Consider the following 288,358-nt stretch of genomic DNA (forward strand, 5'->3'; position numbering starts at 1 on the left):
AAAAGAATAAGCTTATGTCATATTTAAATTTTAAGTTTATCATTTTTGTAAATATTTTCTTTGCTAAAGATGGTCAAAACGCCAATTCAATTCCACCCCTACAAATGTTCTGATACTTACAGAGTAATATGTATGGACAACTCTTAAGCAACAAAATTATTTGTAGTTTAATAAAAAGTGAGATAAAAATTAAAACTGATAATAACTGTCTGAATTAAAAGTTTTGATTTAATAAAAGAAATAGAAAACTGGCATGTGTTATTCCTCTACTGTAATGCTGGTGTTACTACACTGATTTGTTGTTACTGCCCTAGAAAAGGTTTTTGAGGTTAGTGGGGTATAGCCCCATGGAAGTAATTTGGAAATGTCTCTTTAAAGTTTCAAGCATCATAACTCGGAGGAAGAGAGAAACACTGCATGGACCATATAGTTCTGCTCAAGTTCATCACTTAAAGTCACAACATGAGAATAGTGACCCATTATAACTACATGGACCATACAGTTCTAATTAAGTTTGTCACTTATGGTCACATGAGAATACTATCTGAAGTTATAAGAGGTTCTAGGATACATGGAACTTTGAAGAGAACCTGTACTGAATTCTAGATATTTTAAGAATGTGAAATTTTTAACATCTGTTTAATATAGCAATATTATGAATTTAAGTTTTGTCCATGATTGTAGATTTTAAGGGTAATTTGTAAACAAATTATTACATAGCTAACTTTTGTCCATAATTGTGGGTTGGACCTGAAGACAATATTTGTAAACATGTTTATATGGCCTTTTGACCTTAGAAGGTTCAAGAAAGAGAACTTGTTTACAAATTTAATGGGAAAAAGACCCACTTACTGGTCATCTTGTTGTGTTTTAACAAGGTTAGTAATCAACAAAATTATTTATTCCTAATTTAACGTTAGTCCATTGGAATCACTATCAGTTGTGTTCAGATATAATTTGAGAAGAATTAATTATTTCAAAATTATTCATTGGAATTACAAAGTGGTCATTGACATTTTAACTAAATCGCTATTTTGGGACTATTTTGAATTCATTCAAGGCCATTCTGGATTATATCATTGAACTGCATAATGACTACTGCATCAGCACATTCAATGCTGGAATTCATTTGGAACACTATACTTTTGAATTTGAGGATTATTTGGGATTTAATTCACAGTACTGTTAAGTTCCTTTTAAATTTTCTTTCTGTATTCTAGGGAAATAAATTACTTGTTGAAATTCACTAAACTTATTGATTTTGATTTTTCTGTTACTTAGTTTATTTACACACAGTTGTAACACATCCAAAACAATGGTAGCTTTGATGTATTTCAGGCAGCTTTTGAAGGACTTTTCTCAAAGATTACCTAGATATGTTTCAGTGTAACTTTGAGCATGAGATTTCTCATCTCTATCAATAAAAAGGATATTAAAATGAACAACACCAACACATAGAATATGTGACTGGTTTCACTTTGTTGCTTGTTCAGACTGAATTCAAACTAAAAATTGAATGTTATTGTTTACACCATCAAATACATTCTGTTTCTAAACAATCAATGAAATAAGCAGCATGACCTAAACAAGATGACATCATAGCTTAAAATTGTTATCATACGTAATTGTTTATAATCTTAAATGAATAACTGACATGGAAAAATGAATATACAGTATGGATAAATGACATTTAATACATAATAATACATAAAACTGGATCATAAAAATACAAATATCTATATTGATAACTACATGGGAACTTTATGAATAAACAGATAAACAGTTTTATTAATATTTTTTATTATGTATATTGTATTATTTATAATATATTTTAACTTGGTACAATATATTTCAAATTTCAGTTTCTTTAAAAACATTTTAAAATTGTGTTTTGTTCTTTAAACTTTTAATTTAAGGAGTGAATTTGAATTACATCCTCATATACCATTATTTAAAAATAATTCAGTATTATTCTAATTCATAAAATTAACCCAAAATAATGAAAAATTGATATTACTAACATCATAATATTTTTGCTAATAAATTTACAAACAAAGGATGTGATAAAAAAATGTACTGTACATTATGAGTATTTATTTTATAAAATAATTTTTTATTTACATTACTGTCAGTACTATGCAGATAATAATTGTACATATATAATTTGGGTGATTAGAAAAAAAAAGAAAAAACCCCAAAGATTTTAAACAAATTTTTTAAAAAATATTAATGAATGTTATATAGAATTGTTGAATTTAGACCATTTGGATATATTGTATTAAGATGGTGAAATTGGTGGCTTAGTGGTTAGAGCTTGTGCCTCAGATGTTGGGGGTCGCTGTTTCAAATCCCAGCCAGTCATACCAAAGACATAAAAATTGTACTAACAGCTGCCTCACTAGGCACTCAGCATTAATAGGTTAGTGTTAGGACTGGTCGGCCTGGTGTCAGGATGATGCGACTGGGTTCAACATCATATTATATGTCTGCAGCATGATGCCCCAGTGCTAGACATCACTATAAACTGCCACAATTTAGGCATCGTAATGACATGACTGAAAATTTTTTAAAGCTACATTAACATCCAAATCACAAACACACGTTAAGACGATGAATCCAATAGGTTTCTTTTAATAGATGTTCCATTTCAGAATCAACTATGTCAATAGTTTGAAATGAACAATCAATAGTTTGAAATGAACAATCTTGCAAAGTATTGGAGCTGTCATTAAAGTGTTCAGTGACATGAGATAAAACAGATTGATCGATATAATTTTTTATGTCTGATCTATGTTGGTTCATGTGTTTAGATATTTCTTGACTGGTTTGTCCAATGTATTGTATGCCAGAATTTTTACGTGCAATCAGATCAATAACATTTGATGTTGCACAGATAGTATCATAATGCATCCTACCAGTAAATGTTTCTTTCATAGTGTTACTACTGAAAGAAGTATTTTCATTAATGAAAAAACAGTGTGAACATCTAGTTCCATTACATTTAGTTGATGAACCCTTTTTAAATGATATTTTTCCTAGTTTATAATTAATTCAGCATAAAATCCTGTGTGTTAGTTATTGCATTAAAGTTTGAAAACCTCCAGACCTGAAGGAATTTGTTTCTTGGATACCGAGATACAAAATATTTTTGTGCTTAACATGAGAGTTTACACAATACCAAGGGTATTAGAGTAGAGTGCCTTGCCCGTGGACACACCATGGCAGCTCAGGCCAAGTCTGGTTTGGGCAGGACTCAAACTGTACCCTTCTGGTCATAATTCTATTTGGCACATGTCTTGAATCTCAGTTGAATCACAGTGACTCAGTAGCATTACTGAGTCACTGTGATTCAACTGAGATTCAAGGCATGCTACCAAGTCACTGTGACTCAAATGAGGTACTGCTAAGTCAATGTGACTCACGTGAGATTCAAGGTATGCTGCTGAGTAACTGATTCAACTGAGATTCAAGGCATGTCACAGAGTCACTGTGATTCAGTTGAGATTCAATGCATGCTGAGTCACTGATTCAACTGAGATTCAAGGCATGCTACAGAGTCACTGATTGAATTGAGAATCAAGGCATGGTGATAAGTCATTGTGACTCAAGTGAGATTCAAGGCATGGTGCTAAGTCAATGTGACTCAACTGAGACTCAAGGCATGCTACAGAGTCACTGTGATTCAACTAAGATTCAAGGTATGTTCCTAAGTCATTGTGACTCAAGTGAGATTCTAGGTACTTGCTGCTGAGCCAAACAATATGGCAGCTGTCAAATTCTTTTATTTGTTTTATATGCAGATGTAAAGAGCATAAACTTTACTTGACTCTAAATCTTACCCAACAACATACTGACTGATCAAAAAGCTGCATTTGTCAATCTTGAGCATGGTTTATAAGTCAGGAATATCTTTTCAAGTTTCATGAAGAGTAGGATTTGTAAAATGTACCCATTAGCTATTTTCTGGATGTTGGCCATTATATTAACAAGTCTGTTAGTTTGAGTCTTATCCCAGAATATTATATGTTGTTGTTGTTGTTATGTATTTTGATGTAATCTATATTTGATTTAATTTAATTGTTTGTTTATTAGTTTTAATTTTTTTTTAACCTATTGTAATGAAACTTTATTTACTGGATTTGACATTGTCCAGAAATTAAGTTCAGTTCTGTTTGACCTAACTACTTTTTGTAAACAACTAATAAAAGAAACTTTGTATCTAATACTGACCTGGTTCCTGACCTTGATTCAGGACCAGTAAGAGCTGAAGTAAACAACTTTTGAAATTTAAAAAAAAAATTCTTTCTCAGAGTAAGATTCATAAAGTGAAATCGAAACTATACTTGGAGTACATGGCAAATAACTTGTATCAATTAGGTTTTCCAGAGGATTGACCCATATCTGGGCATCTGTTTTGTGTTGTAGCTAGATTTATTATTGATGTTTTGAGAAAGAATAGTCATTACTTGCCTTAACATTGGAGACATCCAGGTGTTTTATGTTGTGACCAGTTTTGGAGATAATTATTCTGTTTAATTTAGTTTATTTGGATCACAAGTTTTTTCTTCTTCTGGAAATACTCATGCTTTTAATTAATTTTTGGACAAGGACATTTACACAGAATTCAAACACTGGAATATTATTTTCTGTGATTCAACAAAGAACTGTTGACACATCAGTATGATGCTGATCACAGCATACGTCATCACCATCCATTTTGGATTTCATTGGGATTTGAACTCAGTTTTATATGGACTCTTTATTACTAGGACTTCTATTTTTTAATTCATGGATTATTCTTGGATTAGTTTTGGATTTGATTCATAGAACCGCAAGTTCCTTTTCTCATTTTTACCTGTTTCCTAGGGAAATAAATTATTTGTTAAATTTTGCAAAGCTTGTTGTTGTCACTCTTTTCTTGTTAATTTTTTAAGAGCCTAAAAAATGTAACATTGTGGGTTTAACACCATTTTTCATATGATAGACTATACATGGAAGTCAGTATATCTGGTGGAGGAAGAGCCTTACTGAAAAACCCTGGGAACACTGACCAATGGAAGCTACTGGCAAGCTTTTCACATATTCACATTGCATGAACCCAAGACTCGAACCCACACTGGCAGAAGTTAAATGTCAGTGATAGGTCAAAGAGAATGCCATAGATCACTCTGCCACCTGGGGAACCTAGAACATTTTATACCAATATCAAGACCTTTAGGTATCAACAAAGCCAAAATGATGCAAGACCTTTAGGTATGGACAAAGCCAAAATGATGCAAAACAATTTAAATCCAAAGGAGAATTCCAAACCATGAGCAGATCTTTTCTCTATTAAGTACCATCTATGTCTGCATATGACTCAGGTCCAACTACAAAGAATACAGGCCCAGATCTGCAAAAGTATAATACACCAGCATAGTATGTCTATCTTGTTTGTCATAAAAACACTGCATAGACCCAAATCTGCTGGCACATTATGTGATGGCTGATCTGAGTCAGTGCATTTTGCACTTGGATCTGACATTTAAGTTAGTTACATACAGTACTTCTTAACAATGGAGTTACAGACAGTGCAAGGCACTAATGATCAAGACTAGCAAACAAAAGCCAATCCATATTTAATGAGGGTCATTAAGATCTTACAAAACCACAAATACAGCTCTGAAACCTGCAATAAGTGGATGGGCCAAAACAAAAATTGGGCCAACCTGGTAAATAACTTGCAATAAGTGGACCTTACACAACCAAAATGAAACCAACCAGACAAATAAAACATCTGAAACTATCCATAAGTGGCTCTTACTCATCCAAACTGACCAAAAAATAAAATAAAAATGTCTGAAGCTCAAAATACAGTGTAATTTAATGTTAGATTTGCATGATGAAAAACTGGCTGAGAAAAATCAAGCTATATTTGCCTGATTAACATAAAACCAACTACACAAACAACACAGATTCAATTCTTCCATTCTACTTTTAGGATTTTCCCATAATAAGACCAGGATGCCAACCTAATGGCACTTGTACTTAAATCTGCCTTGTGCTAAAAATAGACCATAACATCATTGTGCCACCATACTGTTTTTGGACAAAGCACCGAGACACTTAGTACCACATAGTAATTCACAACATATATGCAAAAATAAAGTTGTTTTTATTTGCACTTCACTCACTATGTAATGTTTTCATATATTCAGCTATAATATATGAGCATGTACAGTAATAATTTTGTACATTTTATTTCTTTGTCATCTGTTTGTATTGTTTTCCAATGTTCATTTAGTTAAACTCTCCTTTGTGCATATTGAAGGAATATATATATATATATATGTGTGTGTGTGTGTGTGTGTGTGTGTGTGTGTGTATGTATGTATGTAAGTATGTGTGTGTGTATGTGTGTGTGATTTGGATTTTTTAACATAGCTTTAACAATTTTTCAGTCATATGGTTATGATGTCTGCAGTGTGGCAGTTTACTGGGATGTCTAACACTGGGGCATCATGCTGCAGACAAGTAGCATGATGTCCCACCCAGTCACATTATCCTGACACCATGCTGACCAGTCCTAACACTAACTTCTTAATGCTGAGCGTCAAGTGAGGCAGCTGTTAGTATGTAAGTCTTTGGTATGACTCGGCCAGGGATTGAACCCATGACCTCCCGCATCCAAGGCAGACATGGTATGTATTTGTGTGTGTGTGTATGGGAGGGTGTATGTGTGGGTGGGTGGGTGGGTGTGTTTTGGTACACTTGCGAGAACCTGAGTTTGAATGCACACCAACATCTTGAGGACTGGACTACATTGTGATTACACACCAGTCCTCCAAATGTTTTGTTGGCAAACGGTTGAGAATGATCATACGAGATGAATTACACATTATTGTGAAAGTCCTCACAAAGTCGGTAATGTCTGACAGACACTTACACTCAGTGTGTATATTGTTCACACAATTTGAGACCCTCCTTGGGCTGTAGACTGGTGTGCAAATGCTTAACCAATCAGAAGGCATGTGACTTCTGATTGTTTGTCATCCAATGAGAACATCACTACTGTGCAGTGTCACTGTAAATTTTGTATACCTATAAATATGACTCATAAAATAATTACTAGTATTTTTAGTGATTTTTAAAAAGAAATAATTTTGCAAAATGGTAAACTGGTGATGCCAGCAGAAAGTGCATTATTTTAAGCCCGGTGCGGCTGATATAGTATGGTATTTGTGGCACATGATTTGGTGTGTACATGGATTTTACTGCTTTGAGACTTAATGCCCCTACCTCTTGGAAGATGGCAAGATGTACTGGATCAAACTGGTAAGAAACAAATAGATTCTTTATAAAATTGTTTATTATATTCATCCAAAACAGCTGTTTGTTCTTTCATTAGTTATCATCTGTGACAACTTGCTTGTATCCAGTTCCACCCACAGGGGCTCATATCATTGTTTAAAATTGACCTGTCATACATGTACTATATACATGTACTATATAATAACTAAGTTCTTGATTATTATATTCCCATGTCAGAACAGTTCACATTGATGTCATAAGAGCTGGTAAATGAAGAACCAGTTCTCTCTCTCTCTCTCTCTCTCTCTCCCTCTCTCTCTCCATTTCCTTTTCAACTTGATTGTTGAGAGAGAATATGAACTTTACAGTACAAGAAGAATATTGTGCTTCTTCTTGTTTTTATTTTATTCCAGAAATGACCGAAAAAGAAAAAGAAATTTAAAACAAAAAGTGTGATAGGCAAGGAAAGGAAAATGGAATACCCCTGAGTCAATACCTGATACCCATGAAAAGTAAATGGTTGGTCCATTTCAAACTAGTACAGTTCTCACTCTTGATGAAATAATATATCCCCCAACAGAAAATAAGGCTCTGTACATGACAGACTCATTGATAAACAAACTTGGTTACTATAGTCTAAATCCTGACTTGGTATCTCACAAGCAGGAGTGTTCCAAAATCATGTTCTAATGAACTAGTCAGCTACAAGTAAGACCAAGTGATTCTCAGGACTATGCCGGTTGGAGGTCCTTATCTCACCGCTGCTTTTGTAGCCAGATTGGTCTGAATATTAAGGGACAAAAACATACACTGACACTCTTTTACTTATTTCTGCCCTTCCTATCATTACTCTTCTGACTGCCCTGTCACTTCCATCTTTACTTTTTCTTTGACCATACACCATCCGTTGCCTAATAGCCAAGCCCAAGTGTGACTGTGTCAGCATATTTATAGATAGATAGAGCTCCCCGTTTATTTATACCCTGTCAATAGCAAATCTTTGATGTGATAAAAGTGCACAGAACTTAGTCATTTCATTCATCAAATTTCTAAACTGACTGTGACCAGAGTGGCAATAACACTAGCATCCTCGGCACCTTTCAAGCTTAACGGTCTTTCCATACTATCATGGCAACATATTGCATGCACTATGGGTGAGTCTCTTTCCTCAGACAGCATAACAATGTAGTTCATCCTATGCAGTAACTGCCGGATAATTCCATAAATTAGCATAATGTTGAGAGTTTAGTTTTATATCTCTTTCCACTCATGAATATGAAAACTACACCGCTTGTTAAAACCACGGGAAAGGCAAATTTGTATTTGTCATTTTTTTGTGTGTGCTTGATTTGACATTGTAAATATCAGAAGCAGACAACATAGCATTTTCCTTCTATGTACATACTTGTGTAGTCCTGCATATACCACTTCACTGAAAATGGAATTGTCCAGGAACCAGAAATGACTGACAAGCATGGTCATCTTTTAAACTGAAAACTTCGTTCAAAGTGAAATGCTCAGATGATAACAGTTGTTAGGGCCACCCCAGGCATAATCAGGTTTGAAATTATAAATCAATAAATGAACTGATTAAGTTCTGAGCATCACTGATCTCATTTGTGCCTTTTGCTTTTTAAATTGGAGGGGGGTTATATATAAACAAATGGGGAAGTATATTCAGTCTATAGTTTAACCTTGATTTATGGAACTTCCTGTTGTTATTGAATGGGATGGCCATGTCAGCATGTGATATGTCAGAGCACTTTCACATCAACATGTATATTCCTGCAGAAAATTAATTCTCAAATTTGGAAAATTCTGCATATTGCTATTTATACTTCTACACTTCCACACTAAGCCCTAACAAACGTTATTCGACTTACGACTATCCCATACATATATACAATAGTCAGCAGCATCACCATTGCTTACATCAATGTACAGTGTTGACAACAGCTTTCTTGGGCAAACAAGTCTCTTGAAATATTTGTTTCACTGATGTTCTGTTACAGTGATACAGAGTTATGGACTATTGCATGTTCTATCTCCCTGCTATTATTAGCACATGATTAATAGTTGGCCTAGATTGGAAAACAGAAGACGTCAGTATCCTGTGCCATAAACATATACACGTATTATCCATACACAGAGTTAGATGATATTTGACCATAAATATATAGTTCCCACATACAAATCTTGGTGATGTCATCCATAAATATATGGCTCCCAAACTACCCGAGTTAAGATTTGTCAAACTTCGCACCTTCACACAAGTCTACTACTCCCCGTGCCACAATTGTAATATATGGTCCAGTAGAAAACAATGTTTTAAAGTAACAACAGTAGTACATAAAAAACTCAAATTTACCAGAAAATTGAGACAAAAAACTCACTTTAACATCCCTAAAGGTTTTGTTATATTTATTATAATTTTGATTGTGGACAGATTTTGTCTCGAAAGCAAATATAATAAAATTTAGGGAAAATCATGATGGTATTATAATAAAATTGCTTACTTGTTAGTTAAAAAAAATAGCCTTTCAGATTTAGCTTGTGACCCATTTAAAAAAAGTAAATGAGCAATGTGCATATGCATTCTTCATAACTCATTTATCGAGAAGTGCAGATAATTATAGACAAAAGACAAGGTTACAGGAGAAGATTTTGATTCAATTTTTATCATTCTTACTAGTATCATGATTATCTTCAAAGGAACTATAGTATATATGACAGATTGAGTTAAATATCAAGATTCTGTTAAAGGATTGCTGGAAATTGACTTTTAAAGTAAAATTGCTTTTATCATCAGATTTAAGATCATAGTACTTTCATACATAACAAATATTGTTTTTAAAGGATAAATGCTATTTTTCAGCACAAGATAGGCTATACATGGTGGCCAGTATAACTGGTGGACGAAGTACCCTGGAAAACCTTAGGAAGAACCATCGACCCACAAGAAGCTGCTGGCAGGCTATCTCAAGTACCCACGTTAGCCAAGCCTGAGACTCAAACCCACGCAGACAGAGGTGAGATGGCAGTGATCAGGAATGGTGAGTGCTTTTAGACACAGGCCACTCGGGGCCCCTAAAACAAATATAAAGGACACTGATACAACTATGAAATGTATTATAAAGGTATTTATAGTAACAAAGAACCACCTAAGAAAATCGGTTACAACAGCTCCTCATGGAACTTGAGATTTCATTACAGTATTCTGAACAGTGTTACTGATAGGTGTCCACTGTCTGTCACATTGCCAACATGTGATGTGTTTAGTAGCTGACTGTTTTAGGCAGAGGCTGGTTTGCCTCATCGAAATAGTTGCTAAGGACTTTGATGAGAACTTTACTAATTCAAAACAGGATAGTTAGTGTAATATGACTTTGACTCAAAACAGTGCATCATCAAAATGGGGTAGGATGAAATTGTTATTGTATCTGCTGTTTTTAGACCATGATTCCTTGTGTATAAAGCACATTAATTTAGCTGCAGTATCAAACTTATACAGCATAGTGTTAGGAATGCTTTAAATTACAACCTTTGAGAAGACATAATAAAATGCCCTTGAGATCTTGGAATTAATTGTCAAAAGGCTCTTTAGTTTGGAAATCTGTTTAGAACCCTGCCTTTGTGTGTAAGGAAGGCATACCTTGTCAAAACAGTAGCATGATTGTTTCTATCTTGAGATTCCTTATCAATGCTTTCTACAGAATCAAATGAATACATCTAGTGCATAGTTTTTATTACATATGCAGTATTTAATGTGTTTTTTTTTATTAGCTTTATTTGAATCTTAAAAGGTGTTTATGAATTAAGTAGTTGTCCCATTGAAGGTCCCTTTAAGTGGTCAGTAAAGAATTGAATTTTAAAAGCACTGGCTGCATTACTGTTTCCAAAATTAGAAATTAATGCTTGAATGATGGACTACTATAGCACTGAGGTTGCTAACTGAGCAACATAACACTGTTACCCTAGTTTTACTGTGTAAGCTTTCGCCCCTGATAAGTATAGTGGGATTAGGGCTGGTAATTGTCTTAGTTCCTGAACAAACCATGCCAGTGGCCTAGTAGTTGCAGTGCCTCAGATGAGGGAGACTGTGGGTTTGAACCCCAGGCGGGTCATACGAAAGACTTATAAAAATGGTATTAGCAGCTGCCTTGCTTAGCACTCAGCATTAAGAGGTTAGTGCTAGAACTGGTTGGCCAGGTGTCAGGATAATGTGACTGCAGGGTCGGTCTTAGTCTGATGGGACCGATTTTAAGTTCAACATCATATAAAACTTGTTTTAAAGATTATTTTTAAATACCTTGTTCACAAGGGGTCGCATAAATCCAGGGGGCCCCACCAAAATGATCCGAATTGGGCCCCACATTTGCTAAGGCCAGTGCTGTGTGACTGAGTGGGACAAGATGCTACATGTCTGTAGCATAATGCCTGTTGCTAGACATCACTGTAAACTTTGTCACTGCTGACATCATTGTGATATGACTGAAAATATGTTAAAGCTACATTAAAAGTTCAAATCACACACACATTTCCTAAATAATATCTGCTGCATACATGTTCCGTTGTCTAATTGCTTTGTCATACTGAAATTACCATTATGCCATTTTACTTCTGGAAGTATATCCAGATAGAATCAAGTAGTTTAGTTTTTTTTTTTTTTTTGGACCACCAAGAGTTATTAACCACTTTGTTAAAAGAAACTATACACTTAGTTCACACATATTAGGCATATCTCTGCTTCCATAGCTCTTCAATCTACTGAAATGATGGTCAGCACATTTTGAAGAAAAAAATACCTGATTTTATCTGTATATACTTCTGTAAGGAGAAAGGCAGAAAGGCATCAGAGTAAATTTTGTATGATTAGCACAGTTAGAATCAAATCTGAGCAGTTTTATCAATATGGACTGTATGAGAGAGATTCTTGAAAACTTGTCCTGACTGCTGATAGGTTATGCTATAGATCAGTGATTGTTCAGGCAGTACATGGACCCTCCACCAGTATGTATCAGGGGTGATGCCCTGCATGGTATGACTGACTGGTAGCAGCTTCTTATAATGCTTCTAACGTCTGTTGCATAGTAAAAACATGAATGGGTTGTTGATGCAGCCAAATACTGATTATCCTGACTCCTTGGAAGATATCAACATTGGGCTTGATAAATGGTCTTATAAATAATGAAATGATGTAAAGCACAAAGTTTAGGTATAAATGACATTCAGCTTGAATACATTTTCAATCCAGTTAATTGGTTTAAATATAATCAATTTGATTTTAATGACCTCATTTTACATATTGATAATTGTTTCTTCCCATTGCAAACCAATATTTCTCATTATTATTAAAAATAGCTGGAAGGATGATGTTGTCACTGTGCTATCCAAAGTCTGTCTGATTATTCTGCAGTCTTGTTTTATCCATTCATATGTCCTTTTGCTGACATTTAACCCAGATATGTATCATAAAGAGACAGAGTGTCATGCACAGCGAAACATTTTCTGTCTGATGTGTTTTACATATCTGATATGTAGTTTTTTTAGCTTCTTGAAATATGATGATGAAACTACATGCAAATATTCATTGTACATGAGGGTGTTGCTGAGTCTGTAGTAGCTTGTAGATTGTTCACATCCCAACAGTCTTTTGTTGAATCACAGTAGTATAATTCCAGGTTTGAATTCACTATGCAATCCAGTGACTGTCTCTATCCAAGAATTTTATCAGGGCACTTTTGTATTTCCAGAGAAAATAATCACTTGAATTCAATAATTTGAAGAAAAAGATTCCAGCCTGGAATAAAATACTGAACACAACTAATAACTCAACTTGAAAGTGCTAGAGCTTAAAGCATGATTGAAAAATCCTCTCAATTACAAAATTACATAGTACTCTACTTGACCTCAGGACACTATTAGCATTTTCTAAAACAAAACCTAATTGACAATAACCTTCTAGAATGATTTGGATGCTTACAAAATAAAAATGATAGTTATTATTAGAAAGCAGAACTTGGACTATGTGAATTAAACATAAGGAATTTCAAAAGCTAGACACAGACCCAAACAAACATACCTACTTCTTCTGTTAACAATGATCTTGATATTAAGCCTATACACACAGAGAATATTTAGCTATGTATTATTTGTTTACAAAATAAAATTTAAAAAATATCAGTTCAGGTCAAGCAGAAGATGAACTCAGTTTTGGACAAGGTCAAGTCCAACATACAGTGTTACATTACAATAGCATGTAATGAAATACAAAATTTTAAAAAAATCCTAACAAGCACTGCAAATTAAATTTACATAACAGCAGAATTTTGTGAAGATTATATATTAAACTTCTTGCCCCTGGAGTTTAGCACTTGAAATAAATTGATGTGCAATGCTTTAGTAAAACCCAGATGTGATCAGAAAAACCACTAAAGCTGTGAATTCCTTTCTTGATGGTTACCACAAACAACTAACTGATAATCTGTATTGGAAGACGAGCTCATGTATTAAGGATATCCACTTAGTAATATCTATAAGTTGAAATTACATGATTATAACATGTCATTTAAATGTATCATACTAGATTGCTTGGATCTTCTGTTGTATCAAAATAAGTATATTTCAGAACATTATAGCACCATCAGAAATATATTTTTTTACAAACTACAAGCCTTTCACATGAAAATAAAGAAATCACTGTTAATCCTAACATCTGTACTTTCAAGATTGTTTAACAAAAATTGGTGATAACTATATCCCACAATATTAAACTGAGTTCATCTTATGTCAAAACTAATTGTTCAAATATATATAAATCATATTTAGTTAATGGCACATTATTCCATTTTTGATTTGATAAGTTGCTAGAGATGTTCACAATTAAACTTGTTTACTTTCTTTTACTGGCAAGAACTCAAAAACATTATGGCTGTGATTCTGAGGTTAAAACATTTACATTTACTATGCTTGAAGATCATCTGGTAGCTGTTGCTGTTAAAACAAATTAATAGTATGTTACAATAATATATTTGTCAGTGTGAACTCAAGACCCTAATGTTAATGTTTCCTATTGTCAGTATTGGTTTCTTTACATTGTTTAGAGTTGTTCCATTTAAACATACATGGTACCTGGGTAAAGCAGTGTTATAAAACTATATGCCATGGTACTTTGATTTCACAGAGTTCATATTAAAATGATAAGAAAATTCTAAATTGTATCTTTGGGCATGTAACCACTGAGATTTTTTTGTCAGATACAGACAATGTACCTGATAATAAAAGACTCTGAGAAGCTCCTGTGTCCCTTAATATTTTAATCGGGATAGGTTTGGTAGAATTGCCCACAGGTGATATAGAACCTTTCAACATAAATTGCTTATAATTCTCAATAATAAAATCAGACTGATTTGTTTGATCCAACAAATTTATTACTTTCAGTACAGGACTGTGACCATGGCCTCTTAAAATAGTAGGAACTCAAAAAGAAAACAATCAACTTATAAAATTGCAATGGTGATTTTAAATAGCAACAAAAGGCACATACTGCATTTTGTAGAGGATACACTTGGTAGGGATGCAAGTAGTTCATTCATTTGGTCAATACACAGTTGCCTAAAGTCAATCTTAAACTCCATTCAAAGTGCAAACACATGTATTTGCATGTGATATAAATAAAATATATATACACTATGTATGCTGTATCAATTATAAACCACTTGTATACATTTTTCTTTAAAAGCATGTTCGACAAGCCTGTTTTTCTTTTAATGAAAAATGTATACATCTCATGGTACGTGGACTTCAAGCCCTAACACAACCATGGAAAGATTGAGGCTGCATCATATGCCGAGATTCCCAACCCCAAACAATTGGCTTCTCAAAGATTATTTTGATGCATGTCACCTATTTTATAGTAATTAGGTAATACTTGTACATGTTAATAATGTAACTCGTGTGAGATTTTTTTTATAGACATGCTTAATAAAGCACATATCCATAATTATTATAGTCATTTCTATTTCTTTAAATGCCTAATCAATCAACCTAAACACTAGCAACCCAATCGGTATTTATCATCTCTTGTATGATTGTTTACGTGAAAGTTACAGAAGGCTGATATCTCTTTTTTGCTTGTAAAAAAAGTAAATGAATTAAAATAAGTGTACATAACTCCTTCTCAAAAGTGAGCTCATCAGAGAGAGTTTAAATGCATGTCACTGACTTCATGGTGACTAGATGATTATTGTTAAGCAAATGGATAAGTCAGTGTTCTCAAATCATTTTGTTTTAAGAACAAAATATTATTCCATGAAGTCTAGTTTCATTACTGTACATGTTGATCTGGTAGCATATCTAGGCATAATAAGGTGAATTTAATAATGGTACCAAAAGCAAATCAGATGAACCCTTTAGAAAAAAAGTATTTAATGTTTCAGTTCAATGTAGTTTCCCTACCCCCCTTTCTATTTATACTCTCTTAATTCTAAATTATTCAAAACCATTATATATTTGTCTATGTATATACACATGCATATATATATATATATATATATATATATATATATATATATATATATATATATATATATATATACATGCATTCTAACCCTTCCTTTCCTTCTCGCGTACATATTTATCTTCATTTATTATTTACACACATCTTTTTGATAACTTTAAGTATGGGCATATGATTTTAAGGCATAAACAAAATAAAAATTAACTGTAAAACAAATGGAATGCAATTTCCTTAACTTCTCATTTTATTCTGCCTAATATTTAAACTTTAGTTGTGATATATTGTCATATAATGAGTCAAATGCAGATTTCCCAAAGGCAACTTCAGTTCAGTGCTTTGGTGTCAACCTACATTTTTTGAAATCACATTTCTTTTTTAATAGATGAATTGGCAATTTAGATATGTTATATATTCTTACGTTTTTATTTTGCACTATCTAGACTTGATGCATATTTTTGCTGTAATGCTATTTCACATTTACCAACTGGATGGTAATTTTTGATTGTGTCAATAAAAGAGGTTACAAAGTTGCAAAACAGTGCCTGAGGTTTTGTTTTGGGCAAAATAACAAACTTATATTTTAATAAGATTTGAACATTTAAGCTCGTGTATCGATCTGTCTAGAGTTTTAATTGCAGATAAATTAGTTCCTAACTTTTAAATAAATATCTTCTCATGTTTTTGCAGGACAGGCACAATAAAAAAAATATTCAGGTTCTCAGGTTGATGTCAGTCTTTGATAGTGTATAATTAGTCCTCACAATGATGGTAAAGACACAGGCATTGGCACATGATCGAGACAAGTGGAGGGAACTGGTCAGATGTTCAGCAGCACAGTGCCTCAACGACCACACTAGGTCATGAGACTGATGATGAGAAAGATTTATCAAAATTGATTAGATGTTTTATACAGTCTGCAGGCTTAAGCACCACTGTAACTAAATATTGGAATGCACATCCATATTCAGATTAACAAATTGAATGCCTGGTACATGATTTTCAGTAAGAACAATAATAAGAACCATAACACAGATGAGAACACTTAATGTCATTACACCGGTTCGCCTTGTCCAAATGGCTATTTTTAGAAACTGATATCATTGCATGTGATGTTTCACAGAAGTAAAAAGTACAAGCGCCATTTGACAAAAAGTAGGAAATGGGCTTATTTGCAGACCTAGATATCTTTTGTAAATGCCTGCTAACATTTTGTAAACTGGATATCAGTCAGATCCCATTGCATAATGTGCTGGCAGATCTGGATATATGCAGTTTGTTAGGAGTAATCAGTAGAACCCTGCAGAGACCCTGATGTTACTGGTGCAGTATACAAAGGCTTGTCAAACTCAACTTTTAAGCAAGTACATGTGGCAAATTGGAGGTCAGTTTATCATCATTAAATGGGGCCCTGAGTGGCCAAGTGGTCTAAAGCGCTAACCATTACTGATCACTGCCATCTCACCTCTGTCTGCATGGGTTGGATTCTTGGGCTCAACCAATGTGGGTATGTGAGAATGTTTGCTGGACCATAGCTTGGTGGTTCTTTCCAGAGCTTTCCCAGGTTCCTCCTCCACCATTAATACTGGCTGCCATGTATAGCCTATCTTGTGCTGAAAAATGGCATTAAACCCTATAACAACAACAACAACAACATCACCATTAAACAAGGCACAATTCACAAGTTCAAACAAACATCTGTTTATTGTTGTTGTGAAGACAGATGTGGATCTGTGCATTTAGTAATTGTGTGTATGTTTTACATGAAGTGGGTGATCTGTGCATTTAGTAATTGTGTGTATGTTTTACATGAAATGGGTGATCTGTGCAATTAGTAATTGTATGTTTTACAAGAAATGGGTGATCTGTGCATTTAGTAATTGTGTGTATGGTTTACATGAAATGGGCAATCTGTGCATTTAGTAATTGTGTGTATGTTTTACATGAAATGGGTGATCTGTGCATAGAGTAACTGTGTGTATGTTTTACATGAAATGGGTGATCTGTGCATAGAGTAACTGTGTGTATGTTTTACATGAAATGGGTGATCTGTGCATAGAGTAACTGTGTGTATGTTTTACATGAAATGGGTGAATAATATTCTATCACTGGTATAAATGAGTATCCAATGAAGATATTGAGTGAAGAAAAATTACTTATCGTACAACTCCGGCGATCAAACAAACAATTTTTTAAAAATGTTCCTTTCTTAACAGACTTCCTGCATAAGTGAATTTAACTTTATTCTGCAGAATTTTACTTTAGCAGATTTTATTTACACAAAATCAGACTTTTTCTTGAAAATCAATACCATGTTTAATAATAATAATAATAATAATAATAGACAACTTAATTAAACAGCCCTACAGTTGTTTTCAAGGACATACAAATGTTTTCATGAAGTACCTGTACTTTTTTTAATAGAAATTGAAATTTTCTCCTTGTTTTATTTTCTTTTAACTACATAAATAGGCATAAAAGTAATACTGCTGTAGTAAAGGGATGCTACTCCATCTGGTAAGCATATGTGTTGTTTCATTTGATCCACCCATTTTTATAACATTTATTTTGTTTATTATTTAAGGAAAATATGTGAATAACAAAAATCTTTAATTAAAATTTATATATTTTATTATATTTAATGTTATATATTGCCTTAGATAAATTCAACATGTTTTGATAAAAAAAATCAAGGAGATTATCAAGAAAAATTCATGGACCTTTAAAGGATAAAACAACTTTTTTCTTTCTTCTAAATTTTTGATTTCCATTGCAGCCCACAAATTCAAGGCTTTTCAGAGTTGTAAGAACTGTTTTCTTAATACTGATAATTATAATCTCTATTCAGCTATATTCTATTGAAAGTTTGGCACCATAAAGAGTTTAATATGATAGAAATACCAGCTACTACCATTGATATTTAAGTAGATTGTACAGTAATAAAGAGAAATATTTTGCACCAGCCCTTCCTCATATAAATCTTGAGAATATTATAAACAATTTTGAAGACACAAATATCACCATAAAATAAACAATTTTGAAGACACAAATATCACCATAAAATTTAATAATATAGAAAGACAAACACACTTGCTTAGACAAAATTTATTCATCAGAAGTTCTTCGATTCTTTGATTTTCTGCTAAGTTTTAAATATGAATATTTTTTTAGAATGTACAACGGGTAACCTTTAATCATTAGAATGAAATTTTTGTGCTGAATGTCGAAACTGTTCTCAGTATCCAGAAAAAATATTTATTAATTGGATTTTTTGTGTGAATGGGTGGCACTAGCCTTGCTGAATTCAATGGCTACCCACAATACAACCAAATTTAGGTCCTGCAGTTTATTTTCAAAGCAGTAGATGATATCAGCTTTCCTCTATGCAGACTTACAATGTCAGGTTACTGTGACGTACTAAACTCCAGAGGGACAGATTAAATAGTGATCAGCAAGGTAATCATTCCTCATGGTTTGCACTAAAATATAAAAAGGTTTCTTGCTGGGCATCAAGCCCACTTTCAATAATTTGATAGATATACGAGACTTCATTTGTCACAAAATGTTCACGTTTATTGTCATCATAACACTACAGCATGAAAATATGATGTTGAACTATGATATATATGTACTAGGTAACAATGTCACATACAACAATATCAATATCATTGAGAATTATAATGAGACACAACATATGAATCATAATTATCCTTAGAAATGACTTCTATGAAACTAATGACTGACATAAAATTCTATACAAGGTTGTATAATAATAATATAACATGACACAAAATTGTTACATATTTTTAAATCTTTCATAAATTTCATATTTAGTGATGACCACTTGTAATATTTTGTAGCAAAATTTACATTTTTACATAGCTAAGAGTCCAAGAATTCAAAATCACTAGAAATATGTCTAGTCTGGAGTGCATTTATTTGTGCTACTCCTAGTTGAATACCTGTCCTCAAGTCAAGGCCATTACACAAAAATGTTGGGGAAGTAATTTTCACTAATGGACCAGAAAATATTAAAAGCTGAATGAGTATTTAAAAATTTATCAAATTTACACATTATGATCAAAGTCTTCTCTTATTAAGCACACAGACAAAAGAAATTGGTATGTTATTAGTATGATACATTTACTGAGATCATCTCTGTTTTCCACAATATAAAGCTTGCATTGTCAGTTTATGGCAGGTTGTACATTACCGAAGATTTCCAAAGGTCTTGTATACTTTTTGTTGATTTTAATATTTTATCTTTCTCAGGACTGTTACTTAAAATTGTATAAGACTTTTCTTTTCATTAGTGAATAATGTCCCTCCAATTTATGTTTAATTTCTCTCTAAGTCCTCACCGCTCCAGTGGCCTAGAGGTTAGAGTGTCCACCTTGGATATGGGAGGTTGTGGGTTTGAACCCTGGCCAAGTCATATCAAAGAATTATAAAAATAGTACTAACAGCTATCTCACTTGGCACTCAGTATTAAGAAGTTAGTGTTAGGACTGGTTGGCCTGGTGTTAGGGTAATGTGACTGGGTTGGGACATGATGCTACATGGTCTATGATGGAGAATGACCATACTGTTGTTAAAAAGAAACAATGTCTTTTTTCTGTCATAGTCACCTTGAATTTTGATCTTTTGACCCCAAAATCATAGATTTTTTTCTTCTTTATTACAAATGATAGCCATCCACAAACGTTTGTCTGTGTGTGTATTCACATAATAATTTATTACACATTTACAAAAACTATTATACTTCTGTCAGTCAGTGATCTTGACCGTTGAACCCCAACATCCCCAGTCCAAGCATGTAATGTGCAACTGTTGCTATTGTGTGGAAAACATTTTTCTTCTTTCATTAATAGTGACCCAACTATTGACCCCAAACATTTACAGTACATGTTTTTTCTATGTTCAGAGTGAAATCCATCCACAAACATGGGTAAGTGCTGATAGTAGAGAACTTGAGTTATTGTGCTGAAATGAAAGTGGTAACTAATGGATAGATCTCATAGCATAATATAGCACATTATGGTTAGGTTCTTCCTTCCAGAAAATTTAATACAATATAAATGAACTTGTCAAAGTATTACACTACCAGATTTATTCAATATGTCTTGCAGAAAATTACCCACAGTGACTTTCAAAACAGGACAATCTGTACAGGAATGTTTGCATCTGCCATTGTCTACAAAAATATTCTTCTATCTGATATTGACTTACTATGTGCCAAAATTAAATGAGTTTTCATCTTGTAAGGTTTGTAGTTATTATTTTTAACACTGAGGTATGTTTTCAGAAAATGGAAGGGTATACATAATTAGACCATGATGAAATGAACTTTCATTCTTATCACTTACATGGAGTCTTTCAATAGTGAATGTATGGAACCATATGTTGTAACAAGCCAAATTATTGTACAATACTGAATCAGGATACCATATATGCTCACTTATATGTCAAACTGCAAACAATAAAGATTCTGATCTGCCATAACATGATGCACCTGCAGACCAGGGTATATGTTGTTTGTTTTACTGTACTCCTAGAAACTACACAGACCCAGATCTGCCAGCCCATTATGTGATGGCAGATCTTGGTTTGTGTAGTTTGCAGTTTGACTTGGCTTATAAGTGAATATATATGGTATGGTATATTAGTGCTGTGTTAAAGATGCATTCCCTGATAATACAAAAGAGGTAAATTGAAATAAAGACATAATCTGATGTTCTGGTAAAAAAGATCTGCTGTATTTGATCAAATCAATGTACAATTTGGGCTGTTCCAGAATTAGACCAATGAATTAGACCAACATATATTAGACCAAAGTGTATTCAAGGATTACATTAAATCAATGTACATTTTGGGCTGTTCCAGAAATAGACCAAAGTGTATTCAAGGATAACATCAAATCAATGTACATTTTGGGCTGTTCCAGAAATAGACCAAAGTGTATTCAAGGATAACATCAAATCAATGTACATTTTGGGCTGTTCCAGAAATAGACCAAAGTGTATTCAAGGATAACATCAAATCAATGTATATTTTGGGCTGTTCCAGAATTAGACCAAAGTGTATTCAAGGATAACATCAAATCAATGTACAATTTGGGCTGTTCCAGAATTAGACCAACGTGTATTAGACCAGAGTGTATTCAAGGATTACATCAAATCAATGTACATTTTGGGTTGTTCCAGAATTAGACCAAAGTGTATTCAAGGATAACATTTATCAACGTACATTTTGGGCTGTTCCAGAATTAAACTAAAGTATATTCAAGAATTACATCAAATCAATGTACATTTTGGGCTGTTCCAGAATTAGACCAAAGTGTATTCAAGGATTACATCAAATCAATGTACATTTTGGGTTGTTCCAGAATTAGACCGAAGTGTATTCAAGGATTGCATCATATCAATGTACATTTTGGGTTGTTCCAGAATTAGACCAAAGTGTATTCAAGGATTACATCAAATCAATGTACATTTTGGGCTGATCCAGAATTAGACCAAAGTGTATTCAAGGATTACATCAAATCAATGTACATTTTAGGGTTAATCCAGAATTAGACCAAAGTGTATTCAAGGATTACATCAAATCAATGTACATTTTAGGGTTAATCCAGAATTAGACCAGAGTATATTCAAGGATTATTACTTTTACTTGTCTCCAGCAGCCACTGAAAACATTATCATATATATACATAAAAAATTCAGACCAAAGTGATCCAAGCCATTTTCCTAAATAAAGATGTTTTTTTGCAATCTTCTGTCATTTCATCAGAATTTTTAACAAACATAATTTTAAACACCAGAAAAAAATTCAGACCAAAGTGATTTTAGCCATTTTCCTAAAAAAGATGTTTTTTGCAATATTCTGTCATTTCATCAGAATTTTAAACAAACCTTAATTTAAACACCAGAATTTGAACTTTGACTTGAAAATATTTAACTATGCTGACATATTGTGAAACCATGTACCTATCTACCACACCACCTACCTACTTATACCTATCTACCACACCACCTACCTACTTATACCTATCTACCACACCACCTACCTACTTATACCTATCTACCACACCACCTACCTACTTATACCTATCTACCACACCACCTACCTACTTATACCTATCTACCACACCAACTACCTACTTATACCTATCTACCACACCACCTACCTACTAAAATTGATAGGGTATTGAAGGCCAAAAAAATAAACAAGAACACTTTTGTTTATTATAGTAAAGTAGATGTACTATAAGTCAATAAAATATAGATTCATGTTTATGTATTATTTGTTTTTTAAATTCTTTGCTCTTAAAATGTGCTATACAAGCTATTATCATTGTTCACTCCATGAAGTCATGCATGAAATTCACAGGTTTTGAGTAACCTAGAGTAGCAAACAGCAGTACATAGTTTATGCATCAATAATTACCATAATTAGCCACTACATGAGGTCTTACATAAATAAAATCTTGCAGACATTCTTCTATCCAATAAATAGTTAACTACTTTGGGTAATATAGCAAACTATACAATATATACATGTAGTCATTAACATGGAAAGTTTATCACTGAATAAGATATTTATTCCTACTTCCAACTACACTGGTCAGGAAGGGCCTTGTTTGTAGGCTAAGATGTACAGTGGATCTAATCTCATAATGAACTCACAGATCAGGGTCTATTTGTTTGCTTTAAATCAAAGGCAAAACAAACAGCATGAATCTGAATGAAGTGACATATTATGCAACCAAAGATCTGCCTTTGCACTTTTTATGTCAGCACATTTTATACATAGTTATATATGGTATTATAATATAGAAGCCTGGGTAAATTACCACATTTACGAAAACAAATTCTTATCTACTCAGAGGTATTCACTTTTCATTAACTTTTGCAGGTGTTGAAAAATAAACCTAGACAGTAACAAAGAATGTTAGTATATAGTATGCATATTTGAAGGGGTTTGACAATATTGGCAGAAAATACAAAGTGCCAAAATTAAAGCTTTCATTGGGTAGGTGTCATAATAAAATCCAAGCCAATATGTCCATCTGATAAATTGCCAAACTTCTGGTACAAGTGCTATTGTATTTCTATTCTTACAACCCACATTTGTCTGCCTAATTTGTTGTATGTACAATGTCAGACAGTTAAAATATTCAGGATGATATACATTGAGAATTTTGGCACTCTTCTATAAGGAGGTTTGATCAATCTTGTCATTTACCAAAGTTAATGGAATGGCTGCTGTATCAATATCAATAGATACTCGTGTGTGATTGGTCATTGTCTCTTTGTTATGAAACGTCGGAGATTCCTCTTTTCTCCTGATGTGTAATGCATCAAAACAGGCTTTTCTAATCTGTCTGTCCATCACTCCATACACGATGGGATTTCCACAATTTGCAACGGCAAAGAAAACTGTGATTGCAACATAAAAGTCTGCATCAAGCAGAAGCTTCTTGTCAATTGCTCTCACTATTCCATATGGAATATATCCAATCATAATTAGCAAGAATACCATTCCAAACATTTTTGTGATTTGGATTTCTCGCTGAAGCCATTCCTTTTGACGAGCTGCACGAATAGCTTGGGATGAATTATGCACTTTAAAGAAAATGGCAATATAACAAATGATTAATATCACTGATGGAAGCACCATCAAAAAGATGCTAACTAGCAATGTAAATGGTCCGTAATCCTTTTTTACGATGCAACGTAAAAGTTTAGGTTCATAATAAGCCATGTAACCCAATGATGGTTGAATCAGGAACAGCAGTGGAACCACACGTGCGAAGACAAGCACAAAAATAGTATAGGCTTTTTTTGATATCTTTTTGTAAAAGTTGTTGAATACAACTACAATAAGACGATGAATTGCAATTAAACCAGTATGCCACAAAGACGAACCCATTAAAATGACAGTAAAATGTGTTCCAAGCTCACATCCAAGCAGCCCTGTTGGCCATTTTCCCATCATATAGGAAGTAAGAACCAGGCTATTATTCAGACCAAGGTTCAGAGTGTCATTTATGCAAAGACTTATCATAAAAATGTGAATGATGTTTGTTAAATTTCTTTTGCTCAGAATTACAATCATGACTAGCACATTTCCAAAAATTCCCCAAACCAATGCAATCCACATGATTGTTGAGCCAAGGTACAAGGCTGTTGTGGAAGGATGTTCTTTTTTCAGATTTTCATCTGTATCATTCAGATCAACAGCCATTGTGATGTTGTCAAAGTATTTTTCATTTGATATGTTATCCATACTTGTTGGGACAATGCTATATCATGACATTAGACAAAAAATGTTTGTGTGAGTAACTAGCTGTCTGAAGATTACACCTAAAGTTGATGTATAATACATTTAGTCTGATACCAGCTCTAAATAAAAGTACAGTGTCAGCAAGTGTGTGATTCATATAGCAATAGAGACACAATTAAGGCACTGCAAATATGATTTAAGTATGCACGATGGAGTATTCAGTTTGAATCCTTGTCGCAAATTCAGATCCATTCAATCACAATTCAAAGAAAATATTATAAAACTGTTCTGTAGCATAAATATGACTCTTGCTCTTGTCTGAAATCTGGTGTTACCATTTTGACACAACAGTTTATTTGTCTATATTTTTGACATCAATCAACTTCTTACATGAATGAATAATCAAATAATTAAAGGGCTGAAACAGACTTATTTGGAAACTAAAATTGGTCATGTGACACAATACACTTTTTGGGGTTTTAGATGTTTTGTCCAGAGACAACAGCTAATATTTCTCTTGGTTCAGTTGAATCCACTCATCAAGAAATGCACTGAAATGTACACTCACAAGAAATGCACTGAAATGTACACTCATCAAAAAATGCACTGAAATGTACACTTAAAAGAATTGCGCTGAAATGTACACTTCAAAGAAATGCATTAAAATGTAACCATAGTGGATTATGACACTAAAACTACACAGTATCACACACTAAAATACTTTGGTTTCTTCTTCTAGGAATATTATCTAACATTCCTTTGCATGTACTTAGAAGTTGCTGGAAAAGTGATGGACTACAATCTTTGACCAATTGATTTAATTCCTGGAAATATGCCAAGATGGGCTGTACTCAAGCACACAGCACATTAAGTATTTTCTTGTTTTTTAAAATTCCATTTTGAATTGTCAAATCCATGAAAGTAGTGGGGATTGAACTGCTGAATTTTTTCTTGCATGCAGAAGTCTCTATGTGAAAAACTTGAAAACTGATGCCAAATGAAAATGATCAATAAGTGTAATTAATGATTGTTCAAAATTACAATACAGAACAATTATACTCAAATATTTTTTTCCTCTCCAAGTCTTCTTTGTTGATGGACAAAACTCTGCAAAAGTTCCTTGGTTTTAATGTTCTGCCACAACCACAAAGAACATTTTAATAAAATAAATTTACTTGCCTCTAATAATTCTCACCCTACAGCATTTTCAAATGACATACAGTATGTAGTACAATAACCTTTGATTAAAAAAATGGTTCATGTAGAGAGAAGTCAATAATTCCTGTGTGCTTACTCAAGCATTAGGTACTGTTCTTCTGAGAGCATGTGATCATGACCAGTTTTAAAAGTCCAATTACTATATTAACTAGTCTAAACACAATGGCTAATCAAACTCCAATTTCAAATGCCTATTACAATATTCACTGAATGCACTGAGAAGTTTCCTTTCATGTTAAGCACTGTTCAATCATCTAAAATTAGGATTAAATTAAACCAGCGTCTGATTGGGTTTGACAGATTAAAACTAGTTCACTGGGAAGAGTAGTATATATACTTGGTCAGTTGTCAATTGCATATCAAGATAAACAACAAATAATTAAAATGTATGTCACTGGTATGTCTGAATCCAAGAACAATTTAAACCCAACACTGAAAAGTGAATGACAACTGTTTTATTTAATCTAGATGTAAATTAAAATAGATTAATTTGAATGAATAAACACTTGTTACACAGGAGGGAGGGAAAGCTGGTGGCCACAACACCTGCTTCTGTCAATGTTATATTTGTATTATTTTCAAATATTATTAGCTCTGTTCTCCCTCTTTTTGAATGTAGTGAATCTCTTTGTCATTTTGGTCAGTCAGACACATTCAAGAATAATCCAAATTTGTCATTGAAGTATATAAATTCCTGACATTAAATATCCCTTTAATCTAATTTTATATCAGCACTTTCCAAGTTAGCTCCAGAATACAATTCCACACTATCCAAGGAAAATCTGTTTATTACTCTAGCTCACAAATTGTAATCCTCGGTGTTAAGTGGAAAATCCTTGTAGTCAATAATGGCTTTCTGCTTGGTCAATCGATCCATCTTTGTAGCTTGTTTAACTGGGATCTGTAAAGAATAATGACAATGGTGATAACATGTCCAAAAATGTCAGAACTAAGATGTTGAACAATATTCTGGTCAGCAAGTAAAATTGTGAGCAATTTTATAAATATGGAATCAGACCTGGACTTGCATCATTTTTGCAAAATTTATCACATCAAAAAATGATCACTATGAAGTGACTTGCTTCTAATAATGCTAACTCAAATAAAATGAAATGGCTGAAAATTTACAGATGCTAAAAAGTCAGACTTAAAAACTTAATTAATATTTGTTGGTATAGGCAATTTCTAATAAACATTCTGACAATATTACAGTATAAACATTGCATTTCTTTGCATTAGATTCAACTCCAGTCTTGAAATGATTGTATTTAGTCATATAATGTACAGTCATCTGCAAGCAGCCATAACCCATCTCTTCTAACACATCATGTGTTGTTAGATTAAAATCTCGGTCATGCTTTCTGTTTACCCAACTACTGTATTTTTCTGATGATAAGAACAGATTACCAGCCTAAAAAATGCTTTTATTAAAAGAGGGTGTGGGCTTAATTATATTTGCCAAAACTTTAAAAAAATGGAGAGTGGGCTTATCATCAAGTATGGAGTTTATCATCAAGTCTGGGGCTTATCATCATGTAGTGCACTTGTCATCAAGCATGAGTTTATCACAAAGCATGGGTTTATCATGAAGTATGGGTTTATCATCAATCATGAAATTATCATCAAGCATGGGTTTATCACCAAGAAGTAAACTTATCATCAAGCCTGGGCTTATCATGAAGCATGTGTTTATCATCAAGCTTGGGCTTATCATGAAGTTTGGGTTTATCATCAATCATGAAATTATCATGAAGCCTGGGCTTATCATGAAGCATGAGATTATCATCAAACCTGGGCTTATCATGAAGCATGAGATTATCATCAAACCTGGGCTTATCATGAAGCATGAGATTATCATCAAGCATGTGCTTATCATGAAGAATGGATTTATCATCAAACAGTGGATTTATCATTATATATGGACTTGTACCAAATGTACTGTTATGCATATTTAATTTGTATTGTGTAAATGACCTTTGTCCATAATTGAGGGTAGGCATTGGGCCTGTCTGAGTAATGTCTTGTTATTTTGCAAACAACTTTTTACGTAGCTAATTCTTGTATATGATTTTAGATTATATATTAACATCATCATTATTTGGAGGTAAACATGTTTACTTGGATCTGAATTCAGGACATTGGTATTTCCCTGGGAAAAACATGGTCTACCTGCCCTTTTCTGGGCAGCATGCTAAAATTTAAATAAAAAGTAAAGAAGACCTGATCTTGTTTATAAATTTGATGGAAAATTCCATTAAGATCACAAGGTATTTTCAGAAAATGATTATTGTGACTTAGGTTGATATATATAGAAAGTTGTTTACCTCAGAATTAGTCATTCCATATCTTAACATCAGTCTTAGTGGAATCAGTTTAAGTTGTGCTTCATTTAATATTGGAGATGATTTATTTATCTAACTTAGTCACTAGAATTACAAAGGGTTCAATAATATTTTCATACTAAATCAATATTCTGGGATTATTGTTAATTCATTCAAAGACATTTTGGATTATATCACTGATAAATCAAGATTTTTTGCACATCAGCACTATTCCAGGCACATTCAAAATTGAAATTCAGTTGGATCACTGCTGGCATTCATTTGGATCACTGCTTGAATTTATTTGGATCACTGCTGGAATTCATTTGGAATATGCTATACTTTTGGACTTGTAATAGAACTTTTAAGACTATTTGGGATTTAATTCACAATACTGTAAGTTCTTTTTAAATTATCACTTTTGTATTCTAGGGAAATAAATTCTTTCTTTAATTTTACAAAACTTGTTGGTTTTTCATCTTTTGTGTTACTTATTTTAAGACCAAATAGTTGTAACAGGACTCACTTGTAAGTTATATTCAATTGTAAACTGCACAAACCAAGATCTGCCATTGCATAATGCACCGTTAGATCTTGGTCTATGCCATTTCTTAGGAGCAATTAGTAGGCAAAGTGCAACATAGATCCTCATCTACTGCCACATTATATGACAGAAGATCAGGGTATATATTGTATACAGTAGGATCTGACTTTTACATACACTGAAATTTAATTAACTCTGTCAGTGTACAGATGTTTTTGGAAACTTTACTGCTTATATTTAGATCACTAAATTTCTTTTCTCCATCAGATTTAACAAGGATTGTAAATCCTGCAAAAGTTCTTATATTTAGATCACTAAATTTCTTTTCTCCATCAGATTTAACAAGGATTGTAAATCCTGCAAAAGTTCATTTTTACAGAAATTTGACCCAGATATATATATATATATATATATATATATATATATATATATATATATATATATATATATACACACACCATATTTGCTGGCCTATAAGACGATACTTCTGACCAGAAAAACTTAGCTTCATCTTATATTACAAATAGACTAATATATGCAATGTCATCGAAATCGCTTTATCATATTTTTCATAGGGAAAATTAATTCTCCAAGAGTAACAAAAATAATGTGTAAAAAATATTTAATTTTGGGGAAGAGATCATGTATGAACAAATATAGGATCCCATAGTGAGTATTTTAAACAATTACATGATCATCAGTATTAAAAATTAACATACTGGTAGATCAGATGTAATTGCTCTAAAGCAGCATGCACCAGTAATGTACATGATTGAGATGACAACTCTGCAGATCATTAATGTGCAGTAATCGATGCAGTGCTGTCAATTTTAAACAATAGGGTTACGATATTATAAAATTAAATGCGCACCTATGAATCTCATTTTCATTATTCTTTGGGTCTTTTTTTTCCCTCTTCCATATCAAATTCAACAATTGTTCATAGGTCGTTACATTTAATTCTTTTCATCCTCAAAGAAGATGGCAGTTATTTTATTTGTTGTTTAAAGCTCTAAGGTGCCATTCATTTGACATGTGTCATAGTCCTTTCAAAATGGATGGTAAAACTAAAATTTAGAGCTCATTAAAGGATGATCTTGAATAACACTTACTGATGTTACTTGGACTTGATAAGTGATTTTGGAATGTTGAACTAAAAATGAAATGCTTTTGCCAAAGAGGTAAATACTTGCTTTTTTTCCTGGTATCAAAGTACATGTTGCTGTAATCCATTTCAGTGGATGATACCTGAATCACACCAGAAGCAGAGGAGGATGCTGAATTTTATTCTGAGGACTTTTTGTAGAAGAGGTGGTTCAGAGTAATCCAAACAACAAATATTCTTGTTTTCACCTAATAGTTTATCATTTTGACAGATGAGAGAGGGAACCTAACCATTTGACACCATCCTCCCACAAATGGATTTCTACATGGACGTAAATTAGTAGAACATTTCCAAAGCCATGCAGAAGAGAAGTATAAAGAGTTTCCTCAAACAGATCCCATTCATATGCTCTTATTTTTATCTGATTAAATATTATTAAATGATTTGATGACTTCATTCTTTTCTTTTCATTGTGACAGTAAGATCTCATGCTAATTAATGTTCACCATATATTAACATTTTCATTTTAATATTTGATATTACATACTTTTTGCACATCAAGAACTAGAAAAATGGAGGTATGTGACCATTTCTAGAATAATTTAATCGATGCAATATCAGTTCTGATGCCGCAAGATAGGTCAGCTATGTTTACAAGCTTGTAATTAGTAAACTTGTGCAAGCTTGTAATTGGTAAGCTTATGCGGTTTCAAATCTGAGCTTGCCACAAGTTTACATAACAAGCTCACACAAGTTTGCCAATTGCAGCCTTACCAATAATTACAAGCTTGCAATTGGTAAGTTTGTGGGTTTCAGATCTTTTAATTTAAAAACAAAAATGTTAAGTATGAATATTTGCACCTTTATCTGCTAAGGAAAAACTCTCTATAAAATTAAGGTTTCAATAATTTCTATAAAGTGATTCTGTAAAAAAATGGGAATGAAACCTTACAGACAATGCAAGAGATTTGATGTCTGCTATTTGTGTTATTATATGTAACTTGAATACATGAACCATCAATTATGTGCCTCCAGTGTCTGTCCACAGTTAGATAGTGAAATTCATAACTTTTAAACAGAAATTCTTGTCATCATTAGTTCTAAAAAGATTGCAATCCTTTGGGAGAAGAAGCAATTAGGATGGTTATTTGTGAATTATCTTTGTGTGAAACTCTTTAAATGCTCAAGGACATTAGGGAATATAGACCCTGTACTTTGAAAGACAGTATCACCATATCTGATTTTACAAAAGCTGCAAATTGCACTGAATATAACTGAAGATTCAAAGATTGCAAATTGCACTGAATATAACTGAGGATTCAAATATTGCAAATTGCACTGGATGTAATTGAGGATTCAAAGATTGCAAATTGCACTGAATATAACTGAGGATTCAAAGATTGCAAATTGCATTGAATATAACTGAGGATTCAAAGATTGCTGGTCCAAGAATCTGAGTTATAGCAAGAAATAGTCTTTGTGATGTAAGTTGAAATAATTAACTTGGCAATAGATAGTTTTAAAACAATGTTAAAAGGTTCCTTTGAAATCATTTCTGACATAGTAACTTATCTTAAATAACTATTTGGCATCATTAGTTTCCTCAAAATCATTGTAAGCTTATTACTGCTCTTGAAATCACTGTTGCCATAATTCCCTTGAAATCACCATTGCCTTAATTACTTCCCATGAAATTACTGTTGACCATCTTTTTAATTATACTCCATGACAGATGTAAAGGAGAAACTGATTGCATGAAAATATATAGTTAATTTCAGACAGCCATTCTCTTGGAAAAGTAGTGTAATTTTTTGTACAAATTTATAGTACATAATATATGCATTAATTATCAGATTTTTGTGGTCCTACTTTATCATATAAAACACATCTTCTCCTGTCAAATTAAGGTAGGATAATGAAGGTTGATTGAAAAGTTAATTGATTCACCGAATGCTGTTTAATTGCACATCAGCACACAAAAGTGTATATCATATTACAGCAACCTGAGTAAATTGCCTTTGCCCCTAGATACACCATAGCTGCCAATAAGGCCTGGTGTTGGTAGGATTTGGCACTGTCTGATTTGGAGTCTGGCATCCTGACCACATAGCCAATGCATCTCCCTGACTGAAACCTGTCTATGGCTATTATACCTAACAATAACAAACTTTCTGTGAAGATTTTTTTTTTTTTATTTTATTTTTAATCTGAGAAAGAGAAACTGCACCCAAAAATATCCTTCCATGTACAGTTTATTTGTTCAAACAGGATGGAAACATCTGCAATCAAAATACTGTACTTTTACCATAAAATCACAACACAATACCTCCTCACTATAAAGCCCTTCATTATAACACAGTTCCTGTTATAAGGCATGTCTGGTGATGGATATCATTTCATTAAGCAGTATAATAATTATATATAGCATGTATTACAGTATAAGGTGGTCTCACTATAAGGTGTTCTCACTATGAGGTGGTGCACTATGTAGCTCCTATTGATGGTATTAAAATAAGGAGTACATTATTTACTAGTGTTACAATAATGGCACATCAGCACAGGAAAGTAATTTGTTTCACAACAAAATGTCAGCGACAACTGCAACAGTTACAAGGCATATCAGATATGTATAATAGTAAGTTCCAAGAAAATCATTATCTTCCAGGCTGGTTTGAACAGTCACTTTCTGACACAAGGTATGCCAAATTATCTCACTCAATCAGCATGAAAGGAAATATTTTGTCAACCTTCAGAGAAATTTTGACTCTGGCTTGCAATAATTTGTTAAGCAGCTTTATGATTATTCATGAGAAGCAATGAAATCGTATTATAGGCAGGCATTTGAATATTAAAATAATTTAAAATAAATCATTACAAACTAATGATCTATATTACATTTCATGTTCACCTCTTTGCCATCTCTACTTTTATTGCATTTGATGAAACAATCATGTAGTTTGCACACATTTTATGTACACTTTGAATGCATTCTTTCAACAACAAAAAACAACACATTCTAAGTACATATTAAATGCATTCTTTCAACAAAAAAACAATACATTCTAAGTACATGTTAAATGCATTTTTTCAACAACAAAAAAACAACACATTTTAAGTACACACTGAATGCATTCTTTCAACAACAAAAAAACAACACATTTTAAGTACATATTAAATGCATTCTTTCAACAACAAAAAAACAACACATTTTAAGTACATATTAAATGCATTCTTTCAACAACAAAAAAAACAACACATTCTAAGTACACACTGAATGCATTCTTTCAACAACAAAAAAAACAACACATTCTAAGTACACACTGAATGCATTCTTTCAACAACAAAAAAACAACACATTTTAAGTACATATTAAATGCATTCTTTCAACAACAAAAAACAACACATTTTAAGTACATATTAAATGCATTCTTTCAACAACAAAAAAACAACACATTCTAAGTACACACTGAATGAATTCTTTCAACAACAAAAAAACAACACATTCTAAGTACACACTGAATGCATTCTTTCAACAACAAAAAAACAACACATTTTAAGTACATATTGAATACATTCTTTCAGCAAAACATTTTTTGAAAATTGATCCTCTGTAATTTTAAAAAGAATTTTGAACCACTTGGGAGAAGAATACAATTTGGAATTTTTTTAAAAATGTATTTAAATTTATACTCTTTTAAATTTTAACAACATCTGGGAATAAAGACTTTTTATACTTCAAAAGAGAATAGTATCATAATGGATAATTTGTGAGACTGCAAAGCACTGAAGGTCCAAAAAGTGATAATTATTAGAAAGGAATGTGACAGCTGAATTTGAATTCCAACAAGAACCAATATTTTTTAGTCATTAATTAATATATTACCAAATTAGCAATTGCTATGTCACCTGACAATTAGCAAGTTTTGTGGAAGACCCCTAAAGTGGTCCTCTTTATAAATCACCTCTGTATGTTGCACAGTCTCTGATATCCCGATTAACAATTGTACCACAAATGGTACATAATACTGTTGCAGTCATTGAAAGCCTCTTTTAAGAATTGTACCACAAATGGTGCATGGATGGCATTGTACAGTCCTTGATATCCCCTTTAACAACTGTGCCATAAATGGTATATGAATGGTGTTGCAGTCCCTGATATCCTCTTTTAGCAATTATACCACAAATGGTGCATCAATGGTGTTGCAGTCCATGATATCCCTTTAACAATTGTACCAGAAATGGCACATGCATCCTGTTGCAGTCTCCGATATCCCCATTAATACTTGTATCACAAATGGTACACAAATGGTGATGTACAGTAACTGATATCCCCTTTATCAGTTGTGCCACAAACGGTCAATGAATCATATTGCACAGTCTTTGATATCCCCTTAAACAGTTGTACCACAAATGGTACATGCTACCTTGAAAACATCAGGAGAAGCTACATGTACAGGTATTGTCCAGAAATACGATGGAAGGGCAAATTCTATAGTTAGTAACAGTGACCTTGACATTTAAACTCTACGATCAACAGGGTTCTTTTTTGAGAAAAGAGAAACATATACACCAAGTTTCCTTGAAAGTCATTATAGAGAAGTTCAGTTACAGTCCAGAAATTAAATATAAGGGCAATATATAATTTTAGTAACATGTTCTTCAAGCTATCAATTCCCCAAATCTATAGGACTCTTTCTTAGGTACTAGGATTTCAGAATATTTACCAAGTTTCACTCAAATTTGGTTGAAAATTAAGTTCTGATCTGGAATAAAATGCAAATGCAACAGTTCAAAATCTATTTTTAGTAACAGCAGCTTTGATATTTAAAGTACACATCCCCTCTTCCCTAAGTCAATAAAAGTCTTTCTTGTGATGAGGGAAACAATTATATACAGTTTTGTACAAATACGTTGTATATAATTGAAAAAGAAATGAAATGCATGGGGCCAAATCAATTTGTAATGACAGCACCCTTGGAGCTAAGGACCACAAATTGATAGGAGTTTGAAAATAAAAGAATTAAATTTCATTTTATTCTCTTATCTAGCAATGCAATGATGCTGCCAGGAAATAGGATACCCCCCCCCCTTTAACTTCTGTAAAGGTGATGGGGGTCAGGAAAATTATTCTGTGGCATTATATCTGAACATGCACCACTCCATTTTGCTCTTTCATGTATCTGTTGACATTTTCAGAAGTTCATTTTTTAATTGCATTGAGGTGAATGTTGTATTGAGCAGAGAAACTCTTCCCACAATCTGCTGGAGATACATGTACACAGACATAAGATTTGAAAGAAAATGGCATTTTTGTCCAATTAAAATTGAAATTTGGAGTCATATTGTTAATGAATGCACATTGCAACACGTTTTCCATTTGATATGGAATAAATAGATTTTGGTATTTGTCTTGATTCTATGAAATTTCGTGATTATGGAAGTGATTCATCTGTGCAAATTGTACATGAAATACATAGGATTGAAGCAGCACAAGTGTTTTTTTTGGTTCATATCTGCATGTGTTTTTTTTCTGTCACTGACTATTTGAAATCATAATGTGGGGAAAATATGAAGACTTTCAATTGCAATTATCCAGTCCTTTCTGGGGTCTACTCCCGGCTGTACTTTTTCCATCGTATACTCTGGAAAAGGATGGAAAAACATGGAAAACCCTGGACATTGTGCATGGAAAATGCTGGACATGCCTGGAAAATGCTGGACATTTTGGACTTTGAAATTTTTCAGCATGGAAAACCCTGAAAAACAATGGACATTTTGGACTCCGAATTTTTTTCAGCATGGAAAACCCTGGAAAAGCTTGGACAGTTTAGACTTGGAATTTTTTTGGATAAATTTCAGCATGGAAAACCCTGGAAAACAAAGGACATTTTGGACTCTGAATTTTTTTCAGCATGGAAAACCCTGGAAAAGCATGGACAGTTTAGACTTAGAATATTTTAGATAAATTTCAGCATGGAAAACCCTGGAAAAGAACTTAGTCAATTTTCAAGATTGGTACTAAGAATTATTTTTAATTACCTAAAAGAAAGAGCAGTCATGACTAAACTGTGCTGTAACAGAGATTTTTGAACTTGAAACTAAACTATTATTTCAAACCTATGATAAATATATACTGAGAAATAGAGGACACAAGTCAAATAAACAAACTAAACCACACACACACACACACACACTCACTATACCCCTGCTTTAAAAAGACAAACCACAAGTGTTGAAGTAGTACATCATTTATTGTATATACCACATATGTAATTAAATGTTCATTATCACAAAGAACATCACTATACAAAAATGTTGGTGTAACACAAACTATACATGTATGAAAAGATATCCTGAAAAATTAGTTAAATCCTGACCAGAAAATATCTGGTGCATATAAAATCATAAATATGTCCAAATCTGTTCATCATATGAGCTTGACACTACAGTGTATAAGTATGAAATTCTGCTGTGCAATGGTGAGAGCCATTTTAGTCCTTTTCATGATGATTGGGGAGAACAGCACCATAAATGGCATTTCCAATTTCAACAACAATAATAGGTTCTCGAAGACACTCGATCCTATTTTTTATGACGAAAGGAAGTCTTCTTTCTTGTCAGAGCCAACTTCATTCCAAAGAGATGTTTGCTCATAATTATTAGTTGCACCTGTACAGCCCCCAGTTTCACACATTTCTTCTTTATCTAAGTACAATTTTTTGCAGATCTCACAATAAAAATTGTATTTGAGATACTCCTTACTGAATTCACATTTTTTCTTCAAATCTTTGACAATTGTCAATCCTGTATTTGCTGAAGGAAGATGCAACTGAATTAAGTCCAAAAAGTCACATATTTAGCATTTGACAAATTATGTCTGTTGGCAAAGCCCCAAGGGCAATAACATGTTCAGACTTTGTGATTTCACTACAATATATATCTTGTTATGGGGCTATGACATAAAGTGGGGGATCTGTGACATGGGATGGGTAAGACTGAGTTCCTTCATTCACCTGATGATACTGTTCATCATCTGAACTTGATTAAAACTATACTTTCTTCTGAGTCAGATGAAAAACTCATGTCACTGTCACCATATCTAGTTGATTCATCTGTTGATATTCTCATTATATTTAAAGAGTTAGTATTACTTGCACTCGTACAGTCACCAATTTCATAATCTCCAAGACCAATAGAACTGGATTCACCTAGATCAACAACACTGTAATGAAAAATACAAATTTTAGTGAACATGTATAATTAATATTAAAATCTTAACATTCAAACATTATTGTTTTGTTGTGGGAATTGAATATGTACAGTTAACATTACACTGTTAGAGTAGTTTAGTTTGACAAATCCAATGTTAATGCATGCATCATTTAAATATGGGTAATGCAAATATGATACACAATGAATGCATGTAAATGACAAGTAATTGATACACAATAATATACTCAATCATACAAAGTACATGTGATACAACATACACTTCATAAATTTATGTGATGTTTTCAGAAAAACAACTCAAATTTCATAACGTTTTAGGGCGTTATAAGAAAAATGAAAGTAAAAATTATATTTAACATTTTAAATAATTAAAAACTGAAGTATGATTAAATGACAATGCATAACAATAAATTATTATATCTTGTTCTGCAAGAATCAATACTGATCAGATATTTCCTGGAATTTCTGTAATTGGCTGATTTGGTTGTATATGGTGTACATTGTGCATATATTGTGTATGGTGTGTTGGATAACCCTTACAGAGTGAATGTTCTGTTAAAACATGCACATTGAATATTCTGTCTGTAAATACTGAATGATTTCACCATATACTCAGATTTTGTTGAACTCTGAAAATTCCATTTAGTGTTGTATAGTGAAATTTGTTTATTCCTTAAATTATTGATATGGTAATGTAATGAAACTGTGTTTAAGATATGAGCCATGTTAAGCTGTGAATGTACTAGGTAAGAACAAATGTATAAAGAATAATGCTTATCTTCACACAAATAAACAATGTTGTGGGAGACAGCTGCAGACATTATTTAAAATGTAAAAAAACTCTCTATTACACCTGGAATTATCATTGTTTTCTCTTCCTCCAGTACATGGTGCTTTTAGGAATGGACTTTGTGGAATTAACTTCATACTGCTTATATATTTTGTCCTGAACACCAGTACCTGTAATACACAAACAGCATTAAAACATTTACAGACTGTATAGTCAGGCTGATTAAAACATTAACATATCATTCAAAAATCATCTTCATGGTAAAACTTTGGTAAATTTTAATCTTGCTAATATTAATGTGAAATTTTTTAAAATTTCTTTTTCCAGGACTTAAGTTATGATTTTACTTATATATGTAGCAGTCTGAATATTTAGCAGTAACCTAAAGACCTCTTTGGACTAGATCTACAAATACTCAAGAAATTCACAACTTTATCATAATACCAGAGCAGTCCCTGTTTGGGCTTACATGTATCACTGGAGTTAACATTTCCAAGACTGACAATTACAAGGTTATGGCTGTTAAAATAAAATTGCACAAACTAGGTTGCTTTGAAAGTTATATATATATTGAAAAACAAAAATGCCTACTCTAATTTTAAAACTGGTGCAAGAGGAAACTTGTTTTTGACCTTGTATATCTTTTCACATTTATTGAAATTAAATCAGTCAATTCTTTTAACAACTATTTTGTATTACAATTATATAATGAATTTCAACTGCGCAGTTTTGAACACATCTGTCAATTTATACCAATACCAGGACTAAATAATTAGTACCAAAAGCCGGTGCTAACCAATGACTATGCTTCTATCACGTGGGCTTCTATACTTGCTTACAATTTAATTACCAGTCATACATATATAGTGTTGGGCGGTTAATCATATAGTCAGTTTATACTTGGGCAAACGAGATAAAGTCGAGACTCCGTTTATTTCATACTCACCTATAATATTTGGGTGTCCAATTTGTGTAGTCTTTCCATTTGTGTTCCACACCTCGACACGATATTGCCTCTTGGTCGTAAACTTTGTCTTTTAAAACCACTTTACTGTAAACCGATCATTTCCCAACATATCCAAATCACGGCGTTGGTATCCGATGTATACATATTAACTCTTTAGATAAATTATAAATCAAAAGAGAACAAAATGTCTGATTTTTCTATCAAGTATTCGCCTTCATGTATCGGAGTCACGTTTTTGTCACGCAGAAATAGCCGAGGTCGTTCCGTATGATGATGGCTGATGAAGCTGACTATGATGGGATATAAAATTATGAACTTATTTTTTTTAACCAATTACTACATTGAAAAAGCCAGCATATTTCGATTTCATGCGTTAGAACAAAATTTTCTGCACAAAAAAAAAAAAAACAACAAAAAAACCGTTTCAGTAAATTTTGGTTCCAAATTTGGCACCGTAAAAGACTTTGGATAACCAGTCTAGAATTTGGGTGCAATTTTCGATTAGAGTGTCTTTGAAATTGTACAATATAAAATATCCCAGGATTTTAAGATGACCACTGAACCAGAAATATCCCTGGTTAAATTGGTGAATGATTCAGGGAGGCATAATCTGTATGGCTGATGTTCACTTGCCACGAAAAGAAATGAAGGAATATCGCACGGCAGAGAAAGTGATGGCGGTTTGTCGTGGATTCAAGGGATACCACGAGTGTGTTATTGTGAAAATTGCAGGTTAGTCATTACTTAGTCCAAATGTAGCAAAATTATTTGCACGGCCGCCAAGTACCTTAGCTGCGAGAGACTTCGCGTGACGTAAATTTACGGAAAGCTATTACAAAATCTATCCTATGGAACAATTTCTTTTTTTTATGCTGTTTGAAGACTGATACATTAAACGTCAAACCTGTAAGGATATTGAAAGGTATGTGTTATATTTTAAGCTTTGTTTACATAATTGGCAATATTTTTTACTTACCCCTAATGCGCAATGACCAGTCATCTCATGGCTGTCTTTCTAAAAGTTGTTACATGTCGGCCTTGCGAATATACATTTCCAAATTGTAAATTTTCACTTTAAATTTTATTCACCCATGATATTATTAATGATCTGACTGGTATTTGTATTTTTTTACCTTTTCGTTATTATTTTCCAGACATTGTACTATTTGTAGCAATAAGTTATATTTGTTTTAATTAATTTCACACTGTGACTCGGAAATATACCGGTAGATCTCTTTTTCAATTAATCTTCGATTCAGATTATGGCTTGTTTCTGTCTATCCAATTTATATTCAGCCATTTCGTTAATATTTAATAGTTACTTACTGTATAATTAATAAGACTGTACAGTTGTAAACTGTTGCAAATGATTATCAATTTTTCTCACCAAAAATACTAGTTTAGTTTGTGTCCTTTAATTTCAGAAAGAAAGTTGCAAGGCACAGTTATGTAAACAACTTGATGGCGACAGCTTCATTGAAATTCTTCGATCTTTTAATGTGAATCAAGCAAGCGAGCGGTAATACCACATTTGTTTCAAATTCAAATGTCTAGAACATTAGCTGTAACCTGGAGTTGTGTATATAGATAAGTAAATATATCAGAAACTTAGTGCATATGAATCATCATGGTGAAAATTTGGATTAAAATTTTTTTTCACACCCAGCATGAGGCAGAAATATGTGAAATTTTGGATTTTAACAAAGCTGCCAAATAAATATTCAGAATGCTGTACAGCTCTGGCGAATATATTGGCAAGACGCTAACTGGGGCAAGTGCCAATAATAAGTACACACACGGCCACCTCTCCAAGACCAGTCCAGAATTCAAATAATTTATGGTATATTTTAAATTATTAACCATGCGTTTTAAACTTTGTTAACCTATGACAAAATATATGCCAAATTGTAAACAAAATTTTGTATGAACTAAGGCTGGAACATTATTGTGAAATTTAAACATCATACACAACTACTACTTGAAACATTATAGTGTAGACAGGCAATATTCAAATGGACAATGTAAATCTACTTTCAGTTTAAATGGTATAATCACAACTGCATGTATATGGTAGCCAGTTTGTGTGAGCATGATTCAGATGTTTAGTGACATAACTTTAACAAATATTTAGTCACATCACTACGATGTCTGCAGTGTGGCAATTTATAGTGATGTCTAGCACTGGGATATCATGCCACAGACATGTAGCATAATGTCTCCCACCCAGTCACATTATCTTGACACCAGGTTGACCAGTCCTAACACTAACCTCTTAACCGTTTACCTTATAGAGCATAGTTACAAAGTGCAGCGTGCTATAAATAGAGCACCTGTTACCTATTTGATTCCATACGCATAGGCCTGCCTGTTAACTGTTAAGCAATGTAGTATATATTACGTTTAACAGCAATTGTAACCATTTTACATTTTTGGTACACATCTATTGTGTGTGGAAAAATTTAAGATTAAAGTCTGATTGTTATAGCTGTGTAATTATTTTTCACTGAAGAATTTTTCATGTGCTTTAAAATCTTGAGAGGACTCATTCACCATCATGTCAGTGAGGCCGCGTGACCAATCGTAGCTGCCATTTCTCATACTCGAAAGTTACAATTTTTCATCTGCATCTACATCACTAAGTCATCTGAATTTGATAATTTATAAAACTAATTGCTGCCTACATCAATATCAGAGCCTTTACCTAAGTTATTGAATCTTTCGTAGTTGTGATTCTAATCATGAAAACTTTGTAAGTACTCAATGAAATCCATGACCTCCATTTTGGAGAGTGGAGATTATGACCCAGTTACTTTAAATAGCAGATATCGACCAGGGCATAAACAGTGACCACGTGATCTGATGTAACTGTCATTCACAGAAATGAATGTAGTATCTAATAGGGGGTTTTCCCTGAAGGTGGCGCTATGAAAACCGGCTTAAATGGCTGATGTTTACAGCAGATGTCAAAAGGCGCTTCCACGTGAATGGAGTAGAGGCGTCAAAAGACACTTGCATGAAGTAAAGGGTTAATGCTGAGCACCAAGCGAGGCAGCTAATAGTACCATTTTTTTTTATAAGTCTTTGGTATGACTCGGTTAAGGGTTTAAACCTGTGACATCTCACACCCACAGCAGGCACTCTAACTACTTAGACTTAGGCCACAGGAGCAGTTAGGTAGCCAGTTTAATTTGTGATGGAAACCACAGGTTTTTAAGCCTATTAAGTTAGTCATCAAGCCAAGTGCCTCATTACAATTACCAACCTCAGGGATTGTAAAAGTACTGTTATTGCATGAAATGTTTCAGGCATAACTCTCATTCTCTCATTCCCCCCCCCTCTCTCTCTCTCTCTCTCTCTCTATATATATATATATATATATATATATATATATATATATATATATATATATATATATATATATATGGATTGAAATAAATTTGAAATCTTGCTTGATTCTATTTGTTAATATACAATGATTTGTATTTCAGAAATCATCAAGGAGAAGTATAACATTGGGGAGGTGATGGCAAGGCAGAAGCTTTGCGATTTGGTTAAACCATCAAGAGTACCATCACTTCCACAGACTCCAGTGGCAACAACAGAAATATAAGAAATGTGGTGAATGAACTATGAAACAACACTTGTAAAAAAATATTTTAAATTTTTTTATTAAAATTGAGATATAAATTAATGTGAATTTCCGTTAGTTTGTTGTTAAGATTGCTTCAGAATAAATTCAAACTATAATTAGAGTAAGAGAACATATTTTTAGAAACTCGGATGATGTAAGGAGCCAGTAATCTGGATTTTATGACACACCAGTAGAAGTGTAGCGATATTTATGACAACTTAAGCTATGTTATCTACTGAATACTAGTGCACAACCTATTAAGCTACCAGTGACAAGTATAGTTTTTAATTTTTATTTCCTTGTTCAAAAGTTACTAAGCACCTCAATCCATACAAGGAGTTGGTTAGGGTAATTTGGATGATGTTCTTCTTGAAATTATCATCAAATAAAAGTTGCATCACTGTTAAAAATCTCATTTTTATAAAATATTTCAACAGTTTTCAGCTAATTTTAGTGTTGTCCAGGGTTTTCCAGCCTACCCTGGATAAAGACTGGAATATTAGTCCAAATGCTCCAGCATTTTCCATGCTAGAATTGTCAAGGGTTTTCCATGCTAGAATTGTCCAGGGTTTTCAAGCCTACCCTGGACATAGCCTGGAATATAGTCCAAATACTCCAGCATTTTCCATGCTAGAATTTTCCAGCATTTTCCATGCTAGAATTGTCCAAGGTTTTCCAGCCTACCCTGGAATAATAGTCCAAATACTCCAGCATTTTCCATGCTGTAATTGTCCAGCGTTTTCCATGCAAGAATTGTCCAGGGTTTTCCAGCCTACCCTGAACATAGCCTGGAATAATAGTCCAAATACTCCAGCGTTTTCCATGCTAGAATTGTCCAGGGTTTTCCATGCAAGAATTGTTCAGGGTTTTCCAGCCTACCCTGGACAGAGGCTGGAATATTAGACCAAATACTACAGCATTTTCCATTCTAGAATTTTCCAGTGTTTTCCATCGTTTTTCATGGAATATGATGGAAAATCTACAGCAGGGCTGTATAGCTAGCCTAAATCTGAAACATTGTATCAAAAAAGTTAACATGGAATGTAGCAAAGCAGCTGCTTTAGTTCATTCAGGAACAAATTTAATCAACCAAAATGTAAAGTGTCTGCTACACGAGTGTACATGATTTGTTTACAAAGTAGTTCCTAATATGCAATTGGGCACGTGTCCTGCGCATGAGCGCAATATGAAGGTGTACAATATCATAAAATACTGAATGATTCTGACATTGTAAAGTTAATGGAGAACAAAATGAGCATATAATAAATATGCATATATACTGTTGCATTAAAACTGTTTATTAGAACTGAAGTTTTCATCTCGAAATGAAATGCATAGGCAACATTTATATTTAGCAACAGCAACTTTGATCTTGCAGCTACAGACCCCAAAATCAATAGGATTCTTTTTCACTAGAAGTTACATTATTGTCAAGATATAAAATGCAAAGCTAGAATCTATTTATAGCAACTGCGACCTTTACCTTTCAGGTATCAACTCCCTAAATCAATAGGTTTCTCTTTGGGCAAAGGGTAGCACATGTACCAAGTTGTAATGGAATCTATTCCCAACAATTTGAGTTATCATCAGAAACCAAATTGGAGCACACTTTCGACTGCCTGGATGAATAATGGTAAACTATAATACTTCACAACTTTTAATGGTGGCATATAAAAGATAGACAATTCTGTCTCTGAAACTGCTTTGTAATTTAGTTTGCCTAATTTCGTGGCTTATTATAACAGACCAGAATGTAAGTTCACATAAAAGTTACCCCATCAAATATGGTGCTTTGTATTAAAGAAGAATTACATGTATATGTATTTTGTAAGTGTAGCCAACTGATATTTATATTTTATAAAATTAATACTCATGATTGATAGTCTGATGCCTGCACATTTTTAGGCCAAGTGTGTGCTTTCAAATAGGTCCTTTTTTGTTAGCAACAATTTGTATTTGCCCCTTAATTGTTTACATTATGGTGGAACAACACAAAGACTGAGGTCAACAAGAATGACCTGATGGTTTGACATTCCAGGGCCTTGTCCACTTCTGAAATACTGTCTATACTAACTTATAAACCTGGTCCAACTACAAACTGCAGACCTGCCAACCCTAACAAACACAGGCCAAGATCGGCCATCACATTATGAGCTGGCAGATCTGGGTTTATGCAGTTTGTCTTTCAATAATCAGAAGACCAAACAATATAGACCCTGAAAAATCAGTGGATTATGTGGCAGCAGATCAAGATCTATTTTCATTGCAGTTGGACACAACTTATAAGCAAGCATATATTTTGCAGTTATTGCTGTGCAAGCATCATCTGTGCATCATCATCATGGTCATTCCGCGTCATTATCATTGCATCATACGTCCTTCACTGCAGCTCTCCATTTGTCATGGTCTTGTGCTATTTGTTTTCCTTCCCTCCAAGACATGCAGATGGTCTTAAGTTTGGTGTCCAGGGTTCTCCACTAATTAATGGCTGGCTGTCCTCTCCAGCATTTGCCTCAAGGTTCCAATCCAAGGATTGGCAAGTGATGTTGGACTGGTCTTTTCAGAGTGTATATCCAAACCATCTACACTTGCATTCATTAATGGTTTTGGATATGGGATTCTGATGTGTCCTCAGCAATAACAACTGGTTGGGGATTTGGTCTGATCATCTGATGCACACAATCTGTTGGAGACAAGTATTTATGAAGACCTGTAACTTATGTGCCAAATTGTTATGTCTCCATATTTCTGCCCCATAGAGCAGCACTGATTTGACATTGGAGTTGAAAAGTCTAAACTTTGTTTTCAGGTGGATGTTGTAATTGTTACAGACTGGTCTGAGAGTGGTAAAGGTATGGCATGACTTGGTAATCTTGGCCATGATGTACCTGTCTGTTACTAATGACTTGTTCACAATTGTGCCAAGATATGTAAAGTTACTGAAATTATCAATGGCTGGTACCTCTAAGAGAGTATGTGTATCTTGGTTTATACTGTTCCATCAGCATTGATCTCAAGGTTGGTAGTTCAGGCTGTGATATGTGGGCTCTTGGTCTTTATTGCATATGCTGGAATGTGACAGCAGTCCAATACCGCTGGTTGGTCCCCTGACATCTTCATCAACCAGTCTATTATAGTGAGAAGTGAGAAGATCATTGATGTCAAATGTTTTCCTGTCTAAAAATTTACATACAAGGGTGACCACCATTATAGGGACTGTTCATGATAATATATAGTGTTGCTATCTGGTTTGTACATGACCTCCCAACCCAAAATCCTGCTTGTTCTCTCAACCTGGAATCTACTGCAGACCTGAATCAGACTTTTGAGAATCTTTTGAGAATCTGGCTCAGTTGGGATGGGAGTTGAATATCTCTTTAGCTCTGGCAGTTACTAAGGACTCCTTTCTTGGGAATTTTGACAACATAACCCTTCCTTTACTCTTGCAGCATCTCATCTTTTTCACATATTTCCTGTAGAAAGTCAATTGAGGTTTTTCCTTTAACTATAACATCTAATTGTACTAGTGGCATGTTGTCTGGGCCAGGGGCTTTACCACTCTTGATTTTCCAAAGAGCATGAATGACCTCTTCTTTGGTAATAAGCTCTATGCTGATGTCTGCCTGTGCATAGTATGGCAGAATCATCTTGCTCACTGTAACAGAATAGATTTTCAAATATGTCAACACTTCACTGAGTGAATCTTGTCATGGTCAGCATGACACATAACAATTAACATTGATATATGGGCTAGGCCCACAATAGATCAATAGGCTGCTATGGATTTGATGTTCCTGCTGGGGCATAATTTTATTTTTGAGCTAATGGTTAGAGACAAAGATGAGGCCAGGTTAATGTGGGTTAAGGAATGAAAAAATGTCAAAGTTGAAATAATCATGAGACAAATATCTATCATTGGAAATAAGTGTCATAACTGAGATTTTCCAGAAATAGTCATTAAGAAAAGCAAGGCAATATGAGGGGTTTCTGAAATCTGGATAGGTTTGGTTTAATAATCTGCAGTTAGATAAATCTAATGTTGACTAAGTTAAATAAGGGTGTGTGTGTTTCCCAGATGAAATTCAATGGTGTAAGTATTCTCCCTCAAAAGTTTAGTCATACTAAGTTTCAGTGGGAAGGCAAGAAAGTGACTCTGGGAAAAAATAGCAAATGTCTTTTCTCGTTATAATTGTCCAAAGGAGGATGGGTGTCTGGAAGTTTGAGATACACAGCACTTACAGGAACAAAGAAATTCAACTGAATGGAAGAAAATAAAATCTTGGAAAGCACAAGGTTTTATCAATTTCATATAACTGTCATGACATGAGTTCATAAATTATTTGTTGAATTTATTAGTTTTAAATTTATACATTAAGTTTCCTTTGACGAGTTTAGTAGTTAACTGTTTGAACTTATTTATCTTGAATGTTATATAACTCATTTATTCTAACAAGGTCATTATTCCTTTATAAGGATGTTCATAAATTACTCATTTAAATATACAATAGGAATCATGTATTCTAGGAATTTCATGTATTATAGAAATAGTGAGAAATGGGTGAATTTATCTCATTTAAATTAAATGAAATATGTATGCTATCAATTAAATAATTCCTAGATTATAGTATGCCCTGTCATTGCTTGACAGTTAGCAAATATTGTAGTGAAGACATAAAGTGAATTTCATTAATTCATTTGTATAATTAAGATGTGAATCCTGTTAACCAAGAGTCAGTGGTATTTGTCATTAAAGATACTTGCTAGTTGATATTTTGTCCAGTTAGCCAGCAGTAGGGGCTTAGTACTAACTATTAAGAGGTCTAGTTTATGTCTTAGTTCAATTAGGGATACCGAGTAGTCACTTGGGAGAGACATTAATCTACTTCTAATAGGGTTGTGCATCAGCTATCAGGCTGCAAACTAACCCATGTTACCCTTAGTTCTGGTGAATTATAATAAGACAAAATCTGACGTATTAAGAGAGTGGATTATTGTTTGATCCCAGAAGTAAAAGAGCCTGACAAATAATTAGGTTGTGTATTCATTTATTTATCTTAAAGGAGAAAATAACTCCATATATGCATATGAGAGAGAGAGAGAGAGAGAAGAGGAAAAGAAATAGTGACTCTGGCCTGACACCAATGTTGAATTTGGAAGGACCAGAAGCAACCAGGTTACGCAGGTATGCTGAGCAAATGAGTTCTATTGTTCACTTGATTTCATGATGAAATTTGTTTTATCAGCATAAATAGAATAGCTAATTGCATTTAAAAATAAATTTGTTAATTGTTTCTAAGAAAGTGTATTAGTTGTATGTCATGTTGCAATTCATTTTGTTTATATCATTGATTAAATTGTTATATTTTACCTATGGGGAGTTGTGTTGTTCAATTTTATCTCTCTGCTCCAATCTTTGTTATTCCATCCATTAATTTCAAATTTTATTTTATTATTTACTCCATCCAAGCAATAATAATGGTTGATCATCCACTAGACAATGATAACCATACCAAACCACTGCCACATAACAAGATGTGTGACACATGAACAATTCACAGTACACATACACACATGTACATATTGATAAATTAGACCAGGCTCTAATAACTTTCAGTAAAAAGTCAAAATGAATATGTCACATAAATCAATCTATTTAAAAATTGATAACTAATTTATCTGATACACATGCTCTAGGTGAATAAAATTGCCAATAGACATCCTAATTATTGACTAAATGTGCATTTTGACAGTTTATTGTCATACTAATCTTCATTGCTAATGATGCTATGTAAGCTATTCAAATGTGTGTAAAGAAAGAGTGTTTGGTTGTATAAGCAACTAAACACTAGCAGGTCAAGCAAGTAAGGTGCCACTTTGATGTTATGCTTTGCCTCATTCTTCTATTTCAGAGCAAACAGCAAAAAATATTGATCACTAAAATGTATTGTTCTTGCTGTAATGATTGATGTTGTTGTTGTAGGGTTTAAAGCCATTTTTCAGCACAAGATAGGCTATACATGGTAGCCAGTGTAAATGATGGAGGAAGAACCCAGGAAAACCCCGGAAAGAACCACTAACCCATAAGAAGCTACTGGCAAGCTTTCTCACATACCCACATTGGCCCAATCCAAGACTCGAACCCATGCAGACAGAGGTGAGATGGCAGTGATCCATAACTGTGAGTGCTTTAGACCACGCGGCCTCTCAGGACCCCTTTAATGATTGATCATCTTGTTCCTGTTCCATCCTTTTCCAGTCCAACTGTGCATATTATCAGGCATACCCATTGCTCACTAGTCATGTGGACAGAAAACATAAATTCTATGTGGACAAGAAAAAGTCTCTCAGAGGGGTGCAGAAAATTAAAATCTTTCACAACCCATAGAAATTTTTTCAAAATTTCACCTGCTTTCTTCATAAACATAAACCTTTTTCTTTCTAAAAGCATAATTTTTTATCAGTAACTGAAAATTTTCTTTCTGTTGTAATTTATTTAAATAAAATTTGCTGCTTTACCTCTCTTTAAGCATACCTGATATACCACACTGCTGCTTATAATGCATCCCAGTATGACATGGTCTTGTCTATATCACAGTGCCAGTGTCAACACATTAAGATAGAAGAATGGCATCAAAATAATATCTTTCCACTATTATGGTAGCTTTTTCTTATTCAAAGGGTCAAAAACTGAAGACTCCAACATTGAAAAAAATCAAAGATTCTTGATCAAACCAAGAATTAAATTAAGTTAGATTTATTTGACCACCTCATAATGGATTATGTTATATATAAAACTGTAATACTAGGTTATGAAATGCAATATATGACCATAATGTCCTTACCAAAGTGAACTGTATTTTAATGAAGGGTCTTCCAGTGAGTGAGTGATGTAAACAAAGTTCAATCGATTTAAATGAAAGCTGTGTGACTATTGATGTTACATTGCTTTCTTCAGTAGAAGTCAATAATTTCAGCCAGCTTTTCTCCTTGTGCATCCCTAACATAAACTGTGTATAAAAAATATTGCATAAAACTTTCCTATTTTATGTAACATTTTTAACATATTGACAGGCAGTGTTACATAAATTTACAATAATGGTTCTCAGTGATAAACAATGCTGACATTATCAGATGCTGATCTGAATTGGATTTATTGTCTACATTCATGTCATAACTGCACTCACTGCAGCTAAAACAATGACAATGTTGTCGGAACTTCTTTCTTAAATTACATGCTTAATACACTCTCTTGGGAAATTCGTGAAAGTTCATCCTCAAAATTGTTGAAAATATTCCATCTTCTGGGATAATAATCAGTTTGAACATTAATTTTCAATATGACATTTAACAGAAAGTAATTTGAATGCTCTAGGACCTTTGGGACAGGAGACCTTAACACCTTTAAAGACAATAACATCAAGGTAGATTGCTTAAAGACACTCTAATGACTTTCAGTCCTATCAAATAATGAGTTTTAATTTGTCTGACATGAAGCAATATATTATCGTTGTCATGTGAGGTGACTAATGGAGGCAGAGGCTGCACTGGCTCAAAGGTTAACATGCTGGTGCTGGTTTGAATCCTACCACTGGATGAATCTGGTTTGGCTACCACTGCACAGCCTTGGGCGAGGTACTTTACTCCAATTGCCTTTGCACTAAATAACCTACTGGGGTTCATGTGTTGTAAAACAGCGTTGCTGACCCTAGCACTTTTTTCTCCCAGGGTATAAAAATAAATTTAAAAAATGTTTAAAAATTAAAAGGTTTTTTAAGAAACTTCAAAAATTAATCTGGACATCTAATTGAGCCAGTTTTTCCTGGTACTTTAAATAGTGAGTACATTATATACACTAATCATTACAATATATATATATATGGTTTAAAACTAAAAAATACTTACCAGCCCTAATTTTAGAACCACTGCAATAGGAAACACACTTATTTTAATTTTTTTGACCTTACCAAATTTATTTGCTTGTACATAGACCCATACATCTCATCACATAACATCCAGCAGATCAGAGTCTATCTAGCTTGCTCTACAGACCACTTGGGTAGCCTAAGTGGTTAGAGCATCCACTTCAGATGTGGGGATCAAAGGTTTGAATCCAGGCCAAATCATATTAAAGACTTATAAAAATGGTAATAGCAACTGCCTCACTACATGTTCAGCATTAAGAAGGTAGTGTTAGGACTGGTCAGCTTAGTGACAGGATAATGTGACTGGATCAGACATGATGCTACTTGTCTGCACCATGATGTCCTAGTGCTAGACATCACTACAAACTGCCACACTGCAGACATGGTAGTGATTTTACTACAATTGTTAAAGCTATGTTAAAAAGCCAAAAATACAAACATGATTGCTCTACTGATTAGTCCTAAAACATTGCATAGACCCAGATCGGTTGGCAAATTATGCAACAATAGATCTGAGGTGGTGCAGTTTGCAATTCAGTCTGACATAAAATTGAGTATATATGATAGTCTGATGAATTTAGGACACCTTATTATCAACAGATGTAACACTGTTTACAGAGTTAGGGCAATTAAATAGTTTAATTTTGCTTTCAGAATTAGGAAAATTAAGTTTTTTCAATTAGCATTTGGACTGAGTCAAACAATCAATGTCTAACAAACATTATCCCAATTAAAATTTGAATGTTTTCAGAAGGTTACAAAATTCTAATCTATGCTGTTAAAATACTGCAATTTAGACACAAGGTCATGATTTATTTGAGCTCTAAGTATTGGAAGGATAAAGTTATTTGATAAGAAACATCAGAATTAAAGTGCATTTGATTTCTTTGATTAATCAATGTTCTAAATAAATCCAGACAAATTCAATATCATAGAAAGTGTTTAAAAATGTAGTCATGTGTAGAAAAATATGTTTACTCTTAGCAATACTTCAGTTTCATATATGCTTTCATGTGTTTGTTGATTGTCTTATAGTTTTCATGGGTTTTGATTATCTTCTAGCTTTCTTGAGTTTGGATTGTCTTATAGCTTTCATGGGTTTTAATTGTCTTGTAGCTTTCTTGGGTTTTGACTGTCTTATAGCTTTCATGGGTTTTAATTGTCTTATAGCTTTCTTGGGTTTTGACTGTCTTATAGCTTTCATGGGTTTTAATTGTCTTATAGCTTTCATGGGTTTTGACTGTCTTATAGGTTTCATAGGTTTTAATTGACTTATAGCTTTCATGGGTTTTGACTGTCTTATTGCTTTCATGGGTTTTGATTGTCTTATAGCTTTCATGGGTTTTGATTATCTTGTAGCTTTCATGGGTTTTGACTGTCTTATAGCTGTCATGGGTTTTGACTGTCTTATAGCTGTCATGGGTTTTGACTGTCTTGTAGCTTTCTTGGGTTTTGATTGTCTTACAGCTTTCATGGGTTTTGATTGTCTTATAGCTTTCATTGGTTTTGATTGTCTTATAGCTTTCTTGGGTTTTGATTGTCTTATAGCTTTCATGGGTTTTTATTGTCTTGTAGCTTTCATGGGTTTTGATTATCTTATAGCTGTCATGGGTTTTTATTGTCTTGTAGCTTTCTTGGGTTTTGATTGTCTTATAGCTTTCACTGGTTTTGACTGTCTTATAGGTTTCATAGGTTTTAATTGACTTATAGCTTTCATGGGTTTTGACTATCTTATTGCTTTCATGGGTTTTGATTGTCTTATAGCTTTCATGGGTTTTGACTGTCTTGTAGCTTTCTTGGGTTTTGATTGTCTTATAGCTTTCACTGGTTTTGACTGTCTTATAGGTTTCATAGGTTTTAATTGACTTATAGCTTTCATGGGTTTTGACTGTCTTATTGCTTTCATGGGTTTTGATTGTCTTATAGCTTTCATGGGTTTTGATTATCTTGTAGCTTTCATGGGTTTTGACTGTCTTATAGCTGTCATGGGTTTTGACTGTCTTATAGCTTTCTTGGGTTTTGATTGTCTTATAGCTTTCACTGGTTTTGACTGTCTTATAGCTTTCTTGGGTTTTGATTGTCTTATAGCTTTCACTGGTTTTGACTGTCTTATAGGTTTCATAGGTTTTAATTGACTTATAGCTTTCATGGGTTTTGACTGTCTTATAGCTGTCATGGGTTTTGATTGTCTTGTAGCTTTCTTGGGTTTTGATTGTCTTATAGCTGTCATGGGTTTTGACTGTCTTGTAGCTTTCATGGGTTTTGATTGTCTTATAGCTGTCATGGGTTTTGACTGTCTTGTAGCTTTCTTGGGTTTTGATTGTCTTATAGCTTTCACTGGTTTTGACTGTCTTATAGGTTTCATAGGTTTTAATTGACTTATAGCTTTCATGGGTTTTGACTGTCTTATTGCTTTCATGGGTTTTGATTGTCTTATAGCTTTCATGGGTTTTGATTATCTTGTAGCTTTCATGGGTTTTGACTGTCTTATAGCTGTCATGGGTTTTGACTGTCTTATAGCTGTCATGGGTTTTGACTGTCTTGTAGCTTTCTTGGGTTTTGATTGTCTTATAGCTTTCATGGGTTTTGACTGTCTTATAGGTTTCATAGGTTTTAATTGACTTATAGCTTTCATGGGTTTTGACTGTCTTATTGCTTTCATGGGTTTTGATTGTCTTATAGCTTTCATGGGTTTTGATTATCTTGTAGCTTTCATGGGTTTTGACTGTCTTATAGCTGTCATGGGTTTTGACTGTCTTATAGCTGTCATGGGTTTTGACTGTCTTGTAGCTTTCTTGGGTTTTGATTGTCTTATAGCTTTCATGGGTTTTGATTGTCTTATAGCTTTAATGGGTTTTGACTGTCTTATTGCTTTCATGGGTTTTGATTGTCTTATAGCTTTCATGGGTTTTGATTATCTTGTAGCTTTCATGGGTTTTGACTGTCTTATAGCTGTCATGGGTTTTGACTGTCTTATAGCTGTCATGGGTTTTGACTGTCTTGTAGCTTTCTTGGGTTTTGATTGTCTTATAGCTTTCACTGGTTTTGATTGTCTTATAGCTTTCACTGGTTTTGATTGTCTTATAGCTTTCATGGGTTTTATTTTGTCTTAGAGCTTTCATGGGTTTTGACTGTCTTATAGCTGTCATGGGTTTTGACTGTCTTATAGCTGTCATGGGTTTTGACTGTCTTATAGCTGTCATGGGTTTTGACTGTCTTATAGCTGTCATGGGTTTTGACTGTCTTGTAGCTTTCTTGGGTTTTGATTGTCTTATAGCTTTCATGGGTTTTGATTGTCTTATAGCTTTCATTGGTTTTGACTGTCTTATTGCTTTCATGGGTTTTGATTGTCTTATAGCTTTCATGGGTTTTGATTATCTTGTAGCTTTCATGGGTTTTGACTGTCTTATAGCTGTCATGGGTTTTGACTGTCTTATAGCTGTCATGGGTTTTGACTGTCTTGTAGCTTTCTTGGGTTCTGATTGTCTTATAGCTTTCTTGGGTTTTGATTGTCTTATAGCTTTCATTGGTTTTGATTGTCTTATAGCTTTCATGGGTTTTATTTTGTCTTAGAGCTTTCATGGGTTTTGACTGTCTTATTGCTTTCTTGGGTTTTGACTGTCTTATAGCTTTCTTGGGTTTTAATTGTCTTATAGCTTTCATGGGTTTTGACTGTCTTATAGGTTTCATAGGTTTTAATTGACTTATAGCTTTCATGGGTATAGATTGTCTTATAGCTTTCATGGGTTTTGATTGTCTTATAGCTTTCATTGGTTTTGATTGTCTTATAGCTTTCATTGGTTTTGATTGTCTTATAGCTTTCATGGGTTTTATTTTGTCTTAGAGCTTTCATGGGTTTTGACTGTCTTATTGCTTTCTTGGGTTTTGACTGTCTTATAGCTTTCATGGGTTTTATTTTGTCTTGGAGCTTTCATGGGTTTTGACTGTCTTGTAGTTTTCATGGGTTTGGATTGTCTTATAGCTTTCATGGGTTTTGACTGTCTTATAGCTTTCATGGGTTTTGATTGTCTTATAGGTTTCATGGGTTTTGACTGTCTTATAGCTTTCATGGGTTTGGATTGTCTTATAGCTTTCATGGGTTTGGATTGTCTTATAGTTTTCATGGGTTTGGATTGTCTTATAGCTTTCATTGGTTCTGATTGTCTTATAGCTTTCATGGGTTTTGATTGTCTTATAGCTTTCATTGGTTTTGATTGTCTTATAGCTTTCATGGGTTTTATTTTGTCTTGGAGCTTTCATGGGTTTTGACTGTCTTATTGCTTTCTTGGGTTTTGACTGTCTTATAGCTTTCATGGGTTTTATTTTGTCTTGGAGCTTTCATGGGTTTTGACTGTCTTGTAGCTTTCTTGGGTTTTGATTGTCTTATAGCTTTCATGGGTATAGATTGTCTTATAGCTTTCATTGGTTTTGATTGTCTTATAGCTTTCATGGGTTTTGATTGTCTTATAGCTTTAATGGGTTTTGATTGTCTTATAGCTTTCATTGGTTTTGATTGTCTTATAGCTTTCATGGGTTTTATTTTGTCTTGGAGCTTTCATGGGTTTTGACTGTCTTATAGCTTTCATGGGTTTGGATTGTCTTATAGCTTTCATGGGTTTGGATTGTCTTATAGTTTTCATGGGTTTGGATTGTCTTATAGCTTTCATTGGTTCTGATTGTCTTATAGCTTTCATGGGTTTGGATTGTTTTATAGCTTTCATGGGTTTTTATTGTCTTGTAGCTTTCTTGAGTTTGGATTGTCTTATAGCTTATATTGGTTTGGATTGTCTTATAGCTTTCATTGGTTTTGATTGTCTTATAGCTTTTATGGGTTTGGATTGTCTTATAGCTTTCATTGGTTTGGATTGTCTTATAGGTTTCATGGGTTTGGATTGTCTTATAGTTTTCATGGGTTTTGATTGTCTTATAACTTACACGGATTTCAACTGTCTTATAGCTTTCATGGATTTTTATTATCTTCTAGCTTTCATTGGTTTTGATTGTCTTATAGCTTTCATGGGTTTTGATTGTCTTGTAGCTTTCATTGGTTTTGATTGTCTTATAGCTTTCATTGATTTTGATTGTCTTATAGCTTTAATGGGTTTTGACTGTCTTATAGCTTTCATGGGTTTGGGCTGTCTTATTGCTTTCTTGGGTTTGGATTGTCTTATAGCTTTCTTGGGTTTGGATTGTCTTATAGCTTTTATTGGTTTTGATTGTCTTATAGCTTACATAGGTTTTGATTGTCTTATAGCTTTCATTGGTTTGGATTGTCTTATAGCTTTCATGGGTTTTGACTGTCTTATAGCTTTCATGGGTTTGGGCTGTCTTATTGCTTTCTTGGGGTTTGATTGTCTTATAGCTGTCATGGGTTTTGATTGTCTTATAGCTGGCATGGGTTTTGACTGTCTTATAGCTTTCATGGGTTTGGGCTGTCTTATTGCTTTCTTGGGTTTTGATTGTCTTATAGCTTTCATGGGTTTTGATTGTCTTGTAGCTTTCATTGGTTTTGATTGTCTTATAGCTTTCATTGATTTTGATTGTCTTATAGCTTTAATGGGTTTTGACTGTCTTATAGCTTTCATGGGTTTGGGCTGTCTTATTGCTTTCTTGGGTTTGGATTGTCTTATAGCTTTTATTGGTTTTGATTGTCTTATAGCTTACATGGGTTTTGATTGTCTTATAGCTTTCATTGGTTTGGATTGTCTTATAGCTTTCATGGGTTTTGACTGTCTTATAGCTTTCATGGGTTTGGGCTGTCTTATTGCTTTCTTGGGGTTTGATTGTCTTATAGCTGTCATGGGTTTTGATTGTCTTATAGCTGGCATGGGTTTTGACTGTCTTATAGCTTTCATGGGTTTTGACTGTCTTATTGCTTTCTTGGGTTTTGATAGTCTTATAGCTTTCATTGGTTTTGACTGTCTTATTGCTGTCATGGGTTTTGACTGTCTTATAGCTTTCATGGGTTTGGATTGTCTTATAGCTTTCATGGGTTTTATTTTGTCTTAGAGCTTTCATGGGTTTGGACTGTTTTATTGCTTTCTTGGGGTTTGATTGTCTTATAGCTGTCATGGGTTTGGACTGTCTTATAGCTTTCATGGGTTTTAATTGTCTTGTAGCTTTCTTTTTCCATTCATTTCACACTTACTCTGAATCTTAAATGCCCTTAAAATTGATCAACAGATCCAACTTTGAAGATTCCTAAATTTTCAGAAATTGAGGATTGTCATAACTGTAAGTTATTAAAGATCTAAATAGCATCCATTTCTTGCACATGCTACAGCGTACCAATGGTATAATGTGTTTCATGGGAGTTACAGAAATAGCCTGTATAAAATCGAGGGCACTTTATACTGAGGTATACCCCACTAGGCTATGTCATAATTGTGCAAGCTGTGTGCAATAGGAAACTATTTCAAATTTTTCTCACAGTAAAGGCACATAGCTTCCATTTTTTCAGCAAGATGTAGTCAGTATGGCAGGGTCTGTTCTACAACCAAACATTTAGGATGGAAATTACCCCCACCATCTGAAGAAAAGGGTGCTAATCTTTTAATATAGGAGGGAATGAATTAAGAACTTAAATAAGGGTATGAAAATACAATGTATGATTTGCATGCATTCTGTTGATTTTTAAACATGATATTTTAGAAATTAGTCTCCACTTCCACAGTCATGCATCTTAAAGTAGAACCTGTATTGTGTTGAAAGTTCTGTTAAAATCCAACCAAACTATGCTCTGTAAATAATGCCATTTGTTTCTGATAGATAGACTCAAGGACAAATGTACTCAGTCACTTTTTACTGACTGAAAAAAATGTGTTTCATTTGAATCTGATATCTCAAATTTAAAGCATCATTATCATTAATCACAAGCACAGAACATTTGTGCAAACAGTGAGAAACAAATTTAGAAGTTACTCCATCATTCAGTACATTTATTCCATACTGCTGTAATTCTTCCATGACAGAATTGATTCACTGAATGGTCTTTTAATGGCATATGAAGACAATTGCTGGCAAGTGCCAAGTCAAGGAGAGTAAAGTGGATTGCCCATGTAGACCTTTCCAAAAAGGTATGTTATCTCCCCCTTACTGAGAGTTCTTCAAAGTCAAAGGTGCATGTATAGGACAGTAGACCAGACTTCAAGGGAGGACTGAATGTAGTGCACTAAACTGATTATAACATTCTAATTTATGGATGTTTATCCCCATGCTGTTTATAATGCCATCAAATCAGCAATACAGTTTTTGAACAAAAGATTACATATACATTTCTACCAGAATTGAACAATAAATAAATTCTGATAAACTGTCTCAACATAAAAATATCAAAACTGACTTTGGCCTTGAATGTTGTTTTAAATTCTTATGTACCGGTAATCACAAACATAGATCAGCTTTAACAAAAGTGGCAAAAATGGAAACAATGGAATTGATGGAAGTAAAAGATATTGTATAAAAGATACTGTATGCTATGTGTCAACCGTGATACTGAAGACAAATCCATTTTAGTGTCTTTAGTATAAACTGACTTCTATGTAAACTTAATTACAAATTATTTTTGGGAAAAAACATCAATGGATAAATAGATTCTAGTGATAAGAAAACCAATACATACATTGGCATAATTTGTTTATGAAATATTTAACAAAAGAGATATTTCCAAGAAAGAATGGTTATGAAAGAGTGTCTAAAATCTCCACAAGTTTACATATTTTGTTACAAATTACGGCAGCCTTTCCTTTCCACATATTTCCCAGTCTTGAACAGTCTAACATGTCCTAATCATGTCAAAATAATCTAAAAATAGATAGACTCTAATTTCATATTGTAAAGAGAGTCCTTTCAGACAGAAAATTTACATTGGAATAGAAAAGGCTTTTATCTAGGATGTGACAGATGTGTTTGAAATATTGATGCAAAGTTTCAATAAATTTGATATTTAAGGGCTTCTTTCAGACTTCATAAATTTAGAAAAAATAAGGGAGATCAAAATGGCTGACTGTCCATAATTAGCCAAGAAGAAAAAAATATATGTTTCCTATTGCACTAGTTTTAAAATGAGGGCAGGTAATTTTTCTTTTAACACCATGGAGGAAAAAAGTGCTTGGATTGACAATGAGAAACAGGAACAGTTTGCTGACTGGAAACATATTTTGGTTTGGAATTAAAGAAAATGTAAAGATTAATTGTAAATTCATTTTTTAAAGGTTAAGTTTGCTGAAATTTTTGGAAATAATGATTGCTATAAAATACCATCTATTGCATCTTTTTACACACATCTAGTTAGTCATCCGTTTTACTCAATTTAATTTGGCCAATCATTCTGTTATGACCATTATGACTGGTTATTGTTTTTATTTTTTCTTAAAACACACTCATTCAGTTAACATGAGCCATGTTTGTGAAGCAAACCAATAGTTCTTTTAAGCAATTTTCTGGCAAACAGGAGTAGTAGTAATAGTAGTAGTTGTAACCAATAGCTTGTCTGAATTCCATCAAAGTAGTTTATTTATGTCAGTTTAACACCATCAATAAATTAACTGCATTGAGATCATATCCACAATCATGATGTCTGTAATATTACAGTGTCTATAAAAAAGACAGAGGATACAATAACACCAGATGTGACAGAATAAAAAGACCAGATGTTGAAGATTGATAAAATAAAGACTTGCTTGACTGTCTGGATCCTCTAATTAGGAGAGATTAGTGGTTTGAAAGTTATCTTCAGTTTATTGTGTACAGCTGGGTGAGAAGCAAATAAAATTGCTTAATGAAAATTCTAAATCCTAAATCCATATTCAAAAGTAACATGCATCATTCTTATTATTAACAACTAACATATGCATTTTATTTCCTCTTTATTTTCATTTGTTTGTGTATATATCTTTTGTAGTTCACCTATTTATCTCTTTTCTTGTACATTAAATCATAAATTGCAATAAAGTTCAAATAGTTCTGAATAAAATACATAAAACCTTAATGAGTATATACTAATAATTAAATTTATACTATCTACTTTTACTTTCTCTTTACACATTAAACACAGTTTTTTCCCTGTCCAACCATGTCTTATTTGCCACTGAGACAAAACTGCTACTTGTGTGTGTGTTACCAATGTTTATTATGAATGAAGCAAAAAGGTCACATTAAAAATTTAATGGATAAAAAGTAACAGTTATCCATAAGTAATCTCATAAATTTATCTATATCTACAAGTAAAAGTAACAGCTAAAGAAATCTAAGGATTGAATACACCAAACAATAAAAAGTGTTATACCTGTATTTTGCAAGAGAAATCCTTGATAGTTCTTGATTCTGGTTAGTATTATCAAGCATTCTCTTGCTGACTCAAGTGAAAGCACTTTCCATTTTGTTTGGTGCAGCAACATCTCTACTATCCCAATAAGCTTACAGTACTTAACTCATGATCTGATAGGAAGTGACTGCTTTCTTTCTACCACACACTACCAGTCTAGCAATGGGTGAACATAAAATTGAGTATGGATTTGGCTTGTCTGGACTGGTTGATAATGACAGATTTTATTAAAAAAAAGAGTTTTGTTAGATTATTGTAATTGTAACTGAAGAAAACAAAACAGAGTCATTATTTTATTTATGGAATTTCAGTCATTTTGCAAACTTGAGTTTGGAAAACTTGTTACTGAAATTAGAACCTGAAATTTTGGCATAGAATTGAAAGCACACATTTATTTCAAACACATTAGAACTAGAAAATGTCACAACACTTATGGTTTTCTCTACACAGAAGTTGTCAACAAGGATGTGTCTATACTGATAAAAATAGGTTTGATAATATACATCATTCTTGTACCATTAGACTGTTTAGATTGTGTCTGTGAAATTTTTAAACTGAATTAATTCTAAAAATTACCATATTTAAAAAAAAGAAACCTAGTTAATGTATTTTGTTTTCATTAAATGTTTGAATCTTTTCTGTAACTACAGCTTTGACAATGAATCCATTAATCTGATAAAAACATTAAATCTCTAAAATAACTGATTTTACATTGTTGTGTTTAGGTAACCTAACTGTAACAAACTATAGCTAATTTATAATAAAAATCTTTGAAATATATATATATACATAGTGCTAAGTTTACTTTTGTTTAATCTTTCATGACTAATCATAACACATTCGGAATATTATATTATTATGATGTATTATTATTATTATTATTATTTTATATGTAACTTGTTTTGACTTTAGCTTCATTTTTAGGTGAATTACATAATTATAAAGCCGATATATTTTTCTTCTTGTATGTACTTTGTTAAAGAAACCTTACTTTTAGATATTACTGTGTGTAGCACATATTCATACAACAAATAAATCAGTGTATGTGGTCCACCATCTTCCTAATTAAATGCTTCACCAGTGGATCAATTATCAACCATACAGATTTTTGACTGATTGTAAAATTGTTAATCAATCTATGCCCTATCTTGAAAACACAGTAGCAATAATGTCCTGTAGTTACTAACAGGTCAGAAACATTACCAACTGCTGACTCCTACTGTTTCCCTAAATCTAATCATTATAACCATTTACATTACACAATCCAGGTTTGGCAGGCTACTGGTACATGCTGTGAGATGTAACAAGATCCAGTGAAGCATTCTTGGAAGGTGATACCTTCAATAAAGTTAACAACTAATCCCCCATTAACTTTCCATCACTTAAAGATATGGCTAATTTACTCTCATATAAAAGTCATGAATCTTCCTTTGTATGACTTGTCCATATTGAATTACAGTCTCATCGATTATCACACCTGGATATGTAATATACTCTGCTGGCCAGTTGTGGCCAAATGGAGGCAAGTTACCATTTGTACTTGCTTATTAATCAGGTCCAACTGAAAAATAATATAGACCCTGATCTGCACTGCATAATACACTGATGTATCGGGATCTGAGTTTTTTGTTCTAATGATTACTTCTAACCAATTGCGTATGCCCATAACTGCCAGCACATAAAGTGATTAAAGATCTGGGTCTAAGCAGTTTGTAGTTGGACTCTACATACAAGCAAGCACATAATCCAAATGTTAAATGAGAAAAGTTATTCATACTGTAAATATAATAAAATTGCATGCTAAGTGTAAAGTAAATTTTGATAATGATATACTTTTTAAAAAAATAGTGTGCTGCAGTTTTTCATGTTATACCAACAAGACACCAATCAGTAAGAAGATATGTGCTTCACTGCCAGATTCTGTATCTTGACCAAAATAAACCCACATGCTACGTGTAAATACCAACCTGTCACTTTAAGATTTAAGCCATAATATTTTATTTAAAGTGATGGACAGACTGTGGTCTTTTTCACTAACTTAGAACCATTCTGTGAAAAAAGCAAGTGTTTTATGTATTCTTTTCACACAAACAGTTACATATTGGGCAGCCTAGGGCCAGTCCAGTTGTGGCCATGGACCCATTTTTGCATAACACTTTCCAGTTAGGCCAGTCGTGGGATGGTCCAGGGTCCTCTGCTGGTCCAGCATTGCCCATTGAATTAAAAGCCCATCATCACTGTAAGCCATGGTTGAAAATCTACTATTGCTCTTTTTTCACCCGTCACAGGTAAGATTCCCCCATTTTCATGAACATGCTAAACTAAAAAAATGTTATCAATGAAATAAGTTCTTATACATCAAAGAAAAAGTCATCTCTTATTGATCAACAAGTGACTGTATTTGGCAGAGAAAATTTTACTGGTTCCCTCAATCAAGCTGTCATGCTATCAACTATCTGATGTTTATGCATATTTATGAGGAATGCGGAGATCTTATAGCAACAGCAGTAGGTGAAAAAACAAGGATTTTTTTTCAGCTGTGACTTGTGGTGATGGACATCCATGGACAAATTAGGGGAAGATGATTTCTGTATGTCCATACTGTGGCTAAGAGTTTGTGCTATATTGTAAACATTATCGGGTATCTTGGTTTTTAGATCTATCATAGCAGCAATAAACTTGATCCAATGTCAAATAATTAAGGCTGCCTTAAGGGTGGCCTTGAGACAGGTGTAGGGAAACTGGATCACAATGCATGGCCTTGGGATATGTGAAAAGAAACTGGATCACAGCTCATGGTCTCCAGATATGTGAAAAGAGATTGGATTACTGTGAGTGCATGGCCTCCAGATATGTGAAAAGAGATTGGATTACTGTGAGTGCATGGCCTCAAGATATGTGAAAAGAGATTGGATTAATGTGAGTGCATGGCCTCAAGATATGTGAAAAGAGATTGGATTACTGTGAGTGCATGGCCTCAAGATATGTGAAAAGAGATTGGATTAATGTGAGTGCATGGCCTCAAGATATGTGAAAAGAGATTGGATCACAGTGGATAGATTCCAAGATATGTAAAAGGAGACTGGATGACAGTGCAGACCTTAGACATGTCCTAAATTTAGGGTGTCCCCAAGTTAGGTCAGCTATGGACCATGTGCAAGTACAAAAACTGTAATACACAGGTTCCTCACTTCACAAGGCATACTAATCAACATGCCATGATTTCCTTATAGCTATCAAAGCATGATTATGCAAAGCTTACAATTTTTTGATGATTTAGGTGTTCTGTATTGCTGTAACATGTGACCCAACCCATCCCATTATCCATGGATCCAATAGATGAGTGTTTTCTGGAAGATCTTTAATAATCACAACTATTTGAATGGAAATAATTAACACAAAGTGGGAATAGCTTCTGAAAGTTAAAACTGTCCACTGGCAAAATCCAGTTATAGAAACGAACAATGGTCTTACTAAAAAAATGTTGATTTAATACCATCCCACTGTGATTAATCAAATCTCCCTTTATTTTACTACATCACTCTAATACCAAAAGTAAGGAAGTATTACTTAATACAGACTGTGGAATATTATCATTCTAAACATTAACGTAACACATTTTATTACTTTAATCACTTTAAATATCCAACATTAAAACTGATATCCACTGGATTTCCTTTTAACTCTTAAAAGTCTTGCAAAACCTTAAATCTGACACCCATTAATATCTCATATTACAGAAACATTATTTGCTTGTAAAATCTGGGCCAAATTATTCAATACTGTTTGCTGCCTTGTCACACTGGTATAAGGGTCATTACAGGACTGACAAAGAAGCCAAAGCTGTCTAGTCATACTGGTATAAGGGTCACTAAAGGATTGACAAAGCAGCCAACAAGCCCTTCAAGTTTTGCCCCCCCCCCCCAATCAAGTTTTGCACCCCCCAATCAAGTTTTGCCCACCCCCCCAAAAAAAGTTGAAATGATGTTCCTGAGTATAAGGGTAATTAAAGGACTGATAAAGCAGCCAAACATGCCAAGCAGTCACCATTTTCCATATAATAATAATAATAATAATGATAATAATAATAATAATAATAATATAATAATAATAAATACTTTATTTAATGATGGTAACTTATTTAGCCATAATATACTGTTCTCCCATGAGGCCATTGTTCATCACAAACTATCAAAAATGCAAGGGAAAAAATGATAAATAATAAAGCATGTTAAAATACATTAAATATAAAAACAATAAGTACATGAAATGGTCAACAGACAAATTAAAGTGCATGTATTTCAATATTAATAATGAAAACTGCCTTCAAGATAGTATTCATGATGTTATTTTGAACACATTTAGATTTTTTCTGATCTAAATATTTCAGGGAGTTCATTCCACAATATAGCATAAAAGCTAGCAAATGATGTTTCAAAAGTATTTTGTTTTAGAATTAATGTTTTGCAATGATTATTTTAATTGATCCCAATTTAGGTCCTTGGTGCTGTTTTTCTGACATAAAATTAAACATACCATTCATATCATGTGGACAAAGTTCATTCTTTACTTTGAACATTAATATGGACTTTTAGTTGGCTAATCTGCATTCAAATTTCTGCCATTTCAATTTCGAGAAAAGAATTATAGATAAGCTTGACAACACAATTTGAAATGACTCATCGTCATCATACAGCTGTGATATGGAATTTCAACAGCAACCTTTAATAGAATTTGAATCCGTCTCTATGGATTTGGTACATACAATTGTTATGAAAAGTGCCCCAAAGCCATGTAAATTTGATCCGATTCTGACATGACTGCTTTTTAAGTACTTAGATTCAATATTGCCTTCACTAACCGATGTCATCAATACTTCTCTCATTTTGGGAATTCCCATCATTTTCAAACTGCCATTTTAAAGACTCTGTTGCAAACAACAATGATTGCCCATAATGATTTAAAGAACTACTGCCCTGTTTCAAACCTCTCATTCATGTAAAATATCTGAAGAGCTGATCAATCTCAATTTGTATCTCATCTGAATTCCAATAGTCAATTCCAATAGTCTGCATATTGCCCTTGCCATAGTAGTGAGACTGCCCTTCTGAGAGTAGTTAATGACCTTCTCTCTGCTTTGGCTAGTGTAAAGATTACAGTCCTCACCCTCCTTGAACATGTCTTCAGAATTTTACAGAATATACCATGATGTAATTTACTTCACTCCAGCATGTATTTGCACTGCATTCAAGATAGCAGCCTTAGTATGGTTCAAGTCCTACTTAGTCAACAGGACAACATTTTTGTCTGTAAATTTGGTGTTCTTCTTGGCCCCATTCTCTTCATTCTATATGCACTCAGCCACTCACCAATTGTATGCTGATGACACTTACCAGTAAATATACAAATGTAGCAGCCAGCTTAAGTTGGTGCTACTGTTCAAGACATAGAGGGGTGAATTTCTCATGTACAGTGACAACATGTAACAAGCTGCTGAGGAATGATGATAAAACTGAAGCCATCCTGATTAATACCATATAAAAACTTTCTAATTCATATCCTTCACATGAAACAAGAAGCATCAGCAATACAACATTAAATTCACACAGTCGGCAGTAAGCCTATGTGTCACTGTTAACATTATTCTTTCAATACACCAACATGACATGAAAATCTGCAAGGCTGAGATGCATCAGCTCCATTTGCAACTTTCTTTCAGTTGATGCCACTAAAACACTTGTGTGTTCCTTAGTACTTTGAAGACTGGACTATTGTAATTCACTTCCATCCAGTTCATCTAAGTATCTGGTACAGAAACTTCAAAACATGATTACTTGGATCATCCTTGGAGTATGAAGAACAGAGGTGCATCTGCTCTGTAATTTTCACTGCCTACCTGTTCGATCCAGAATCGAACACAAAATCTGTTCATTATGCTACATTTTGGCTGACTTGGCATCAGTCAAACATAACTATTGGACCTCACCCATGTGTACACCCCATAAAGGAACTAACGCTCTTCTTCCAAAACATGTATTCTCATAACTCCCATTACTAAAATGAACTACTCATATTGACAAAGTTCTTTTGTGTACCAGAGCCCAGCTATGTGGAATGAATTGGCCATGGATTTTAGATGCAATGCTCTTATAATTCATCTATTTTGACTACATGAACAGAGTTAAAGACTTAATAATGCTTACTTCCTCGATACCTTCAGCTTGTTTTTGTCTTGTAATTTCATGATTTGTTTTTGTAGTCTTTTCATTACATAATGGTTTAATGTGTTATCTAAAAATGTAAATCACTTAGAGGTTCTAAAGATTAGGTCTGCACTAAGTCATTATTATTATTATTTTTACTGTATTATTGTTATTATTTTTATTATTATCATTATTATTATTATTAATTCTGAATGGTGTATCATGTGGTAAATTTAAGATAATTTTAGGTGTCCTTTTATGATGTTTGTAGATATAGATGTACTGACTATACCAGTAAATATATAAATTAGTATGTTCCTTATTCCTGTCAAAATATGTGGAATGCAAACTCCACAAATGAACCACAGAACATCAAAACACTCTTTTAGAGAATGGCATCCCTTGTATACAGCAATTTGCAGGGATGAAATGGGTATTGTGTCAGGATACAGCAACGTGTTAGTATACAGCAACTTGCAGGGGTGAGGTGTGTATTGTGTTAGTATACAGCAACTTGCAGGGGTGAGGTGTGTATTGTGTTAGTATAAAGCAACTTGCAGGGGTGAGGTGGGTATTGTGTCAGTATACAGCAATTTGCAGGGGTGAGGTGGGTATTGTGTTAGTATAAAGCAACTTGCAGGGGTGAGGTGGGTATTGTGTCAGTATACAGCAACTTGCAGGGGTGAGGTGTGTATTGTGTCAGTATACAGCAACTTGCAGGGGTGAGGTGGGTATTGTGTTAGTATAAAGCAACTTGCAGGGGTGAGGTGTGTATTGTGTTAGTATACAGCAACTTGCAGGGGTGAGGTGTGTATTGTGTTAGTATAAAGCAACTTGCAGGGGTGAGGTGTGTATTGTGTCAGTATACAGCAACTTGCAGGGGTGAGGTGTGTATTGTGTCAGTATACAGCAACTTGCAGGGGTGAGGTGGGTATTGTGTTAGTATACAGCAACTTGCAGGGGTGAGGTGTGTATTGTGTTAGTATAAAGCAACTTGCAGGGGTGAGGTGTGTATTGTGTCAGTATACAGCAACTTGCAGGGGTGAGGTGTGTATTGTGTCAGTATACAGCAACTTGCAGGGGTGAGGTGGGTATTGTGTTAGTATAAAGCAACTTGCAGGGGTGAGGTGTGTATTGTGTTAGTATAAAGCAACTTGCAGGGGTGAGGTGGGTATTGTGTTAGTATAAAGCAACTTGCAGGGGTGAGGTGTGTATTGTGTTAGTATACAGCAACTTGCAGGGGTGAGGTGTGTATTGTGTTAGTATAAAGCAACTTGCAGGGGTGAGGTGGGTATTGTGTCAGTATACAGCAACTTGCAGGGGTGAGGTGTGTATTGTGTCAGTATACAGCAACTTGCAGGGGTGAGGTGGGTATTGTGTTAGTATAAAGCAACTTGCAGGGGTGAGGTGTGTATTGTGTTAGTATAAAGCAACTTGCAGGGGTGAGGTGTGTATTGTGTTAGTATACAGCAACTTGCAGGGGTGAGGTGTGTATTGTGTTAGTATACAGCAACTTGCAGGGGTGAGGTGTGTATTGTGTTAGTATAAAGCAACTTGCAGGGGTGAGGTGTGTATTGTGTCAGTATACAGCAACTTGCAGGGGTGAGGTGTGTATTGTGTCAGTATACAGCAACTTGCAGGGGTGAGGTGGGTATTGTGTTAGTATAAAGCAACTTGCAGTGGTGAGGTGGGTATTGTGTTAGTATAAAGCAACTTGCAGGGGTGAGGTGGGTATTGTGTTAGTATAAAGCAACTTGCAGGGGTGAGGTGTGTATTGTGTTAGTATACAGCAACTTGCAGGGGTGAGGTGTGTATTGTGTTAGTATAAAGCAACTTGCAGGGGTGAGGTGGGTATTGTGTCAGTATACAGCAACTTGCAGGGGTGAGGTGTGTATTGTGTCAGTATACAGCAACTTGCAGGGGTGAGGTGGGTATTGTGTTAGTATAAAGCAACTTGCAGGGGTGAGGTGTGTATTGTGTTAGTATACAGCAACTTGCAGGGGTGAGGTGGGTATTGTGTTAGTATAAAGCAACTTGCAGGGATGAAATGGGTATTGTGTCAGTATACAGCAACTTGCAGGGGTGAGGTGTGTATTGTGTTAGTATACAGCAACTTGCAGGGGTGAGGTGTGTATTGTGTTAGTATAAAGCAACTTGCAGGGGTGAGGTGGGTATTGTGTCAGTATACAGCAATTTGCAGGGGTGAGGTGGGTATTGTGTCAGTATACAGCAACTTGCAGGGGTGAGGTGTGTATTGTGTCAGTATACAGCAACTTGCAGGGGTGAGGTGGGTATTGTGTTAGTATAAAGCAACTTGCAGGGGTGAGGTGTGTATTGTGTTAGTATACAGCAACTTGCAGGGGTGAGGTGGGTATTGTGTTAGTATAAAGCAACTTGCAGGGGTGAGGTGGGTATTGTGTCAGTATACAGCAACTTGCAGGGGTGAGGTGGGTATTGTGTCAGTATACAGCAACTTGCAGGGGTGAGGTGGGTATTGTGTTAGTATAAAGCAACTTGCAGGGATGAAATGTCAGTATAAAGCAACTTGCAGCAATGAGGTGTGTATTGTGTCAGTATACAGCAATTTGGAGGGATGAAGTGGGTATTGTGTTAGTATAAAGCAACTTGCAGGGATGAAATGTCAGTATAAAGCAACTTGCAGCAATGAGGTGTGTATTGTGTCAGTATACAGCAATTTGGAGGGATGAAGTGGGTATTGTGTTAGTATAAAGCAACTTGCAGGGATGAAATGTCAGTATAAAGCAACTTGCAGCAATGAGGTGTGTATTGTGTCAGTATACAGCAATTTGCAGGGATGAAGTGGGTATTGTGTTAGTATAAAGCAACTTGCAGGGATGAAGTGTCAGTATAAAGCAACTTGCAGCAATGAGGTGTGTATTGTGTCAGTATACAGCAATTTGCAGGGATGAAGTGGGTATTGTGTTAGTATAAAGCAACTTGCAGGGATGAAGTGTCAGTATAAAGCAACTTGCAGCAATGAGGTGTGTATTGTGTCAGTATACAGCAACTTGCAGGGATGAAGTGGGTATTGTATTAGTATAAAGCAACTTGCAGGGATGAAGTGTCAGTATAAAGCAACTTGCAGGAATGAAGTGGGTATTGTGTCAGTATACAGCAACTTGCAGGGATGAAGTGGGTATTGTGTCAGTATACAGTAACTTGCAAAGATGGAGTGGGTATTGTGTCATTAGAGAAACCATCCAGAACCAGTCTAGATATGTTCCACCAGTACAATGACCAGTGTGAATCATTGATGTGTGAATGCCATGAGTGGTCACCAGACCATGATCTTGTGAAGGAAACTAAAATTACTATTGGATATTATCTTTGCCATGAACTATAAGAAAAAAAACTCTTCCATTGGTAATAAATGACTATATGTTGACTCATATTAATTATTATTTAAAACTTTGCTATTAATGTCAAAATCAATCAATGCATTTAATAATTCAGGAAAGAAATGCATAATTTTACTATAAGCATTATTTTTCATGTACTTATTTCACACTCTATGCTAACAAATAAACAGCATTAGTAATCTATTCATTAATTTGTGTGTATATATTTTCCAAAAATGATAAAATACTGCTTCAAGACAATATTAAGCTAAGAAAAGCATACTGGTATCAAAGATTCCTGTTCACAAGTATAAAAAGAAAATACAAAGTTCAATCAAGTTGTTCCCCCCATAATTGTCGCGGAGGTGGAATTGCTGTCATCACAAAGAACACCATGATAAAACATCTTAACCACACCACAACATTCAGTTTCGACCACACATCGTTTGAACTGGTCCAAACCACACTCACACTGGAGCAAAGGTCAGTCCATTTTTTCTGCCTATACCACCCTCCACCTAGTAGAAAAAACAAGCTGGCTGACTCTCTCTTTTAGGAGCAGTTTCCAAATCTCCTGGACTATGGAAATTCGATAGGTGGCAACCTGGTTATTCTTGGAGATTTCAACTTTCACTTTGTCTCGGAAACCCAAATACATCAAAACTCCTAGATTCCATTAATGTTTTCAACCTCAAACAGTCAGTTAACCAACCCACCCATAAACATGGTCACATTTTAGACTGGATTCTTCATAGACCTGATGATGACATTCTATGGTCCTCCCTGGTATCCCATGACCTTGCATCAGATCACCTCTGCATTATATGCCATCTTGAGGTATCAGTCCCTAACCCTCCACCTTTATCTGCTACTAAGAGAAACCTCCATATGATAAATAGAACCAAACTAATGCACGACATCCAAGCTAACTTAACAACTTGCTTACCTCCTATCGCAGAACAACTCGATAACTGCCTGCATTCATTGCTTGACAAACATGCCCCAGTTACCAAGTGCAGAGTATCAATTCAAAAGTGTTCTCCATGGTATAGCAGTGTTAGGGACCGGCTTCGCACTGCTAAAAGAGACCGCCGTAAAGCTGAGAGGCTTTGGCTTTCCACCAGACTCACTATTCATAAGCAAATCTATGAAGCTGCTAAGAAGAATGTCACAAATATAGTCCATGCAGGAAATCAGCTCACTTAACACTACTAAGATCATGGAAAGTTTCAGTTGCAAAGAGCTCTTCAAGATTACTAACAAGCTAATGTCAAGGAGCAAATCTACACCACTTCCAACTACCTTCTCTCCAGTCGACCTTCCGGACATGTTTGCAAATTTCTTCCATGACAAAGTACAAACCATTGGAGATAAGCTTGACACCACAATTTCAATTGACTCGTCATCACCATACAGTTGGGATATAGAATTTGAGCGGCAACCATTAGCAGCATTTGAACCTGTCTCTATGGATTTCGTACGTACAATGCTGATGAAGACTGCACCAAAGTCATGTGAACTTGATCCAATTCCAACATCACTGCTGTTTGAGTGCTTAGATCCAGTATTACCTTCACTAACTGATGTTATTAATACCTCTCTCTCATCCGGGGAATTCCCATCATTTTCCAAAACTGCCATTGTAAAGCCTCTGCTGAAGAAACCAACACTAGACCATAATGATTTAAAGAACTACCACCCAGTTTCTAATCTCCCATTCATATAAAAAATCTTAGAAAAGGTTGTTCTATCCCAGCTTGTATCTCATCTAAATTCAAACAGTCTTTTTAGCAATGTACAATCTGCATATCGCCCTTGCCACAGTACTGAAACTACTGTTCTAAAAGTAGTTAATGACATTCTCTCTGCGTTGGATAGCAGAAAGATTACAGTCATCACCCTCCTTGATTTGTCTGCAGCATTTGACACAATAGACCATGATATATTACTTCACCATCTCCAGCATGTATTTGGCATTCATGATACAGCCTTACTGTGGTTCAAGTCCTACTTGGTCAACAGGACACAAACTGTATCTGCAAATGGAATACACTCCAGCCCAGTTGATCTATGTTGTGGTGTTCCACGTGGGTCTGTTCTTGGACCTGTTTTCTTCATTCTCTACACTCAGTCGCTCTCAAGTGTCATGCATCACCTAGTGTCTCACCAATTGTACGCTGATGACACCCAAATATACAAATCTAGCCACCCAACTGAAGTTGATGCTACCATCCAAGGTGCAGAAAGGTGCATTTCTGATGTGAAATCATGGATGGCATGTAACACGCTGCAGATGAATGATGATAAAACTGGGGCCATTCTGATCACAACACAAAAACTTTCTCATTCACATCCTTTACCTCAAACAGTAAATATCAGCAGCACCAACAGTAAATTCACACAATCAGTACGAAACGTAGGTGTTACTCTGGACAGTACTCTCACATTGTACCAACATGTCATGAACATATGCAAGGCTGCATATCTTGAGCTGAGACGCATCAGCTCAATTCGCAAATATCTTTCAGTTGATGCCACTAAAACACTTGTGTGTTCATTAGTACTTTCAACACTGGACTATTGTAACTAAATTCTGTCTGGTTCATCTCAATATCTGCTCCATAAACTTCAAAAAGTTCAAAATACAGCTGCTCGGATCATACTTAGAGTACCACAATCAGAGCACAACTCCCCGCTGCTCTGTACCCTACACTTGCTATCCATTCGATCCAGAATCAAACACAAAATTTGTTCTCTGTGCTACGTTTCACTGTCGGACTCTAGTCCAACATACCTATCCGACCTCACCCATGTGTACACACCAGCAAGATACTTATGCTCCTCTTCTGACAATCGTATACTCATTATTCCCACTATGAAAACAAAGTCATATGGACAGCGTTCTTTTGCATACCAGGGCCCAGCAGTGTGGAATGAATTGCCCACTGAACTTAGATACAAAGACACAGTGATCCCATTCAAGAGGGCTCTCAAAACTCATTTATTTCAACTGCAAGAACAAACTTAAAGACCTAATAATATTTCCTACCTTAAATAATCTCAGCATGTTTTTTAATGTTTTCTCATTTCATTGTGTTTGTTTTTATAATCATATCATTATGTTTTTTATCTTATAGGTGTTGTTTAATGTTGTAAAGCGCTTAGAGCTTCTAAAGATTAGGCACTATACAAAGTCCTCATTATTATTATTATTATTATTATTATTATTATAATTCTTCACTGGATCAGTTAACAAGGTTCCCCAAGAAACAAGGTCTACTCTAGAAAAAAAGGATTATCCTGGGAAATAATTACCCTGAAATACAAGGATTACCCAGGAAAGCATAAAATACCCAAGAAAACATGAATTACCCTGGAAATCTAGGAATACCCAGGAAAACTATAATTACCCTAGAAAACAAAAATTACCCTTTAAAAAATAAGGAAATAAAAGCATTAAGCATGGATTACCCTAGACAACTGGAAAAAAATGTAGTGTAATTTGCTCATGTAAATATACCCCCACTTTATTACATTCCACACTCACATAATGGTGGAAAGGAGTCGATAGTTTAAAAGATGTGGACAACTCATCTGAAAAAGGTGTGAGCAAAACTGACCGGTCAACATTCATATCTGATGATGATGAGTGTAATATATACTAGATTTCACAGCAATCCAATAAAAACTACAGCTGCATTCACAAAATTTTCTGATACAGTGAATCTAGCTGTTAGTAAAAAAAAGGGTAATAACTCTTAAACAAATCAAGGAAGAATACAGATTTGTCAACATGCACATGATAACCATATGTACAAAACTTCAGTGATCCATAAAAAATCTGCAACACACTGCATTGACAAGATTCTGTCATAAGCTGCATTCAACTACTGGACATAAAGGGCAATAACTCTAAAAGAACTGTGACAGCAAAGTTGTCACTATGTACATTTTCAAAAAAATGACTGTAACATGTACAAATTGCAATCAATTTAAAACTGTGTTCACAAGAGTCTGTTAAACACTACATCAGGCTCCAAGCAAAAAAGGGCACTAATAAAAATCACAATAGCAAAAATAATCACAGAAGCAAATTAATCATAAGAGCAAAGTAATTTGTCAGTTTGCAGATCTTCAGATGATGATCAAACATTTCCCAAGTTTCATAGCAAACCATTTAAATCTCTAAGACTAATGGTGTTAAGAGGATTTTGTCACACACAACATTCAGCTGCAAGTAAAAATTGGCAATACCTCTTATAAAACTGGGAATACAGTGATTTGACAATATGCAGATCTTCAGGTGATGACCATAATATTTTCAAGATTCATAGCAGTTAAAAAATGACTGAATTGTTTAAGCTACCAAGATTATGTCATACCACACACAGCATTAAGCTACAATACATAAAGGGCAATAACTCGTAACAAAATTTTGAGATCAAAGTGGTTTGTTGCTTTGCACAGCTTCAGGTGACAACCATAATACCAAGTTTCATGGCATTTCATCAGTAAAGAGTCCATCAAAGGGACTGATACTCTACTGGCTGAAAAGAATTCCTAGGATTCAAGATAAGACCACTTTTTTCTTTAAACAGCTAAGTATTGACTCAATCCCTGATAAACTTCACTGATAAAAATATTTTCAAATCTGCTGCTGTGGTGGTTATATTCAATGTCAGCTTGGCAAGACATCAGAAAAATCTTTTGGTGGAAACCCATGTTGATGAATCTTCCTATTTTGAAGGAGCAACAATAACAAGATTTTCAAGATGTCTCTCATAGTGGCCACTTTTCATATCAGACTGGTACTATTTATATTTAGTATCAACTAGATATCATAAGAAGTCTATTGGTGAAAACAAAATATCAATATGACCAGCCATCTAGGAGCATTAGTGATGAAACAAATTTCAAGATGGCCATTGTGGCAGCCATATTATAAGTCAGAATGGCAACTTTTCATTTATGAAAAACTAGCCATCATAAAGAAATAGTGATAAGATTTGGAAGATGGCTATTGTGGCAAGCATACTGAATGTCTAAATAGCACCATTTCATTTAGGACCAACATCATAAGGAAGTTGTTTAATAAAACTCCATGTTGATATAAAAACTAATACAGGAGTAGGAGTGATAATAATATTTTCAAGACAGCCACTGTGTTCACCATACTGGACATTAGATCAGCACCCTTTTTATTTAGGAGCAATTATGCATCATATGAAGTCTTCTGGTATAAACCTCATAGGAATATTATTTTCCAGGGAAGTAGTGATACCAATATTTTTCCAAATGGCCACTGTGTCAGCCATATTGGACATCAGATTGGCAAGATTTTGATTCAGGACCATCATAAAAAGTCTTTTGGTGAAATTCCCATGTTGATATTGTCATCCATTCAGGAGTAGTCATAATAAAAATGTTGTGAAGTTTGTCCATGTGTTGGCAGTATTGGCCATCAGATGTTGATATGGGCATCCATTCAGGAGTAGTCATAATAAAAATGTTGTGAAAATTGCCCATGTGCTGGCAGCATTGGCCATCAGATGTTGATATGGGCATCCATTCAGGAGTAGTCATAATAAAAATGTTGTGAAGATTGCCCATGTGTTGGCAGCATTGGCCATCAGATGTTGATATTGGCATCCATTCAGGAGTAGTCATAATAAAAATGTTGTGAAAATTGCCCATGTGTTGGCAGCATTGGCCATCAGATGTTGATATGGGCATCCATTCAGGAGTAGTCATAATAAAAATGTTGTGAAGATAGCCCATGGGTTGACAGCATTGTCCATCAGATGTTGATAAGGGCATCCATTCAGAAATAGTCATAATAAAAATGTTGTGAAGATTGCCCATGTGTTGGCAGCATTGGCCATCCGATGTTGATATGGGCATCCATTCAGGAGTAGTCATAATAAAAATGTTGTGAAGATTGCCCATGTGTTGGCAGCATTGGCCATCAGATGTTGATATGGGCATCCATTCAGGAGTAGTCATAATAAAAATGTTGTGAAGATTGCCGATGTGTTGGCAGCATTGGCCATCCGATGTTGATATGGGCATCCATTCAGGAGTAGTCATAATAAAAATGTTGTGAAGATTGCCCATGTGTTGGCAGCATTGGCCATCCGATGTTGATATGGGCATCCATTCAGGAGTAGTCATAATAAAAATGTTGTGAAGATTGCCCATGTGTTGGTAGCATTGTCCATCAGATGTTGATATTGGCATCCATTCAGGAGTAGTCATAATAAAAATGTTGTGAAAATTGCCCATGTGTTGGCAGTATTTGCCATCAGCTGTTGATATAGGCATCCATTCAGGAATAGACATAATAAAAATGTTGTGAAGATTGCCCATGTGTTGGCAGTATTTGCCATCAGATGTTGATATGGGCATCCATTCAGGAGTAGTCATAATAAAAATGTTGTGAAGATTGCCCATGTGTTGGCAGCATTGGCCATCAGATGTTGATATGGGCATCCATTCAGGAGTAGTCATAATAAAAATGTTGTGAAGATTGCCCATGTGTTGGCAGCATTGGCCATCCGATGTTGATATGGGCATCCATTCAGGAGTAGTCATAATAAAAATGTTGTGAAAATTGCCCATGTGTTGGCAGTATTTGCCATCAGCTGTTGATATAGGCATCCATTCAGGAATAGACATAATAAAAATGTTGTGAAGATTGCCCATGTGTTGGCAGTATTTGCCATCAGATGTTGATATGGGCATCCATTCAGGAGTAGTCATAATAAAAATGTTGTGAAAATTGCCCATGTGTTGGCAGTATTTGCCATCAGATGTTGATATTGGCATCCATTCAGGAGAAGTCATAATAAAAATGTTGTGAAGATAGCCTATGTGTTAGCAGTATTGGCCATCAGATCAGCACCATTTTCATTCAGGACCAACAAGATGCCTGTCACTATGACTTTCCATTTAGTGATAACAAGATTTTCAAGAGGGTGGCTGTGGTAGCCATAATGGACATGAGATCAGCTTCATAATATCTCAGGGGCATTGAGTGGCGAGTGGTCTAAAGCGCTCACTGTTATGGATCACTGCCATCTCACCTCTGTCTGCGTGGGTTCAAGTCTCAGGTTCGGCCTATGTGGGTATGTGAGAAAGCTTGCCAGTAGCTTCTTGTGGGTCGGTGGTTCTTTCCTGGGTTTTCCTGGGTTCTTCCTCCACCATTAATACTGGCCACCATGTATAGCCTATCTTGTGCTGAAAAATGGCATTAAACCCTACAACAACAACAACATCATAATATCTCCAAGTTCCACCATTTTTATTTAGAATCAACAAGACCATGGGATGAAGGTATGTGTAAAGTTCCATGGCAATACTCCATGTAGTTTAGGAAGAGTAACGATAACAAACTTGTGGTAACAGATAGGTGGATCATGGACAATGGAAAAAGACCATCCCATAAGCTCTTCTGGTCTGTGACCATTGAAACTGATAAAAACTGCAGGACAAGTTGAAATAATGATCACTGTGTCATATTATGCAACAAAACAAAATTGGCAATGACTCAAGCACAACTGTGATGGCAATATGCACATCTTTGAATGAGGACCATGTATTTTCCAAGTTTAATGGAAAAGCTATAAAAATTTCAGGACTAGTTGTGCTAATGAGATGGAAGGACAGATTGGATTACTAGAGGAGGAGTTAAAATATTGAAAATAAAGATTACCCTGAAATTTTATATGTGCATTAAAATTAATTTTTTAAGAACTGGTGATGCAAATAGAGAATAACAGGCAAATTCTACTTTTAGTTCTGAACATAAGTGACAACCAATCCCATTGCTAGATTAAGCTAAGATCAGTTCCCTAATGCATGTGTAAACAGCAGACCCATCCTAAACATCAGTTCCCTAATGCATGCGTAAACAGCCGACTCATCCTAAACATCAGTTCACCTTGTTCAAGAATGATACGGCTAACTGTTAACAGAAAGTGATTCCAGCATTTCTACAGATTCTACCTAATGATGGGCATTATACAGTATATTGCAATTAAAGACAGTCTTTGATCATGCATCCATCCATCGGTAAAAAGCAGATTCTTCATTGCATAATACACTGGAAAATCACATAATGAATTGGTCTGCTTCTGATTGCAAGGGAATAGTGTTTGATCATGACTTGTTGGAAAATTCTGCAATGCAAGACATCTGGGTCAACACTGTTTGTGGTAGATATGCATTATATATGTTTAGGTATTTACAATATCTAGGCATCTGTTGTTAGGAATGTGTCGAGGCCATTAACTCTTTGAGGACTCAAGCCATTCACTCAACATGGTAATTATATTTTAAATATGATTAACGATGCTAGTGAGAGGTCATAGTGCACAGTATTCTCTATCTTGAAAGGACATTCTCAAGAAAGACCATTCCTTTTATATGGCCATATTGTCTGACACAAATAGTAAATTTTAAGCATTTTATCACAGCATGAGTGGTCACCCTTTTTAAACGGCCGCTATTTTACTGCGTCATTTTTAATTATTTGCACACTTTATTACTAGTCACATTATTGGGTGTACAAGTAATTATTGAGAAAAATAAGAACCATGTTTTTTTATCAGATTTATAGTACAAATGCAATGTACAAAAAAAATTATATGAAAAATTACCAACAATTATGTTTTTGAAAAAGAAGCTGTTAATTCAATTATATTTTTAAGAAGAGTCAACAAAATTTTGCTGCACAGTGAAAGTCACAGACTTCTGATTACAGTGATCCCTCACTATAAAGCCCCTTGATAAAATGCCTCCCTTTATAAAACAGTTAAAGACATGGTTCCCATTAAATTGTGGTCAAGAATGCCACTGTCACTAGGCAAATAAAAAAACATATCTATCCACCAACCCAACCCTTTCAAACACTTTCCATCAATAAGAAATGTAGAGTATGCTCATAAGTTTAGTATATCAACACAAACAAACTGCACTTCATTTAGAAAAATCATAGTATAATGATTCAGACTGTTTCCAGAACTCTGTATTTCATCAGTATTCTATTCAGAACATTACATCATCTTTGCTAGCCAGCATGACCAAGGTTGTTAGTCACTTTAATGTAGGTACAAAATTGGTTGCCAGTATTCATTTTTAGAAAAGAGAAACAATATGCTACAGGAATGAAATGTCAAATATTTCAGCTAAACATTGGTGAGTAGTTGTTTTACTTGGGGTAAAAATGAATTTTAGTTATGCAATACTTACCTTTGCTATTGTGTAGCATTCTGCTTTATTGTGCTGAAAAGCCACTGTCCATTTGAATACATCCTCCCTGAGAGTGGAAATTGTCAGGATGATGCAATCGAACAGTGCACTTGGCTTAGGTAGTGCATAGGACCATCATCTTTTTGATAGGCAACGATACTGCTAGGACATCAGAGAAGGTTGGCAGGAGGGTATTCAACAATAGCAATGGGTAAGTATTGCATAGTTAAAGTTAGTTCCCCCCTCACACACAAAAAATACATTTTAATAGCAGGAATGTATTACCCATCTTATTGTGTAACTGAAATTTTAAGTTAGGTGGGAAGGCTGATGCTCTCTTGTTATAAGTGCTCATTTACAGAGAAAATGAATGTACTCATTATTGAGAGACAGGTCCATGTTTTTCATTACAGAACATTGTGCTATGCTGTTCAGCTAATGAGCAGAGATAAGAGGAGAAAGAAAGGTGGGTTAGAAAACTTCCTATGGCGGGGTATGCTGTGTCTTCCCAATCACCATGAACCTGACTGATGAGGCAGCCTAATTTGAGGATGCATGTTGGGTTAGGGTGGCATGCATGAAGAACTAGGCAGATAACCGTTCACATGTCTAGATGTGTTGGTCACCACTTCCAGCATGCATTTTAAGATGGCTGAATTCAGTGATGGTTCTCTCAGCATACTAAATGATGTAGCTGAGATGTCAGCATGTGATGCAATAGTAATGAGTAACCTGGTTTTCTGCTCTATGGCTTCAATTATTTTGATTGGAAGGCATGCCCAAACTCCTGTTGCAGTTCCTACTTAGGATGAACCAGCATCCAGTTGGGGAGGCTTAGCAGGTTACTTTGGGGAATGTGCCTGGTAACTGGTATGGAATATTAGGGGTCTCAACATTCAAGAAGGGACTGGTTGAGGTTGTACCACCAAGATGTTGTCCACAGTGGAGAATAATTTCTTGGACTGTATGCTCAGTGTTTAGTCCAGAGGTAACAAGCAGTAGACTTCATTTAATGCCTTATCAAAGGACCAGACTTCATCCTCATCATCCAATTAGGAGGAAGGATTGAGCCTGATAGGAGGTGTCAGTGTGCTAATTCTACCTCAAACTCATTTGAGGCAAACAAGATAGATATTACATCCTCAGTGACAAGCATATTCTAAACTGTGAGTTGGTTAGGCATCAGAGTGGGCATTAGTGCCATGTCCTGTAACTCGGTGTGGTTAGATGGAGGGGGAGACAAGATTGTCTGCCTGGCCTAGACAATGTGACATCCCCAACCTTACAATTTGATGTGACCTGGTGAGAAGATGATGGAGGTGATGACCAGTGACCCTGAAGTGGAGGGACTCACATCTCATAAGGTTAGTTGGAATAAAAAGGAAAAAGAAGGGGGTGAGATACTGATCTGTTCCCATTCCCTAATCTGACCCTGGTAATGTCAGAATCCCAATTCTGTACAGGATGGGCACACAACATGTACCACATCTCCATACCAAAAGTCCAGAGTGATAACTGGAAAGTACGTCATCCACAGCTGGTGTATCACTCACAAGTGTGCAGTGTTGATCTCTCCCATCTGAGAAGCAAGACATGCTACCCTTAAAATGTTGGCAGCAGTACACTACCTCCCATGTGGGAGGACGTAACATGCTTTCCTTGACATGATATGTGTGGTGCCAAACCTCCCTAATAGGAGAGAGAGCAACATGCTTGTGTAGTGTTCCACCTCCCTAATGGAAGAGGTCAACACACTTATATGGTATTCTACTTCCCTAATGAGTAGCACTTGTAGCATGAAGTGAGTGGTGTACCACTTCCCCTCTTGGAAGGGATCAACATGCTATCCTAAACATGGACAGTATTCAATATCTCCCTTCTGTGTGGAGGTGATGGACCCCTTGAACACTGTCCCTATTTCAGGTGGGCCCTCAAACGTCACAGAAGTAGATCATCCCATAAACTCTTGGGACCCTGAAATGCTCTTCTGAGCTGAAGAGCTAAGGTTCTCACAGACCTCCTGTGGGGGGCACCTATGAGTAAAAAATTCAAAAATTCTGATGATGAGAGGGAGGGAACATTTTGTCTCCTCCCAGTTACAACTAGAATCAGCTTGATTCCAGGTTTCAGAGGTCCATAACCTACAATGTGTGCAAAGATAATTTCATGCACACTTTAAGAATTGGATACAATCTGGTGAGTGTCCCAAGAGCCATTCTTGTGTCCACACTAACCCACAACCTGTTTTGACATCATTCTGTTAAATTTAAAGAAAAAAGAAATATTATATATATAATTTTATCACATACTGTATTTGTAAATAGTGAGTGCTTACTATGTACATCTTTGTGTATATGCTATGTAAATAATTGATAATCTGTTTTACTTTATTTTCCATTTTTTTGTCGAAAAAATGGATATTGTTGTAATCTTTCTGAGGAAAACAAATGTAATAATAATAATAATAATAATAATAACAATAATAATAATGACTTCATTTAAAGAAGAAGCTCATTTGGTCAACTGTGAAATCTTTCAATATAATGCACAATTTTTACAAGATCAGGTGTCTTTACACAACAAATGCTGTTAAAAACAATTCATAATGTTAGAATAAAATATGTACAAGCTTCAAGGATGAGTACATAAAGGATTCATATAAATAGTAGTAGGGAACATGTGAAAAACATCATAGGTGAGTACATGATAACAATGTTGTAAAAAGTTGTAGTGCTGAATCAAGCAAAATCATACCAATGGTTGTTTCTACAGATGTTGACTAAGAAGCTTTTCGAAGGCTTGGCATGAGACAGCTGATGTTATATAATGTGGTATGGAATTCCATTGTTTGGGTTAATTCACATGGAATTGCAGAGAAAGAGAGAGCACTCACATCATGGATATTATAAATATACAATGACAATAGCAATCCAAAATATTTTGTGCTGCCAATCTTATTTCCAACAGGAATAAAAAAAGTCTCTTGTTCTTGCAGTTATTATTACACAAGTAAATACTCCCCATATATCTCATTTCTATATTTTAGAAAAATTTTTTTACTCAAACCCTGCACTGGGTAGGAAATCAAAGGTGCTTTATGTCCCTTAAAGAATTAAAATTCTAAAGATATAAAATAATTAACTGACATGAATATTTAATTATGGAACAGATAGTACAACACCAAGATATTCTAAGAATGCCATATGCGATACACATGGTTCTACAGGCATATTTTCTGATGTGACTCAACCATTACTGGCCAAACAGCATGACATCCTTGACAAAGATGATGGTTCTAGACACTAACTAAGCCAGGTGCATTGATGGATTGTGTCACACAGATGATTTCCAATCTGTGGGAGGATATATTCACATCAAATGTTTTTTCAAGATGAAAAAGTGTAATGCTACACAATACCAATGGGTATTGTATCGCTGTGATTAAAACAGCTCTATTTATTCTCACACATGCATGTCTTGTGAAATCATTTAATTAAAAATATGGTGTGTGGTGTGAAAATCATATTATGGAAATCACTAATTCCAATAGATTGGCTTTCTAAAATAGCATTGCATACATAACTCATTTATACAAACTATACATGAAGGAATTAGACCCCCAAGGCAAAATTAAATTAAAAAGAAAATCATGACATATATTCCAAATTGTCAGTTGGAGTTGTCTCCTCATTTTGATAGTATTTGAATCTCTCATTTGAACTCGAGTTTAAGATGTACCTAATTCATACTCAAGGTACTCACTGCACCATGAGTAACTGCACTATTTTTCTGAAAGAAATTCAAACAATTTGAAATTTTGGAGTTAATGTTGTGAGAGTGAACTGGTTTAGATGATTGTGAGATTTTCTTTTGGCAATGCAAAATGGATGCTTTTGATACTTTCATATCTCCATTAAGGATAATGTATTTTTATCAGGAAATAAACAGGATTAGCATCTATGGTCTGTTTAGTGCCCTATTACTGGCCAAAAAAGTGAAATAACTTGAAAGTTAGAATACAAATCTAAATTTTCTTACTAATCTGAGTTTAGTAAAATGTACAAACCCTAATATATGCATCTTGCAATTTTAAAAAATGTGCTCATTGTTATCCTTCATTTTACATACATATATCATAGTAGGATGTCCAAACATGAGAAACAGCTGATTTTAAGGTTTCTCTGTCTAATAACACTAACAAAATTATCCAGATTCCATCCAAGGATAATTTAATATTAGCGCTGGCTCGATCACAATCAAGTGGAAAATGTAATTTCAAAAAAAAAAGGGATTTGTATGGCCAGTCACTGGATACCATGTTGGCTATATGCAAGGAATGAATGAATACTTGAGTGCACCTTATTAAACAGAAAACATTTATCTGTGCATTTATCCCACATTCCCAGACAAATGCACAGAAAGACACTGAAGCCATATTTCTGCATGCCTTTGGTGCATGAGAATCCAGTCAGGTTGCATTACCTGGGTCAAGTTTCATCAAAATAAATCCTTTAATATATTACAAGTTCAGCCAAGATGAGGAAACAAGTGAATGAGTTCCAGTTTTCCTTACTTTGACCTTAACTAAGGTACAGTACTCATCATTTTGCTATGCTTTTAATAGTACAGAAGTTACTAGAACAAAAAAGTCATGCATTGGCTTCATTTTCACATCATAACCTTGACCTTTGGAGCCATGACTTCAGCATGCATAGAACATGCCACCTCTTCATGTTTTATGTCCAAGTAAAGTTCTATGAAACATCGTCTGTGGGTCAAAAGCTGCAGCTGTTGCAATGAAACTAGTCACAAAGTTACCTTTTCCTTTGCTGTGACCTTAATCTTTAAGCCAGGGATCTACTATAGAATTGAGTACACCTTCAAAATGTTATGATATATACCTGAGTAAAGTTGCCTTAATAACCATTTAATTTTCATGGAGGCTGTGGAAAGGGCCACTTTTGGGGGGGAACCAGGATAATTTTGCTTTCTTTTGCCTTAAGATTATTTATTATTTATTGATTGTTTATTTATTCAACTAATATAATGGATATAACTAGTTCTTTTTTCTACAAGTTTGAGGAAGAATATTTTTTTCAAGCTATTTTGGGGTCGAAATTTTTTTCCCAAAAATTCCAGGTCCTCTGTCTCCACTGAGAACTAAATGGTAAGTCCCATATATGCTCCAGCTGTCAACAGGCATATAAAAATAAAGAAAAAGTAAAACTTGAGTCTTTTTCCTGTGTGTGTTAGAATAAAGACATTGAACCCTCAGTTGTACAAATTTGTGTAAATAAGAACTCAGCAAAGTCCATCCTTGACACTAAAGGTTTATCTCTTTGAATTTACCCTTTAGCTGGATTCTCCCTCCCAAACAAACACACAGACACACACAGGCACACACACAGACACACACACATTTCTAATAATGGAAAGAAAAAGAGATATAATCAAAATTAACTGGAGACATCAGACCCTTTTGACTGAGACCACCTTTTATTCAACTGGAAAGCAAACACACTTTAACTTTGATCATAATCTAGGGTGTGGATGAATGTATATACATACATGTACATATTGACGAACAGATGCACACATGGATGCCAAAGTGATCACTGTCAACCTTCCACCAAGGCAGATTTGACAAAAATTCTGTGAACACACTCAAGAGAAATATAAAAAATGCAAAGACTACTCCTGATTTAGTTTGGTAATATGTCTCTTGACCAAAATAATTCCAATTCATTTAATAAAACTGGGTCCAAGGGACTCCTAGCTACAAAGATATGTCATGAAGCATATTGATTTTGTAATCCAGTCTACAATGGAGTAATTTGCCACATTCTCAATAGAAACATTAGTGAGCCAGCCTGCACATTGTCCTCTCTGATACCAGTCATTTTTGTTGGCATGCTGTTTCATAGTCTGGATCATAAGATGCACAAGGTAGATTCACATACAGCAAGTACTGAGATACAATGTACCACCACAAACATGTGAAGGAACCAGGATCTCAGACCATTAGAAAATTTACAAATTTACAAATTTTGATCAGTAGACTGGCTTCTAAACTAATAGATTCTTTTAATGCATAACATTTTACATTGAAAACAAAATAAGTGCATTTGTTGCCATAATATGAATTCTCTTTAAAGTATAACAAAACAACATTTTTTGAACATAAATTGGATTTAGATTATGATTTTACAATAATAATTAATTAATATGAGCCAGTATATTGTCAATTAATGAAAAAGGGAGAGTTGTTTATCTTACAGTTCATTGCAAATATGTTTAATAGCATGTTTAATTTCCTTTACAAGATTGCTGTCTGATATCCACTGATGACAACCACTGACATTCTTAAACTTCAAACTCAACAGGCTCTCAGTAGTTCTTTGGTTGAAAGATAATGTCCAGCTATCAGTTAGAAATTGGTGGTATCTGAAATGATTTTTGAGTAACTTTAAATGGCATCTTTTGTATCAGTGGGACATATGTTCATGCAAGGACAACCCATCAAATTTTGTCTAATATTCCATGGCAGTTTGTGAGAGAATAAATCATTAAGTTACAGTTTTTATTTTAAAAAAATATCAGTAACTAGTTGATAGGAGACTACTAACATCAGTATGTTTTCCACCAAGCTGCCATGGAAGCAACACTTTTGCTAGTAAGCCACTCCAGACACAAATTGGGTAGGGCATATTCAAAGAAACATTCATACCAAGTTTTATACAAAGTCACTAGGCCATTCTGAAGAAGCTAAAATAGGTTTTCTTTATAATTCCTATGGAAGCCATGCTATTGTTATGGGGCCCATGTTGAACACAATTCTGATATAGCATGTGCTAAGAAACACTCTCACCAAGTTCGATCAAAATTGGCTCAGCCATTCTAAAGAAGCTGAAAATAGGTTTTCTACCTGGATGCTAAGGAAGCCACACTGTTGAAGGGAGCCAGTCTATATATGATTTTGCTACATTATACCCTGAGGAACAATCCTACAAAAGTTAATTGAAATTACTCTAGCAGGTTTTGAGAAGAAGCCAAAGATAGCCAGAGGTCAATAACATAAATTCACTTGGTCTTATGTCCAGGCATGCTAAAAAACATAAGGAATTATGACAGATGTAGTTCTGTACCATACGTTCACCTGGCCTTGTGGCCAGGCAAGATAAAACATATGGAATTATGACAGATGCAGTTCTGTGCCATAAATTCACTTGGTCTTGTGGCCAGGCAAGTTAAAACATATGGAATTATGACAGATGTAGTTCTATACCATAAATTTCCTTGGTCTTATGGCCAGGCAAGATAAAACATGGAATTATGACAGATGTAGTTCTATACCACAAATTCACTTGGCCTTATAGCCAGGCAAGATAAAACATGGAATTATGACAGATGTAGTTCTATATTATAAATTTACTTGGTCATATGGCAAGGCAAGCTAAAAACATAACAAATTATGACAGATGTAGTTCTGTACAATAAATTCATGCAGTCTTATGGCCAGGTAAACTAAAACCATATGGAATTATGACATATGCAGTTCTTTATCATAAACTCACTTGGCCTTATGGCCAGGCATTAACTTTCTAACCAAATTCTTTAGGGGAGCCTCTGAAAATGTTAAGCACACCATGATGGCTTCTTCATTCTTATTACCACCAATGATACTGTATCCAATTTGTATAACAGGTGTCTTTCTAGTCTCAAATAAAAGCTATCCAGAAGGTTTGGTCATTATTTGTGGCACATGACTTCAGATATTTGGTGGAAACCATTGTCTTTGTTTGAGGCCCTCTGACTGCAACCTTGGATATTTTTTAAATTCCCAAATCATTTGGTGTCTTCATTCTTTCAAATGAAAGCCATCTAAAAGGTTTATTCAGAGTATGTGGTACAGAACGTGAGTATTTTGTGGAAATTATTTTTAATTTCTTTCAGTCTTTGTAAACCTGATCATTGACCTTATGACACCCAAATGAATAGGCATCTTTCTTGTCTTAAATGCAAGCCAGTCACAAAGGTTTGGTAAAAGTAAATGACAACTCAAAATGTTATGTGGAAATAAGTTTTCTTCTTTGAGTTAAGGTGACCTTCACAACTTGACACCAAATAGGTATATTTCTTATCACAGATTATAGAAGCCATTTATAAAGTTAAGTCAATACATTTTGTATATAAATGAATTTGTTGTTTGGAAACAGTTTTCCGTCATTCAGTCCTTGTGACCTTGACCATTGACCTTTGGAGCTCAAATGCAATAAGTGCCAAGTGTGGTTGAAACTGATTTGATGGCTTTTGAGAAGATGCTGAAAATAGCAATTGCTGATGGATGCCAGATCATGCACAATGGACAAAGAGCCAAACTAAACCTCACTTGGTCTTAAAGGGCCATACCAAAAATTCACTTGGTCTTAATAACTGACAAACCTCATTTTGTCTTAATAATGGATAAAAGACCATACCAAAACCTCACTTTGTCTTAACAATGGCTACATGGCCAGAACAAAATCTCACTTGGTCTTTACAAAGGACAAATGGCTATACCTCAACCTCACTTTGTCTTAATGATGGACAAAGGGCCATACCAAAAACCTCGCTTTGTCTTATGGTAAGGTGCATTAAAAATGTGTTGCATTATGCATTATGATTAATTATCTTTGCCATTATATAACCTTTTAGAAAATACTTATAAAAGTGAAGGAGAAAACTTATGAAGCTTAGATGGCAGACAGGCATTATGTATAAAACTACAATAAATGATTGTAATTTATTATAATTCAAAACAACATCTAGACAATCAAGTTTAATCATACATTTTAAAAAGTGTCAGAAACACAATGAACATTAAGAGAAAGATGGAATTTTCCATTAACAACATCATACATATGTTCCATCAGTCTCCACAAGTCGTCAATATTTAATTTTGTTTATCTCATCATGAACCTGCTGTACCAGCATAGCAACACTGAATTATCACATCTAATCATTTTTTAATTATCATCAAAAGTGCTAAAGTTCCCAAGTAAAATGTGAGTATGCATACATGGGATTGTCTGCTATGTAACTATTTTTTCCATATATCATCCTTAACAGAACCATCACTGAATGAAGGATCAATGGTCCATATTTATATTCTCCTCAGAGCATCTATTAAGTGTACTGAACGCTTGGGATAAAGGCTTCAAGATCATGCGTGTTATCAAATACTGCATCAGAGCAGTGTATATTCTGATTGCAAATTTTGTGTGTATTGCAGTCTAGGATTGGTGTCTACAACCTATTCAAATTCTACAACAAGGACAACCCTGATTTCTCCGTTCTTGCATTGTGTGCAGAGATTCATCAATCAATTTTACATTTTATTTTGAAATAGTAAGAGCAATCATGTACTGCATAATTTGCCCTAATGTGTTTCCTGAGTATGTACTTTGAACTCTGCAAGAAACCATAATAAATATGCATACTTTTAAGTACCTATATGAAAAACACCTATTAACTTACATTCTCTTTTGCGCCCCTACCCACTGTTGTGTATGGATTAAGGATCTGATCATACTGAAGTAATAGAGAAGTACATCACATGGTAATATGCTGTGGTTGTTCAGATGTGCAATTGGTGGAATAAACAAAACACAACAGTAATGACTATGGAGACAAGAAATGTTATTATGTATGAAAAATTGAATAATGTTCCTTTTAAAAATTCCGTAATGCAGATTGCAAATTGTCATTGGAAAATTTCTGAGCTTTCTTTAACAGAGATGTTAGAAGCAGCATGGACACAGTGATGCTATTTTTCTGCAAGTGCCATTATTCCAGTACTCATCCTGATGAAAAACAGCATGGCAATTTGACAGTCTTCTTTCTATTAGCATTACCAGATTAGATTTCCAGCTATAAGCTTAAATGCACACACCCTTTCCCCACTCCAACCCAAACCCTAGGACCGTGTCCAGGATCAGCAACTTTTATTTTCAGGAAGACAGCTTTTATGAACATTTGCAAAACAGGACAATATGTGTCCATGCTGCTTGTATTTTGGGTTTTAGAAAATCAAAAATTTTGATTGAATAAAATTTCAAATAGCATAAGCACAGACTGCTTGATATGTAACAAGCTAATTGGTTAAATGACTCAAGGTAATAATTCAATTCCCATTTTAAATGTATAGAAACACCATCATCTTAAAAATTCAGTAATTTTATATATCTAAAGACTTATAATCAAATATGTATCTCTTAGGATAGACCCATCCCTGATGCAATGAGAAAGCCATATGTGCTGTGTCATTTTTTTTATTTGGATGTTTCTGAAATGTGTTTCCTATTCTGCACCTAAAGAATCAGTACAACTTTCAGTACTAAGTAGTCCTAAGTCTGTTTGTTAAAAGACTGAAATTGCACCAATAGAACATTGCCTCTATTTCTGTCTGTTGCAAATGGAATAAGCTCCCAACAAAGTTTGTTAATAAAATTTAACTATTCGTTATCATTTCAACCATAGCACTTCAAACCAGAATATGCTTATTTTTTCTCTCACCCATTTCTAGACTGGTTCTCAGTGTTCAAGATAATTACAACCATGAATACTAGTATGGAACACATCACTGTTACCTTGAACTTGTAGTTATGAAGGAACTAAGGGTTGATTATCCCTCATTGCCAAGTGCAATGGTGGCAATGTCCCCTGTTTAACATCATCCTAAAGAGGTCATGAGCAATGCTCCTTGGCATGATAAACAATCTTTGTTTATTCTGAAAAAGCTTAATGGCTTACAGCTGCACAAGATGGGTGCTAATGTATTTTCACCTATGAATAAAATGGTAGCTATTGATTATGTTGTTCACCTATTCATCAGCTGGGCAAAAAGCAGCTCTTGACAGGATGGCAGCAGCACTAAATATATAAATATACGATTTAAATAAGACCCTCTAGTCAAGTCAAACTTTATCTATCTAACCATATATATATGTGTGTGTGTGTGTGTATGAAAAATGAATCAGTCTATGTATCAGATAATACACAGAAAAACAAGTTACAGAAGATCAGAAAAATATCCATGCTTTATTCTTTGATCAGTGCTTTCACATCATCATTATGGATGCTGTTCAGGTGAATACACCAGTCGCATCATTTTTGGGTGATGTGCGCTGAGCCGTGATGGAATTTGGACTGGTGTTTGTAGGCAAGGCGATGGGTACCAGTGTACCTGTGGACCTGGGTTAAAATCTCTGTAGAGTACAAATTAAAAATTCTCTAGCCTGTATGGTAGTGTTATTTGTATTAAAAGATTAATTCTGCCTATTATTATCAAGCATTCTCCTATAGAATGCAGGGGCCCCGAGTGGCTGAGTGGTCTAAAGCGCTCTCCATTACGGATCACTGCCATCTCACCTCTGTCTGCATGGGTTCGAGTCTCAGATTCGGCTAATGTGGGTATGTGAGAAAGCTTGTCAGTAGCTTCTCTTGGGTTGGTGGTTCTTTCCGAGGTTTTCCCAGGTTCTTCCTCCCCCATTAATACTGGCTGCCATGTATAGCCTATCGTGTGCTGAAAAATGGCATTAAATCCTACAACAACAACAGCAACCCATAGAATGCATGGTTAGCTCTCTTTCCATTCTGTCTAGTGTGTAATTATAATTCTCTCTCTCTTTCTCTCAGAGCATTGTAAATCATATATATATATATATATATATATATATATATATATATATATATATATATATATATATATATATATATAGATACATACATACATACATAAAAAATATATACATACATATATATATATACATATGTATGATTTACAATTGCTCTGATGTATCAGTGCACTTGTGTAAGACTCAGTGCCATTTAGTTTTCATATTTAACCAATAAACAAGCAAGGTAATTTTGTGTACCAGTCTCACTTTCAGTGTGCCAGTCTTGTAGTCAGTGTACCAGTCTCACATCCAGTGTACCAGTTTCACTTTCAGTGTGCCAGGTGTGCCAGTCTTTCATTCAGTGTACCAGTCTCACATTCAGTGGATTTATTGCTGGTTCAAATCTTGCTATGACCGGTCCACACTGTCTATTATGGTGTGTGTTTTCTGGCATGAAACAATACTTCAACTGCTTCACCATGGAATATTATTATTATGTTCTGATGTGCCATTAGTACTACTCAATTAATTATTAGTAAACCAGACAAATGTAAATGTGTACACAATAAAGAAGTTCCATTTTCATTGCTTGATGTAGTCTTTTATCTACCAGATGATTACAGATCATTGAACCTGCTTATGTATCTACCAGTAATCAAGCTGGTTTGAATAGCAAAACCAAGATCAGCCATTGTATCTTTAATGAATTGAAACTGTTCATAATACATGTAATTTCAAGAAAAAAAGAACAGACCTGATCTACAAGCACATTAATATCAATTCAGTTACTGTCCCCTGCTTTTTTTAAGAATGCTGTGAATGTAGTATCCATGAGTATCCATGCTTCCATCTATAATATGTTCACTTCTGATCTATAACTTTAAAGTAAGCTGTAATTAAGGAATGGCATGTTTATACATCCTCACTAGATTGTGTAACATACACCACACTGAGGGACTCATCTTTGAGACCCTTTCCATTCTGTAACTTTAAAGTCACTTGAGACCCTTTCCATTCTGTAACTTTAAAGTCACTTGAGACCCTTTCCATTCTGTAACTTTAAAGTCACTTGAGACCCTTTCCATTCTGTAACTTTAAAGTCACTTGAGACCCTTTCCATTCTGTAACTTTAAAGTCACTTGAGACCCTTTCCATTCTGTAACTTTAAAGTCACTTGAGATTATGGAATAAAACTTAGTACATGTATATGATGGTGTGATGTATACCACACTGAGGTCCTTGAGACCATTTCCATTCTGTAACTTTAAAGTCATTTGAAATTTTGGAATGAAACTTGGTATGTTTATACATGATCTCACTAGATGGTATTACATATACCACACTGAGGACTATGAAGCCCTTTCCATTCTGTAACTTTAACATCATTTGAGATTATGGAATGACACTTGGATGTTTATACATCCTCACTAGATGGTGTGACATATACCACACTGAGGTCTTTGAGGCCCTTTCCATTCTGTAAGTCATCTGAGATTATGGAATGACACTTGGATGTTTATACATCCTCACTAGATGGTGTGACATATACCACACTGAGGTCTTTGAGGCCCTTTCCATTCTGTAAGTCATCTGAGATTATGGAATGACACTTGGATGTTTATACATCCTCACTAGATGGTGTGACATATACCACACTGAGGTCTTTGAGGCCCTTTCCATTCTGTAAGTCATCTGAGATTATGGAATGAAACTTTTCATACATGCGCATCTTCTCTAAAATGTACCACATTGGGGATCCTACTTTCATCATCAAGGTTATGGCTAAATATTTTTTGCTTTCCATCTCTTGAATATTATTCCACTCCATAACTTCAGAACTGTTTCAGATTAACTAATGCAACTTGATATCATCATTCTGTACTGTATTGGAGTTCTTATATTCACATTCCAAGTCAAGGTGTTGTAAGTTGAATTTTTCTATTACACTGTCCTTTTCACTAAGTAATTTTTGAGCCATTTGAGATTAAGGGATGAAACTTGGCCTACCGATATATCATCACTAAAACATTAGTTGTATACCATTTTTAGGGGGTATCTTCAAGGTGAAGTTCATAGGTCAATAGTTGCCCTTTTGCTTTGTAACTTGACAGCTGTTAAAGATAAATGGGTGAAGCTCGACTTCTCTACTGTCACTAGAAGACATGTTGCATTTCATATTTTGGGGCTTATGCTTAGGGCCAAGGTCACAACTTATTGTTTCTTTTATTCCTGCTTTGTGTCATAAAGGTTCTTTGAGATACATGGATGAATCAGGATATTTGTGCTTTTCTTTCAAAATGTATTTAGTGTTGCTTGTAGTCAATTTGTTGAACCAATGGCTTGTTATGTTCTATTTATGTAACCCAATACTGGTTTGATCTTTTTGTCTAAACCATGGCTGGTTGTGTTTTATTTGTGTAACCCATGGTTGGTTTGGTCTATTTGTCTAACCCAGGGCCAGTTTGGTCTTTTTGTCTAACCCATGGCTGGTTTGGTGTATCTGTCTAACCCATGGCTGGTTTGGTCTATGTGTCTAACCCATGGCTGGTTTGGTGTATCTGTCTAACCCATGGTTGGTTTGGTCTATTTGTCTAACCCTTGGCTGGCTGAGTATGAATTCATCTGTATCTGTATAAAACAGTCAGACCTCAAAATCAAGTACTGCATCCATATGTAGGGTGGAGGGAATTTATTAATCATACAGTCTGGTTTTGAATGCATCTAATGTACTGTTATGGAAACAGCTTTCTGACAAACTGTTCAGTAGTTGAAGATTCTTGGGAAAAAATAATTGTCTATCAATATCAGTGTTGCAGTGGAGAGCATTTAGTTTCTGAGTGTTTTTTATGGGAACATAATGTGATTACACAAGATGTATTTATGGACTTCACCAAGTGCTGTGTATGATTTTTCTGCTGTAATGCTCATTACACAGAGTTGATTTTACTGCCTGAGAAAATCTGCACATGTCACAGGTAAATCACATGTGGGAAGTATTTCAGAAATTGCTCATAAGGTCTATTGTTTGTAATCAATCTGATGAGAGTCATAAATTAGCATGAATAGTAGAGCTGATAGGGCTGAATCAATTAACAAGTACATATTGATTTTGCTTGTGCACAATCATGGGAGATATTCTGAAATACATGTCCCCCCCCCCCACAAAGCTGAATAGCTTGCAAATGACAATATATCTAAATTGGATCTCATTAATGAGTTTTGAAGACAGAAAACACATTAATGTGACAAAAATAGTAGAAAATGAGGAATAACTTAGTTCACATTAGCTATTAAGTGAGAAACAAATGTGTGGTGGCACAAATTTAAAAGCAGTATATATGTACACAAAATATATGAAAAACAATCCAATAAGAATTCAAGGATTCTGTTACTGATTTTCATATCTAATGTATTTTCTCTGCTTTCCAGCTACAATGTTAAAAATTACTGATATTAATCCATTTTCCTGATGTAATTAATAGTACTGCAATAAATTTGAAGCATGAGCATTTGGTTATAGTGACCCATGTTAAGGAATTCTTAGATTTTTGTAATTACTTGCCTGATTATTGGAATTTGGTTCAATAGAGATATTCCTTTGCCCAAAATAATTAGCCAGTTACTAGAAGCAAACATCACAGAGTAAAGTGTTAGTGAGTTTCCATGATGCCATGGTTCACTAGTAGTGGATTCAGGTCCGAACTGAATGAGTGTCCATGGAATAATAAAGTCCCTACTAAAATCTAGTGGTGTACATTAATTGGTAGTGTGACTGCAATGGCAGTATTTACAGTAGGAAACCAGTAAATTACACTATGGAACCAATAAGAAGGGACTCGGCAGATACTGTTTATGTTGCCATGGTGGCAAATGTAGTGCAGTTATACTGGTGAAATGTACGTGGAAACCATGGGTTGACTGGCCTAGGCTAGTGTAGTTAAAATAGTTCCATGTTAAAGGACAGTTGCATAGTTTCTACAGTGTGAACTGGTGGCGGTACGGAAAAATAATGAAGACAGGCCGTGTGGATGTGCGGTTGGTGGATATTTGGCAGGTTGTGAGATCTGTGGTCTTGCCTTTATTAGAGTAAAAGTTATGATTAGAGTATCTTGATTTTAATTGATTCCTGCCCTTTAAAACTGACATTTGACTTCCCACACATCCTAATGGCTAAGTTGCATTTTTATGTTAAACAATTAGTGAAAATTAAGGACAATTTAAATCATATATTAGTTCATTATCTGGACCACATTATGAAAGCCAAATTTGGAGGGATGATTCATCTGCAGAAGCAACAATCTATGAGTATAAATGTGACTCTTTTTTAATTAAAACAATCTTTAAGTGAAGAAATGTCCAATTTTTATCTGGATGACATTTTACTTGTGCAAACAAGACATACACATTCTAATAATCATCCCTAAAAGTAACATACAGTTGATAACCCATAATTTTATCAAAAACCAAAATGACCAAGTTAGCACGAGATTGTTCCAAAAAGTAAAGTGGAAGAACACTTTGCAAAGAAATCTGGATTAGCAGTGAGCTTCCTGTTGAAATTTCTTTAAATTCTGTTGAAAAAACTGTCACAAGTTTCTTTCCCATCATTAAGCATATATGATGTAAGAACAGTATAATTTCTAAAAGTTTAAAGTCTTCCAAAACCAGTATACTTCCTGTAAAATCTGTAATATCTCAGTAAAATTTGGTTAATTTCTAAGAGGAGGTCATTTAAAAGATTTTAAATTTTTTTGCATAACAGCTATATTGAAAAGAAAATCTACCTCATTTGTACAAACAAACATATTCATATAAATATGACTTCCATTAAATTTGGTCAAATCTAAGATGTAAATTAAATCTTTTCTATTTTATTTTTTAACAGTAGCCATATTCAGTGGTGGATTGGAATTTGAAAGGATTTTTATGCCAGTATGATTCTGTCGTATTTCATCAAATTGTACTCAGGAACCACTCTGGTGGCCTATTTGTCAGAGTGTCTGCCTTGGATGGGGGAGGTCATGGGTTCGAACCCTGGCTGAGTCATACCAAAGACTTATCAAAATGATAATAACAGCTGCCTCACTAGGCACTCAGAGTTAGGACTGGTTGGCCTGGTGTCAGGATAATGTGACTTGGGTGGACATCATGCTACATGTCTGGCATGATGCCCCACTGCTCAACAACACTATCAAATGACACACTGCAGACATCATAGCGATATGATTGAAAAATTGTTAAAGCTACATTTAAAATCAAAATCACACACATACACACACTCAAATTGAATTCAGCAATTTTTGAGAAAAAAAGACATAGAATTTTTTCTAAAATTAATTTATTCAGCTACCATCCCTTGTGAAAACCTATCCAAGCTTTTATCTTCAAACTTGGAAATCCTGGAAATTCAGGACGAAACAAATACTGAGGTCACATTGACTTTTTTGCAACAGAAAGCATGCATGGCCAAATAAGTCTTATATTTTGCTAACTTCATCATTTTCTTTCACAGAACAGTTATTACAATTATTAAAATTATATAGGAATTTTTTTTTTTCATTACTTAATGAGAGACATAACCTTCAATGACATTTTATGTTCAATTTCTCATAGACATTGTAGTGCAATGACATGAGCTAAAAAGTGATGTCATACTGAATATAATCAGGTCATTTTGAGCTGTGCAGTCAGCAAGTGTAAATTTTACAAAAGCTGACAATGTTAAAGAATGGATGAGGATCTTGATAACTGTTAAATTACATATTGTATATTCGACAAAAGAGCTTGCATAAAAATTATTTACTATCTGCAATTGTTCACAAGATAATATGGAAAAATTAATGACACCACAACAGTTCAGACCATTAAATATTTTAGTGCACAGAAACTGTAGATTAAGTTGACTGACCCAGAAATGTATATCTCATCTGAGATAATTTAAAAAAAACTTACAATATTTGGCCTAATCCCAACTAGAATTTGGCCCAATCCCATCTAGTTTAAGTCAGTTTTTGTAACAGGGGTATTAAAGAGACAATATTGCATTTTGATGCAAATTCAAAGTATTAGTTTTCAATAAGCTCTAAATGGCTAAATGCTATTACCAAGATGGATAGCTTGAACTATGGATAGACATAATGAATATGGAAATTTTGATAATCATATTTACATAATCAAAATATTTTTTTTAACTGTGTCACAATGTTTCAAATAATTGGTAGTGTTATAGTAAATCTGGATTACACACAGATGATAGGAGGTGTAACTTAACACATATCATAATTGCTTATTAATGACAGAATGTCTGGTAAAAATGAGTTATAATTGCTGGTAAAAATGAGTTGGAACTGCAGGTAAAAATGAATTAGAACTGGTTAAACAAGTTTTAGGCCAAGCAGGAAAATCTGAGAGAGACTATTAGACTAGTTTTATAGTATTTGCCTAAGCCTCCCAAACATGATTTTTAAGACAAAAAACATCACAGATATAAAAAAAATGACAAAACTTAGTCATTTTATTCATCAATTTATAATTTCTACCCTGATTGTTACCTGGGGTCTCTATAACAATCATGATGTTTACATTCAAACCAAATGGGTGTTTTTGACCACCATGGTCAGATAACAGGAGTTATGTAGTTCATCATCTTTGATAAGTTCAAAATAACTTAGTAAATTTTTTTAACTTTGGGAGTTAGATTACTTTTAACCCATATACGTAAAAGTTAACCACCTACCCTTTTAATTTTGTTAAAATATTGTTAAGAAATAAAACTATTGTAGACACAATTTTTACATTCTATCTATATTGTTATGTATATCTAATTTATAATGTGTGCTTGATCTTTCTCTCATGATTGAGGGTTGTGACTACTTGATTTTTGGCATGATTCTAAGAAGTACAAGTAAATAAGGCATTTACTAGAATTTAAGTTAAAGACCTGTATTTCTCCATAGAAAATAATATGTCTCTGGTCAAGTGAAATATGTATACAAAGAGATTTTGGAGACAATTATTTCTTCCTATCTAAAGATCATTCTGTGGAATCATTTTTAGTTGTGTTCAGATATAATTTGAGAGGAATTATTTTTTTAAATTATTCATTGGAATTACAAAGTGCTCATTCATTTTTTTGGACTAAAACACTACGCTGGGATTATTCAGGACTCACTCAAAGACATTAAGTATACCACTGTGATACATCAGGACATTCAAGATTATTGAAATTCATTTGAAACATTCTGTTGGATTTGTGATAGAGACATTTAGGATTACATGGGAATTAATTCACAATACTGTGTCTTTTGAAGCTTCACTCTGTATTCTAGGCCAATAATTTATTTTTATTTGTTAGTTTTACTAAACTTGTTAGTTTTTCTTCTTTTCTGTTACATAGTTTAAGACCATAGAGTCATAACAATATATTATCCAATTAATGTCACCCCTTTAACGAAAATAAACTTCTCTAAGTCCCAGAAACTGAAAAAGAACAGTTAGTAGACTGGTTGTTTGCACAAAAATGTCTATTTGGTTTGAAATGTGAAAAAGGACAGTGTTAGGGACCCCTGATGATAATGAGGTTAAAATGACAAATTAATGAATGAAATGGCTAAGACCTATGTTTATTTTAATATCCTTGTTGCTTTTCCTTTTTAAAATTTCAAGAGGGGAACAAACTGTTGGAGGAGAGGTGGATAGGCAAATATGATAGGTCAAGCTGGGACATGTTTGAAAACATCCTGCATTGGCAACCAAGAAAGCCTAAGCTTTTCCATTTAAAACTATAATGCATTTTAAAGCTTTTCATGGGTATGTGATTTCCAGATCAGAGCCAAGCTTTCACCACCTTTTTTGTCCAAGGATATTCCAGGAAATCTGTGGAATTCCTGATCATTATCTGCATGGATATTTGTTAAGAATTGGGCATCTGTTGCACAAATTTGAAAGTCTATCTTGCCAAGATGTTTCCTTCAAGTTTGATGAAACATCTTTTGTCTACTTTTTGAGAACTTGTTTGAAGTTTTTCTGTTGTTCACAGAGGTGGACATTTTGTATGGCAGATCAGCATCATTTGTACAAATCTGAAAGGTGATCAAGCCAAGATGATTTCTGTCCAATTTGGTTCAATTGATCTGAATCTTTTTGAGAACCTGTAATGGTAGCTACATCTGATGGCAGATGAGGCAAATTTGGAAGGCCATTATGCTAATTAGCATTCTATACAATTTGAGTAAATTTTGTTTGATAGTTCAAGAGGAAAAATCATTTCAAGCTTTTGATGCATTTAGAAATGGCAAGCAATTTATGTAATGGTGGACTGGAATCATTGCTGTAAAATTAAAAAGCCTTTATGTGTCAAAGCTTTTTATTATATTTGGTAAAATTCTTCTAAATGTTTTTTTTAAATAAGTCTTTGCAAAATTTATATTATTAATAATGGTGGCAATATCGAATGACCAATCAGAATTATTTGCAAAAAAGTTACAGGACATCATGACAAGAATCTATGCTGCTAATTTGCCAGATACTGGTCCATTACTTTTTTAGGAGCTCAGAATAGCAAAACTGGACAATGGATGACACATGATGGACACAGGTTCATACCGTAAGTTCACAAATGTCCTCAGGACAAGGTGAACTACACCATATGCAGCGTCTTTAAGGTCTGAACAAATTTCACTTGTATTGGTTACAAATGTTATTCGATTCTGTGACTTAATTTTCATAGCTGAAAACACATCTGTGATATCTATGAGATAAAAAATTTCAACAAATTATGAGCAGTCTAACAGTCTTGTGATGTAAGGTGAAAAATCTGAATGACAAATGTTATCATAATTTTATATAATGACTGACTTGCAGCATTGAAATTCTACAAACCATGCCATGCAAGTGCTTCCTTGCAATGTTGCTGTATCCGATTTATGTTTTAGTAAGCTGCAGAGAAAAATAAGAACTGACTGGTCATTATCATGTGTAAGAATGGATCATACACACTGGGCATTTTATTCCTCTCTTGTAAAAAGAACTAAGATTACAATTTCAATGCATTTCTGATCAGTCCACAAAGAATACATAAAATGTCATATCAAATCTCAAACAATATTATGTAAGACCTCATAGACTGCAGCTTGAAAAATATGTATTATGTAATATGTCTGCCTTTAATGTTGTGAGAATGGATTATATCACTGAATTACATAGTAAACTGTGTCCCAAATTAGAGTTGGAGATAGATCCATTGCAAATATTTCTAATTAGTATTTGTGTATATATATGATTAGTAATTGTTTCTACATTGGGTTTCCAGTAAAACACTTTTCCAGAGGGTCAGTGTCTCACTGACTGCCCCTGTATATTTCTCAGATAGGGTGAAAAATAGAGAGGCCTAAGAGGGGAAAAAACAAGTTAGACATGGCTAGATACAAACTAACTGGATAAAAATTACAGCGTTTACATCAAAAAGACAATTCTGTAATGTTTTCCCTTATATATTTATTTATTTGATGTACAAGAAGATGCATTTTCTACTTTGAATCTTGCTTTTTTTAAAGTTTGGCTTTCTACCTATCATATCTGCTATTGTCTATCTTGAACGTTTCAACCATAGATAAATCTGTTCTCACCATTTTAAAGTTCATGAAGGATTACTTTCTATACCACTTAGAAGTCAAATGCAAAATCGACAGACCCAGATCAACCATTACATACATCATACACTGACAGCTCAAGGCCTACATTGTTTGTTCTATGTACACATGAACCTCACACAGAAGGGTTTTTCTCATGAGTTTATAGGCGTCTCCCATCCCTCACTCAAATCTGCTACTTCAGTGTTTGAAGTTCATGGTGTTCCAACGTCAAAACTTCAAAAATCCAAGCAACTGAAATATCACAAGAAGTTAGATGAAGGATGGAAATTTGAATTTCAGTGGTAGGAATCAAATTCAAAGGGCCATGAACATGCATCCCGCCTTCCTGTAAAGCTGATTTTAAAATCTGTTACAATGGCAAGAATGACATCAAGTGTCATACAGAAACCCAGTTCATAAAAGTATATTAACCATAACAACAAATATGCCATTGTTGAAATCCATGTTCATGGAATCTGCATCAAATAAAGATAAGGTCACCTGTGCCAGGACACTATTTCCCAACTTTATAGGCAAACATGATCTCCCATTTCTGGTAGCTATTTATTTTTACAGAGTAGTGAAAATAATGTTCCCCTTTTCATCAGTTTCACTAAAGTTCTCATATAAATGGACAAAAATCACACACACTAGTGACTATTTTTTTGTTCATAAGAAATCATACTCTTAATTAAATAATAATAATAATAATAATATATAAAATTCACTTTCATATGTGACCATCTCAAAAACTCGACCAGCAACCATGAGTTTTAGTCAAAACATGTTCAACACTATTATGAATAAGTGTATCATAAAAACTGACATAAACATCACCAGAATCCTTTACAAACATGAATGTAAACCAGACTAAAACACATGTCACTAAATACAACTGTAATCCATAATGCCTGGGATAATGATGCTAGTAAGTGATAATCGTTTTTGGATTTGATTGTCATTATTAATGATTGTTGATAGTGATGGCACAACAAAGGTATCTGCAAATAATGCTTAAAGTCACATGATAGTAAAATGTACTTCATGTAAAGAATCTTACTGACATTTAAACAACATCAATGGCATGATAGTAAAATGTACTTCATGTAAAGAATCTTACTGACATCAAACCCAGACATTACCAATCTTTTGCAGGCAGTCAGCAATCTGAATCTACCCACAGTAAGAAACAAAAAACTTCTTGGTGGACTTTGTACTGACATTGCCACATTCCAACAGAGACACTGAATATACATTTATCATTGTGAGGAAAACTGAGGCTCACCTCAGAGGAAGAATGGATCCAGTGATAGTAAATCATCTCCTAAGTGTTCGGGTCAACAAGGATGACAACTGCAACCAACATAATCCAGTAATGTTCAAAGAAATTAATAAATTAATAAAATGCTTGTGGCACATATAAGAAGAGTATCAACAGCAACAAGTTACTGTGAAATATATTTTTGGGTGGGTGGGTGGGTGTAGAACTAGTTTTAATGACATAATACTTAACTGTTGCTACAGTATAACTAATACTTTTCCACGAGGAAATAACGGAGTCTTCCAGAACACTACATCAGCCTTGTGAGAAGGCATCATATATGAGGCATGTGTGAAGGATGCTCATATATTTGAGGGAAAAGCCTAAAGTGGGACATCAGTGCAGGGAGGGAGGAGGGAATCTGGAAATAAGAACAGGTAAGTATTACATCATAAAAATTAACTTTATCCCCCCACCCAATACATTTTAATATCAGTAATATCTTACATGTTGCAACTGAATATTTGAATTTGTCAGCTTTGTGGGATGTCTAATGATCCCCAAGCTGGCACATAAAAACAAACAAACACAACAGGGAGTATTCTCACCCTCATAACAGAGAAGAAGACTGCTGTGGGAGTGGGATGGAATCCATATGAGCCACATACTGAACAACAATGATTGGACCGAGTGTGAAAATGCCTTTGTTTGGATTGGCTAATGAGCAATGGTACAATGAGGAGAGAAAAATGACCTGACAACATGGTCTTTATTCTCAGTGCCTCCAACAGGGACATGATCTTGTCTGCTCTGTCCAGAGGAACCTTGATTAACCCTTTGTCTGTAAGAAAATACATCTCCATGAAGACAAAATCATATGGATTTAGCCCTGATTTCTCTAAGTTTGGTAGAAGCTTGGTGTGGTCACTAAAGACTAACAGCAAGACAGGTCTAGTCTGAAAGACTCTAGACTGCCTCTGTGGATCAACCAGCCATTGAAATATTGGAAGATTGGGATGCCCAATGACCTTACATGGGCTGCAACTACTCCCAAGACCCTGAAAAAAAGCTCTGGGTGTGGAGGCTAGGACAAACAGCAGAGCTTGGAATTGGATGACCTCCCTATCCAAACAAAATCTGAGGTAATTTCTGTTTGGAGGAAAGATAGGGATGTGACAGCACGTGTCCTGAAGATCAATGGAACCACTCAATTTCCAGGTATTATGGCATTCCTGACTGAGGCTGTGGTCTCAGTCTACAAAGGCTTCCCCAGCAGAAATCTGGTTGGGTGGAAAAGCTGATAATTAGATGAGACTTTTCCCCTTTCATGAGACCTAGGAATGTCTGGGAATAGAAGGTTGGAGATCTGTCATTTAACACCCTCTCTACTGCACCCTTCCAAAGAATGGAATAGACCCCTTCCTTTAAGTGGGCCAGGTTTAACTAATAGAAGAAAGTGGGGGATCTCACTAAAGGAAGGGGTCCTCTGTAACTTCCTCTTATGATAGAAAGGATGGAACCATCAACAGTTATGCCTGATCAAATGTGCAAAAAGAGGTTTAGTTTGGCACAAACAGGAACCATAGGAAGAGGTATGGTTTGCAGGAGTGGAAGTGAGCTCCTAGGGCTGTCCTTCCTTGTCCTTAGGAAATGGTAAAAAGTCCTGTGAACTTGTTCCCTGGGTCTTTGTGATGAGCCTGTCTGATGAGGTGGATCTCTAAAAGGTGGCTGATGCTTTGCCTGGGGATGTATGGCTTTAAAAAAAATTAGCCAGTAGGCCCGGTGAGTGCTCAGGATGATTCCATTTTTTTGTCTGGATTCAAAGAGCCAGAAGTGGAAGCAAAGGACCAGTGTTGTTGGTCTCTGAAATCCTGAGTAGCCACAGACAGGATAAGCCCTCTGAAGAGAGTCTGTCTCTAGGGAGGTAGCACTCAGAAGGTTCTTTATGTGCTCATAGGTAGACGTTGGAAGCGTTCAGAGCAACATCCCTGTGGAGACAGAGAAACTCTGCTGACAAGGCCATATACAAAGACAACATAAACCTAGATGTTTTTTGCCACTGTGACTGTTTCCAACAAACAGTGAAAAGCCATTGGTGACAAATCAGGCTGCTGAAAAGCATCAGCATGTGAGGCAATTATTACTAATAATCTAGCTTTTTGTTCTAAGGATTCCAGAGTTTTAACTGGAAGGTGAGCCCAGGTCTGTAAAGGAATGCCCACTTGAGCTGCCTCAGCATCAAAAGTGGTCAGTTTTGTGGGCAAGAGTGGGGTATGAACTTCACAGCTAGAAGCATCTAATATGGGCTGCAACATGAGAGTAGGGACAGACCAGTTCCCATGTTGTCTAGCAAAGTCTTGGCCTTTGCTAAACCTTTGAGAAAGTGCCTACGGTAATTTTAACCAAGTGAGAAAGTGAGAGAAAGCAACAAGAGATCTGGTCAAAAGTTTGTCCCTGAATGGTTTTTTCAAACTGGGAAGAATTACAGTCACAAAAAGCTGAAGGTTTTGAAAACAGGTCACTGGGCAAGAGGCAGTAAACCTTGTTCACTACTTTGTCAAAAGACCAGCTCTGTTCCTAATGATAGGTTAGAAGAGGCAGAAAACCCAAATGAACGGGTTACCACATTGACCTGTTCTCTATCAAACTTGTGCCCATTGACAAGGAAAGAAATGACATCTTCATCCTGCTCTCTCTCCTGGGAGGCAGGTGAAGATGACCCGATGGCTCACTGTTCTGTGGGAGGCTTGAAGAGGAAAAGTAACTTCAACTGGTAACTCTTCCCATGGAGATAATGGACTGTCCATAGCATTGGACCCAGCAGGTGGGTGAGAGCAACTCTCCACTGACCTACAGCATTTGGTATGAAGATCCATCCCCCTCCCTCATTTTTGATCCAACTTTGATTAGGTCTACAGCCTGCAGCAATGACCTCATTACAATGTGGCCAGGTCCTGAAATCCAATGTGCAAGTGACCAACCATCTTGCTATGCAGGAAGATCCCAGATCCTGTTGGAATTAAGTGGGAGAATGGAGAAGGGTGGTATGTCGATGCAATCCCCTTCCTTATTCTGGCATCTGTAAGCTGATTCCCAATCCCCTGCCAGAAGACCCTTCCCCAGATCTAACAATAGCCAACAATAGACCCTGAGGACTGAAAGGGTGCTGCTAATCCCTAATGAGGGATATGTGACTCACTTTAAGCATGCAATGAGCTATGGGCAGGTAGAGGGTACTGCTTATCCAAGGGGAGGGTGAGACTCATTTTTTTTCCTAGTGGAAGTGAGAGGGTGCTGCTCTTCCCTCTTGGGAGGGTGTGACTCACTCTCCACCCATTGTTAACTTCCCTTGGGAGGGACCCACTAACCTTAAGAATCTCCAAAGAGACTTTGGTAATTCTTCTCTGGGATCAGAGGGACTCAAAAACTAATAGTGAAAGAAAACCTGTTTGATAAGTGAGCATGTGAAATGAAAGCAAAAAGTGGCATGTGACATGTTTTACCAAGTACAAAAATAGCACAATTAACAATACAGGTAAGGTGAATTACAGTGATTTGTAATGAACAAAAATAAGAATCAAGGCAAATCCATAGACAGCAGTTTATGGTAATTTCATCACCATTAGGTTAATTTGCATTGGTAAAGTCACTAAGTGGAACAACCCAATTCCTCCGAGTTAATTACAATCATAGAGAAGCATATTAAAAACTAAACTTAGTATAAATCATTGTTTTCAATGAGAATGTTTAAGCCATCATTAATAAAGAGTGCTGGCTTGTTTTCTGATTAGGGGCAAAGAAAATGTCAAGTTTTTAGTTTATATATAAAATGCAACACATAATTATTTTGGTTGTTGGAATAGTGTCCAAGTGTGGTTCATATTTTAAGACAAAATGTTTTGTCCATTATTTAGGAGAAGATGTGCCATCTGCAAAACAAGCAAAGTCCAGCAAATTCAAATTTCATAACTCATATCATAATTGTGAAGCAAGGGAGAACATTTTAGTTTTTGTACACATTGTAAGCATCATATTAACATTGATCATTCTAGAGTGTATGACATCCACTGACACAGCAACATCACAGAAATGCAGATGCTAAACCACTGTACTTACATATATATAATATGATATTACTTTGAACGACCCCACCCCTGACTATCGAGAACAGCAAAGACTGCAACTAATTAAGAAAATGTTCCATCGTCCAATGGATTTTAAAGACAGGAACTTTTTTAAAAAAATTTAATGATTGTGGCTGTCTTTATGTGAGTTTGGGTACATGTGTGGCTGTATTTATGTGAGTTTGGGTACATGTGTGGTGATACTGAACATGGGTAAGTATACCAGCTAGTTTTGGTTTAAAGTACTGTATATTAAATGCTTCAAAGAAAACAGATGCTATCTTAATTCATTCAAATGTTTATTTCCAGTATTTTATATAGACTTATATAAAAAATAACCCATTCACAGTTGCATTTTTAGGTCAATGGCATGTCCTCTCCCTTCCCACTTCAAAAACAAACTTTTTAAGTGCCAAAAACCTACCAACACTGTTTGGGAATATGGCAGGAATGACCTTTGAAATTTAGAATAATTATCAGCTGAAACACAGCTATAATTCAACTGCATTAGTCTCTTTCCCTTTTCTAATGTAGTTTAATTTGAAATTATCTTCTGATGACATGCATTATGAATCCACATTAACAGCTTTCATACAGACAGCATTCACAAGTAGTTATACATATTATCAGGACATATTTCTTCTCTTATTACAAGCTTCAATTTGAATGGAAAATTAGTTCAGCAAGGCTGATACTGAAGTGATTCAATTAATTTTTACAAGATTTTACAACTTAAAAGAAAAAGATTCCCCAAAACATTATGTGCAGCCCATGAAGTCCACAATTTTTGACTCCAGTATGGACAGGTGATAAAAGCAGTGTCTATTAGATGCAGAAGACACCTGTACCAAACTTGTGACTCAGCAGTTCAGCCAATGAAAACTGATCTTTCAAAGCATGTTGGAGGTCAGTATGTTTATTCAATATCCACATATGGTCTACTTTCAACGAGTCTAGAACCTGCAAATTAATTAGGAGCTCAATTGTTGGCAGATGTGACACTTCAGACATGACCAAACATGCAGTTTATGAAAAGTGGACAAGAACAATCTAGAGTTTGATCAGACTGATCATCAATTTCAATTACAAGGGCATATTATTGGCCAGAAAAGTGGAATTTACAATATTTACACTGCAATAGCCTCCTTATGTTACCATTTAGTGTTAAACAGTCTGCATTTTTATGCCAGTGCGGTCAAGTCCCCTACTAAAATACTGTTTACGGGAGCCATAACAGTATAACACCTTAAAGGCAAGGTTGTCGTTTGCTGCAGTAGACTATTAACAATGCTATGTAACAATATCTGAATTCTATGGAAAAGCATATTATGATTGTTTTTTTGTTTTAACATCGTATTTTGATTATTTTTATTGATGAGTGACAAAGAAATTTTTATTAAAAAATACAATTGATGGTTGGTGGCATGATAATGGGGCCCATGATCATACATGTACACATTAATGTCAAAATGTTTTAAGACTATAACTGCCATCAATTCAGAGATGGAAAAAGAAAACTAGCTAAACAAAAATTCAATTAAGAGTCAAAACTCTCCTGAAGCAAATCTGCTCAAGATGTATCCAAGTTTTACTTCTTAGAAAAATTAATTCTGGGAATGGCACTTTATATGCACACCCGTCTGATATTCCTCAATGTAGTTAACAGAAATTTTGTGTGGACTGAGAAACTGGTAATCTTCTTTCAATCACACTGACATTGATCTTTGCCCCCAACCTGATTAGGCTTCTTCCACACCCAAGTATAAGTCAGCCACAAAGTTTGATACAGGTTCATAATGCGGAAACTCTATCTGTCTGTCACAGTGACCTTGTCCTTTAATCTTTTGACCTCAGAATCAACAGGCTTCTTCCTTACCCCAAGTGCAAGGCATTCACCAAGTTTGATAAATGTAGCCATATAAGTATTTGCAAAATATAGTTAATTATAATTTCATTGGTGTTCTACATTAAAACATTTGCAGAGGTTTCTTGTCACATAAGTTCTGAGCATGAAAAAAATGAAAGTACAAGAAAATAATTATCATTCCCTGTTCCTACTGATCAGCGTCATACATAACATTAGAGAGTACAAATATGGTAATACAGTGCCACCATCAAGTTTCATCCAATGGATTTGCTTTAAATCACACAGACTCCATCATACATTTATAAAGGGCACATGTCAGAGACTGTTCACCAAAGGGACATTTATTTTATCATCTGGTTGTGTTTGAGGGCTTTCAATATCTGCAGAGAAGATTAATCTGTCTGAACATTGTGTTTAAAACCACCTTTCTGTCCACAAAAGAGAATCACAAAAGAGAAGTTGACCTTATATAAAAAGGTCAGAGATTCTGATGAATCTACTGTGGTCTTGAACATGAATAAATTCATCACTTGCTACCCTCAGTAGGCTTGGGGATGTATAACAGGCCAGTTTGCTTCATTGTTACAGCATTTGAACACCATACAACTTGCTGTAAGAACAACATAGCTACTGCATATAATTTGATGTAAGAACAACATAGCTACTGCATATCATATGGGGCCCTGAGTGGCCGAGTGGTCTAAAGCGCTCTTCATTACGGATCACTACCATCTCACCTCTGTCTGCGGGGGTTCGAGTCTAAGATTCAGCCAATGTGGGTATGTGAGAAAGCTTGCCAGCAGCTTCTCGTGGGTCGGTGGTTCTTTCCGGGGTTTTCTCTGGTTCTTCCTCCACCATTAATACTGGCCGCCATGTATAGCCTATCATGTGCTGCAAAATGGCGTTAAACCCCACAACAACAACACAACAACAACAGCATATAATATGATGTAAGAACAACATAGCTACTGCATACAACTTGCTGTAAGAACATCATAGCTACTGCATACAACTTGCTGTAAGAACAACATAGCTACTGCATACAATTTGATGTAAGAACAACATAGCAACTGCATACAACTTGATGTAAGAACAACATAGCTAGTGCATACAGCTTGATGTAAGAACAACATAGCTACTGCATACAACTAGCTGAAAGAACAACATAGCTACTGCATACAATTTGATGTAAGAACAACATAGCAACTGCATACAGCTTGATGTAAGAACAACATAGCTAGTGCATACAACTTCATGTAAGAACATCATAGCTACTGCATACAACTAGCTGTAAGAACAACATAGCTACTGCATACAATTTGATGTAAGAACAACATAGCTACTGCATATAATTTGATGTAAGAACAACATAGCTACTGCATATAATTTGATGTAAGAACAACATAGCTACTGCATATAATTTGATGTAAGAACAATATAGCTACTGCATACAGCTTGCTGCAAGAACAACATAGCTACTGCATACAACTTGCTGAAAGAACATCACAGCTACTGCATACAACTTGCTGTAAGAACAACATAGCTACTGCATACAATTTGATGTAAGAACAACATAGCAACTGCATACAACTTGATGTAAGAACAACATAGCTAGTGCATACAACTTGATGTAAGAACAACATAGCTACTGCATACAACTAGCTGTAAGAACAACATAGCTACTGCATACAATTTGATGTAAGAACAACATAGCAACTGCATACAGCTTGATGTAAGAACAACATAGCTAGTGCATACAACTTCATGTAAGAACATCATAGCTACTGCATACAACTAGCTGTAAGAACAACATAGCTACTGTATACAATTTGATGTAAGAACAACATAGCTACTGCATACAATTTGCTGCAAGAACAACATAGCTACTGCATACAACTTGCTGTAAGAACAACATAGCTACTGCATACAACTTGCTGTAAGAATAACATAGCTACTGCATACAATTTGATGTAAGAACAACATAGCAACTGCACACAACTTGATGTAAGAACAAAATAGCTACTGCATACAATTTGATGTAAGAACCACATAGCTACTGCATACAATTTGATGTAAGAACAACATAGCTACTGCATACAGCTCGCTGCAAGAACAACACGGCTACTGCATATAATTTGATGCAAGAACAACACAGCTACTGCATACAATTTGATGCAAGAACAACATAGCTACTGCATACAATTTGATGTAAGAACAACATAGCTACTGCATACAATTTGATGTAAGAACAACATAGCTACTGCATACAACTTGCTGCATGAACAACATAGCTACTGCATACAATTTGATGTAAGAACCACATAGCTACTGCATACAATGTGATGTAAGAACAACAGAGCTACTGCATATAATTTGATGCAAGAACAACACAGCTACTGCATACAATTTGATGCAAGAACAACACAGCTACTGCATACAATTTGATGTAAGAACAACATAGCTACTGCATACAATTTGATGTAAGAACAACATAGCTACTGCATACAACTTGCTGCAAGAACAGCATAACTACTGCATATAATTTGATGTAAGAACAACATCGCTACTGCATACAGTCTGATGTAAGAACAACATAGCTACTGCATACAATTTGATGTAAGAACAACATAGCTACTGCATACAATTTGATGTAAGAACAACATAGCTACTGCATACAATGTGATGTAAGAACAACACAGCTACTGCATACAATTTATGTAAGAACAACATAGCTACTGCATATAATTTGATGCAAGAACACAGCTACTGCATACAACTTGATGCAAGAATAACATAGCTACTGCATACAACTAGCTGTAAGAACAACATAGCTACTGCATACAGTTTGATGTAAGAACAACATAGCTACTGCATACAACTTGCTGCAGAAACAACATAGCTACTGCATACAATTTGATGTAAGAACAACATAGCTACTGCATACAGTCTGATATAAGAACAACATAGCTACTGCATACAGTTTGATGTAAGAACAACATAGCTACTGCATATAATTTGATGTAAGAACAACATATCTACTGCATATAATTATTGATGTAAGAACAACATAGCTACTGCATATGATTTTATGTAAGAACAATATAGCTACTGCATATAATTTGATGTAAGAACAACACAGCTACTGCATACAACTTGCTGTAAGAACAACATAGCCACTGCATATAATTTTTCTGTAAGAACAACATAGCTACTGCAATAACTTGCTTCATGAACAATGTATGTTACTTACTGCATGAACAGCAAATGCCACCACGCAATTGAGAGGAATACATGAGCTTAGGTCTGGTTAAATTATTTTTGAAAACCATTATACACATACTGTAATCCCTCATTATAATGCCATGTATGGGAGCCATAGACTACACTGCCTTATAGTGAGATCACCTTATAATGAAGTACATCATACAATTTGACTACTACCAATTGAAATGTGATCCATGACTCTAACAAATGGTGTTATTATGATGGATCTTATAGTACAGATTTCGGTATATGTCTTATTGGTTGTTGTACAAAACTTTTTAAAAGACTAAATTTACCCAAAAAAACAACAACAAAGTACCATAGAAATCACTGAGTAATCTTTCAATGAAACATAGGAAGTACTTATCACTAATGAATATAGTTTAAGTTTTGTAAGACAATATTTTGATGCTCTTAGAATTAGTCCAGAGATTGGTTTTAAAGAAAAAAGAGGAAAAGTTATCCTTTGTGATCACACTTCAGCAAGACAATCCCTGCCTGCACATTGAATTCTGTAAAATGGGGATTCTATTGGTTAATTAGCAGTGTGGATCTCCACTCCATAGAGAAAGAATACTGGCCAGTTAATATTACAAATTCTCATGCATCAAGACTGAAATCTCGGACCTTATTCATCATGCTACCAGCTAACACAAATCAAACAATAATGGATAGTACTTTTTTTACAGAAGTTGTCTCTCATTTATCAATGTTACTTTTTAATACTGGGAAACTTAAAACTGTTGGTAAATAATCATTTTTTTTTAAAAGAAATATATTCTTTTACTTGTCATCAATTTTGCTTTGGAATTATTAATATTTTAAAAGGTGAGGAAAGAAATTTTGATAAATGTGCCTTCAGGATCACTTTATATAGAGTGCATGCAAAAACACAAACAGCGAAGCACATAACCTGGAGATATACAGCTCTTGAGACTGAGTTTGAGCCTGAGATCTTATTTTGCCCAATTACAAATTATGCTACTATTTTAAGGATGTTTCTGACTGGCTGATAATAGAAGTCAATCTCTATGTATCAAAATCTCCAGGCTATGGTTTCACAAAAATGCTAAACATTTTGCCACACAATGAGAACATTCATTATTTTTACTTTTAAAAACTCAGGTTTCATGTTTTTTTTATCTCCAGGCCATGGTTTCACAAATATTTTCAACATTTATCCTGAAATTGATATTTTTTATTATTTTGCTTATGATACTTCAGTATCACAACATGTATTTTAATCTGAGACAGAGATAGTATACAACTTGTAAAAGCCTTGCATTCTCAAAGAGTAATTCCTCAAATTTACGATGAGGCAATGTACCCTTGAAGGAAAATGAGAAATTTTATGAATGCATTTTAATTCATCACGTCTGCTGAATGTTCTGTAAAGAACAAAATAATCACTGTTGTCAAGCAAGCAATAAGAATGATATTGAACAATCTAGATTTAAAGAAGAACTTTTGACATGAAAATAATAAAACTCACAAACTTAAGTTTAAGCTTCAGATTTTGTTTCAACCAATTATCAACTTTGTTAATTCTAAAAGGTCATTACAGACTGGTTGACAGTTACACCTGGCTGTACTTGACTGCTGGTCAGACCCAGTATGTGTGTTGTATATCTATCAATTGGATTGCATTCATGTAAATATGTGGTCACTTGTGGCATAATACAGAGGATTTCAGATGGGTAATAATTGAATAGTGAATTTATTCAACGAGTTTCAGATATTCAATATTATCAAATTCTCCATTGCAAATTATGTTATAACATAGTTTTTGTTTAAACTGGATAGAACCTACAGAAAGAAGAACAAATAACTTTCAGCATTTCATTTAATTCTGACTTAGATGTACCTTTTAATGCACGCATTTGAGAAATAACCTTGGTCACAAGCTAAAGCATTATCACACAATTCAATAAATAACAGTAATTAAAAGCAGATGTTTGCTTACAAATTGCAATTTAAGGTACTTTCAATAAAGAGAAAATTTGACAGAAACATAATTTTTCAACAGTATCTCTGATGGAAATTTCTGTGTGATGTCATGAAGTTCACTTGGTCAGGTCAGCTGGAGTAATTGTGATACCATATATACAGATTTCAATGAGACTGTTTACATTGTTTCCACTGCAAAATGTGTCAATTCCACCATTGACATTCACCACATATGCAGTATTGGTCATGGCAAAAGAAACAGCATTCCAATTGTTAGATATATATCTGAAGGGATAATCAATGGATGCAGAAACTTTTACTATATATAGAGGTTATTAATTTCCCATACTCTGGGCATAAATATCTTAAGAATTTTAATTTTTGGGCAATATCAGACTGCCTTCATCAGTGACAGTTGATCACATAACTTATAATGGTCATGTGATATGAGGATACTTGAGTAGATGGGTAGTAATTCAAGCATGTTTACTTCTACTAAATGTAGGATATTAGACTTTCACTTGGAAATTCCAAAACATGCTAATGTTGATAACTTTGAATGTTTAAGGAAGGAATGTGACCTACATCCTGACTCTGTTATTGTGTCTTAGCTTTTTATATACTGCTGTTTACTTGAAAACTTACTAATTCTTGCCTTAACATCCAAAGTAGAATCATTCTTAATGTTGTGTTCAGTTTTAATTGGGCTGATTTATTTATTCAAATTATTATTCACTGGAATTACAAATTACTCAATAATATTCTTGGACTAAAACATTTGGATTTATAGTGAATTCAGACAAAGACATTTTAGGTTATATTTGTATTTTGAGATACCATAACACTTACTACATTACCACATTCCATGCCACTGGCACATTCAGGCACATAAACACATTCAATATTAGTGTTTATTTGGAACACCACTGGAATTCATCTGGAACTTCATACATTTGTACTTGTGATAGAACATTTAGGACTATTTGGGATTCAATGCATAATAATGTAAGTTCATTTTAAATGTTCACTTTCTATTTTAGGGAAATAAATTATTTGTTGAATTTTACAAAACATTTTGGTTTTTGCTCTTTTTTGTTACTGAGTTTAAGAGCTAAGAGTTGTATCAATACTAACTATGTCATGATTACCCATCACACACCAAGCTGTAAACAGACAGTGAAAAGCCTAGCAATAGAAAACAAAATTACATTGGCCAATGTAAAAGAGCTTCCTGTAATCTAGAAAAGTTTACAACTGTGCATAATCAAGATGTTAGAATGCATGGATGGAAAATATGGACAGATGCACACATGGACACCTAAATTCAACTACGTGTACAACAAGAGTACCATGAAAGAATTCAATCTACTGTCCAAGAAAAATTTATATGAATTGAAGATAAGCCCATTTCTTCTTTTTAACTGCTGGGTTTTGAAACTATCTCTAATATTCTTAAGCCATTCAATTTTCAAAATTAGCCACTGTGACAGCTATATTGCATGTAACATCAGCACCATTTTCATTTAAGAGAACTGAAAACTACTATAAGACTTTTGGCAACATTTAACGTTGATAAGACCTTTCATTTAGGAGAAATTGTGACATGATGTTCATTCAATATGTGGCAGCCATATTTGAGGTCAGATTGGCATAGTTTCATTCAGAACCAACCAGAAATATCATCATTAGTCTTCTGGTGAAATGGCCATGCCAATATGACTTTCAATTTAGGAGGAATAACAATAACAAGACTTTCAAAATGGGTACAATTGTGGCCATATTGGATTTTCATATTAGCAACATTATATCATAAGAAGTCTGTGGTAAAAACCCATTGTTGATCTGACTTTCCAATTTGGAGGATTAGTGATATGATAGTCAGGATGGCCATATTAGATTTTCATATAACACCAACCAGAAACCATAAGAACTTTACCAGTGAAAACCCCAATCTAATATGAATTTCTGTTCTGGAGGAGTAACAATAACAATAACAAATTTCAAGATGGCTGCTGTGGTTGCCATATTGAATGTCAGATGGCACTGTTTTGAAAAGCAACTAGACATAATAAGTCTTGTAGTGAAAAATCCCATATGACCATCAAGAGGATAAGAGATATGGCAGTTTGTCATCATTTAAACAAAACTGAAAGGTCTTCATAACAGGATGCATTGTCAAATTTGGTGAAATTTTGTAAAATTGTTTTTGAAAAAAGCCGTTTAATTTTTTTTTTCTGTTTTTAAAAGTGGCTACCATATTCAATGGCAGATTGGCATCATGTCTACAAAATTTAAAGATTGTCATACTAAGATGCTGTAAGTGTTGGCTGAAATCTGCTGAGCAATTGTTTAGAACAGGTGATATCTTGTTTTTCTATTTTTTGTAACAGTGACCATATTTAATATGGAGCATCATACTTGGTACAAAATTAAAAGGTCTTCTTACAAATGTACTTCCTATTTTAGACATATTTTAAACTGCCTTTTAATGTGTCTTACTGATGTTAATGTAATATCAATAAATGTTTTCTGCCCTGTGAAGTACTCCAGATTCTGCTGTTATATATTTATTTCAATTTAATTGTTTGTCAGTTTAAAAATTTTTTTTATTTTTAATTACATAGTATTGTAATGTAAATGTATTCACTGGAGAGGATACCTTTTCCAGAAAATAGTTTGACCTTAACTGTTCATTTTGTAAACACCAGGTGTTGACCTAGCTCCTGACCTTGATTACAAATTAGTAGCAACCACGTAATTAAGTTCTATTTTTATTTTAAAATGATTGGTTGTTGTTGAGGTCATGATAGGAAAACATGTTTAAGATGTTATTTCTTAGAGTAAAATGATTGGTTTTCATCAGGGCCACACTGGGTGTAAGTGATCTTTAACAAGTACATAATTCAGATGAGGTTCTGGAATATGATCACATGACCCCCTTTCTGCATTTTAGAATATGATATAACCTTTGTTTTGGAGAGATATTATTAGTTGGGTTCTTACACTGGAAGTTGTATGTTGTGCTGTTTGGAGTTATTTCAAATTACTTGGATTCAAAAGGATTAATTCTTTTTTCCTAGAAAATATGTGTGCTCATGTGAAATTGTTGAACAAGGTCAGTTTTTATAAAAATTTATTCAGATTTCCAAAACCGGAGTGATTTTTCTTGTTTCTACAAGAAACTGTAGACTTCAACACAACAAATTACAGCATACGTCATCATCTTCCATCTTGGATTCTTCGTCATGACATGAACTTGAAATCATTAGAACGTTTTGTTATTAGGACTTCTAAAATTTTATTCATGGATTATTCTTGGATTATTTTTGGATTTGATTCTTAAAACCCATAAGTTCATATTTTTTAATTTTTACATAATTTTTCCAGGGAAATAAATTACTATATACTTCAAAGCTTGTTGTTTTCACTCTTTCTTGTATTACTGTTTATTCAAGCCTAAATATGTAACACTGCAAAAAATGATATGGCGTCATCACTGGTATTCTTTACTATGCACACGTTCTTTTCCTTAACTAGCAGGCAACATAATGGATTATCCCTTTACCTCATAGAGCATAGTGACAAAGTGCAGCACGCTATAAATAGAACACCTGTTACCTAGCAGACCGCATCCGCATAGGCATGCCTGTGAATTGTTAAGCAATGTAGTGGTGTTACGTTTAACAGCAGTTTTAACCATTTTACGTTTAAGGTAGACATCTATTATATATGGAAAAATTGAAGAGTAAAGTCCGGTTGTTATAGCTGTGTAATTATTTTTCACAGAAGAATATTTAATGTGCTTTAAAATCGAGAGAGAACTCATTCACCGTCATGTCAGTGAGGCCGCGTGACCGACCGTGGCTGCCATTTCCCATACTCGAAATTTACACGTTTTTCGTCTGCGTCTACATCACTAAGTCATCTGAATTTGATAATCAATAAAAACTAATTGCTGCTTACATAAATATCATAGCCTTTACCAAAGTTATTGAATCTTTCGTGGTTGAGATTCTACTCGTGAAAACTTCGTAAGTACTGAATGAAATCCTGCCTGTGAACTGTTAAGCAATTTAGTGTATGTTACGTTTAACAACAATTTTAACCATTTTACATTTTTGGTACACATATATTATATGTGGAAAAAATTATGAGTAATGTCCGATTGTTATAGCTGTGTAATTATTTTCCACAGAAGAATTTTTGTGCTTCGAAATCTTGAGAGAACTCGTTCAAGGTCATGTCAGTGAGGCCGCGTGACCAACCGTAGCTGCCATTTCCGATACTCGAAATTTACAAGGTTTTCGTGTGCGTCTATATCACTAAGTCATCTGAATTTGATAATTTATAAAAACTAATTGCTGCCTACATTAATATCAGAGTCTTTACCTAATTTATTGAATCTTTCGTGGTTGTTATTCTAATCGTGAAAACTTCGTACGTACTGAACGAAATCCGCGGCTGCCATTTTGGAGAGTGGAGATTACGACCCAGTTACTTTAAATAGCAGATATCGACCAGTGCATGAATAGCGACCACGTGATCTGACGTAATTGTCATTCGCAGAAATGAATGTAGTATGTAATAGGGGGGTTTTCCCCGAAGGTGGCGCTACGAAAACTATCTCAAAATGGCTGATGTTTACAGCAGGCGTCAAAAGGCACTTCTATGCGAATCTTGCAGAGGCGTCAAAAGGCGCTTCCATGCGAATGGAGTAGAGGCGTCCAAAGACGCTTGTATCAGGTAAAGGTGAATGTATCTGCTACATCAATAAATAAATAACTTAATTAACTATTTAACACAGCTTAGTGCTTCTGTCCAATAATCTAGATATATTTCCTACATAAGTAAGATTCTTAATGATCAATCCTTGTAACAGGAATTTATCTTTTCTCCTCAAATATCCCAGCAACCTGAATTCATTGTTTTATGCCTCAAATCTTGTACATTGGAAGGTATTGTCTCTTTTAGGAATTCATCTTCTTTTTTCTACTTTTGATCAATAATCTGTGTCCAAGTGAAGAAAAAGAAATAATTTTCTAAACTTTTAATTATATGTAAGTTTCAATCATTCAGCTAAACCAGAGCATTGGGGAATACAGACACAGCAGTCCCATTCAATAAAGACATTATGGACTTGTTGGGACACAAGTCCTCCATGCTGAAATCAATAGAAGATAATCTGCTTGAGTTATCTGGTATACTATTAACAGCTGCAATAGATTTGAACTGTGAATATCTAGACATCAAGTCTGAGAATTATTAAAATGTGTTTGCAATAGCAATGTCAATCGATACATTTCAAGGTCTCCTATGAGGGAGGTAATATTGAGTGTATTGGGGTAACAGAGGACATATATATCTAGACCAGGTGTATCCAAAAGGTCAATATTGTGTGTATTGTGGTAATAAAAACCAGGTACCAGATATACTTGCTTATGAGTCCAACTGCAAACTGCACAGACCTAGATCTGCTGTCACTTTATGTTTGTTTGGGGTAATCAGTAAAATAAAAAACAGACCAAGATCAGCAGGCACATTATTCTACAGCAGATCAGGATCTTTGTTGTTTGCAGTTTGACTCGACTTATAGGCGGATATAGATGGTACATCTAGACCATATATTCAACAGTAATCAAAGTAATACCATGTGGGGTCTTCTGCCATTGTAGGCATTATGGAAAAAGGATCCATATTAATACTGAACGACTCAAACAAAATGAATGAAAAGAAATTCATATTAAAATCCAACAATGTCCATATTGTAGGCAGTACTGAAACCCATATTAAAAGAAAGCACACTTGAAATAGAAGGATTATTAGAAGTCATCATGTAATGGTGGGAATAGTGATGTACACAGTGGTAGCAGGTGATGAATAATGGTGTTTGTTAGAGATGGGGTTAATTAAAAAAAATGTAGAGAGGACCAGGAGAGTGACAATACTGAGGCCATTTGGCTAGAATCAATGAAAACAGTAATACCAAAATAATGATTTGATCAGTTTTCTTTACAGAAGTCATTTCTCAAATAAAACTGGAAAGATAAATTTGAAAGTTGCTTTTTGGAAAAGAAATTTTTATATGAGGTGATTTGAGTGAATATTTACTTAGGGCACAAGTTCAAAGTTCAAAGCAACAGTCTTGATTTTATGGAATCCTTTTGGATAATAGTAAATTATCATATATCCCACTAGAATTCAAGCCATGTCAAAACTCTTATCGATCCAATTTTTTGCACTGATCTTGATTGTCTGAGTACCTGATATTGGCCTAAGTCATTATTTTCGAAGTGTTTCAACGTGAAAAAGGAAACTTGCTCACTATAACATTGAATATACTACTGTATATACTTGCTTATAAGTCAAGTCCAATTGTAAAGGGCATAGACCCTGATCTGCCTTCACAAAATGAACTGGCAGATTAGGGTCTTAGTTTTTCATCTGCTGATTAGTCCTAACAAGCTACAGTGACAGATTTGCCAGTACAGCTGGATCTAACTTATAAATGAATGCTATCAAATAATACACATTATTCCAAAACTTTGTTCGGAGTATATTTTTAACATGATTTAGAATTATTACAAGTGATACAATAAAGATGTTTTAATGACTGATGATGCTCTTGAAATCTGGATAAAAATATTTACAAATATACCATAAATGATCATTTATAAGTCAGGAACAATGCAAACAATATAAACCATGATCTGTTGCTTGATAAAGTACTGGTAGATCATGGTCTGCTGGTTATACTGATTAGTCCTAATAAACTGCAGAGACCCAGATATGCTGGCACATTATGCAATGGTTTATGTAGTTGGATTCAACATGTGAGTGGATATATGGTAGTTGATCAAGATATACCATTGAAGACACAATGGGTGAAGTATGGACGTCAATCAGAATGGAGTTAAGGCACTGCAAAATCAATAAAATTTAAGATGGGGTGAAAGTGAAGTAACAAAACATTAGTAAGGCAAAGAAATATGACTGCAGAAGAATAAAAGAGTGACAAGGTTCATCCAAGTAGAAATTATTTTAAAAGTTAAGAGTAACATAAAAGTGACAAAACAATTATCATTAAAACTGTTACTGACGGATGGGCATCAACGATCCAAAACAATTATATTTTTAATGACATTTTATTGGGCAAACACACTTGTCAAATTAAAGGAGTGTTCTACTTACACTATGTTATACAAAAGGCTACTGTGAAAATAAATTACCCCAAATATAGTTTCTGAAATTCCTGAAATACAGGTGTTTATTAAGTTTCCAAGTACCTCTCTGAACTTCATGTATCTAAGGCAATGTGGCTGAGTCAAAAAGGACATACATTATTAATTTCTAGTGGCAGCCGGTCCATTAATTACAGAAAGCATAACATATTTAATAAATCTTAGCATTCAAACTGGGCAGTTAAAAAAATACATGGAAATAAGTTATGGTAACTCCAATTCACAAAAATGGGCCACTCATTGATCATGGTTATACTCTGTAGTAGATGCTAGAGAATCCTTTTTATTTGATTTATTATTATCAGTATTTTTGGGCTGCTTTTACTTCTTGAAGTAAAAGCGACTAGTCTTTTATTGGATGGTCTTTCCTATCTTCATGCATGAAAGGTTGACTGAATAATAGTGTACTCAGCACACATGATGTAATAGAATGGTGTGCTCTACAATACCAGGGTAATAGTGATAACAAGTAACAAAATCTTCAAGATGGTCACTGTGATGGCTATATTGGATGTCACATAAGCACCTTCTTCATTTAGGACCAACTAGACATAATAAGAAGTTAATGTTGATATGATCATCCAGTGAGAAAAATACTTTTAAGATTGTAACTAATGGATGTCTGAGGGCACTATTTTCATTTCAGACCAACTAGATATGACACAACTTTTAGTGAAAACTCCATTTCAGTACAACAACCCATTCAGCAGGAGTAGTGTTCATAAGCTCAGTGAAGCACAAAAATGCAAGCAGTGATGTTTGACTAGACTCCAAGATCAACTGGGTCAGGTTTTCAAAACTCATAAAAACAGCAGGTATGTTGTTATTCAGATCTGCAGCATTTCCATTTAGAACCAATTCAATATTACAAGTGTTCTAGTGAAAAGCACAGGTTAATACCATCTTTCATGCCAAAGGAATAGTGATAACAAGATTTTCAAGATGACCACTATGGTGCCATTTTGGAGGTTTGATACACAATATCTTCATTCACAGCTAGCTACATATTGCTATAATACTGTTTTAGTGAAAAATCCATGTTGATAATACCATCTGTTCAGGAGAAGTACTCGTATCAAATTTTTTAGGACGGCCATCAATGCAGCCATTTTTGAGCTTAGTCAGCATCGTTTAAATATAGAAATGTGTTGTATATTGCAAGAAAGAAGTTATTTAAATACTGGTATGAACATTCACTGAGAAGTAGCTGTTACAAGATTTTAAAAAATTTGGGAGGTCTCATTATCATAGTTTTCACTTAGGCTCAGCTAAGAATTATGAGAAGTGTTTTGGTAAAAGTTGCAAGTGATATGAACATCCCTTGGAGAGAATAGTTATAACAATGTTTAAACATAGACATCAGCCCCATCGTTATCTATGACTTGATATGAAATCTTTTTATTGAAAAGCCCATGTCAACAGCTGGCATATCAATCCATTCAGAAGCAATATAGATTTTCAAGATGGCCACTGTGGTGTCCATAGTGGATGTCCAAGGACCACTGTTCTCATTTAAAAATAACTAGATCTTGGTATGAATATGTGAATATGTAAAATTTCATGGCATTCCTCTCAGTAGTTTAGCAATGACAACAAACTTGTGCAAATGGATGGATGGACAAAAAGCCAATCTTTATGCTCTTTTGGTGTATGACCATTAGAAAGATTCCTATCCACAGCTGGTGGTGATGGGTAATGATCTTGGTATAAATTTAAATTCAGAATGACTGCTCCATGAGTGGCCTAGTGGTTAGAGCATCTGCCTCAAATGTGGGAGGTGAATCCCGGCTTAGTCATACCAAAGACTTATAAAAATGGTACTAACAGTTGCCCCACTAGTAGCTCTCATTAAGAAGTTAGTGTTAGGACTGGTCAGCCTGGTGTCAGGATATTGTGACTGGGTGGGACATCATGCTACATGTCTGGGCATGACGCCCCAGTGCTAGACATCACTATGAACTGCCACACTGCAGACATCATAGCGATATGACTGAAAAATTGTTAAAGCTACATTAAAAATCCAAATCACACACACACACACAGAGTTCAGATCTGTTAAAGTAGGCTTTAAACAATATATCCTGGGGATGTAATAATCAAATACAAAAATTGAACAAAACCTAAATCATTATGTGGTAGCTACTGGTAACCAATGGCAAATTATTGTGATATGTTGCCAGTGTTGTTGGCCATCATACAATATGATAGACCTTGTCATACAAAATAATACCAAATTCAAAAACACTAATATTTGTTTGATCTAATAGTATGTTCAATGCAAAAATTAGACTTATTTTATGGGACAATATATGGAATTCCATTATAACCTAGCAACGTGGAATGAATTGCCCACTGAACTTAGACACAAAGACACAGTGATCCCATTCAAGAGGGCTCTCAAAACTCACTTATTTTGACTGCAAGAACAAACTTAAGGACCTAATAATGTTTCCTACCTGAAATATTCTCAGCATGTTTTTTATTTTTTAATGTTTTTCTAATTTCATGGTGTTTGTTTTTGTAATAATATTATCATATGTTTTTTGTCTTATAGGTGTTGTCTAATGTTGTAAAGCGCTTAGAGCTTCTAAAGATTAGGCACTATACAAAGTCCTCATTATTATTATTATTATTATTGTCATTATTATCATTATTATTATTATTATTATTATTATTATTATAACCTGTACTGGCAGAATCTCTTGTTTCTCCTCATGGGCAGTACATTAAAACTGCTTTGGTTTGAGTTTGAATCACTTTTGTCAGGTGACAGAATGAAAGAAAAATAATCAAAATGTGTATTGGTTTTCACCATTAAATATATTACTATTCAAAAACACACCAGCTAATCTGATCAGTATTGCGTCAAATGAGAGGTGATCTGATCAGTACTGCATCAAAAGAGAGTTGACAGGCAAACACAAAATTAATCTTGAATGGGTTGGGGGAACTGATCAATTAATAATCTGAAAAATAAAACATTCAATTATGAATTATGCTTGCTTAGTCCCATGACAAATAAAAGTCAAGAATCAAACCAAACTTGTAAACTGCTTTTTTAATAAGAAATTAAGTACAGCAGTCCCTCTTTATACAATCCCTCTATATGCCACTGCCCTGTTTATTATAACAGGATGGTCTTCAATCAGTTTAAATTGGTTATATTTTGTTGCAGTATTGCTACTTAATTAATTTTTCACTCAATGTCCGATTTTTCTTTTCAAGCCAATTATAGCATGGCTGTACATCATTAAACACTGTACATGCTTGCAGGACAAGTCCAACTGCAAACTGCACAGACTCAGGACAAGTCCAACTGCAAACTGAACAGACTCAGATCTGCTGTCAAATAATGCAACAGCAGATCTGGGTCAATGTTGTTTGCTGGGAGTAATAAGTAGACCCTGATCTGCTGGTACATTTTGCAATGGCAGCTCAGTGTCTATGCTGTTTGCAGTTGGATTAGACTTATAAGTGAGTATATATGGTATACATTTTTTGGGGTTCATTATTATGGCAGTCTTGCTGGAACATTCCACAGAATAATCATCTTATTCTGTGGAATGTTCCAGCAAGACTTCTCTGATAATTTGGGTTGCAAGTTATGGCTACCATGAACAATGTTGTACCAATACAACAAGGTAACTTAACAGGCTCTCAAATGTTAGGATGAAAAATGGGTTTTAACTTTTACATGCAGTGGGTAACATAATTATTTTCATAAAATTTAACTCCCAATTTTTATAGCACACTCCCTCATTATAACACCATCCACAGGAGCCTTAGATTATACTACCTTGAAGTGAGAATACCTTATAATGAAATACATGGTACAGTCCTCTCTCATTATAGCATTATCCAAAGGAGCCTTGGATTATATTACCTTATAGTGAGACAACATTATAAAAAAGTATATCATACAGTACTCCCTCATAAAATTATCCACAGCAGCCATAGAGTATACCTTATGGTGAGGCTGCCTAATACATATAATTACCAAATTATGAAATGGAATCCATGACCATACCATCCTTAAAACAAAGCATATTATAATGAGGGGACATATAGTGAGAGAATGTTGATTAAGTTGATTCTGATACACAAAGAACTGTTACTAAGTATGAAACCACTGTATGCATCTAACAAACGATGAATTCCTTGTGGATTTATCAATGTGGGTTGTTTAATGTTTTCATTTGTTTTATAAGTCAATAAAGCAACTTTGAATATGAAAAAGTCGAACTCTCCACTCCCTGCCAAACAACTAAAGAAACTGATAATAAACTATCTCAATTCAAATTGCCAATTACTTTATAGGTTTAATTCAGCCATTGTAAAAATGCTCATTTTATGTTTTTTTAATATCCGCTGAAAAAAATAACTTCAGTTTGTGTGGAAGGTGCCATAGTTGGTGGTCCAATAAACTGATGAGTAATTCCATTGGTGTCTCAGGAATCAAACCAGCTTCCTCTGGCAAGGAAGCAACTCATCAAGAAAACAGAAATCAAGACAAGGGAAGAAGTATAACAAAACTAAATTTTAAACAGCCTTATCCACAAGCTGATTTCAAGTTTTTATTTTTAAGGGTTCAAAACTTCAGAGCAATGTCCAAAAGACCTAATCTGTAAAGCTTATCTGGTTAAAATAACAAAAGTGGACTCCTTATAGATTTGACCTGGAATACATGAACTATTGCAAATATTAACAGCACCTAAATTATGCACTGAAAGTTCTATAAAAAAAGGCATTCAGAAGACCAAATAAATGTATCCATTATGGGCAGGTGCATCTTTATACATGGATACAAATGATATGATGTTAAAGAAAAGGGAACCATAAACACTGTCCTTTATGGCAAGGTCTGTGGTATAGCAGGTTCCACTATACATAAATTCAGAATGCTTACATAAGAGCATAATAGCCAAGAATTCAAATGTGATGGCCAACTGTTCCTGTAGGCTTCCTAAAAATACTTGTACAAACTCTAAAGATGGGTGCCAATATTGTTCCATAACAATTCTAACATGATGATGGCTTCTTCAGGTTTTTGTCACTCCTACAGAGGCATCAAAATTATGTCTTTGTTGTGCTTGTAAAGCATAGGTGTAACCCAGAGATCACTTTTCCAACTGTGTCATCATTGTTACTGGTTTAGGCATCTAAGTGTTTGCACTGAACTCAAATTTTTTTATGAACAGTCATGATACCTGCCAGGTAACTCATTAAGGGTGCTGCTCATCACAGGCAAAAAGCAGGTCACAGCAATCAGTGTTTGACACTCCAGTGATTATGCACTTTTTGCATTTAGCTCAATTTATCTTATGCTTTTTCACATGAATTTAATATGATTCTGATAGATAAATGACCTAAAATAATATTTCTCACCATTGGCAATAGAAGGTCATAGTGACCTTTTTACTGGCCCTGGTGATTTTGCAAGATTTGTGGATTATGCTGTGGCAGAGCAGGTGAGATACAGCATTCCACAGAATTTTAGTTGTTTTTGGGAGCTTCTTGGAGGACATGGGATAATTTTCTAAAATGAGTTTTGCTGCTATAGCTAACCCATAGCCTCAGACCCAATGCCCTTGCCTCAAAAGTAGCTTTCTAATGAAGTAACACCTTACATCTGAAACTGAATGTGTACAGTGCAGGTCCAGTTATGGCATAAATATGAGTGTGTACAGTGCAGGGCCAGTTATGGCATAAATCTGAATGTGTACAGTGCAGGGCTAGTTATGGCATAAATCTGAGTGTGTACAGTGCAGGGCCAGTTATGGCATAAATTTGCACTGGAAGAGAGAGCCAGCTAGAAAGTTAGTGGTATTGTTTAAGAGCTGCCTTGAAGCTCTCCACTGATTGCATGTACACAGCACTGTCACTCAGATGATTCCAGTCCACAATTGTTTTTACAAAGAAAGAATTTCTAAACTGTTCTGTTCTACACTGCTCAACTACAAAATGTTTTAGAGCTTTATAAGGATTTTCAGGATGGCTATCAAGGCAGCCATTTTGGAGCTTAGGTAGGCATACTTTTAATCTAGGAATAACTACACTTTGCAAAAAAGAAGTCTTTTGTTGTTGATTTCTTATTATTTTTTAAAAAGTTAGTATTGTTATCCTATTAGGAGACTATTGCAAGATTTTTAAAATTTTGGGAGGTCACATACCAGCATAATTTTCCTTTAGTACCAAATACATACATTGAGAGGAATTTTAATGACAGCTTCATAATTATACCACATCGGATCCATTCAATAGAAATAGTGATACAATGTTTTCAAGATGGGTACCATTAATCAGCACCATTTTTATTTAGAACCAAGTAGACGTCATAAGAGGTCTTTCAGTGAAAACCCTATATCAATATGATCATTGATACCATTTTCATTGAGACCAATTAGACATAATAAATCTTTCACTGAAAACTGTATGTCGATATGATCATTGATAACATATTTTCATTAGGATCAACTAGACATTGTAAGTCTTTCAGTAAAAACCATATATTGATATGGTCATTAGTACTGTTTTCATTAGGACCAACTAGACATCATAAGTCTTCCAGTGAAAACCACATGTCAATATGATTATTGTTACCATTTTCATTAGGATCAAATAGACATCTCAAGATGACTTTTATTGAAAACCCCATATTCAAGAGGAGAAATGATAATATATTCAAGATGGCCACTTTTGTGGCCATATTGGCAGTCTGTGTTGAACAATTTTCATTTAGAACCAACTAGACCATGGAATAAATGTGTGTGTAAAGTTTCATGGCAATCCATCAAATAGTTTAGGAGGATTGGCAATAAATAATTTGTGCTAATGGATGGACATACATTACATGGCATCCCCTTAAGCTCTTCTGGTCTCCCACAAGTAGAGCTCAAAACCTGAATGAATAACATAAAATTGTATGGCATTTTAAACATTCTTGACTGCCACCATAAAACCAGCATTCTACATCAGAAATTATCTTTAGTTGTGAAAATCTATTTTTATCTATTGTAAAAAAACATTTTAAAAATAAATTATAATATAATTTTCTCATCTGTAAATTATAAGACATGGTCAGTATAGCCATTTTATATTGGGGAGAGAGGAAGGTAGAGGGAGAAAGCATTATTTGTAAAATTACATAAAACATCCTCCAATTATTTACGCACACATTATATAAACTTTTGACACAGCTGTTAAGCTACTAAACTGCTTAAATTAGAATTCCAAGAGACAATAAAACAAGTTCTTATTTTACTTACTATACTACATCTGGTGTTTATGTCATCTCTGTACAAACTGAAACATGTATGTGAAACAGAACACAATTCAAGTGACCAGGTCTTTGAAAATTCTCAGTTGATATAATAAATAGCTGCCTTGGTTTATAAGACACTATAAATAAAAACTTTATTACATGTCATAGATTGAGAATCCATGTTTGTATACTTTATGCAGGAACTAAAAGGATACATACTATCTGAAAAGAAAATGGTATTTTGATACATAATTAGAGTAAAATTTTACTAAGTGGCACATAAATGCACAAGAACAGTGGAGTGGAACAATTTTCTTTCCAATTTTAAGCAATTATGCCCAATTTTAGGAGCCACTGACCAATGCATGAATTAGACCATGTACATTACTATAGGCTCAGCCTGATAAATGTATCATCAAGTAAAGAGTGGGCTTACTGTCGGACTAATGCAGTCTTACCAGCTAATTGTCAATTATTTTTAATTTAATTAAGTTTTAGCTTAAACATTATTTTTTATATGGACAAAAAAATTGAAGCTTACGCTGTAACAAAAAGCTGATGGGGTCACTGCATAGATGTGATCAGTTAAAAAATGATTGGTTGGAGTCATAATGGCCTTGTATATAATATATATATATATGACCTGAGTCTGCAGAGAAAGCAAGGCTGTAGTTTCACAAAACTGTTCAAAACATTCACAATCAAACTGACATTGCTCATCAACACTTGCGATAAGCAGTGTACTTAAGAAGAAAAAAATTCCAGTCATGCAAAACAATTTTAATTTAAATATTTAGTCTAAAGCTGTTAGTGTATTATTCATGCAAGAAGAAAAGTCCATATTCTATGATGGAATGTTTGATCAATATAACCTATTTCAGCTCAATTTTCAGGTGTTACATTCACAACTGAAATGATAGTACATTGTACTTGATCCAAGTCTGAGAACACTCAAATTGAGTCAAATAATCAAATACATCCTGAACTAGACTTAGTCACTATTCACTATGCTGTCAATCAAAACATTCTTGGTCTTTTCCATCAAGTTGATAATGAAATTTCAGATGTAATTTGTTGCCATTGAGAACTGAACTACATTTGCTGACATGGAAAAATATGGCAGTGAAATGAGTCAAAGTCACATTTGAATCAATCACAGCCTTTGCTGCTATAACATGTGCTGCACTCCTCTAAAAGTTAATCACAAAATACACAAATTGATGTGCATTCCTACAACTACTTCTGAGGTTATTTCACCACCTGACAGAAAAATCCAAGTGATGAGGCATTCAAAAGGCATGGTTAACATCTTGATGATTGGCATTCAGCTTGGTAGTATAAGATAGTGTTGTGCAGTTTCACAAAATACTCCATCAAATTAAACAAAAACACAGCCGTTTCCAAATCGGAAACCAAATACCCAATTTATTACATTCTTATACAGAGCTTTGGTACACTATATTGATGATACTTCTTATGTATATTTAATTTGTATGTGTGTGATGTCTTTTCTCCATGATATACATTATCCATATCTATATTATGTGACTGACTTTTATCAGTAATCAGATTAAGGGCCTTCCTGACTAGTGGCATTTATTTTGTAAACAACATAATACATAACTAATACTTTTGTAGATTATAGATTAAACATTCAGATCATTTTTAGTGGAGGCAAACATGTTTACTTGTATCTGAGCTTAAGACATTAGTTTTTCACTTGGAAATTCCTGATCTTGTTGACAACTTAGAATATTATAGAAATCAAGATTACCATCATCATTGTTCTGTTATTGTTTTGTAGATTTTTATATTCATTTTATTTACTTCAAATTACTCATTCTTACCTAAACAACCGAAGTCAAACCAGCCTTATTGTTGCATTCAGTTTTCAATTTTGGAGGATTTATTTATTTAAATTATTCACTTGAAATACAAAGTGTTCATTAATACTTCTTGGATTAAATCAACCCACCCATAAACATGGTCACATTTTAGACTGGATTCTTCATAGACCTGATGATAACATTCTACGGTCCTCCCTGGTATCCCATGAACTTGCATCCAACCACCTCTGCATTATATGCCATCTTGACGTATCAGTCCCTAACCCTCCACCTTTATCTGCTACTAAGAGAAACCTCCATATGATAAATAGAACCAAACTAATGCATGACATCCAAGCAAAGCCTAACAACTTGCTTACCTCCTACCGCAGAACAACTCGATAACTGCCTGCGTTCATTGCTCGACAAACATGCCCCAGCTACCAAGTGCAGGGTATCAATTCAAAAGTGTTCTTCATGGTATAGCAGTGTTAGGGACCAGCTTCGCACTGCTAAAAGAGACTGCCGTAAAGCTGAGGGGCTTTGACTTTCCACCAGACTCACTATTCATAAGCAAATCTATGAAGCCGCTAAGAAGAATGTCACAAATAAAGTCCATGCAGTGAAATCAACCCACTACAGTACTAAGATCATGGAAAGTTCCAGCTGCAAAGAGCTCTCTGAGATTACTAATAAGCTAATGTCAAGGAACAAATCTACACCACTTCCAACTACCTTCTCTCCAGTCGACCTTCCAGACATGTTTGTAAATTTCTTTAATGACAAAGTACAAACCATTAGAGATAAGCTTGACACCACAATTTCAATTGACTCATCGTCACCATACAGTTGGGATACAGAATCTGAGTGGCAACCATTAGGAGCATTTGAACCTGTCTCTATGGATTTCGTATGTACAATCCTGATGAAGAGTGCACCAGAGTCATGTGAACTTGATTCAATTCCAACATCACTGCTGCTTGAGTGCTTAGATCCAGTATTGCCTTCACTAACCGATGTTACACTGGACAACAAATTTTTACAAAAGTCATGTTACTGAAATAAAATTAGTCAATTCTTATCAATTTTTATGTGCTGAACACGAATATGACAGTCAAATTGCAAAATTGGCTCTAGTTTTTTTGTAATCTGCAAGAAATTAATGTTTACATAACGAAATGCATTCCAATAGTAAAAGGTCAACTGTAATAGCCTACCTATAAAAAATCAAGTCATTGACTACATCTTAGATTTCTTCGCCTGTCTCTTGTACAGCTGTTCGGGAGCATCTCTGAGGAGTGTCCAGCAGTAGTCAGCCAGCTTTGTAGTGGACCATTTTCCCTGGTATCTTTGTTCCATTGTTGCGATATCTTGATGAAAACGTTCGCCGTGTTCATCACTAACAATACCACAGTTGCTAGGAAAGAAATCCAAATGGGAATGAAGGAAGTGAATCTTTAGAGACATATTGCAGCCAAGTTTCTTATACTTCATCAACATGTCTTCTACTAGTTCCTTATAGTTTTCTGCCCTAACATTTCCGAGGAAGTTTGTAGAAACTAGGCGAAAAGCATTCCATGCTTGTTTCGCGTCACCTTCCAGCAAGTTGTTGAACCGGTCATCTTTGAAAAGCTCTCGAATCTGAGGACCCACAAAAACTCCCTCTTTAATCTTTGCTTCGCTGAGTCGAGGGAATTTTTCATGCAGGTATCGGAATGCTGGCAAAGTACGGTCAATGGCTTTCACGAAGTTCTTCATCAAACCTAGTTTGATGTGAAGGGGTGGTAGCAAGATTTTCTGAGCCTCAACCAGAGCTGGGTGTTGGATATTCTTCTCTCCAATGGCTACATTCTGCCTGTGAGTCCATTCCTTCCTCATGTAGTGCATTTCCCTTGCTCGGCTATCCCACTCGCATAAGAAACACATGTATTTTGTATATCCTTGCTGCAGTCCCATTAAAAGGGCAACTACCTTCAAATCACCACAGAGGTGCCAGCTGTACTTGTTATACTCAATGGAATTCAGTAGCTGCCTTAAGTTATCGTATGTCTCTTTCATGTGGACAGCATACGCTACTGGAATAGATGGAAGAATGTTTCCATTGTGCAAAAGCACAGCCTTGAGACTCAGTTTCGAAGAGTCCACAAATAGTCTCCATTCTTGTGGGTCATGAGTGATTTTTAAAGCATTCATGAGGCCCTCAATATCGGAACAGAATATCAGATTACTTTCCTTTCTGAAGAAAGGCTCCAATTGCTGGTGGCGCTTTCGATATGCAGTAATTGTGACATCTTCTTCTAGAAGATTCCATTGTTGGAGTCTTGATCCTAGCAATTCTGCCTTGTTCTTTGATAAGTCCAAATCACGAATCAGGTCATTTAGTTCTTCCTGTGTTATTCTGTCTGGGGTTGATGATGCACCACAGTGAAAATCTGGATCACTGCATGCTGATGGACCAGGAGAAGAACAGGTCGACTCACCTTTGTCTTCGTCAGATGAATCAAGAGAATATTCTGCTGGAGGTTCTGGAATAGGAAGTCCCTCACCATGTGGAACTGGTCTCAATGCAGACGGAATGTTTGGGTAGACTATTCTCGACTTCTTTCGCTTCGTTATTCCGCCGGAAAGAGGAGGAACCAAGCAGAAGTAACAGTCATTTAGGTGGTTGCTTGGCTCTCTCCACACCATTGGGACTGCAAACGGCATTGATGACCTTTTGCAATTCAACCACTGTGAAAGCTGTGTTGTACATGTAGCACAGCATATATGCGGAGCCCAAGGCTTGTCTTGGTCACCAACCTTGCATCCGAAGTAAAGATGATATGCCTTCTTCACTTGAGAATTGATACTTTTCTTCTGGTTGGCAAATGTCACTTCCCCACAAATATAGCAAAAATTGTCCGCGGTATTAACACACTTTCGAGGCATTACTGTTCTTTATTGTACGTAAATGGATAAAATAATAAGTTTTATGTAACAGTAGCTTGAACTGTCTCGCACAACGTCTAAAATATTTTAAATGCTGAACCTATCTGATTGGGCTTTATATAGTACACTGCTTACGTCAGCTTCAGCAGCCGCCTGGCATTAGTATAATAGGCCTACACATGTATAGTACACTGCTGACGTCAACTTACTTCAGCAGCCGCATGGCATTAGTATTGCATTGCATCAGAAAATGATGCAATCAACTGTGGATGATGTGAGCATGATGGTATTATGCAATGTTACATCATTATTCCGGATGTTGCTGCAGTCCTACTGGAGAAATTTACACAGTGAAACATAGAAAATGAGGTATATGAATATCTTCAAAACGAGAGCCAATACAAATTTTTCACGGTTATATTCGTGTTCGGCACACCAAAATACTACAGATTAGGGCCTTTTCAAGTCAGTAATGATTTCACTGTTGACCAGTGTTATTAATACCTCTCTCTCATCCGGGAAATTCCATCATTTTTCAAAACTGCCATTGTAAAGCCTCTGCTGAAGAAACCAACACTAGACCATAACGATTTAAAGAACTACCACCCAGTTTTCTAATCTCCCATTCATATAAAAAAATCTTAGAAAAGGTTGTTCTATCCCAGCTTGTATCTCATCTAAATTTAAACAGTCTTTTTAGCAATGTACAATCTGCATATCACCCTTACAGTACTGAAACTACTCTTCTAAAAGTAGTTGATGACATTCTCTCTGCATTGGATAGTGGAAAGATTACAGTCCTCACCCTCCTTGATTTGTCTGCAGCATTTGACACAATAGACCATGATATATTACTTCACCATCTCCAGCATGTATTTGGCATTCATGATACAGCCTTACTGTGGTTCAAGTCCTACTTGGTCAACAGGACACAAATTGTGTCTGCAAATGGAACACACTCCAGCCCAGTTAATCTATGTTGTGGTGTTCCACAGGGGTCTGTGGTCTGTTGTTGGACCTGTTCACTTCATTCTATACACTGAGCCACTCTCAAGTGTCATAGATCATCTCCAGTGTCTCACCAATTGTACGCTGATGACACCCAAATATACAAATCTAGCCACCCAACTGAAGTTGATGCTACCATCCAAGGTGTAGAGATGTGCATTTCTGATGTGAAATCATGGATGACATGTAACAAGCTGCAGATGAATGATGATAAAACTGAGGCCATTCTGATCACAACACAAAGACTTTCTCATTCACATCCTTTACCTCAAACAATAAATATCAGCAACTCCAACATTAAATTCACACAATCAGTATGAAACCTAGGTGTTACTCTGGTTAGTACTCTCACATTGCACCAACATGTCATGAACATATGCAAGGCTGCATATCTTGAGCTGAGACGCATCAGCTCAGTTCGCAAATGAAGCTGATGCCACTAAAACACTTGTGTGTTCATTAGTACTTCAAGACTGGACTATTGTAACTAAATTCTGTCTGGTTCATCTCAATATCTACTCCAGAAACTTCAAAAAGTTCAAAACACAGCTGCTCAGATCATACTTAGAGTACCACGATCAGAGCACCACTGGAATTCAGTAGGAACTCTATATATTTGTACTTGTGATAGACCTTTTGTGACTATTTGGGATTTAATTCACAATACTATAAGACATTTTTATATTTTCACTTTGTATTCAAGGAAATTTTTTTGTTGAATTTAACAAAACGTGTTGGCTTTTGCTCTTTTCTGTTAATAAGTTTAAGGCCATAGAGTCATAATATACTTCAGACAATATCAGGATTTCTGTAAGAGGTAAATAAGGTGGAAAGTATGCAAATCTTCCTTCAGTTTGGAAATGTAACATGTAAAAACCATTTTAACTTAAAGACCTAATAATGTTTCTACCTTAAATATTTTCAGCATGTTTTTTATGTTATCTAATTTCATGGTGTTTGTTTTTTGCAATCATATCATTATGTATGTTTTTCATGTTATAGGTGCTATCTATTGTTGCAAAGTGCTTAGAGCTTCTAAAGATTAGGCACTATACAAAGTCCTCATTATTATTATTATTTAATACTGAAAAAAAGTTGATGAGTTTCACACATGTGAGGGAAATCCTCAAGCCTATCCTCTTTGATAAAGCAAGGCTCTTATCAGGTAGATTTAATATAGTATGGCTGTATTTTCAGCTATATCTGAAATAACAGCAATTCTTGTAAGTCTTCTCTTCTCACATAAAAGACAAAACATTTCAGATGAGATTTTCTCATTAAAGCATGGAATAAAATTTTTCCAAACTCAAAACAGTAATATGCTTAGAACTTAAATAATACATCATTATACCTTCTAGAAAGGTTAGTTTTTATTTATAAAACTTGGGCAAACACTGAGCTCTCTGCATTAATTGTTTTCTGAAATTCAGTCTTTGGTTCTAAACTCTCAGTTCAAAAACAGTCTCAAGTTTTGTATAGATTGGACTTCCATTTCAACATCTAACAGTTAGTCCTGAAATTCTTTCTGTGAGAAATCTGTTATGTTCATTTAAAACACTTATGCCCATCTTAAAGAAAAAGCTGAATTCATAATTACAGTCACCCAGGCCAATTAATGTTATCCATATTCACTTATAAGTCCAGTCCAAAGTAAACTTTTCAGACTCTGATCTGCTGTCATAAAATGCATTGGCAGATCTGGGTCTATGTATCTTGTTAGGAGTAATCAGCAGAATAAACAAAATAGACCATGATTTACTGGTGCATTATGCAATGGCTGATGAAGGTCTGTGTTGTTTGCAGTTGGACTCAACTAACACACAAGTATTTATGGTACTTAAAAATGTCTTCAGTAACACAGGCAAACTTGACAGGCATTGGAAACTTACAAAGCTTCCTTTGCAGTCTATCACTCTATTGGCAATATGTTTTTACATTTTCTACTGGTAAATAAAATGAATACATTTATAATATAATTCATAAATATGCAAATAATTTTATAAAAATATTATCTTCATGCAGTGTTATTATATCTAGATCATTTCCTTAAATCCTAAATCCACATAACATTGGCATATATACTGATTGAGTAGAAATAAATCTCAAATAAAAAGAAATTCAACTCTTTGTCTTTTAAGTAATCTCCCAAAATAAAAAAGAATAGAAAAAAGTAAACTTTCATGAATAAAATTTGACTTTCAGAACTTACTTGGACTCAAGATAGTGAATTTATCCATGTATCATGTACATGTCAAATCTGCTGATGAGGAACTTCTCAGTCGATCTGAACACTCCAATGGAAGAATGGTGCAGAGAACAATTTTCACACCAAGTAGCAGTGACAGTGTATTACATACTACAGTGATGGTTAAACTGAAGTGGAGGAATCAATAGGAACAGATGGCTGTAGAGACTGAAGTTTCAAGCTGGTTGAATAGAGGAGCTTGGTTCAGCCTGCTTTAGTTTAGTGAGAGACACCAGTGGAGTAGAGTGATGGATATGTTAATTAATTAATACAGCCTCATAATCCAGAAGCTAAGCAACTTCCTCTTGAATCCATTCACATACAGCAAAAATAGTCAAATATTGGGTTAAATATATCAAGAGTATAAAAGTTCATTACAACAAAAAAGTTATATCTTTTCTACCTGTAAATAGAGTGATAAATATCAAATCAGGTGATGAAAACATGTAGTGATTTCAAACCGTTTTCTTGTAAACAAAATTCTAACTTATTATGGCATCCACATACCCATTTATCCAGCAATCTACCCAAATTCCCACCCACTACCCATCAATCCATCTTCTACCATAAGAAATTTGGTTTCTCCTTCCCAGTCATGCAGTTTGGGAATTTCTGTGTAACTCAGGTAAACTTACAAAATTTCTATCATACAAATTCTTGACTCAAAAGAAAGTAATTAAAAAAAATACTACCTGTACCAATATTTAAATCAAAAATCCATAATTATAAAAAATATTTAAAGAAAATAATTGCTGATATAAATAAAAAGCTATTTTTTTCCCTTTCTTTTTTCACAACTCAAAAGTCTATGAGCTTTAAAGATCTGGGATTGCATTAGTCATGTTAATATTATTAAGAAATATCCTGAAAAAATACATTTAAAAGACAATTTGTCAGTAGTCATTTTTCAAACAGGTATTGTCAGCAAAAATAAAACTACAACTCTGAACTTTCCCAAGAGAAACCATCTGAATTATTTGTGATCCCAAGTTTTAATTGCTCAGTTGCCATATATGGTTACCATAAATATTTGCTAATAACTGAGTCCAACTGCAAGCTGCATACACCCATATCTATGTTTCTGCAGTTTGCTAGGAGTAATGAGTAGAACAAACAACACAGACCCTGATTGACTGGTGCATCATGCAATGGTAGATCAGAGTTTTTATAATAATGGGTCATGTTTGTTTTTTTCTTAACTATTATTTATCCAATGAAGTGTTCTAGCAGATTAACTGTCTTAATAAGTAAGGTGTGGAGAGTTCTACTAATATAGGAATCATGGAGCTTTACTCAATGGATGTTTTAAATATCTGAAAATTCCCATCCATTGCATGAAGCTGTGCAATTTTTATCATATTTCTTATTATTTGTCAGAAATATATATTTTTAACAATTATATTTTTTATTAAGCAATCATCTTTTTTTAAGCTTCCCTGAAAATGTTGGTGTGGTGACTTTTGTAAATCATTACCATCATCAAAAACCTCATTTTTACGCAGAAAAACTTGTTATCAAATCTCATTGGTACAACAAACAATACACTTTATATCAAAGTTGTTCAACATATTAAGGTCTATGGCTCATGAGACTCTTGGCATTGATACTATGACCAGTACGGTCTATGGATAATAAGACCCTCTGCATTGATACAATAGTCTATGGCCAATAAGACCCTCAACATTGATACAATAGTCTATGGCCAATACTACCCTCTGCATTGATATAATGGTCTATGACCAGTAAGACCCTCTGCATAGATACAATGGCCTATGGATAATGAAACCATCTGCAATGATATTATGGTCTATGACCAATAAGACCCTCTGCATTAATACAATGGTCTGTGACCAATAGGACCGTCAGCATTGATACAATGGTCTATGGATAATAAGACCATCTGCAATGATAATATGGTCTAAGACCAATAAGACCCTCTGCATTGATACAGTGGTATATGGTCAATAAGACCCTCAGCATTGATACAATAATCTATGGCCAATACTACCCTCTGCATTGATACAATGGTCTATGACCAATAAGATCTACTACATTGATACAGTGGTCTATGGATAATATGACCCTCAGCATTGATACAATGGTCTATGACCAATAAGACCCTCTGCATTGATACAATGGTCTATGACCAATAAGACCCTCTGCATTGATACAATGGTCTATGGATAATAAGACCATCTGCAATGATATTATGGTCTATGACCAATAAGACCCTCTGCATTGATACAATTGTCTATGACCAATAGGACCCTCAACATTGATACAATGGTCTATGGATAATAAGACCATCTGCAATGATACTATGGTCTAAGACCAATACTACCCTCTGCATTGAAACAATGGTATATGGCCAATAAGACCTTCAGCATTGATACAATAATCTATGGCCAATACTACCCTCTGCATTGATACAATGGTCTATGACCAATAAGACCCTCATCATTGATACAAAGGTCTAGGGATAATAAGGCACACTGCATTGATACCATGATATATGGCCAATAAAACCGTCAACACTGATACAATGATCTTTCACCAATAAGACTCTCTGCATTGATACAATGGTCTACATATAATAAGACCATCTGTAATGATACTATGGTCTCTGGCCAATAAGACCCTCAGCATTGATACAGTAGTCTATGGCCAATATTTCCCTCTGCATTGATACAATGGTCTTTGACCAATAAGAACATTGGCATTGATACAAAGGTCTTTGACCAGTAAGACCCACTGCATTCATACAATTCGCTATGAAAAATAAGACCCTCTGCATTGATACAATGGTCTATGGATAATAAGTCCCTCTGCATTGATGCAATCGTCTATTGTCAACATGACTCCACATTGATACTGGAGTCTATGACCAATAATACTTTCTGCAGTCCATGGCCAATAAGACCCTCTGCATTGATACAATAGTCTATGGATAATAAGACCCTTTGCATTAATACAATGGTCTATGGATAATAAGACATCTGCATTGACACAATGGTCTATGACGATTAAGACTCTCTGCATTGATACATTGGTCTATGAACAATAAGACCTTCAGCATTGATTGTTGTTGTTGTTGTTGTTCTAGAGTTTAAAGCCATTTTCCAGCACAAGATAGGCTATACATGGCAACCAGTATAACTGGTGGAGGAAGAAGCCTGGAAAACCAAGGGAAGATCCATCGACCCATGAGAAGCTACTGGTAGGTTTATCCATGTACCCACACTAGCCGAGTCTTGGACTTGAACCCACGCAGACCTTCAGCATTGATACAATGGTCTATGGATAATAAGACATTCAGCATTGAAACAATTGTCTGTGATGAATAAGACTCACAGCATTGATACAATGGTCTATGACCAATAAGACCCTCAGCAATGATACAATGGTCTATGTCCAATAAGAACCTCAGCAATGATACAATGGTCTATGTCCAATAAGACCCTTAGCATTGATACAATGGTAAGTGACCAATAAGTCCCACTACAGTGATATAATGGTCTATGGATAATAAGACCCTCAGCATTGATACAAAGGTCTATGGATAACAAGACCCTCTGCATTGATAAAATGGTCTATGGCCTATTAGACCCTCTGCATTGATGCAATCGTCTATTGCCAGTATGACTTCATATTGAAACTGAAGTCTATGACCAATAATACTTTCTGCGTTGATATTACAGTCTATGGCCAATAAGACCCTCTGCATTGATACAATAGTCTATGGATAATAAGACCCTTTACATTGATACAATGGTCTATGACCAATAAGACCCTCTGCATAGATACAATGGTCTATGGATAATAAAACCATCTGCAATAATATTATGGTCTATGACCAATAAGACCCTCTGCATTGATACAGTTGTCTATGACCAATAGGACCCTCAACATTGATACAATGGTCTATGGATAATAAGACCATCTGCAATGATACTATGGTCTAAGACCAATACTATCCTCTGCATTGATACAATGGTATATGGGCAATGAGACCCTCAGCACTGCTGCAATAATCTATGGCCAATACTACCCTCTGCATTGATACAATGGTTTATGACCATGAGGACCCTCTGAATTGATATAATGGTCTATGACCAATAAGACCTTCAGCATTGATACAATGGTCTATGACCAATAAGACCCTCTGCATTGATATAATGGTCTATGACCAATAAGACCCTCTGCATTGATACAATGGTCTATGGATAATATGACCATCTGCATTGATACTATGATATATGGCCAATAAGACCCTCAGTGTTGATGTTGATACAAATGCCTATGGATAATAAGACACACTGCAGTGTTACAATGGTCTATGGCCAATAAGACCCTCTGCATTGTAACAATGGCCTATGGCTTATAAGACCCTCTGCATTGATGCAATTGTCTATTGCCAATATGACTCCACATTGATACTGGAGTCTATGAACAATAATACTTTCTGCATTGATACTACAGTCTATGGCCAATAAGACCCCCTGCATTATTACTATAATAGTCGATGGATAATAACACCCTTTGCATTGATACAATAGTCTATGGATAATAAGACCTCTGCATTGATACAATGGTCTATGAGCAATAAGACTCTCTGCATTGATACAATGGTCTGTTGATAATAGGACCTCTGCATTGATACATTGGTCTGTGGACAATAAGACCTTCAGCATTGATGCAATGGTCTATGGATAATAAGATCTTCAGCATTGATACAATGGTCTATGACCAATAAGACCCTCATCATTGATACAATGGTCTATGACCAATAAGAACATTGGCATTGATACAAAGGTCTATGACCAATAAGACTCTCTGCATTCATACAATTCTCTATGAAAAATAAGACCCTCTGCATTGATACAATGGTCTATGGATAATAAGACCCTCTGCATTGATGCAATCATCTATTGCCAGTATGACTCCACATTGATACTGGAGTCTATGACCAATAATACTTTCTGCAGTCCATGGCCAATAAGACCCTCTGCATTGATACAATAGTCTATGGATAATAAGACCCTTTGCATTAATACAATGGTCTATGGATAATAAGACCTCTGCATTGACACAATGGTCTATGACGATTAAGACTCTCTGCATTGATACATTGGTCTATGAACAATAAGACCTTCAGCATTGACTGTTGTTGTTGTTGTTGTTCTAGGGTTTAAAGCCATTTTCCAGCACAAGATAGGCTATACATGGCAACCAGTATAACTGGTGGAGGAAGAAGCCTGGAAAACCAAGGGAAGATCCATCGACCCATGAGAAGCTACTGGTAGGTTTTCCCATGTACCCACACTAGCCGAGTCTTGGACTTGAACCCACGCAGACCTTCAGCATTGATACAATGGTCTATGGATAATAAGACATTCAGCATTGAAACAATTGTCTGTGATGAATAAGACTCATAGCATTGATACAATGGTCTATGACCAATAAGACCCTCAGCAATGATACAATGGTCTATGTCCAATAAGAACCTCAGCAATGATACAATGGTCTATGTCCAATAAGACCCTTAGCATTGATACAATGGTATGTGACCAATAAGTCCCACTACAGTGATATAATGGTCTATGGATAATAAGACCCTCAGCATTGATACAAAGGTCTATGGATAACAAGACCCTCTGCATTGATAAAATGGTCTATGGCCTATTAGACCCTCTGCATTGATGCAATCGTCTATTGCCAGTATGACTTCATATTGATACTGAAGTCTATGACCAATAATACTTTCTGCGTTGATATTACAGTCTATGGCCAATAAGACCCTCTGCATTGATACAATAGTCTATGGATAATAAGACCCTTTACATTGATACAATGGTCTATGACCAATAAGACCCTCTGCATAGATACAATGGTCTATGGATAATAAAACCATCTGCAATAATATTATGGTCTATGACCAATAAGACCTTCTGCATTGATACAATTGTCTATGACCAATAGGACCCTCAACATGGATACAATGGTCTATGGATAATAAGACCATCTGCAATGATACTATGGTCTAAGACCAATACTACCCTCTGCATTGATACAATAGTATATGGGCAATGAGACCCTCAGCACTGCTGCAATAATCTATGGCCAATACTACCCTCTGCATTGATACAATGGTTTATGACCATGAGGACCCTCTGAATTGATATAATGGTCTATGACCAATAAGACCTTCAGCATTGATACAATGGTCTATGACCAATAAGACCCTCTGCATTGATATAATGGTCTATGACCAATAAGACCCTCTGCATTGATACAATGGTCTATGGATAATATGACCATCTGCATTGATACTATGATATATGGCCAATAAGACCCTCAGTGTTGATGTTGATACAAATGCCTATGGATAATAAGACACACTGCAGTGTTACAATGGTCTATGGCCAATAAGACCCTCTGCATTGTAACAATGGCCTATGGCTTATAAGACCCTCTGCATTGATGCAATTGTCTATTGCCAATATGACTCCACATTGATACTGGAGTCTATGAACAATAATACTTTCTGCATTGATACTACAGTCTATGGCCAATAAGACCCCCTGCATTATTACTATAATAGTCGATGGATAATAACACCCTTTGCATTGATACAATAGTCTATGGATAATAAGACCTCTGCATTGATACAATGGTCTATGAGCAATAAGACTCTCTGCATTGATACAATGGTCAGTTGATAATAGGACCTCTGCATTGATACATTGGTCTATGGACAATAAGACCTTCAGCATTGATGCAATAGTCTATGGATAATAAGATCTTCAGCATTGATACAATGGTCTATGACCAATAAGACCCTCATCATTGATACAATGGTCTATGACCAATAAGAACATTGGCATTGATACAAAGGTCTATGACCAATAAGACTCTCTGCATTCATACAATTCTCTATGAAAAATAAGACCCTCTGCATTGATACAATGGTCTATGGATAATAAGACCCTCTGCATTGATGCAATCGTCTATTGCCAGTATGACTCCACATTGATACTGGAGTCTATGACCAATAATACTTTCTGCAGTCCATGGCCAATAAGACCCTCTGCATTGATACAATAGTCTATGGATAATAAGACCCTTTGCATTAATACAATGGTCTATGGATAATAAGACCTCTGCATTGACACAATGGTCTATGACGATTAAGACTCTCTGCATTGATACATTGGTCTATGGACAATAAGACCTTCAGCATTGATTGTTGTTGTTGTTGTTGTTCTAGGGTTTAAAGCCATTTTCCAGCACAAGATATGCTATACATGGCAACCAGTATAACTGGTGGAGGAAGAAGCCTGGAAAACCTAGGGAAGATCCATTGACCCATGAGAAGCTACTGGTAGGCTTTCCCATGTACCCACACTAGCCGAGTCTTGGACTTGAACCCACACAGACCTTCAGCATTGATACAATGGTCTATGGATAATAAGACCTTCAGCATTGGTACAATGGTCTATGACCAATAAGACCCTCAGCAATGATACAATGGTCTATGACCAATAAGACCCTTAGCATTGATACAGTGGTATGTGACCAATAAGACCCACTACAGTGATACAATGGTCTATGGATAATAAGACCATCTGCATTGATACTATGGTCTATGGCCAATAAGACCCTCAGCATTGATACAAAGGTCTATGGATAACAAGACCCTCTGCACTGATACAATGGTCTATGGCCTATAAGACCCTCTGCATTGATGCAATCATCTATTGCCAGTATGACTTCACATTGATACTGGAGTCTATGACCAATGATACTTTCTGCATTGATATTACAGTCTATGGCCAATAAGACCCTCTGCATTGATACAATAGTCTATGGATAATAAGACCCTTTACATTGATACAATGGTCTATGACCAATAAGACCCTCTGCATAGATACAATGGTCTATGGATAATAAAACCATCTGCAATGATATTATGGTCTATGACCAATAAGACCCTCTGCATTGATACAATTGTCTATGACCAATAGGACCCTCAACATTGATACAATGGTCTATGGATAATAAGACCATCTGCAATGATACTATGGTCTAAGACCAATACTACCCTCTGCATTGAAACAATGGTATATGGGCAATAAGACCCTCAGCACTGCTGCAATAATCTATGGCCAATACTACCCTCTGCATTGATACAATGGTTTATGACCATGAGGACCCTCTGCATTGATACAATGGTCTATGACTAATAAGACCTTCAGCATTGATACAATGGTATATGGCCAATAAAACCCTCAACATTGATACAATGATTCTTTGACCAATAAGACCCTCAGCATTGATACAATGGTCTATGACCAATAAGACCCACTGCAGTGATACAATGGTCTATGGATAATAAGACCATCTGCATTGATACTATGGTCTGTGGCCAATAAGACCCTCAGCATTGATACAAAGGTCTGTGGATAATAAGACCCTCTGCATTGATACAGTGGTCTATGGCCTATAAGACCCTCTGCATTGATGCAGTCATCTGTTGCCAATATGACTTCATATTGATACTGGAGTCTATGACCAATAATACCTTCTGCGTTGATATTACAGTCTATGGCCAATAAGACTCTTTGCATTGATACAATGGTCAATGGATAATAAGACTATCTGCATTCATACAATCGTCTATGGATAATAAGACTCTCTGCATTCATAGAATGGTCTATGGATAATAAAGCCATCTGCAATGATACTCTGGTCTTTGGCCAATAAGACCCTCTGCATTGATACAATGGACTATGGCCAATAAGACCCTCTACATTGATACAGTCATTGAAATGGGAGTCTGTGACCAATAAAACTCTGTGTTGATACTACAGTCTGTGGCCATCAATACCCTCTGCATTGATACAATGGTCTACTGACAATATTTCCAGTAAGTCTCATTTGAGAAGCATATGTGTGTGTTTGTGTGAGTTTTTACTTTGGGATATTTTCTAAGTTAAAGAAGAGTACCTTTAACAGCACATTATATGCCCATTCCCATGTTTGCTGGGGAGATTATTTACCAACAAGTCTCAGTGATCTTGATCTTTAGTCAAGGTATCTTGACATGAATTGAACTGAAAGCATCTTAGCTACAAGACAACAACCTTGGATGAGATTTTAATTTTAAATATATAAAAATTGAATATTGGACCTTACAACTAGGTTAAACATAGTATAAAAGCTAATGCATTCCATGATGAGTAATGGTATCCTTTGTTGACGACACATCGGCATCATCTGTATAAAGTCTTCATGCCAGTATGTTATGCTGTCTGGATTGGTCGAATTCTATGCAGTAGCTTTGGGGAATAAGTCATGAAGGTTTTCTTTTAGGTAACAGCCATATTTGGTAGTAGATTTGCATCATTTTTACAGACTTTAAAGGTATTCAAGCCAGGATGCTTTCTGTCAAGTTTTGTTAAATTCTATTAAATGATTTTGAATAAGAAGTCATTTAAAGGTGTTTTTTTTAAATCTTTAGTAATGGTGGCCATATTTGATGGCATATCAACATTAGGTATATTATTTGAAAGTCCCATGTCAGGATGCTGTAAAATTAGTAAAAGTCTGTCACGCTGGTTTTGAGAAGAAAGACCTTTAAATATTTTTCTAGTTTAAATAATGGTTGCCAAATTTGATGGCAGATTGGCATCTTTTGTATAAACTTTAAAGGTCTTCATGTCTGGGTGCTCTCAGTCAAATATAATAAATTTCTACTCAAAAGTGTAAGAGAATAAGTCATTTAAAGATTTTTCTATTTGAAGGAAGAGTGGCATCAGTTTTACAACCTTGTAGGCACTCTATGCCAGGATGATTTATGTCAAATTTGGTAAAATTCTGATTATTGTTTTTTCAAAAAGGTGTTGTTCAAGATTTTTCTATTTGCAGTAATAGAGCAGCAGAGAGGGCGAACAGACCATAGAATTCCGACAAACAAATAAAACAAAAAAAAAAATAAAATCTGTAGAAAGGTCCAGATTTTTACAAATAAACGTTTCCTTGAGATGATTTTATTTTTTGTTGAAACCAACCCCATCAAAAAAACCCTAGCTTGAAAGGGTAGCTGAAAAATAAAGTACTCTGCGTATTTATTTATTTTTTTTGTTTAGTTACTGGACGACCAACATTGGTAGGCGCCCTCTCTGCTGCTATATTAATTAAAAAATTGTTATGTTAAAAATAATGGTACATCCAGAATCTCATACTGCAAGAATAGCACGAGAACGATTAGAAGCAATTAAAAAATTTCTTCCCGTGCGAGATTCATTTAGAAAAAATCTACAAGCGTGGCAAGAAGCACGAGTTGAGTACGAAGAGGACACTAAAAAACTGTTTAAGCCGGTCACTGCAGCTACTGAGAAAGTTACAACAGTCATCAAAGAGGATCTTCTTCCGGTATCAAAACAAACAGCAGAACAAACTGAAAAAATAGCAAGAAGAACTAAACAGACAAAAAAGATTTTACAAGATCTTCCACCTGGCATAGCCAGGGAAATAGCTGCGGCTCAACCTCCACCTGTTGGTGAGGAAATACTTGAAGAAGTTGGAAAACTTCGTACTGAAGTCGCCGACGTGCAAAAAGAGCATGCACGTAAACCCGAACCAGTAGAAGTAAACGTGGAATTGATTTCAAAATTTAGGGAAGGAGTTGTTGAAGAAATTAGAAATACTAGAGAAGAACAATTACCCGAGGTAATATTAAATAGCATATTTAATAAATCTAGTATTTTAAACCCCCGTCATGAAAAAGTAAATGATGATAATCTTATTAAATATATACATCGCGTATATTACAACAAAAAACAAGCTAAAGGTCAAAAATATAAAATTATTAAAGAAGAAGTAGAAAAACTTAGAGGGGGACTGAAACAACTAGAACAAGAACAACTCTCCCAGCATCAGCTTCCTCCACCTCTGCAACAAACAGAACAAAAACAATCTTCTTATTCGCCACTGGTGTCGAAACTTAAAGAAATGTTTAGAGCGACACCATCTAAGAAATCAGACGAAGGAGCTACTGGCAGTGGTCTGGGAGATAATTTTATTTGTCCTGATAATATCATTAATGATGTGTCACGGTTAGAGGTTCTCATAGGAGGAAAACGTGCCGGAAATAATTCACCAGAAATAATTAATGAAGCATCTGATATTTGTCGGCGATTATTTCAAGGTGGTATCATGGATATCGGCGTTTACCGAGAACTTATCGATGAACTTGCTGATGACTAGTTGTTAGATAAATGGTAAATAAAAATAAGATGATCACACGTAATAATCATCATAAACCCATGCAGGTCAGAGCGGTAAACTCACGATTACCAATCTACAGAGCTACTTACGGAGATGGACTTGGTGATGTTATTCAGGGATTATTTACAAGGATAGCCCCAAAAGCAGTACCTGTTGCAAAACAATTATCGATGAAAGCTATCGATATTGTTCGTGATAAAGCTCCTGGAGCAATTGTCAATGTTGCTGGTAAGGCTTTCTTGGCGATCAAAGAAAGACTAGCACGATTATTGCGACGAAAACAACAACCACCGGTGAAACTGGCAAGTACTGAGGTGATGCCCGCAGACGTAAGTAAAATAATAAATCAGGCTGCAAATCAAAAACTAGCGGCGATATCTGAAGAAGCAGAAAAAAATATAACAGCAAATTTAATAGCAGGAAGCGGTCTTCATCGACAATGATCATCATTTGAAAAATGGTAACCATAATAAAAATGTTCAAGCGCGAATCAGACCCAGCATTTGATATGGAGGCACCTGTCCTTAAGTATGAATCTATACGTGATTATCAGTTTTATTCTTATGACGCAAGACAACCAAATCAGCGGGGGAGAATCGAATTACAGGTTCAGGATACAAGTAGATATTTCTTGCCCGCTGAGGTGTTTATTGAAGTAGAAGGTAGACTTGTAAAGGAGGATGATACGCCATATGGTGACAATCTGCGTGTTGGTTTTGTCAATAACGGGATTATGGCGTTGTTTGATAGCGCCACATATATGATTGACGGAAAAAATATTGAATCAATTCAGAAGGATGTCGATGTTGCTACAACAATAATTGGTCTGGCGAGATATTCTGACGACTTTACAAGATCAGCTGGTCCAACAATGATGTTCACTAAAGATATCACCGACAATGCCAACCATTATCAATATACCAAGTTACTCACACCACGGGATACTTCTGTTGCTAATCAGGCAGAAGCTGCCAACCCAGACCGTGAAGGTAGACCAGCAGGTGAATTTGAAATCATAAAAAGTGTTAATGCAACTTACAACTTAGGGTTTGCAACACGCCGAGCAGCGTTGTCGGGAGATAATAGAAATATTTCATGTGCAATTCCACTGTCTCACATCTTTGGATTTTGCAGAAATGTTAGAAAGGTAATCTTTGGAGCTAAACACACAATTGTACTCGTAAGAAAAGGTGATGATAATGATGCAATCTGGCGAGGTGCTGGTGTTGCTGATGCTGGTAAAGTAAATATAACAAAACTTTCATTGTGGATGCCAGTAATGACTCCATCTATTACTGAAGAACAAAAATTACTCTTTTATGGATCAAGGCGGTAAATCATTGCTATCATGGTTAACAGTAACCACAGATGCTATTCAAAGTTCTGTTGTTGGTTTATTTACATGGCATATAGCATCACATCAAGGTGTTTCTGCACCACGACATATTTTTATTGCGCTGCAAGATAATGCTAGGATAAATAATCAAGAACGTTCACATATGACATTTGACAAACTTGAAGTTAATGAAGTTTCCTTATGGATAAATGGACATCAAGAACCAGCTGAAGATATATTGTTAAATTTTGGTTAAAATCACGTAGCGCGTGCATATCATCGTTTAATGTCATTCATGGGACGTGATCAAAATATAGATACTGGTTTGCAAATATCACAACTAGATTTTACAACATTATATCCGATTTATTATTTTTCGCTAGAACATCTTGATTTATCCAAACAATCTATTGTTGATATACACTTTCGAGCTCATGTTAATGCCCTGCCACAAATCGCGGCTGGTCCACCAGTTGTTCATGGTCCTTATAGAGCAATCGCGGTCATACTTAGCGATAAAGCCATGTTACTTGAAGGCGGTAGTGGTCGAATGAGAGTCGTTGATGCACTGGTGGAAAATATTTAATCATGTTATTTAGAAAAATATATTTTATATAAAAATGTCGTATGGTCATGTTAATGTTACTCTGACTCCTGGTCAGGTAAAAAAGCTTCAATCAAAAACCGCCAACAAATGCGGAACTAAAATATCACTAAAACGAGATCAGATTAGTGGTGGTCCAAACAAATTATCGTTGACAAATAATCAGATTAAACATTTCAATAAAGCCATAGAATCAAAAACTGGAGTTCAATTTCATCTTTCCCCGAGCGCCATCAAAGACATGTTTAAAACCGGTGGTATATTTCCACTTCTTGCGGCTATTCCAGCGTTAATAGCTGCTGCTGCTCCAGCCGTAGCAAAAGCAGCTGCGTTAGGTGCTGTTGGAACAGCTGCTGGAATGGCTCTAAAGAAAGCAACAGGAAATGGATACAAAAAAAAGGGACACGGTCTAAGATTACCCTGATCTCGCTGGGGAAGAGGTCTGAGGCTTCCCCGTTAGATACTCCAGCATCAAATTTTGATTTACTTGATGCCGCTAAAATATTAAAAATAAAAGCCTTTAGAGGTGTTTTTATGCGAGATCAATTACAGAAACAACCGAATAAACTCGAAACAGGTATTATTAATCTAGACGAACGTTCTGGACCCGGTACTCATTGGGTATCATACGCGGTTGATCCACGTGGAATTGTTTATTTTGATTCATACGGGTTAGCTCCACCCGTTGAATTTATCAAGTATGTCGCACCACTCCACGCAACAACCTCTGGTTGTAAAGTTTGGTATTCAACGTTACCAACACAAACAATGACAGATCCGCCAATATGCGGCCGTGAGGTAATTAATGTGCTCGACGCTATATCAAAATCATCCAAACCACCACATAAAGTCGTGCATGATTATACAAGTAACCGATTCGTTTCGCGTAAAGCGTTTTAAACAACAGGTCTTATTATAATGGTTGATATTTACGGAAGAAGATTCTCACGTGTTAAGAGAACATCCGGCGATGTTGATCTGTCAAAGTATGTGACTAAAGATGACCTCGCTGATATTATGAACCTGGCTGGAGTTGACCCAGATGAGGTTGTTATTTTTCAAGATCGATATGGTAAACTAAAAACGAGCAATATCAGATGGAATGATATAGTTCGACGAGTACTCGGTGCAGTTACAGATAATATTCCTGTGTTCACTGACGGCGGTAGAATCAAAGATTCAAGTATATCATTTAAAACTATCAGAGATGAAATTGCAAGAAGCGTTGCTAATCGTGTGAAAAAACCGGAGACACAATGACGGGTGAACTCAGCATGAACGGAAATAAAATAGTAGTTTTAAGAGATCCAACATCCGGTGAAGATGCTGCAACGAAAAAGTATGTTGACATTAGCTATGGTACCGTAGATAATAAATTATCCACGTTACGGGCTGAGTATGATGTTCACGTGGGCGCTTTTGCAAGATTTCGCAGAAACCATCAAAAAACCGCTGAAGATTTTTTTGGTTCTCCGCACTCCGTTGGCATAAAAGCCGTTGATATCAAAACCAACATTGACACGATCAAACAAACACAGCAAGATATCAAGACCAACACTGACACGATCAAACAAACACAGCAAGACATCGTAGCGGGAATTCCTGAGATCGTTAACAAAACCGGTCTGATTAAAATTCCAACCGGAATAACTCCCGGACATATCACAAACATCGTATACACAGTATCATTGGGATTTGCAACATGGTCACAGCAAAATAATACTATCAAATATACCGCAACAGTCACTGGCGTGTACAGGTTGTCCATGTTCAGTGCTGCGCGATTTGAGATATTTACAACGTTTCCATGGCGTCATTCCACCGACAGGTTTTCCGGGGTTGTATCTGTTATATTAAATAGTGGAACTGAAGAAATATTTATCCTGGAAGCAGCTGATAAGAAATTAACCGCAACATCTTACTGGTGGTGTTTGGAATTCGTAGCTGAAACACCTCAATTGGTTACTGCATAAAAATATATGGACGGTGCACAATACAGGTACAATCAAGTGCGTGAATGGCAGGCGGCGCTAAAAGATCAAGTCGAACAATATACAGTAAAAGTAAAAAAATGACGACGATTAGTTATCGTCGACGTGATTGTTTATTCAATATCCGCTGCTGTTGCTGGAACTGGTGTCATATTATCAGCGGTGACAATATGGCACCAGTAGCTGTAACTATTTGTATTTCAGCGGCAACAACGATTGCAGGTGTGCTCAATATCGTCGCAAAAAAAATATGTACTTGCACGAACGAAAAATTATCCGATTGCATAATAAAATTACACACAGCGACGGTAGCATACTCGAAATTATCCTCGTTGTTATCAGCGAGTCTCAGTGATGGAATTATATCTGATTTCGAGTTTTCAATGATGACTAAAATATACGACGAAGGTATCGGTATTAAAGATACAAGTATTAATAATGACAGAATTACTACAGCAGATCGTGACTAACACAACTCCGCCAAAGATAACGATGATCTCGGTAAGTTCATCTGATCCTGAATTTAGTATTAATTTTCCATCTGCAATTCCAGTAAAAGAAATAGCGTTAGCTCAATTACGGGTATATTACAGCTGGCCAAATATCAGATCAAAATCATTTAATGGTACACCAGCAAATAATTTGCTTGTATTTGCTAACAAGAACAAACCAGATGGTACTCCTGACTGGATAGATGTTAGAATAACCACTGGTAGTTATGAGATTGAAGATATCAATGAGGAATTTCAACGTAGAATAAAATTAATAACCGGAAAAGAAGCAAAAATATCAATTAACGCTCATGAACCGACAATATCTTCGACGGTTGAGATACATTCTCCCGATTACGTGGTTGATATTTATCAATCCACGATAAGATCCGTACTAGGTTGGCCTGAAATTCCCCCGGTGTATGAAGGACCACCAGAACCAACTCGGGATGATTTTACATCATCGAAAAGTTTTCATCATAATATTAAAATGAATTATACAAGTTTCTGGTGGAACATAGAAAAACGTGTATGGGATAAACGGGATCAATTTCGTGTCAATAATATTGGTGAGTACTTTTGGCTCTTACACAACGTTGATGGTGGTAATTCATTTTACGATATAAATATCAATAATGTCATCAGTATCATAAATTCAGATCACGAAGAACAACTAGACAATTTACGTAATAGTTTTCGAGAATATTTGATTTGACATCTGCGCGTGAAGAAATTATTAAACGAGTAGAAATTTTAAATAATATAGCTGATACTATTGAATATTTTCATAATAGAATCATAAACCTGGTTTTTGAATCATCGGGCGATCATAGAAGATTTTTCGCAACCAAATACAAAATATCCGAAGCTGACATTGTAACGTTTAAGTTTCCTGATTATAATCCAGATACATTAAGAAAATCTGTCAGTGATGTCATTGATGAGTTTTATCCTAAAATACTCGACGCATGGAGAAAACTAGCACCACTAGCAACTGTTCTCAGACATAATAATGATCCACATGGCGGCGGCAGACACGTTTCTCCAGGAATCGTTAATATAACCAGCACAATCGTGGTCAATCTGGTTTGTGACGTAGTCGATGGCAGCTATCAAATAGATCTCGGAAGATCAAATCAGGCTCAACAAGGATATATTTTATATACATTTACACCACAAGTTTCCCCCGGAAGTTTAAATGTGCAAGAACCAACTAATCCTGTGTATCTGCGGTGTCACAATAATATGTTAACACGAATAAATTTTAAGCTCACAGACCACCTCAATCGTTTAATTGACATACGTGGAGAAGAGCGTGTGATAAATCTGTATGTGAAATCTTAATTAATCAAGTAAGTATTATATAATGTACCAACACGTGAGGGATTTTATACACGACAAAGAAGTACTTGAAAACGCTATCAGAACAGCGTTTTCACAAAACATGGAGCAATTTAACGTTAATTTAGTTATTGATGAATACGGAAGTGAGAATTTCTTATTAACACAAGAACAGTTAGATGAGCTCCGTCAAAAACATATTATCGAGATTATTTGTAGCAGAGATCAGATTCTAAATTATGCACATTCCTGCATTAAAGTCGATCAACTTAAAAAAATAATATTCCAGAATGAATAAAATAAGGAGCGGATTAAGAAATATTTTATTTTATTTTATTTTATCAGAAATATTTTATTTTATTTTATTTTATTTTTATTTTATTAGAAATATTTTATTTTATCAGAAATGTTTTATTTTATCAGAAATATTTTTTTTCTTCTGAATTTCAGTGAAAAATCAACAAATTTCGTGTTTTTGATGGGTATTTTACCCATTTTGGGTGATTTTGTCCATTAGATCGTCGGGGTAAGTTGCTTGATTCTCTAATTGATTTCAATTGAATAAAATATCAAAACCAGTAAAAACCAGTAAATCAGTAAAATATTACGTATTTTTTGAGCTAATTTTACTGATATTTGAGCTAATTTTACTGATATTTGAGCTAATTTTACTGATTTTTTGTAATTTTTACTGGTTTTGATATTTTATTCAATTGAAATCAATTACAGAATCAAGCCCACACCCCATCCAATGGATAATTCAGAAAATAAAAAAAATAATAAATCTGAGTACCAACTAACCCATCAATATCAGAATAAATATATAATATTTCAGAATAAATCTCAGAATAAATATAATAAATCTGAGTACCAACTAACCCATCAAAATTGCAAATTTGATCATTTTACATAAATCTGAGTACCAACAAACCCATCAAATTTGCAATTTTGATCATTTTACATAAATCTGAGTACCAACTAACCCATCAAATTTGCAATTTTGATCATTTTACATAAATCTGAGTACCAACTAACCCATCAAATTTGCAATTTTGATCATTTTATATAAATCTGAGTACCAACTAACCCATCAATTTCAGAAAAAAATAAAATATTTCAGAATAAATAAAATATTTCAGAACATAATCTCAGAATAAATATAATCTCAGAATAAATATAATATTTCAGAATATAATCTCAGAATAAATAAAATATTTCAGAATATAATCTCAGAATAAATATAATCTCAGAATAAATATAATATTTCAGAATATAATCTCAAAATAAATATAATATTTCAGAATATAATCTCAGAATAAATATAATCTCAGAATAAATATAAAATTTCAGAATATAATCTCAGAATAAATATAATATTTCAGAATATAATCTCAGAATAAATATAATATTTCAGACAGAGTTGCTTTGGTCGTTACCCGCTGACATAATTTTTCTTAAGTATCTTATGCGGGTACTGATTGTCTTTTTCGTTTGATACTCGCTGGATAATCCCGATCTGACCTTTTCTACTGCGACAGAAAGAGGAACAAATTTATTTACTTGATCATCGCTCACCATAGCCAGTGACTGAAACATAGCTGCCTGAATCCGCTTTATGAACTTATATTGAGATGATAGAACGTACTTATTTTCATTCTTAAGCTCTTCTAACGTTTCAAAATCAGATATTATTTTTTCAGGATTTAGTTCATCAGATATATTAATTCCGTTTTCTTCTAGTTTTTTAAAAGCAGAAATAATGTCATTGATATTTTCATGGTTCATTATATAATATATAAATCTTTAAAATAAAAAAAATTATCCCTACAGAACCCCTATCGAGTCTTTAGCGAGTTCGTCGGGATGTTTCAAGGACAGTACAGCCAAGAACTCGCAGATTGCCATTGCATTCTGCCAAGTTCACCAGGCACACAGAACATTTAATGAATGAAGAGCCCCTATCGAGTCTTTAGCGAACTCAGATTATGCATGGACGGCACAAACATATATTATGAAATGAAACCTCTATTCGAGTCTTTTAGCAGGTTTAAGTATGCAATGAATGACGACACAAACATATATTATGAATGAACCTCTATTCGAGTCTTTTAGCAGGTTCATTAAGTATGCAATGAATGACGGCACAAACATATATTATGAATGAACCTCTATTCGAGACTTTTAGCAGGTTTAAGTATGCTATGAGATGTAATGAATGAAATATATGTAATGAGATGTAATGAATGAATGAAATGAGGCCATTTTCTCCGCTCAACAGAAACACCCACCCACAATAATCACCCGTGGGAAATACAAAAACATGTATCTACCACGTTTGACATGATAGGATGGTGTTTTGAGAGTGGAGAGGGGCTGGCAGAGCCCCAATTAATTATAAAGTCGCAATTATGCGTACACCACCGACAAGTTGTCAGCCATGGGGATTCGATCCTGGACCGCGAGCGTCACAGTCCAATACGATACCGATTGAGCCATCGAATCTTGTTAGAAACATGTTTCGGAAGTTAATATATAGCTAAGGAACTAATTTCAAATATATTTACACTAAAATAGCGGTTTCTGAATGATAATAATTTCTACATTTAAATAACTACTCCTGCATTAAAATAACGGTTTCTGAATTATAACAGCAGTTTCTGAATATATCTGTATTATGCAGACTGCAAATACCTGCGAAATCAATAACGGATTGTGAAATACACCTGTACACCATAACAACGGTTTCTAAGCTGATTGTAAATGCAGCATATACAGCTACCTGCGGATCAATAACAGCGGTTGTAAAATTGCCCTGATTTCTCGTAATGTTGTATGATGGGAAATATTTAAAAACCATAAATATGCTTCTACGAGTAATTAATTACGACGTAATTAGTTAAACTGACTAATTACGATCATAAAAAATCAAAAATCTACGAAGAAAACTATATATTACAAAGTAATCTCCCTTTTGCATAATCAAAAATTCAGTAGTATACGATTATACAGTACTGGGTCTCCTCAAATAATAATATAATTCGGTGTGGTGATGATAATTATTGATACTGAAAGATGATTTTCTGTTTATATTTCTTTGAGAAATATATATATTTTCTGCTACTTTTTGTACTGAATACTGGTGAATATCAAAGTATTTCGCAGCAGAACATATCGAACGAAATATAATTACTTTGCCAGTTTCTGTGTTTGTGGAATTTACCGACCTTCTAGAAACTGTTTTACATCTTCCAGTATTACCACATGCAGAGTTCACGCTTTGCGTGACAACACGAAGGTTGGATAAACTATTATTTTGAGGATCTCCGTCAACATGATCAACAACACGATCGTCTTTGATCACTCCGAAGAAACACTCGTACGTAAATCTATGACACAGATACCTTTTCTTCCCAACAGTGAATCTAAGATAGCCAGTATTAGAAACATTACCAACTGGTCTCTTCAACCTGCAGTGTCTGATGACACCATTACGATCTGATTCGTAATTTGTTATTGTGGGATGTGGGAAAAATATATTTTGCTCCATTATAATAATATTATTTGTTTAAATCATTGTTTGTCTGAAATCTTGATATATAATCCTCCACGGATTTTATAGCGTTTTCACCATTATTATTTTTTTGTCATAATATCTGTTAAGCTCTCTGAACCGTTTTCCCCCGCATTTTCCACATAATTTTGTTTTGCCTCGCACTCCAATACCACACCGCAGACACGGTATTGGTCCTAGACTTCCTCGCCGTATGCCCTGTAAGTGCATCCATCAAAATTCACCTCTACAGGATTTATTGCATCGATTTACTGAACTGATCATCAACCATCTGCATTGAGACATTGTATATATAATATTTTTTATTTAAATATTTGTTTTAATTATATGAACGAGTTTGAGAAATTATCCCAAGCTAGGCCTGTTAAATATAAATTCAACCTCAACAGATTATCTTCTGACTTGTCAGTACGAGATCTGGTTGATCCGAAAAATAAAAGTCTGATCTCGAAAATTCACGACGCCAAGAAGGAATTTTACACAGATGGTGCATCTCACACATGGTCAACGTTCAAGATTATTCGCAATACTGTCAAGGACGCCACAATGAATGACAAGCGAGCGGCAACTATCATTAACTACATCACTGAATACGAGGGCAATCAAAAATATTTCTTCAAAGTAAAATTTATTGTATTAACAGAAACAGGTAGTTGGATTATCCGTGACAAATATGATCCTGTCCTTGGTAATAATAAAACTGTCATATTAAGTAAAAATTCCAGACCGGGTCTATTGACGGGTGTTGACAAACCGTATTATGAGCGAGCGTATCCTGTAACAGCGGTTATTTATGGAAGTTATGAGATAAATAAAAAACCCAACGTTGATAAACTGGCACCGATGAAATTTTCAAGGTTAAATTGTGTAGCCGAACGAGTAATAGAACACTTTACAAACGCGATGCGTGGAAACGGATTAACTGATTTAAGACGTAAAAAAATAAACTCATGGGCTGATTCAGTTAAGGATACCGGTGCTACAATAAAAGATGTTGCTGAGTTAGGAAAAATATTAAAATTTCCAATAGCAGTATCAACAATAACGGGAGAGGTACTGTACGAATCGAAATATAAATCGAAAGGAGCTTCAATAAATATTATTGATCATAACGCGCATGCATGGACCAGCGCAGTAACAATATTTCCACGTGATCGAACTGTTAGATTTTACCCCCCCCCCCCCCAGATATAGGGGCAGACATGTTTGATTTTATCAACGAAATAAGTAAAAACGATCCTGTATCGGTATGGTTATTTAAAAGTAATGAGGAAGGTGAATTTGATCAGTTTGTTAGACCAAATGGTGAAATATATCGAACAGAATCTCTCCATGACGAGATGAAAAATCTCGCGGAAAAGTTTTTAGAGTACAAACACGCGGAAAATACTGACAAATTACTAACTAATTGTTTTACCGTTCCATCTGTTGCGGCTCATTTCGCCAGAGAACGAAATTCATGGAAACCAACACGATTTGATTTACTCGAGGATGTACGCGCAAGTTGCGTCGAATACGGACATGGCGGATTGTGGAATACCAAATATAATTACGATGATGTTATTTCGGTTGATATGGTTGCATGTTATCCAGGAAGTTTTCTAGGATACGGAGATTGTTCTGTATACTTTAAAAGATTCGGTCACCCCACAAACGAGATGATGCGAGTGGCAATTAATGGACCATTACCTGATTTTGATCTGACTGGATTTGCTTGTATTGAATCATTCGAGTTTAACGAAAATCTTCACAAGATTTGTTATGTTTGGTTTGGCAGACATTTTTGGGAAAAACGTTGGGCACCTATAGTTTTATTACGATATATGCTAGATTGTGCGATACTGACATCGTTGGTGGTCTGTGAGGCGATTATATCATATCATGCACAGACCGAAGTTTGGTTGCCCATGCCAGATTATATCAGCGCCGATGAAGTTATTAGCGAGTTTAAGGAAAAATGTCCTGATGTTTCCGAAGATGATATCATCAAAGAAGCTCCTAAAATTCTCGAGATTAAACTCAAAACCGCAAAAGATCTCGGCAGAAAAATTATAGGTAAATTTACTCAAGGTGGTGCATATGATCATAAAAGACATCACGCACGGTTAATTTTAGATGATGTCGAGTACGAGTTTATAATCGCTGATACAACAGCGAGAAATATATTTGTAAATCGAGAAAGTGTTTATTTATCCGACGGAACAAAATTGGGCACGATCGTTAGTTACATAAATGACGTCTCCCCACAGTATACTCATCTAAGATCTTCCATGTTGGCTTATGTTTGTATAAATTTATTATCGATGATTAATAGATTTCCCAAGACTGCAGTCAGAGTCGCAACAGATTCGTTTTATATTTCTAGTAAATATTTAAAATCTGTTATGAAATTTACAAGTAATGATGAACGATGGGGTTCGTGGAGGATAAAAAAAGAAATATTACACAATTACACAGAATCAGCAGATGTTCCAATGAGAGATTTTTATCGTAAGGGTAATAAAATATCAGAAATGTCGAAAGCGCCGCCGGTGAGTGATCCAATAACCAGATATAAGACAGTATATCTCAATGGACCTGGTGGATGCGGCAAAACGACTCGAGCAATTAATGTTTTTAGAAATTCAGATATGATCGTGCTGACACCCACACATAGACTTGCACGCGAGATGAAACAACGGCAAGTACAATCTTGCACGTATCATAGTTTCTTTCGGTGGCGCGGGGATACATGGACTCCTGAACGAATGGGAGAAAAATATATACCTAAAATAATTATTTGGGATGAGATATGCACGGTGTCATTAGATACATTAAAAACGTTTCTTGATTGGTTGTTGACGAAAAATACCGCTATAATAATGTGTAGCGACCATGGTCAACCGGCGCCTTTTGTTGGACCATCTCCACATGATTGGTTAAAAAATTTCGTTGATTATTACGAAGAAATAGGTGATGATCATAGAGCTCTCGATGCAAATTTGAAGGAGTTTAAAAAATTAATCAGATTACAATCAAACAAAATTCAGTGTGAAATAATACGCGGAGTAATCTCAGAGACCTCAGTGGGTGATTTTTTGAATTTATGGAGACCCAACGATTTGATCGTAGCAAGCAGAAAAATAATCAGAGACGATTTACAACAGCAGTTATTTCAACTACATAAAGAAAAATATTCAGAATTACCCGTACCGTTGTGTTATAGACCATCAGATACACGAAAACAGAATATTAATGTTGATATTCCAGGACAGACTGAAAAACAGAATCTCGTATTAAATGATATTGTCGCCGTTGATATCAGTGTAGTCGAAGATGCACTACACGCTGACAAATCTCCATGGGTGTTGGGATACGCTATGACGATCCACTCGTCTCAGGGATTAACTATTTCTGATACACGAGTCTGGATTGTAGACGATCGTATCGAGTGGTCAAATTTAGTTTATTTAGCGGTATCAAGGGTGAGAAAGATATCTCAATTACGTAGAATTATAATTCCTGAAATCGTTGATAAATTTAACATCATCGATGATGATATAATAAAAAAAAATTAATCGGATATAAACAATCTGATAAAAAAAATAAACGCGACTTTGATCTTGATGTTGAATTTATTATTGAGTTAAAACAGCAGCAGAATAATCATTGCACAAGTTGCAATTGTATAATGTTATGGCGGTATTCGAGTAATGATTCAAAACAATTTACCGTAGATAGAAAAGATAATAGTCGCGGTCATTCACGAGAAAATACCATGTTGACCTGTCTTGAGTGTAATCGACGTCGCGGCGCTAGTTAAGTGATCGCGGTGGTAGTTGTGTATCCGTGGGGATTATTTGTAGTTGATCACGTACAAATCCACGTTGAGGAGCAGCCGAATCTAATCTGTAGATTGCATGTCTACCTGAGGATCTTGTCACGGTGAATATTTTGTGTGTGGTAACACTCCAAATAGGATCAGTCGCTCTTTTTTTACCACCTTCAAGTTCCCCAGGCTCATATAAATATCTGACTGTGACATCACCCAATATTTCCTGTTTTTCAACATCTTTTCGTTGTGTTGGTATATTTTTTTTTTTGTGACTGCGCTAATGGGTTTCATGTTGGTTGTTCGTGTAATCTCATTATTTAATGCAGCTATCACGCTTGGTAATCTTGCAACCCATTCGCGAGATCTTTTATCCTGAATAAATTCCCTCGCGTATTGATATCCAAATAACCGCTCAGCGAGTGTTCGATTAAATCGCTCAACAATTGCCTGCTCACGATGAATTGCAGTATGACCTCGTCGTATTTTGGTATTATGTTGTTTCATCAACGATGATACTGGACCAAGAAATTCCTTACCAGGATCAACCTGTAGTAGCTGTGGCCATTGTAATGGTCCTCGTTGATAAATTCGTTCAAACGCATCGGCTACTTCAGATGATGTTTTCGTCGATAACGGTTCTGCTTCTTTATATCTACTTGCAACATCAACTACGGTTAACGCGTATTTGTATGTTTTTCCACGCACAATATCATGCGGTAAAAACAGAATATCAGCTTGATGAACTTCATTAGGAACACTGACATCGAAATACGCGTACTGAATTTGTTTCGGTGGTGGTAGGTAAATTTGCCATATTGCTTGTTTGGATAACCACGTTTTAGCAGTAGAATGTTTAACCGCTGCTGCATCAGCAAGTTTACCAATTGCTGCTTTGCCTCTCCAGTATCCTCTTGGTGAATAATAAATCGATTCCATTTATATATTACCAGCCCCAAGCGCTAATTTACTTTTCATCGCGGATCTTACTAACCAATTAGCTAATTTTTCTTTGATATTTTTATTTTTTGTAGAATCTAGCGCGTGATTTAATTTCACATCTGCAATATGTCTATCTTGTAGATTTTTACTTTTATACGCAACATCATGAGCATGACAAGCTCGATCAATAGCGTTTATTGGTTCCTCGCCTGGTTTTGGTTGATCTTGATTATCGAGCCTGATATCAAGTCTGGTACCAGGACCACAATAATTATATCCTGGTAGATGTTTTTCTCCGCTGTATTTAGCCCATGAAGTACCTGGAAACTTTGACATCAAATTAGCAATATCACCACCGCGCCTATTAGGTAAAAACGAAAATTTCTTCCTACCGCACACAGAACATTTTCCACCATACGCTATTTTTTTATTTTTTGTTGTAACCGTAGCTAAATCAACAGTTGGAGTTTTAAATCTACAGCATAAGCAATATTAATTCATGATATAATATATATGGATATAATTGATTTCTCAGCGACAAGAAAACGAGAACCAGTTAAGCATCATCCTGCGCTACCGAACTCCATCAGAATGATTATCATAGGACCATCTGGATCGGGTAAGACGCAGTTATTACTTAATTTGATAATGAGATGGTTGAAATGGGATAAATTATATTTAGTAGCACCATCCGCTGATGATCAACGATGTTATGATGTACTTAAAGATTTCAGTGAAAACGCGTGATTACTGGATGAAGGTAATGATGTTATAGAGTTTATAACCGATATTGATGAAGCACCATCCATAGATGTTTTAGATGGATTTATTAATAATTTAGTTGTATATGACGATGTGATGCTAGATAAACAATCAAATCCAGCCAGAATATTTTCCCGAGGTAGACATAAAAATACAGATGTGATCTATGTTACTCAACGATATACACAAATTCCAAAGGTGATTAGAGACAATTGCAATATTTTAGTTGTGTTTAATGGCGTAGACACACACACGCTGCGAAATATTCATCAAACTTGGTGTGGTGGTGACATGGATATAATTAAATTCAGAAATTTCTTCTCACGAGCGCAAGCTACTCCGCATGGATTTATAACAATAAATTTACATGATCCAAGAACAAGATATCGTGTGGGTCTTGATAAAATTTTTTAACTAATATAGCAGCATAGAGGGTGCCTACCAACGTTGGTCGTCCAGTAATTAAACAAAAAAAATAAATAAACACATAGAGTACTTTATTTTTCAGCTACCTTTTCAAGCTAGGGTTTTATTGATGGGGTTGGTTTCAACAAAAAATAAAATCATCTCAAGGAAACGTTTATTTGTAAAAATCTGGACCTTTCTACGAGATTTTATTTTTTGTTTGTTTTATTTGTTTGTCGGAATTATATGGTCTGTTCGCCCTCTCTGCTGCTAATAGTGACCAAATTTGATGGCAACCTGGCATGATTTGTACAAATTATGCCAAGATGTTTTCTGTCGAGTTTTATCAAATTCTATTCATTGGATCTGGAGGAGTCATTTACGTTATTTATATTTAGAAATGACAGTCATACTTGATGGTGAATCTGTAAGCACTGGATAAATTTGAAATCTATGCAAGGAAGCTTTGTTTCATATGTGGTCAAAGACTGCTGAGTGGTTTTTGAGGAGCTTGAAAATCTGTGAGGGTCTTCAATCTTCAAGTTCTATAAAATTCTATTCAACTGTTTTGGAGAAGAAGTAATTTTAAAGTTTTTTTTTGTTTTTGTAATGGCAACCATATTTGATGGCAAATCAGAATCATTTTTTTAAATTTGAAAGGTCTGCATGGTAGAAAGCTTTCTGCCAAATATGATCAAATTCTGTTCAGGTTTTGGAGCTTACATTGTTTAAATATTGTTCTAGCTTTAGTAACTGTAGCCATATCTGATGTGTTATACATATTTGGCTTATACTGCATATTTAACTTTTGTCCATGACTGTAAGTTGTAAACAGAATGTTTACATAGATAAACCTTTATCCACTGTTGTAATTTGTAAGCATGTTGCTTTTGTAACAAGAGTTCAAGGCTAGCCTTGATTTTGGTTAGACCAGGTTTTTCTGTTGGAAATCTTCACATTCTTTCATGATGTTGGTCAAGTTAAAATGTGTATAAATAGGGATTTAATAAACAAATATTTCAAATTCTGTTGAGAGTTTTTATTCCAAGTTGTTTAAAGGTTATTCTATTTGTAGAAATAGTGACAATATTGTATGGCACACAAGTATTATTTGTGTAAGTTTGAGAGGTATTTATGCCTGGATGCTTTCTGTCAAGTTTGGGGTCAAATTCTATTTAGCAGTTTTGGAGATGAAGTTGTTTCAAGGTTTTTCTATTTTTTATTAACTTTGGCTTTTCTAGTTTTAGTAACAGTGGCCATATTTGTAGGTGGATCAGCATTGTTGGTATAAACTTAAAAAGTATTCCTGCCAAAATGTGTTTTCTCAAATTTGATCCAATGCTAGCAAGAGGTTTTTGAAAACAAAATTGTTTAAGGATTTTCTGTTTTTAGAAAGGGTGGACAGATTCATTTGTAAGAATTGGAAAGCTCTTCCTGTGCCATATTTGGTCACAACTGATCCTGTTGTTTGTGACAAGAAGTTTAAAATAGCAAATGTTGATGAATACAGTGATGCTTCTTCATTTCGACTTCCACTGAAAAGTTGGAGCCTTAAGCCACTGAGGGTATGGTCTCGTGAAAGGTAAATGTCAGTTAGGTACATGCATTTATCTTTTCATGTCCATTAAATCTGTAAAAGGTTACTAAGTGGGGATCAGACATTTTCACGCTATGACCCAGGGACTAATTCCCTTGGTGGGTAATGATGAACTGTGGGGCCAATATCAGCTGTATGTATAAATGTGTCTTTATATACACAGTAAGTGTGCATATGACTATTAGAAGTGGTTCTAGAATGATTTATTAAAATAATTAACCTGGTGTATATATGACTATTAGAAGTAGTTCTAGAATGATAAATTACAACCTTTAATCTATATGACTATTAGAAGTGGTTCTAGAATGATAAATTACAACCTTTAATCTATATGACTATTAGAAGTGGTTCTAGAATGATAAATTACAACCTTTAATCTATATGACTATTAGAAGTGGTTCTAGAATGATAAATTACAACCTTTAATCTATATGACTATTAGAAGTGGTTCTAGAATGATTTATTAAAATAATTAACCTGGTGTATATACGACTATTAGAAGTAGTTCTAGAATGATAAATTACAACCTTTAATCTATATGACTATTAGAAGTAGTTCTAGAATGATAAAATACAACCTTTAATCTATATGACTATTAGAAGTGGTTCTAGAATGATTTATTAAAATAATTAACCTGGTGTATATACGACTATTAGAAGTAGTTCTAGAATGATAAATTACAACCTTTAATCTATATGACTATTAGAAGTGGTTCAATATCATAAATGTATTACAATATTTCATATGGTGCATATGGCTGTTAGAAGTGGTTCTGCATATATGAATATTGGAAGTAGTTTATATATCATCAATGAATTAGAATATTTAATATGGTATAGTTGACTATTAGAAGTGTTTATATATCATCAATGAATTAGAATATTTAATATAGTGTATATGGCTATTAGAAGTGGTTCAATATCATCAATGAATTACAATATTTAATTTGGTGATAATATATGATACAGACTCAAACTATTGACACACAATGAAACAAAATAAAGTTATAAACTGTAAAACCCACCCACACAAATTTTCTTGTCTTTTTCTATGCCTCTGAATTAAGTGAACAATAAAGCTGCTTACAACATGTATACAAACTACTTTGTTGAACCTGCTATATATCTATCTATGTATACACATTTAACTGACACTCTTTTTAAATTAAAAAATTGTTTTACTCATGAGATATCAATTATTAATCATTGAATTAATCCTGTTACATTTAATTAATTCTGTTACATTTTAATTAATCTTGTAACATTTTAATTAATCCTGTTACATTTTAATTAATTCTGGTAAATATTTTTTACCAAAATATTTTTTGCTTATCCCATACAATGGAAAGATCATTAATCCTTCTCCCCACAAGGTGCATACCATATTCTGCTTAAATAAATGCCCCATCCCTCATTAAATAAGCATGTGCCTTGTATGTTTGTCTCACATATGCAGAATAAGGAATTCAATGAACAAAGCACTATTTAGCTCTTTTAACTGTCCAGTTTTACATACAAGGACAGATAAATTCAAACCAAAACAAAACAGGACCTTGCAGGTTCCATGTCAGCCTGAATTCACTGCACCTGTACTTTGACTGGAAAATGAAAATAGCACAGGCTGCGTTTAGTTTCCAGAGCCCTGTCATTTTTCTATTTTTGTCTTGAGTGAGACTGCAACAACATATGATAACTGTAAAGTACATGTATTGCCAAGTGAACACAGGAAAAATAGGCTTCACTACTGGGGTCTTCAAAAGATCCAACTCTTCTCACTTATATGATACATGTATCTTTTGGCAGATATGATAATGTGTTTTAAAATCATTTTAGTGTATTTGATCAATGATTAGCAAACATTTCAAAGGACAAGAATCCTTCAAAATAACTGACGCTCTACTGTGACTGTCTGAAAGGAATTTCCAGGAATTCAAAGGTAAAGCCATACCTGCACAATTTTAATCCCAAAGCCCCCTAACATTGTCATGTTTCTAAAAGCATAATTTTCAGAAATCTTCGCACACACACACACTCAATATATGTTCATAACCTTAGACATGCATAAATGGTAAACAGTCCTGTCTGAACAGATGTAAAATCTACCCTTTGGGTAGTTTAAACAGAGACAATCAAAAGGTAAATAGGTCAGGTAAAAACAACAACCATTTCACATATTACTTAACTGGCTAGTGTGATGTGTCAAGTACTTTGAAGACTGTTGTGGTTGAACCCATGATGCTAATTTGCATAGGTAAAGTTCATGAAGTGGAAAAACCCAGTATAGGTAAATTAAAGAAATGCTAGATGCATGTTGAAAAGTAAATGTTATTACATATCACTGCCTTGAATGAAAATGTTTATACCATCTGTATAAAAGATTATTGGCAAGTTTGTGAACAGCAGCAACATTTCTCTCATGTCAGAACAATGTCCATTGTTGGAAAGTGTTCAAACATGATTAATTTTTTTAAGGCCATCAAGAAGCAATAAGCTATCAGCAAAGCAAGTAAAGCATTCTGGTTGATGGAGTTACACTTTGTGAAGCCCAGCAGCAAGGGGGAGAATTCAATTCTTTGTACATACTGCAAACAACATATTGACACAAGTCACTCTGGAGATTATGATGTTCTTGGAAATAGGATATTAAATATATTCAATATGCAGAATTGATGATCCTGATTAGTTTTCTCTGTTATTATTCATGATCTCAAAATGTATACAATACTAGCTATTAATGACCTATGCTTTTCAGAATGATTTTAGCCATGAAATAGATTGATTGAAAGCCAATAATAAACACATGCTCATGTTTACAAAGTTGATTTATGTTGATAAAGCATTAACACCTGATCTGTTGTATTACCTGTAAAGCCATGTTTAAGCTTGAAAATATTATGTCCCCTCCCCCCTCCACTTCCCCCAATGAAACAGTCATTTTCTATAGAGACAAGCATATCACATTATCAAATTGCTTCAAATACAGTTTGGACACTACTAACATTTTGGTTATCAACAACTTGGTTCTGACCAGGATTCACTCAGAGAATCCAGCAGAGAAGTTTGAACACGTAATGAAATGAGCAATGACAGCATCTAATTAAGCCTACAGTTTGCCATCTAACAGATTTTAAAGACAAAACTTAGTACATATTTTTATTTAAAGTCATTGTGGTTCTAATTATGTGTTTATATGTATGTGTATAGTAATGATATTGACAATATTAAGTATCCACTATTTTTTCTTTGTAAGTGTATTAAATGCTTTGAACAAGATGGACAAGTTATTTTCTGTTAGTGAGATTTGCATTTCCAATCATTTTCTATAGACTTATATGAAAAGTTAGCTTATTCTCCATTGGACAGCATTGCTTTTTATGGTCACATGCACTGTCCCCCCTTGGGATCTCAAAACACTTTTTGAGTCTCAAAAAACCAATATTGTCTGGGAATATGGCTGGTATGATTCCTTTTTTCAACTCCTGAGATATTTTTGAGTTACAAGATTTTCAAATCAGTTACTATGGTGACTATTTGAAGATATAAGGAATTGTACTTAGACTTAGGAAGATAAACCATTCCAAATTAATATAAGCATTAATATATGGGATAAATATGTACAAATTCTTTGAAAAGATATTTTTTATATATAAACTGCTTTCCCTCAACAAGTTATAGATTTTTGGAGTAGCACATCATTGTACCATTTCCTCATTTAGTGTGCATTAATTACCTTTGTCTCACATAATACAAGTCAGCAGACCTAACAAGAAAGTGTTCTAGTGGATGCTGGCACAGTATGCACTCTGGTTCATGGTTACCCCTCAATAGGTATTTATGAGAAAAGTACGTGTGGCTGATACATAATCTGCACAATACAATCACATTCTTTAGATTTATTATATAGCATGGGTATTACTCTTGAATAGTGGGGGTCCTGAGTGGCCGAGTGGTCTAAAGTGCCCACCATTATGGATCACTGCCATCTCACCTCTGTCTGCATGGATTTGAGTCCCAGGTTTGGCCAATGTGGGTATGTGAGAAAGCTTGCCAGTAGCTTCTTGTGGGTCAGTGGTTCTTTCCAGGGCTTTCCCAGGTTCTTCCTCCACCATTTATACTGGCCTCCATGTATAGCCTGTCTTGTGCTGAAAAATGGTGTCAAACTCTATTACAACAACAAAAACTTGATTGAATAGTGAGTTTGATGCTCTCAAGTTTGTGGAGTTTTCCTTCCACATATATTTCCAAGTATGAAAAATGTGCTGATTTATATAATAATTGAAGTCAAAACATGTGTATATGGAATCTTCCATTCAAAGATGGCTGATTACATGGCAGCTTTGGCTGCTTTATCTGCTCTTTCATTTCCCTTGATATTGATATCACTTTAAGGCAACCAACTGTACAGAATACCATGTCAAGATTATCCTTCTGTAATGTCAGGGATTTTAAAAGCTTGTCAGATTTAAGGTTTTACACCACTTTAATGTGGAAAGAAGATCCAGAAATTTGATTTTTTTAGAGGTTTCAATGTTTTTTGAAGCTTTTAGTATGTCTGTAATTTCTGCAACAAAACTGAGGCTTTATCTGGTAACTTGGCTTGAGATTGGTTCATAATTTAGCTGTGCTTATTTGTACAGTAAAAACTATCTTGAGAGAACACTGCATTGCAACTAGAAGTCTTGAATAACCAGGTTCTCAATGCACAGATTTATTGGCCAGTATTATCACCTGCCATGAGAGACCATTACTTTTGGGCAGAAGAGATGGTCTTTCATGAAGGGTTCTACTGTATAGACAAGTCTTAACACAAAAGATATCAGCAATTTCAAATAGTTTTAATTGAATTTAATATGTACAGTGTCTGGTGAGACTTTTCTTATTAACCTGGACATACAAACAAATGGATAACATACATGTACAATGTGACCTGCCTAAGCAAACACCTACCTATCATTGCTAAATGTTCACAAATGATTGATAGTATTGATCCTGTATATTAAGATGACCCGTATATAAAATAAATTTTGTCATTTCCCTTGAATGTTCTTTACACATAAGTTTTAATGTGATTGGATGTTTTAAATTTCACAATAACTGAGGAAAGGATAACAATTACTAAGAATTTTTGAAGTCATCATTCTTGATTTTAATTGAAGGTACATCTCACTAAACCCTTTTTACAGATATATATTTATATTACAAATCTATAAAATAAGTCAGTTTCTATTATCATCAAGTAAACAAAATGACCAATGCCTGCACATCAAGCTGGAACTCACAGTCTTGAGACCTTGTCTCCAAGGTAGATAGGGTGAACAAGTTGAAGTGTGTTGAAAAATCAATTTGCATCTTTTCTGACAGTTACTCTTCAGATGTGTACAAAGTTTTAGTTTATAGAAACTAAATTAGGCCCATTTTTATGCAGATGGGACCAATTATTAGGTAAGGTTCAGACTGAATGAAAAGGAAAAAGTTATTAAAGCTGATCACTTTGGGCACCATATTCAATTACAGAAGACATTTCTTTCCACTCTAGCTCTCAAGAAAAAGCAAACGTTAATCTAAATGTCACAATTATAAAGTGTTTTCATCCTCTAAATCCACCACAAGCACCAACTTTGATGATATATGACTTCAAATAAATACAGATAAATTGGAAAATGTTTATTTTCAGAATTTCTGCTGGAAACAAGGTTCTTCCTTACATCATGTGCAAGTCATCCACAAAGTATAGTAACCACATATGTGGTGAATTTCAGTAATTTGCAGAAATAATTTGTCCTCTTTTACAGTGACCTTGACCTTTAAAGACTGAAATCAATAAAGTTTTTCCATAGGACAAATGTATGTTATTCACAAAGTTTGGTAACTGTAGGTGATGGGCAGCTAAAGATATTGTCCAGGAAACCCAGTTGGTAATGGAAAGACATCATAACACGATATAAACTGAATCTAACACTTTTAGTGTTTTTAAGCAAAACTATATTTCACATGCACCAGGACATAAATATATTGTGTGGACATAATTCAAACCAGAAACAATACAAATTATGGTTTACTTTTATTAAAATGGCTTATCAACAAATTTGGTTTTATCATGGGAGAATTATGGTTTACTTTTGTGAAAAAAGGGATGAGCTTACCAACAAGTTTGGATTTTTTGTGGAAGAATTATAGTTTACTTCTATGAAATAGGCTTATGAACAAGTTTGGGGTTATTATGGGAGAATTACTTACTTTTTATCGAATGGGATTTGGGCTTATCAACAAGTTTGGGTTTATCATGGGGATACATGGTCAATTTTTATAAAATGGGGGATGGTTGTATCAACAAGTTTGGGTTTATCATGGTGATAAATTGTCAATTTTTATAAAATGGGGGATGGGCTAATCAACAAGTTGGGTAAATCATGGGGATATATGGTCAATTTTTATAAAATGGGGGATGGACTAATCAAGTTTGGGTTCATCATGGGGATATATGGTCAACTTTTATAAAACGGGCAAGACATTGACCAACTAACTCATCATACAGGATTATAAAAACCATGATTTAAAAATATCTTAGTATTACATTTCTTTCTTACTTTTTTGCATTACTCAATTACAAAGTCATACTGGAAAGCTAAACTTAACAGTTAAAATAGCCTTCTTTGTTTTATTCTCATGACATAAGTCATAATAACATGGTAAATAATGAGTACTGCAATAAACTTTTCTTAGAAAGATAAAATTATCTAGGAAAATAGTTAAATATATAAAAAGTAAAAGCTTCCAGTTAAAATAGTTCTCCATTGTTTAGCAAGATCCATGCCTAAACAACACAGCAGGCAATAAAATGTGCAAAATAGTTGTCCACTTTTATGATACAATGTTCCAAAGTATGAGAAAACAATGTTGTCCATGAGAATATTTTCCATCTATATAAATCAATAACTGACTGGGTAAGATGAAGCAATCATCGATCTTCAAATTTGGACAAATCTCCAGCACTTCAATAAATACATCTTCAAAGCTGTGATTACCAGGGACAAAATTGGCTTTAAATGGAAACAGTTTATATTTTAAGCATAAGAACACATTACTTAAATCAACTGCAACCACCATTAAATCTCTAATTTTCACACAAAAGACAGCAGATTTGAGAATCCCCACAACATGGATTACATTGCATTTCAAGCCTATCATCTATACATTGAAGATAGCCATGATATGGGAAGATGGTAGAATGGATGCTAATTTACATGAATTATGGCAACTAAATGGCTTTTACCAGAGTGAAATAAGCTTCATATAATGCAATCATTTAGCTACCAGTCTGTGCTCCATTTTACATCAGCTTTAGGCTGCATCATTTCCATGATAGTTTTCTCGTACTTGTTTTTTACTATTCAAAGCATTTAATTCTAGACATGGGAAAGGGAAAAATCCTGGTTTAGAATTAACATCTTTTTTTTAGTGTCATTTACTAACAACTTGGATGACTAACACCTAATTGGCAAATGCTCATTCAGTTCAGTAAGTACATGCTGAAATGTAACCATCACTCATGCCAAATTGCTTTACACCTTGAAGCACTATAATCTGGACCCATTGGGAGACAAAATAATAAAATTAGGAGTTTGTCTAGAAAACTGGTAATCAGGATAATCAATCTTTACCAATTTGCCATTTATATTTTGGGGACATAGTACAAGTCCATATGAATGAACAGTCTAGACAATAAGGTTCTGGATATTTGGCATCCAAAAGAACCATGTGATTTCCAGACTGGTTTTCTTTATTAGAAGGTTCTTCTCATAGCAGACCTTCTGAAACAGGGATCCAGTCAATCTATAGCACACACTCTATATTCATAATAGTATAACGAATTGGTAAAATCAGTTATGAACTTATGCATCTTTATAAGCAGACATTAGGATGTGATGAAATCCCACAGCCTGATCCTTTCTGGTATTAATAGCATTTCCCCCCAAAACAATCTATGTTAAACTGACATAATGGCAATGTCAAATAAAGTTTCATTCACATTAATCCTGCATTTAAAAACCTTCTAATGTTCATCCTATTTTCCTTTTTTTTTTTTTTCATTTTTAATATTGACACCTGGTTGATTTACATCATTGTCAAGTGTCAGCCCTTTTAGGGGGTTACTGCACAAATTGGGTAAAGTCCTGGTATAGTCTTCTACAAATCTGGTAAGTCCTTATTGGGTATTCCACAAATTTGTAACCATGGTTTTGGTATCTGCTCACATCTGATACTTCATGAATTATCTCAGAGCAGTTTTGTTTTCTTCATTTCTGGGGGATTTTCATATATATACACACACAGTAAAAATGGTAATTATTGACCAGATTCTCAAATACTATAACTTTGTTGCTGCATTTTTTTTCTTGGCCATATGTCAGAATCTGCTGATCAGGGGAATCTCACTTGTGTATATAAGCTTTTCTGTCTGAGTTATATAACCAGTTTAAAAAATCACAAAGTTGTTCAAACATAACAAAAAGTTGTTCAAGGATAGAAGGTCCAATTTTGTTAACATTAATGACATTTGGAATTCAATAATGTGACTGCAAATTGACCATAAATCCATAACAAACAAGAAAATTCCATGTAATCCAGCAGTTTATAGTAAATTTGCATGTTAACTTCTGTATAAACAATATCATAAATCAGCACCAAAAAAATACTTTATATTTATATTTTTTCCAGAAATAATCTGAAAATTACAAAAGGGTTCTATGGACTGTGGCATCTTGTCTAAGAATGTCATTTTGAGGACATAGTAAAATGCAGTCACGATATGAGAATTATATTGTTACATTGTAAAGACGTGGCTGTAAGATGCATCACTGTGACAATAATGCAGTAAGATGCAGATCACAAGACATGAGAATGGCACTGTAAGGACACGGCAATAAGATGTAAGCAAGACATGAGAATGGCATCATGAAGACACAGCAGCTAGATGCAGGTTATGAGAATTGTACTGTCAGGACATAGCATTAAAATGAGATGAGACATGAGAATGGTATTGTCAGTACAAAGCAGTGATGCAGGTTAGACAAGAGAAAGACATTTGGATGATAAAGTATTACAGTACTGGCAAGAAATGAGAATGGCATTTTAGGACATGGCAATATGATACAGGCAAAACATGAGAATATCATTTAAGGATATGGCAATATGATGTGGGCAAGACATGATAATGTCGTTTTAAGGACATGGCAGTATGATCTAGCCAAGAGATAAGAATGTCATTTTAGGACATGGCAATATGATGCAAGTGAGACATGAACTTAACAAACTTGTAAACTAAAGGTAATATCATTAGTATTATACTGTGGTATGAGCTTGTCATCAAGAATGGGCTTATTATCAGATAAATATGGTAGGCAGCAGAGTATGCATTGACAAATTGACTAAAAATTCATACAATTTTTTTTAATGCATTCATTGTATGCAAAACTGTTTGATCTCAAACAATTAATCTGGAGTTTCCCCAAATGTGGGCACAATGTCTCATTAACATTTGGAATATCTAATCATAATAAACTATGCAATCACAACAAGTTTCTGAAACTCTATGCATATTTAAAATGACTGAACTTGATCACAGTAAGAGCACTGACCAAAGGAGCTATATCAATGAGTACATGTACCCATACTTAGTCTTTGTCATTCAGCCATTTGTGACATTCTTTAAGGCATGATAAACCTCTTGATGATTATGGTTTAGTCATCTATATTTCAGATGTGCTGTATATTACAAAATATTTTGTTCAAATTTGTTGAAATTAGTCACTGTTGCAGCCATATTGGAAGTAAGATTGGCACCATCTTCATTTAGGACAAACTAGATAACATCACAAGACTTTTTGGTGAAAACTCCATGCTGATATGACTATCACTCAGGAGAATTAGTGACAAGATTTTCAATAAATCCTTGTGGCATCCATATTTATGGTCAGAACAGCAGCATTTTCATTCAGAAATTACTACATATCATAATTAGTCTTCTGTGAAAACCCTATGTTGATACAACTTTCCGTTTAGAAGAAGCAGCAATAACGAGATTTTCAAGATGGCTGTTATGGTGGCCACATTTTCATTTACTATGAACAACACAGTATAAGCTTTTTTGAGCAAAAACCAGTGTCAGAATGATTTTCCACCTACAAGTATGGATTAGATTTTCCAGATGGCCACTTGCAGTGGCCATTCTGACTACCAGATCATCATAAATTTTATTTAGGACCAATCAGACACCACAAGAAGCCTTCTGGCAAAATTCTCATGCTGAAGTGACTTTCTATTCAGGAGATGTAGTGGAGATCTAGTGTAGCAATAAGAAGACATTGAAGATGTGGTGACCATATTAATTCAGCACAATTTTCACTTGAGATCAATCAGACATCACAAGTCTTTTAAAGAAACCTGCTGTTAATATATCATCCATTCAGATGAAATAATGATAACTATGATTTTCAAAATGACCATTGTGATGGCTATAGTGGATGTCTGGGTGGTACCATTTTCATAAGAAGTCTTCTGGGGAAAACCTCATACAAGTATGACTTTGCACTGATTGTGGTAGTAATACTGAATACTGTATCAGCCCAGTCAGTAGGACCACCGGAAAAGCACACAGAAATAGTTAATTTTATCAATGACCAGAAATATTGACGTCTTTTTCCTGACAGAAACATGGCTAAAAACATCAGGCGATGAGCCCAAGTGTGCGGATCTAACACCCACTGGTTACTCCATCAAGTCGTTCCCCCGTAATTCTCACGGAGGTGGAATTGCTGTCATCACAAAGAACTCCATGATCAAACATCTTAACCACACCACAACATTCAATTTCAACCACACATCATTTGAACTAGTCCAAACCACACTCACACTGGAGCAAAGGTCAGTCCATTTTTTCTGCCTATACCACCCTCCTCCTAGTAAAAAAAAACAAGCTGGCTGAATCTCTCTTTTTGGAGCAGTTTTTGAATCTCCTGGAGTATGGAAATTTGATAGGTGGCAACCTGATTATTCTTGGAGAATTCAACTTTGACTGTCCCAGAAACCCAAACACATCAAAACTCATAGATTCCATTAATGGTATAACGGTACCAATTGCGCAAGACCAGGTGGGCGGAGCCTAAGGTGTAGGGAAGATTGCATTCAGAAATAAAGAACAACACTAGCTGTGATTGGTGCATTATGTAAGAGTTATACTTTCTGTTAGGCTTAAAAAAAAGTGTAGCCTCTTGGCAACATGTGAGTGTATGTTAATTTCTATTTAGATTATATTTTGTATTTTTTATGATTTTTTTAAAATATGGTACACATGGCTGAAAATGTGCCTGTTGTGACTAGATAACTCTCACCCCTGTCTAGTTCCAGTGGAGTTATCTCTCTTAAATGCAATGGAGTACCTGGTTCTGTCATTGTCAAATTGACAATCTAACACTGCTCTCTAGAAAAGTGTGTGACATGCATGCTAAAGTAGGATAGAAAATATATTTATTTCCCCAAACATTAGCATTAAGGTCTATGGAAAAACAATTGGTACCGTGATACCTAAAGGTAAGATCAGCTTCACAGTGTATCCATAGTAACGAGTATACATAGCCGCCATTTATAAACTGTCATAGTGTCATTTGGTAAAACAATGGATATTGAGAAGTTTTGGTCTAATATTGACAGACTTTTACATAGAAAATGTATAAAATCTTCAGAAAAAAACACATGCTGGTTTTGGAGAGGGGCATTTGATAAAGACGGCTATGGCAGACAGAAAGTTGTATGGCCAGATGGCTCAATATCAGTTGTGTCTGCTCATAGACTGTCATACATGCGACAAAATAATTTATTTAAACACAATATACCACGTATGGATGATTATGGTCACCTTTTAGATATTTCACATATATGTCATAATAAATCATGTATAAATAGTAAACATCTAGTTCTAGAACAACATGCCATAAACCAGGATAGAGAACACTGTAGGACTCAAGGAAGCTGTACCGGTTGCCATAGACCACTTTGTGTCATATAGGTAATGCAGGCTTAAGTGATTTTTGGTAATTTATTATTTACATGGTCTTCTTTTCCCTTTTTCTTTTTGACATTTGGCATTAATAGCCCTTTCTTGTAATTTTTTTTCTCTTGAAATTCTTCATACAATTTATAAAGATAAGTTCTTTTCTCACACCTTCTTCTTTTAAATGCCATTGACTTTTTGTATGCTTTATATCGTGTAAAAATTCTCTGCTCCTGAGCTAGTCTTTGAGCAACCCTAGTTCCAGATGAAATGCTACAGCCAATTGCATTGCATAGTTTTAGTATGGATTCCCCAGGCCCATTATTTAAAGAGTGCACTGCACTGTGTGCTCTACCAGGAAAATTTCTTGTCCATGTTATACATCTTGGTAATGAACGCCTTAAAACCCTATTTGCTGCCTCAACCTTTTGAGTATTTGTGTTTAATTTTGTTTTTTCCAAATTTAATGGTCCCAAACGATAATTAATACAACCCCGCAATATGCCCTCAGACAGTTTTGTTACATGCATTTTAAAATTAGATGGCAAGTATGGACTTTTCTCCAACCAGTTACCATTGCATGCATATGAATTATCAGTACACAGACTATGATCTCCTTGGTAACACTGTACAATAGCATCTACACTGTATGAAAGGCAATCCTTGACTCTGTCAGTATCCCCGTTAAGTTTATTAAAAGCATTTTCAAACTCCACCTGACACCGCTGACTCAAGTCAATGGCAAACCTTTGACACATTTTTTGTCTAGCAGCTTTGGTAAGCCCTGGCATCATGTGAACCAAATTTGGGCACCTTTTTATATATTTCCTATGGTTTTCAGAGAAATGTCTTGTGTCAATAAACTGTTTAGGGATAGTCTGAGTGATCCCCTCATTGTATAGGTTGACTGCAGCCCTATAGCTGCTTGTATCTGGATCAGTTGTTATGTTCCGCACTTCAAAATTATCTTCTTTTAGGTTGAGAAGACATTCCGAGGCCCAAGTTTCCTCATCACCAATATTAGTTTCCATACTTATATTTGCAGTGCAATCACAGGTCTTATTTGTCATATTAAGTTCATCTGATTGGTGTTGTATGTGATGAGAACACAATTTATTTTTAGTTGTTAGGGCAATAATGTCATTCTTTGATGTTACATTTTCAGCCTGTAAGTAGCAAACTTGTGTTGCTGGCTGAAATGGAGTTTTTCCAACACCAGAATACAAAGGATTATTGTATAAACCATCTCCTTGTACATCAATGATATCAGGTGGATTTCCCCTTGCGATATTAATTTCTCTTAGCTTTTGTCTCCGACTTCTCATATCCAAAATATTTTCTTGTATAATCTCTTTACAAATTTTGTTTGAAACCTTTTGCATCCCCTTTGTGGAAGGGGCAGGAATACTGGCAGACAAGAGTAATTTCCTTAGGCCAGCATTTCCCATGGACACTTGTGTCAGCCCCACTTGTAGCCCTCTATTTATATTGGCTGCTTTGCGTCCAGGATTTTTATTATACATTTCTTCATACAGATTAAACATTGCTGATTTATAACTGCATGTGTTGCATATTGCCCGTTCTCTCCAACCAAGGCCCCATTGTTCCTCAGACTGTTGGTCCCATTTCAAAAACCCCAAACACTTTGGGGATATTTGTGCATGTTCTCTGAAGACGCTGTTCCACATTATTTCATTCTGATGAACATTTATAATGCGATTAGTGGATGACTCCTCATCTCTGACAAAAAACAAGAACAATAATAACTACCCTGAGACTCTCTGCTGTACTTATATAAAGATATATATATATAGATCTTTGATTATGTAAACACTCACATTCTGGCATTGTAATTTTCTTTGATTTAGTGCATGTAATTTAAATCACTTTTATGTGAAATGACTTGTATGACATGGATAATTAAGACATGAAAAGAAAATTACTACACATGTGTAGGCATCTCATTAAGTTATCTCCCTTCATAGCACAAATCTTTTCAAGAAATAAAAAGTTACATTTTCAGTACTTTTTCTGCCAATAATGAGAAGATTAATGATACAGTATTACAGTATCACTAAATAACTATGCAAATTATAGTAAAACTGCTTCCATAATTTGTCAGAGCAAAGCTTACTGTTTATTTGTTTGTTTTGTTTTTTTTTTTAAATTATTCTTACTCCAGTTTAATTGAAGCCAATTAATATGAACTTAATGTGTATGACCCATACAAATTGCATGTGTCTGTATGCTTTACATTATTTACCCTTTTATTACAGATGGATATGCACACTGTTCCACCTGAAGTCTTGATGCAGGTAGCGGGCGTAGCAGTACCGGTGCCAATGGATTCTCATTGCTATGATTTGGCACAGCCTCCACATACTGATCTGATGTGAGTCTTATAAACTTTCTATTCTCTGTTTTCTGATCATTATTGTTGTCGTATGTGAACCCTTTATTGTGAGGTACATGTCCCTTTTGGAAACACACTGTCCTCCTGTTTTTAACTCCCTTGGATTTGCCAGGCTTAGTACTTTTTCTTGGCATTTTTCTGGTCTTGATTCCCCAAATTATTAAAAATTCCAATCCAAAGTGGTTAAAAGTTGTACTGTATAAGGTATGATTACAGTGTGGCTTATTGTATGAATATTAGTTACTATTTAGGGGAGGAAAGTTTGTTGTTTATGTTACAGAAGGGATGGGGGAGGCTGAACTGTGTGAAAGGACTGGGGTTAGTGACCCCATTTATTAAGAGGCAGTGAAAGTTGTTGATAGCCTAGACAATTTTTTAAGATTGGGTCATATCAACCTGTCCCTGATGTTAAGTTCTGTGTTTATGAAACAAATATAAAGTCCTTTATTTTAGATCAAAATGTCCTTTTAAGAGTAGAACAGGTACATGCTAACTAGTGCATTGACCTTTGACCTTGCTATTACATAATATGACATAATGTGATTTATCCCATATTGCCAAAGTGAAGTTAGATAAGTCTTGATATGAATAAGACACAACTCATAGTTAAAAGAATTCATTTTATTTCAAAATATGATTTTGCTAGTGAAGCTAAAGTATGAAAACAAGAGTTGAAAACAGCTCAATGACATTTCTATACACATTCATATAAGACATAGCTTAGCAACTCATAAAACTGTTTTTCACAAGTGAGACTAAGTACATTTGTTACTTATACAGTCCCGAACCATTTTGCAGATTATAGGAAAAATTAAGGTTTGCTTTAGGTATAACGGTACCAATTGCGCAAGACCAGGTGGGCGGAGCCTAAGGTGTAGGGAAGATTGCATTCAGAAATAAAGAACAACACTAGCTGTGATTGGTGCATTATGTAAGAGTTATACTTTCTGTTAGGCTTAAAAAAAAGTGTAGCCTCTTGGCAACATGTGAGTGTATGTTAATTTCTATTTAGATTATATTTTGTATTTTTTATGATTTTTTTAAAATATGGTACACATGGCTGAAAATGTGCCTGTTGTGACTAGATAACTCTCACCCCTGTCTAGTTCCAGTGGAGTTATCTCTCTTAAATGCAATGGAGTACCTGGTTCTGTCATTGTCAAATTGACAATCTAACACTGCTCTCTAGAAAAGTGTGTGACATGCATGCTAAAGTAGGATAGAAAATATATTTATTTCCCCAAACATTAGCATTAAGGTCTATGGAAAAACAATTGGTACCGTGATACCTAATGTTTTCAACCTCAAACAGTCATTTAACCAACCCACCCATAAACATGGTCACATTTTAGACTGGATTCTTCATAGACCTGATGATAACATTCTACGGTCCTCCCTGGTATCCTATGAACTTGCATCAGATCACCTCTGCATTATATGCCATCTTGACATATCAGACCCTAACCCTCCACCTTTATCTGCTACTAAGAGAAACCTCCATATGATAAATAGAACCGAACTAATGCACAACATCCAAGCAAAACTAACAACTTGGTTACCTCCTACAGCAGAACAACTCGATAACTGCCTGCGTTCATTGCTTGACAAACATGCCCCAGCTACCAAGTGCAGGGTATCAATTCAAAAGAGTTCTCCATGGTATAGCAGTGTTAGGGACCAGCTTCACACTGCTAAAAGAGAACGCCGTAAAGCTGAGAGGCTTTGGCTTTCCACCAGACTCACCATTCATAAGCAAATATATAATATATCTGTAATATCAATGTCAAATTCACTAACAGTCAAAAATACTATTTATGTACTTATGTCCAAATTAAAATAATAATAATAATAATAATAATAATAATAATAATAATAATGATGACTTGTATGGCACCTAATCTTTAGAAGCTCTAAGCGCTTTACAACATTAAACAACACCTATAAGATAAAAAACATATAATGATATGATTACAAAAACAAACACCATGAAATTAGAAAACATAAAAAAAAAATGCTGAGAATATTTAAGGTAGGAAACATTATTAGGTCTTTAAGTTTGTTTTTGCAGTTGAAATAAGTGAGTTTTGAGAGCACTCTTGAATGGGATCACTGTGTCTTTGCTCAGTGGGCAATTCATTCCACGTTGCTGGGCCCTGGTATGCAAAAGAACGCTGTCCATATGACTTTGTTTTCATAGTGGGAATAATGAGTATACGATTGTCAGAAGAGGATCATAAGTATCTTGCTGGTGTGTACACATTGGTGAGGTCGGTTAGGTATGTTGGACTAGAGTCCATTAGTGAAACGTAGCACAGAGAACAAATTTTGTGTTTGATTCTGGATCGAATGGATAGCCAGTGTAGGGTACAGAGCAGCGGGGAGGTGTGCTCTGATCGTGGTACTCTAAGTATGATCCGAGCAGCTGTGTTTTGAACTTTTTGAAGTTTCTGGATTAGATATTGAGATGAACCAGACAGAATTGAGTTACATTAGTCCAGTCTTGAAAGTACTAATGAACACACAATTGTTTTAGTGCCATCAACTGAAAGATATTTGCAAACTGAGCTGATGCGTCTCAGCTCAAGATATGCAGCCTTGCATATGTTCATGACATGTTGGTGCAATGTGAGAGTACTGTCCAGAGTAACAGCTAGGTTTCATACTGATTTGTGTGAATTTAATGTTGGAGTTGCTGATATTTATTGTTTGAGGTAAAGGATGTGAATGAGAAAGTCTTGGTGTTGTAATCGGAATGGCCTCAGTTTTATCATCATTCATCTGCAGCTTGTTACATGTTATCCATGATTTCACATCAGAAATGCGCCTATCTACACCTTGGATGGTAGCATCAACTTCAGTTGGGTAGCTAGATTTGTATATTTGGGTGTCATCAGCGTACAGTTGGTGACACACTGGATGATGATCTATGACACTTGAGAGCAACTGAGTGTAAAGAATGAAGAGAACAGGTCCAAGAACAGACCCCTGTGGAACACCACAACATAGATCAACTGGGCTGGAGTGTATTCCATTTGCAGATACAATTTGTGTCCTGTTGACTAAGTAGCACTTGAACCACAATAAGGCTGTATCATGAATGCCAAATACATGCTGGAGACGGTGAAGTAATATATCATGGTCTATTGTGTCAAATGCTGCAGACAAATCAAGGAGGGTGAGGACTGTAATCTTTCCACTATCCAATGCAGAAAGAATGCCATTATCTACTTTTAGAAGAGTAGTTTCAGTACTGTGGCAAGGGCGATATGCAGATTGTACATTGCTAAAAAGACTGTTTGAATTCAGATGAGATACAAGCTGGGTTAGAACAACCTTTTCTAAGATTTTTGATATGAATGGGAGATTAGAAACTGGGTGGTAGTTCTTTAAATTGTTATGGTCTAGTGTTGGTTTCTTCAGCAGCGGCTTTACAATGGCAGTTTTGAAAAATGATGGGAATTCCCCAGATGAGAGAGAGGTATTAATAACATCAGTTAGTGAAGGCAATACTGGATCTAAGCACTCAAGCAGCAGTGATGTTGGAATTGGATCAAGTTCACATGACTTTGGTGCACTCTTCATCAGGATTATACGTACGAAATCCATAGAGACAGGTTCAAATGCTGCTAATGGTTGCCGCTCAAATTCTCTATCCCAACTGTATGGTGACGACGAGTCAATTGAAATTGTGGTGTCAAGCTTATCTCTAATGGTTTGTACTTTGTCACGGAAGAAATTTACAAACATGTCCGGAAGGTCGACTGGAGAGAAGGTAGTTGGAAGTGGTGTAGATTTGTTCTTTGACATTAGCTTGTTAGTAACATCGAAGAGCTCTTTGTAGCTGGAACTTTCCATGATCTTATTAGTGTAGTGGGCTGATTTCGCTGCATGGACTATACTTGTGACATTCTTCTTAGCAGCTTCATAGATTTGCTTATGAATAGTGAGTCTGGTGGAAAGCCAAAGCCTTTCAGCTTTACGGCAGTCTCTTTTAGCAGTGCAAAGCTGGTCCCTACCACTGCTATACCATGTAGTACACTTTTGAATTGATACTCTGCACTTGGTAGCTGGGGCATGTTTGTTGAGCAATGAACGCAGGCAGTTATTGAGTTGTTCTGCTGTAGGAGGTAACCAAGTTGTTAGGTTTTCTTGGATGTCATGCATTATTTTGGATCTATTTATCATACAGTGGTTTCTCTTAGTAGCAGATAAAGGTGGATGGTTGAGGTCTGATATGTCAAGATGGCATATAATGCAGAGGTGATCTGATGCAAGTTCATGGGATACCAGGGAGGACCGTAGAATGTTATCATCAGGTCTATGAAGAATCCAGTCTAAAATGTGACCATGTTTATGGGTGGGTTGGTTAACTGACTGTTTGAGGTTGAAAACATTAATGGAATCTTTGAGTTTTGATGTGTTTGGGTTTCCGGGACAGTCAAAGTGAAAGTTGAAATCTCCAAGAATAATCAGGTTGCCACCTATCAAATTTCCATACTCCAGGAGATTCAGAAACTGCTCCAAAAAGAGAGATTCGGTCAGCTTGTTTTTTCTTCTAGGAGGAGGGTGGTATAGGCAGAAAAATGGACTGACCTTTGCTCCAGTGTGAGTGTGGTTTGGACTAGTTCAAACGATGTGTGGTCGAAATTGAATGCTGTGGTGTGGTTAAGATGTTTGACCATGAAGTTCTTTGTGATGACAGCAATTCCACCTCCGTGAGAGTTACAGGGAACGACTTGATGGAGTAACCAGTGGGTGTTAGATCTGCACACTTGGGCTCATCGCCTGATGTTTTTAGCCATGTTTCTGTCAGGAAAAAAACGTCAATATTCTGGTTGTTAATACACTGATATGTGTTACAGGAACAGCTCTAATACACTGATGCATGTTACAGGAGCAAAAAAACAAAAAGCCAATTCGTACAAAACTTGTGAATCAAAGAATGTTTTGTAAGATTTTTAATACTGCAAACGAATAATTTATTACGTATCGCCATTTTACTATTGAAAATTATAATTTCATCATTAACTTTGATTTTCTGAGTTGAGGCTGTCAATCTGTCTGAAAATAGTTGAAATACTGTTTACATGTGCTTTTTTGTGCAAACAGCTGTCTCATATACAGCTGTCTCATATTTTGTCTCACATCTGGATGGCTGTCTCAATATTTGTCTTGCATCTAGACAGCTGTCCAAAATTTTGTCTGACATCTATACAGCTATCAAACTTTTTGTCTTATGTCTGGACAGCTGGGTAAATTTTGTCTGACAGCTGTCTAAAAAATTTTTTTACATCTGGACAGATGTCTCAATTTTTGTATGACATCTAGACAGCTGTGTTAGTTTTTGTCTTACATCTGGACAGATGTTTTTGGACAAACATTTCAGTTTTTGCCTGAATACCTTCAAGCAGTATTCTGTCTACTATTTCACAATTCTTGATTTTGTCCTAAAAGTTCTTTAAAATATCTCATCATTTAGCAGACAAAGTTTGCATTTTTACAATTTTCTTAAAATTGTGAATAATGGCTTATAATTGATTAAAATGCCTTTTTTTGTGCCAGACATCTGAAAAATGTCTTAAAATTCTTTAATTGATTGACAATGATGTGACTTTTAAGAATTAGAGGAAGCCAACACATAAAAATGTTAAACACTATCCCATGATTTTTATTGCTGCACAGATAATTAATAACAAGAACTGCTTTATGTAAAGCGAGAATCTGTCAGCAGAAAAAGTGTTGCATATTTAACCAATGAGTACATCATTCAAGAATGAGCTAAATTTAGTTTGCAGTGCCCTAAGTTTTTAACCATTTATTAAATGGCTGTCAAAAAATATAGATAAATTATGAGTTTGTTGATTTGCTTGGACTTAAATATCATGTTATAAGTAGAACAGATATATTCATAAACTGGCTCAGAAACAAACCTACTTAAAACACTAGTCATCTGTCTAGAGCCTCCAGACATTATCTATGTGCAAGTCAGCAATGGCTATTAACTAGTTCAGGATATGATCCATATTATTCAAGGTTAAATATCATGCAAAAATTTGTTGGTTGTTCATAATAAGCAAGAGGCCCCAGTAGACTTGTTGTTGTTCACCATGCATACATTGAAACTGTAGAGGGAAAAGAAAGGATTGGAGCACAGTTGTTCCATATATATCAATGTTTGTTTTATTTATCATCTTTCCTAAACTATATATATATATATATATATATATATATATATATATATATATATATATATATATATATATATATACACATACATACATACATACATACATACATATACTCATTTTCTCAACACTAAAAGAACAAGTAATATATGCAAATTCTCCCCAAAATCTCTCCCAACTCCCTCAGGGGTAGACTCCAATTGTTAACTTAAAAACTGTTCATAGCCCAGCCAGTAATATAAATAACCATTCTTGGCATTATAAGGCAAGTTAATCTGTGCCATCACTGACATGGATTACTGGGTCTAACTTTTGTAGCTCCTTGGGCACAACCAATGGAGCCATAAGCAAGATTCCATTGAGCTTGCCACCATGGTTAAGGTGTTGGTCTCATTACCAGAAGGTTGTGTTTCAATTCTCACCATATCATCAGTCTGGGTCCTCATTAATTATTTGTGGATCTCATTTGTAAGTGAACTAATCTGAGATCTTGATGATACAAGTTTACATACAAATTATGATCAAAATCCAATAAATAATTATGGCCTCTACGCTGTTCACAAGCTCAACCAATCAGATGCAAGATCACCTCATTAATATGCATAGATGATGCTCATCAGATAATTCAAATGATATCTCAGTGAGATAAGTTTGCATGCCAAATCAGATGAAATCTAATTTTAAAACTCTTGCATCTAGAGGATTATAAGCTCAACCAATCAAATGCATGACCACCTCGTTATTATAAAAGGATATTGCTCATAATTTAATCGCTCTGAGGACTTGGTGAAATATGATAAACATGTAATCAGAAATACAGCTGTAGAGTGTTTACAAGCATTGTCAATTAGATGCAAGACTGCCTCATTACCGTATATACTCGTGTAAAAGCCTGTTCGCGTATAAGCTGACTCCCAAACTGAACATGTATAAACACTAAAAAGTACATGACCCGCATATAAGCCAATCTACGACTCTGAGACATCTCAAGATGCATGAGGTAAGTTCTAAATGCATTTATTTAGGCAAACTTGTATTTAAAAAAATACATGTATACTTATCTCAAGGTTGGCATGCATGATTATTCTTTATTTATGCATTATTGCATTGGACATTTTATATCAGTGCACCAGTAATTACATGTTTACTTTGCTTTGAAATTGTAAATACCTAACTCATTAAAATGTAATCCCAGTATGACAACACAATGAACAAACAATATGGTTTGATTCTATGTTCACAATTAGGCTACTGAACTTATTTACATAATGGTGCCACTGCATGTACATTGTAGGTTTGATTAATTGCTGAATTAAATACATCCATTGGAGTCAAATCATGGGCACCATTTCGCTAAACTTTAATGATATATCCAAAATACAATAATAAAGAGGAAATAATGCCTCGAAAGTTATGCTAATACCATAAAGGCTGAGTTGTAGTTTGCTTTGATGTAAGTGACCTTACACAATACCTGTCAACTTTCATGCTGGGAGGAAATAAAAACCTCCTGATTTTCAGGGTCACTCCATGCCAACCTCCCAATTTCATATCTTCCGATTTTTGCAGAGAACTCCCGATTATTACATTATGTATTCAATTTTCATTTCTTCTAAACAAGGAAAGTCCTACATGTTCTGTTGTATCACCTGTGAATTATTGTTATGATGAAATAATTACTTTACTATGAAGAATTTGCTTCTTCACTAAATAGAATGTTAGTTTAAACATTATGCACCTAAATTAATGATTTTTTTTAACCTCTACAATAATACAAAAAAAATAAAATAAACCAGAACAAAAAAATAAACTACAACAATAAAATCGTCCACAATTAATTTCAATCCCAAGAATGATCACTGCCAATGCTATAACTCCATATGCTATGGCGCCATTCCCACGAGAGAAACTTACATGAGTAACACCTGGCATTTTTATACCGTATATACCAATGTTAATTACCATCATTAAATTAAAAGAAGGAATGAAAATACATACCACACAGTAAATTTGTCCTCAAAAAACTAATTCAGAATACTTGTTTTATAATAAACAACACTAAATGCTTTATGAGTTGACAATAAGGGAATAAGGTCAGAGATAGAATGAGGTGAAAATAGCTGCCACATGTACGGTACCATAAGGCTAGCTGTTTTGGTAGCTTTAGTTCAACAAAATTGGGAATCCTTTATTTTCCAATCAATTGCTGGTGCTTGCATAACACACAATAGTGTAGAAAGTGGTTTCTTTGAATTTTGATGGAGGGCCAATCGTTTTCACAAATTAGTTGCATGAATAAGGATTAACTTTTAATTAGTCATGCTGGCTTTCTTGCTTGTCTTTTTAAGACTAACCTTTAGCTATTGTGCAGTTTGATCACAGCTGAGCAGAATATAAAAATAGGGCATGTCTTGGGGGAAAATAGGGCACGTCACAGGGAGAAAAGGAGAGTCTTTTTGCAAATTTCATGCATATTGGACCAGGAAGATCAATCAAAATTTAGTGAAAACAAGGCTTTAAAAATGCCACGAAAAACCTGCTGATTTTAGGTCCCTATCTCTATTTTTATTATTCAGTCTCCCTGCTTGGCTTTTGAAAAGTTCATATGTATGCCTTACACCCCGTTTTACAAAACTACAGTAATCGTGCTAATATTATGGAATAAAAGGCAATTACACATAAATGTACTGGTATAGTTACCGGTCAAAATTCCCTCTTGTCACAAGCCAGTTTCAGGGTTTTAATGATTAACTGGCCTATACTGTTGTCATGAAATGAAAGACAAATTCGCTGACTAATAACATAGGAGATGCCGAAACATCAAGCTTTCCATTGTGTGGAAAGTTTTGATGTTTGTTCAGCTAAAACACAAAACTAATATTGAATGATGTTGATCTTTTTTGATTTATATGAGAATTTTAGCCTTTATTATTACCACTTTTCATGAACATGTAAATTATGACGGTTATGTGCCTTGTACAATTAAATGAACATACCTTTTTAAAATATTACCTCAATTTGTAGGATTGCTTATATAATTAAAATTAGTAACTTGTGAGTGTGTGATTCAATGTAAATGAAACAGCTACTAAGGACTGACTGAAATGTTATCTAGAAGAATGCAATTTGGTTAAAACAATGAATAAAGCAAAATCTGTATCTAATATATTTGGGAATAAATAAGGATTTAAGTGATGCTATGCACACTTTGCACAGTGTAACTATAATTATAGATATAGTTCAGCATGGTCTCCCTGGTAAACTCAACCGGCCCACGAATTATGAAGTCTGTATTTACCTTTATTTAACTTTGTGTTGGACAAATCAGAAAATATGCACATGCAAAATCATAACAAAATCAATCATAGTGCTTTATAACAGTTTAATAATTGTCGGGTCACTGAACGTTACTTTTTTTACATGCCTATGTCTTAAGACATGAAAAAAATTATTGTTTCATGTCCCAAAATTTACAACCTTTACAGTAGTCAACAAAAAGACCTAAAAACTGTCAAGTTTATACATTGGCCCATGGATAAGCCACCACCCTCTTCTTCCAGGCCTTTATTTTTTCCTAAAAATTATTCTGCTTATATGCGAGTATATATGGTAACATGTGAGGATGTTGTTCATAACTGAAAGCATCCAAGATCTTGATGACATAAGCTTACAAACCAAACTGAATCAGAAATATGTCCTCCTGAGTGTTCAAAAGTGTTGATAGACAGAAAATGTCATGATGGACAAAAGGTCTATGCCATAACTGCACCTGACAAACGATGAAATGATCTACAAATTAATAAAACAGCAGTATTTAAGCCAAATAACAAACTTATTGAGATTTTCCTAAATAAATTGTTTAAACATATCTGCATCCATCAGTACATTACTACATATACAATACTACGTACTAAAGCAACAACAAAACCTCTCCATCTCCACTGGTCTGTTTCCAACCGTATCACCAAAAGAGAAGTCAACTCTGCTGGCTTATATAATAAAATGTAATGCATGCCTTTAATGCAGGTCAAGTACTTTCATTTTATTGTGAGCAAGAATGAAAGCATTGTGACTATTAAATAGCTATATAGTCCCTGAGCTAGCTATAAAACAAACACAAACCAGAAAAATGCAACCCTGTTATTATTAGGCAATTTGTGCATGATTATGCTAAATACTCTATCAATCAAACAGATCATGGGATGGACTGATTGGTTTCACAAAAAATGCTGAGGATAAAGTATTGTTTTCAGTAAAAGAATTTACTGCTCCTGTACTTCAATGGAATTTTACAAAATCAGGATTGTGTCACAATTTGAACATAAAATTCAAAAATGGTAAGACATGGTGGAAAATATCTACAGCCTAGATTCAACTGCCAGCCTATATGTATTCTGACAGATAGCTACATTTCATTCTGGAAAACACATAAAGTATATGCAGGAACCATATGGTAAGACCAAAGTATGTGAACCATATCACAAAAGACGTGCCATCTAAAATTAATATTTAGCTTTAATGTGAAAAATTAACTTCGTTGCGCTGAGCATAACAACTGACATTGAGCATTCTAAACATAACCCATTTATGAAAAATACTGTGAAAAGACTATTCTAAACCTACTCCATAAATAAAGAGTACCATGAAGAGAGCATTCTAAGCCAACCCTGTATGCAAAGAATACTGTGAAAAGAGCATTCTACACCTACCTGTATATAAAGAGTACCATGAAGAGAGCATTTTAAACCTCCCCTGTATATAAAGAATACTGCAAAGAGAACATTCTAAATCTACCCTGTATATAAAGAGTACTGTGAAAAGACTATTCTAAACCTACTCCATAAATAAAGAGTACGATGAAGAAAGCATTCTAAACCAACCCTGTATGCAAAGAATACTGTGAAAAGAGCATTCTAAACCTACCTGTATATAAAGAGTACCATGAAGAGAGCATTTTAGACCTCCCCTGTATATAAAGAATACTGCAAAGAGAACATTCTAAATCTACCCTGTATATAAAGAGTACTGTGAAAAGAGCATTCTAAACCATCCCTATATATATAAAGAGTACCATGAAGAGAGCATTCTAAACCTACCTGTATATAACGAGTACTGGGAAGAGAGTATTCTAAACCTACCTGTATATAAAGAGTACTGTGAAAAGAGCATTCTAAACCATCCCTATATATATAAAGAGTACCATGAAGAGAGCATTCTAAACCTACCTGTATATAAAGAGTACCATGAAGAGAGCATTCTAAACCTCCCCTGTATATAAATAATACTGTGAAAAGAGCATTCTAAAAATACCCTCCATGTAAAGAGTACTGGAAAGGGAGCATTTTAAACCTACCCTGTATATAAAGAATACTGCAAAGAGAACATTCTAAATCTACCCTGTATATAAAGAGTACTGTGAAAAGAGCATTCTAAACCATCCCTATATATATAAAGAGTACCATGAAGAGAGCATTCTAAACCTACCTGTATATAAAGAGTACTGTGAAGAGAGTATTCTAAACCTACCTGTATATAAAGAGTACTGTGAAGAAAGCATTCTATATCTACCTGTATATAAAAAGTACCATGAAGAGAGCATTCTAAACCTCCTCTGTATGTAAAGAATACTGTGAAAAGAGCATTCTAAAAATACCCTGTATGTAAAGAGTACTGGAAAGAGAGCATTTTAAACCTACCCTGTTTATAAAGATTACTGCAAAGACAGCATTCTAAACATATCCTGTATAAAGAGTACCATGAAGAGAGCATTCTAAGCCTACCTTGTATTTAAAGAGTACCATAAAGGGTGCATTCTAAACCTATTCTGTATATAAAGAGTACTGTGAAGACAGCATTCTAACCTACCTGTATATAAAGAGTACCATGAAGACAGCATTCTAAACCTACCCTGTATATAAAGAATACTGTGAAAAGAGCATTCTAAAAATACTCTATATGTCAAGATTGCTGGAAAGAGAGCATTTTAAACCTACCCTGTATATAAAGAATACTGCAAAGAGAACATTCTAAATCTACCCTGTATATAAAGAGTACTGTGAAAAGAGCATTCTAAACCATCCCTATATATATATAAAGAGTACCATGAAGAGAGCATTCTAAACCTACCTGTATATAACGAGTACTGGGAAGAGAGTATTCTAAACCTACCTGTATATAAAGAGTACTGTGAAAAGAGCATTCTAAACCATCCCTATATATATAAAGAGTACCATGAAGAGAGCATTCTAAACCTACCTGTATATAAAGAGTACCATGAAGAGAGCATTCTGAACCTCCCCTGTATATAAATAATACTGTGAGAAGAGCATTCTAAAAATACCCTCCATGTAAAGAGTACTGGAAAGAGAGCATTTAAACCTACCCTGTATATAAAGAATACTGCAAAGAGAACATTCTAAATCTACCCTGTATATAAAGAGTACTGTGAAAAGAGCATTCTAAACCATCCCTATATATATAAAGAGTACCATGATGAGAGCATTCTAAACCTACCTGTATATAAAGAGTACTGTGAAGAGAGTATTCTAAACCTACCTGTATATAAAGAGTACTGTGAAGAAAGCATTCTATATCTACCTGTATATAAAAAGTACCATGAAGAGAGCATTCTAAACCTCTTCTGTATGTAAAGAATACTGTGAAAAGAGCATTCTAAAAATACCCTGTATGTAAAGAGTACTGGAAAGAGAGCATTTTAAACCTACCCTGTTTATAAAGATTACTGCAAAGACAGCATTCTAAACATATCCTGTATAAAGAGTACCATGAAGAGAGCATTCTAAGCCTACCTTGTATTTAAAGAGTACCATAAAGGGTGCATTCTAAACCTATTCTGTATATAAAGAGTACTGTGAAGACAGCATTCTAACCTACCTGTATATAAAGAGTACCATGAAGACAGCATTCTAAACCTACCCTGTATATAAAGAATACTGTGAAAAGAGCATTCTAAAAATACTCTATATGTCAAGATTGCTGGAAAGAGAGCATTTTAAACCTACCCTGTATATAAAGAATACTGCAAAGAGAACATTCTAAATCTACCCTGTATATAAAGAGTACTGTGAAAAGAGCATTCTAAACCATTCCTATATATATAAAGAGTACCATGAAGAGAGCATTCTAAACCTACCTGTATATAACGAGTACTGGGAAGAGAGTATTCTAAACCTACCTGTATATAAAGAGTAGTGAAAAGAGCATTCTAAACCATCCCTATATATATAAAGAGTACCATGAAGAGAGCATTCTAAACCTACCTGTATATAAAGAGTACCATGAAGAGAGCATTCTGAACCTCACCTGTATATAAATAATACTGTGAGAAGAGCATTCTAAAAATACCCTCCATGTAAAGAGTACTGGAAAGAGAGCATTTAAACCTACCCTGTATATAAAGAATACTGCAAAGAGAACATTCTAAATCTACCCTGTATATAAAGAGTACTGTGAAAAGAGCATTCTAAACCATCGCTATATATATAAAGAGTACCATGACGAGAGCATTCTAAACCTACCTGTATATAAAGAGTACTGTGAAGAGAGTATTCTAAACCTACCTGTATATAAAGAGTACTGTGAAGAAAGCATTCTATATCTACCTGTATATAAAGAGTACCATGAAGAGAACATTCTAAACCTCCTCTGTATGTAAAGAATACTGTGAAAAGAGCATTCTAAAAATACCCTGTATGTAAAGAGTACTGGAAAGAGAGCATTTTAAACCTACCCTGTTTATAAAGATTACTGCAAAGACAGCATTCTAAACATATCCTGTATAAAGAGTACCATGAAGAGAGCATTCTAAGCCTACCATGTATTTAAAGAGTACCATAAAGGGTGCATTCTAAACCTATTCTGTATATAAAGAGTACTGTGAAGAGAGCATTCTAACCTGCCTGTATATAAAGAGTACCATGAAGACAGCATTCTAAACCTACCCTGTATATAAAGAATACTGTGAAAAGAGCATTCTAAAAATACTCTATATGTCAAGAGTACTGGAAAGAGAGCATCACAAACCTACCCCATATATATAGAGTACCATAGAGTGCATTTTAAACCTACCCTGTACATAAAGAGTACTATGAAAAGTGCTTTTAAACCTACCTGTATCTAAAGACCCGGCTGTACTTTTTCCATCGTATACTCTGGAAAAGGCTGGAATATGATGGAAAAACATGGAAAACCATGGAAAATGATGGAAAAATGAAATATTATGCAGAATTTATCATGGAAACCCTGGATATTGTGCATGAAAAATGCTGGACATGCCTGGAAAATGCTGGACATTTTGGACTTTGAAATTTGTCAGCATGGAAAACCCTGGAAAACGATGGACATTTTGGACTCTGAATTATTTTCAGCATGGAAAACCCTGGAAAAGCATGGACAGTTTAGACTTAGAATTTTTTGGATAAATTTCAGCATGGAAAACCCTGGAAAAGAACTTAGTCAATTTTCAAGATTGGTACTAACAATTATTTTTAATTACCTAAAGAAAGAGCAATCATGACTAAACTGTGCTGTAACAGATTTTTGAACTTGAAACTAAACTATTATTTCAAACCTATGATAAGTATATACTGAGAAATAGAGGACACAAGTCAAATAAACAAACTAAACCATACACACACACACACATACTTGACCCCTGCTTTAAAAAGACAAACCACAAGTGTTGAAGTAGTACATCATTTATTGTATGTACTATTTATGTAATTAAATGTTCATTATCAAAAGAACATCACTATACAAAAATGTTGGTGTAACACAAACTATACATGTATGAAAAGATAACCTGAAAAATTAGTTAAATCCTGACCAGAAAATATCTGGTGCATATAAAATCATAAATATGTCCAAATCTGTTCACCACATGAGCTTGACACTACAGTGTATAAGTATGAAATTCTGCTGTGCAATGGTGAGAGCCATTTTAGTCCTTTTCATGATGATTGGGGAGAACAGTCCAGTAGTCCCCCTCTTATAAGGCCACCCCTAATGCAGCAGGGAAGTGGCCTTATAATGCGGGTGGCCTTTCTAGAGGGGGATGACAAATGCAAATAGTAAACACATGAAAAAAGTCACAAGTACATTTAATTTTAAATATTTAATATTTTAATTAAAAAATCACATGCATGATGTGAAATAAATGTAAAACAAACTTTGTCATCATTTGCAAAAGAATGCATGAATAACCAATGATACAGTTTTAAAACTGTCTTTATAATTATGTTACAGTTCACATCACGTCACTTTGTTGGTAATAGTCTAAAAAACAAACCAGTCTCATCACATTAAAAATATCCTTGCTGTCATATCCCCTGCATATATCGTTTAGTCTTTTGTTCCAATCGTCGACACCTTTATTATTAACATCAGCTGATTCGCCGCTAATGACAGAACACTTCATATTGTGTCTCACTTGAAATATGTGCAACCATCCGTTACTTGCGGTAAAGCCGTCATATCCCAGTTCAACTGACAAAATTTTTGCTTTTTCTTGTCTTTCAAATCAGGATACAAATGTCTCCTGGCTCAAACAATCTCCTTTCTCCGTCCATTTCACCTTTCCACTTCTGCAGAATTGTTTCATTATCTTTCACGATATCGTTTATCTGAGTCTTCACAACGTTAGTTTTCTGCAAGGATCCTCGACGACACACCCCCCCCGTCAGTTGAATTACTTTCACGTTCTCCTCTAAACTGAGAATTTGTATTTTCCTCCATGACATGTTGATCTTTTTGCAGTAAGTTATTCATGTTGCCAACTACAATACTGATAAAACAATTTTGTATGCATCTAAACAAATTGCCGTGTGTTTTTAAAGGAAGTGATCTTGTCACGTGATTCGTTAGTCGCAGTCTGGTACCCTATTGTTTTTATACATTTCTTGAAATTAGGTGAGAAGCCATAACGGCTTCGATATGTACCATTAACATCAAGCAGATCTGACCTCGCTGCCGCTAGGATTCGTAATTTTGACAATTATTGTCAGTAGTAATAGCCACTGATTACAAAAGTGAACAAGCTCAACATCTTACTGGAAGCCATAAAGGCTATTAAACCATTTTCCTGCTGACTTTGGTATTGTACATCGATACTGCCACTTCTCAGCTGTTACTACTGTATTCTTAACAATTATCAGAGTGACTAAACCGGATATCTTTATGATAACACAGCAATAAGGCTAATTGGATTACATGTACGTACCCTTTTGTATGGATTAAAATTTTAGTCTTTCTCGGTTTTTATGGAATAAATTTGGCTTCTCGTGAGGCGTAAATGATATAATATTAACTTTAGTGGTAAATGTACTTTACTCGACACTTCTTTCAGTAACGAAAACCTGACATCGGGAAACAGAAATCGGATTACTTAACACACATTATGAATACAATACTGGTTCTGGATACATATTCAAATAAAATGCTGCCGCTTGTGAGGGGTAAATTCTATGATTTTGCACTAATATGCTGGCCGCTGGTCGCGTTAGGTGGGTGGCCTTTTGCAAGGGGTACTTTTGAACACAAACTCGTCGGTGCCAACGGATTCTGGCCGTAAGGAGCGGGTGGCCGCTGGTCAGGGGGGCCGTTCAAGAGGGGGACTACTGTACCATAAATGGCATTTGCAATTTCAACAACAATAATAGGTTTTCAAAGTCACTCGATCCTATTTTTGATGACGAAAGGAAGTCTTCTTTCTTGTCAGAGCCAACTTCATTCCAAAGAGATGTTTGCTCATACTTATTAGTTGCACCTGTACAGCCTGCAGTTTCACACATTTCTTCTTTATCCGAGTACAATTTTTTGCAGATCTCACAGTAAAAATTGTATTTGAGATACTTCTTACTGAATTCACATTTTTCCTTCAAATCTTTGACAACTGTCAATCCTGTGTTTGCTGAAGGAAGATGCAACTGAATTAAGTCCAAAAAGTCACCTATTTAGCATCTGACAAATTATGTCTTGTTGGCAAAGCCCCAAGGGCGATAACATGTTCAGACTTTGTGATTTCACTACAATATATATCTTGTTATGGGGCTATGACATAAAGTGGGGGATCTGTGACATAGGATGGGTAAGACTGAGTTGCTTCATTCACCTGATGATACTGTTCATCGTCTGAACTTGATTAAAACTCTATACTTTCTTCTGAGTCAGATGAAAAACTCATGTCACTGTCACCATATCTAGTTGATTCATCTGTTGATATTCTCATTATATTTAAAGAGTTAGTATTACTTGCACTCGTACAGTCACCAATTTCATAATCTCCATGACCAACAGAACTGGATTCACCAAGATCAACAACACTGTAATGAGAAATACAAATTTTAGTGAACATGTATAATTAATATTAAAATCTTAACAAACATTATTGTTTTGTTGTGGGAATTGAATATGTACAGTTAATATTACACTGTTACAGTAGTTTAGTTCGACAAATCCAATGTTAATGCATGCATCATTTAAACATGGGTAATGCAAATATGATACACAATGAATGCATGTAAATGACAATTGATACACAATAATATACTCAATCATATAAAGTACAAGTGATACAACATACACTTCATAAATTTATGTGATGTTTTCAGAAACACAAGTTTCATAATGTTTTAGGGTGTTATAAGAAAAATGAAAGTAAAAATTATATTTAACATTTTAAATAATTAAAAACTGAAGTATGATTAAATGACAATGCATAACAATAAATTATTATATCTTGTTCTGCAACAATCAATACTGATCAGATATTTCCTGGAATTTCTGTAATTGGCTGATTTGGTTGTATATGGTGTACATTGTGCATATATTGTGTATGGTGTGTTGGATAACCCATACAGAGTGAATGTTCTGTTCAAACATGCACACTGAATATTCTGTCTGTAAATACTGAATGATTTCACCATATACTCAGATTATGTTGAACTCTGAAAATTCCATTTAGTGTTGTATAGTGAAATTTGTTTATTCCTTAAATTATTGATATGGTAATGAAACTGTGTTTAAGATATGAGCCATGTTAAGCTGTGAATGTACTAGGTAAGAACAAATGTATACAGAATAATGCTTATCTTCACAAAAATAAACAATGTTGTGAGAGACAGCTGCAGATATTATTTAAAATGTGAAAAAACTCTATACTACTCCTGGAATTACCATTGTTTTCTCTTCCTCCAGTACATGGTGCTTTTAGGAATGGACTTTGTGGAATTAACTTCATACTGCTTATATATTTTGTCCCGAACGCCAGTACCTGTAATACACAAACAGCATTAAAACATTTACAGACTGTATAGTCGGGCTGATTAAAACATTAACATATCATTCAAAAATCATCTTCATGGTAAAACTTTGGTAAATTTTAATCTTGCTAATATTAATGTGAAATTTTTTAAAATTTCTTTTTCCAGGACTTAAGTTATGATTTTACTTATATATGTAGCAGTCTGAATATTTAGCAGTAACCTAAAGACCTCTTTGGACTAGATCTACAAATACTCAAGAAATTCACAACTTTATCATAATACCAGAGCAGTCCCTGTTTGGGCTTACATGTATCACTGGAGTTAACATTTCCAAGACTGACAATTACAAGGTTATGGCTGTTAAAATAAAATTGCACAAATTAGGTTGCTTTGAAAGTTATATATATATTGAAAAACAAAAATGCCTACTCTAATTTTAAAACTGGTGCAAGAGGAAACTTGTTTTTGACCTTGTATATCTTTTCACATTTATTGAAATTAAATCAGTCAATTCTTTTAACAACTATTTTGTATTACAATTATATAATGAATTTCAACTGCGCTGCTTCGAACACATTTGTCAAGTTATACCATTACCAGGACTAAAAAATTCGTACCAAAAGCCGGTGCTAACCAATGACTATGCTTGTGGGCTTCTATTCTTGCTTATAATTTAATTACCAGTCATACATACATAGTGCTGGGCGGTTAATCATATAGTCAGTTTATACTTGGGCAAACGAGATAAAGTCGAGACTCCGTTTATTTCATACTCACCTATAATATTTGGGTGTCCAATATGTGTTGTCTTTCCATTTGTGTTCCACACCTCGACACGATATTGCCTCTTGGTCGTAAACTTTGTCTTCTAAAACCACTTTACTGTAAACCGATCCATTCCCCAACATATCCAAATCACGGCGTTGGTATCCGATGTATACATATTAACTCTTTAGATAAATCATAAATCAAAAGAGAACAAAATGTCTGATTTTTCTGTCAAGTATTCGCCTTCACGTATCGAAGTCACGTTTTTGTCACGCAGAAATAGCCGACGATGTTCCGTATGATGATGGCTGATGAAGCTGACTATGATGGGATATAAAATTATGAACTTATTTCTTTTAAAAACCAATTACTACATTGAAAAAGCCAGCATATTTCGATTTCATGCATTAGAACAAAATATTCTGCAAAAAGAAGAAAAAAAAAAAGAAGAAAAAACCTTTCTGTTTAATTTTGGTTCCAATTTTGGCACCGTAAAAGACGTTGGATAACCAGTCTAGAATTTGGGCCAATTTTCGATTAGAGTGTTGTTGAAATCCCAGGATTTTAAGATGACCACTGAATCCGAAATATCCCTGTTATATGGGTGAATGATCGTCCCATTCAGGGAGGCATAATCTGTATGGCTGATGTTCATTCGCCACGAAAAGAAATGAAGGAATATCGCACGGGAGAGAAAGTGCTGGCAGTTTGTCGTGGATTCAAGGGATACCATGAGTGTATTATTGCGAAAATTGCAGGTAAGTCATTTCTCAGTCCAAATGTAGCAAAATTATTTGCACGGCCGCCAAGTACCTTAGCTGCGAAAGACTTCGCGTGACGTAAATTTACGGAAAGCTATTGCGAAACACAGGTGCTCGACGCGAGCTTGATGTTAAGAAAAAAAAAAAAAAAACATCCAAAGGAAAAAAATCATACAGTGACAAAAATACCTTAGATTACCCCAATGACCCTTTCTGACATAGGACCCTCTCTAAGGTACGGAACTTCCAAATACTTCGCAGTACCGTTTATTTACTCTGCTATATTTACTCTCCTCTCTGATTCTTACAAATGTGTGTATAACTGAACGAATAAACATGGTGTGTATATCATCATTATGTAGTGTCTGGTGCTACAAATCTGATTCACTAGACTTTCTCAGGCAATTAAATCTCAGTATTTCAACATAACACTTATAAACAAAAGCAGCCCTGTTCTGACCTTCAAATCTCATTGAACCAATCAAATTCTAGGGCATGTGTGACAGCTTTCTACAGGGCAAGTGTGCTATGAATTTCATGCTTGTTTACCTAAACCAAATTCAAACTCACATGCCATTCTTGACCTACTTAGCTGCTTATTTCTCCTTAGATCACCCTGGTCATGAAGGGAATTCTTATGACAAACTATACATGTATAAATGAAAGATTTAAAATAAACTTCATAGTCTCAAATGATTTAAATAAACATTATATAAAAATTCAAAAGATGATACATTATTCTATAACAATGCGCATAAACCATTTTTCTTAAGAGACTCACCATGGTGTGACATCTGACTTTACAATGCCAGGTCTTTATACTGCCTTAGCACATGCCGTCCACAATCTTTGACCAACAAACTTACTCTTTTACACACCAAATCAATAGACTTCTTCCATACAGTAGGTTCAAGCCCTTCATGAACTTTGGTCAAGATACTAAATTTATACTGCAACAAACATTCTTCTTTCCTTCAGTAAAATGACCTTGACTTCAATATGTACAACCATGTGACCCAAAGATGATCAGTATGTAAAAGAAATAAAAGTTTTTGAAAGCAACCTTAAAATGATGATGTTAATATTTCAGGAACATTATGACAAAAAAAAAAATAGCCCAAAATAATTTTCCAAGAAGCAAAAATAATTTCATGGATTTTTCAAGGACTAAAAGCAAAATGTAAATTTTCAAGGTTTCCATGGTGCAGAACATACTCAAAAATGACACCTTAACTGATTTTTTGGGGTTACATCTGACCTTTAACCCCTCTGAGGGACACAATGGGTTGGTACCCAGGATGACACTTCTCTTGCAGATAGTTACCAAGGGCAGCAGAACTACAAAGTTCTTTGAAAGAAACCCTTGATGGGACTGATGGTCTACTGGCAGAAAAAAAAAATCACATTAATCAAAGATACATCTAAGACCACTTGTTTGTTTTAATTGATGAGTGTTACAATTACCTCTGACATTCTTGAGCAATAAAAAGATTTTCAAGATGACTGTCATGACAGTCATCTTGAATATAAGATTGGCACCATTTCATTTGAAACCCAATTAAATATTGTAAGAAGACTTTTGGTGAAAACCACATGTTGATATGACCATTCATTCCAGAAGCAGCAGGGAGGGCGAATCCTACAAAATACTTTTCCGAGATACCCCTTCCACGGAAACTATTCCCGATAGAAGCGTTATTTCGACGAAATAACACTTTTATTCAGAAAACGAGACAAAAAAAAATGTCCCTGAAAATTCGGAGAGTCTCTCCTCGAGAAATTTTTCGAATTTCCCCAGGGATGCAATACATTTCCGCTGGCAACTTGGGTTACTTCAATAAATCTGAAACAGTTTCCGTGGCGGGGTCGTTATTGAAAAATCCATGGGGTGGGTCCAGCCCCCTGTGTGCTGCTGCTCGGGAGAATTAAATCATGGACAAATAAATAATGGCAAATATCGGAGAAGCACTTACTACTAGACTAGCACGAGAACGACTCGAAGCAATTAAAAAATTTATTCCTGTCCGTGATAGTGTCAGAGAAAAATTACAAGCAAGACAAGAAGCAAAAATCGAATTTGCAGCTGGCGCGGAAGAATTATTTAAACCCGTTACAACAGCTACACAAAAAGCCGCAACAGCCGCTGAAAAGGCAATATGGGGCGATATTAAAGAGGAGGAGAGAGAAAAGTTGGGTATTATCCCGTTGACTCAAAAAATAGCAAAAAGAACGAAGCAAACAAAAAAGATTTTACAAGATCTTCCGGCTGATATAGTTGCAGCTCAGCCTCCACCCGTCGCTGAAGTCGCTGAAGTCTCCAAAGCTGCTACACCCCAACCAGTAAAGGAAATTGTTGAACTAACTGCGAGATTTGATCCGGGTTTTATTAAATTCCTTAAAAATACGCCAGAAGAAAAATTACCTGAATTGATATTAGATGGTTTATACTCCAAAGAAAAATTTTTAACCGAGAAGTATAAAAACACGACTGATGATAATTTTATTAAATGGACTTATCGTCTGTACTACGACAAGAAAACGGTTAAATCTAACGATCAGAAATACTCAGCACTTATAAGAGCAATAAAGAAACTTAGCAAAAGTAAACGACAAGGATCTCCACCTCCCTATTCACCGCCACCAGAGAAGCATCCAGATGATGATGTTCTCGGAGATCTTGGCCTCTTTGGAGCTACAGGTAGTGGTCTTGGTGGTCACATTACTTGCCCTGATAATATCGTCAATGACGTATCACGGTTGGAAGTTCTCATCGGAGGAAGACGTGCCGGAAACAACTCTCCGGAAATTATAAACGAAGCCGCAAATATCTGTCAGAGACTATTTCAGCGTGGCATTATGGATATCGGCGTTTACCGGGGACTCATTGATGAACTCGCGGATGGTTACTACAGCGACTAGTAAATTTAGTTAGAGAAACAATAATTAAATAAAATGATCGTGCACAATTCTCAACCTAGACACACTAGCGTGTTACCAGTCCGCGTAGTGAACTCGCGATTACCAGTCTACAGAGCAACCTACGGAGATGGTCTCGGTGATACAGTTACTGGTTTGTTTTCAAGAATAGCCCCTAAGGTGTTACCGATTGCAAAACAATTGTCGATGAAAGCTATTGATGTTGTCAAGGATAAAGCCCTTGGATCTGTTGGTGATCTCGCCGGGAAGGCATTCGCGTCAATCAAGGATAGACTGTTACGGTTAACTCGTAGATCAAAAAAACCGCCACCGGTGAAACTGGCCAGTACTGAACTTATGCCCGCGGACGTCAGTAAAGTAATAAATCAGGCTGCCAATCAAAAACTTGCAGAGCTTGTAACCCAAACACCCGAACAAATAAATACAAGCCTGATATCAGGAAGCGGATTTCGTTTTAGAAGACAATAATTTTATATAATGTTCAAACCTATATCTGATCCAGCGTTCGACATGGATGCACCAACACTAAAAGATGAGTCCGTGCGCGATTATCAGTATTATTCTTATGAGGCAACAGTACCTAATCAACGCGGACGAATTGAATTACGAGTCCAGGATACAAGTAGATATTTCCTGCCCGCTGAAGCATTTCTTGAAGTCACGGGTGAACTTGTAACAGATGTTGTCGCTAATACAGCATACGGAGCTAAAGTTCGAGTTGGTTTTGTTAACAACGGTATCATGGCGCTGTTCAAAAGTGCTTCATACAGCATTGACGGAAGAGAAATTGAAATAATTCAGGATAATGTCGACGTTGCTACAACAATCCTGGGATTAGCGAGATACTCAGATGATTACACTAGATCAGCTGGTCCGACTATGATGTTCGCTAAGGATAATTCTGATCATCCTGAACACAGATCTAGCATTATGAGACAACCAACCAACCGTGCTGTTCCTCCTGTTGCTGATGCTGATTTTAACGACGTAGAACATTTTTCATTTCCCAACCCTAATTACAATCTTGGTTTTGCTACGCGTAAATTAATGTTATCAGGTGATCGTAGGAGATTTTCATGCGCAATTCCACTGTCTCACATCTTTGGATTTTGCAGAAATGTCAGAAAGGTTATTTTTGGAGCCAATCATACAGTTGTACTTAACCGAAAAAGTAATGACAGTGACGCCATCTGGCGAGACGATGATGCTGGTGTCGCTGCCGGTAAAGTAATATTATTTAAGCTTGCTTTGTGGATGCCAGTAATGTCTCCATCGAGCATCCGCCGGAGTAGTATTATCAGCGGTCACTCCGGTAACAGCAGTAGTCGCTGCCACAATCTCTGTTTGTACGACCACTACCGCGGCAGGAGTTTTCGGCATCATAGCAAAAAAAATATCCTCGTGTGCTAACACAAAATTACACGATTACACGACAAAATTAAATACAGCCACGACCGCATATCAGAAATTATCATCGCTGATATCATCATCGTTAGACGTGCAAAGTAGCGATGCTGCGTTGATATCAGATTCTGAATTCAAACTAATGTCAGATGCGTACAATGACTATTTGAAAACTAAACAAATAAATAATGTCAATAGAACTGCTTCAGCAAATAGTCACAAACACAACACCGGTAAGGACCACAATGATCTCAGTGTCCTCGACGACACCAGAATTCAGCATTAATTTTCGAACTCCAATTCGGGTGAACGAAATCGCGTTGTCGAAGCTCAGTGCGTATCACAGCTGGCCTAATGTCAGAGCGGCATCATTTGGTGATCTGCAGCCAAATAATTCGTTTGTGTTTTCGTGGAAAACCAAAGCCGACTCTGACGAATTCGACTGGGATACAATTACGCTACCCACTGGGAGTTATCAGATCGAAGAAATCAATAATGAGATACAACACCAAATAAAACGAATCACCGGCAAGGAAGCCAAAATATCTGTGACCGCGCACGAACCAACGCTGTCTGCGGTCATTGAAATCTCAACACCGGGATACGCCGTGGATATTTACAACAGCTCAATTCGGACCGTATTAGGATGGCCACAAAAACGACCCGAGGTCGAACCGGGTCCACCAAAACCTAAAAAATCGGATTTTATGACCGATAAACAAGAACTACACGACCTCGTGTACGGCAATTATTTATTATTTTCAGATCAATTACAATCGGGAGAATCCTGGTTTACAAAACCAGTTCCCCCCTTTGATATAGGGGTAGCAGGCAGGGAATCCCGTTTTTACCTTATAGAAGATATAGAAGCTCATTTTTTTAATCCGATCAAACAAGCACATAAACAACAGCTAGAACTGTTGCGAGTGTATTTTCAAGATTATATTTCTGATTTAACAAGTCCTGGAACTGCAAGCAGTTCTCGCGATAAAATTATCACAGCCATAGAAAAACTAAACAAACTCGCATCCGCGATGGAAATTATAAATCAAAAAATAATTCAGAATCTACTGGATTACAAAGATGATTATGGAAACCAAAAAAGATCGGAGTTTGCAGCCCGATTTGGTATTCCCGTGAAGGATATTCCAGATTTTAAACTTCCTGGATATAACGCGCACTCGCTGAGAAAATCGGTCTCTGATCTCATCGCGGAATCTTTCGAAGATATTTCTGCCACGTACACGCGAACAAAACCACAACCTGTTATTTTAAGACACGACAACAGTACAGCATCCGATGGCAGACACATCTCACCCGGGATCGTAAATATCACAGATGTTATCGCGGTCAATCTTGTATGTGACGTCATCGACGGTAGCTACAGCGCTAGCGCTGACACAACGACGGCCCAACAGGGGTTTATCCTGTATACGTTCACACCAAAAGACCCCCCCGGTTTTCTGATTGTGCAAGAACCAATCAATGTGGTCTATCTGCGGTGTAATAATCCGTGGTTGTCAACGATAAATTTTAAACTCACCGACCAACGGGGGGATTTGTTGGACCTGCGTGGCGAGACTGTCTCCGTGAACTTACTGGTGAAGTCCTAAAATGCTCTGCATGAGAAACTCTTCGAGGACAAGGACAAGTCAACGGATCCATAATAATAGTTTTTTTTCTGCAGTGGTCCACTTTCGTCATCGCGTGCAAATACCCCATCAAAACCAGCATCGTTGGAAACTCGAAGAGTTTCTCGTGCGAGTGCTTAGCACGCAGGCGCGCATTTAAAAAAAACGGTTGTGTATAATGTATCAATGTGAATACATTCACGCACGAGTTCATATTCATGATAAGCAAATTCTTCACGAGGCAATAAAAACCGCATTTGGAAACTCAAGGAGTTTCTCGGGACAGTATTTCCCCGTTAAAATAGTTATTGACGTGTATGGTGACGAAGACTTCTTGTTAACGTCGTCACAATTAACACAGCTACAGCAAAATCATATGATCACAGCTTGGTGTCAACGAGAACAGATTATGAACTATTCTCATTGTTGTATTGATGTTGAAACGCTCGAGCAAATCCTGGAAGTCTAAGGACTTCTCATGTAAAACATTTTCAAATCTGAAAACGCCCTTGAGAAGTCCTTTGGACTTCCAGAGAAATGCTTTGAGTTTCTGGCGATGCTAGCATCGCTCGGGCAAAAAAAAATAATACACTTTTTTTTTACCCGTGGAAATGTGCTTTACACTCCAAGCGGGGGGGGGGGGGGGGCTAGCGTTCTCAGGTTCTACTTTCACTTTGTGCTGTGAGTCACACGCTATGCGGTTTATACTTCCTTGTCGGCCTCGTAGTCACAAATACTAGTATTTTCGTCAGAAATGCAAGGCATTTCCGTGTCTAGATTCTTTATATAACCTTTTAACCGTCTCACCCTGGTGCTAATTAATTTTCGAGTCTCATACTCGCTTGACAATACAAGACGAATCTTCTCAACTGCACGGCACAGTGGAATAAATTCAGATACCTGATTTTCAGTTATCCCGGCAAGTGATCTGTAAATGCGATCTTGCAAACCCTTAATGAACCTATAACGAGCAGGGAGATTGTTCTTCCCCGATTGTGATAGCTCATTCAAGGATTCAAAATCTGACATAATTGTTTCAGTGTCTAGTAAAATATTAAAACCTCGCTGTTGTAATTCTTTAATTTCAACAAGTATGGTATTTATATTTTCGTGATTCATATTATTATATATTTTTATATTTTTAAATGCATGAAAAATGCTTTGCATGAGCGTGGAAACTCGAAGAGTTTCTCGTGCTAGCATCACCAAAAACAAAAATAAACAGATAGATGATGAGCGGTTATCACTTACTGGGTACTCTTCACCGGCCTACGGTTCTTTCATGAGTCCTTTGTTAGGATTTTTTTTTCTTGGTCTTATATTAGACCTTCGTGTTGTGATTTTTCCCTTAGGCACCTCATGTTACCGTTTATTTTTGGCCAACACTCTTTCTGAATGTTTCTATTGGTGGGCACCCAGGTGACGTAGAGCTTTATGCATCCATCTATCTGTTTATTTTTGGGGGTCACTCACCCCATGAGGAACTTCTAGATCGTCAAATAACGGTCTAGAAGCTCGGGAGGGACGATACAACACAGAACAACCTTTAACCTCTGATTCGAGTGTCATAGCAGGCAAAGGCACAATGAACATGTAATCTTATCCTAAGACCTTATCCTATGACGACACAAACATACACAGGTGGGTCATTTTCTACGGTCAGCAGCAGAGCAAAACCATCCATTGAATCGACCATTGGATGGTGTAAAAACACCCGCCATTGGCGGATTTAATTTATGGTTTTGCTTGCGCTGCTGACTTTCGATCGACCCAAAGGTCTTAGGGAGCGATTTCGTATATAACCCAACTGTTACTTGCGAGTTGGAAATTCGCTCTAGCAGTGGGCGGGACTTGTTTAAAATATTTTAATTGTATGTTTTCTTAAGCGGGGTCATATAACAAGCACAGAAGAGCAAAACAGTCGGATATATTCAGTAAAACGAGGATATTGTTTGTAAAAAAATATATATTCTACGGTAAATAAATGATTACATGTTATGAACTCGATAAAATATTTTATCAAGGTGGCTTTCTTAGGGGGAGCAAATCCTCTGACCCAACGACAACTCTGCAAAGCGTTACACACTCGTGGAGGAGTTATCGTCGTTTGTGTCAGCGATAAGAGTTATATAACAGAATGAAATCTTCTGTTTGAGCTTCTTTGAAAATGCTGTTTTGTAGATCCCATCTGCGACACGCTGTACAACAGGTGAACAAATACCGAAATACCTACCGGCGGCGTTTATTGACTGGAATACAATTTCTTCACCTGTAATTGCGTTTATAGATTTAATAGCTCTTCTTGCAACTGTTTTACAACGCCCTGTGTTACCCAGTAGGCAGTTCTTGCTCTGAGTGACCACGCGAAGATTGTTTATAGAGTTATCAAGTATGTTACCGTTAATGTGATCAATGACAAAACCCTTAGGGATCACTCCAAAGAAACATTCGTAAATAAAACGATGACATAAATACCTCTTTGAGCACGTGGCAGTAAATCTTAAATAACCAGCATTATCAACTGTACCAACTTGTTTCCTCAGCCTGTAGTTTCTCACTATGCCATCTCGGTTTGCCTCATAATTTGGAATAGTTGGATGTGGAACAAATTCTTGTTCGGGGACGAATTCTTGATTCATTATACTATAAGCAAATCATTTGTCTAATTCATAATTTGTCTGAAAACTTATTTATGTAATCACGCTCCGAGAGAGTGTTCGAGTCTGGATTTTTTTTATCATAATACCGTTTTAGTTCTCGATAGCGTTTTCCCCCACACGCTGAACATAATTGCGTTTTTCCTCGTACTCCAATGCCGCATCTGATACACGGTATCGGTCCTAGACTCCCACCGCGGACCTGTTGAGCATGTTGTCCACAGTATTCGCCTCTGCAACGTCTGCTACACGGCGCTGATGAATTTAGTTTAATCCACTTGCATGAGAAATGCTTTGCATTTCCAGAGAAACTCTTTGAGTTTCCGTTCATTATATATAATATTTTTGTCTATTTAAATACTTGTCTTAATTATAATATGGAGGAATTTGAAAGACTATCCAGAATAAAACCCGCAGGCGGTCGATTTGATCTTGACCGGTTAACCGCTGATCCACGACGAAGAGAGTTAAAGGAACTGCTTGGTGTTATCAAGAATGCCAAGGAAGAGTTTCGTCGTGATGGTGCCGCACATGTGTGGTCGACATATAAAATTATCCCCGACGCGAGCGTTATCATTGATGCTACCATGAACGATACAATCGCGCGTAACATAATTGGGTATCTCGACGATAGAAGATATTTCATACAGATAAAATTTATTGTCAAAGTGGTCAACGAAAACGACGATGACACGTGGATTATCCGTGATAAAAATGATCCTATCCTTGACATTAAAAGGAAAACTATTTTGTTGAGCAATAATTCTAGACCAGGAATGTTGACGGGGGTTGATATACCGTATTACGCCAGATCGTATCCAGTAACTGCAGTCGTTTACGGAATATATCCGATAAAGAAACCAAGTGTAGATAAACTCACGCCAATGAAAACATCAGTGGTGTTAAATTGTGTAGCTGAGCGAGTAATGGAACATTTTAAAAACGCAGCACGTGGAAATGGTCTAACTGAGATCAGAAAAAATAAAATAACAACATGGGCTAATCGAGTCAAAGATACCGGGGCCACAATTAAGGATGTTGCCGCGCTAGAAAAATTATTAAGATTTCCTATAACGGTATTATCGCTAACAGGCGAGGAATTGTATAAATCGAAATACAACCGTAGTGGAGCTTCAATAACAATTATTGATCATAACAGCCACGCCTGGACGGAATCAGTTAAAATATTTCCACGCGATCGTGTTATAAGGTATTATTCCGCGGGTATGTTTGATTGTATTTATCAAATGAGTAAAACCGATCCGGTATCGGTATGGTTGTTTAGAAGTTCTGAAGTTGGTGATTATGACCAGTTCGTGACCCCGAACGGAGAAATATATAGAACTGCGGAGTTACAAAATGAAATGAAAGCGCTCACAGAAAAATATTCAACTGAGCAAGTTGATCAATTACTAACTAATTGTTTTACTGTTCCAAGTGTTGCCGCACATATAGCACGACAAAAAAATAATTGGAAACCAACCATGAAGAGTTTTCTCGAGAATGTTCAGCAGAGTTGCATCGAATACGGACACGGCGGTTTATGGAATAGTGTATTTGTTAGTGATAATATGGTATCGGTGGATATGATTGCGTGCTATCCAGGAAGTTTTCTTGGCTATGGCGAATGCGCTGAATACTTTAAACGATTTGGACATCCCACAAATTTAATGACAAGAGTAGCTATTAACGGACCTTTACCTGATTTTGACCTGACTGGATTTGCTCGCGTGGAATCGTTCGAATTTGCAACACGGTTACATCCTATTAATTATGCTTGGTTTGGCAGACATTTCCACGAAAGGAAGTGGGTGCCGTTTCCGTTGTTGCGGTTTATGGTTGACAAAACAATACTAACATCTGTTGTTGTCAGTGAGGGGATTATTTGTTACTCAAAACAAACCTCAGTTTGGTTACCAACTCCAACTGATACTGCGTGTTATTCTGACTTAAAATTAAATTATCCTACAGCGTCTGAAGAAGAATTACGCACACTGGCGTATAAACATGATGAGCGCAACTGTAAAGATCTCGGCCGAAGATTGATAGGTAAATTTACTCAAGGTGGAGCATATGATCATAAACGACATCACAGTCGATTAATTATGGATGAAGAAGAATTAAATTTCATTATCGCTGATACTACTGCGAAAGATACATTTTGTAGCCGCGAGGATATAATAATATCATTGCCGGGGATGCCTGGAAAACGATTAGGAACAGTTGTTAGTTATATCGACGGTGATTCAGCTCAGTACACTCATTTGAGATCCTCTATGCTGGCTTATGTTTCTATAAATTTATTGTCGATGGTGAATAGAGTTCCCTTCGCGGTAAGGGTTGCAACAGATTCGTTTTATATTAACGAAGACGATTTAACAGCGTTAGATTTACCAACATCGGATGATCAATGGGGAACATGGCGAGTAAAAAAGGAAGAGTTGCACGCGTACTGTGAATCAGCTGATGTTGAAATTAAAGATGAATATCGTAAATCAACAACCTTGTCGTGGACAACTTTGTCGTTGCCTTCTGTGTACGATCCAATTGCTAGACACAGAACAGTTTATTTGAACGGACCTGGAGGCTGTGGTAAGACAACTCGTGCAATCGAACTATTCCGCGGTTCTGATTTGGTCGTGCTAACACCAACACACAGACTTGCCAGAGAAATGATACAACGCGGAGTAAAGGCCTGCACTTATCACGGCTTTTTCAAATACAGCGGCGGTACATGGACTCCTGAGCGAATGGGAACGAAGTATATCCCGGAGAAAATCATCTGGGATGAAATAGACACTGTGCCGCTGGATACATTACAACGGTTCCTGACGTGGTTGTTAACGAAAAATACCGCAGTTGTGATGTGCGGCGATCATGGTCAACCACCACCATTTGTCGGCGAATCTCCCCACGAATGGTTGAGAGGGTTTGTTGATTATTACGAGGAAATGCGTGATGACATCAGAGCGCTTGATGACACATTAAAGGAGTTTAAAAAACTAATTAGGCTACAAACCAATAAAGTCCAATGTGAAATAATGCGTGAAATAATTCCAGAGACTTCATTTGATAACTTTTTAACGGCGTGGAAACCAGATGATTTAATTGTTGCAAGTAGAAAATCAGTCAGAGATACACTTCAGCGGCGACTATTTCAGTTACAGCGGCAGAAATTTCCAACGTTGGAAGTGCCGTTATGTTATAGACCAGATGATACACGATTGCAGAATATTGATGTTGATATTCCCGGAAAACCAGAGAAACAAAATTTAGTATTGAATGATATAGTAACAGTTAACGTCGATGCGGTCGAAGATGCATTAGCAATAAATAAATCACCGTGGACACTAGGATATGCTATGACGATTCATTCAGCACAAGGATTAACTATTTCTGATACAACTGTTTGGATCGTTGATGACCGCATCGAATGGTCAAATTTAGTTTATTTAGCCGTGTCCAGAGTAAGAAAGATGGCTCAGTTACGAAGAATTGTATTAGATACGTTAACGAAGTCAGCCGTTGTTGAGTTAACGCAAAAAGATCAAATAAGAAAAAAATTAGACAGTTACCGACAAAGCGACAAGAAAAATAATAGAGAGTTTAACCTGGATATCAACGCTGTGTTGTCGTTACGTGAGCGTCAGAATAATCACTGTGCGAGTTGTAATTGTTTATTGCTGTGGCAGTATCCGAAAAACGACCCAAGACAATTTACCGTGGATAGAATAGACAGCAATCTCGGTCATACGCGTAAAAATGTAATGCTGACGTGTCTTGAGTGTAATCGACGCAGAGGTGTTGCTGCAGTTATTTAAGTGATCGAGGTGGTAATTGTGTATCCGTGGGAATCACCTGAAGTTGCTCGCGTGTGAATCCACGCTGAGGAGCAGTTGAATCTAATCTGTAGATTGCGTTTCTCCCAGTTGATCTGGTTATGCTAGATATCTTATGTGTTGTAACGCTCCATATAGGATCAGTTGCCCTTTTTTTTCCTCCTTCAAGTTCGCCGGGTTCGTATAAATACCTAACGGTGACATTACCCAGCAGTGGGGACGCTAGCGTACCTAGCTGCGTTGAAACATTTTGTTGCTGTTGTCCGCGTTCACTGACGCGGGGTATATATTTTTTTGTGATTGCATTTACAGGTCTCATGTTTGTTGTTCTGGTAATTTCATTATTCAGCGCGGCTATCACGTTTGGCAGTCTTGCAACCCATTCACGAGATCTCGTATCGTAAATGAATTCCCTCGCGTACTGGTATCCGAATAATCTCTCAGCGAGTGTTCTATTAAATCGCTCAACAATTGCCTGATCCCGATGAATTTCAGTATGTCCTCGTCGTATGGTAACGTTATGCTGCTTTGTCAGTGATGACACCGCGCCCTGAAATTCCTTGCCAGGATCAACTTGTAATAATCGGGGCCAGCTTAGAGGTCCTCGCTGATAAATTCGTTTAAACGCAGAGGCGACTTCGGACGCTGTTTTAGTCGCTAACGGTTCTGCTTCTTTGTATCTACTAGCAACATCAACTACTGTTAGCGCGTATTTGTATGTTTTTCTACGGACAGTATCATGAGGAAGAAATAGTATGTCAGCCTGATGAACTTCATTGGGGGTACTAACATCAAAATGTGCAAAGTTGATTTGTCGAGGTGGTGGTAAGTAGATTTGCCATATTGCTTGTTTTGATAGCCAATTTTTGGCAACCTCGCGTGTTACTGATGCCGCGTTGGCGAGTTTATTAATTGCTGAGTTACCTCTCCAGTATCCGATTGGGGAATAATAAATCGCTTCCATTGTTATTAATTATCCAGCGCCTAATGCTAATTTAGATTTCATCGCTGATCTTATTAACCAATTAGCGAGTGACTCCTTAAATGATTTATTTTTTATGGCGCTTAGTGCATGAATTAATTTCACATCCGCGATATGCCTGTCTTGTAGATCTTTACTTCGATAAGCAACATCATGTATGTGACACGCTGCGTCGATAGCGTTTATCGGATACTCTCCCGGTTTTGGTTTAGACTGTTCATCAAGTCTGATATCTAGTCGTGTCCCTGGACCGCAGTAATTGTATCCTGGGAGATGCTTTTCTCCGGGATATTTAGCCCAAGGGGTACCTGGAAGTCGTCCGAGGGTTGCTGCAATGTCACCTCCGCTGACTTTGTCAGGCTTTTTTTTTGAAATCTAAATTTTTTTGTGCCACATCGCGCACACTTACCAGAAAGTGCTTGTCTGTTATTTTTTGTTGTAATGGTTGTTAGATCATTCGTAGGGGTTCGTGCCTTACACTTCACACAATATAAATCCATAATTATTATTCCTTATATACAAATGGAAATTACAGATTGTTCTGCGACGCGAAGAAAGGAGCCAGTTAAGCATAATTCAGTGCTACCAAACTCTATCAGAATGATCATCATAGGACCGTCAGGATCGGGTAAAACGCAACTGCTGTTGAACATGATAATGAAGTGGATGAAGTGGGATAAGCTGTATTTGGTAGCACCATCTGTAGATGATCAGCGATGCTATAATGTTATAAAAGATTTTAATGAGAGTGCAAAAGCGCTGAGTGAAGACGGAGAGGAAGTAGTTGAATTTATCACTGATCTCGAAGAAGCTCCCAGCGTTGAAGACCTTAACGGGAAAATAAATAACCTAGTAGTGTATGATGATGTGATGCTGGACAAGCAAAAAAATCCTGCAAGAATATTTTCCCGGGGTCGTCATAAAAACACCGATGTCATTTATGTTACTCAACGTTACACACAAATACCAAAAGTAATCAGGGATAACTGTAATCTTCTTGCTGTGTTTAATGGAGTTGATGTTCATACGCTGAGAAATATTCATCAAACCTGGTGTAGCGGCGATATGGATATTAATAAGTTTAAGAATTTCTTTAGTCACGCTCAAAGAAACCAGCACGGATTTGTGACAATAAATTTACACGACCCGCGTACACGATACCGCGTCGGCCTTGATACACTATTTGCGACATAAAAATGTTTTCTTGGAAACTCATTTCGTAGAGCAGCAGGGGGGCTGGACCCACCCCATGGATTTTTCAATAACGACCCCGCCACGGAAACTGTTTCAGATTTATTGAAGTAACCCAAGTTGCCAGCGGAAATGTATTGCATCCCTGGGGAAATTCGAAAAATTTCTCGAGGAGAGACTCTCCGAATTTTCAGGGACATTTTTTTTTGTCTCGTTTTCTGAATAAAAGTGTTATTTCGTCGAAATAACGCTTCTATCGGGAATAGTTTCCGTGGAAGGGGTATCTCGGAAAAGTATTTTGTAGGATTCGCCCTCCCTGCTGCTCCAGAGGAGCAGCAGTAACAGGATTTTGAAGATGGCCACCATCTTCACCATGATGGATGCTATATAACTTTTATTTAGGATCAAATAGATGTCTGAAAGTCTTCACTTGAATACCCCATGTTATGATGACTTTCAACTTGTCTGCCATGGTGGCCATATTAGATGTTAGACTGACACAATTTTTCAATTAGTAATAGTAGTAGTAGACATCTTAAGCTGGTTTAGTGAAAATCTCATGTTGAAATAAACATCCAACAGGAGTAGCAAGTAAAAAGATTTTTTCAAGATGGATGCTGCAATAGTAGTGAAGTGGGGCACTCTAGGGACAATGGGACTTACCATTAAAAATAGCCCTGGGTCACTCTAGGGACAATGGACATTTAACATGGAGAAAAATCGTGGGTCACTCTAGGGACATTGGGAATTTAACATGGAGAAAAATCGTGGGTCACTCTAGGGACAATGGGAATTTAACATAGAGTTTGGGCTTGTCTAGGGACAAGGGGAATTGAATATGGGATTTTTGTTTTTAAAAAAAATTTTTAAAAAAGGGGTAGGCAATTGAAAAGTCATTCTCTTTTCGAGAAATATGGGGGCCCTAAAAAGGGCCATTGGGTTTCTTCTTCTAACACTTCCACTTCTTCAACCATCTTCTCACTTTTGTCACTATTCCTGTCTTCTTTTTCTCCTTTTCTGGCATCCAGTCTGGATGGCCCAAGGCTCTAAACTTTTCCTGGACTTTGATCCAATTTTGATTTAGCCTTTCAAAATCAGCCTGTTTCTTTTTGTTTTCCTGATCTTTTCTTTCTTTATACCATCTCTCTTTAATCTTCTTTACCTCTACCTCCATCACTTTTCTCATCAACTCCTCTCCTTTCCTCAGTCTTTCCTGACCTCTCTCCACATAAGAGCACTCTGTCCCATGTGACATTTTTTCAAGAAAGCACCTGACTTTGCTTGCATTGTCAAGTGCTTCCTTTAGGCTTCCCACTCTGACATAGGTGGGATTTATCATACCTCTCAATCTTTTTTCCTCCTCTTCAATCATTCCTGCTATCACTTCTTTTGCTGTGTTTAGACATTTAGCGTAGTCCAGGTACTCTGCTATCTTCCATTCTTTTTCTAGTCTCTCCACTACATAGATACCATCTATTATCCAGTTGTATATATGTACCAAATTGTTGAACAAGTCACTTGCAACCACCTTCTTCGTTTTTATTATTCCGTAGAATGGTTCGAACGACGAACTTGGTGGGTTCTTATAGTGAAAGCGCGGATGTGAAGGAAAACATCCCCTAAAAACATAAAATTGATCTTACCTAGATCGTGACCAAACAACGCGCGGACTTGAATGAAAACATCCCCCTACTTTCTCATTTCATATAATAAAACCCAAACTATACTCTCCACATACGCTAAGAAACAATAAAGAAACCCATAATCTACTATTTACACAAACGTATGCGAACCATTACAAACACAAACACATACCCTCACATTTTTTAAAAAAGAGTTAGTGTTTATATTCACACTACTCTACCTACACACATTGGCAAATCAATCGTTATTTCTTTTCTAGAGTATTGGGTAGCCCTGAAAAGGGCTGTTTTTGTTTTTTTTGAACTCCAGATGCACCTATCTAATGGTTGCACCTTCCTGGCCTGGCGCCACACACGCATCTTCTTCCCCAGTCTCCTTTCACCTTTCTTCTTGGGAGTGCAGAGGCAGGATATGTGGCTTCAGAATCCCAATTTTCGGTTTCTGGGATTCTGAAATTTCTTCTTCTCTCCTTTTCCTCCTCCTCCTCTTCTTTGTTTCTTCTCTCCTCCTCTTCTTTTCTTCTTTCCTCCTCCTCTTTCATTCTTGCTTCTTCGACAATGGCCTCCGCGGTTCATTTAGTATGCGCCTGGCATATTCCAGGTGCATCTGGAGTTCTAACAGTTTCACAATTCTGGTGTTAATTCTTCTGGTGGTGTTGATCAATCTACAAGGGTAGCTAGACTGCCGAGCGAGTTTCAATTTATACTGAAAGCGAGGACGTGATTGAAAAAATCCCCCTAAAAATCATAAAATTGATCTTACCTAGATTATGACCGAAAAACAATGCGCGGACCTAAAAGAAACAATTACTCACTTTTTTAATGCTACCCATCACTATTTTAAAATTTTTTATAAATCACTTCAATAGATTATTTACATACCCAAAGCAATCTAACGCCAAATGTACACCTCAAACACCAAAAAAACATGATTTTAATCTACTATCCACACCAACTTACATGAGCGCTTACTAACACAAACACACAAACTCACAAACACATACCCTCACATTTTTTAAGAAAGAGTTAGTGTTTATTTTCACACTACTCTACCTACACACATTGGCAAATGGATAGTTATTTCTTTTCTAGAGTATTTGGGTAGCCCTGAAAAGGGCTGTTTTTTTTTGTTTGCTATGGCAATCTTTTTTAGTTTCTAAGAATGCGATGTCCTCTGAGGATAGACTTTCTGGCGATAGGTCTGCTTCGTCGGAAAGAGAAGAAGAACTCTTTGGTGTCGATACGACAATCGACAAAGCCTCTGTCAGCTTCAGGTTGCTGTTGTTGTTGTTGTTGTTGTTGCTGCTGTCTCTGAAGTCTGTACTTCTCTGAAGAGTTCTTCTATCAGGTCTTCAGTGATTTTTAACATTCTCACATTCTCTATTTCTTCTGGCTTCGGTATCAGACTGTGTCTGACCCTATGCAAATTCACGTAGGCTTCGTTGAGCTTTGCTAGTTTGGAGCACATCTTCTTAGGAGGATGAGTCGACAATGGATGGTTAGACTGGAAACAACCCCGGTTCTTAAAGTCAAAGCGCGGACGTGAAGGAAAACATCCCCCACACAGTTTTCGAGCTGCAACGTTCAGTGAGTGTCATGAGAGGGATAGCAAGAAATGAAAGAGCATCAATCCAACATTCTTATGGCTAAACAAAAGACAAAGGCATTTTTTTCAAAACACAACATTTTTTATTCAAAAATCACTTAACACTAAACAACAACTCTAACATTTTTAACAATAATCCAACATGATAACATCAAACATTTTTTCAAATCACAAACATTTTTTCTCAATTCACAATCTACTTTAAACAGGGCTGACAACGTTGTGAATGAAATTGTGATTTCCACTGTTGGAAATCATTAGGCCATTGATGGACACTACGTTTCCTAGCTTGAGACAAAAGATAAGCGTAATGGTCACAGAACCATCGATCTACTTTCACATCGTTTCTCGAAGAAGAACGAGGATCAAAATGAGTCACTAAATGTTCTAAGGAATAGCCCAGGCTGCGATGATGCAGAAAATACACACAGTACTGTCCACACACCAAGGAATCTGTGCCTTGTAATTTCACATTATTGAATCGGGTGGTTTGAGCATTTCTTCTCATAAAGTCGATGATATCGTCTTCCAAAGGGGGCAATCCGTACGAATCAAAATATTCCACACATCCTTCTTGAGGAAAGTAGACGGCTACCCAATGGGTTCCTGGGAGATGACTGTCGTCCGTGTTGATCACGTAAGCTTGATGGTCTTTAGGTTTGCGATGAGGGAGTTCATCTTTAGCACAGACGACAGGATTCCAAGAAGCCGTATATGAACTGTGGTTCAAAAGGTAATAAAGTTCCCAGGTATCCATTGTTTTGTCTGTGTTGTTTTCTTCTTCACAGATAATAATAAGTCGTCAATTCGATCCTGACTTTTTGCTTGAAAATGTCTGACAAATAACCGTTTCTTCGTTTCGTCTCCTCACTCTGATTCAGGAGAGCTTCGATACGATGGATCTCTTGAGTGGTTAATGGTGGACAAAAATGTTCACGCAAGTCTTTATACCACTGGTGCAACACGTCTTTGTCCGAGATGAGACTCCAAGCATCGTCCAGATACTCGTCCAATTTTTCTTCTTGACTCAACATCAGGCATTTATCGTGTTGAATTTGACTGGGATGATCGTTTTGACATCTATAGCAATTTTTCTTGATCAATTCTGTCATTTTTTCGACCAAGTGTTTGGCAAAACAGGAGACTAAATGGGCTTCTTGTTCTGGCCATCTTGACTTCATCATGATCACTTCTTCTTCCACAGTCTCCTTACATTCCATGTCCAAAGTTTCTCCACTAGGTAAAGAGGGATAATAGTCTTCCATAGCTTCTAATAGTCTAAAATGACTTCTCTCAAACTGTTGATTTCTATCGTATTGTCAAATTCTGCATACAGGATGACGTTCAACGTTGGATCAGCAGGGTCTCGGTTTGCAAACTGAATTTCCACACGAATCTGGCCTGAGTTTATAGGGTGGAAATGTCCCTCGTCGCTGCCTTGGTCTGGAGTGAAATCGAAAGCCCACAAAGCATAGCCTCCTGCATAATCATCGTACGTAATACCGTGACTGGTGTTGGTTCCTAACTGTCCGGTGGCTTCGTACAGGGACAAGTACGATCTCAAGTAATTGTTCTGGGTAAAGTTAGGCTCAAAGGGTCGGGTACACAAGGTCTTGCCGTTGCGACTGACTTCGATCTTGGACACGCTAGAGTGTCGAAACTCAAAAGGATGTTCGTTGTGAAGTCCATTGAGAGCTGAATTCCTGACGATACCAACGATCAAACGCTTGGGTAACTGTCCTTGGAACAGATGATCTTCGATCATGGATCGCTGTCCGACAGGAATGGTGAACGTTTTCACTTCCACGTGTCGTATGGGATACTTGGCGGTCGTTCTGCTCAACGTCTGACTGACGTCGTTTCCCACTTTAGGTAACACTTCCACACGACGCACGTAAAGTCGGGCTTCTTGGATAACAGTTTTATATTCGTTGGCATGGGCCATCAAATGGAAAGCGGCAGGGCTATGATTCAGTCTCAGGCGGATATCCACACCGTTCAGCAAATACTTTTCTTGTAACCACATGTCCAAATGCAAACGATCCATCAGTTCTAAACTTTGCCCTTGCAGAATTTTAGTTCTACGTGTGTTAAACCCCACATTGTGATCATTGTTATCTTCTGTCAGGGCTGTGTCGTTAAACGTGTTTGCACCGGCCGTGTCAGGTTTCCATACAACGCATGCATCCAGATGAGTATTCTTGGCTTCTTTTCCGTACGTCAAGAGATTTTCCAGGTAGGCACGATATGGGTAAGTATCCATGCTGCTGCTGACCAGTTTGTTATTCAAGTAAAAGTCCACTTCACTGAACAAGGAATGCATGAAATTGTTAACAGGAGCTACCCTATCATTGGCTCCGGGATTGCTGTTGTCCGTTTTGCTCACTTTGACTTTCAAGTACAGGTAACTGCTATTCAGATCGATGTAATCTTTGGGTTGTCCTTTGATTTCAAACGCGATGGGAGCGGAATCCGTCAAAGAGGAGACAGGGTGAAATTCCACCCATTGGGATTCTTGCATCATCATCATGGTGGGGGGCATGGCAAACAGATCCAGTTCCGTCTTGGAACAAGCACAAGACTCTCGGTGCATCATTTTTTTGTTCTTTCTCAATAATCGAAAACGTCTAAGTCTCGAACGGTTCTTCTTTTCTTGGCTTTTCTCGCTTGAAGTCTGGTGAAAGGGTGTTTTCTTCTTCGTCGTCTCTTTCTGCCTTGTCCTTGCTGAATGCCTGACTCGGTAGCATGCAGGGCATTTATAGGTGTGTCTCGTCGGCCTAAAATGTCTTTGCCCGTTTGTAGCAAGACATTTTTGCCTGCCCTCATGAAGGCTTCTTTAGGGTTTTGTTTGTCGATGATGACATTTTGGAGAAATTCTTTGCCTTGTGTCAGTGCCGCATCTTTCAAGGCGTGCAATCCGCGTGTCACCATCGGTTTCAATACCGGAGCCACCGAACGAAAGGCTGATTTTAACATATCTCCTAAACCGTGTCCTCGCTGTCGTGCAACCCCTCGGTACACTGGATACATGACTTACGAGTCGTGAGAGAACCGTTTTCAAAAATGGAGTTTCACCGTGACTTTTCCTTTGGTGAATGGAATATTTTGTCCCAAATCTCCTTTTATAGTAATGTTGACCATGTCCAAATACGACTTGCTGACAGACAAATAGTGAGGATGGACAATTTCGCGGTGGACGTGGTAAGTGTTTCCACCTTCCTCATCAGCGGACGTGGCAGAGTCCACTTTGAAAGGAATGACACGCAGTAACGGCACAGAGGTGTGTCCCACTACGTTGTACTCCACCACATCAGAGTAGACAAAGATCAAATTCAGTCCTTGGTTCAGTTCTACCGGGGTACGAAAAAACTTGGCAAAAGTCTCGTTGTCGTAAATGCCTGATGATTCGGGTTGTCCTTTTCGTTCTACTTTCTTCCTCAGCTCCATGTCACCGCCCAACATGTCAAACAATTCAGGACAAAATACAATGGACAGGATTTTACTCCGCTCAAATTTCATCAAGAAGCGACGAGCTACTTTGTGGTACTCCATGGTGACACTTTTGTTCCTGACAATCTCAAAAGCTTTCCCAAACACGCCATTAAACTTGGAGGCTATGGCGCTGACCAAATGATGACCACTAAAATAATAGCCTGGGAGAATGGACAAGTGGTAGGTCGTGGTTTTAGTTTTGTCATTATAGGTTTTAATGTCAGATATGGTGGCTCTCTTATCCAACTCCTGTTGCAATGGCTCGTCAAGAACTTCCACCGTAAAAAAATTTTGATTGGGAAGGACATTGAGGACTTGGGTCTTGTGAATCATTTCTACTAAAGCCACTTCCCAATGGGCTTCGTGATCTAAGGGGATGGCTTGAGGTAATTTAGCCGTGTAACAGCACAACGTGTTGTGGGGAAACACCTCCATGGAACTGTCACTGGGTAAGGTTAAGTAAAATTGGTTTTGGTGACTCATAATTCCAGAGTTCTGTGGCTGTCCGAGGGGTTACTGGACGTCAGAGGCGTGTCTCCGCCCAAAATGGGGTTCTGGTTGTGGTTGTGGTTGGAGTGGTGACTGACACTGACACTGGCACTGGACACAAGGTTCCCGTGGTTCCCGTTCGAGGAGAATTTCAGGGAGGGATTGGGAAGCAGGTAACCGATGCAACTGCTCAATAAAATCGTCCACAATTGTTTGTCTCCTTGTTGCAAACTCAAATTGGCGATGGCTGCCCCGATGACACAATACACCACGAAGATTTGGCAGAAAAAGACGATTTGCGTTTTAGGCACACGTTCTCCACACCACACCCACAAGGGTTGTTTTTGTAAATCTTGCACAGAAGAACTAGGTGAAGAAGGAGTGGTCGACGTAGCTGCGTCTGCTGTGTGAAAGGGCATGATGGTCACTTCTTTTTATAGTAGATGACTTGCGAAGTGTCGATCCAAGAATCAAAACTGGGTGGATATCCTTTCCAACGTACTTTGACTTCTTTGACACGTCGTTTGCCCACTTTACGGGTTCTGCGTTCGAGAATGCTTTCGATGTCGTACACGTCGTCTTCTTTTTTGGTGACACGTTGTAACTCGGGCAAATAAAACGTTCCTTTGAGCACTTCTCCGTTCATGTCTTCCAATTTATAGACGGTAGGATGACGGCCATGCACTCGTCCAGTGACGCGAAACAATTCGGTCGTCCAGTTAGGTTGTTGTTGTTGTTGTTGTTGTGGGGTTTAACGCCATTTTTCAGCACGATAGGCTATACATGGCGGCCAGTATTAATGGTGGAGGAAGAACCCGGAAAACCCCGGAAAGAACCACCGACCCACGAGAAGCTACTGGCAAGCTTTCTCACATGCCCACATTGGCTGAATCTTAGACTCGAACCGCCGCAGACAGAGGTGAGATGGCAGTGATCCGTAACGAAGAGCGCTTTAGACCACTCGGCCACTCGGGGCCCCTCCAGTTAGGTAAGTAACCTTTGTCTAAAGTGCGTTTGGTTTTGCCAATGTGCACCCAATCTCCTACGGCCAACTTTCCACTTTTCTTGGGGACAGCCCTCGTCGGGGACGTACCAAACAGACGCCAGCACTTCGTTCTCAGGAGTCACGTCTTGCGGGACACGTCCGATGCTTCGATGGTAAGATTGGTTGTACGCTTGCACCAGGTGCGGTAAGATGTCGATGTACTTCAGAGTGTGGTGATGCGTAAAATATTTCCACATGCGTTCTTTCAAAGTGAGTTGAAAATGTTCCACGATGCTGGCTTTGGTTTCGGGATTCTTGGTGGTAAAAAAATGAATGTCACGTTTCTTTAATTCTTTTTGGAAAGCTTGGTTCAGAAATTCGGTGCCTTTGTCCGTTTGCCATCGAAGAGGGTGACGACCGCTTTGTTTCAACACCCGTTGCAGGGCTCGCACTAACTCGCTGCTCGATTTGGAAGTCAAGGGCACGACCCAGGCAAATTTGGAAAAGACGTCGATGACACAAAACAAATATTTGTAGCCACGATTGTAGCTGGCCAAATGAGAGACATCGGCTAAATCGGCTTGCCATTGATGATCGATGCCTTCCACTCGGGTGCGACTTCTGGCAAACTTGCGTCGAATGGGTTTGTGTAAAGTGTAGGTAGCTTGTTCTTGTAACCATCGTTGCACTTGAGGTAAACGGAGACTTTTCAATCGAGTTTCGGCAGCACGATACAATTTTTGAACTCCTGCGTAACCTGCAGGATGAGAGGGATCGTAGTAAATGCTGGCTAAGACTTTTTCCATTTTTTTTGTGTTTGTGTGTTAATAAGACACCCACTCTTGGAGGATGCTACTCTTTTTCTCTTGGGGTACTTTCTTGGATTGCAATGCTTTGCGTGTGCGACCGGCAATAGGTGTTGAAGAGGAGGATGTCTGAGCGGGGGATATCGGTTCTTGTTTCACTTCTGTCTTCACTTTCTTTTTCTCTTGTGATGAAGAAGGGGTGGCCATCATCGTTTTAATCCATCCAATTCTGGAGGTAGGTGGTGTTGTTAACTTTCGTTCTTTTTCTGTCGGAGTTTGAAACCCTTCTTCTTCTTCTTCTCCTTTTTCTGTCTTGGTCACGGGTACTGGTGGTACTGGTACTGGTGATGGTGCTGGACTTTTCATCAAGGTCTTAAAATCTTTCAGAGTGGGTAGAGCTGTTTCGTCTAAAGCTTTCTGGTGAAAGAGTTGCAGTCGTTGCAAGAGTTGACCGTACTTTTGCAATTTTTCTGTTTCGGACAAATCTTGGCGATCCATCAAGGACTGCAGTTCGTGTTGTAACTGGGACATCTCGCTCAAATTGGGATTGGGAGGTAAATGCGGGGTGCGTTGTTCTTGCCACCGATGGTATTCCATCCATCGTTTGTAAGGCACTAAAGCTAGTTTTCGTCCTTCCATGGGGTTGTCAGCAGTCGATTCTGAGATCTTGGGACTTCCGAGGGCCTTTTTATCTTGCTCCCACTAGTCCTCCCAACATGGTTCCCAAGACTCCTTTCAGTATGGGCCTAACAAGAGAGGTAAAATGCCACCACGTTGCACTAACATCTTCTTTTTTTGACGAATGGGAATTTTCTTTTGAACCATTTTCCGAAGAACGTGACGATGTTTGCCTAAGCATTGTTTCTGGTGTTTGGACAAAGGAATCGTGCCTTTCAAAACGTTCAAACAACATTCGCACACGGTATCGATGACCTCTTTGGAGGCCGTTTGAATGAGTTTTTATCGTAGGGGTGGAGAAGCTTTGGACAGGACAGATAACATGTCCCCATGTTTGGGATAAACGTGGTGGCAGTCCTTTCCTTTTCTTTCCTTGGGGTTTTCTGGAGGGTGACATCTTTGAGTCTTCAGGAGCCCCAAAACAAAACACTGATACCCTACTTGGTCACAGGCCTTTTTTTATACTGGAACGCGTCGCCACTGATTGTCTTTACGTCGTATCAGTTTGAGGACAGGCATGACACGTCGTGCAGGGGTACGTAACGGACTAAATCGAGCCAGTTCTTGCTTGGACAAATCCAGTAAACTTTGTAACATGCCCGATCTTTCATGGACTTTGATTTTGGGAGAAGGTACTTTGTGAGCAGCAGCCACTGCCGCTAAATTGGAAGGTCCTGCCACTGGGGAAGTTCTTTTGGGGGTCATCAACGGAGAAGTTCTTGGTGTGACTAACGTCTCCAAGTACTCTTCAGTTCTGGGTGTCATTAACGGAGAAGTGGATAAACGTGAGGCTGTCGGAGACGCAGTCACCGCTGTGGCAGGTCGTGGTTTGCGAGTGTAAGGTTGCGTCCTGGCCGAAGTGCCTCTCTTGCGACTAGTTTTCTTCTGTGGACTTTTCTTTTTCTGGGGACTTTTTTCTGTTTCTTTTTCTGGGGGCTTCTTTTCTTTTTCCGGGGTGGTGGTGTCTGGTCAGAGGAGGGTCCTGCCACTGGAGAAGTTCTCCTTGGGGACCTGGTCTTTTTCTTCTTCTTCTTGGGGCTTCGTTGGACTTTTGTCTTGGGGATAACTTTGGGGGCATTAGGATCCCATCTTAAGAGAGAGCGAATGATGACCCCTCCTAGAGTACCGCTCCCTCCAGGTTTCAAAATGATTTGTTTTTTGGTTTGAGTGTCGATGCGGGGATTGGCCAGTTGGACCAAAGCGACTTTGTTTCGATCGAAAAAGTGTTTGGTTTGATGAGGAATCTGAATGATTCCTTGGAGTATTTGACGTGCCGTCACCGTGAACCATCGTAAGACTTCTTTGAGACTAGCTTCTAAGACACGAGCTCGTGTTTGTGGATTTTTTTCTCGACTGATGCCATACAAGGCACAAATCAATTTGACGGGAAGATGCGACTGAAGGGACGTCATGTTCACACTGTGTGAGACAGACGAAAAAGGGTCTGAGGTTTTTATAGATTTTTTTATGGGGAGTGAAATGAAGTCGAGGACGGAGACGTGTACAGGACAGGCCCTCCGTCTTGGCACCAGTGGTGAAACAAGTGGGTACGAAATCGCAAATCCTCGGGAGTCGTAGGTTTCAAATCGACGAGTAAATAGGCATGTGGTGTTTGAGTGGCATCGTCGTACGCCTGAGTCAGCCAAGGCGTTCCTAACTGTTTGGCTAAGGCTTGCACTTGCGATTTATCTCGAGGGCTTTTAAACAAGACCACGTAATGCGCATTGAGACTGATGGTGCGATGGGCTTTACTTTGTTGAAACAAATTTTGGGTGATGTAAACGACACTGGCATTACGGTGATGCCCTTTGCGCGTGAACCACAATTTAATTTCTTCTTCGTCTTCTCCTAACATGTCGTCGAAAATGACCAAATGGGTTTGACGGGAGTCAGAGACGATGCTTTCGTCTTCTTTAGGAATGCCTTCCACAAACACGATGGAATCGCCTTGACTTTCTCGCAAGAGGTTGTACGCCGATTGCCACTCTTTGTAACACCACACAATCCGTTGAGGTGGCCGATCGATCAAATGATGTTTATGTTCGATCAAACGTTTGACAAATTCAGTTTTGCCTGAACCGCTAGGTCCAGCAATGAGCATGTTAAAGGAATGGCGAAGATACAAAGCCTCCCAACTGGCACGATCTAAGTGTTCGTCGATGACTTTGACAGTAGAGGAAGAGGGAGCAGAGACAGCAGAGGTAGCCATTGTGTGAGAAATGTCACTTGTGACACGAAAAACAAACAAGACAAGAGTTTATATACTTTTTCAGAACACGTTTATTGAATGTTTTTTTCAAACATGAATACGAAAGACAAAAATACATAAAAGCCAAAGGCTTAAGTACAAGAATAAAAGACACATGATAACCATGAACGTGGAATAAACACAAGTGTCTGTACAACAACATGTTTTGGGTAATGTTCTAACCAGTTCTGTAGTAGGGGGTAAGGTCACACAAGTGTCCTCCCGATAGGGTCTTTCAGGCCTGTCCACGACAGTCCTGTCCTGGGTGACGGGTTCTTCTGGCACCATCACTAACACGGGTTGAAAAGTAACTTTTTTCCTTGAACAACTCTCGTGCATACTGGGCCACTTCTTGGGTCCAAGCCTCAAAACCCCATTCTTTCCAGGCACGGACATCTGTCCAATGGGGATGTAAGTCACAAGCTACACACACATCGTCATACACGTCTTGGGTAGCTAAAAGTTGACGAATCTTTTTTTCCTGTTGAGGTTGAGAAGTATCCAGATGAAAACGCAAGGCTTTGAGCAAAAGGAGTTTTTCGTGACCATTTAAGGCCATTGAGGTGGTAAGTACTGATCGTAAAGAGTCCACGAAGAATCGGCTGGTAAACGAAATCCCAGAAAACAAGTCACTAAGACACACACCACTTGTCGTCCCAAATTGAATGGATACAGTTCTTGTAATAATTGATGGTAATGATCCACGGTTTGAATATGGTCATTGAGTACCTTCCACGGAATCTGTTCAATGATATGTGACATAATCCGTGGCATGGCAACTTGATTTTATAGTGTCTTTGTTTCGGAAGCAATAAAGGTAATTTCTAACCAAACATGTTCGTTCTCCAGTAGGAAATTTAAATGTTACATACTGTAACTGAAACGTCAGAGTTTGTCTAGATGTTTCGTCTTTTTCTAAGCAGATTCCGTGTAACAAATGTTGGTAATCCTTTAACTCGTCTTTCTCAATACGTTGCAGTAAGTGAATCTCGAAGTAACCAAAATTACGAACGTCTGGTCCATCATCATTCACAAACTGAAAGTGTTCAACAAGGTCTGACCACTGAAAAAATTTCTGACGAATCAGTCCTCTTATACCATTCAGGTACCAGTGGTTAAAGATCTGGTGACGTAACGGATGCAATTGTTCTTTACGTTTCACTTGTATTTTCACCAGCTCTCGGTAGATCCTTTCTCTCAACTCCTCAGGCAAGCCCAAAATGTTCTCTTGTAAAGTATCCATAAGTATATACACTGTTTTTGGAATCGTTGGGTGGTGGCCAATAGCCTCGTTTAACTTTGTGCCTAATGTAATATCCACTCATAATCAGTCTTCTTGTACTTTGGAACAAAGCATAATTTAAAAACGGATGAATCACTTTGCGTTTGCATTTCACTTGTATTTTGATCAGTTCTCGGTAAATGCGTTCTCTCAACTCCACAGGCAAAGCACGAATGTTCTCTAGCAAAGTATTCATGAATAGGTCATACTAAATCCTCTTTGGTCTGACACAAGAAATGTTTGCACAAACATGGTTTTACTTCAGTGTCGGGGCCCCGAGTGGCCGAGTGGTCTAAAGCGCTCTTCGTTACGGATCACTGCCATCTCACCTCTGTCTGCGGCGGTTCGAGTCAAAGATTCAGCCAATGTGGGCATGTGAGAAAGCTTGCCAGTAGCTTCTCGTGGGTCGGTGGTTCTTTCCGGGGTTTTCCGGGTTCTTCCTCCACCATTAATACTGGCCGCCATGTATAGCCTATCGTGCTGAAAAATGGCGTTAAACCCCACAACAACAACAACTTCAGTGTCGAATTTAAATCGTTCAGTCACTAATTTGCACATTACAATTCGTTCAGAAGTTTCCTCTTTCACCAAGTTGACATTGTGTTCAAGATGTTGGTAATTCGTTAACTCTTCCTCTGGAATTCGATGCAGTACGTTTACAATGTAGGTAGAATCGTCCATACCAAACCAATCCTTTTTAAAACTAGAGGATCGTTGATTAATGTCTGTCCGATGGAACACTTTCAATTGAATCAGTCCTTGTATAGCCTTCAGGTACCAGTGGTTCAAACACCGGTGACGTAACGGATGCAATTGTTCTTTACGTTTCGCTTGTATTTTGACCAGTTCTCGATAAATGCGTTCTCTCAACTCCACAGGCAAAGCACGAATGTTCTCTTGTAAAGTATCCATCAATAGATTATGGTAAGAAGTTACTTCAATGTCTCGGTCCCACTAAGGGTAAGTAATGACAATTCGGTGACCATCGAGCATGTTCAACGTAGGCCGAATCTTGCGGTTCCCAGTGGTGAAGTGACACACCGCAACTGAAGCACTTGACTTTATCTCCTTCACCCAAGTAGAAAAATCCGGCTCTGGCTAATTCTTCGGGGGTCGGTCCTCCCAGATACTTAGGCCATTTTCCTTTGAACGATTGAAGACGATTTTCAGAGTCGCAGTATTCCGACAAACGCACAGGAAATGAATATTCATCTTTCACAGGTTCGTTTCGATGAGGGTTGGGTGACATGAACAGGAGTTTGCTCAGGGCTGGATGACATCCGTAAGGGGATAGACGTGAAGGTGAACATTCCCCTTTAAAACGAAACTCAGTAAAATGTCCAAGAGGACGAGCGGCATCACTTTCGCATCCCACAGGTTTGACACGCACAGCATCACTTTCCATGATAGGGGTAGGGACACTAAAGTTCCCATGATGCTTTACACCATCGCTCAGGTCACAAGGTACAGCATCGTATCCATCGCAAGGCTCACAATCGCATTCCACTTCCGAAGTCTCACACTTGAATTGTGCCTTTCTAAACAACTTGTTTCGTGTTTCTCTGAAAGTATTCATCTTGTTCGCTCGGTCTTGGTAGTCCCAATGAACTATTGATCTTGCCTAGGGTTCCTTTTTATATACAGACCAATACCAACGTGTCCATACGGTAAGGTGAAATGATTGGGAAGTCGCACTCGCTTCTGGTACACGATTTGATAGACTTTTTCCAAGGGTCGACTGACGATGTGGTGAGTGGGTAAACGTACAATCTTGTTCGGTTGATAGGTGGTCACTTTAAAGTTTGCATCCTCTCAGGACAGCAAGGCTTCTTTCAATATGCCAAAGTTGACCACTCGACTGGTACGATAATTCAGAGTCAGTCCTTTCACTTTGCATGTCGTGTGCACTTCTCCTTGTTTGTCCCGGTATTCGTAGCCGTAATTTTTGGGACCGCCACTGACGAAACTTAGAATCTTGTCGTCGGGATGCTCGTCTGTCCAGGCTCCTAAACGGTCTCCTTCGATGTCAGGGTGATGTTGAATCGGGTGATGGATGTAAATGCAACTGTCCGTGTCAAAGTACAGGACACGTTCCCCTAACAGTTCTAAAGCTTCGTACAATTTTAAGCGAGCATGAGCTGTCACGTAAGCCGCAATGATGACATTTCCAAAAGGGTCGTCTTGTACAAAGTCCAGATCTTCTTCGTAATTGACCAAGATTAAATCCTCTCGAACGACGTCCACGTGTTTCATGTATTTGGTTTTGTCGTGAATCATCTGGAAGTAGCGGGAAGGTTCTGTCAAATATTCCGTCTTGGGTAAACACGGTCATTGTGCCATTTTACCCCACAAGCAATTTAACATCACTTTGGCAAACGATCGCCTGCCTTCGTTTTTTTCGATGTGGTCTAAAGAGATGCCTTCTTGTTCGTAGTATTTCTCTTTGAATTGTATTTGGTCTTCGGGAGTGTGACACCAGGAAGGATAGCCGCTGGCTTCTTGCTTCAGTTTCAAAAAGGCATCCACGTAGTCAGCGAAAATGCCTTTCTGACTGGGATCACCCTTGTGGTATTGTTGTGTCTTGGGAAAGTGGCAAATTTCGTACACTTCTAACAGTTGGTATCCCATGTCCAGAGCTTTGAACAATTCTACGCTGACCCAGGTTCCCGTCAAGGCCCGTTCTTCCTGGCTGTGCTGACAAGGCTGATCTTGGTTGCACGTTTCGGCACAAGTACGGCACAAGGGAAACATCAGTTTGCCTTGACAATGGTGAGGTAAGACGGGATGGTATAGGTTCGTGGGAGGCAAAACTTTGCACTTGATCAAGCCTTCGTATTGTCGAATGTTTTTCAGGTCGATGTGTTCCGTCAGCAATTGCGGGTGCCCTACAGGAAAGCGACAATATTTGGACACGTAGGGATAGAGCGAACACACGTCCAAGTATTTGATTTCTTCTCCTTTCTCTTCGTCGGCTTGGTACAGCAAACAGGTGGCATTGGTCCTTCCTCCGTACAAACTATCCCTCGGGTTCAGCGGGTCCATGAACTGGTACCTTTCCACGAGGCGTTTAAACTCGGGATCGGTTTTCAAACGGTGATCGTTCCCACATTTCCACCACTTGGTATCCTTGCTGTTCTAACTTTAGGCGTCGCTGACAAGTGTCCTGGTACAAGTCTTCCATGGTTCGTTGTAAAAACTGATTTTTAGTGCCACAGTCAGGGTAACAGATGGGACATCCGTGAAATAAGCAACCGTTAAACTCGTACACGATCTTGGGGTTTTCTAAGTCCCAGCCATCGACCGAATACGTTCCGATGGTCTTTTCGCCCCCTCCGTTGCGGGCATGCTGAATCCACTTGTCTTCCTTGTCGCACAAGTAATGTAACCAGCGTAGGGCTTTGACCGAGTATTGACCCTTGACAAAGTGGGTCGTTTGAGGGCTGATGACAGCCACGGTGTTTTCAGGCATGAATCGTTGTCGATACACTAACGAACACGCTTTGGCAATGGTGCAAGCTTCTTTCAAAGGATCGACCCATCCGTGTTCCATGAACAGTTCTCGAAATTTTCCACAGCAACGTCGTAAAATGTCCACGTCGGAACGACAATACTTTAGCATTTCTTCCTGAAAGTCGAAAGGGTCCGAGGCGTGAGCCTGGTACCAAGCGTAGAAAGCTTCTCGTTCGGTACGCATGTTGTCGGGGTCGTAATAGTGAGCCTCAGGTAAATGGGGTAGAACGGCGTGTTGATTGGCTTCCGTATTGAAAAAGTGTGGAAAGTACCCTTTAGCCATTTCTGTCATTCCAAACGTTTTAGGCATTCGACTCAAAGGCATGGCCAAATAGCTCATCGAATCTTTAAACTGCACTTGTCCCACTTGCATGAAAATGATTTTGGCTCCGTTCAAAGTGACTTTAGGACGTTCGGTGCCTTGTTGCATATAGTACCTCAAAAGAAACTGTCCATCGTATCCGGAAAAATTGTGAGCCATCACCGTGGCATGACGATGACAATCTCCGTAATGTTCGATGTCCTCTTGGCTCCACGTCTTGTCGATGGGGTCTAAAACCCATTGGGCAAAATCGGCTAACGTGTTTGGTCCCCGAAATATTTTTTCACGCCCTCCGGGAATCTTGCTGCAGTGAGGGCAATGACTGAAGATAGGTTCTTGAATGCACTTCTCGCACGCTCGATGAGCCACGCAAAAATTAGGAATGTGAATGCCGGTCCCTTGCATGCATTCGAAATCGAAAAAGATGAAATTGCCTTTCTTCTTGTGACCGTCCTCTTTTTCTGGTGGGGGTTGGTATTTTTGCACGTAGCATTGGTGTTCCAAGTCCACGATGTGGTGACAAATGTGACATTTTTTCTTTCCTCGACATACGTGTGCCTTGGCATTATTGGTAAGTATGCCTTGTCCACACGTAGGGCACAATCTCAGGAGTTGACAAGCACATTTCTTCTGTGAACCTTGTGTTTTCAAATGTTGTTGGTAACAGGTAGGGCTAACAAACGTGCGCAGACAAGTTGAACAAGGCACTGGTTCTTCGCTCAGACAGGGTGGAGAGGCCAAACATCCTGGGCATTTCCATCCACAATGCTTGTGTTGCTCTCGATTATTATAACCATAGTCACATTTCTCACAATAATAAACATATCCCAGGAATCCGGTGATACTGGTAATGGTATCGAAATGTTCATCGTGATGATAAACATGAATGTATTTTCCATCCTTAAAATCTTGGCCTCGAAACAACAGAGGCCCGTGCACTTCTTGAGGGTGAACATTCAAGGTGTAGCGTGGAGCTAGGGCATCTTGCAATTTTTGCATCTCAGGAATGCCACAGGGTGTGTCTTTGGACAGGCCAGTTTGTTGCAACAGGAGTTCTGCTTCATTTCGTTGTTTGGTTCGGTTCAATTTTCAAATGTTCTCCCAGGTTCTTTTCCATTCTACCATGTCGTTCTTGTTGGCATAGGTTCGTCCCACCACGATGGCACGGGCTAAACACATCTGGTCTTGAGGGTTGTTAATTCGGACGAGACTTGTTTTGGTGTTTTGAAGGTCGTCCACCAATAACATCTTTTTGCGTCCAGTCCCTTGAGGAGGTGAGACGTGAGCCATTTTCAGTGTGGCTTTTCCATCGGTGATGTCAAACTGGTCATTAGATTGTTGTACGTGTTGAATCTTGTCCATGACTTTGGAAGGGGTTAGTTCTGCGGGTCTGCTAAACTCGATCCAAACAGGGGATTTCAAACTGTCGTGATCTATGGATAGTGTCAAGCGATCGTCTTCTTTGGGTTGACATTGTCGCTTGAGTGCAGTGAGCAAAGAATCCCACATCTCGATGATAAACCCTTCTGCTTTCTCCAAGGGTACGTCGGCCTTGAAATCTTTAAACTTCACCGTGTAGGTGTAAGCCGTGGTTCTTAATTTTCTAGAGGAGCGCTTTTCCGTCTCACGAATGGAATAGTACTTTTCAGGGTTGACTAAGGGTGGTGAACTTGGTTTAGAGGTTTCAAATTCTGGTTCACTCATGTCCTCTTCAAAATCACTGGCATGAATTTGTGCCAAAATTTCAGCCCTGGTACGAGGCGATAGATCACGTTTCTGCCTCTTACTTTCTTCTTCTTTCTTCTCGAATGAATAGGATCGTTTCATCTTGAGTGCAAAACGTCAAATGACTCAAGTTTAAACACCATAGACTAATTTATAGTCATGGCAGACCAACGTATATAAAAGGGTGTGTGTCTTGTCCTTTCACTATTCATTTCACTCTCAAGCCGAGCACAATGATGGAAGAGACTAACCAAATCGAACGTTTCGTCAGAGCTTTGCGAGGGGTCATTAGAAAATTCTCTTCAGACCAGCCCACGGACTACTCTCCTTCCTTTCGAGATAAAAGTCAAGATACTTGCTATATCTGTCAGAAGAAAGGGCATTGGTCTTCAGAATGTCCAGACCGTCAAAAAAGAAAAAAAAACAGGGGCTAAAAAAGACAAAAGTCAAGATACCTGTTATTATTGTAAAGAAAAAGGACATTGGTCTCCAGATTGCCCAAAAAAGAAACAAGAGGAATCAGAAGAAAAGAGGAATTCTTCAGAAGAAGAGAGGGATTCTTCGGAAGAAGAGAAGGATTCTTCGGAAGAAGAGAGGGATTCTTCAGAGGAAGAAGAGGAAGAAAGAAGACAATTCTATTTAAAAGAGGCAAAGAAACAGGAGAAGAAAAGAAGAAGGGAAGAAAATGAGGAAAAAACGGTGAAGAAATTGAAAAAACAGAGAGACTAAACAAGGGGAAAGAAGAAGTCAATGAACTTTTAATTAAAGTGTTGTGTTGTGAATTGTGAATTGGATTGTAACAATGGATAAAAGAATAAATTAATGATACAAGGTAAGTGTCTTTGAGTTGTGATTTTAAAATAAGAAGCTACACTCACGCACTCATACACAGACACGTACTATAAGGGTAAAATGATTGGGGTTTTTTTTTTTTTGAGTTATTGGCAAATTGAAATTGTATTTCTTTTCGAGAAATGTGGGTGGCCCTGAAAAGGACCTTTTTTCTTTATGGTGTAGGGGTGAGTTTAAGCAATCAACTTTAACTGCCTTAAGCCTTTGCCACGGCCAAGGCCTACTTCTGGACTGCGTAATGTTGATGATGATGATTGGGTTGAAATCACTAAGGGTGGTACGGTAGGCTTAGTCACAGGGTTGACGTGTTTAGCTCGGGAAGGTCGTATTCTCTTCGGTCGTAATAAAGAAGTCTGATACATTTGTTTCAGACTTCTTAACTCCGCTAAAATGTCCAACAGTACCGTGACCATTTGATTTTCACCCTCTTGTTTCTTTGCTGCTACTTCTTCTTGATGTTGTTGCTGTTGTTTTTTTCTTACCTCTTCTTCTTGCTGCTGTTGCTGTAAGAGAAAAGCTTGTTCCGCTTCCTTTTGTCGTTGTATAAATTTCTCCAATTCTTCTTTCTGTCTCTAAAATTCTCCACTTGCGGTAATGAAGAAGGTAACGAAGGTTCCGGAACAAATTCTTGCGAGGAGAGAAAATCCACAAAATCCCAATTCACCTCTTCTGAAAGCAAGTCCGGGTTCCCTTGGGCAGTCTCCCCTGCTGGTGCACCCCAATGGATCGTTTTCTGAATTTCCGTCATGTTGAATCACTGTCGCATAGATTGACTGTACACAAGCACTAGCGAATCTATATAGACCACGTGACGTCATAGACTGCTCTCTTCGGATTGGATGTGGGCTGACTGAATTTTGTAACGCGTGTTCAGATTGGTGAATGAACTCAATCCGTTTCAATCCTTCCTCTACCTATAAATAAGCGCAGTTCACTGCATTGATCCACCTGTTCTCGTCGCTTCAAGTTGTGGACCACAGTTGAATCATCCACCCTTGTGTCTTCCATGATGTTTAGGATGGACATGCTCATGTATGTCCGGTCCAAGTGGACCGTTGTCCACAGGACAAACACCAGCCTGTGGATACGTAGGATCTACGTTGAAAGACAAGGATGCCTGAAAAGAGTGCTGATTTATGGGCCAACAGTGAGACGCAGCCTAAGGACAAGAAGAAGACCAATGCGGTGCCCTTTATGTTAATGAATACATTAACATAAACCCAAAGGCCCTTTTCAGGGCCAGCCATATTTCTCGAAAAGAGAATGACTTTTCAATTGCCTACCCCTTTTTTAAATTTTTAAAAAAAAAAAATCCCATATTCAATTCCCCTTGTCCCTAGACAAGCCCAAACTCTATGTTAAATTCCCATTGTCCCTAGAGTGACCCACGATTTTTCTCCATGTTAAATTCCCATTGTCCCTAGAGTGACCCACGATTTTTCTCCATGTTAAATTTCCATTGTCCCTAGAGTGACCCAGGGGTATTTTTAATGGTAAGTCCCATTGTCCCTAGAGTGCCCCACTTCACTACTTGCAGTGGCCACACTGGATGTCAAAAGCAGCACCATTTCATTCAGGACCAACAAAGCCTTGCGATGAATATGTGTACAATACTTTAGGAGTGGTGATAACAAACTAACAAACTTGTGCTAATGGATGAAATGCAGAAAGCCTTCATGTGATCTATGGCCAGTAGAAATAGTCTAGACAGAAATATTCAGACAATCAGCACAGAATTTAGAGAAAATAACTTAAGGCTTAATTAATTTTAATAAAATGGAATATTATATCATCTTAAGTACATCTCTTCCTCATTATATCACCCTTCATTGATTCTGGAATAACATGGTATATCTCTTGACTCTGTGAGCAGAATTAAATGGTTATACATATTGGTCCATCAGATGTATAACACTTTAGTACATAATGCAGTCAGGACCCAATTTACTGCATTAAAAAGAGGTATTGCTGTAAAAATACTTTATATATTTTAGGTGGACATACAGTTAAACCTATCCACTTGGTAACCCCAATATAAAGACCACCTGCTCAATCACAATAGTCAAGTTCATTCAGTCCAATCACTACATGCTACAATAACAGCTTGTACATAGAAGTCAGTCTTTCTTAACATGGTCAATGGGATGGGGGTGGGGTGGGTTGATGATTATTTTGTTAAAAACTGCATTTTTTTCAGGAGATGAAGAGCATGATCATCTATTAATTGCCAACAAATCTATGCACCTTGTCTCAATTATGGGATGAGAGCTGACACATTTGTTATAGGTTTAGGTAAAATAATAAACAAAAGCAAACTCAGCATTCTAAATATTACCTTACTCTTGATAATGCTTGCTCTCCTTCCATCCATCATCTCTTGGGTTGCTCATTAAACTGACTCTCTGCAAACGTCACAATACCTATGTGGTCATGTTTACGAGGTTTCTTTTGTTGTATATGCAGTGGCTAGCAAGACTGCTAAATTGTATCTTTTGAAAACAACATTTGACCATCTGTTAAAGAAATTTCATATTTTGGTACAGACTTTGAAGGTTAATCTTCACTCATCTTCCAGATCAATAAGACCAAAAGACTGCATAAAAGGTCAAAGATTTTAAACTTAAGCTTTCTAGAAATCATAATGTAAAATTCTTTCTAATATTGGGATTACATACAGTATACTTGGATAGTGTATTAAGAAATTTGTAAGAACATCTTGGTTACATGTGTATATATCTGCATCTGCAAAACTGCTTACTTTTTCCATAACAATTACAGTCCATTGTTGTAAGATGTTGAAATGGGCCAATAATTCTATGTCTCAATTAAAAACATGGAGGATCTTATATAAGTGCTCATTTCAATGAAATTTATTAAATGACTTGAATAATTACTATTTTTTTGAGCTTGGTGAGCAAAACATTGAAAAAAAACTTACAAGTTTCATAAAATTCATTGGCCCTGACAAAAATTAAAGATTCTTTTTACCACACAACAAAAATGACTCAATTTTATTTCTGATTAGTGTAGTGACAGAATGTGTATATATGAATGCCTGTGACATCATAATATCATTTGTGACAACACGAGGTGGTGTTACATGTGTTAGATACATGCAAATCATGATACGGATATATTTATGTAAAAAAACACAGCAGACATATGCTAAACTGCATTATCCAGTTGCCCTTGGAGCACTTGCATATAGACAGAAAAGGGAACCATTAAAAAAACTGCTCTTTTGCAGACTTCAACACAGTTGGATTATATATTTTCAGTCCTGATAATTTATTTAGTAAATTGATATGTGTTCTATAGACCCTGCAATTTCTTAAAAACTTGCTGATAAAATTAGTTTTATAACATATTTGGTGTTACAAAAAACAATGTGCATGTTATTATTTGCTGCACAAAAAAGACTATGTCCAGGCCGTAAATAAATCCCAAACAAAATCCATCTGTAAAAAAAACCACAAAACATAGATGAATATTTTGTGAGTACAAGAACCACATATACTTGCTTAATGACAAGTCCAACACCAAACTGCACTGACCCATATCTGCCAGCACATAATATGATGACAGATATGGGTCTGTGCAATTTGTTAGGAGTAACTAGTAGAAGAAACAAAACAGACTGTGATCTGCAGATGCATTATACTACGGCAGATCAGGATCTTTGTTGTTTGCAGGCTGACTTGACTTATAAGTGGGTACGTATGGTACATACAATTTGCAAACATTTATTATTAAAATACCATATATACTCACTTATAAGTTTGCAAACAACATAGACCCTGATCTGCCACTGTTCTACCAATAACTACCGTGAAGTGTCGAATTTTGAATTGCAGTGAACTTTAAAGTTGAATGCATTGAGCATTACAATTTTTATTGCATTTAAGCAAGAAAAGTATTTGTGAAGGGTCACTTCGACCTTTCTTTGTTCATCTTCCCCTTGTCAGAGTAAACTTCAAAGGGACAGCATTCCAACTCAGTGAAATCGAGTAGGGTATATTAATACGGTCCTTAGAAATTAAACATTTGAGCTACCAACCCTAACTGCTTGGTAGGAACCTATGTCCACTTATTTTTTCAAAGGGAAATTGTCATGCACTGTCATTCACAGATTCTAAGATGTCTAAATCTGATGAAAGGAATTATTTCTTTGGGAAAAATTAGGGACCGCTGCCTACGATTGGGCAGAATTAATTAAGGCATACACTTTAGAGCAATCGGACTTTAAAGTGACAACCTTAGTCAAAATTCTTTAGTCTGAAAATTTCCTAGAAGAGGAAACTTAGTCTTGACTCCGGGGAGGCATAAAGAGATTAGTGCTTTCCTCATGAAACAAGAAAGGGACCAGGTGGTTGTCTCGTATAAAGAAAGACATGTTTAGTGCTAGGACACACAAGCTCTGAAAGAGAACAGCAATAAGGAACATTTTCAGAGAGAAAGACAAGACAGTCTGAAGACAGAAGTCTGGGGAAAGAAAGAAGGATGAGGTCAGAATAAAAGGACCAGGAAGTCCATGAAGGGGAAAAACAAAGAGCTTAGGAAGGATACATTAGGAGACTTTGATATATGGTCAAAGGGAAGGAAGTTAATGCAATCAATCGTGGACATTGTACTCTTTTCACCTCTCATTATGATGATGAAATAAATCCAAATTGGACACACCTGTTAAATTCTATTGATATAATCTAACTTGAATTGGAATTGCCTTTATTAATTTGTTCTAATTAAATTTGTTATTTTCTTGCCAAAGGGGACGCGTATTGCTTTATTTCTCTTCACTATTCTCACTCAGTTCTCTGTTGAAATTCTATTATTCTTTCACTCTTGCTGGGCTATAATATCGAGGGAGGTCATCCTCTAGATAACACCAGCCAAATCCAATTAACCACCCCTCTTACTAAGAGGGCAACATTAAAACTATTAACAAACTGCAAAGACAGAATCTGTCAGAACATTATGTGACAGCAGATCTGGGACTGTACAGTTTGAAGTTGGAGTTGACCTGTAAGTGAGCATATAATTTGTTAATTATCTGTAATAAAAATTAGAGGAATGAAACAAATAATTGTAAATTTTATAAATTAGAGTGTATCAGGCATTAGGGTGCATGAAACATTAAAGTGTATGAAGCATCAGAGTGCATGAAAAATTAGAGCCCATGAAAAATTAGTGTATGAAGCATTGGAGTGCATGAAAAATTAGAGTGTATTGAGCATCAGAGTGCATGAAAAATTAGAGAATATGAAACATTAGGGTGCATGAAAAATTAGTGTTTGAAGCGTTAGAGTGCATAAAAAATTAGAGTGTATGGCGCATTAGAATGCATGAAAAATTAGAGTATATGAAGAATTAAAGTGCATCAAAAAATATAGTGTATGAAGCATAAGAGTGTGTGAAAAATTATAGGGTATGAAACATTCTAGAGGAATGAAAAAAAAGTATGAAACATTAGAGGGTATGAAAATCAAAGTATGAAACAGTATGGAAGTCAGTGTTTGAAACATCAGTTGGTAAGAAACATTTGAGTGTATGAAGCATTACAGGATATGAAAAAGTGTATGAAGCATTACAGGGTATGAAAAAGTGTATGAAACATTACAGGGTTTTAATAAGTGTGTGAAGCATTTCAGGGTGTGAAAAAGTGTATGAAGCATTTACATGGTATGAAAAAGTGTTTGAAGCATTATAGGGTATGAAAAAATGTATGAAGCATTACAGGGAATGAAAACGTGTATGAAGCATTACATGGTATGAAAAAGAGTGTATGAAACATTACAAATTATGAAAAAGTGTATGAAACATTAGAAAATAATTTTTTTAGAGTGTATGAAATATTAAAGAAAATGTAGTAAATTATTTAGTACATAAAAAAAACGTCATACATACACCATAACAGTGTCATGTATACACCATAACAATGTCATACATACACCATAACAATGTCATACATACACCATAACAATGTCATGCATACACCATAACAAAGTCATACATACACCATAACAAAGTCATCCTAAGCCATTTCATCAAGGTTGTTTACTCAGTGAAAATTTATGAAATGATTACACCATGATACAACCATCTTTACCTCCTTCAATGGGGCCCCGAGTGGCTGAGTGGTCTAAAGCGCTGTCCGTTACGGATCACTGCCATCTCACCTCTGTCTGCGTGGGTTCAAGTCGCGGATTCAGCCAATGTGGGTATGTGAGAAAGCTTGCCAGTAGCTTCTCGTGGGTCGGTGATTCTTTCCGGGGTTTTCCCGGGTTCTTCCTCCACCATTAATACTGGCCGCCATATATGGCCTGTCGTGTGCTGAAAAATGGCGTTAAACCCTACAACAACAACAACAACAACCTCCTTCAATGGGGATATCTACTCAGTGCAAACTTATCACCCTGATAAAACCATCCTTATACCTGATTGAAAGGGGTTATCTATGCAGTGCCAAACTGTTGATGAAAGCAGCTTTAACTGGTACATCTGGGACATTATTTGGAAAATATGCTGCAACAAACCATATTTTGATTGCTCAGAAAGTCAGCGCTAACTTTAATCAACAAGCCCATATCTATGTATGGAAGGACATGAAGCACACAAGATACTTTTGTTTTCTTGAACATTAGCACATATCTCAGAACTAAACCTATCCAATTGTTTAAGGTAAAAGTACATGTAGTTGAAATTAGCTGCAAATGACAGATAGGTACCTGCATCTTATTAAATCATGCTACAGAATACAATAATGTTGCTTAGAGTGCAAAGGAAGTAACTTTCAAGGTTATCTAAATGATTTTATTATGTTTTAGAATGTAACCTGATTTATAGAGGTTAATCAGGTTTCTTTATGATTATTCCTTTGTTGAAAGCCAAAAAACAGCACATTGTTTGCTCATGTTTATCATAAATATTCATTACTTCTTGTTTACCGGGTACTCAAGTATAATAATAGTATAATAAAGTCTTCATTCTCTTCTCTTAGTAAAAAACTTGTACTGATTATTAACTTTCAGAAAATTGTGTTTCTAAAACCAAACATTCTTCCCACTATATTTTTCTGAACTGCAATTTCATATAGATGTGAGTCAGGTCTGAAAAATGCCTGAAAAACTCAGAGTCAGGTCTGACCAGTTGACAATTGTAATGAAATTGCAGATCAGATCTGAAATGATCAAAGCGTATTCGAAATATTCAAATCATGTCCCCACTTTGGAGGTGTAGAAGTTTAAAAAGAGATCCAACCAGTGTGAAAATTGTCACTGTACAACAAATTTATTTCTGAAAAGGTCATGAAAGTAATCATCCGAAAAATTCTTATACACTAAGATAAAAGTCTTAACTATTGATAAAAGTGAGTAAAATTTCTGATTTAAGATGTATAAAAAAATCATCAGAAGTATTGTGAACTGTTACCATCAATCTGATAAGAAGTTTAATACAAAATTAAATGACATATTCAGAGCTATTCATCAACTTTTCTGATCTTAACTTTGTCACAGAAATATTTAAAATATTCTGATCCAGTCCCACATACAAGTGTTATGATTTGTCAGGTTTGTCATCCAAATATCTAAATTTTTCAGATCCATGTCTAAAATATTTTAATCTGAGGTTTGCCATACAAGTATCTGAAATATTCAGATCATATCTCAAATATTATTGTCATACAAATATTGAAAATATTCAGATCTATGCCTCATATATTAGCATCTGAGGTTCACCATCAAAGTACCTAAATTATTCAGATCATGTCCCAAATATTGTAATCTGTAGTTTGTCATACAAGAATACAAAATACTCAGATCATGTCCCAAATATTTTAATCTATTGTTTGTCATACAAGAATACAAAATACTCAAATCATGTCCCAAATATTTTGATCTCTAGTTTGTCATACAAGAATACAAAATACCCAAATCATGTCCCAAATATTTTAATCTGTAGTTTGTCATACAAGAATACAAAATACTCAGATCATGTCCCAAATATTTTAATCTGTAGTTTGTCAGACAAGAATACAAAATACTCAGATCATGTCCCAAATATTTTAATCTGTAGTTTGTCATACAAGAATACAAAATATTCAAATCATGTCCTAAATATTTTAATCTATAGTTTGTCATACAAGAATACAAAATACTCAAATCATGTCCCAAATATTTTGATCTCTAGTTTGTCATACAAGAATACAAAATACCCAAATCATGTCCCAAATATTTTAATCTGTAGTTTGTCATACAAGAATACAAAATACTCAGATCATGTCCCAAATATTGTAATCTGTAGTTTGTCATACAAGAATACAAAATACTCAGATCATGTCCCAAATATTTTAATCTGTAGTTTGTCATACAAGAATTCAGAATACTCAGATCATGTTCCAAATATTAGCATCTGAGCTTGTCATGTCCAAAATGTTCAGATCAGTATCATAAATATTATCCGTGGCTTGTCCCAAAAACTATTTGAAATATTTTGATCTATGCCATGCCATGTTGAATGTTAAAAAACTCCATATATTTTATTAATAAAACAATTAAAATAAATTTATTATTCCAAAGCTTCTTTGCAAAGTGATTAACAATGGATTAAATAAAACTGAAATCCTCCAATACAGATTTGAGTTGCAACATAGATCATTCAAAACATGCATTCCTAGAGAATATCAATTAGAGTAACATTGATGACTGACCATCCAATTTTCTCATACTTTCATCCCATTTTAAACTCTCACTTCCTTCTCTCTAAATATGTTAGATACCATAATCCTGTATTCCCTCCAAAGGGTTTATACACAACAGCGATTACATATGATGTATATTCCTGCTCTGAAATATATATATATATATATATATATATATATATATATATATATATATATATATATATATATATAAAATTTAGTTTGATTTTATTTGATGTTTTTATGGCACATCAACACATGCTGTGGACAGTGGAATAAAGGAACTTGCACAAGGAAGCAGCTGACCAGGGATGATCCAGTAGTAGGATTTGAACTGGCACATGTTCGGTCACAAATCCAGCAGGCAAACCAATGATCCACTGCAGCTTCTGCTTCCATTATTCACCTCTTATGATATTCAGGAGAGTGTTTTGAAACAATTCTACATCCCTGAGTTGGCAGAAGTACCAATATAGTTTGGTTACAAAATATTTGAAAATAGAACACATTTCAAGTAAAATGAAGCAACATTAATATATCAAATAAGGCAGATTCATACTCATATAAAGTCGACCACCTAACCAATAATATATCAAGCATGACAAATCCAGAATTAGATGAAGATGCTCTCCCCCTCCAAATAATATATAAAGACAGATCCCAACTCAGATAAAGGCCCCCCCACCAATATATCACATTAGACAGAGAGATTCAGATATAAAATATCAAGTAAGACGGATCCCAACTCAGATAAAGGCCCCCCCCCCCCGCCCCAATATATCAAGACTGTAAGGATGCAAATTTCTGTCGATCTATGAAGAGCACATTAATTTGAGACAGAGAACAATGAATTAGATTTATGGGGACAGATGCTTGTTAAACTGCTATACTGCAATGATTTCTAATGTCTGTGTCAGGAGAGGAAGTGATTCTTAATTAAGCTTTCATTTACTTTACCATTAGATGACTTGAAAGGGGAATGATACCTTCATGCTGACTGCAATTTGGTGCCTAGTTATAAAAGGTGGTAAATATATTTAACCATGATGGGTTACACTAAACAAGGGGCGGGGTTCCCACACAAAAATTTCTTTGGGTTAAATTTCCCTCATCGAAAGAAATCTAGTTAATCTGCAATTTTCCTGCAAGAGTGAAAATATAAAGGACTCCAAGAGTGAATTTGGAAGAAATTCTCTCATAAAACATTGATCAAAGAGACCGGATGTCTGGAAAGTCAATGGACACAATTTTGACAGTAGCAGCGAACAAAGCTTGAAAGGTATTTGCATCAATTTCATGTAGTTCATTGATACCAATATAATGATTTGCTTGAATTTAATTGTTTAAATTTGCACGATTTGTTTAAATCCATAGATCAGTTCTCTTGAAATGAGTATAACTGTGTCTGAGATAAAATATCTGAATCTGTACAATGATCTTCTTTTTATAAGTTTGATGAATGTTTGAATTTGTCATCTTGATTGTTATAGGAATCTAAGAATTTCATGCATTACTTTAGTTGACATGGGATATGAGAATCTGTTTGAATTCACCGATGTTAGATGATTTCACATATGATAAAGACTTAAATGTGTGTATTCGCTGAAAATAACGTAGTTATGCCATGTAATGAATTTCATTTGTGTAATTGAGATGAGAACTGAACCGTTATGTCTCGTTTAATGCTAATGGGAATCAGTAATGAAATAGCCATTAGGAAGTACATTAATCTTGTGAAACTAGGTTTGTTTATGGTCTGCCATGTTTAGCTTGACCAGATAGCTTTTTGTATCTGTTTGAATTCTGATAGAACGATATCTGACATAACGAGAGGGGAGTAATGATCTGTTCCCAGTAGAACAACTGACGGAAGATTTGGGTCGCTTCTCTATTTTGTAAGGGGAAACAGCTCCATGGACATATCCATGGAAGTATCCATGGATGTATCCACTGAAGTATCTACTGACGTATCCACATATCTACTTATCCAAGTATCTATGTATTTACATATCCACCTCCCCACACAAAGTTTGAGGGCTGAAAAGAGGCAAGACAGTATGGAGGTTGGAAAAGGGAAAAGGCAAAAGGACCAAGAAGAATCACCACAGTGAAGTTGGAGTGGACTGGAATAAGCAGGTTATGAAGTTGTACAAGGAAATGACCTCACTCGTTCTCTCAATTATATGATTAACCAATTCTATCATTTAGAACAGGTCGACTATTTATATAAATATATTTGTGTTTGAAATTTGGTGAAAGATTTATTTAAAAAAGAAGTGTATCTTCCTAATGTAATGTATATCCCATTTCTTGATGTAATTGATTAAATTTTTTGGCTTTTCCATGCACGGGAGCTCATGTCATTCTGTTCTATATATCTGCTCAGATCTCTATTTATTCCATCTATAACTTCACACTTTATTTTAATATTTACTAAATCTGAGCAACAACAATACCAAGGGTGATCACCCTTTAGATAACGATAGCCAAATAAAGCAGACACCTTGTACGAAGGTTCAGTTTACCTCATAATACCACTCCACCAGTAGAAACTGCTACAAAGACAGATCCCAACTCAGATAAAGGCCCCTCTCTCCCCCCCCCCCCAAATATATCAAGACATATCCAGATTCAGGTAAAGCCGCGCCCCATTGTTGTTTATATTAGGATCACAAAATGAATGTCTGAGATGATTCATTTCTGAAACAATGAAAATGGACAAAGTATGATGGTAAATGATAAAGAGGGGAGGCTGTTGAAGCATCAGATGGATTGCAGTATTAAGACCAAAAACATGGTTATTACTGGGTATTAATTGCATGTTGGACTGAATAAAGTTATTTTAAAATTAGGCTTATCACTAAAGTTTTCATTTCCAGTTAGATTTACCTCTCTGGAAAAGATGATCCATCATCATATGGGTCACTTGCACCTAGCACTGTTATTGATTGGAATATTGATTTGTCACAAATTAAGACTGAGCTAAGGCATAAGAAATATATTCCTTTTTCCTGATGATCATCACTTAAATTCTTTAACTGTATTTTTTCTTCATGGAATCAGTATCATACCACGGTTATAATAAAATGTAAGTGTAGCAAACTGAAAATACCTGCCATGTTGGAATTTAGTAGCAAAATGGCTAATTACAAAGTGGCAGGTGTGTAACTGGGAGTTCTTTCTTCTCAATATTCTTGGTAGCACACCCCCCCCCCCAACCCTGTATTTTTCACCAGGCTGCCAAAACACATGAACAGGTATAAAATTGTCCACTTGGTACTGTGCATTTTGAATCCAATATATCAGGGGTGGCCAACTAGATGACCTTTGGGAGCCTCAATACTGGAGGCAATATTGGAATGAGCCATACATATATTTTTGCAAACATCTAGAAAATTTATATATGAAGATGAGACTAGAGGATTTAAGACAGAGTCTCGAGGGGATTTGTTTTTGTGGAGAGTAATGGTAATATGAAATAATATTTTTGAACATTTCAGTGATATTTAGCATATTTTGACTTGAATAAAAAATAAATAAATCCTAATATTTTCAGTACATCATAAAAGCCACACCACAGGCTTGCATGAGCTGCACTATGGCCACTCCTACTATACATGGGAGGACAGGTAGAAAAAAAATGAAACTTTTGAGATGAGGTACAGACAAATGCTAACAATATCATATGAAGATCTTTGAGAGCTCTTAAATGACATCATAGTATGGAAATAATGAATTCCATGAATGAGTGCAAGACTTTAAAAAGTCAGTACATCTAAATAAATGACAGTTATTGTCAAACATGTAACCAATAGTACATGGAATTTAATATTATTTCTAAAAGCAAATTGTATACAAAGCAGTAAATAACTATTTCTGTCAATATAATTCTAACGAAGTTCAATCCCAAAGATGGTTAAATTACTTAAAAAATGTTTCTTGTTCACTATCGAAGCATTTTGCAATAAACAATTTAAATGTTTGAGAATAGGTTCCAGTAATTGACATGTTTTTATTTGATGTGTGTTAGGTGACTCTATCAAGTAATTATAGCACAGTTCTTATTCTAGAGTCTTATTTCAGGTTTTTGAGATTATGAGGGGATCTAGATTTATTTATTGTTTGTTTTTAATTGCACAGCTGGAACACTTATTCTAAAACAGACAGTACTTGACTGGATTATTGTGAAGTTATTCAAGGTCTTGGATATTTATTAATTTCATTCTATTATCATGAAACATTCAAGAACATTTGTGTCATTCAAATTCCATTAGACTTACCTTGAACAAGTAAAACTTTTGGATAGTAAAACATTGATTCTTTTGTAGTGCTATGGATAGTAAAACATTTGATTCTTTTGTAGTGCTAGCACATAAGCACATTAGAATTTTAATTCAGAATACTTTTGAAATATTTCCAGATCACTATGAAATAGATAGTACATTTAGGACATTGTAGCAATTCATACCATACTGTACATTATTTTTAATTATTTCATTTTGTTTAACTTTATCTTTTGGGGAAATAAATTTATATTTTGGGTTACAGCTGGCATTTCTTGTTATGAAGCTTAAACCCCTAGGATGTAATAATATAATGATTATTGTACTGAATCTACTTCTTTCCAATGCTGGAAAAATAGACAATAGAGACCATACCTGCAGATTTTTCAGCAAACTTCAGAGTTTCAACAAGTTTATATACTTTATACCTTACAGAAACTTTTCAGCAGTTTGTCCAATAAATATGAAAATTTTAAAACTTCATGGTTACAGTCATTTATCCAATTTTTTTATATTAAAAGAATAATCACTTTCCTGTTTCCTTATTTGTGTGCAATTAAAAATTATATTATTTTCCCTCAGTACTCTGTCTGGAAATTTACTATCACTACTGTGCTCTGATGCATGCAGCATGTTCAATGCCAGGCAGAACTGGGGTAGGTAAACTAGTATTTTTTTATATCCTTCCTTATAAATAAAGAATACTTATGAAAAGCTTGGTTGTTTTTTGTTGTTGTTTTTCTTTACACATGAATACTTGATGGAGTTCTGGTATTTCTTTTTCTGTTTGTTAGTGTCGATATAGTGCCACTGTAAGTGTACACAAAAGTTTAGTTATGTTGAACATACATTTCCAATTGACTTATCTTTCTTGGTTGTGACATTTCCCTTTTGATGCATGTACTCACAGAGTCAAGACAATGGCAACAGTAAACAGAACCAATGGAGGTCAGTCCTGAAAATCTGATGGCCAGGTCTGGTTACCTGTGAGTGTCTGGCTCTTTCAGTCAGTAGAAAGACAAAAAAACAAGACCACAGGATATGTAGGGTAATTAACTAAGGCACTGTAATCAATGTGGTTTGAAGGTCTGATGGTCATCTGTTCTCGAGTATTAGTAAACAGAGCCTCCTCAGTCCATGCTCAAACTTTTGCCATCAATCAAAACGATGCACTTTGTCTCCAACTATTTTTTATGTGCTACTGAAACTCATCACAAGCTTTGAATATATGGTGTCCTGAAAATTAGAGGGTCCAGTTAATTGGATTAATGGTAGAGATATGAATTTCATGTAGATTTTGATATTAAACAACATGTAGATAATGCTAAATTACTAGTAAAAGTAAAATGTTTTAGAGCATATGAACTGGCCTAGGGCTCCTGTTTTGCTTTCTTTTAGAAAAAAAGAATTTTGCCAACAAGCATGTTAAATAAAAATTTTAGACAGTGGCATTTGGGGCAGGTTGTGGATATTTCATAAAATTTTGCTGTCACCTTGATGGATAAGCTATGAAAAAAATCTTAATCAAATCACTTTTTTGTTATGGTTATATTTGTTTTTAAATTCTATATAATTAATCTGTTTACTTAAACCATTGCCTCCCTTTAATCTTTTATTTTCAAAGCAGAAAGCTAATGCTAGATTTTGAGTGTTATACATAATGTGATGCCATTTCATCTTTAAATCTATGATATTTTCAGTTTGGTAAAATTAAAAAATATTTTTAAGTCTGCTTTTTGTTTGAACAGGACCTGTCACAAGATTTGTCTTTATACTGTCATTTTATGCAACACAGAAATTAAAAGCTGTCACTAAAACTATTGCAACGCTATGGTCTTAAACTAAATAATAGAAAAGAGTGAAAAGCAACAAGATTTGGAAAATTCAACAAATAATTTATTTGCCCAAAATACAAGATTGTAATAGCCCTGACATGGAGTCTTTATCGACATACACACAAGTAGAAAATGAATCCTCTATACAGCCCACTTCTCTTATAATATTCTTGAGGTACTTTTTTCAACAGCACTAAGTTACTTTGAAAGTGTTACATAATTACATTATGAATAGAGTCTCCAAACATGGCACTGCAGGAAATCACCAACAAAGTGTATTTCTTAAACAGAAATGCAGTATATTTGGGCTAATGTTCACTTAGTTGTCAATTCCAAAACTGAGCTCAGTACTCATAACAGAAAGGACACAGCAAGTGCATATTATTATCAAAGGCTTTGATTTTAGTCATTCACAATTTCCTATTACAGTGCTTTTTCATGAAAATTAAAATAATTTAGTGATAAAATGGCCAATTTTACATTCAGTATCAGAGCTTTCCTATTCAGCTGGGAGCCAGGTGATTGACTTGGCTACTTTTACTTTATGTCCAGCAACCTTAAAAAAAAATGGTATCCTGTTAGGGGAAGTCACCCAAAACCTCACCTACAATGGCAACTCAAACTCCAACTTTAATGGAAAGCCATAAATATTAAAAGGAAATCAATTTTTTTCTACCATAAACAGCTGGAAAGATATATAGCTAAGGAAACAGTGCATTCAGCACATGAAGGGGGTCTTGCATAGCACACCATTTGTCTTCATCATAAATTTCTTGTCCCCTGTAATTCAGCTTGTCCTCTGTAAGCTCCAAAGACAATGTCTTGCTTTTCCCTTTCAATGAGGAAATGGAATGGTGCTATTAAAAGAACCTGTCACAATAAATCAGATCGCTCTCTCTCTCTCTCTCTCATCAGCTCTAATATAGAATTCCATCTATTTTCAGTAAACACAATTAGCAGTAAAACTTGACTTTTCCTTCTAATAATCAGCTTGTTTATCTCTATTGCAAATGTTTGGTTGACACTCTATTTTTGAACCTGTATATGAGCTATAAATTTGCAGTTAGCACTTTCACACACTGTATAACATGGTTACATGATCTGTCATTTTGATCTGACAGTGGGTGGCATGATTCCATACACTCAATGTGAACAAAAGTTATTTTAAAACATTCCTAGTGGACAAAATGATAAAAGATATATAAACATTTGCAGTTTTTAATAACTGTACTTGATTCACCCCCCCCCCCTTTACAGTTCCCATATCTTTTGCCATCCAATTCAGTAGCATCATGACATGATCTAGGTCAACCAAAAGAGCCCTACTATGTACCTCACTATACCCTGAACAATGACAGTCATTAACAAGAAAATAGCCCCCAAAATTGTACATTTTATAAAGAAGCTATAGATTATTTGTAATGAGTGCATCATCAAGGACCTCACTCACTACAGTTGGCTTGCCAAAGCCTTTAAATAGAGTTGGGAAACCCAAAATAGGAAAATACCACATGCACTTGCTTATAAGTTGAGTCCAACTGCAAAAAGAATAGAACCTGATTTGACATTGCACAATACACTGGCAGATTGGGACCTATGTTGCTTATTTTAGTGATTAATCTTAATAAGATCATAGATCCAAATCTGCTGTCATAGTATACCACTTTGACTGCCATACTGGATGTCTAACAGCAACATTTTCATTTAGGACTAACTAGACATTATAAAATGTTGTTTTGTAAAAATCCCTAGGTTGAAACCACCAGTCATGTAACAAGATTTTCAAGATGGTCTCTGTTGTGGCCATACTGGATATGCATGTGACACTATTTTCATTTACGACCAAAGTGACATCACAAGAAGTATTCTAGTGGAAACCCAATGACAATATTACTTTTCGCTCAGCAATAGCAGTGATAAGATTTTATGGCTAAAATGGATATCAGATTGGCACCATTTTCATTTAGAACCAACCAGACATAACAAATCTTTTGGTCAAAACCCTATCTCAGTATGACTTTTTCTTCAAGACAAGTATCTATAACAAGTTTCTGTAGATTACTGCTGTGGTGGCCTTACTGGATGTCATATCAGCATCATCTTCACTTGGTACCAACTAGACATCATAAGAAGTCTTTTTGTTGATATGACCATCCTTTCTGAATGAGTAGGGATAACAAGATTTTCAAGATAACCAATGTGGAGGCTATATTGGTTGTCTTAACTACAACTTCTTCATTTATGACAAGCTAGACCATGGAATAAATGTGTGTGTACAAATTTTCATGGTAAATCTCCAAGAAGTAGCATCAACAAACTTGATCTAATGGACAGCTAGATGCCAGATGACCATCTCATTAGCACTTCTGGCATTATGACCAGTTAAATTAGCTCTGGCAAAAGAAACAGTTGTTAACTTCCACCAATTCAGTTAACATTCCTGGAATGTAACAGGAACTGGTTAATCGCTCTAATTTTTAGTTCATCATTAATTTATGCAAAGGCCTTTCACTTGGATTTGACACCATGGTTTCCAGTACTTTCTTACTGACCAAGGAATGCAGTAATTACTGTCAGCTAGGTTGAAACCAGCATTTGTGGATCATCTTCTGGAAATGGAATCTTAAAAGGTTTTAACTTTGCCCATTTTCCTCACCTCCATATTCAGGGTAACATTGTCCTGATGTGAAATTAAGTAGGTTATTTAGTCCTGCGGCTATTGGATAAATATAATAAGCCCAAGAATACATCTTGGTATAATTTAAACCCACACCTTTTTTGGTCGCCAGTCATGACTCCAGTATGCTAACCACTTAGCTACCAATAACCTTCACATCAAAGGCAAAAGGAGATAATCTAGGAAGAAATGGCTGTTTAAAGACTCTTTTTCTTGACACAATGTTCAAAGTGAATATTGTGGTATCAGAACCTGCAGTACATGTATCAGACTCAAATTTTCTTGTCTTAAGTAATAATAGCAATCTGTAGGAAAATAACGAGAAACATTACTACAAATTAGACAAATCAGGTATACAGGGTACAGAAATAAGACAAAATACAATAGTAACATAAATTACCAGAAGGAACAGATTCGTTACCTGGCACACATCAGCAAACTATACATGATCTTAGTGATAAAGATCATATCTCTATTGAATACTTCAACTTTAAAGATGTTATTAAATTATCTAAAAATCTGGGTACTGAGCATTGATGTACAAAACTTATATCTCCAATGCCTTCAAACAAATACCTATTACTCCAGTACAGTAGCATTGGGTATGTTTTAAAAAAGAGGGGACTAAATTATATGTGTGTTCACATAACTTTTGGTTCTAGATCCAGCCCTCAATGATTGTTGACCATCTATGTGCTGCCACTCACTGCTTTGTGCAACATAATGATGGTGCTGAAATTATCTTGTAACAGTTAGATGATTTCTGTACCATCAATGAGCCATTGGCTTGTGGAGAAATAACAAGGGCATTACCAACTGCTAGATTATTTTTGTACCATCAATCACCATTTGACTGGTGGAGAAAAAACAATGACATTACCAACTGTTAGATGATTTTTGTACCATCAATTACCCATTGACTGGTGGAGAAAAAACAAGGACATTACCAACAGCTAGATGATTTTTGTGCCATCAATTGGCCACTAGCTTGCAGAGAAGTGCATTACCAACTGCTAAATCATTTTTGTACCATCAATCACACATTGACTTGTGAAGAAATAACAAGGGCATTACCAACTGTTAGATGATTTTTGTACCATCAATCAGCCATTGGATTGTGGAGATATAACAAGGACATTACTGACTGTTAATGGTTTTTGTACCATCAATCAGCCATAGACATGTGGAGAAAAATAGCAAGGATATCACCAACAGGAAGATGATTTTTGTACCATCAATCAGCCATTGACTGGTGGAGAAATAACAAGGTCATTACCAACTGTGAGATGATTTTTGTACCATCAATTAGCCATTGACTTGTGGAGAAATAACAAGGACATTACCAACTGTGAGATGGTTTCTGTACCACCAATCAGCCATTGACTTGTGGAGAAATAACAAGGAAATTACCAACCGCTAGATGATTTTTTGTGCCTCAATCACCCATTGACTTGTGGAGAAATAACATGGGCATTATCAACACTGCTCATCAACAGATGTAAGATTTTCATTGCTCCTCAGAAACTTTTTGACTACCTCTGTGATCAGACCTGGGTCAGCTGTCTAAGTTAATCATTAGGAAAGGCTCCCACTTCCTTGGCATTATATAGCCAATCATGTGGTAAAAGTGTCATTAAAACACCAACAACTCAGGGACCTAGGAAAAAACATGAACTAACCCATTCCTCCTTCCCAGGAGTAAAAACATCATTTTTCCACTTAACATGCAAATTCTAACAAGATTTAAAATTTTTAAAGGTCATTATAAAATCTAAACTAACCATAAATCAAATGATTTCACCTCTGATATCCAAGGATTATTTTGAGTCTGAGAAAATGGAGGGACACATACCACAAGATAAAAGTTAACAGACTGATAGTGTACATAGAACACTTTCTGAACAGAATTGTTTCCCAATGCAAACTCCTTAAATCTTCTATGACATTTAGTTTTTCCACCAGAGTTATTGGACTGTCATGCTTATTTTGTGTATTCTCCAAAACTATTAAAGAAATACATCACTATACACCTGAATGCCAAATACAAAGAATTAACAAACAGTTTATGATATCCTATACAATGGAATAACAATCTTGATGCTAGGCAATATACCCCAGATGACCTACAACTATATTGTTGCTGTAGGTTTAATGCCTTTTCAACACATGAAAGGCTATAAATGGTGGCCAGTATAACTGGTGGAGGAAGAACCAGAAGAAACCCTAGAAAGAACCACCAAGCCATGGGAGGCTACTGGCAAGCTAGATGAGATGGGAGTAAAGGTGAGTGTTTTAAACCACCTGGCCATCCTACAGCTATGTACTGATACTATATGTTATGGTGGTTACATTCAGTGGTTTGCTGCAGAGTGGGATCCACCAGTATTAGTATAAAGGTACATGCTAATTTTGGTTTAGATCTAACAATCCTGCAGAGACCAGACTCAAGAGGACCAGCAATCAGAGGGCATAGCTTATATAATGCTTTGAAATGCTAATAATTGAACCCATTCATGCTCTTAATGATATAAAGCTGAAAGACCATTAAATTTTTTCAGCACACACTTAAGCTAAAGGCAGTTGATTGGCCAGATTATGATCAGCTATTTTACATTCCAAAGAGTTTCAGAATGTCTGGCTCAAAGCCATTTGTTTGTGACCAATATTGACCACCACATACATGTGACAGAACCAGGATCTCAAACCAGTAGATTTACAAACTTTGATCAGTAGATTGGCTTCAAAACCAGTGGATTCTTTATTAGCATAAATTTTACATTCTTCAAGGGGATTAAAAACAAAATAAGTGCATTATTTAGCATCATAGATATTAGTCTCATAGTATAAAAAACAGTAATTTTTTAAAATATAAATCAGGTTTAGATTTTAATGTTACAATAATTATGAGTCAGAACATTGTCAATTAATGAAAAGGAAGAGTTGTTTATCTTATAGCTCATTTCAAATATTTTTTGTGTGCATGTTTAGTTTCCTTCACAAGATTACTATCTGGTGACCACTGATGACATCCACTGTGATTATTAAGCTTCACACAACATTTTCTCAATAATTCTCTGGTCCAGATTTTCCCCATAATCATTTTGTGAAGGATGGAGAATGTCCTCTCTGACTCGGCATTAGAATGTTGTATAATAATGTCCTCTCCGTATCAGCATTAGAATGTTGTATAATAAATTGTCCTCTCTGAATCAGCATCAGAATGTTGTATAATGATGTCCTCTCTGAATCAGCATTAGAATGTTGTATAATAATGTCTTCTCTGAATCAGCATTAGAATGTTGTATAATAAAGTCTTCTCTGAATCAGCATTAGAATGTTGTATAATAAATTGTCCTCTCTGTGTCAGCATTAGAATGTTGTATAATAATGTCTTCTCTGAATCAGCATTAGAATGTTGTATAATAATGTCCTCTCTGAATCAGCATTAGAATGTTGTATAATAATATCCTCTCTGAATCAGCATTAGAATGTTGTATAATAAATTGGCCTCTCTGTCAGCATTAGAATGTTGTATAATAAATTGTCCTCTCTGTGTCAGCATTAGAATGTTGTATAATAATGTCCTCTCTGAATCAGCATTAGAATGTTGTATAATAATGTCCTCTCTGTATCAGCATTAGAATGTTGTATAATAATAATGTCCTCTCTGAATCAGCATTAGAATGTTGTATAATAAATTGTCCTCTCTGAATCAGCATTAGAATGTTGTATAATAATGTCCTCTCTGAATTAGCATTAGAATGTTGTATAATAAATTGTCCTCTCTGAATCAGCATTAGAATGTTGTATTATAATGTCCTCTCTGAATCAGCATTAGAATGTTGTATAATAAATTGTCCTCTCTGAATCAGCATTAGAATGTTGTATAATAATGTCCCCTCTGAATCAGCATTAGAATGTTGTATAATAAATTGTCGTCTCTGAATCAGCATTAGAATGTTGTATAATAATGTCCTCTCTGAATCAGCATTAGAATGATGTATAATAATGTCCTCTCTGAATCAGCATTAGAATGTTTTATAATAAATTGTCCTCTCTGAATCAGCATTAGAATGTTGTATAATAATGTCCTCTCTGAATCAGCATTAGAATGATGTATAATAATGTCCTCTCTGAATCAGCATTAGAATGTTGTATAATAAATTGTCCTCTCTGAATCAGCATTAGAATGTTGTATAATAATGTCCTCTCTGAATCAGCATTAGAATGATGTATAATAATGTCCTCTTTGAATCAGCATTAGAATGTTGTATAATAAATTGGCCTCTCTTTATCAGCATTAGAATGTTGTATAATAATGTCCTCTCTGAATCAGCATTAGAATGATGTATAATAATGTCCAATAATGTCCTCTCTGAATCAGCATTAGAATGTTGTATAATAAATTGGCCTCTCTTTATCAGCATTAGAATGTTGTATAATAATGTCTTCTCTGAATCAGCATTAGAATGTTGTATAATAATGTCCTCTCTGAATCAGCATTAGAATGTCGTATAATAATGTCTTCTCTGAATCAGCATTAGAATGTTGTATAATAAATTGTCCTCTCTGTATCAGCATTAGAATGTTGTATAATAAATTGTCCTCTCTGTATCAGCATTAGAATGTCGTATAATAATGTCTTCTCTGAATCAGCATTAGAATGTTGTATAATAATGTCCTCTCTGAATCAGCATTAGAATGTTGTATAACAATGTCCTCTCTGAATCAGCATTAGAATGTCGTATAATAAATTGTCCTCTCTGAATCAGCATTAGAATGTCGTATAATAATGTCTTCTCTGAATCAGCATTAGAATGTTGTATAATAATGTCCTCTCTGAATCAGCATTAGAATGTTGTATAATAATGTCCTCTCTGAATCAGCATTAGAATGATGTATAATAATGTCCTCTTTGAATCAGCATTAGAATGTTGTATAATAAATTGGCCTCTCTTTATCAGCATTAGAATGTCGTATAATAATGTCTTCTCTGACTCAGCATTAGAATGATGTATAATAATGTCCTCTCTGAATCAGCATTAGAATGATGTATAATAATGTCCTCTCTGAATCAGCATTAGAATGCTGTATAATAAATTGTCCTCTCTGAATCAGCATTAGAATGTTGTATAATAATGTCCTCTCTGAATCAGCATTAGAATGTTGTATAATAAATTGGCCTCTCTTTATCAGCATTAGAATGTTGTATAATAATGTCTTCTCTGAATCAGCATTAGAATGTTGTATAATAATGTCCTCTCTGAATCAGCATTAGAATGTCGTATAATAATGTCTTTTCTGAATCAGCATTAGAATGTTGTATAATAATGTCTTCTCTGAATCAGCATTAGAATGTTGTATAATAATGTCCTCTCTGAATCAGCATTAGAATGTCGTATAATAATGTCTTCTCTGAATCAGCATTAGAATGTTGTATAATAAATTGTCCTCTCTGTATCAGCATTAGAATGTTGTATAATAAATTGTCCTCTCTGTATCAGCATTAGAATGTTGTATAATAATGACCTCTCTGAATCAGCATTAGAATGATGTATAATAATGTTCTCTCTGAATCAGCATTAGAATGTTGTATAATAAATTGGCCTCTCTGTATCAGCATTAGAAAGTTGCATAATAATGTCGTCTCTGAATCAGCATTAGAATGTTGTATAATAACGTCCTCTCTGAATCAGCATTAGAATGTCGTATAATAATGTCTTCTCTGAATCAGCATTAGAATGTTGTATAATAATGGCCTCTCTGAATCAGCATTAGAATGTTGTATAATAAATTGGCCTCTCTGAATCAGCTTAAGAATGTTGTATAATAATGTCCTCTCTGAATCAGCATTAGAATGTTGTATAATAATGTCCTCTCTGAATCAGCATTAGAATGATGTATAATAATGTCCTCTTTGAATCAGCATTAGAATGTTGTATAATAAATTGGCCTCTCTTTATCAGTATTAGAATGTCGTATAATAATGTCTTCTCTGACTCAGCATTAGAATGATGTATAATAATGTCCTCTCTGAATCAGCATTAGAATGATGTATAATAATGTCCTCTCTGAATCAGCATTAGAATGCTGTATAATAAATTGTCCTCTCTGAATCAGCATTAGAATGTTGTATAATAATGTCCTCTCTGAATCAGCATTAGAATGTTGTATAATAATGTCCTCTCTGAATCAGCATTAGAATGTTGTATAATAAATTGGCCTCTCTTTATCAGCATTAGAATGTTGTATAATAATGTCTTCTCTGAATCAGCATTAGAATGTTGTATAATAATGTCCTCTCTGAATCAGCATTAGAATGTCGTATAATAATGTCTTTTCTGAATCAGCATTAGAATGTTGTATAATAATGTCTTCTCTGAATCAGCATTAGAATGTTGTATAATAATGTCCTCTCTGAATCAGCATTAGAATGTCGTATAATAATGTCTTTTCTGAATCAGCATTAGAATGTTGTATAATAATGTCTTCTCTGAATCAGCATTAGAATGTTGTATAATAATGTCCTCTCTGAATCAGCATTAGAATGTCGTATAATAATGTCTTTTCTGAATCAGCATTAGAATGTTGTATAATAAATTGTCCTCTCTGTATCAGCATTAGAATGTTGTATAATAAATTGTCCTCTCTGTATCAGCATTAGAATGTTGTATAATAATGTCCTCTCTGAATCAGCATTAGAATGATGTATAATAATGTCCTCTCTGAATCAGCATTAGAATGTTGTATAATAAATTGGCCTCTCTGTATCAGCATTAGAAAGTTGCATAATAATGTCGTCTCTGAATCAGCATTAGAATGTTGTATTATAATGTCCTCTCTGAATCAGCATTAGAATGTCGTATAATAATGTCTTCTCTGAATCAGCATTAGAATGTTGTATAATAAATTGTCCTCTCTGAATCAGCATTAGAATGTCGTATAATAATAATGTCCTCTCTGAATCAGCATTAGAATGTTGTATAATAATAATGTCCTCTCTGAATCAGCATTAGAATGTTGTATAGTAAATTGGCCTCTCTGAATCAGCATTAGAATGTTGTATAATAATGTCTTCTCTGTATCAGCATTAGAATGTTGTATAATAATGTCCTCTCTGAATCAGCATTAGAATTTTGTATAATAATGTCCTCTCTGAATCAGCATTAGAATGTTGTATAATAAATTGTCCTCTCTGAATCAGCATTAGAATCTTGTATAATAATGTCCTCTCTGAATCAGCATTAGAATGATGTATAATAATGTCCAATAATGTCCTCTCTGAATCAGCATAAGAATGTTGTATAATAAATTGGCCTCTCTTTATCAGCATTAGAATGTTGTATAATAATGTCTTCTCTGAATCAGCATTAGAATGTTGTATAATAATGTCCTCTCTGAATCAGCATTAGAATGTCGTATAATAATGTCTTCTCTGAATCAGCATTAGAATGTTGTATAATAAATTGTCCTCTCTGTATCAGCATTAGAATGTTGTATAATAATGTCCTCTCTGTATCAGCATTAGAATGTCGTATAATAAATTGTCCTCTCTGTATCAGCATTAGAATGTCATATAATAATGTCTTCTCTGAATCAGCATTAGAATGTTGTATAATAATGTCCTCTCTGAATCAGCATTAGAATGTTGTATAACAATGTCCTCTCTGAATCAGCATTAGAATGTTGTATAATAAATTGGCCTCTCTTTATCAGCATTAGAATGTTGTATAATAATGTCCTCTCTGAATCAGCATTAGAATGTCGTATAATAAATTGTCCACTCTGAATCAGCATTAGAATGTCGTATAATAATGTCTTCTCTGAATCAGCATTAGAATGTTGTATGATAATGTCCTCTCTGAATCAGCATTAGAATGTTGTATAACAATGTCCTCTCTGAATCAGCATTAGAATGTTGTATAATAAATTGGCCTCTCTTTATCAGCATTAGAATGTTGTATAATAATGTCCTCTCTTTATCAGCATTAGAATGTTGTATAATAATGTCTTCTCTGAATCAGCATTAGAATGTTGTATAACAATGTCCTCTCTGTATCAGCATTAGAATGTTGTATAACAATGTCCTCTCTGAATCAGCATTAGAATGTTGTATAATAATGTCTTCTCTGAATCAGCATTAGAATGTTGTATAATAATGTCCTCTCTGATTCAGCATTAGAATGTCGTATAATAATGTCCTCTTTGAATCAGCATTAGAATGTTTTAATGACAGGCAGACAATGATGTTCATCCTGCAAAGAAGTTCTAACCAGTTTAATGGTTGCTAGGTTTTTATGGTTGCTGACTGCTCTCCAGTAATCCTCCAAGTTAATGTTATCCTTATGGAGTAATTTACTGACTTGGAGGGGCCCTGAGTTGCCAAGTGGTCTAAACTGCTCACCATTACGGATTATTGCCGTTTCACTTCTGTCTGCATAGATTTGAGTCTTGGCTTCCGCCAATGTGGGTATGTGAGAAAGCTTGCCAGTATTTCTTGTGGGTTGGTGGTTCTGTCCTGGGTGATCCTCGGTTCCTCCTCCACCATTTATACTGGCTGACATGTATAGCCTATCTTGTGTTGAAAATGGCATTAACTCTACAACAGCAACTGACGTGGACTCAAGATGTATTTCTGAGTCTCATCCTCAAGGGTTCCTTTCTCTTCATGGTTCTGAGGAAAAAAAATCTTTTGGCAGGTTTCACAACTGTAACAAAAAAAGAAAAAAATTGATTTAGACTTTATATAAACAATGAAGACTACATGATGTATTTATGCTTTTGTTAATAATTTATCACAACTTTAAAATTATATATCTTGTAATATACTGCTAAATGATATATTTTATCAAGGGACTGAACTGAACTTGTATGCATGGAAATACAAAAGATGCATACTGCATACCTTTGAAATCTTCAATGCCAATTCAGAACCTTTGATACTTGACTGCAATGATGCTTACAAATCCGATATCCATGCACTGTTGAACTTTTAATATTTCTTAGCTGATGGTTTCTTGGCATTGGGAGAAAGTACAATATTCCTCTTAAAACATTTTGAACAGTACAAACAATTTAATCAAGTGTGTCTGCCAGATTAATTTATTATGGTCATTGCCTTCATTATATATCCCTTTCAGCAATGGTTGGCAAATTTTTTACCAAAGGCACAGAAGACATCATGACCACCTTTTATTCCTTTATTACTTATAACACCTGAAAAGACAGCCTATGTTTGGCCTTAAACTCCCCATATTCCAGCAGTAAGGTAATCAATTATCAGCTTGTTGTGTACACATGTCAGTTATTCTTGTACAATGGATCTGCCATGCATCCCCACACCAAAACTGCCTACCCTTCTGCACATGAGATTCTCACGTGAGACCTAACTCAGGTTAGTCTCATGTGCAATTTAACATGCAAATTAGGTAGAACTCACGTGAGCAAATAGATTCTAATAAGAAAATCACATGTGCAGGAATTGTTAACAAGAGCAATATCTTGCTCACGTGAGCCACACCTCGCTCACGTGAGCAAGATCTGCTCACGTGAGCCACACCTCGCTCATGTGAGCAAGATTTTGCTCACGTGAGCAGCGTCTTGCTCACATGAGCAAAAACAACAAAAAACAACTATAGTATTTAGTTTTTATTGAATACAAGAATTAAACAGAGTAAGATCAATATTCAAATCTAGTAATCATAAGCATATAATTTGAGTTCAATTAGTGATCTTTTAATAAGGTAAGACAACTAGAGTATGTATGTATGTATGTATGTATGTATGTACCTGTTATATTAATACATCACATTTATTCTAAACACTTTAAGGTCATAATGAAAGATACTGCTGGAAATTTGCTTCACATGAAGACCATTCTTCACTGTTCCAGAAAATTCGAAGCAAACAAAACGTGTAATTGACATTCCTGCTTCTGAATTTCATTATTTGCCAGTCTGCAACAATATTTTCACTTGGAGATTGTTCTCTTTGAATCAATGCACTTCCTGTTGACCACTGAATTTAAGTTAGCAGGCTCAGTTTTAACTGTTGAAAAATGAAACCTGAAATGGAAATGAAAAGTTGGTAGAATTTTTTTTTCTTCTGATCACAGCATTTGAGACATTATGTAAGGTTGATTTTTAAAGATTCGTTTTACAAGGTAAAGGCAAAATACATAATTGTAGTTTGGATTAGATGGCACTTTATCACAATGTGAAAATAGGAGCCAACTGTTTTCCCAAGGACACACTTACGCAGCCAACCCAGTCTGAAAATTCATCCTTTGGACTATGAGTCAACTTGCTCTACCAATAGAATTACCTTAGTTCAGTAGCAAACATATAAACTGCACTGTTGATGAGATACCTGCAAGTCATGTTGCATATTCCAAATTTGACTACTTCTGGATAAAGATGCCAACGTGTACCCGGGTATTCTCCCATAGATAATAACCTGGGTAATAAAACGAACAATTGGGTACCCGTTAAAAAAAAAAGTGTTCACAGGGCCTCATATGGTTGCTTACAATTTACTTGTCATACGTGGTCTGTATAATAATACAATCCTTTCTCAAGTGACCTATTTAAGAATCAACACTGATATTTCAAGCCTGACCATCCTAACTTCATGCCTGTCCATGGTTCATGTGCCAATTTTCTCATGACTTAAAACACTCTTGTTTTCAGATCCTGGTGACATTATCTGGGTCAAATAAAATTAAGCACAATATGAATGTTTGGTTTAACATGGCTACTGTAACATGCACTTCTTATACCACCATGTTAGGACAAAAAAATGAATGAAATGGACAACTATACAGACTGAATATAAAGATAAAAAAAGTTTGCTACTTAATAACAGTTTTGAAAAAATCAAATAAAAATTGATGCATTTGTAACTTCTGCATGAATTTTACATCAAACAGTTCCAAGAAAATAGACCGGTTCTTGAATGTGAAACCATTTGCTCTAGATTCATTCTATTATGATACTACACACATAGCAGTCCAGCTTAAATAGAAAATAAATGGCACCAGATATCATTTTTTAAAAAAATAAGAAAAAAAAACAACAAAAATAACCCGGGTTGTATCAATGCAACTGATGGATGTTATGTAACTGGAAAATGTTAGAGAAAAGAGATTATGTTAAACTTAAAAACGTGTTGCACTGGACTGTCGTTATGGGATGAACCATGGCAGGTTGAGGATAATACAACAATCAACATTTATGGACTTTATGACGATTCACGAAAGTTACTGTAGACATGTACACTAGTCGAAATGACTGTTATGCACAAATAATTTATCAATTTCTTTTGTGTCTATTCTCATCCATACTACTAATCCACACGAGTTCAGCTGATTTGTGACAAAAATTATAACTGCATATACATTTTTCATACAGTTTTCTGTAATAATGGCATGTAATTTATACTCGTGCTCAGATTATGATTTTTGCCACTTATGTTAGTAATAATTATGCTTACAGCTCTTTTTGGGGTTGGAACATGTGAACCTACAACAAAGCAGTTCAGCTTCACATTTAATACAATTTCCTTTTGATTGTATACTCTGGTAACCAATCGTTAGGAATGATGGGTACACATTAGAAATTTCCCAAAAATTGACATCTCTACTTCTGGAACAGTTCTCTGGAAGATTTCTCCAAAACTTTTAAGATACATTTTTCCAAAATATGTACATTTGCAATATATAAAGAAATTCAAAATCTGGTTTCCAATTTTTATATTTAAAAACAAAGATGTATTGGGGGTCAAATTTTAGAGTCTGAAATGCATATGTTATCATTTGTATTACATCAAAAGATTTGAAGCGTCTTATACATACCCTTTACTGGAGTTGGAATTTCCTCTAGCATGGCAATGCAGTTTTGTCTGACTTCTTCCTGTTGCTGTCAATGTTTTGCACTTCTTTCAAATGATTGCTAACTTTGTTGTGTTGATTAAATTTTGTGACCTTCATGAAATTTAATCTGTAAAAAGATAAAAATTAGTATAATTGATCTTTTTTTAAAATCTATGCAGAACAGAAAGAATGAACTGAAATGAGAAAACGATTTGGTTGGCAAAAGAGTCCTAGTCTATAAGTGTATATAAGCATTAAGAAAAGCTGTAATCCTTATCCAATTAAATCTCTATTTTAAATTTACCAATCAAAATATTTGACAGACAGGGCAAATGTCCTTTAGGAATAAAATCATAAATTAAGCTACTGCATTTGGTTCTCAATTGTGTATGCTTATCTTGATCCACCCAATCAGCAATAAAATAATACGAAGAACATTTATGTTTGTACATACTGTTTCAATCGGTAACGCAAGTGCTCCTCACTAAGGCGCCCGCATTATTATTGGGGGTGGGGGTAAGAGCCAGACATGGTTGCACAGTTGAATTGTGGAAGGCTTAAATATTCGATGATAGTGTGGTGTAGATATCATTTTTGGAAACAGGAGGTTGAATTATTATCTTTAAGTAAAATCTGAAACAAACCCTTGGCTCAATTTTAAACGACCATGCGAATTTATGCTTATGCTTATAATGTCGATGATTCAGGCTATCCACTTTGATCATTCTATATGCGAAAATTGTAAAAAGAAATGAGAAAAAGTAACTTACCTCTTTCTCGGCAAAGAACCAGTCTTTCATAATCCTTGAATCTTCCCTAACAGCACGTCGACGTCTTCTGTTTCGTACTGGACATTAACATCAGTACCGACGTGGACAACTTTAGATGTTGGTGTTGGTTTCTATATTTTAATAATGTCCACACTCTTGCTGTCAGAATGTTTTAAGAGCAAACATGTTGCAGGAGAATATTAAATAACTTTCTTCATAAACAGCGTGGCCCTTGCTAAGAGAACGTGGCCCGCGTGTAAATTTCTCTGTTCGGTTTAAAAGTGCTATTCTACATGTACACTGTAGGTCAACATCCAGCATCTGTTGAGTTTATCTGAGGCGCCATAAAGGGTAAATTATTAGTAAACACGTTGTTGTACGCTAGGGGCTTGTATCACTGATTACAATATAAAAGTCAGTCATACATTTAGTATAAAAATAATACTTTTATTATTTTATACTACTGTATGACTGACATTTAAATTGTAAGCAACGATGCGAGCCCTTCTGGTTTTACACTCCTTTGTATTTATGTACTCGGGTATTTCTTAATGTTATATTTTATTTATCAAATAAATGCTATTTTATTATCTGATGTTTCATAAAAACTGAGCTATAAGTGAATTCATATCATTAATAAATTAATTAATATAGACCAAGTTAATTTTGATGTTTTTACAGTAGCTTGTGCCGAGCCATGCCCCATAGGACACTCTAATGGTTCTAACAAGCCGATTCTTCCACCGTGTACTCTTATAACCTGGGTCACAGAAAAGTTAACGGAAACGTCAGTGATTTGTTTTGTGATTATTTCAATAGGAAATTTCTTTTATAAACTTTGAAATGACACAATCAGAACATTTAAAAGGCTGCAAATAAGCAAAATTTTCCATTGCCAAGAATATACACGTGTAAAACAGTGCGAAACAGCTACACAACCAAACACGACTGGATTAGGCAGTTTCTTACGGATTTATTAAAATTTTTTATGTACAGTACATGTTTTTTTTTTATACTGATAATGTACATATGCATAGGATATGGGGTTGGGGTGAAACCTCGATAATAATTTGTCCTATACGTAACCTGTTCGACTGTTCAGTTGGCGTTTGAATTTTGGCGGACACTAGACAAAATGTTTAATGTTACCCCGCGTATTTCTTTGATGCCAGACATTCAACGTCGGTGGACAATGTTTTATTAAACACGTTAATATTATTAATCCTTTATGGTTTCTGCGTGGATTAAACATAGGCCGTTTTATAGAATATGGGGAGGGGGGCGTCAAGCGTACGTACGCGGGGGGAGGGGGCGTAATAAAAAAGTATGCATGCGTGGGGGGGGGGTCAAGCTTTGCCAGATTTTTTGCGTACGTCCTAAATGGATGACCCATAAGCCGAATTACACAATTCAGTAAGTATAAGATTGTATTGACTTTTTGTGCGAATGTTAGGCATGGAAGAAAACGACGTAGTTTATGTAATTCTCCAATTTTTCTGGACAGTGACTTGAGAGTTTATTAGGCCAAAAGGACTGTGCATCAGTGGGGTTTCTTTTCAGATATGTGGCTATGTATTTGTTTTACAATTTTATAGTGGGGTTTTAGAAGTTTGTGAATAAAGGAGCTGCATCATATGTTTATGGAACATAGGATTCATTTTAGGGCAAAAGTTTTATTTCCTTTTTATATTTGTAAACTGTGTATTTTGGGGAGAGAAATATTTCACCTTTTTACGGATTACTTTATTAAACATTAACCACGATCAGTATGCAAGTTATTAACTCTATTCTTTGACAGCTGTTAAAGTTTAATGGGTAGTCTGGTTATACGAGACCTTAATTCTGAATTGTTTCATTTTATGAACAGTGAAATGAACCTTAATATGTTCAAATACAAGGAGCCTGTTGGGTCAAAATAAGATTAAAACTCACTGTGAGAAAATAAGTTGAAGATGTTTTAAAATTTAAAAAATACAATAAAGCAACATGAACAATTGCAAAATAGAAATTATGTCTATTTGACAATAATTGAGATGCTTGACATTCAACATTTACACAAAATATTTAAGTCCAAATTGCTCATGTGATAACTCACATGAGAAAATCCAACTTTGAATAAATTTGAAATAAGTGTTTAATCAGAATCAAAGTCCAAGTTTCTCACGTGAGAAATTAGAACTCTGCCTTATTTTCAAACATGGTTGTATGTAATGGAAAAGAATGTTTTCTAAGTTCTACTTTCTCATGTGAAAATTTAGATTCTCACGTGAGCAAAATCTGCTCACGTGAGAATCAGGTTAGTTTTTCCTTGGCTCGCAAAATCTAACAAACTGCACACATGAGCCTGCAAAATCTACCCAATTTGCATACATTTCTAACAAGGTTCTCATGTGCAGCTTATGAGCAGCTCATGTGAACTTGTGAGATTTTTCTGTACGGGTCTTAACACCTGTCATTGTACTCATGGAACATTTCCAGTCCCCAGTAGACTGGTTCTGTCTGGTTTCTCTAAAGTGTTTAATAACATTTATTTAAAAAATTCGTGTAATTTTTCAAATGTGGTAAATTTCAACTGTAAAATGGTATGTGCAGGAAGACAGAATTAAAAATAGTATTTTTAACCTGCTGTTGGTAGATTTACATTTATGCCACCATCTAACTCCATCATGTTCATCTAATGCCTAAGTGTCTGGAGAACAAGATTTCTTGTGTGAACTTTTACTAGGACACAGCAGTAATAAAAATACCCTATTTTCTATCCAATCATGTTACTCATACCCTACTTTCTATCCAATCACAATATTCATAACCAATTTTCTATCTAATCATAGATTCATATTACTCATACCCTATTTTCTATCCAATCATATTGCTCATACCCAGTTTTCTATCCAATCACAATATTCATAACCTATTTTCTATCTATCATAGATTCATATTCTCATACCCTGTTTTCTATCTAATCATATTATTTATACCCTATTTTCTAAGAATTAAATTTTAAAAAATTCTAATATAACTGTGCCTATTGCTTATTCTCAGCCCAAGAATTGATTTCCACTAATGTTATTTGTTTTATTATGACTGATAATTTGGTCTATATTATTTCATGTTCCACTCCAAGTGCACACAAGGAAAGCTGTACCCAAGTTGCTGTTTTATTTTTACAAAAAAAAAAGAACATTTCCAGGACATATTAGGAACTCTACACTCAAGTATTTTTAAAGTTTAGGAATACAGTGGATCATAACTTTTCACATTCATTATATAATTGAGACATTGGTTGAATATTTCTTTCTTTTCATTCATGATCCTATATTTTCAAATGTTAAAAATAAATCCTTATATTTTCAAATGTGGAAATACAAGACTTTCTATAATGTGTTAACAAAAGTTATACTTGAAGCAAAAGAAATAAAAATATTGTGAGCTGGAATATTAAATGAAAACTGTATTATCCTTCAGGCCTGGATTTATTCTTGGCTGAAGATATCAGTGACTTGCCACCATTTGCTTCTTTACAAATTTATGTCCTTTGTACGACCATGTCAACAATAAACCTAGTATACTGCTTTACTCATTGTATCTTCCTTTGAGGTCATAGAGGGTAAAATATTCCCGATATTTTAATAGAGAACTTACAAAGGTGGGTGGGGAGTGGCTCTGAAGAATGAGTTTAATTTTCTAAGCTTCACTTCGTGAGCAGGACTGGTAGAAAGCAAATAAGAATTTTTTTTTTGTACTACACAACAATGCATATCCAGTATTAACTCAGATAAAGAAAATGTCCTCGACATCTTGTTACTGGGTGTTATTAGCTTTGCTGATCAGTAGGGAAATTGACCGTGACATTCAATAGTTAGTTCTGTTAAGACGTATTAATACTTAACCTACTGAATATGTAAAACAAACTCTCATTGCCAAAATGTGAGCACCGTGGAAATGTGCTATGACCTTTCTCAAAACCCTATTACTTAGAACTTTGAATATAGTGAATAGCATGATAAATTTGATTTTTCACATTGCTACTTTCAGGTCATTCTACGATACAATCTGCAGTCCACTAACTTTCCCTATCTAACATGGTTTATATTTGTAATGATGTACTGACCTAATAGCTACATCCATCTCATCTCATACAAATACCTGACACAGCAACAAACTTAAACAAGATTTGTCTTTGTAAAACATTCATGCCCCAATGCAGACCAAAAGGTTGAAAAGTTAAACAATGTCTACAAATTTTAAAAATTGCTATTATGAAAAGAAAGTTGAATTATGTTATATACATTATGCATAACAAATATGCCAACAAAATTTCATGTGCAGAAATTGAACATTGGCTCAAAATCAGCTTGTGATAGCTCATCTGGCTTCCACCTGCTAATAGCCAATGCAAGAGCAGTTGGCCAAAAAATCTGATCATTATAATGCTTTTTATTAACATTTCTTCCAGCACCACTGATGCATATGTTATGAAAACAACTGTTTCAAAGTTTTACAAGTTTTATATTTTCATCCATTTTTGATGGAATATCAGCATAATTTGTCCAATACTGAAAGAACCCTTATGCTATGTGTTAAAAGTGGACAATTTGTGTTAACAGTTTTTTGAGGTAAACTTGTGTAAATATTTTGCTACTGTTTGTGGCGAATCTCCATCATATGAGCAAATCTGAAAGTCCTTTGTACCAGGAAGCCTTAATTCTGTAAAGTTTGGTCAAATTCTGTCCATCAGCTCTTCACAAAAAGTTGTTTAACTGTTGTTTTTTCTATAAAACATTTTGGTCATATTTGATGATAGATTGGAATTATCTATTAAATGGTGACTGGAGAGCTACATACTGCACCCCCCCCCCTTAAATGATCGTATCATTGCATCATAGGAAACTGACCATTGTGACAAGTGTTCCAGAGTGGCAACTGTAAAACAGATTGCACTTGCTAGTGATTCCTGTTACTTATGGAACAGAGATGAGGTTATTCAACTTTTGGTAGTAGTGACCATTTTTGATGGTAGATCAGCATCAGCTGTACAAATTTGAAAGTCCTTTATGCCTGGATACTTTTGGTCAAAATATGTTGTTGTTTTTGTTTTTCTTTCTTGTTTTTTTTTTCTTCACAAGACATCATTGAAAGTTTTTTTTTGTGTGTAAAAGACAAATTAAAAATTCTTCATGCCAGGATACTTTTGATCAAATTGTTTTCAATGATTCTGGTGAAACTGTTTAAAGGTTTTTCCATTTTTTAGTAACTGATCAAATATGATATTGACAAACACTTGAAAGGTCTTGTGACAATGTTTTCTGTCAATTTAATCAAAGTCTGTCCAGTGGTTTGAGAGATTGTTGCTTAACGGGCTTGTGCTATTTGTGAGGGGGCAAATTTCTGTTGCTCTATGAAGAACACATTTGTTTGAGACCAGAGAACAATTAATTAGATTTATGGAGACAGGCGGCTTGTTAAATCACTATACTGCAAGAATTTCTAAATGTCTGGTCAGGGACGGTAGTGAGGCTAATTACACTTTTGTTTATATAGCTGCCAGACAGACTATTAGGAACATGGTTTAACTTCAATTTCATTGTGGAACTGTCAAAACTTGAAAAATTCCGTAAACCGTTAGTCGCAGCGTAGAAGGTCAACTTGACCGAAGATTTGGTGCCTAGTTATAAAAGGTAGTAAACATATTTAATCTTGATTGGTTACGCTAAATAAGGGTCATGTTTCCCACATTAAATTTCCTAGTTTAAATATCACCACATCGAAAAAATCTAATTAGTCTAAGCTTTGCTGCAAGAGTAAATGTACATGGACTCCACGTAACTTGTATGTATGACTGGGCCCAATGTCGCTGATATACCATGGTCCTGTCCATGTCTTGTGTAATTTAGATGATCTCTCACATATGGAGTTGGTTTCTGGATGGTAGTTTGATGTATGGAAGCTTTTAATGTTAACTTTCTTACAGAGTTCCAATATGATCACTTTGATGATGCTGAAGCACAAAAATCAAAGGCACATATAGATCTCTAATGAGAAATTTCCACCCGACAGATCACTTCATAAAATTGTTGAATAAGTCCAAAGAAGGGTCCTAAAGATGAATATACACAAATTTTGTTACTAAACTTTCATGTGGAGTCAACACAGCCTAAAATAGAATAGAATTCCCCAAAATAAAAAAAATTTAGAATATAATTTAACACAACATTTCCATTTTCAATTTTCCACCTGTAGTAGCGCCTATTTGATGCAACTTCGCTATGGGGATTTAGTCACAAGCAAGAGGGTTTTTCTTTTCTACATACAATGGAATTCTGTTACCTCTAGTTCTTCATGCTAACTCCATGCACTATCTATCTATGTTGGATTGAAGAGGTTTGTGCTCTTTCAAGCATGTACCTCTGCTTTATGCCTACACAGTAGGCTATTTAATTGCTCCTAGGGGAAGGAATTGGAGCCACTTCCCCCAGGCATTCATGTGCTCAGGGTGCACTTTTTAATTAAAGCCGTCAGGCATTGGACCTTACAAGAGGTCCTAACTGTCTGAATGGAGGGCTTGAAGGCTGGTGGGAATAGATCCAGCACACACTCAACCTATTCAGTCGTTACTACTTAGCTGCATTTAGGTATGTATGAGTGGGAATGAACCCATCACACACTCATATGTTTGGTACTCAATTTTCAGTGGTATCAAGGGTGTGCACTGCATGTTGTTTGTTTTGATTTCTGGCTGTGGCAAGGGAGGAGAGGGTGGAAAGACGGTTCCAAGGTCACAGGTTAGTGCTCCTAGACTTCAGGGTATTGGGTCTAAATTGTCGTCCTACACAATTTTGAAAAAGCTCTGTGCTGTTTTGAATTTAGAATTTAGCTTAGGAGAGGTATCTAAGTTGACAGTTTTCAGGGTCTTACTTGTCTAATTATCATTGTTTTATTTGCAGCCTTGTGCTGCTGGGCCTGATGGTTGTTGGTGTTTTAGACCATCTTAAAGATGCTAATTTGGGGTTCTTCTTTCCTAAAGTTGTTTAAAGTTTTGCTACTTTGTGCAGCGGGCCTGATGGTCTTGGATGTTGGACCACCTTATATGCTCTAACTTTGGGGGCCTAGAATTTCTCATGGTATAGATATCACTGTCACCTTCGGCTAGAGTATTCTCAGAGGTATTAGTTGTGTTATGTGCATGTTAGGTTGTCAGGTATAGTTTGGAGAAAGGGGAAAAGGAATGGTTAGATTTAGTATATAAAAGAGAAAAAATTATTAAATTTATTTATTTTTTGTATTTTTTTGGTGCAAAACAACAAATTCCCTTTTTTCTTTTTCCTCCTTTTCTTTCTGTTTCTAGTCACCTTATTTATCAGGTGTTATTTTATGTGGTTAGATTTGTTTGGTGTTATTTTATTTTCAGGTTAAGTCTGTTTGATTAAGACAGATATCTTTGTTGAGTATTCAGGTCACTAAGACGTGTCAAAGACATCTGATCTTATTTTTTCCCCTAAGTTTGATTCTCTTAGCCTGAATACTAGTTATGTGATGTTTATTTTCAGACTAAATCTATATAGATAAGACAGTTATCTTTGCCGAATAATCGGGTCACTAAGACATGTCCAAGACATCTGATCTTTTTTGCTCCCTATATTTAAGTTCGTTAGCCTGTACTAGTTGTGTGATGTTATTTTCTGGCTAAAACTATTGTCAAAGGCATCTGATCTTATTGGTCCTTACATTTGGTTTGATAGCCAGCCTCCTAATTGTTAATAATTTAATTATGGAATTTTAGTTTTATATTTTGTTTTGTAACCCAGATTCATGTATAAAGTTAATTATATTTATATATGTGAGACTGATGTTAGGGTTGTTATTCATTAAGAATTCTGAGTAAGTGAGTGGGTATCCAATCTTATTTTGCTCCATTTTTAGTTTGGTTCTTTCTTTTTTTAGTTTGTGGCAGGTGTTGAATATATGTGTTAGGTCTTCTGGAACCTGGCAGTGGTAGCAATTTGGGTTGTGGGGCTGGCGTCCTATGTATTGCCCAAAGCTGCTGGCTAATTTGGTTTTCTCCAGTATAGATCCCAGTTATGGTTTTTTGATCACTGTTGTTGATTTTAGGTGGTTTCTTATTCCTGTCAATCTTTTTAAGAATAAAGTATAGTTTCCTGCCTTTGGTGTTTTGGTTCCAGCATTCCTGCCATTTTCTATCCATAAAGTTTTGGTTATGCTCTGGAATTCGCTGACACTGTAATTAATGGCTATGTGGGTTGGTTCATTTAGTTTTTGTTTCGCTATTTGGTCAGCTAACTCATTTCCTTAAATGTCAATGTGGGATGGTATCCACTTGAATTTGATTTGTTGTTTGTTGTTATATAATTCTTTAATTAATAAGCATGTTTGCCTGAGGAAATTTTCTCTTGATTTACTGGTAGTATTATTATTTAGTATAGATGTTATGATGCTCAGCGAGTCACTTATAATCACTGCTTTAGGTATGTTGTTGTCCTTAATCCATCTGAGGGCTTCTAGGATGGCCCAGAACTCTGCTGTGTAAATAAGCAGTGGTTAGGAAGCCTTTTGCCCATTTTAATGTTCAGCTCGGGTATTACCACTGCTGCTGCTATTCTAAGGGGCTCTGATATTTTGGACCCATCAATGTATATTTTAATTGAGTTAGGGTATTTTGTCATAATTTCAGTTGTGATAATTGTTTTAAGTTTTAGTTCCTAGTCTTTTTTACTGCCAAATTCCATGTTTTGTGTGTTAATTGACGGTTTGATATTGGTCCATGGCATTGTGTCATAGTTTGTTGTTAATTCAGCTTGGTAATTATCTTCTATTGGTAGTTAGTTAATCTATTTATGTATATGTTTTCCTGCCGGGACTGTAGTTACTCGTTGTTAATGAATGGCATGTTGCATTTATTGATGGCTATATGGGTGGGGTGTGTGATAGGGTGGATAGTTACTCTAGCTGCATATCTTAGGGATAATTCCTGCCTTCTTAGGTGTAGGGGTAGTTCTCCAGTTAGTACAAGTATTTGGAGTTCAGCTAGGTGTACAAATGGCAGAGCACTGGTACTAGTGACTAGCACTTTTCTTTGTATCTGGTCTAATTTTTTAAGGTGTCTATGTGGAGCTGAATTATATGTTTGACACCCATAGTCCAGTTTTGAAATTATTAATGCCCTGTATATTGTTAAGAGTATTTCTTGATTGGATCCCCATGTGGTTCCTTTAAGGTTCCTTAATAAGTTTAGGTCCTTATTGCATCTATTTACTAGGTCGTTTATGTGTTCATTATAATACATGCCTAGGAATCATGCTACTTTTACAAATTTGATGATTTTATTTTGTATGGTGAGTTCAGGGTACTTAAATTTATAACTATGTTTGATTGTAAAGACGACTGCAATAGGTTTTTCATCTTGTAGCTTGAATCCAGATTTATCTGCCCATCTCCCTATATTGTTTAAGCTATCTTAGATTTCACTGACGACTTTGTGACTTGTAGGGTTACCTGCTCTCCACATTCCACTGTCATCCACAAATTGTGACATTTCGATTAGATTTGAAGTTATGTTTTGATCCAAGTCATTAATCATGATGTTAAAGAGTGTGGGGCTGAGTACGCTTCCTTGTGGGGTACCATTCTCGAGTGAGTATATGTCAGAGTAAGTGTCCCCAACTCTAGTTATAATTCTGTGGTCAGTTAAGAAGTTCTTGATGAAGTTCAATAATCGTCCAGTTATTCTGAAGTGATTAAGTTTGGCTAATAAGCCTCCCTACATGAATTGTTTAACCTGGCTTTTTAAACAATCCTGGTGGACTTTAGAGAGAGCATTCCCAGAAGACCTTGTCTAGAACTAAACTTCTGGCCTGACAGTGTTAGGTGCAGATCCTTTATCTAACTCTAATCTACATAACAAAATGTGCAGAATCTAAATTATGTAACCCAAAATAAAGTCATATATCTACTCTCCATACACTCTTTTCCCAATGATACTCTATGTTAGAATTTCCAAAAATATTATTTTGAGTAGGAAATTACTTGTAAACTTTATCCTATTGAGCAAATTAATTCAAAATTAAGCTATAACTACCCATACCTACTAAAAGGAATTCAAATTTCCATTCAAATGGTCACTAATTTAAATGTTTAAATATTAAGGCAAACTTGCTATAATTGATTTTAATTAGCTTTACAAACACATAATCCAAGGGTCACATTGACTCCTTTGTTTCAATTTCTCAGCACTGTAACTTGACACCATTGCATTTGAATAGCTGCTGACAACATAGTATTGACCCCAAAATCTCTGCCTCTAAATCTAACAGCAGACTGTGGAGTTACTCCTCTACCTTAGACATACTTTTATTAAATTTATGGAGAGAATTTAGAAAATGTATACACAAATATATCTTCTCTTCTAAAACTTATATAAATACCATAGCACCTGAAATAAATAAATTTAGCCCTATAATACAGCTAACAAGAACACTGTCAGCAGATTTTAGGAGCAAATCATGTTTCTGTAAGATTTTAAATGCTAATGGGTTGCCAAATTTAACATTTTGTCTGCATTTCAGTGTGGAAAGAAAATATGAAAAAAGGAAACATTATTTTTTTGAGGTTTCAATTGCACTTCAAATATTTCAATATGACTAATTTCTGCTGTCATGACTTTATTTGGTAATGAGCAAGAGACAGGATGTGCTATCAATAGTTGCAATGATGCTTGAAGAAATTGTCATTATTTTTTTTGTCGTCTGTATATAGGGATGTATCAAAATGATATGAGGTTCTGGTTCCATTGCATTTATTATGAAAAAGAGGGCTTTTGATGCAATATTATTTAGTGTTGTTTAATAACCATGGTGCAATTTGGGGACACTTTGGGGACAGTATTTATTTAATAATTATAGTGGCAATTTGGAGAGAGAGTATGTATTAAATAATAATGGTGGAAATTTGGGGACTGTTTATATAATAACATTGGTGGCAATTTGAGGACAGAGTATTTATTTAATCACCATGGTGGCAATGTGGGAACAGTATTTACTTAATCACCATGGTGGCAGTTTGGGGACAAAGTATTTATTTAATAACCATGGTGGCAATGAGGGACTGAGAATTTTGCTGTATTGGCAATTTCCTCTTTCTAGATGAGAACAAATTCATATGACATAAAGTGGAATGTGTGTGTGTGTGTATGTGTTTCTCTTGGATTTTTAACGTAACTTTAACAATTTTTCAATCATGATACTACAATGCCTGCAGTATGGCAGTTTATAGTGATGTCTATCACTGGAACATGCAGCAGGCATGTAGCATCATGTCCCACCCAGTCACATTATCCTTACACCAGGCCAACCAGTCCTGACACTAACCTCTTAATGCTGAGTGCCAAGTGAGCAGCTCCTAGTACCATTTTTTAAGTCTTTGGTATGACTTGGCTGGGGTTCAAACCTTGTGACATCCCACATCCAAGGTGGATGCTCTAACCACTTAGGCCAACAAAGTGGTTGACAGTGTATTTATTTAATAACAATGTTGGCAATTTTGGGACAGAGTGTTTATTTAATAACCATGATGACAATGTGGTGACAGAGTATTTATTTGATAACCATGGTGGCAGTATGGAGACAGAATTTATTTAATAACAATGGTGCTTTGGGAACAGTATCTATTTAGTAACAATGGTGTGGTAATTTGGGAACAGTAATTTTATTAAATAACAATGTTGGCAATTGGGAACAAAAAGTTTTGCTGTATTGCCAAAATTTCTAGATGAGAACAAATTCATTTCCCAAAAGTGGAATGGAATCCAGTTTCTTAGTGTACAAGGTTTTGTATATGGGCCTAAAGTCATCACAAAATGGACTGGAGAACAATAGCACAATGAAGTAAATTTCCTTTGTTTGATATAAAGTGATAATTCATTTGCTGCAAAAAGATGGTTTCTGAATAGGAAGTTATAAATGCAATACAAAAGTCCATTTCCCTTAAAATTGTGTACTGGCTAAAGCATCCTTGCAGGCAAAACTTGTGAGTTGATCCTCACACAACAGAATCATATTCATGTATAGATCTTACTCAAGTCTCGTAAAATAGGGTAAGACCTTTCAGTCTGCTCCCAAATATGTGTTTGTTAGAACTCCTTATAAATTCAGGTTCCAAAACTTATGTTACATGCACTGTGATGATGTTATGGTATCTTGGTGAGGAGGAAGCCAGAGGATGAGGAGAAAAACCCCAATGACCTTGAATATTTATTGTGTGACCACTTACCCATTCATTTCATGGAACTCAGGTTATCAAACACAGGATAGCACAGGTGCAGAGTAATCAATGCACAGCCACTTTTAAATTTGTAGCCCTAAGGCAGCATTCATTTTTCTATTAGATATCATCAGTCACTATTCACTATCATGATTCTGAAAATATAAATCTATTTTCAATGACCATAAACAATTTTGAATATTTCAAAAACCTGTACAATCTTTGAAAGGCAAAGAAATTGTCAAGGTTTCCAGTAACTTCAAAGTAAAGAGGAACTCTGTCTACAGTGGAAACTGTTTATACAGGATACTCATGTGACCAGAATTTTTGTCCTATATGTATACTTAGGAGTCCTGATACAGAAACTGAAAATGAAAATGAAGTTAGGTAAAGATGGTCCAGAAATTGTGTCCTTCCTATGGGTATCCATTGAGGCAAAGTTTCATGGTACTATTTTATATATGATAGCTACACAAGCACACAGGCCTCTTTTAGGTCAAAACTTGCAATCAAATATCCATTCCTAAGCACATACTGTATGAATAGATCATAGCATGCATCATGTGATGGAAATGGTTGCAAAAATGTCATAATTTTCTATGTCTTACTATCACTTAACTTTGTCAGTTAAATCAAGTAATAAAGATGGATCTTGTATGAGTTTTATTCAGCATGGCCATAACTGGATAGAGACAACACCTAAAATATTAAGAACTCTCAACACAAAGGAAGCTACTGTCTGTACTTGTTTATAGGTTGGGTCTAACTGCAATCAATGTAGACCCTAATCTGCTGCCACATAATGTGCTAGCAGATCAGGTCCATTTTGTTTGTTGAATTGATTACTCCTTGACCTAGATTGATTACTCCTTGACCTGATTACTCCTTGACCTTGACCTAGATCTGCCAGCACATGATGCAGTGGCAGATATTGGGTCTGTGCAGTTTGCAACTGGATCCAACTTATAAGTGAGTATATACGGTAACTCTTCAAGTTTGGACAAACGTGACAAGGACATTCTGACTGACATAGTCTGAATGTGCACTTATTGTGATGAACTTTAACCTCTGGAGATATATCCAAATAATAATTATTAAGAAGTGCAGTTCTGATATTATATCAAATATGGTAAATGCATTAGTCATGGTGCTGTTCTTCATCATTAGGCTCAATATCATCTGCCAGGGCTGTCAAGTTATAGTGCTAAAACCTTCAAATCATTCTAAAACATGCATCAAGAATATTATCAGTAATTTTTTCTGTTTATTTCTGAGAAATAATTAGCACACTGACCTTCATAAAATCTAAATATATCAAGGAAAGTGAGTCCATGGGAAAATTTGGATAAACAAAATGAACTGTCAAGTTGCCAGTAATTATAGGAACAAAAATCATATTTTTTTTTACATTTTAAGATAAATCTATCTGTTTATCAACTGCTAAATGTAATTACTGATGTGGATAATGACTAATATTGAGGACTTTTAAACTCACCAGTTCAAACTCAACTTTACGTTATGTAATTTATGAATTTTGACAAAGCTTTATTAAAATAGCCCTATTTCAAGCTGTACATCTTTGCAAATTCTTAAATATTTATCTATATCCAAAGGGAAGAGGTTATTTTTCACCCAACCACCTTGATTTACCATTTTGATATTTGGGAAGGGTATTGGCAGCAATTTTGTATTGTAATATATGAAACTTTATCACAAATCTGATATACCATATTTTGCCGGTCTATAAGTCGATGTGGAGTATAAGAAGAGGACAGATCAATAATAATAATAATAATAATAATGAGGACTTTGTATAGCACCTAATCTTTAGAAGCTCTAAGCGCTTTGCAACATTAGACAACACCTATAAGATAAAAAACATATAATAATATTATTACAAAAACAAACATCATGAAATTAGAAAAACATTAAAAAATAAAAAACATGTTGAGAATATTTAAGGTAGGAAACATTATTAGGTCTTTAAGTTTGTTCTTGCAGTCGAAATAAGTAAGTTTTGAGAGCCCTCTTGAATGGGATCACTGTGTCTTTGTGTTTAAGTTCAGTGGGCAATTCATTCCACATTGCTGGGCCCTGGTATGCAAAAGAACGCTGTCCATATGACTTTGTTTTCATAGTGGGAATAATGAGTATACGATTGTCACAAGAGGAGCGTAAGTATCTTGCTGGTGTGTACACATGGGTGATATCGGATAGGTATGTTGGCCTAGAGTCCGACAGTGAAACGTAGCACAGAGAACAAATTTTGTGTTTGATTCTGGATCAAATGGATAGCCAGTGTAGGGTACAGAGCAGCGGGGTGTGTGTGTGTGTGTGTGTGTGTGTGTGTGTGTTCTGATTGTGGTACTCTAAGTATGATCCGAGCAGCTGTGTTTTGAACTTTTTGAAGTTTCTGGAGTAGATATTGAGATGAACCAGACAGAATTGAGTTACAATAGTCCAGTCTTGAAAGTACTAATGAACACACAAGTGTTTTAGTGGCATAAACTGAAAGATATTTGCGAATTGAGCTGATGCGTGTCAGCTCAAGATATGTAGCCTTGCATATGTTCATGACATGTTGGTGCAATGTGAGAGTACTGTCCAGAGTAACACCTAGGTTTCATACTGATTGTGTGAATTTAATGTTGGCATTGCTGATATTTATTGTTTGAGGTAAAAGATGTGAATGAGAAAGTCTTTGTGTTGTGATCAGAATGGCCTCAGTTTTATCTTCATTCATCTGCAGCTTGTTACATGTCATCCATGATTTCACATCAGAAATGCACCTCTCTACACCTTGGATGGTAGCATCAACTTCAGTTGGGTGGCTAGATTTGTATATTTGGGTGTCATCAGCGTACACTGAGACACAGGATGATGATCTATGACACTTGAGAGCGACTGAGTGTACAGAATGAAGAGAACAGGTCCAAGAACAGACCCCTGTGGAACACCACAACATAGATCAACTGGGCTGGAGTGTATTCCATTTGCAGATACAATTTGAGTCCTGTTGACCAAGTAGGACTTGAACCACAGTAAGGCTGTATCATGAATGCCAAATACATGCTGGAGACGGTGAAGTAATATATCATGGTCTATTGTGTCAAATGCTGCAGCCAAATCAAGGAGAGTGAGGACTGTTATCTTTCACTATCCAACGCAGAGAGAGTGTCATTAACTACTTTTAGAAGAGTAGTTTTAGTACTGTGGCAAGGGCGATATGCAGATTGTACATTGCTAAAAAGACTCTTTGAATTTAGATGAGATACAAGCTGGGATAGAACAACCTTTTCTAAGATTTTTGATATGAATGGGAGATTACAAACTGGGCGGTAGTTCTTTAAATCGTTATGGTCTAGTGAATCGTTATGGTCTAGATCAACACCTTGGATTGTGTTTTTCACTTTGTTCCACACAGCAGCGTGATTTTTTTCCTACGTGGAACTCTGTAACCTTTCCAGTCAGATCAATAAATGTAACTAAAAGTACCTAATTTGTTTCACAAGAAATATTTGTAACTTATTATGTACTTTTAGCTACATATAATGATGCTGACCCACAAATTTATTGAGTTAGAGATAGGATAAAACTTGTGATACCTTTTGGAATTAAATTATAATAATTCATAATTATAATTCATAAATATTAAAATCATCACTGTATACTATTTCAGATTACCAGCAATGGGGAAATTGCATCATTAATACTAAAATGCATTTTCGGGTGGGAGGAGGGGAAGAGAGATACTGAGAGAAGGATGCATATGTATTCCGTCGCATTCTTTTGTATCTTGTGATCAAAATCAAATATGGTCCATATATGAGAGAGAGAGAGATAGAGAGAGTTCAGCTGTTTGTGGATATTTTTGTTCTTTTCTTTTAACTTATTGCCCCTGTGTTGCCGAAGCTTTTGTCACAGAGAGAAAACATTAATAAATGAAACAGTAAATGTAAACTTTGAAAATACATACCATACTCCTTCAGGGTTTAAATAGTTTAAAGTACATCTAACAATAGGATAAAACTTGTGATACTTTTTGGAATTAAATAGTTATATCCATACAGTCTCCATTAGGTTAAATCCCACGAATGACCATTTAGCATGCTGTCTAATTTTCTTTGCAAGTATCACGACCTCTCCATTCCCAACAATTAAGATTTTGTTTAAAGTGCATGTACTCTTCCTGTACTTAAGAAGCAACTGTTTTTTATCTTTGCTCATGCTAGATGTACATGTACTTTAAAGGAGACTAGAAATCAAAATTTTCCTTTTGCGTATGTAATTCTCTACAGATTTTAATTCGACTGCAATGTTTATAAATTAAATATCGTAAGCGGGTAGTGATTATATTGCGTGGAAGATACCACGATTCCGTAAATTGCCGAGTTTTTCCGAGTTTTGATGAGACAACAGATCACGTGGTACCGTGATGCTATACTAGCCAGTCCTCGAATACAAACATAAACATTGGCGAGCGAGGTAGACAGGAGACCACATTTGGGTTGCACATTCAAAAGTTAAATCTACAGTCTGATATAATAGTTTATGTACTGTACTGGTAAGTGCTAAAAGAAATTTGTAAGGCACAGGCCCCGGGCAGGTGACTTAAATAAACTAAATTCCTGAATGAAATTCCACAAGCCCAGACAGTTCATACCTGTCAACTCTCAATCCGGGAGAAAAACCTCCCAATTTTGGGGGTATATCCTCATCTACCTCCCGATCTCGTAATATCTCTCAATTTTGCGCAGCGAAGTCCCGATTATTACATTATGTCTTTCAATTTTCATTTGTCAGAAGATAAAAACCCAACCCCAAACCATTTTTAAATATAACGTATGCAATCCACAGTCTAAACTGCCACACTGCAGACATCGTAGCGATATGACTGAAAAATTGTTAAAGCTACATTAAAATTTCAAATCACATGCACACACGTCTAAACCCGGCGCTGGACGAAATAATTAATATCATACAACAGTTTTTTTCTTCTTTTTTTATTCTTCAGTAAATAGAACGTGAAGATTAAACATTATTCAAGTAAATTTCAGATTTTTTTAAAACAACTACAACAGTACTATAGTACAAAAAAAAATTAAAAGAATAAAATTGTCACCAATTAGCTTAAATGAATGATCACTTTGAAATTTTCTCTGCAAACAAAATCACATCTCCATTTCCGCCAAAGAAACTCGGCCAGTTAACACCTGACATTCCTCTACCGTATATGAAAAGTTTAATTACCATGATTAAATTACAAGGAATAAAACAAAATATACCATGCAGTATATGTGGCCCTAAAGAACTAATTCTGAATAAATATTTTATTCAGCAAACAGTGTTACATGCATTAAGACTTAAACATTAGGAAATAAGGTGGGGCATAAAACTTGAGTAAAACAGTTGCCACATGTACGGTAACTTGTGACTGCAGATTTTAACTGTTAAAACGAAGTCCATGGCATCGTAAGTAACAACAAAATAGGCATGGTTTATTTGGTAATCAATTGCTGGTGCTTACACAAACACACACTGTCGAACATGGTTTCTTTTGAAGTATGTCCGAAGGGCAGTCCTTTTCACAAGATCAATGCAAGGATAAGGATTATGTTCATTAGTCACACTGGCTTTATTGTTTGCTTACTTAAATCAAAACGTGAGCTATTTTGCAATTTAGCCAGAACTGACCAGAATATGCAAAAGGGGCTTGTCATGGGGTAATGATAAGGCGTATCACAGGGAGAAAAGGCACGTCAAATGGATGGTCACACATTGGGGCAAGGGGAGGGGGGGGGTCAGTAGTCCCCCCCCCCCCCGTTCTATTGTCAGACAGTTAATGTGAAACTTTGACCTCTTATTTTTTAATCGCTGCTTTTTAAACTGCCCAAGGAATAGTTTTATATCAGTTCCAATTATTACAGATTACTGTTTATGCATACTACATGTATATAATGCATTTTTTAAAAAATTTTAATTGTTATAAGAGTACTGAAAATTGTGTTTTCTCGAAACACGACAGGTTTAGAATCTTATTTTTAGCAAAGCTTCCATTTGATTAAAATCAAATCTAAATTTCACCTAGGACATTGGTGATTTGATTTAGATTGTCCCGTGTTAAGGCATGTATGTCAACATCTTGAAAATACATTTACTCATTTCACCAGCACAATCAAAGTTTCCTCAGGCAAACAATTTTTGTTTCGACAAGCCTGACGGGCACCTCACTTTGAATACAGGATGGGCCGGTACTAAAACCAGAAGGGGCCCAGGGTGTCGGGCTATCAGATTTGTTTTTAGCACTGCTGTTTTAGATAAAAGATATGTGGATTGATTGTTGCATTTTGTGGTCACTTACTCGTCCTTCTGCCTATTTTCGTATCTCACACGTTTCCCAGAATTTAAAATGTACAAAGGTATGTCTGGAACAGCGCCAACTTTTAGTCTAGGCCTAGCATTTGCGTATCTTTGAGCTGCTATTTTTTCATGATCCCTCTCGTAACATTCCTTTGAGAAATGTAACAAGCACATAGTGCTGTATGGTGTTGCTTTGAAATCGACTTGTTTGTAATAATGGACCCATTCTTTCATTATGCCTTTATCTTTCGGAAAAGAAAAAGAAATATGTCCACAGGCTTTTCTTAATGTTCTAATGCACCCGTAAGCAACGCAAAATGGTCTTGTCTTTTACTCTGGCAACTTCCACTTGGGCTGCTGGAGTCGCTACTATGACGTCACATCCCGAAAGTAACCGAATAGGTGCGGAAATTTTGCATACGAGGTCACGGAAATTCAGCTCCTAGAAGATAAGCCAATATTTAAATATTGGCATTACGGTCGCAGATGATACTTCAGAATAAGGTTTTCTGCTATAGTACTTTTATTATTATTCTATATTTCCATTGGTTTCTGGTCTCCTTTAAATTGCTGTTGGTTCCACGGGCAAGTTCAAAAATGTCACTGGCTGAGACATTTATATTAGTAACCACCTGGCATTTCCTTTAACTATATGGTACAGTATTCATAATACCCATGGGTAGCCTCATTTCCCTATTTGGTAGCCTCACTAATCTGACCTGGTCTGCAGAATCTTGACCGCAAACAGGTGTTATCTTGGAATGACTGAATACAGCCATAGCATATTTGATTAGCATGTAAATACCACTACAAAGCCCTGTGATCCTTTTAATAGTGGAAGTAGAAACAAAAATTAGAAGGAACCGCTTAACTTGTGGTATTAATTGATAATGGAATATGGTGCTGCACTTACACGCAAGTAAAATCAGTCCTCAGGTAAGTGAACAATACAGATTTACAATCATGAAGACATCTCTGTCTGTCTGTCTGTCTCTTCTGTCTCAGTGGGACATACAGATTATTTGATCATTAGGTGCAAGAAGAAAATTGTCATTCATTTGTGAATAAAATGAATAGTTTGTTATTTAGGTATGTTGTGGTTATTACTAAAAAAAAATTGTATACATAATCACCATCAAATAATGCTGGTATTAGCTAATCTTCAGTGTACTAATGTGATGAGATTGTTGGCATCACTGGGCAGTCAAGTTCATTGTCCCACCTGCATATGAGATGATGCTGGCATCACTTGGCAGTCAAGTTCATTGTCCCACATGCATACTTCATCTCTGTATTCAATTCCCAACAAATAACATGGCTATCAGTAAAGTTTTCCTAGAGGATTTTCTTTCCAAAAAATGCTTGGAGGTGAGAGATTTTGCCAGATAAGTGATTTTTGCCTTCTTATTTTGTACCAGCTCATGCAAAAAACATCAGGCTCCACATCCACCAGGCAGAACATAATGTATAGTTCAATCATTTTCATGATGGACACAGCTTTCAGAAATATTTTTGGAGGCTTTTCAAACAACGGGCATTGAAAGAGAATATAAATCAAAGTGAAACAAATTACAGCTGAAGTAGGAAGTTTAGTTATTGTATTTCTAGAAATGCCAGAGACTGTTTCATTATTCTGTGGTACATGAACCAGTAGGATCATTACTAAAATATACCAACTTAAACCAAACACATATAAAGAAATGTGAATTCGCCTAGCTGATACAGATGTCATTTCAATGCCCCAAAACACTTTGAAATGAAATGCAATCAAATAACTATTGCAAAGCATACAAGTGATCTTAAAACTGCATGAAAATCTCAGTTTCCTAAGTTATTTGTTTAACAAATCTGACTTGGAAACAAATTCTGTTTTTGAATCTCTAAAGACTTTTAGCATGCATTTAAATGTCTTTCTGTTCATTGCAGGGCATTCCATCAAATGGTCTTACAGAGTGCATTCATCGCAATGTGTACTGAAAGATAATACCATACCACAGACAAAAATAATGGCTAATTTCCTTCTATCATGATTAATCAATAGTGCTTGATTTAAGTTATTTCAATCTCAACTTCAAACATCACTGGTTTATCTTACACTTGAAAAGGAGACAAATACCATTACTGATCCAATTTTTCCGATATTTGAGAACAGTTACTTATCTTGCTGTCCGATAATTGGTGCACAAATGAAGATCATATTTTCCAGAATATGTTTTATCAGGGAAAATTAATATCCCTGTTTTTGAAGTTAAATGCTGTCTGGAATTGTCCTTGGTAAACTAAGTCACAAAATTTACTTTTTGTAAATAAAGAACACATGATAATGTTTTGGTGTTTTCTATTACAAATAAAGAATACTGCTTGCAGCTCTGGTGTTTCTTTTCATTTTTGTTTATGCTGATATTATGCTGGCATAGATAAGTATTCACAAATGTTTAGTTGTGTTAGATGCGTGTTTGCAATTGAGTTAGATTTTTTGGTAAGAGTGACATTCCCCATACCATGCCTGCATGGAAGTCGAAACAAAGGCTACAGTAAACAAACCTCTAAGCATCAGTCTTGAACATTTTCTAGCCTCAACACAAGGGAAAGGAAATAGTTCATTCCCAATATAGCATGTATTGAAAATATCATTTTTTTTACCCTCTCCATATACCAGATCATGGCTAGAAATGATCTAGATAAGGGAATGTGGTGGAAAGAATATTGTGATCTCTTCAGAGAGGGCCTGTGGAACCTGGGCTGTAATTTGTATAGCAAAAGTTGTTTGAATGTCTGACAGTCACCTACAGGTTTTTAGTCACCTGGTTTTGAATATGGGTCAAAGCAAATGTTAGTGTATGCTCCAGCTTTAATTTTTTTCCATTGCCTTGAGTAAAAAAATAATGCTTGATGTCTGCTCATTTTTTGTACTATTGTGAATTTTTTGAAATTTTGATAATGGTGTCTGGAAAATCAGAGGTTCCAAAAATATTTGGATGAATCATGGTAGATGCAATTCATTTAATTCTCTGACATAGTATTTCAAAGTAATCCCCTAATGTCTAAGATTTTATGTTATTGCAGAACCAGTGGAAAAAACCCTATCATTAATTATGATGTTAATCATAGTTATTAACAATAATTACAAACTAACTTGTCCCTTCCAAGAAATGGAAATAAAAATATGTTCAGCCATGCATTCATCAGTCAAGTCTGCTTAGGGCTTTTTTCATTTTGTTCTAAAGCAATTAATAGGCAGTTTAGTTCCAAGTAAAACAGTGACAATGACTTGGTAAAACTTTGCAAAAAAAAAAACATGCCTTTGGTCCTGTGAACATAAAGCTTCGTGCCAAATCTTGTTCTAAGTGTACACAGTTATTTAGCAAAAAATACTGACAGGTACGGTTCTAATCTCTAAAGCCCATTACATACAGTTATTTAACACAATCTGACAGTTATTTAGCACAATCTGATAGTTATTTAGTACAATCTGACAGGCACGGTTCTAAACTAAAAAAACCTTATATAGATATTTAGCACAATCTGCCTGGCATAGTTCTAAGTGAAAATGGAACTGATGGCATGGTTCTAAGTCAAAATGGGGCCAAAAGTCCATAAAATTTTGTTGAAATATGGTAAAAATTAAACCTGACATATTTCTTTTGCATGTTAAGTCTCAGACAAAATTATATAATGATATTAACTCACTTGTAAGTCAAAGAACATAGACCTTTGATCTACCAACACAAAATGAGCTGGCAGATCAGAGCCTATTTTGTTTGTTCTACCAATTATTCCTAACAATCAACATAGACCCAGATCTGATAGTGCATTATGTGATGGCAGATCTGGGTGTGTGCAGTCTGCAGTTCAATCTGATAAAAGCCATTAGATATGGTACAATCCTTGTAGTCCTTTCAAAGTTTTTTTGTAAATATTTTTTTCCTGTGCATAGATTGGTATAGATCAGGAAATCATCCCATGTGCTAGCTTACAATATTTTCTGTGCTATAATAAATGTGCAAAATACAATTCAAAATAGAATTTACTACCATGGACAATTAACAATCATTAAAATGATATAAAAAATTAAAAGTAATCATTGAAGAATTGTTTGAGTTTTCACATTTTTCACATTATGATATAAATCAACCTTTTATGTGTAAAACTAACCTATTTTTTTAGTGTAAACGTATAAAGAAAAAGCATTCTTTATATTCTCTTTCATCACAATATAGCAATACTCATCTGACACAGTTTTACCACAATATAGCAATTCTCATCTGAGACTGTTTAACTGCAATATAGTAATACTCATCTGAGACTGTTTTACCACAGTATAGCAATTCTCATCTGAGACTGTTATGCCACAATATAGCAATTTTCATTTGAGACTGTTTCTGTGTAAAATATATCATTCTCCTTTGAGACTGTTTCACTGTAATATAGACAATTTTCATCTGAGACTGTTTCACTTCAGTATAGACAATTCTTATCTGAGACTGCAGTTTCATGCAATATAGACAATTCTGAAGGGTATATAGTATGCAATATTTTATACTGAAATGTCCTTAATGTATCACTTGTACATTCAAATGTTAGATTCCAATATACACCATAGTACATTACAGGCAATGATAATTTGTAGAGTATGTAAGGGTCACAATTCTAATATGTGACAACATTTCTTAGCATTATGTTCACAAATATGCATATTATAAAAAGATGATTCTGGTAATGACACAAAATTCACCAATAAGAACAAAATGATGCTTAAAATAAACCACTCTACCAGTAAGCTGACAATGGATAACAAATAACATCACTAGGTAACTTCTCATATGATGCAAGTCTTCTTGACTTTAAAAATTGGATACCATATAAGGTGTCTGACTTTGTCAGCATGCTTCTAGAGACCTGGAGTTATAAAATCCAAATTTCAAGATTTTCTCTCATGTAAGCATTGTTGGTGATTTCAAAACTCACAAATTTCAGAAGACTAAAGTCATGAAGCATTTGAAATGGGATGGTCAACTGATCTCATAGCTGGGCATCTAAAACAAGAAGACACATTCTGCCAAGGTTTGATTGAAGAATATCTTCCATCTCCATACAATTGCCTGTAATACACTATTGTTCTGACATACATTTAGATATATCTCAGTCTTCATGGTACTCAACTCCAAATGTCTCAGTTCATGACAAAACCTTTGAAGAGTTCATGTGGCAAACAAAAATCAAACAATCCAAAAACTCCTCTGTCCATTTCATGGTAATTATGAATCTGTTGGAGTCTGTACATTTAAAAACCTTTCCTGTTTACGCATAATAAATTCACAATTATAAAGAATACTTGTTCTTTAATTTTTGTTCAGAATTCTTTATATTACGTCTTAATATTTGCAAATATCTGTACCTAAAAATCAGATGAAAATTATATACCTTTTAAAAACTTACAAATTTTCATTCATACAAGTAATTAATGATGCATTATAAGCCCAACCCATGTTTTCACCAAAGGGTCTCAATGGCCCTGACCGTTGACCCTTTGTTTAAGGTATCCAGTCCTGAACTAAACTTGCTGTGCATAATCCCATTACTTTCTTATTAGAATATTACTCTGAATGCTAGTCATCTATAAAAAATGACCCAAAAACACTTACTCTAGAACCAAGGTTATTGTGTAGAGCACATTGTTTTTTACTCACAATGACTCTGATCCTTCACCCTTTGACCCCATAATCAACAGGCCTTTACTTTATATGCAAGCATTCAACATGCCTAGGTCATGTTACATCAGAGGTGGGCAAACTTTCCAGTGCAAGTGCCGCATACACAAATTTACACCTTGTCACGGGCCACATAGTTCATTAAGTAAAATAATTAATATTTGAAATAGCAAAAACAAAAGGTTTTTCTAAATAACATCATAATTAATTTTCAGTTGTTAATATGTTGTTAATATTTGAAAACTTAAACTTCAAAAGAAGCACATTTATTTGATAAACAGAGTAACATTAACAGAGTCAGTTCCAATGATGACTTGTTCCTAGGCCACATGAAAACCCTTGGCGGACCGCATGAAAGCCTTTGGCCACATGTGGCCTACAGACCGTAGTTTGCCCACCCCTGTGTTATATGGTATAGAACTTAAGTTATTACACAAAAACCATTTTTATTCTTTTAGCTATAATGACCTGGACCATTGATCCCAAAATAAACAGGCTTCTTTCTTACCAAAGTTTCAACCACTCAAATACTGAAATATCTGTGCAGAAGCCATTCTTCATTTTTTAACAGTGACATTGACCATTAACTCCAAATCAATATGTTTCTGCCTTACTTCATGTGCAAACCATCTAGTCTAAGTATGTGATGTAGCACTTACATTATTGTGAAGAAACTATTTTTCTGTCAGACAGTGGCCTTGATCTTTGAATTTTGGAACCCTAAATTTTAATAATAATAATAATAATGAAGACTTTGTATAGCACCTAATCTTTAGAAACTCTAAGTGCTTTACAACATTAGACAACACCTATAAGATAAAAAAACATATAATGATATGATTACAAAAACAAACACCATGAAATTAGAAAACGTAAAAAAAAAGAAAAGCATCCTGAGAATATTTAAGGTAGGAAACATTATTAGGTCTTTAAGTTTGTTCTTGCAGTCGAAATAAGTGAGTTTTGAGAGCATTCTTGAATGAGATCACTCTGTATTTGTGTCTAAGTTCAGTGGGCAATTCATTCCACGTTGCTGAGCCCTGGTATGCAAAAGAACGCTGTCCATATGACTTTGTTTACATAGTGGGAATACTGAGTATACGATTGTCACAAGAGGAGCGTAAGTATCTTGCTGGTGTGTACACATGGGTGAGGTCGGATAGGTATGTTGGACTAGAGTCCGACAGTGAAATGTAGCACAGAGAAAAAAATTTGTGTTTGATTCTGGATTGAATGGATAGCCAGTGTAGGGTACAGAGCAGCGGGAGGTGTGCTCAGATCGTGGTACTCTAAGTATGATCCGAGTAGCTGTGTTTTGAACTTTTTGAAGTTTCTGGATTAGATATTGAGATGAACCAGACAGAATTGAGTTACAATAGTCCAGTCTTGAAAGTACTAATAAACATACGAGTGTTTTAGTGGCATCAACTGAAAGATATTTGCGAATTGAGCTGATGCGTCTCAGCTCAAGATATGCAGCCTTGTATATGTTCATGACATGTTGGTGCAATGTGAGAGTACTGTCCAGAGTAACACCTAGGTTTCATACTGATTGTGTGAATTTAATGTTGGAGTTGATGATATTTATTGTTTGAGGTAAAGGATGTGATGAGAAAGTCTTTGTGCTGTGATCAGAATGGCCTCAGTTTTATCATCATTCATCTGCAGCTTGTTACATGTCATCCATGATTTCACATCAAAAATGCGCCTCTCTACACCTTGGATGGTAGCATCAACTTCAGTTGGGTGGCTAGATTTGTATATTTGGGTGTCATCAGCGTACAATTGGTGAGAC

General features: G+C 35.6%; 1 protein-coding gene and 5 long non-coding RNA genes across 7 annotated transcripts; 2 read left to right on the top strand and 4 right to left on the bottom strand.

Annotated features, from left to right (window-relative positions):
* Positions 1-10,171: 10,171 nt before the first annotated feature.
* Positions 10,172-30,722, top strand: LOC149805282 (uncharacterized). Its single transcript, XR_016418481.1, has 2 exons — positions 10,172-10,343; positions 30,412-30,722. It is a non-coding gene; the product is annotated as an uncharacterized LOC149805282 (long non-coding RNA).
* Positions 18,896-135,496, bottom strand: LOC149805283 (melatonin receptor type 1A-like). 2 transcript variants are annotated; one of them, XM_089949156.1, is made up of 2 exons: positions 135,177-135,496; positions 18,896-27,209 (listed from the first exon to the last, which is right to left on the bottom strand). In XM_089949156.1, exon 2 carries the CDS (start codon positions 25,091-25,093, stop codon positions 24,017-24,019), a length of 1,077 nt encoding a protein of 358 aa, XP_089805282.1. In that variant the 5' UTR covers positions 25,094-27,209; positions 135,177-135,496; the 3' UTR covers positions 18,896-24,016. The 2 variants fall into 2 exon arrangements, with proteins under 2 accessions (XP_089805282.1, XP_089805290.1); XM_089949164.1 differs by lacking the exon at positions 18,896-27,209 and adding an exon at positions 45,954-46,551.
* LOC149805284 (uncharacterized) lies at positions 36,511-39,382 on the bottom strand. The gene is made up of 3 exons (XR_016418479.1): positions 39,245-39,382; positions 38,362-38,468; positions 36,511-37,500 (listed from the first exon to the last, which is right to left on the bottom strand). It is a non-coding gene; the product is annotated as an uncharacterized LOC149805284 (long non-coding RNA).
* LOC149805285 (uncharacterized) lies at positions 39,859-42,956 on the top strand. The gene is made up of 3 exons (XR_016418480.1): positions 39,859-39,997; positions 40,690-40,784; positions 42,754-42,956. It is a non-coding gene; the product is annotated as an uncharacterized LOC149805285 (long non-coding RNA).
* Positions 135,497-194,651: 59,155 nt separating the features above from the next.
* Positions 194,652-196,313, bottom strand: LOC149805286 (uncharacterized). Its single transcript, XR_016414834.1, has 2 exons — positions 196,191-196,313; positions 194,652-195,337 (listed from the first exon to the last, which is right to left on the bottom strand). It is a non-coding gene; the product is annotated as an uncharacterized LOC149805286 (long non-coding RNA).
* A 62,714-nt stretch (positions 196,314-259,027) lies between these two features.
* On the bottom strand, positions 259,028-262,454 carry LOC149805287 (uncharacterized). The gene is made up of 3 exons (XR_016414841.1): positions 262,220-262,454; positions 261,432-261,576; positions 259,028-259,644 (listed from the first exon to the last, which is right to left on the bottom strand). It is a non-coding gene; the product is annotated as an uncharacterized LOC149805287 (long non-coding RNA).
* Positions 262,455-288,358: the final 25,904 nt, after the last annotated feature.

This window comes from Sinohyriopsis cumingii, chromosome 2, assembly GCF_028554795.1.
Source record: "Sinohyriopsis cumingii isolate HCF-2022 chromosome 2, ASM2855479v2, whole genome shotgun sequence".
Classification (NCBI taxonomy): domain Eukaryota; kingdom Metazoa; phylum Mollusca; class Bivalvia; order Unionida; family Unionidae; genus Sinohyriopsis; species Sinohyriopsis cumingii.

Excerpts from the sequence above, each read along its gene's own strand:
- LOC149805283 (XM_089949156.1), bottom strand. The coding sequence starts at position 25,093 with ATGGATAACATATCAAATGAAAAATACTTTGACAACATCACAATGGCT.